The 272149-nt window shown below is 37.9% G+C and overlaps 8 protein-coding genes across 13 annotated transcripts; 6 read left to right on the top strand and 2 right to left on the bottom strand.

Annotated features, from left to right (window-relative positions):
- The first annotated feature begins 2618 nt into the window (after window positions 1-2618).
- LOC141912054 (E3 ubiquitin-protein ligase Zswim2-like) lies at window positions 2619-117962 on the top strand. Of its 2 annotated transcripts, XM_074803230.1 has the most exons (10): window positions 2619-2778; window positions 48522-48639; window positions 58213-58429; window positions 60443-60685; window positions 63110-63194; window positions 63273-63400; window positions 88585-88756; window positions 102529-102641; window positions 108203-108424; window positions 117230-117962. In XM_074803230.1, the coding sequence occupies exons 1-10, from the start codon at window positions 2629-2631 to the stop codon at window positions 117681-117683; spliced, it is 1902 nt and encodes a 633-aa protein (XP_074659331.1). In that variant the 5' UTR covers window positions 2619-2628; the 3' UTR covers window positions 117684-117962. The 2 variants fall into 2 exon arrangements, 1 of the variants encoding a protein (XP_074659331.1); XR_012620114.1 differs by lacking the exons at window positions 48522-48639; window positions 58213-58429; window positions 60443-60685; ... (4 more) ...; window positions 108203-108424; window positions 117230-117962 and adding exons at window positions 3236-3277; window positions 3431-3524; window positions 4027-4263; ... (1 more) ...; window positions 4901-5235; window positions 5812-5994 and having other exon boundaries at window positions 2689-2778.
- LOC141912155 (uncharacterized) lies at window positions 18814-21723 on the top strand. The gene is made up of 5 exons (XM_074803371.1): window positions 18814-18922; window positions 19554-20083; window positions 20227-20325; window positions 21024-21267; window positions 21389-21723. Exons 1-5 carry the CDS (start codon window positions 18814-18816, stop codon window positions 21721-21723), a joined length of 1317 nt encoding a protein of 438 aa, XP_074659472.1.
- LOC141912156 (uncharacterized) lies at window positions 30281-38076 on the top strand. The gene is made up of 9 exons (XM_074803372.1): window positions 30281-30776; window positions 33033-33107; window positions 33241-33327; window positions 33556-33858; window positions 34171-34439; window positions 34558-34679; window positions 35423-36333; window positions 36474-36628; window positions 37419-38076. Exons 1-9 carry the CDS (start codon window positions 30281-30283, stop codon window positions 37761-37763), a joined length of 2763 nt encoding a protein of 920 aa, XP_074659473.1. The 3' UTR covers window positions 37764-38076.
- A 7778-nt stretch (window positions 117963-125740) lies between the features above and the next one.
- On the bottom strand, window positions 125741-155197 carry LOC141911867 (prostaglandin E synthase 3-like). Its single transcript, XM_074802940.1, has 6 exons — window positions 155154-155197; window positions 154128-154244; window positions 145143-145212; window positions 134499-134600; window positions 132264-132423; window positions 125741-126125 (listed from the first exon to the last, which is right to left on the bottom strand). The coding sequence occupies exons 1-6, from the start codon at window positions 155177-155179 to the stop codon at window positions 126106-126108; spliced, it is 495 nt and encodes a 164-aa protein (XP_074659041.1). The 5' UTR covers window positions 155180-155197; the 3' UTR covers window positions 125741-126105.
- A 3399-nt stretch (window positions 155198-158596) lies between these two features.
- LOC141911551 (beta-1,3-galactosyltransferase 1-like) lies at window positions 158597-159415 on the top strand. The gene has a single exon (XM_074802541.1). It carries the CDS (start codon window positions 158597-158599, stop codon window positions 159413-159415), a length of 819 nt encoding a protein of 272 aa, XP_074658642.1.
- Window positions 159416-173049: 13634 nt separating this feature from the next.
- Window positions 173050-237458, bottom strand: LOC141912057 (tRNA-dihydrouridine(47) synthase [NAD(P)(+)]-like). 3 transcript variants are annotated; one of them, XM_074803233.1, is made up of 11 exons: window positions 237281-237458; window positions 220335-221100; window positions 219898-219939; window positions 219661-219813; window positions 219283-219399; window positions 210747-210923; window positions 206733-206829; window positions 194824-194902; window positions 192068-192256; window positions 176403-176531; window positions 173050-173287 (listed from the first exon to the last, which is right to left on the bottom strand). In XM_074803233.1, the coding sequence occupies exons 1-11, from the start codon at window positions 237367-237369 to the stop codon at window positions 173215-173217; spliced, it is 1911 nt and encodes a 636-aa protein (XP_074659334.1). In that variant the 5' UTR covers window positions 237370-237458; the 3' UTR covers window positions 173050-173214. The 3 variants fall into 3 exon arrangements, with proteins under 3 accessions (XP_074659334.1, XP_074659335.1, XP_074659336.1); XM_074803234.1 differs by lacking the exon at window positions 237281-237458 and adding an exon at window positions 228935-229042; XM_074803235.1 differs by lacking the exon at window positions 176403-176531.
- A 767-nt stretch (window positions 237459-238225) lies between these two features.
- On the top strand, window positions 238226-240064 carry LOC141911552 (galactosylceramide sulfotransferase-like). The gene is made up of 3 exons (XM_074802542.1): window positions 238226-238234; window positions 238346-238467; window positions 238975-240064. Exons 1-3 carry the CDS (start codon window positions 238226-238228, stop codon window positions 240062-240064), a joined length of 1221 nt encoding a protein of 406 aa, XP_074658643.1.
- Window positions 240065-243561: 3497 nt separating this feature from the next.
- Window positions 243562-261476, top strand: LOC141911673 (allene oxide synthase-lipoxygenase protein-like). Of its 3 annotated transcripts, none has more exons than XR_012620069.1 (17): window positions 243562-243836; window positions 244125-244386; window positions 246824-246868; window positions 246974-247108; window positions 247390-247487; window positions 248631-248763; window positions 251634-251729; window positions 251936-252032; window positions 252969-253086; window positions 253161-253253; window positions 253429-253489; window positions 253572-253677; window positions 254027-254118; window positions 254603-254776; window positions 256772-256935; window positions 258457-258655; window positions 261459-261476. XR_012620069.1 is itself a non-coding variant. In XM_074802672.1 (16 exons), exons 1-16 carry the CDS (start codon window positions 243574-243576, stop codon window positions 258569-258571), a joined length of 2052 nt encoding a protein of 683 aa, XP_074658773.1. In that variant the 5' UTR covers window positions 243562-243573; the 3' UTR covers window positions 258572-258886. The 3 variants fall into 3 exon arrangements, 1 of the variants encoding a protein (XP_074658773.1); XR_012620068.1 differs by lacking the exon at window positions 261459-261476 and adding an exon at window positions 258775-258878; XM_074802672.1 differs by lacking the exon at window positions 261459-261476 and having other exon boundaries at window positions 258457-258886.
- The last annotated feature ends 10673 nt before the right edge of the window (window positions 261477-272149 follow it).

Genomic DNA, 272149 nt, shown 5'->3' on the forward strand with positions numbered 1-272149 from the left:
TTGAATTGTTTTTCTAATGGAGATTTTCCCCTATCAATTAGTTCTTTGACAAGGTGGTGTTGTTCATCACAATATATTTTTCTCCCTCCATTGGACGATTTTCACTTACGAACAAATTTGGCCGTTCTTCCGAAAGCTTCCCGCTCATTTCTACGGACCAAGCTCCAATCACATATCACATGATCGCGATCAACGATTCATTCGACACTTGAAATCGTAGATTTTGTCGACCGACGAATCCCAGCGAGGGTGCCAAATGTCACAGGGTAAAATTCCTCCGTTCGTCCTGCTTTATCGGATCCTTGTCGTCACGGACTCAAGTGCCAAGAATCGCTACGGAAAATATTCTGCACGAGAACATATAATACACATCAGTAACATTTTATTTCTAAAGGCGTTACCTTATCGGCAACAGCCCAAACAATACCAAATTCCAACGCATTTCACATAATGTGTATACAACTCATAGATAGATGGTAGCACCTATCGGTAAACGCAATGCAAAGATTTACATCCGGTTACATTAAGACAAGACTTATTTTAAGTCTCAACTATGGAACCGGCCCCAGGGCCTAGGCGTGCCCATCCGCCAGTACGGACCTATTCTGGACGGCCGCCGGCAGCCGGCACAATAATCGCCAGCCCGTGCGCTGCCGTGTCGATGGAATCCGTTGAACAACCTGATCGAACACATCCGTAATCTGATTCTGACTGGTTAATCGATTAAGTGAAACGTTCGGTTATAAGTTCCGATCACAACTATTAGTCGACTTAGTTGTCGAATAAACACTATAATCCGTGTAAACTGTAGATAAATAAAGAAATCCCACACTTCGAATTTGAAATTATACTATCAAATTTACTATTACGAAACCACAACTTTTCGGCTGTTGACTAACAGCCATCAAGCAATAAAACATCAAGGGGTACCGTGGAAACCACAGCAATTCTAAACAGTTCAGAGTAAAAACAAATTAAGTAACTAAGTGAAGTGGACTGAAGAGGGTGGCGATAACAGAGTGACACATAGTGACATCAACCCAAATCTAATAAAGAGTTGATGTGTCTGGATAATAATTGGTTATGGGGAGAAAAACCAGTATTTAGATTAGTAGATAAATTGGATTTCGAAAGTTTACATATAAGGGCTGATTCCACTATGTGTCTCTTATGAATATCTTTACAAGGATAAATAAGTTTCGAATTCTGAAAGTCAAATTGGTGATTGGTTGTAAAGACATGATTCGCTATTCCACTCTCAGGCTTTTGGTTGCGGATATCTATTTTGTGTTCTTTAATTCGCTGACTGAGATTACGTCCCGTTTCGCCGATGTACATCATATTACAGTCTTTACATGGTATCTTATAGACCCCAGACTCAATTAGCTCACTGTTGGGTTTATTTTTGGTTAAAACATTAGTGAGTTTGTTATTATACTGAAAGACTAATCTAGTGTCGATGGTGCTTAATGTGGATTTAAAGCGTTCCAAAGTAGGTAAATACGGGATTATGATATTCTTTTGAGCTCTGCGTTTTGTGGTCAGGTCGTTATGTCCAAAGTGAGAAATTCGGGCTTTGAAATAAGCTTTGTTCAAAATTTTGTCTGGATAGGCTAGTTTCTTGAGAGCAGTTCTTATATGTTTGATTTCTTTATCTAAAAACATTTGATCACAAATACGTAGAGCTCGAAGAAATAATCCTTGGGCTATTCCAATTTTGATGTTCAAAGGAGTAAATGAGAAAAAATGAAGATAAGCTTCAGCGTTAGTCGGTTTTCTATAGAGAATTTCAAATTTGTTTTGAAATTATGAATGAGTACATCGAGAAACGGGATGCAATTATTTTCTTCCCACTCAAAAGTGAAATTCAAAGTAGGATTTAAAGAGTTCAAATAATGTAAGAATCCATTCACATTAAAATCGGGGGAAACTAAACAAAGAATATCATATCAACGTAACGTCGCCAAATTTTGGGTCTACTTTCAGTGTAAAGAGGAAGAATTTCACTTTCGACATGTTCCAAAAATAAACCAGCAAGAACAGGGGAAAGTGGATTCCCCATAGCCATACCAAAAATCTGTTCAAAATAGTTAGAACCAAATTGAAAATATAAGTTTTTTGTACAAAGTTCAATTAAAGTCCAAAAGACAATCAACCGGTATACCAAAATGAAAATCTAAAGTAGGTAACTTTCTCCTAAGAAAGTCCAAAGTAGGTTCTAAAGGAACATTATGTTTGATGTTTTATTGCTTGGTCTGTTTATCTTAAGTTTTGACACACTGCTTTTATTTTAGATCCTGTGAGTTTATATGCTTTGTAACTTGTTTTTCTGGTCATTCCACCTGACGATGGCTGTTAGTCAACAGCCGAAACGTTGTGGTTTCGTAATAATAAATTTGATAGTATAATTTCAAATTCGAAGTGTGGGATTTCTTCATTTATTAGTCGACTAGCTTCGAAAACCGAACTCCCGCCGAGCTCGGCGAGCTTCTTCATTTGTCTTCGACAGCAAGAGTGCCGGGGTTCGAACTCACTATTGACCAAGAATTGCGCTCACTCTACTATCGTGCCTTCGATCAAGTAGTTACTGATCTCCAGGAAGTTGATGCTGTAAACAAATTGAAGAGGATGGCCCGAAACGTTTCATGGAGAAAATCGCTTTCTGACGCTGTAAGCTGGAGACAGGATCAAGCATTGAATGAAACAATTTATATTTTACGAAATATTGGACCTACAGGATTTTTGATTAAAGAAGAAGGAGAAAACAAGAAGTTCAAGGTAGGCCGAGACTTTCACAGGGGCTTCTTGTCACAATAGCTATGTTCACGGGAATTTTTTTAACGGATCTGTCATATCATGTTATATATCAAATGAAAGCCTAAAAAAAGATCTTCCAAAGGCAAAAAGAATTTCTAAGATTGACCAATGTACACAGAAGTTACGTGCCCTTGAAAATGTAAGGATTTCAAAAATTTTCTGCCGCAGTATTAGTAAAAGCAGCACTTAGTGATCGCTCCCTAGTAACCAGTCATTGTTGCGTTAATTATTGTATTTAATTGATTAATATTTTACATTTAACATTTCTTAATTAATTTAAGGTAAGTATCATATTATAAATGGAAAGTGTATGTAGAAAACAGTCATTTATAAGTCACGTAGGAAAGTGTGAGGAAAAATGTTAAACGCAACGATATTTTTTCGTGAACTCCAAAAATTTTTTATGATGTTTACCTAGAAAGCGTGCATGGTGACGTTTTGATATAACTTCAATGTCGAGGTTAGTATAACTTTAGTTTTAACTCTAACTGGAATTTTAGATATCTAGAAATAAAATAACAATTATGAAATAACTAATATTTATAACGTATTTATAAATACACTGACTAATTTACAGCACTGTGATATTTCCGCTTTGTATTTCTTCTTCCAGTTTCTCAACATACAATGCATCATCATTATCGTACTTGATATTGAACCATGACGAGTAACCAGGAACAGAAGAAATAACCGTAGCTAAAAATTTGGTGAGTACGCCGCTATCATTTGGATCGTCTTCATTTTTTACAAGCATTTCATGACTGATTGTTTTCCCTATCAAATTTCCAGCTCGTTCTCTTTCCGTTGCGGTTGTTGGAATCGCTTCTGCTGCTTCGACAAGCTGAATGACATTTGCTTGTAGTTCATCTAAACTTAAATTCCTTCTTTTCTTTTCATCTACTCTCACAGAAAATCTGTATATAGAAGCATCATCCCATTGCTGCTGGAGAATTATCTCACGGAACCTTAGCTGTCCCTTCAAAGCCATTTCTTTATCACTTTTGGTTTTCGGATTATTCAAACTCTGGATAACATCTTGGGGAGTTTGCCAAAAGCCATAATACATGATGTCTTTGATTATTAGTTCTCTTTCCTTCATTTGCCGTTCTCTTTTTTCAGCTAGCGCCTTTCTGCGCAATTTGTAAAGCTCTTGTATCTTGCGGCGATCAGTCATGGCTTTCTGTACAAGTGCTTCTTGCTGTTTTGTAGGTTTTGATGCTAGCCAGTCTTGTGTCTTGTTGAGGGAGAACATAATATAAGCTTCAATTCCAATGTGATTGATGTTGGGCTTGAATCTGAGTAACTGATCAGAATAGGCAAAGACTCTTTCTGCAAACTTATTGTGTAGCTCAGCACTTCCTGATGTTGAATGTTTCTCATTAGTTGAGAATTCACCTCCCTCCAAAAATTCCTTATACTGTTCCTTGAGCAGATTGACAATAGCAGGTAAGATGACGGAAAGTTGCAGTTCACATTCATTATCATATTCAGATTCTTCTATCAAACATGAATATACATGATCTTTCTTTACAGGATATATGTCGCTAAAGACTTCAAGTTTGCCATTCATAAATTCACTGATCCTGGCACTAGCACTTTCGATGTAACTGATGAGCTCTGGAACAAATCGAATGAGGTCTACCATTTTTACTGTTTTATCCTCAGTGAGCCTCCACAATGGTCCAGTGATGAATTTACTGATTAGCCCTAATGCTTTACATCCAGCGATATTGTCTACGGATTTTAGGTCTGCAAACACAGACTTCAAGAGGCGATTTGGATTATCGACCATTTCCAAATAATCAATCATCTTTTTGTGAAGAAAGTACACAAATCCTCCATTGAAAAAGATGATATTGAATCGATTTCCTCGAAAAGGAACAATTGGTATACTTCTGAGTTGATGATGTTTGAGGAACTCAGTCAGGAAACTTTTGAAGTGGGCATGACATCCACTTTTTTCATCGGCACCCCTTGCAAACGCTTTTGCCGCGGTACGTATCAGACGAATGACACCTGGCTCCGATGGTTGTATAATCTGTGGCCCTGTTACGACCAGGTCTTTTTCTTTTTGTTGCTGCAGGAGGACTTTCTGGGTGACTTCAGCCACCTGAACAAAGCTATGTAAGCCACAGAAAAAATTCGCTAAACTTTCGATGGGTGCTTTGTCGTCTGCTGACATTAAATTCCAGTTAGAAATCGTCTCAGGTAATATGTTCAATCTGTAGTTGGAGAGGAGTTCGTGCCACTTGAGCTCAGTAGCTGCACGATCGGACATTGTATTCTGAATATTCTTTAAAATGTGTTTGCCAGTTGTATTAGTTGTTTCAGAGCATCTGTCATCAATGTCTTGTATTATTTGTTTGAATGTATGGAGGGTGTCATCTGCTGATTTGGTGGTGAGGTCTCGCAGTCCAAGTACGTAATGTTTTCTGTCTTCCCCTGTCACGTGAAAACCCATGTATTTCTCTCCGAATTTAGATGTTTCGTCAGAATATAATGTTGTATTCTCTTTACGACTTAGTTCATCCCCCAATTGCATCTGGCTTAAGCCTAATCGTTCGATGTTCATTCGTCGTATAGTACTAGTATTTGGCAGTTTTGATGGAGTTTTCCCAAGATATTTAAAGCATGAACTTATTACAGAATTAACATGTTCACTTGGAACATGATGCATCAGTAATTCATAAACCAGAGCTCTGAATTTGGTGTTATATACCCCGTCAGTTTCTGTTTGTTCAATCTCACTGTTCAATCTAATATTTTCTTCATACATTCTACATTTTTCCTTTAGATCTAAATTGACTTGCTGGCAGGTTTCAAGTTCTCTTATTATATCAGTACAGTTATCGCAAACCTGTAATGCAGTTGATGATGTAGATCTTTCTAAATTTTCACTCTTATTTTTGTAATATCGCTTACTTTCAGTTACTCTTTTCAGCTGTTTTTTCTTTTCTTCTAAGATGGAATTATAACATGGATTTTCTTTTTCAGGTAAAGGTGATGCAGAGTAACTGTGATCAGCTTGCTGTTCATCTTGACAATTGCGCTTATTGGACATTTCGAATGGTGTTCGCAGCCATTTTTGAAGTTCTTCCTACAAGAAATGAAATTTGGCTAATTGCTTCACTGGAGAAAAAACTGAATTTATATTTTTGTCTCCCTTCAAGTTTATAATACTGCATTTATAAATTCCATCATTATTGTAGGACTGTAGAGTATTTTTCATTCTTTATTAAAATTAATTGACAAAAAACTCTATCTTATGTTTTTATCAACTAAAAACTATTATATTATAAAAACTATTATAGATTCGAGATGGTCGAGAATGTCATTTTCTAATGATGAGATGTAACTCACAATTTGAGGATGATACCAGTCAGTAGTATCCCTGTATAAAAAAGAAAAGGGAGCTAACTAAATCGAAGTACGGTCATCTCTAGTCAGTAACCTGTCTGTGGTTTAGTTTCACGATCGGATATTTTCACAAACCACAGTCAGGAATGGGAAGGTCATTTTTGTATGAAATCTTCGTCAGCCAATTTGACTGACGAGTAATTTGCCTGGCATTTCATTGTCTCTTAAGATATCTGTCTCATTTTTGTTGTAATCGACGCACAACAGATTAGTAGTTTGTCTGATACCTATAACACCTCACCTGACGATCTTAATCCATGTGCAAATCGGCCGTAAAATGAGAGTAAATTTCCGTCCAGTCAACAGCTGCCATTTTGAAAATTACTGGAGGTACTGGCACCTGTGGACTGAGGCCAGGACAATAGCACAAACTAACAAAGCGAAACGACGAAATTTAAAAAAATTAAAAAATCAACACTTATTCACATTTTTCTTTTACCAGAAATTTATTATTTCATTATTTATTATGGAAAACACGAAGACTTGAAATAAAAGTTGGAAAACCATCAAAAATAAAAATTGTCGTTTCGTCTTGGAAGTTTTATATAAATCCTTGTAGGTCCCCTTGTCTTATCATGCCACATGTGCAATACAGAGAAATGGCGGCCAATGGCGAAATTTGTGGAGAATTTAATTAATTTCTCAAAATAATGTTGATTAATCACTCGAAACATACATAAAATTGGATTATTTCGAAAGGTACCTGTGTTAGTTTGTGAATTAAGCCATTAATTGTGGACTGAAGTGAATAGAAAATATATTTTTGAAGTGTTACTTTTTTCAACCGTGTTTTGGTCCTTGTCATCCCTAACGTTGGTATAAGCCCATCCGATTATAAAAAGCTTACCACCAACGATTAGGTAACTAACTAGGTCATCTCATACCCAGGTCAACTCGTACCTGGTCAAGTCGTACCTGGTCAAGTCGTACCCTATCTTTGGTCAACTCGTACCCTACACTAGCCAACTCGTACCTTCCCGCTTTCGTTGTTTATAACTTTCAAAATGATATTTCCACCTTGCCTATCAAACCCTGGTTCCTAATCATCATAGTTCCAACAAAAAATATCAGTGTTTATAATCCCGTGGCTGTGTAATTTACAATGACATCTATTGGCGCTATTTCACTTTCGTACCCCCCTCCCAAAAGTTTTTATTTCAGCATATTTATTATCAGGGAGGTCTGTAGAGTCAAAATAAATTACTTTTGACAAAAAAAAATAATTTTTTCCAAGCCAAAATTCTGATAATTTGGGGCCGATTTCCTCGATTCAAACCGACGGGTCGGCCATGTTTCCGCACTAATTACCACCTAAAAACACCTGAATAAATATATCTCAATAAATGGAATTGAATTGAATTGACATAATTTCGTTTTTGGGTACATAACTTTTCTTCATCAGGACATCTTTAAATCAATAGCTAAGTATGAAAATAATGCAATCATACGCGTTATTTTCAGAGATGGTTATGTTTGAAAACATGGTTTTTGCAAAGTTTTTATGTCATGACATTTCAGTGGAGGGTTAGCAACTTTGAATGACATCCAATATGGCGTTGTTGACGTCGCGAATCGGCGAATTTACACGCGATTTAGGGCCCAAAATAACAAAATTTTAACCTAGAAAAAGTAAGTTTTTTGGGTCAAAAGTTACTGATTTTGAATCTCTAGACCTCCCTGATAATAAATATGCTGAAATAAAAATTTTTGGGAGGGGGGTACGAAAGTGCAATAGCGCCCATCTATTGGTAACTGTCGACACTACTCTAGGATATTCAGTAATCAGTAATCAGTAGTTTAGACGTGTGACCAGCGATGGTCTTTCATCGCTAATTGAAGTTGATGTAATTCGGTTAATTTGATAAATACGGGAATTTGTCTTTTGACCCCTAATAACAATTTCGCTTTTTTGTTTCGTTGAGTGCGCGAGAGGTCGCTAAAAGTCGTATACATCCACTCCGGTCGCTTCGCAGTGTTTATCGAGGCGGGCTTTGAAAGAGTTTAGTGAAGGTGCCTCGATCACATCGGCAGGTAGACAATTCCATTGATTTACGATTCTGAACGCGAAGTAGTGCCCTCGTAGGCTCGTCTTACATCTCAATTTTCGAATCTTTAGTCTATGACCACGGGTGTGAGTGTTTGTCTCCAGCGGCGGTACCAGTTCCTCTGCATTTGAGTAAAGATTGTAGAATATCTTGTACGCTTCGATCATGTCGCCCGCTTTCTCCTGTGGCTCAAACTAGGGAGTTTAAGATATTCCAGTCTTTGCCTGTAGGAAGTGAACGTATATTCTTGAGAAGCTTAGTTGCCCGACGTTGAACCGATTCAAGTTTCAAGATGTCTTTACGTATCGACGGGTTCCAAACGGCAACGGAGTATTCCAAAACAGGGCGAACTAAGGCTTTGTAGAGTTTCAGGAATAGTGATCTATCTGAATGACTCAAGGAATGTCTAATTGTGTAGAGTAGGCCTACCCTATTTGCTGATTTGGTTATGTTGTTTATATGGGATTGGGGTTTAAGGTCGTTTTGGATGAGGACACCTAAGTCACGTTCTTCACTACTCGATTCAAGTGTCATGTACTGTCTTGTTTCATCTGTCATTTTATATTCACACGGCTGGTGGCGTTTTCCGATTCTCAGACATTTACATTTTCCAGGATTAAACGATAGTTGCCAGATTCGAGACCAAGATTCAAGTTTATTTAAGTCACTCTGTAGTGTCTCACAGTCGTAGATAGTTTTTATTCAGCGGTAAAGCTTACTGTCGTTGGCAAACATCTCGATATGGCTGCTTACATTCTCGGTGAGGTCATTTACAAAAATGAGGAAGAGGGTCGGGCCTAATACTGATCCCTGAGGAATGCCACTCTTGACTCTGGTTGGTGCGGAAGACTCGTTTTCGATCACAACTCTTTGTGTTCTGCTGATCAGGAATGCTTCGAGCCAGTTTAACAGGCGACCAGTTATTCCGAAGTTTTGTGCCTTCGCAATGAGGCGTTTATGTGGTACCGAGTCAAAGGCTTTTTGAAAATCGAGATATATTATGTCAACGGAGTCTCCGTCGTATAAGAATTTATTCCAGTTGTTATGACATATTAATAGGTTTGATGTGCAATTTCTCTTTGGGAGGAAGCCATGCTGATTTGAAGAGATAATGTTTTCTGTTGTCAGGTGGTTCATAATTTCGTCCCTAATAAGTGTTTCTAATATTTTGCAACATATGCATGTTAGACTAACTGGTCTGTAGTTTGATGCTCTGGATTTATCGCCCCTTTTATGGATCGGCTTAACTATCCCCATTTTCCAATCCAATGGCAGTGTACAGGTGGTGAGTGATTTTTGGAATATTAAACTCAGTGGCCTCGCTATCTTGTGGGCTAGGCCTATTTCTTTCAACAGTGGGGTGGAGGTCATCTGGGCCTGGGCTCTTGCTCACTTTGAGGTTTTTCAGTTTCTCTAAGACTGATGCAGATGTGACATGTTGATCCACATGGTCTAATGTGCTACCTACTGTCAGCGGCGTAGGATGGGGGATGTTGCGAACATCCTCTGTAACGAACACACTGCTGAAATACCTATTAAAAATCTCAGTTTTTGCAGTGTTTTCTGTAGCGATGCCCTCGTCATGAAGAATGGCTGCAACTTTTGATTTTGTTTTAGTCTTTGACTTTGTGTATGCCCAGAAGGCTTTGGGATTTGTCTTTGCCTGGCATGCCAGTTTATTTTCATATCTCTTAGTAGCTCTCCTAATTTCAATTCTCGCTTTTTTTCTCAAGGTATGGTATATTTCGTTATCTTGATTAGTTTTAGTTTTCAGGAATTTCCGCCTGGCTTTTTGTTTGTCTTTGATGGCTTTCATTGTTGTTGTGTCCATCCATAATGGTTTTTGTCTGTATTTTCGACCAGGCTTTAGAGATCGTCTTGCAACATGTTTGTCGCGCAGTTTAATCAGTTCGGTTTTGAAAAGAATCCAAGCGACTTCAACATCGTCTGTCGCCTCGATTTTGTTTGACAGTTCTCCCGTATCAATGCTCTGCCTTATAGGGCCTAGCCTCATAGTCGCCGAGGTCATATTTATGTATTACTGTGGATGACACCTGGGGGTTCTCTATATTTAGCGCTGTAGTTGAAGGTGATAACTATGTGATCGCTTTTTCCTATGGGGTGGTCATAAGTTACTTGATCAATGGCGTTTTCATGGTTTGATAGAATTAGATCTAAAAGACTCGGCTGTTGATTAGACCTGTACCTAGTTGGCTCATCTACGAATTGGCGAAGATAGCAGTCATTTACCGTTTCAATGAATAGGCTTGATGCATGGTTTCTATTGGCTGTTGATGCTTCAGTCTCCCAGTTTATTTCAGGGAAGTTGAAATCCCCAGTGATCAATAGGTCGTCGCAACCCTTCAGTTCCTCTGACATGCTTCTAATCATGTGATTTAACTTCATATTGTTTTCAACAGTAGAGTTTGGGCTCCTGTATATAGTACCGATAAGAAGGGAATGTCCATCCTCTTTGAGAACCCTAATCCACTCATTTTCCGAGGCACTTATTTTTGAGGTTATTTCATTTATTATCATATTGTTTCTAACGTATATACAAATAGATCTCATTTAGATTATGTACAGGGGCTTGGTATCCAGGTAACAACAGTGAGTTGGGGTTTACATTTCCTAACTTTGATTTTCTCTTTGGTTTCACTTCAGTTATCATGATGATATCAGGATCCTCTCTATATACAATTGCTTTTATCACGTCGATTTTATTTGTCATCACGTCGAGATTCGTGTATAGGAATTTCATGTTGTAGTTGGGGGGTGGGTGTTGGTGGGGTGGGCAGTTCTCTCCTCCGAAAGGGCCGTTTCTGATTTTTAGATCTGTCTCTCCAGCTCTTTGTCTAGTGGCTAGTTCTTCCTTCAGTTTTTGTAGTTCATTCTATCTCCGGTCGAGCGGTCGGGGGCAAATTTTAATATTGGTGCCTGCGTCCTTTTATCCTCAGGGTGTATTAGTTGTTTGCCACTTACGGTGTTTAAGAAGATCTCGCTCTCCCATACTGTTGAATATTGCGTTTATTGGCCTCACAAAGTTAGGTTTTTTTTCTGCCATACGAAAGGCTGTAATGAGGGTAGCTTTATATTTAGGCCTACGTTAGTAGGTAGGGCGTTTAAACTAGAGATATCATGCCGTTTTTCCTCGGCTGGTTCATCTAGATCATTTTCGAGGAAGTCGTAGATTACCACGTTAGTGCTTCTTCTCTCTCTGTCTCGTCGTTTGGTCATAGGCTTCGATCTTTTGGTCGACTGTATTTGCCAAGAGTTCGGGTTTTAAGCCAACTCTATCGTTTTTTAGTTGGTCGACCTGTATTCTGAGTTCGCTAATACCCACTGTGGCATTACTTACCTCCTCGGTTAATGGTTCAATTCTTTCGGTAACAGTTCTATTAATTTCAAATTTAAGGTTCTCTTCGATGGTAGTTAGTCTTTTATTCATCTCGAGGAAGCCGGAGTTTGAAGATGTTTTTAGGTCTCGGACGGAATCTGCGAGTTCTTTAAAGGATACTACTGAGTTGCAGCACGTGTCACAGGTTATTAATAAGCTTGGGATATCGACCTCTTCCATAATAAGAAGAACTGCTTGCGGGATGTTGCTACAAGAGTCGCATAGGTAGTTTTGACAGATTGAACACCTAATGTTCGTGTTTTTGGTTGACCGCCAGCATTTGGAATAGGTATTTGGAACAGGTGCTTTTGCTACTTGCTCCTTGAGTTCTAGGCTGAAGGTGGTCTGTGGGTGAATGTGGTTTCGATTTGTTGCGTTTTCGTTTCTTGCCGCTAGGTTTAGTTGGTGTTTCGTTACCATAGTTTGGGGATGAACTATCCATAGGCTGCCCAAGTAATTTGTCAATGTGACTCTGAGGTGTTTGGGCCATGAGCAGGTTAGCAACGGCTTGGCTGGTCTCCGATGTGTTTTCTGCGTCTCTAGTTTGGTTCCCATTGCTAAGTGTATGTCCAGGATCAAAGGGGACATGTCTTATTTAGACCTACTGACTCTTCATCAGTAGATGAGAGCGACGAATAAGGAGGGCTATCCTCTAGGGAAGAAGTACTGTCTCTATATACTCTGTCGTTCATTCTGTCTAGGCTTATTTAATCCTTAACTGTTTTTTTTTATTTATTATTTTCTTCAAATATTGGGAGTTAAGTTAACCAGTTGTTTGGTGACACTGTCGTGGCTGGATTTGTCTACACAGTACAGGGCAGTTTTCGTTTTTTTTTTCTTGATTTTAGAGATCACTGGGGGAGCCTCTGTTTACCCATTTATAGGAAACCCTGAACGAGTAATAAATATACTAACACAGTCTGATTTTAGTTCGTTAGACGGTTTACTTACGTACGCAATTTTATTTAATTTCATACGCAATCATAATATTTGACCAATTAAGTTGTTCTCCACAAACCGTAGTGATTGCGCGCTGCAAAAACCGGAGTGTCTGGTTACTGTTAGCAACGGTAAACAAAAGTTTAGGTGATATTCGGAAACAAGAAAAAAAAAATTATCTTACGAACCGATCCACTCAATATCCTCCGAAAATATGAATCTTCACGAGTTGAGCGACTAAATCTCACGAAATCGGGAAGAAATTATGTTGGTTCAATGTCTGTTATTGTAGTTTAAACGTCCTGGTTCTCGTATGACTAGACCACTCCTGCGCATGCGCACTCTCTCTCTCTGGGCTGCTGAAGAGTAAAAGACCAAGCCCGTAGCCAGGAGGGTTCGTCCGTTCGAACGAATGCCCCTTTTTAGAAAGTGCCCTTCATAATTTTAGTAAAATAATTTTTTCGATCCAAATTGTGACATTTTATGGTACAAAAACATTTAAAAACAAAACCCAATAGTTTGAGTATGAGTGAAATATTCACTAGATGCTTGGAGAATGCATCTTGGGGAATAGTTTGAAAAACGTTTTCTGGGGTCGGTCTGGGCTTGCTTTTGAGATACAGTATATGTAAAAGGTTCCCTTTTTATAATTTAAGAACGCCCTTTTCAAAATCCTGACTACGGCCTTGAAGACACATTGTTAATGTTGTCGTTAAAAGTAAAACGGATATCAAAACACACTGGTCGTACTTCTATTAGGCCTATATTTTCTAGTTCTTAAAATCAATCGTTCAAAGCCACGTAAAAATATCCAGCTCGTGGCTGGTTAGATTTATTTGGAAATTATCAACTTTTTCGACATCATTCATTTCACTTGATCAAACTTGTAAAAGAAACAGCCCCGGAAGATGAACTGATTACAAATTTTATTATAGCTTACAAAAGGTCGATTATCATTTTTAATTAATCTAATTTTTTTTGATTCAACGTGCGTGTATTATCATATTGCCTTGAACTCTGAGAAATCTAGTCATTGAATTTAGACGAATTGTTAGGATAAATTAGCACTTAGATCTAGATCAATAGGTAATATAACAGTCTATTATTTGAAAATGGAATTATTAAAATTTGGAATCCCTTCATTTTCGGGGATCCAACTTCCCGGTCAACGACTGTATTTTATTTGTGCGTGTTCAATAAAACGATTTACCAATTACTGCGATATAGTAAACCATTAATGCTCTTATTGGCACGGCATGTCTGTTTCAGAAATATACACACCAACTCATCTAAATAAATAGTGAACCCGTGTCATAGATATATGAAGCTGGTCACCTGGCGGATGTTTTAGAAAACTAAATAGATAGTGAACCCGTGTCATAGATATATGAAGCTGGTCACCTGTCGGTTGTTTTAGAAAACAGAATAAATAGTGAACCCGTGTCATAGATATATGAAGCTGGTCACCTGTCGGTTGTTTTAGAAAACAGAATAAATAGTGAACCCGTGTCATAGATATATGAAGCTGGTCACCTGGCGGTTGTTTTAGAAAACAGAATAAATAGTGAACCCGTGTCATAGATATATGAAGCTGGTCACCTGGCGGTTGTTTTAGAAGACGAAATAAACCCGTCTCTTACATTTCATCCAATATACGAAACCAACAAAAAACTGGGATTGACATGCTCCTTTTATTCGAGACAGCTCGCTGGAAAAGTCACGAACAGATCACGGTACCTTTTTTATTTTTAATTTGAAAAAAAAGATTAACTGCTGGGTCCTTAATATTTTTGCAAAGAACATTAAGTGTAGAGAGTAATCTTTAGATTATTGATTGACGATTAAACAATGATTCGCTGATCGCTTCTCCAGCAAGGCTGCTGCTAGACCACGCCACCACATACTAAGTTTTCGGTAATCCACTTAATGTATCAATCTTGTTCTGCTGATCACAAGTAAAAGATGAATTTTTTAATATACACTTGCGGGTCTCATTTTTGGCATACTTTTTACAATGTTAAAGCTTAGTGGTCATTTTCATCAAAGGAGAAAAAATACTGCTGGGCAATTTTCGGGGTTTGTCAAATCATTAGAACTAATTACATAGCTTCCTACATCGCCAGCAGGTGTAAACCTTGACAACACCCGTTGATACTCCGTCGGCTGATCATCAATTGAAAATGTTTATATTTCTGTAAATCAGTTCTAAGCAACTTCTCAGTTAGCACGCAATTAATAATTCGTTCAGTATATATTAGATGTGTTTTCCGTTGCTATCATTCGTGGAAACTGTCCATACCTGACATGATTGATGAACGTATAATTTTTTTCACATGTTACAATATATTAAGCGGTATAAAAGATCAGCTCTAACCTGATTCGTAGCCACTTCGGTACTAGCTTTACAGCAAAATCACTTATCTTACTTGAAAATATCTACTTTATCCACGACATGTCTTGGGCACTAGAATATGACGATGCACGCAAAAAAACATTCCTCTTCGTATCTGGAAACCGCGCGTTAAAGAAGAATGGGGATGAGTTTCCAGAAATTGAATTCATTGGCTGCGGTGATACGTCTGAACAGCTTTAGGTAAGTGTATTTAAATAATGTATTTGATATAATATTTTTCTTTCTAAATGTATTTGATACAATATGTTCTAATGTAATGTAAGATAACCTATGCATTCCATTCAGCCAGGTGTCACTGAGGTCGTTGTTTACTTAACTATTGACCTCCTGAACATCGGTTGGAGTAAGGATGTTTTCACAATTTCAAAAAAATGAATATTACCTGGTCACGGATATGGCTCAATAGACAAAATAACGCAATTAGTGGGAAGAGGGAAATAAGTGAAACTTATATATCGATGTAACCAAAGGCCAAGTGTAAAATTGTCAAATTGTCCCTTACACATTAGTATCAATGTAAATATCTAACGGATTCCCTACTCAGCATTTCAAGTTGACAACATACGCACCAGTTAATGGATCGTTAGATTTTGTTAGAATACTTTCGTCCCGTATTGTTTGGTCATTTTTCTCTTTTTTCTTTTTTTATGCGTGCATACATATATTTCACTCATCCTTTGATGGATTTTGACAACATTCTAACCGCATGGATCTCTCGTTGAAAATATTCCTGAGAAATTTGTTTCACAAATTTGCAACCATGCCGCTTGACGACGATATATAAAAATAGTGATCATTTTCTACTATACTCTCCTAGGATAGGATACTTTTAAAAAGAATCATTTCAGGAACTGTAACCCTTTCCAAATAGAATTTATCCTCCTCAGTTTTTATTCAATAACTAAATCGCAGCGCGTCTATTGCCAAATGCGAGATGAAGCGTTTTCGTTCTAATGCGTGCATTTGAGTCTACGGGTTATGTTTCACTAAAATTGTCCCTATGGAAAATGATATTAGTTTACTCGATTAGTACACTCTAGCGTTGTATTAAGCCCCCATCCGTTCACACGGGTGCCAAATGGGCCCGTCCGCTCTCTTATTAAGCACTAAAATAAAACGATTGAAATACTCCCTAGTAACTTAGAGAGTTTGGTATTATAAGTTACATGTGTATTTTCAATCTAATGACCACGCAATAACGAACGCATAACATAAACGTCTCTCTTTCTTTCTCTGATAAAACTTGTCAGAAGTTTACTGATTTCAAAATTTAACGGTTAAAGATAATAATATATATAACATGTTTGATACGGGCGATTCGCCGGGCGATCGAGTCGGCCGACGAAATCGTCGTCGCCGTGAGTGGCCACACGAGCTAATTTTTCGGGCGATTTATAAATTCGCCGCGATCGGGCGAAAAAATACGCTCGTGTGCCCCTACCTTATCAAACATGTTTGATATTTTCGGCCGATTATTTACGCCGGCATCGGATCGCCCGCAAATTCGTTCGTCTGCCCGCACTCAGCGAATTTCGCCGAGCGATCCATTTTTATCAACCAATAGGATGCATTGTTGATATCATGTGATTCGTTAACTCTCTCCCTCTTAGTGCCAGTCGCTGACCGAATTTCGGTTTGATCGCTATGTGTGCCCGCTCGTATCGGGCGTATTATTTCGTCGGCGAATTCGCTGGCGAATTTAATCGTCGCGATCGGGCGAAAAAATACGCTCGTGTGTCCCTAGCTTTAAACATTTTCGGGTATTCCGGATGGTTTTTATAGCCTTGATGAGGTCGCATACCACAAACCAATTGTGCTAAAATTTGTTCCTCTTAAATTCACGGCAATGAATCAAAAATATCAAAGTTCAAACATAAGAAACAGTGTGGTCTCCATGGGTTACAATAATTAAGAATAAGTTAATGAAAACAGGCAGAAACTATGGACTCTAGATGAAACTGAACTTGCAATGTGAGCAACTTAATTGGCCATGACAGCTCCACCTCTGTGATTAGTCTAACTCAGATGGAAACATAAACATTCTCTGCTATAGTGCGATGATTATCTCTTGCTCATAGGTCCTTGGTGTGCTGTAGGCTTATAGAAAACCTAACTGATAATATCTTATGTTCGTTTAGAATTCTAGTTTGCAGGAAGTACATAATGTCCTATGATTCAATATATGCATCTTAATAAAGCTCTGCTAAAAGACCTGGAAGGAATAATATGCATACATTAGGAAAAACTCACTGCGTATTGAATGGGATTTTTTAAATACTTTTTTTAGAGTTTATGATACACCGGCAAAGAACCCGTCCTGGTTGGTTCCATAATTAACTTTTGAGTTGGTCGAAATAAGAAACGGGAGTAGTGGTCTATATTCAAGCATGCCCAGAGCGTGCTCACAGCTGATGCTCACAGCAGGACTTATTTTGATACGTGCGCTCAGTGACGTCATGCAGAGCGTCAAAGCTAAATGGTCCAGAATTAGAAATCTATTTGATAATGTATCGGCAAGAAATTAATACTAAAATATACACGCCAGTATATATCTTTCATTCCATGAAAATAACAAAACTTAATACAAGGCGCACCCAGACCGCAGTAACCCGTTACAATGTTTCGCCGTTTTGTGCTTTTTACAGAGCGTTTCATAAAAAAAGGAAGTCGGCATAGGAGCGCAGCGTAGGAAGCTATTCGAGGGGTTGTTGTGTAGCTTACCACAGGAAAAAATTGGTGTGATTGGAGTGTGACAAACCATTCGAGAGAAACAGAGTTTGGAAAATCAACCAATTTACACTTGCGCGAGGCTGAGCACGAGTCATTGAAAAAGTAATCAACAAGATATAGTCCTAATTAGATCGATGCGCACTTTGCATTATGAACTTAGAGAACATAACAAAAAGTCATCAGAAAATAGTTCAGTTATGGGTTTTTTTTGGCTTCGGGATGAGTTCCTCAATCCACTTTAGTGTCCATAATAACAAAATATCAACATTTTAGAAGAAGGCTGTACACTGTCCACCGATGCGATTTAAACTCGTCGCACTCGCTTTAGCGTATCAGAACTAACAAATTTTCGCAGTTGTAACTTAAATCGACGAGCTGAATAGTTTCGTAATTCTTGCAACTTGATTATTCACATTCTATTTCATAAACGCTTTCCCAATGAAAGGGATTGCACTGTTATTTATATCCTGAGGAATTAAAATCTGAGAGTGACCAGCGAAAATCCAAGCCAAGTTACTATCAATTTATATTGAATGAACATTGTAATACATTAATCAATTATACAGTATTGGTTCCAACCGTTTGTGGTCAACACTTTGCAAGTCGAAACTCGACCGAGTTAAGACAAAATCTGTTTCTCCCAATTTGTTCATCATGCATCAATTATTTTTTTGTGGATGGCTGGCTGCCCAGAAACCCCTCTGAAATCTTGATAAGATTTAGCTGCATTTATCGACTTCAACTGAGCTTGTGGGCCATTCTATGAGGATCTACTTTTTATGAAACACTCAGCAGTATTGAATTAGAATGCTTGCAACATTTATCAAACATTATAAACCACAAGTTTTTTCCTTTCTTTTTAGTTCACGTTCACGGGAGAGTCCTGCGGTACGCGGGTGAAAAGAGACAAATTCAATTCGAATTTCAATGAAATCTGCAACGAAATAGGCAAGGATAATAAAAGTAACTCAGAATTTGTTTCGAGTGTGATTTCGCACACCTCAGTCACAAAATTAAGTAGAAAAAGGCCAAACTCGACTGCCCGAAATGACTCCATGCCTCTGAAACGATTTAAAGACATGGAGACTACAATAGACGTCGAAGAAGATGGACTGCAGGTGGAATTATCCGCAGAAGATAAAGTAATAGCAGAGCATAAATTAGGTACGCCTGTGTATTCACATGCACTGAAAATATACGTATTGTTGCAGTATATACAAAACAGCATTATTGACTGAAGCTAAAAAGATACGTTGTTTTCTTATGATCATGCGGGAACACGGATTGATAAGGGTGGGCTGTGGACATTTGAAAATTGAGAAAATATGTTTCGAGGGGGTTTTGTGTTGGTGTATAAGATATTTCAGATTTTTTCAAAATGTTTTCTTGATTGGATTTCTGATCTTGAAATAGGGCTGTCCCATATTTGTTTCATTTAATTTGAACTGGTTTGGCGCCATTTATGGCCCCTTCAAACCACATCACTGCCGGGAACGAAGGATGGGTTTGACATCAGATTCAGGGGTACATTTATAGAAACAGAGTTGGCTGAAATAACTTATTCATATCACCTGAAAATGTATCACTTTAGAAAATGACCCTCGTACATTTTACCGATGCAATGAGCCGATCGGCTCATAATCATTACCCCACATCTACACTGGACAGTCGTCGAAATAATGATTTTATATCGTGACGTTTGGCTAATTTCCATTAGATTGAATAACTGACACCGCTTCCTTTTTGAATTCATACAAGTGTTGATTGTAACAAAGTTAATTTTTCATACTTCCAGGCAGATTTACCGTTAGCTTTATGTGCTTGTGCGAACCTCCGGTAAAATTGTTATGTAGGGCCATCGACAAGAAATGGGTAAATGAAATAAAGCGGGAACTGCGCAGCATGCCTAATGAACATACCACCATAATTCCATGCCTTGTCGACAAGAAGGACCTCAATGAGCCTAGACCGGTTGCGACGGAGGATTTACATAGGCTGAGGATATACACATTAGGGGGAAACCATTTGCGCACAGCCGTACAGGAACTTCTACAAGAGGAGGACAATAATCACCTCGATAGTTTGAGGAATGTAGAGATAGACTTGTACGCTGGGCTCACAAATAGTCAAGCGCGAAGGGTCGGAAATGGCCACAACATAAAAACACAGACCAATGAACTGTCGTTCATCGACAAGGCCATTGCTGCAAGGCGCCTGCTGTACGAAATGACGGGGAAGGGACCAAATGAGGCAACACCTACAATTCCAGATGGTTTTGTGGATAAATTCAGAGAGGAGATGGCATTGCCTCAAGATGCTTCCAAGGTAATGAATTTAAAAAAAATAAATAAATATATATATATATATATATATATATATATATATATATATATATATATATATATATATATATATATATATATATATATATATATATATATATATATATATACGGCTGCTTTTTCCAGGTTTGGGCCAGCTATACCACTGTTTTTAAGGTAGCATTTATGAGTATTAGATGCTGGAATATCCTGATGGAAATGGAACTAAAAGCGGAAAAACAACCAGTAAGTAATTCTCCTGGTTACGGAAGCCCCTAGGTGACATACGAGAAAACCTTTTCACAATTTCGACTTAATTAGTCGAATTTCGACATAATAAGTCGAATTTCGTGTTAATTAAGTCGAATTTCGAGTTAATTAAGTCGAATTTCGAGTTTTATTTTCATGTCGAATTTCGACTTAATTAACACGAATTTCGACTTATTAAGTCGAAATTCGACTTATTATGTCGAAATTCGACTTAATAAGTCGAAATTATGAAAAAAATTATCTCATATGTCACCTAGGGGCTTCCGTACCTGGTCGCGTCTACGGGAAGCAATTCTTTGTCCCCATGACATCTCCGTTGGAAAGACCCCTTGACCTCCGACCCTGAGCGAATGACATCGATGCCAGCAGTAACGCATATAAACCGGCTCTGAAAACCGACGTAAACTTCCCTGCCAGGGACAGTTGCACGCTCTCGCTCGCAATCACAGAGATCTTGCGATGAGGACTCTAAAACGCAAAGCTGACCTAAGCCGGTTTTAACGAAGCGCCTATTTGCGACCTGTTCAAGCACAAGTCGACTACGCCCACCATATTTTTGAATCAGACCTGTCAATATTGATATACACAATCATTATTCTTCGCAGAGCCCATTTTCTCAACTGCACGAACCCCAAAGTAAAATGTCTTGCTGAAAAATCGCATTTATTTTCAAGGTATTTCAACCGTTCCAAGGACTCGGCGAAGAGAAAATTTATCGACTACTGATGGAGGTGAAAGACGGGTATTTGACTTTCCCGGAATGCAGTCGAAAGGCAACGCAGACAAAGAAATTTGATGTGATCAGGGCAACGTTCGTGAATATCACTGGAACCAGAGACTGGGTCGAGGCGAAGAGACGATTTTCGTCCTTTACTACAGATGACATTTTAAAAGGATTTTTAAAAGACTTCCCTACAAGTGAGTATCACGCATTTTAGAAGAAAAGTAAATTTCTAGATATGAATATTTTTTCGTTCGTTATTACGTGTATTTTGCAATATCTATCTTTATCATTCATCTTTCTATTTCAATTTTACAGGCACAAAGTCAAAGAAAGCTATTCCAGCTGCATTTTTAGATTTTTGTCGTCGTGCTTCAGAGTCGCAGAATGCCTTGTCGGTTGATATAACTGTAAAAGTGGGTGGTGTCGACCAAAGTCATTTGTATAAACGTATCATTCGGAAATACAGTGATATGATTGTGAAAGATATTTCCGAAAATGAAAGCAGCATTGAACCAACTATGGCATCATCTTCAGGAATGGAGTCCCCGAATTCTGGGGTGACGTCCAAGATCATTCCGGTGTGTCGACCAGCATTTGCGATCGAAGATGACGATGATGATGTCGCACTCAGCCAAATGTCAATGCCCTGAATCCACTGAGATATCTTACTTTGATCTATATATACTCGCAGAATACCTGCGGAAACCACGGACGTTTTCAAACGTAGAACTTTTCTATTTAATCAATTCACTGCTCATTACTACATTGTCTAGTAGCCCGTAAATATTACTGTATAAAGCAGTATCTATTTCATTCAGGTTTCATACTTAAATTTGATAGAAAACTGAACTTGGGGGTATAGGGAGAAAAAGCAAGACATTTATATAGATTGTATTACCGGATTAGCGGTAACAGGTAAAAATCCCCCGGTAAATATCCCCCATCCAGGGATTTACGGGGGATTTGGGCCTACATTCCCGTTTAGGTAATCATCCTTACGCCGGTATACGGTTAAAATATCCCCGGAAAAAATGTCCCAGGGAAAAGATATCCCCGGAAAAATGTCCCAGTCTATCATCACTAAATTGGTAATGTAGTCAATTTCACATCATAATAACACCAGAGAACAAACTTCGTAATACATTCTTTGTTACAATTTTAACTTTTGATTACAACTAATGGCTCTACTTTAATTTTTTTGTACTATAAATTTGACGTATCATGTAATGAGTTCACATGTTCTCAATAGGCAAAATCAGTTAATGCCAAAATTCTAGGCCTACAATTCTCATGGTCACTCAATGAATTTTTTGTAATGCTTAACGTGCAATTTATCACAATAATTACCAAGTTTGTTCTCTGGTTATTTTGATGTAAAATGTACTGAATCAGTAATGATAAACTGAGACATTTTTTTCTACCTTATGGGATTTTTTTCCGGGGACATATATTCCGGGACTTTTTTACCTACATTCCTCTACACCATGCATATCCCGATGATCGTTGTATGTGGAACATGCTATTGTTTATTAAGATTTAAGTAGTGTTTTACGGTAGGGTTTACATTTATGGGCACCACAATTATGCAGGATTAATACTTGCCCCTGGGCTAAATTGAATCTTATGGATTTATGATAAGATGAGATAATCTTATTTTCCACAAAAAAATTTGCATTGACAAAATTAGTTTCAATGGTTTAGTGCACGATATCAACATAAGCATTGTAAGTGACAAGCTAAGTCGATTTAACAGCAGCAGCAATAGTAGCAGCACCCTTTTAGCGGCAGTTTCACGAATAGATGAGTAAAATGGGTTTTTTCAGAATCTTGCCAAAATTGTTTCAAGAGCGGTAAGCGGGAACGCGATGAAAACTTCATGTGTGTTTAAAGACTAAACAGTACTGTGTATATGAATACAGCTTGGGTTTCTGAGCGCTTAGTGATTCCTAGTCTGCGCATTCGCAATTAAAGAACACTGCACCTCCATCAATACACATATGAAAGAAAAAGATAGATATCAATACATTTACACACATCTCACAAAAAGTCGACCATATATTCATTCCCGCCAGCGCGGCTCTGGGGTCATTGTTTATATGATCGTATTTCTGTATAACTTTCATGACTAAAAATTATTGTATTCAAAAGCGTTAGGAAATCTGACCTGACTGTCTAGGATTTTTCAGTCTTAATTACAGTTTAAAAAAACAATTGTTATATATTATTATCAATATTTTAACACTATTAATGATTAACATTATCATCAATTGTATTGAAACTTCATGCAGAACAAAACAGTAACACTTTTTGAATTTGTCAGTGAAACAACAGCTTTTATAGAAACCTATTCAATATAGTGGTGGTCTCAAATCTTCTCCAACTTTTGTAGCATGTAACATTTAATTATCGGAAGGTCTATTTGAATTGAACGAACTGCCGGGGATGTTGAAGTGGGCGAATGTTAATGGGGAATTTTTACATTTTCATTGTTAATGGTAAAATTTCATACATGTATATATAAATGTATATTTTACACGTCGATTGCTATAACTACTCATTTAAAATCTGTATTTTGCAATAAAATTTAAATTTTGAATTTGAAATAAGGTTGAGGATTTCTTTTCTTTTTTGTCTTGTTAGTTGGATGAAAGCACACCGAAACCAGCTGATTTTATTACTTGATTGAAAAATCACTCAAAATTCATTGGAAACAAACAATTCGCTAAAAAAAGTTCCAGCTCAGTCCACACATATTGAAAAATAAAATACGTGAATGGTTATTGCGCCTCATGATTGTTTGAACAGTTTCTATGTTTCGAAATACGTTGATATTTACAGATTTGTGACTTTATGTGTACTGTCTGTCATTTAATCCTAAGACTTCTCAACTGACAAAATGCTGTTTAAACAGATGGCGGAAAAAGTAATACAATACCATTCCACGTAAACGGTACATTCGAAATTTAAGTTTAGTTCTTTCTAAAGGAACCAAGGTGATCAATAAGCAACAGTTTCACAGATATTTGGGTTAAACGATACATTACATGCATGAATTTCACCGTGTCTTACGGCAGACGAATTAAAAAAAAATCACGAGATTCATTTGCAATAAAATAAGTATTCATTTACGATAGGGTGCGATAGGAAGGAAAATGATCGGTCTCATCTCCGAATTTGTGTTTTAAATGCAACCTGTTCGTTGTTATCCAAATAGTTATTTCGTCGAATAGAATATGGCACATAAGTCATTAGTTGATCTGATATTTCGAAAAATCTGGCTTGATAAGAATTGTTTTTTCTGATAGTTGAAATACCGATGATTACGTATCAAGTTTGAATCTATCAACGCAAGCAACGCACTCCAGGCACACCTTGTCGTAAATAAGAACGTCTATGGTTGTTTATCGTTTCAACAGTTGGGCTGTTTTATTCCTGTATTCTAAGCAGCTCCCAAGTAACTAAAGAGAAGAATAAACTAATTATCTAGAAAGTACAAGTGCAAGGTACAAATAAATGTTTTGATTAAATAAATAATGCATCACTAAGAATAGGCCGTTTTAACGTTGTATTTTTCTAAGGGAATTTGAAAATTGCCGAAGCAACTAAAAACGCTGACACACCGAAAACACCTACAAATAGATTACTAAGAATTTGTTCGTTTCACGGCGGGAATCGTACATAAATCTCCTGACGGGACATTTTTACCGCGATAAATGAGTTATTTCTCAGCGCTTTCTAAAGCACCTTGGCAAATTCATAGTTCGCAGTTTCGAATGTTCTCTTCCTGTTAGGACTGATATTCTATATCCATGCATAAATATTAGTGGGACATGCGACGGCCCTGCTGGTGCAAAACAATGTATAAAGTCCAGTCGGGAGAATCTTCCCTTTCTTTAGGGTAATTTAGTCTTTCATAAATCAAGAAAGTACTTAAATTGGACTAATCATCGCAAGCAGCAAAACAACATAGATACGTACGTGTTATCTTACCGTCAATCATTACATGAAATCGCCCTTCAATCTCGATAGCAAATTTACATTTTGCATTTATTTGGCTGTATTGATTAAATAGGCTTTAGATTTTGATTGAATTTGGTGGTTCGGCGACGTTCGAACACCGTAGCGCGCAGTCGCCAGAGTGACAGAAACCAGTCGAAGCGTATCAGACACGGACTAGCATCACACATAGTCTTTTTCCTAGGAAAGTTTTCAAAAAGCGTAACGAATATGTAACGAATATATAAGTAACTTGATACCATATCTTTTTCCGAATAACAAGCCAAGTTTTGCTGGTTTATTAGAGTGAATTAGAAGCTTCAACAACCTGAAAAAAGACTTCTAGATAGCCATGCTCCTTATCTGCTTCATCTACGAAAACGGGTATAAGATGGAAACCTTTAGGGTCGTAGCCTATTATATCAGAACCGTCATACTCGCTCAAAAAGCCATTTACTTATGCGCGAATACTTAGCCCGCATGAAAAATTATTGTTCCAAGCTTTATTTCACGTTACTCATTGAATTGAAATACCAATATATTTAAGACTGGTACACGTTGTGCTCCATCTCTTCTATAGCCGATTCTTATAAATTTGTCAAAACCGAAAGGGGATTTGTCGAAACAGGCAGATCAAAGTTTGCAACCAATTTCATTTTTTTACAGTCTCCATTCCTATCCGAATTGAGGAACTTATTATAGGACTTAATTGAAAAATTTTAAAAGTTAATCTGTGCCAACAGAAAAATTGATCATTTTTAGCAAAAAGGGATTGAAATCTTTCACTTACTCATGTCAAGCCATATTGTATGTTTTATTGTAATTATTGTAATGTTTAGTTTTTGCTCTGCACACATTTTCTTTATTGAGCAATGATTTGAATTGAAATTGCGTATGCACTTTTTACTGAAAATGTGTCCAATACACTAAAATCGCCTTATCAGGCATATCATACGGTATTTTATCTAAAGGTGATTTAAGGCATGGTGCCTTTTTAGAACATAACTCTCTACCCGTAATGCGATTGCCTTTATAATTTCAAAAATTACTACCCTCGACGAAACTAGGTCGCGGTCTGCTCCCTCGATAGTTGGACCCCGACTAAAATGGGAAATAAATAGACTGAGAATCTGTGATGAAACTTACATCAACTTGAAGTGATCGTCCATAATTCTAATTTAGAATTAGGAGTTTAGAAAATCAATCATTGTATCGTAATGGCAGTAAAAATGTACTGCACAAAAACCAAAAATTGTCTATGTCCCAAACCATGAGTCACAGATATGGCCATAAGCAGTCCCCATCAAGATCAAAATAAAATGGGTCGAATCGACAGAGTGAATTCAGTGTGGAATTATTCTGAGTTTAAAGTCAGACATTTTAAACTGTTTCAGGCTGAGGCGGACCCAGTGGGACTTGTGAGATTGATTGTACTAGTCGATCAATTCATGAGTGCTCCTTTTCATTTTGTTAATAACAAAAATGGTGCATTTCACTGCAGGAGAGCACCTAAAATCGCGTTTTTGGAACAAAGTGCCCTTTTCAAGTGTTGAACATTAGAAGATGTTTAGATTAACTCAGCGGGTCCAGCTGCTGAATGAAGTATTGCTTTGTGGCTGAAATCAGATAAAAAACGATTTCAAACGTCGAATATTGTTTCAAATTCGTTTGGATTTTATGCATAAACTTGCCAACAAGATTAGCCGAAAGTCGCATGGATGTTACATCTAATGACATATCTATTTCCCAAAAAAAATTTGGGTATTTTGTATTTTATTGAGCAAGAATCGACCGCGTTTAACTGGGGACTAATTCCAGAAAGTATTGAGCTCCGGGCTTACATGTAACTGTCGATTGGTCAAAATCATCTCGCGTGTTACATCGAAAACGCGTACGTGATAAGGTCAATACGGAACTTGCATCCTTGGTATTATATTGTGTTAGGTACCCAGGCCGTAGGAACGAATCGTAAGGGGACACACCTAAGATAATATGAAGATTGCCGATGAGTACCATTTTTACTCATTTTTGTTCCCTACTAGTAGAACGCTTTGAAAAATGAAATGGTCCCTGCATTTTAGCCAACACTGACCGAGGAAGAACTAATTAAGGAGTTCGAGTGTCAGGAATATCGAGTGCTAGCTGTATACATTTAATGCCAACGTAAACTTGATAAAAATTTCATTCGCAATTCATTTGGCAGTTTTGGTACAAAGGGATTCTGTAAGCGTAGGAGCACTTGAAAGATTAACCCTGTATCCAGGCTCGTGGAAGGGGCTGGGGGACTCACAATCCCTACTTATTATTGATGATGATAATAATAATAATGATAATAATCTTTATTTTCATTGAAATTATAACGTAATATAAGACTCAGTTTTTTAGATACATAGTTAGATAGATATATAAATAAGTTATAGAAGTTATAATATCGATTAAGGTGCCAGAGAAGCAACATGCTTGTAATAAGGGATTATTAGTTTAAAGATTACTGATATAAATTGCGTATAGCCGTATACTCCATTTGACTCATTGTGCCCCGTAATATAAAGGACTATTTTAGAAGATGAGAGTGATATATTCTATGAAACAGAATTCTATTATCGTTGCGGGAATCGAAGAGCATACGTGATAAAATACGTACAACCATAATGTTCACTTTAACTAAAACTCGACTGGTTGTTTATACATGTTCGTTACGGTCACATCGCAGAGGCTACATTTTGAATTCAATCATTTCAAGATGCCTCGCGAAAACATTTGGCAGGAGCTTGTATCCGCGTGAATTTAATATTCCATTATTCAATTTTGTTATGGCAACTTACATTTCATTTTATAAAAGAGTTCATTGTTATGAAAGAATTATTGTAATACAATTGGATAAAGAATATACTACAGTATGTAAGCTAAATATATATTAGTAATTTCATGAGGCACACTGTTTCTAACGATTTGCCTCTATCCATCAAAATGTTGACAGCACTGCCTAAGGTTTATCCAACCAACGGAGTCGGCGGAAAAATACATGCGCAGAGAGAACGAACCAAAATTTCGCGGGAAATATTGAATACATGAACATTTTTAATAGCTGATTGAATTTTCGCTGGAGAATGGACGTCTTTGACATATCGGGTGAGTTTTGCTACCATCTATATTTCAGGTTGCTTCGTATATTCTTTCATTCATCATCATTTTATTTCCTAAACAAATTATAAAACGATCATGTAGAAATATTATTTCTTATGATTAAATTAGTCTGAGGTAATTTTAGTAAAATACCTTAATAATACAAAGCAAGTAAATGCTGAACGTTTCTTTTGAAACAGTTTAAAGAGGAGCCATTTTTTATGTTAAGTGGTATATTGTTCCAAATCGTTGGACCTTTGATTCGGTTTGATAATATTTTGACACTACTCTCGATATAGAAGATATAGACATATGTACTATATGAATATATGTAGAAAAACCTATATATATATATATATATATATATATATATATATATATATATATATATATATATATATATATATGTATATATATATATATATATATATGCCTACTCTTCTATCAAAAGTTTCTGTTTTTGGGTAAATTGAATTATTATGGGATTTCTATAATAATCCCAATGCCACAGTAAAAACCAGTGTTGGTCATAATATTCCGTCAGAGTTTGCTATTAATTTTGATTCGTGGATATTTGAAATTGTCCGTTTAAATTGCAGGAATATTTTCCCTTGATGTTGAAGATCATCAGTCATCGCCGCGACATCATAAGGAGCGACTTTTTCTGAGTGAAAGCCCCATACAAAACGTTCAGAGTTCAACGAAGGAAAATTGCGGTCAGTAAAATGATACGAAGATTATTGTAACAATATTTGATTCCAGCTGTTACGCCACCGGGTAGTAATCGTTACTTTTGTGATACGGTCTACACGTGTCTTATCAACCCGCGTATTTTAGACGTTGATCTTGTACATACTTAAGTGAGCTATTGAGAAAAATGGAACAAAATCATGATTTAGGTAAGCGATTTAAACATCTTGAAAATGCCTATTCAAATTAGATATATGTGAAGGGTCTAGTACCGAAGTCATGAATCTTCTGGATACGAAGGTTGTGGGTCATTAATTGACGTATCAAACATTCTAGAAATAATCAAACGCTTTTTATCCACTGTCAGGTATCACTGAAGTCATAACCTATCAAGTTATGTCTTCTTGAATACCGACATTAGAGCGGTTAAAAAGCGCCACTGATTTATTCGAAATCTTCGAGGAAATATACAATACAAACGCTTAATATCCACCGTCAGGTATCACTGAAGTCATAACCTATCAATTATCAAGTTATAGTCTTCTTGAATACCGACATTAGAGTGGTTAAAAGGCGTAGATTCAATTAACGTCTGTCCACAGCTTACGGGATCACTGAAGTCATAACTTTACAGCCCAACCTACATGTGGTTAAACTAGGCCTACTATACTGACATGGTTTTATAAGTTACGTTTGGGTTAATTTTTCAATTCGTCATAATTAACATTATTTAGTTGCATGTCAGTCAGGAAAGCAATGACCGGTCTATGAAAGACAAAAATCATCTTTCTATTTTTTTTCAAGTGAAAAATACCGTATAGAAGTAATACTATTTTCATATCTATCACTTCAGGTATCGCCCACGGAAAGGCTGCAAGGGTCATCAGGAAGAATCGTCGCCGTCGAGCTAACAATAAACAAAAACAGGCTTTGCAGTTATCAAACCTAAATGAGATCGTTCAACGGCAACAGTTACAGTTACATGCCATCAGTAAATGCCCTAAGCAAACTATTTTACCAGGGAAAGTTAACTGTAATGTGACAAAAGTGTTCTCTTCTGTCATAATGCGGTCGACCAGTGTTCGTTCAATGGCAGGTAGTAGAGTACCACATTTAAAGAGCCGTTACTCGTCATCCAGCGCATTGAATCGCGAACTGTGTGCAGTTCCGGTTAGACTGAAAAGTGGACTGTTTACTTACGTAGATTCGAATCCCCGTTGGAGCGGTGCAAATGGCCAAATATTCATTGCACGATCAAAACTGACTGCGATAGACGTGCGCGTTGCAGTTAAAAAAACCTTTGATGGGGGCGACCTTTCGCGTGAATTAAAGGTTTTGGCGTACTTGAATGGCAAACATGAGTGTGTCCCATTCTTATATGGAGAAATGTCCAAGATGTTAGTGATGGAACTCGTGTCGGACGAAGACTGTACTCTTCGTCACGTTATTAGAAATAACAAGTTATCGAAAGAAAAGTTAATGTTCGTTTGCATGAAAATTGCGAAAGGATTAGCCTTCCTTCATGGTGAAAAGATTTTACACAATGACCTTCATGACAATAATATACTAGTTCCATCTACACTCAGAGTGAAAATCATTGATTTCGGTTCCGCAACTCTCACAACGAATCCGAGAAAATACTATCTCAGCCCTGCGGAGAGAGACATATACAACAGAAAGCATAGCCACATTGGTTGGGAATTGAGAAATGTATGGGGAGCTGCACAGTCAGCCGCCAGCGATATGTATTCGTTTGGTCGAATTTTGAAGGTGTTGGTTACGTTGTGTGGTCTGGATTTGTTGAAAAACCTTTCCAATGCATGTCGGGATCGCAATTGTGCATTGCGACCGTCCGCTCAATATTCTGCTGAACAAATTGAAATATGTTACAGTAATTAAAAGTCAATAAAGATTTGAACGTGCTTTTAGATTACCACATACAGTGTATTTTATCTTCATTTTCTTATTCATTTTTCAACCTATTTTACGGATACAAATACATTAAATGCACCTTAATATATCATTCTTGTGATATCTCGTGTAAATGAACAAGCTGCAAGTTGGATATTTAAGAATTGTGAAATTGAGAGTACCGGCAAATTAGACTGAACCAATCTGAAAAGCAACTCAAATAACCAGCCGACTGGACATCACCGGTTTTATCGAATACCGTGCTATGGATTAGCGTAATCCATTGGAAATACGCATGAAAAATTTGATCTTTAGGCCATACCAAAAGAAAACCGTGTTTCTCGGGCCCGACCGACCCGATATTTCGTCGTTTCAAATAATCATTTTCAGATTAGAATATAATTGCCTACCGACCCTTTTTCAAAATTTTGAAGATAGATTTAACTTTTGAAAATATATATGTGGCCGGCCGACTACAAAACGCTCTAATTCTCGTAAATATATTTTTTCTTAATCAAATTGTGATGTCAGCACTGATATCAACATCATAAAAATACTTTATTACATCGGATTTATAAATTTGATTCTGGAAATGATACAGCCATGCTCAGACCATTTTGCTGATAAGACATTGATAGCGACCTTGAATTGTAAAATTCCAGGAATTCCGTGAAATATAGTTTTTGAATAGTTAATTGTACAAACGCCAGAACTTCCTTTTATTATAGTGGTCTACAAGCTGTTAATCATATTCCTGACTAAAAATTTGGTCCAGTGAAAGGTTTTTACGGCGACCTACCCATTTTCAGAAGTATACCAAATATTTTGTTTTCTATAAAAAGAAAAAATATCCCCCACCTATCTACCCATTTTGGTGATTGCCCCGCCCGAGAAACATGATTTTTTTGGTGTGGCGTTAATGCTTCAAAGTCATTTAAGTTCTAAAAATAATTTATAAAATGAGCTGCCGAACAGCTGGTTTTATAAACTGCCTGTAATTTCGGCGATAGTTTTGGCGGTTAAGGTACCAACTGTTACAGATTATAGGTGGTCAGTTTTATAAGAGGTCGAATATGCAGATATCCAATCGGTGGTGCTTGACATTTTGAGAAGAGTAACTACAACCGTTCAATGTTTACAGGAGCACACCTGCTTAGACGTATCATACAGAAATTTTTCATATTTCTTTGATATGATATAAGCGAAATATAAACAGATTGAGTTTTCTATTCATGTGAACATGTTCTTTTTGATCAATCTCTGATTTTGATGGTGTCCTAATAGACACTTATTAGTTGATTAAGGAAAGAACCTAAGAAGATGACGTCCAAAAACATTGAGGCACGTGATTTAAACCAAACTCAAACAGTGTCAAGTTTTGAACCATAAATCTACATATTTTCTAATCTTGCAACGGATAACGGATAATCTGATAACGGACGTTGTGCTTTATTTTTTGTACACAGCCGATTCTATTCAATTTTTACTAATTTAACTGCGATTGACGCATGTGAGTCTTGATCAAGGGTCGCGAAAGGAGAATATCTTTATCCACCACATTGACGGAATCCATTCTAAATTACCCATCTGAAGTCACATTTTAAAGTATTGCTCACTCTGCCTTAGGCCATCCCGCTGCATGCTGCTACAGTTTTTCTTTTCACGCTGGGTTGATGGTAATATTTGTCTACGATAAGATCACCAGCATTTCAGTACATGAGAGTACTCGAACCCCCGCAGGGACTGGAACAAGTGCTTTCTTGAATGGTCAAGGACAGACTGCATATCGGCTGGACGTAAACATGCACTCTTTGTTTTTATTATTTAAGGCATGGACTCTAATTTGTTAAAGGGTCCATGTTTAAAATTAAGGAAAATGGGCTCAAATATGCATATCTGGCAGATACAGTTTTACAGTCAATTTAAGATTCTATACTAATAAAGCAAAAAACTAAGTGGGAAATAACTTTTGGACAGAGGTTCGATTTAATTGATTTTCTGATCACGGGAATTGCTCCAATTACCGTACATGTTAACACGTCTCGGCGGAAACTCTCGTTTATCAAATGTCAAGTGATCATAATGATAAAAATACTTTACTTTTGATACCTATAGCTAATCTACAGTTTTTATTTCTAACTACATGTACAACACAACGTATAACGCGTTAACTTTTACGCACAAAAAAGATCTCTTCGCATATTTCCCTACAGATGTATTGTGTATTGAATTACAGGTGATCCATTTAGAGACTCAGATCTCAGTGAAAGTGATGAAAATGAAGAAAATCTGCCGCCAGCAATTAGCTCTGGTAAGCTCAACTTTAATGTGAAACTGAGTCCTTTGGGCTTCTGAAAACTGATCATTTCTATCTGAAATAGTAGTATAGTAAATCTATCGCATGTCGGGGATTTTAATGTCTATCTAACTATATATTACAATAGGTCTTAAACGCAAACGAGTACGTCCAATAGGATCTACAAAAAAAGCAAAGACAACTCACCTCAAGAATTTGTCTAATGATAAAAGCGGTAAGGTCTGTCGGTGTGTCTATCATCATCTTTAAACTTAGAATCTATATATTCGTACGAGACTAGCTATGTCGCCGCAGGGAAGTGTCTTGAGAATTTTTTTTGTGTGGCAGTGAATTTTCCTATAAACTAATGTTAAGGCAAAAAGCGGGCATAAACAATTTATATGGGGCCAAACGGTCGCAAACAAAGTTTCAGCCAACGAACATGATTTTGTTTTTTTTCCAGCAACTCGCTGTCTCATACCTGTCAACAAGCTATGCTCAACACACTGCTGCGATGAATGGTGCTTAGCTGAAATTCCCTTGCAAAAAATATCCGACGTTAGATCCGACTTTCAGTCATTAAAAATGTATGAGCAAAAACAATTCATCCTAGACTACCTTCTACATCACTCTATAGAAACTGATACCGATAGTCTAAACGTGATTTTCACAATTGGTGCTTTTAAAACCTGCTCACGGGCTTGGATGTTAGCCTTAGGAATAAAGAAGTCAAGATACTACAGTATTAAACGAGAATTTACTGAAGGTATGTTGCATCTTTGTTTTTCACTTTCGGGTCTCAGTTTTCTCGAATTTTGTCATTCTAAAATAAACATTAACCTCTCATATCTCTCTTATTTTGTTAATTCATCCAACATTTCATAATGAGATATTTCATACATACTAATAATTTCCACACAACTAAGACATAAGTCTTTCATAGATACTTTCTCCTCGGAAATTATTTGGATTACGAATACTGGTGGTATACTTATAAAATGATATTTTAATCTGAGGATGTTAGAAACGTATCTTAGACTGTCTGATTAAAAATCTGACTATTTCTCTTCAATTTTAGGTAGCGCAAAATCTATATCTCCTCCTGGTATATCAAGATCGGGTAGTTTTACATCGGCAAGTCAAGTTACAATGGCTTGGCTACGGGAATACTGCGAAAAGTTTGCTGACAAATTGCCAAACCAGGAGAAGCTGCATCTACCATCCTGCCTTACAAAAGGGGACGTGTTCAGAATGTGTGAAGAAGAACTAGGCACAGATAATGTTTGTTCTGAATCACACTTTTATCATTTGTGGAGAAATCATTTCGAGAACGTTTCTATCCCGAAGGTATAATTCTTCTTTTTACTGCATGCTGTAACATTCTCATTTTAAGTGTATTTCAAATCGATTCGAGTTTGAGCAATCCTGGAGAGAAGTAATAGATTATTATCATAACTATTTTCAGGTCGGTAGATTTTCAAAGTGTGACAAGTGCGTTAAGGTAAAAGATCTCCTACAGGCGACCAAAAATAAGAAAAAACGCAAGAAAGTACTCAAGTATCGAGAAAAACACTTACGACAGCAAAAGTAAGTGAATGTTTATGTTCACATCATTAAAATGCCACATCCAAATCTAACTGTTTAGATTTAGATTTTGATTCGCATACAGCGCGTGCTAAGTATTTGAACAGTGTTTTGATGAAATGGTCGTCTGGATTGAAATTCTCGCAAACTGATAAGATTCTATTTGAATGTTCTCATGCAAATGAATGCAAACTGATAAGATTCTATTTGAATGTTCTTATATTTGAATGTTTTCACGCCTATTTTTGGCCGTGGCATTAATTGTTTATTGGTTGACTGCCACAAAAATTCATGCCCCGGTGCTCATCTTTGCGGTGACAGCAGCTAGTGCGCAGTAGTTTTGTATTCATAAATAGATCGTTAGGGTATTAATGATATATTGGGTCTAATAAGAAAAAAATCCATTTTTCTCAAATCTTGAAAATATTTACTAACACGCTTTTGTGAAGCGCTTTTGGAGATTAAGAATTTCTTCAATTCGCATAAAAACATCAAAAACGCAAACAAAACGTTAACAACAATGCGTGTTAGGTAATAAAAACAGGTTTCTTCACTGTTGACGTCATTTCTGTGGCATGAAAACAATCCTATTTTCAGGATTTGAAATTTTTCCGATAAATCAGAATATGATGCCCCATGTCCATCTGCCATCATACATAAATTCTGCAATCGTGAGGAATTTTGGAATCATTTTTCTACCAATGCACGAACTTATAATACGTAATTTTCTGTTTTTTATGTTCTAGTGTAGAGAGACAGAAATATTACAAACACGCCGAGAAAGCTCGGAAAAATCCAGCGAAATACATGTCCTTAATAATCGACGGAATGGATCAAGCGAAGACGTTTATTCCCCATTTTTCAACTGTACCGAAATCGATATCATCTGCATGGCGCATGAAAACGCATGTAACAGGTGTCATACTACATGGGAGACAAGTCTACGGTTTCTTCGACAAATGTGAATATCCGCATTCGGGAAATCTAACAATGAATATTATTTTGAACATTCTTTTCCTTCATAAGGAAGATCTTCCCCCTACATTGTATTTGCAAATGGATAATTGTTGGAGAGACAACAAGAATAGATTTGTTTTTGCATTTCTGCACATGCTTGTGCAAATGCGTATCTTTGACAAAATCAAAGTAAGCTTTCTGATGGTAGGACATACTCACGAGGATATCGACCAGCTTTTCTCGCGTTTTTCAACATATCTGAACAGACACGATGCTATTACGATGCAACAGTTAATGTCTGCCTTTGAGGCATGTGACAAAAAACATTCACCAGTAGGCATCGAAATCGACCACTGCTACAATATTTCGTCATGGCTGAGTGAGGAAATAGAAAAGATCTCTTTTCATTCGAAGCCTCATGTATTTAAAATATCTCGAGATGCGAATGGCCAAGCAAAGATGACCACAAAAAAATGGTCAACAGATCGCGTGTGGATTGATTGCGATGGAGACAAGTTTGGACACCTCCTTCGAAAAATTCCTTCTGGAGTGCCGGATATGATCAAACCAAACTTCGACAATATTGAATTCAACCGGCTACGTAGTGATGTCGAACGTGCGTTCAAATTTATGGCGAATGAAGATCGATCGTGGTGGAAAAAGTACCTCGAAGAATTGGAACTTAGAATAAATGAAGACGGTAAGTTAAGCTGAGGTTCTGTATTGAGAAGGCTTAATTGCGTTTCAGCTCTGAGTATCGGCCAATGCATCGTCCTTTTTCTAAGACAAGAAATAGTTGGCATAACACTCTTCATAAACAAACAATGTTAAATGTTTCAGGAGATCCATACGAATTTTCCGACATGTGGATGCTTGGAGAAATCGACGAAGCTGTCAAAAACAAGCTAAAACAGTGTGAAGCCGAGAACGATGCTGACGATGATACAGACGACGGGCTATCAGATTTATCTGACGATGATTCGCCAATACCCCGTGTAAGATTACTTAATTTGTCCCGCTTATTCTTTTAATGAAGCAGAGCCCAAGAAGTAGTTACAATCGCAGTGCAGCATATTCTTATTTCATTGCAAATTTATGCCGGTTCTTCTTCGTTACCGGGTTGAATCAAAAACTAAGGACAGCCAATTATCAAAATGACAAAATCTAAGCCTAAAACCGTCCATTAGTTTACTTAACTTGGTCTCGGGATTGTAATAGCAATTGTAATATTTTCTATTCAAGTTCTTTTGATTTCTACACATAAAATGTGACGAAATATTATTTCAGACGCTTTTGTACAAGTGCATGTAATTGCACTAACTTATTACATACCGTATCGGTTAACCAGGAAAAGCTTTCACTTTGTAGCGAATGCTTTAGTTTTTATTAGAAAAACTAACAAATGAAAACACAGGCTTGTAGATACATGGGCCTGAAGGGTTGAAACGCCTCGCTACAAGGCGAATTGCACCAACATTTCTTCTACGTATCGATATTTTTATCGGCTTGCTAAACAGGACGCCCAATAGTTATTATTGCTTACATCTATGGTGATGCTGTACAATGCATCAAAATAACGCATCGTTCATTTTTCATTGATTGGACGTCGAGTGTATGGCGAAAGTCAACCAGTCACGCATCAATAAACATAGTTTAATTACTCCAACTGCTAAAAGTATACTAAAAAACCTTTGCTTTCAAAGGTATCCATTTTGATGAACTATTATTATATAATGACAGTGCTGTAATAAGTTGCTTGATAACGTTTTATTTTCGAAATTTTAGGTTGTAATTGGTAAGAAATCCGGAACTTCAACGGTCAAAGATGTTGAAAGAGAAATGGTAGTTGGCGATTTGTGCTTATTAGACATGGCAAAATATGCAGATTACTGGCCTCAAATAGGCGAGGTGATTGAAATAAATGACGAAGTTATAAAACTACGGTGGTATAAAGGGGGGTTGACTGGAAAGATAGAACCGGAGGTTCTATTCAAAAAAGGAAATGGAAAAATTGACTGGATAGAGGAAGTTAGTCGGCCCGTAATTTGGAAATGGGGCTTCAAGCTTACGCCAAAAGGATACCTAACAACAGAAATAAAAGCATGCATTAACGCTTATGCAGACTTTTAGTAGTCAAAAACGCGTACGTTCTCTGTAAACTTCAAAACAATTTATGACTAATTTCCAAGTTGTTTTTTGCCTCATATATTATATCATATTTAATGCAGCTAAATATTTCAACTGACAGAATGGTCTTTGCACCTTTCTGGATATTTGTACGCAAAAATATCTTGCTAAGTGCAAAGATACACGCATTTTATAAAGTAACCGCCCATTATTTAGAATATAGATTACCCAGGCAGAGGCCGATTTCGGGTCAGCCGCCGTCTGTGTAGTCAGAGAGGTGGGAAGTACTTATAACCAACGAACAGCCGATGCTCACAGCGCGCAAATGTTTGTTAAGGTCAGCGAGCTCAGTGACGTCACGCAGAGCGTCCACACTTTATGCAGCTATCAATGTGAACCCTGACCCCGCCTACCTCAGTCATGTCAGACGCTCATCAGACGTCGAATGCTGAACAAACAGTTTAGAAACAAACAACGGATTCGTGACAAATACAATCAAATTGGACTTCTGTTGAAGCAAAATGGTTGGTTAATCATTTTGCTGACTATTTTAGTTCAATTCAACTCCATATAAATTCATCAACTTATAATTGGCATCATAAATGGTTACTTGATTTGATTGACAAACATAAGAGAGAATTTTTGATACGTACATCAAAAATGAAATGAAACATGACGGATCTTACATATAAAAAGAGTTCGTCAAATCCTGAGCGAAGAAGCGGGGAGGAGGTCAAGGCTCACATTGATATGTTTATTGAATGATCCAGATATCGATCTAAACATAATCGTAATGGCTAGCAATCGATACGAAAACATACACACGGCCAGTATCTTTCATCCCAAACATGTGTTAATTCAAAGTGCCAACCTGTTACAAATTTGTTTCTAGACACCACTGTCTGACCGCAAATCAAAATTATGTACGCAGATTTCCGTAGCATTCGGTCTTCTTGGTCGGGAGTCGATGATTGAGCCAATCCGGGTCACTGACAGTAGTGATTGATAGCTCTGCTAGCTGCCTTTTGAAAATTTTCAGTTCATGGTACAATGACGTATTTAAATTTCTGATCTCAGATAGGCTTACGATAATTCAATATATGTTTTCAATTGAACCATGCACTCTCCATGATTGAACCAAGCGATTTAACTGATTTGTGCAGCCATATTCCGAAATAGAGCGAATTCATCTTTTACGATGGAAATTGCGTTCGATTTTATTTGAAAAGTCAACAGATCGACAAAATGGAAATTATAAAGTGACCGTAGAGTCATTTACTTACTTATCAACACAATCATTGCCTATCACTATGATGAATCTAACAAAGGTCCAGTGGAATTATATATGAAATTTCAGAAGACTTTTATAAGCTAGTGTCGTGTAGTACAATATCAAATCTACAATCAAATGAATTAAGTGTGACCAACTGTTCAAGAAAACATCTAATACAACTACGTTGGTATGCAATCAATCAAACAATCAAAAGTTTCGCTGGCCAATTCTATATCGATTGGATGTATTCATTTTCATCAGTAGGCCTACACTAACTTACGTATAGGTGTGGTCTACATGTATTTGAAAGATGTAAAAGTTAAATCTATCGGCATTATTTCTTAGTTTCTATCCGCCTTTGAAAATAACAAATGTATTTGTCAATCTTTCTGCTAGAGGCGCCCAAATTAATCTAATCAGTATGCATCTTCCTGTGTAATTGTTCATCCTGTTCACCACTCCCATAAATATGTTCATATATTTTTTTATAATGTTTATTCCTGGGTATACTGTTCCCCTCAGGGGCTCACAGCCAATTTGGCTTCTAGTATATCCAGCTATATATATTGTACAAATATTGTTGAAATAATGATTCTTTCTTGTAAATTTGATGTGGCAAATAAATATGTATATACATTTACTTGAATTATATATGAATTTACTTGTGCCATGCGTATTATAGTAAGATGTTTTAACGCGTATGCATTTATAGTGTTCAATTCGATCATTGATCCAATATCGCCAAAAGGCCGGCCCAGTAGTCGTGTTTAATCCCGAGCTTTATTTGCCGAAACGCATCATGTTGTTCTTTAATTGAGTTCATTGTTTGTTTGGATGGCTTCAGTTAATGCTACACCGTTTAAACGTTAAAAGTAATTTCTACTGTCAAAACATATTGTATATTATTTGGCAGAATGTAATACGTGTTGAATAAACCGCTCTGACGTGAACTCTCACGTATATAAATGTTTCATTTGTTATTTTCCACTGACTTTAAGGTTCTTTTTTGACAAAAACCAGGAAACGTTTTATAAGAGCAATATTCAATTTGAAGCAGCCGATTGAGTCTTCTGGTTCGGATTAAACATTGTGAGCTACCTTTAAAATTGGAAATGATGATCCACGGTGTTATATGGATACGTTCCTGAATTAGAAGACATGATGAAGAACTACGTAATTGTGGAAACATTAATCTAAAGAGTGGGAGTAATAAATCAATTGAATAAATATGCGCAAACTCACTAATATGGTGGTAACAATTATAGAGCGATCATCATGAATGTAGACATAAAGACAACTTTTTATCTATTTTGAAATTTATCATATGCATTGCATTTTAAAACAAAAGGCCCACTGGCATGCATTTACACTGTGCAATACACACAAGTAAGTTCTAAAACAACCGCCAGGTGACCAGCTTCATATATCTATGACACGGGTTCACTATTTATTCTGTTTTCTAAAACAACCGCCAGGTGACCAGCTTCATATATCTATGACACGGGTTCAATATCAATTTAGTTTTCTAAAACAACCGCCAGGTGACCAGCTTCATATATTTATGACACGGGTTCAATATCAATTTCGTTTTCTAAAACAACCGCCAGGTGACCAGCTTCATATATTTATGACACGGGTTCACTATTTATTCTGTTTTCTAAAACAACTGCCGGGTGACCAGCTTCATATATCTATGACACGGGTTCACTATTTATTCTGTTTTCTAAAACAACCGCCAGGTGACCAGCTTCATATATCTATGACACGGGTTCACTATTTATTCTGTTTTCTAAAACAACCGACAGGTGACCAGCTTCATATATCTATGACACGGGTTCACTATCTATTTAGTTTTCTAAAACATCCGCCAGGTGACCAGCTTCATATATCTATGACACGGGTTCACTATTTATTTAGATGAGTTGGTGTTTATATTTCTGAAACAGACATGCCGTGCCAATAAGAGCATTAATGGTTTACTATATCGCAGTAATTGGTAAATCGTTTTATTGAACACGCACAAATAAAATACAGTCGTTGACCGGGAAGTTGGATCCCCGAAAATGAAGGGATTCCAAATTTTAATAATTCCATTTTCAAATAATAGACTGTTATATATAGTTTGTCTGTACGATATTAATTTTGAAATCTAGTCATTCAATCTAGACGATTGCCTTTGGTAAATTCACTTAGATCTAGATTAAAAGAGAACTAGTTTCACTGTGCGAAATTAAAGTTGAAATCTAGTCATTCAATTTAGATTATTTAGTTGACCCAGCCGACCACCTATTTTGGTTAATTAGTATATACTTAGATAGATCATAGGGAAGTTTGTGCAAACTGAAATCTAGTCATTCAATTGAGACAAATTTACCGGTACCATTTAAATTCAATTGGTGAACAATTATATACCGGCAAAATTTACAATAGCGCAAATCACCAGGTAAATTAGTTGATAATCAGTTAGCATGCATCACACAGAAACAAAAGAAAAATATAATTTGTGAACAGAATTAATCCCAGCCACTATATAAAGGGACATGTTTTGATAGTGAGATCATATCCAGCTAGTCTTTGACAGCGAAATATACACAGCGTTCAAGAAATTTTACAAGATATTACACAACCTTACACAACGAGATGGCAGTCTATCCATGCGGTGTCTGTAGTAAAGAATGCAAAGATGAAACCGTTTTCTGTGAGAAATGTGAATTCTGGTTTCACCGAAAATGTGAAGGTCTCATGCTTCAACACCTACGATGTCTGGCAAGAAGCAAATACGATTACATTTGTGGAAGATGCACTGAGCAAAACGGAAAATTTAACTTTGTTGAGTCAATCAAGAGACTCCAGTCTGCAGCAGATAGTGGAATTGGCGAACTGAAGGCGGCCGCAGTAGTAGAAAATGTATTGCTGCGTAAAGTAGGCGCCCCACAGCCAGAAAGAAATAGCCATTTTTCGCACTGATGTCTTCGCCGAAGAAATCCTACTTCAGAATGGGAAACCCGATGATCGGATGCTGCAGTAAAGGCAGATGGGGATTGTCTATTCCATGCACTTTCATTGGCGGCGTATGGAGACGAAGATAAAGTCGCGATTGAACTGAGAGCAAGAATAACCATAGAACTTGCGAACAATGAAACCTGGTACCTCAAGCAGTACAACCCAAGTCTCGACTTAGTGTCCCCGCCGTTTCCTGAAGCATGCAGAAATGGAACGTACTCGTCAGCGTGGTGCATGGCAGCTGCAGCTACAGTTTTGAATCGAAATGTAGAATCGTTGTATCCGGCGGTAAATGGAAAAGAAGACTCCGTGATAAAAATAGTTAACCAAACTTTTCTGCCGAGATTGTAAAAAAGAAAAGCAGCCGCACCAATCACTACAATGTGGTCAAACATAAAGAGAAATAAAGAAAACAAGTTATGGACACCGAACCACTTTGTCCCTCTACTCAAACCGCCACCAAGAAAACGAAACCGCGACGAATCCAAAGCCCATCAGAACTCGCCCAAGAAGAAAAGAAACCGCAAAGAAACTGACAATAAAACTGAACCACCAACTGAGAATAAAACTAATGAAACCACAAGCGACAATTTCAATGTGTCTACGTCATCGAGATACCGAACACAACTGCAGAAGATTCAATTGAAGACCCAAGTCCAAATGATGAGTCACTGAAAATGACTGGGCCGTGATTTGAAATCGTGGGAGGTGCTACCCAGAGAGGAAAGCCAATGCTGGTAGACAACAATGGCTACACATTCACCGTTAAAAAGAAGACAAAATTAAAACCATACTGGTGTTCAGTGAGGAACAAGACGCAGCGATGCCCAGCAACAGTGTCAGAAATGGAGAATTTGCAGAAGGCAGTGCTAAGCACACTCATCAGACAACACCTGGAATTTTGGCATCAACGAAAACTATCACCATCGCGAAGAAAGAAGGAATGAACAATTTATTCAAAAGTGCTGCCAAAATTGTACAAGAAGCCATGGTAACCTCTGTCGATGTCGAAGTTCCCTGTCCGACACTATCAGACCCAACGTAGCAAGCGAGACGCGTCAACTGCCACCGACAGAGTAAACGTCCATCAGAACTGTCTACATGTGATTTTGAAATTGACGAAAATTTCATCGACAGCAGTTTTTTGCGCGATGATGTGAAAGTCGATGGAATGCGCCACATAGTATTTGCAACCGATTTACAGCTACGACTTCTGAGCAAAGCAAAAACGTGGTAAGTGGACGGTACTTTCCGCGTCGTCAGAAAGCCTTTCACACAGTTATTTTCGATTCACGCCTTCCTAAAAAACAGCGAGGGAGAAATCAAGCAAGTTCCATTAGCCTTCGTTTTGATGTCCAGAAGGACCAAAAGAGATTTTGATCATTTCTCATAAGTCAACACGTGTAATTCAAGTGTGATTTTGATGTGTGTAGAGATACATCGTGACTAGGTTATTGAATGGCGGCGCCATGTTTAAGCTGCGCGTCGTTCGTTGAATAGTGGAATTATCTTGATTGTATTATACGAAGTTTATTAAAGGTTAGTGTCAACAAATGGTCCATTACAGTCCCTCTAATTTATGTGGAGAGACGCTCTTAACCGGCAAAACCGTGGTCTGTTAATTAGGGTTTTCTGTTTCTTCACAGAAAACCCTATTGAGATTTGCGTGATTATTATTAGGGTTTCTTCTGCCTCGGCAGAAACCCTATTGGATTCCTGCTGATTATTATTTTAACATATTTTCCACTGAGTTTCGTCACATAAAAATCATCTTCTATTAGATTTGACTACTAACAACTTTGAAACGAAATGTTAAACTCTGATAATAATATAACAGTCTCTTTCTGCGCGTAGTTTCTATGGATGTACTGTGCTTCCTATTTTAAACTTGAAGTTACTTCAAGATAACACCGGTGGAAATAGCAATCATCAATCATGGCACGCATACTGGCGCGAATCTGAAAGTTTATGACGTCATTTTATAAATAAATAAAGATTAAGGAAGGCTCCGAGAATATCCAAATCACAGGTTACTGTGAATAACTGGGTTCGACCATTCACAGTTTATTCATACTGTTATTAAAAGCAGTTCCTTTTAAACATTCTATAATAGTATAGTTTTGTTCCTGGATATCAGCGGTTTATTTATTTATTTTACCGGTACGCGTTTTCTTAATTGAATTGAATTGGTCCGGTCCAAAAGGCGGGTCATACTAGTTAGCGTCAGAAAATGTCAGCGTTGGTGATACCTTGTTATCAGTCGATATTAAACGGTCTAAAGTCAGTTTATACATCACATACATTACAAATTGGAGGTCCCTTGTAGGCCTACATGTACATCACATCGTGACGCAGCGGAGAATGTCATAGAAGAACAAAGTCAGTTAAAAATACCTACCCACTGCACCGATAAAGAATGATTGCTAGCCAGAGACCAGTGAGTAATGGGGAGTGATGGTACCGTTCATGATTATATTGTTAGAGGCCTAATGGTTATTAGACATAAATTTCATATGTGAATTGTAGTCCCCATCTGATCGCTTGACTTGTCAGACTGACTTGTCACTCCTCTACTAATAATAGTAACACTATAAGGCCTTCCCTCCTGCATAGTTTACCCTATAGGCCAAATTTGTGCTTTGGGCTAAATTCGGTTTTCTTATCAAGTCGACTTTTTTTCGGAACTAATAATAACCGAATATGCACTTAAACTGTCACTAGGGAATGGTAAAAACACCACAGCTTCGTTCTTCTCGATGTTGTTTCCCCCAAAACCTGGCACATTAGTACTTTGCGCGTAGAAGCACATGCGCGTAGTAGCACATGTGGGTCAACATATCCATATTGTGAGTTGACCCCTAGGTGGCACTCTTTCAAAAAAACGGAATGTAACGAACTGATGTCGGCTGAACAACATTCTATCTAGAAAGGCAGAAACCCCTTTATCGCTGCTTGCAGCTATATTTTTTATTATTATTTTTTTCCACACTTTTTTGTCAAAAGTACATAGGCTTTTTTACATTACGCTGTTGCCGATACAATCCGTCTGATATCATTCAGCTCACTTCGATCTACAAATACTCCATGCATATTTTGGAGAATCAACGTTACAAAAGCACTGTCGGGCCGTAAACATCGAAAATTGAGCCCTATTTAAAGAGCCGACACGTTTTTCTACGACACGTCGTCTTTCCGAAATCTACCGCACCTTTCTTGTCACATCGATTATCAATTCAAGCATAAATTAACAAATTTATTACCCAAAGATTGCAAATTCTGTTGCGGTTTTTAAAAAACTAATTTTAACAATAGCCCATTTTCCTCATCAAATCATATTACCGATACACAGGAAATTTACTACTTTAGATTGTAAAAGCACTGTGGAGCCGTAAACATCGACGAATCGACGTGTGTCACTACATGGTCGTTCCGGGGATCAGCTGCGAGTTTCTCCTCATCATGAGAATCAAATCGAGTACAAATTAATTTATTACGACCAGTGATTTGGCTGCGGGCTTCAAGCAGTTAGTTTAACAATACCTTTTTTCTTTACCAAATTAACCGTGTATTTACTAGGTAAATCATTAGTGTGCCCAAACTAAACACGCCGAAGAGATATAGGCCTAGCGGAGAAAAGCTGTTGTGTCGACGAGGTATCAAAATAAAAGAATATATTACTTTATTCAGCCGCGGGCTTCAACCTCTATATAAATACCATCAATACTCAATATTTCCTCCAGTACATACGGATCATTGTCAAATGCAAAAGGTATTTACTAAAAACAAGTATATAACACACTCCTATCCGTATGCTGGACTCACATTTGACATTTGGAGTAAGCGTTTGCTGTGGGAGAAAAGAGATCGTTCGCTGTGTCGCTTGAAGTGTTTATCGAGTTTTACGCGACCTCAAGGCTTTAGGCCTACTGGTACTGAGCTTTACTGTCTCAAACAAACACAGTATAATCGTTGCGTTTATTAACGGACTCATTGGATTGAACTTCAAAACAAAATTTACGATATTTAGAAGGGTTGTTATTCAATAGGCCTACGACCAATCTGTCCGGATGTTAGGCCTACGCATATACATAGGCCTACATAGACTAGTAGCCTCTACTAGGTTAAAGCTAAGTTCACTGTAAAGGAGGAATCAGATTTATTAAAATGCATGTTAATTAGTGATTAAGTGGTTCTGACTTGCAACGATCAATCACGATTATCAATCTTAATGCCAAAAATGAAAGTTTTTTTGAAAATTTCGCCTGAGCAGACAGCTTTATAAGCCAGACTTTTCATTTGAGTTTTTTCATCATAAATGAAACTGGTATTTCATTAATTCCTAATGACTTTAGCCGGGCGTAGGTCGGCCTTCCGACGGCTTGTGACTCACTGCGATGCCATTCACTGCGACCGCCAGCGACGATTGTGTCGCAACGACTCATCGACCTATGCTCCCTTGCGACGGGTTACGACTGTGAGCAACGCCAGTCACAAGAAGTTGCACGTGTTCTACTTTCTGCGACGTGACACGACTGTCACAACCGACCTACGCGCTCTTGCGACTGGTAGAAACTAGTTGCACACATTCGCTGACAATCGTATCGCAACCGACTTGCATCGAAGCTTGCGATGCAACGCGAGGGATCGTATCGCGTCACAAGGCAGACCTACGTGCGGCTTTTATTTACTGCGGAGCCCCGGAAATCGATCGAACAGAATTGCTTTCATTCAAACATTCGTTCGAAAAAAATTGTTTTCGCTCAACCAAATTTTTTTGCAGGGACAAAAAGTTTTTCATTTCAACAATAACATAGCTTTTTATTCGAACACATTTTTTTTGTCTGAATGAAGAAAAGTTTTGGTTCAAACAAAAAGCGTATTGTTCAATCAAACAGAATTTTTTTCATTCGAATAAGATTTTCTTGTCGGAACATTAAATTTTTTAGTTGAACAACGTGTTAAGGTCGTTTTGGAAATTTACTCGGTCTGGTATATTTTGGATTACTGTGTATGTCATTTTTCAGGACATTAAACAGAAGACGACTTAGGATACTACCTTGCGTGACTCCACTAGTTAGACCGACTTATTCCAAGATGAGGCGTTCTGTTGATTTCCGCTACAAGTTTTCGTTCAGAGATAACTACTGAGCCATTTGGGCAGCCTATCATTGATACTGTTTCCTAATAGCCTATTTAGTAATGGCTGATGTTGTGCCTAATCTAATGCTTTGTCGAAATCCACCGTTGAACAGGATTCTTAGACTGTGCAGAAAACCCGTTATCGCTGCTTAGCAGCTATATTTCGTGTTATCGTTGGCCTACGTGACTGACCTTGCTTGAGCGTTCGCTGCTGGCGCACCACTTCAAAGTTATGAATAAAGTATTATAAAACTGATTGTTAATGACCTACAACAAATAAACCTTTAAACAAAGGTACTTAGTGTCTGACATTCTACTGAAGAATTCCGGATTGATTCACCGCATAGTTTTTTCATAGTGTCACTAAGTGACCATTTTGATTTATGAATCAATTAAGATGATTGACAGATGCGGGTGCGGTTGTTTCAGCTGTTGAAGACGTTTGATGTAAACAATAATTTTAACCACGTGCGCGATGAAAACAGGGACATCAAACTAAGAAGCACTGAATTTTTTAATTAGGCCTACATGTGCTGTGCTGGTTTTTCGAATCTTAATTGACTCCTATTGCATAGGCCTAAGACAGGCCCTCTGGAATTGAATTGAATTCGATACAGTAATTCGCCTGTAATTTGTGATGAATCTTTTTGAAAATTAGCTTGAAGATTGAGTCTGGCGAGATGTCCACCCCTATTGTAGAAAATGTCATTGGTGATCAAATATGGCTGCCATTGGAGTGGCCATCTTGAATTTCTTGTTTGTACGATGCACCTGCAATTCTTGATGGATTTCCACAAAATTTAGTGTGAGGATCAGGGTCGGTAAGCTGTCCATGCCTTTGCTATATGGATGTCATCGGCTTACAAATATGGCCACCAGGTCAGCCATCTTGAATTTCTAGCACGAAACGGCCTGCAATTCTTGATGCATTTTCATGATACTAGGTGTAAGAATTTTGGTTGGTGAAATGTGTACCCCTTATTGAAAATTGAGTTCAAGTACGGCCACCAGGGTTGCCATCCATCTTGGATTTATTTTCAGCACGATGCCTACACCAATTCCTGATGCATTTTTTCATGAAGTGTGATCTTTGGGGCAGCTAAAATGGGCTTGTCTTTTCATGTAAGGATATATTAACAGAAAATGAACATTATCACCACATAGCCTATACCATTATATTATATTTTGAAACTTGTTACATCGTTACAATGTAAATCTTTCTGTAACACTTTGAATACTGAATTATTCTACTTCTACTGTGTCATGAAGGTATAAGGCCCATGGGCCTCTTGTTCTTTTGAATCTATCTTGAATTTTCTCATCACATGTTTCGCTTATATTCATAGGTATTAATTGGTGATCCTCATCAATGTACGTGTCCTGTATTTTTGAAAGAGAAAGATTTGTGTAAACACATTTGCTGGATTTTACTTCGCAAATACAGAGTTCCTAGACAAAATCCTGGTAAGTAATTTGAATTGCCCCACTAGTCAGGATTGAATGGTCTTCGCCCTAGTCTCACTAGCTTGTTTTGGTCTGCCATACTATTTCACTTAAGTTGCATAAAAATGTACAAAATTTGCAAATTTTTTGTGGGGAGGACCCCTCAGCAAACACTTTGGGCTGGACCACCCAACAGGAATAAAGAGTTCTCTTTTTATGTGTGGTGCCTTTTTAGTAGTCTGAACCTGCCCCTGAAAAAGGACATTTATGATGTGAATTCTGAGACCTAAGGTAGCCTCTTAAAATGTAAGCCTGATTTTGACTGTCTGATTACACAACAGAAACCCTTGACCAATGATTCTTGTTTATCAATTTGAATTTTGGATTCGGGAATTTGAGATCTGGATTAGGGAATTATCAGGGAATTTGGGACAAAAACTGTAACTGTAACTGCAGGAAAATTGTAAGTTTGAATACGATTTACACATTGATCATGGAAAGTCTTTGAATCAGGAAGGCCATTGTATTTGTCGATCTTTTGAACTATCACTGCCACTCTATGAGGCCATATATCTCTAGGATTCAGTTGTAGTCAAGTAACACACTTTTATTGGTACAGCTTGTAATTCGTAGGTAAATCGATCTGACGTAGGCCTATGTGTTCCTACCTACCACTGTGGAGGTTCATTGAAAATTAGAGTTTAGCGGATATTGTATCTTTGGAATTGGTATAGGCCTGTTTTTATGTAAACAATCGATGAGGTCTCAGTCTCACCGAAGTGCCCGAGGGCACTTGAAAAAGTGAACAAATCTACTAAAAGAGTAAAATGTTTTCATGGACCTCCAGAGCACAGGACTTTTGGTCCTCAAGTTCTTCCTAGAAATGATGAAATAACGAAGCAAAAAATGTTCAAACTTTTGGACCAGACATTCATGAAATCTGTTCACCCAGTCCTGGCAGTGTGGCTGGCTCCACAGTGTATCTACGTTGCTCTACGATCCTATGTAACCACCCACCCAGACACGTTCATTCAAATTCGCGTGACTTTTGCGGACAGAACTACTGTCGGCATTTTTGCCTGTGTTCAAACTGCGATATCTCAGCAAATAAACAACCGATTTTGATAAATAAACTATCTACACTAACCTAATGACGTTTTGTGTTTGTTCATTATATTTGTTTGAGGATAAAGCCGATTTTAGTACGATTAAATGTAAGATGCAAAAATGATGCGCTGTTTAGCGATGAGACACGCATCGCTCAAGTGTCTTGTTGCTAACGAACTACAGTGTTACAATGCCTAGTTTCAAAGTGAAAAAATGGTGTCATTTTTGCTATTTCTGTATTTATATCGCATCAAGCACGGACTATTGATGAAGGAACCTCCGAATGAATATAATAATAAGAAAACTGAATGTTTGAGGTTTGTAAAGAGAGTTTATTTTTCACAATCGGTTTGGTGAAACTGGATTTCTGGTGGTTTAAAGTCACAGTGATTTAAGAGTATCGAGAAAATGTCGTTCGTGTCTTAGTGTCTGTGGTACATCAGACACTAAGATTCTTGGTTAAGAAATCTGGCACGATGGAGCCTTCAATTCTTGAGCAGTTTATTTTTCAAAGTAAGAACAGGGAGCTGCATTGAAAGATGATGTTAGGGTTATAGAACCTCCACTTCTCTAAAATATTTTACAGCTTCTATTGAATTGTATTTTTTGTTGTTGTTATTTTTTGGTTTACCTTTATCAGCGATATGATGTTGGCATTGAGCCAATTCATGTAAAATCGTGGTAATTTTTTTTATGTGAGCATTTGTTTCATTGGTTCTCGGCTTAAACGACGTATAATCGATGCGATTGAAGACATGGCTAACCTCCGTCGATGACATGGTCAACTGAGTTAAAATTCGACGAAAAACTGTTTTTGGTGGGAAAATTCTTAGCTCTCGTGTATAAAATTGCAATGACCTCGATTGGGGGGTGTCGTCTCTACGAGCGAATGTGATTGGCTGTTTTTGGGTTATACGGGGAATTCCGGCGCTACTAAAATAATTATGGGAAAGCCATAGAATGTCGTACGTTTCATTGGACTAGGTTGCCGTTTACGTGCGAATTTCAAATGCTCATTGCTGGTGAGGATGTAATTATTTCACACATCCACCATAGGTATTGTTTCATTTTAATACCCGGTGATTGTTTTGATTGACATTGAAGTGTAAGCGAACATTCACTTACACGAGGCCTCCACGTGCGCGCGGAGTGCTACACCACACACACACAAGCTCGTACAGTACACTACGGTGATGCTGTAACGCGTGCACATTTGACACGAAAATAGGCTGAATAATCGTAGCAGAAGATGAGCGCTGTGTTTTCTGTTCGATAGAATTTGTAATAGATTGTAATTTCTTATGACCTGAAAATACTAAGCAGCAAACTATAAGGTCTGTCGAGGTCTGAATATTATAGTGGTAAATTCCAGGATTTAAAACAATCTAATAGCCGATTTCTTCTGTACCGGTATTCTAGCTTCCGTGGCCAACATTGGAAGAGGTTTCCAAGACCCAATTTTCAGCCACCCTCTGATATGTGACATCCTATGAATTTTAGGCCTTGTCAAAATAATGGTCTGTTTGCCGTAGCCCGACCGACCCGACTTCAAAGGTACCGAGTGAAAACTTTTTTCTGGGATTCATATAAATTTAATTTTTGATAAAAACGACCAGCCGACCGACCGACCCACTGCCGACGTATGAGCTACGTATGTTTGAATTCACGTTTGCATCGTGTGAAAACATGCCTTGACATGTGGCCTAATTCATGTTTCCAGGAAACTGGCAGTGTTCCAATAAGCTGCCACTCATTCTAATAGTGACTATAGTGACTGAATAGCTGGTAACGTAAAAGCTTGCACATATCAGAGATGCTAGTTGTCCGGAAATATCCGGAATTCCGGAAATTTAGGATCGCCGATGTCAATTCCGGAAATTTGGCGAGAATTCCTCACGGCGACCAGTAATGGCACGGACCGTAAAAGCGTTCGTTTGCTTGTACTCATCGTCGCTTCTGTGTTATTTTATCTCGGTCTCCGTTTCCGAGGATGTTCTGCTACAATGTATATATGTGTGCTTGTGGTGGTATCTGTGCGTGCGTAGGTGGAGCGCCACTGTTGTGACGCCATTTCCAATTATCTTTACGCGCCGTTGTACATCGTCCCGCTGATGGCCAACAATGTGAAGATGCACGTGGTAATAATTAAGATGATATTTAATAAATATCATCTTAATTATAACCATGCGCGTGCTGTGTCCTGAGGCACGCAGCTTTGTAACTTTCTTTTTGCCTGCAGCTGTCAAGCGGGACGGTCTGCAAAATGAGCACGCACGGAAAGATTGTCAGTCGGGAGTTGGCCGATATAAAGGCAATTGACAGCGGTATAAAAAATAAATTTAACTGGCACTGGCTAGAGTGTAAGGACAGTAACGGGGACTACTTATCGAACTACATTCGTAAGTTAGACTTAGCTGGCGTGGCGTACTGCGTCGTTTGTAAAGACCAGGTCAAATACGGTAGTGGCGGGAAAAAAGATATTCTTCGTCACCCGGATAGCGCGCGGCATAAGAAGGCAGCGAGGGATGTGAAGCACAACGAATGCCTGCCGTCGTATTTTCAGATGAAAGATGCCGATCGTGATACTGCATCTCCGGCGATGCAAAAACGCAAAATTTTTCCTGGGGGAGAATTTTTCTGACACCCCGTTCTAAATTCCGCAATTTTGGTACTTTGGCCCTAGCATCTCTGACATATTCAATGTACTGTTTCATTTTTAAGCCAGAGATGACGCTCTGGACGAAGTTATAATTTTAGAATAATTCTTGAAATCTACGCTATTAGACACATTTCCCGTGCGCAACATAGATGATTTTTTTGCGATATTGTTTCCATGTAAAAAAGCCCAAAGGTGAAAAATTTGTTTTTTTTTGCATCGTGTGAAAACATGCCTTGACATGTGGCCTAGTTTTAGTTTTTCAGGAAACTGGTAGTGTTCCAATAAGCTGCCATTCATTTTAATAGTGACTATATTTTAAAGCTGGTAACGTAAAAGCGCGCACATATTCTATGTAATGTTTCATTCTTAACACAGAGATGACGCTCTGGACGAAGTTATGATTTTAGAATAATTCTTGAAATCTACGCTTTTAGACAAATTTCCCGTGTACAACGTAGATGATATTGTTTCCATGTAAAAAAGCCCGAAGGTGAAAAATTTGTTTTTTTTTGCCCTAAAATCTTGCAAAAAAAAATTTCTATCTACCTACCGACTCATCCTGAAAAGTTGAGTCGGTGTTACGGCAAACAGACAATTATTTTGGGATGGCCTTATTTGAATATTTTTATTTTTTTTTAAGATATAAAATAGTTTCCCTGCCGCACCTACCTGTACCTGTACCCTACAAAATTTTGGACGTGGACCGTAACCAAATGTATATCTTTGGTCTTATTTGACTAAAAAATAATTCTTTAAGAAAGATAAAATACAATAAACTTGTGGAACTTTGAAGTCACGAATTAAAAAGATTTTTCAAGCAATGCCCTTGTTCCAAACAACCTCTAGCTTTCAAGGTAAACCACACTTTGCCCATGGGCAATTCATTTTACCGTAAAAACCGGCGTATAAGTCTACGCGGCGTATAAGTCGAGGTCAATTTTTAGACCTACATTTCATGATTTTAACATATATCTGGTTTATAAGTCGAGTCCCTTCTCTTAGAAGAATAATTACTTGTATCATTATATTGAATAGTTTGTTTTGATAACGATGTGTGCCTTCACGCACCCCGCCGCGTGTCAGCCTGATTGCTGCTGTGTGTTAATCAATAGACTGTTACACACACACTCAGGTATAATACACTACCATACAGTGGTACAGTAGTTTTGAGTCACACGCTATATATAGCCTAATGTATTAAGCGCTGTTAAGAGCGCGCATATATGAATACATCGTTTTAAATGAAGCTTTGTCAAAATGAAAGAAGTTTTTTTTTTCATTAAATAACTTTATTTATCATGAATAATTATTCAAACTGTTATATAGCAGTGAGAAGATGAACACTGTCTTTTTTGTCTGGTAGAATCAATATTTCTTAAGTGACCTGAAAATACTTAGTAGAAAACTGTACTCGGGGTATAAGTCGAGTTCAATAATTTAGTGGTAAAATCAAGGATTAAAAACTCGACTTATACGCCGGTTTTCACGGTAATCTTAAAATAGAGATTGACCCTGTTAGCCTATTTATTTGGTGGGTAATTTTTGTTTGACTTTCTTTTTTTGATTGAGTGTCCCTTACACACCCACCGCACCTGTCGGAAGCGAAACAGGGGATTTGATTTTGAAATCGGAAATCGAAGTACACATATATGGATTCAGCGGATTCATACATAATAGGGAAATTCGGTACCGGTTCATTCAAACAATCTTCCAACCAGTCTGAACGGGCAAGCGACTGATCAGGGTCAATTTTCTTGGCTGCCTAATTTAATACATCGAAGTTTTGGAAGTAGCTATTTTTAGCACTAAGTGATGGCACGTTTTTACATAGTCAATTTGCATAGGCCTACTTGGAATTGAAATACTTGGAATTTCAATCCCTCCTGGAAGAATTGCCGTTTTTTGTTTGACTGATGTCAATGTACTTTTTGACCTACAGGCCCTCACTTCATAAACTCCCTAAATTTTTTCGCTTCTATTTATTTGAGCTGACCTTGTCACCTGAGCTACAACCAATGTGATTGGCTGTTCATGGGATATACAGGTAATTCCAGGAATTTCGGCGCTTCTGATGTAATTGGGAAAGCCCAATGTAGAACCCAAAACTAAGTGGCGAGCATTTCATTTGGCCAGGTATTGTATTTTTGCTTATAATTTTTTAGTTGTTTCGAATATAACCGAGTAGACTATTTAATTCAGTATCCGAACTAGCAAGTATGACGATACCAATGGAGTTTTGGCTTAGATTTGTCTTTTCAATGTCTTTAAGACCTGCCAACCTGTATGGTTTAACCGATCGGCCAGGGATCGGATGATAATTGTGTGCCATTCGGCAATTTTCATCATTTCTCAGATCGATGCAAATCCGTTGAAAAAAATGGTGGGGGGTGGTGGTGAGGATAATGGCATCTTAAGGTTAGATTGGTATGACCGTGCAAGCCTTTCCCGATCTATTTTCAAATGCGATCATTTTCGTTAACGCAGTTTTATCTATCTGTTGCCCGACCGTGTGTCTGTGGATATATGTATCTACATTATTGAATTTATTACCGAATTTCGGTGCTTCTGATGCTACTTATGGAAACACGATTGAATTGTGTAAATTATTAGCCTGGGATTGACTAGTCCGCCTATCGCTGGGAGTGTATTTGGACAAATTAACTGTCTCACAGAATGCATCATTTGCCATTTTATGAAAAACTGACAGGCTGGCCATCGTGCCCCTTGGGGCTCTTGTTACTGTAATTGAATTAACGAAAGATACAATAAATGGGGTTAAAATATGCTGCAAAAATAGATCTGGCAACTTAGTATTCAAAATTATTAGGCCAGCCGGAGGCTGAGCCTATTGCTATTCAAATGGAGCAAATTTAAATGACATGGTTTCCAGAGCTAAGGCTCTTTGACTGTGCATACAAATCATTCATTAGAGCATTATCCATTCTCCAACCCCTATTTGAAAGAGGGCCTCGTTAGAATTTATATGAGTTTTTTCGTGAAAATCTGATCGCAAAAATATATGTTTTAAAAAGCCTATCAGAAAGCAAAGACTCCTCTATGATTGGCTTAGCCGCAGAAATCAGCAGGTGTTCACATGAACCCGTGGTATCGTCTACCGTTTGACTTCCGGGTTTTATTTTAAGATCTAAAATTGTACTTCAATATTGATTTCTGTGAAATCTTCAGTTGATTTGGTTTTTTGGTAGAATATTTTTATTTGAACTACAATATCATTGACATTTATTCAAAGTCCGGGAAAAATGGCTTTTTCTCAAATCAGATGGATGACCTTTATATGCTAATTAGCCACGTGCTCAAATTGCAAATTCAATCAAATTTTATTCTGTAAAAAAAATATCAAATCCAATTCAATTTTACTTTATTGAACAAGGTTAAACAGCAAATCCAATTCAACTTTGTTTTACTGAGTAAATTTCAGAAAATTTAATTCTATTCCGCATTTAAATCACTAAGACCTAGGGAAAAGATTTACCTGAGGTATTTGTTCCTGCTAGCTCCAGTCGCTGTCTGTGCTAGTTATGAAAGCACGATTGAATTGTGTAAATTATTAGCCTGGGATTGACTAGTCTATTGAGCTGGGAGTGTATTTGGACAAATTTAACCCACAGAATGCATCATTTGCCATTTTATGAAAAGCTGACAGGCTGGCCATAGTGACCCTTGGGGCTCTTGTTGCACGTTACTTCGGGTTGAATGGTGATAGAAGTTGATCACAATAATATTAAAAAGATTTTTGAATAATATTTTATCAATAATTCGTTTGGATGAATTTATTTTACAAGGTGAATTAATATGCGGATGACTACATCACTTGGCGTAAACGGGCACCTTGTACTAAAGGGTCGGTACAGGGGTTTTTATTCCTTGTTTTGTCAGTGGGAGTCTTTAAATTTGAAAGGTTGGCAGACAATGTCCTTAAAAGCTTTTAATTTTTAACTTGGGACTTTAGTTCCAGCATTTGAAACCACTTCGCAAGTTGGCATGGTGTCCCTGGACCCCTAGTTGCGGTTAGACCGAAATTATCGAAAGTTGAATGACAGTGTGGCATGTGTTTATTCATTTACTGCATAGCGAATGTGATATAACTGAATTATTTCCGAAAACAAGTCAAAACAACATAATTTAAGACCTGATTTAGCGATATGAATGGTGGGTTTGAATTGCTTTGCCTTCTTATCTGTCACTACAATATGTGTTTGTGCATGAAAACAGTTTCTTCAATAATTTTGATAGAACATTGCACAGGCGTTTACAACATTTCTTGATGGTGGCCAGACTCTATATTTCGAGATGATACGAACGAACTTAATATTTTAGCGTAATTTAGCAACTCGTGATATTTGGTCATTAATTAGTTAGCTAGCAATGGAATGGAATACAGAAGCACCAGTAACATATATCTTCTCTCTTTTTAAGTATTGAAAATTACGACGTTCATGGAAAACCATAAACTAGATATATATATGATGGTAGATCTGAACTATTGAAGATTCAAGTTATTGTAAACAATTTGCTTTTTATTTTCCAAATAAATAAAACATGTAATTTTATATGAAGTGTTACCTCTCCATCTCATGGTTCTTTGTTATTACCCTCTCCATTTCAAAGGCAAAATTCAATGTTGTCACGGGGATTGATTGTTAAGATTTACATTGTGAGACTTAAGCTCTTGATGAGATCTTCCTGATCAGTTACTTATTGGGACCAGGTTAGCAGCCATATCTTGTGTGAAAGCGTATTTCACTTTATACCTTTTGCTTCTCAGATTATCATGTCGGTGAGCATCTGGGCCATTGGTCCCTTACAATAAATGTCTTTAGTAGTCGTTTGTAATGACTTTTTTCGGTAGGTCATTGTGAATGATGTTTGAAATATTCTGGCCTGGGCCGAAGTATTTATGCAGATTATGATAAGTGTTTTCTAGTGTGTTGGTTTTAGAGCCTGGTTAATTAAAATATTATTGTCTTAATTCCCTGTGTTTGTTGTCTGTACTTAATGTTTTGTTACAAAGATTTTGATATATTTATCCGAAATTGGAAAAATTTAAGAATTGTACCACAACAGAGGCAATATAAAAGAATTTATGATGACCCTTTTACTATGTAAAGATAATTTAGTTTGGCGCCAAAGATTTATAATATTTTGAATCATCAGTACTCTCATTCCAAGATAAGTTTTCCAAGATCCAATCCGCATACACCTAGGTTTATCCTAATTAATTTTTGCACCTGATGCTCATTTAAAAAGTTGTTAAGACTTGATTCAATGATTTTAAGTTGGTTAGACATGGTGTGGTGTCATTTGCGTATTGTTTGAGTTTAATTTCTATTTCATCTGGTAGTTTTATTCTTTTGATATTGTTGTTTTCACGTATTTTAATTGCTAGTGGTTCTGCTGCTATTATGTAGCGTATGGCACTCATGGAGCAACCCTGTCTTACAACTCTTTCTAAAGTGAGGGGTTTAGTTAAAAAGCCATTACTTTTAATTCTGGATTTTGTATTCTTTGTTGTTAATGGCTAGATTTGCATCTGCTAGCTCCAGAAAGAGTTATCCATTCTTTTTCCCTCAAATGATGTTCACACTCACTCTAGGTGTACTGCCTCATCTAGTTACTTGAGTAAGACAACCCTCCTAGATAGTAAATGAAAACAAATTCATTGACGGATCAGGTGATTAGATTGTCTGATTAAAGGCCTTGGCTTATTGACTGGGATATAGGCCTGTGGTATTTCATCGCAAGTTTCAGTGGCAATAGAAACATCTTATCTACATTCATATTCTAATACTGTTTGTGCACATTTTCAGTAACCTGGCAGTTGGGCCTTGTTGAGCGTGAAATTGGTGATTTACTACAAGGAATCATGACTCAACAAATTGCTAAGGCAGATAGACCAACAAGTGCAATTTATACAGGAGCAGACAACAAACAAGCTTTACAGCAACGAGAAATTTTGATAGATGATGTTTGCCCAATCTGTCAAGACGAGTTACTAGATAAACATGAACCAGTGACCTACTGCAAGTAAGAAATCCACATGTTGCCTTTTTAATGCCTTCAAAAATTTCACAGTCTAAAATTTAAGCAATGATAACTATTGAACATCATATCTGTTATGGCAGGCGCACAAAAAGATGTTAGGCCTATTCAGAATATGCGGGCACAATGCATGATAAAATTTTCTCAGTGACACATACATGCTGCATGTACGATAACCTAATCCTGTAACTCCCAATGCTGTCTTCACCGTCTTGCCTAATATGGTTGTCATGTGGTGTGGTATCACTTAACTCCATAAACTCCCATTATTTTGATTTTTTTATGCCAAATTATGTATTATTATTAAATCCAGACACAGATTCAAAGAAATATCACCAAAACTTTTACCATATCCAACTCAGATTCCACTCGAGTCAGATGAAATTTTCAAGTCCAATTGATAACGCTTAGGTAGATTCTACTGTAATTGTTCCCAAATAATTGATTGTAAACCTAGATCTGATTCAAATTTATCATCAGAAGATCATGAGTCGCTTTACTGATCTCTCTTGCTACTCACAACTAGGCCTCTGACAAAAATCACCACTAAACGTGCTATGTGCCAACACATTCGCTGGCGACTACAAGTATAACTCGAATTGTACTACCAATCCTGTTGCCTGTGCCACTACAACTATACTGCTAGCTGATTCTTTGTATTCACTGTTTTCAATATCTCGCACACAGGACTGTTATACTTTCTGATAGGTTGGCAATGTGAATAAACTCTGCTTCATTCTCAATGCTCATTGTTCAATTATGAGCAAAGGCTTACTAGGTATTAGCTCTGGTGTCCACCTACAGATATACTCATATTGGCAATTGCAGGCAGCTCCATATTATCACGGTGGGAGTGAACATGTTGAATAAATTCCACTAATGTGATAGATGAACAAGAATATGCAACCCAAGAATATATGGGAAGTTTTGAAGATGCTTCAATATAATGTCTTTATGTGTTACAAATGTATCTACCCTAGACACATCTTCAGCCCAAAAACTGGCCCTGTTAGATTCAAGATGGCCGACTGGCAGCCATTGTTGTTCGTCAAAATCAGCACTTTTTACACATATTTCAAGTTTTCGAGGGAAATTTTGAAGACACTTTGATCAATTATCTGGATCTTTCATATGTATTTGTATCCACCAAGGGCCCATCAGCATAAGAAAAATTGGGTTGATCGGACGCAAGATGGCCGTCCTGTGACCTTTTTTGGGCCCAAAAATGTCAATTTTGGCCAGAATTCTGAGTCCTGCAAAGTTGCAACTCATAACGTGTTCTATGATTTTGGTGAGTTTCAAAGTCATTGGTTTTTGTATATGGCCACCAGTGGGCATTGAATAATACAGTGACTTAGTATTTCGATATAATATTCGTATCAATGCATATTTTGTTACCACAATCAATTGCAAAGTTGTAGCCCATGACATGGTCTATGATTGTGGTGAGTTTCAAGGTCATAAGTTATTCTATATGGTCACCAAGGGGCGTTGTATAGTAGAATAACTTAGTATTTCCTTTTATATTGGTACCTAGTCATATTTTGTTACCATAATCAATTGCTAAATTGTAGCTCATGACATGGTCTATGATTGTGGTGATTGATATTAAATTGGTACCGAGGCATATATTGTCATCACAACCAATTGCAAAATTGTAGCTGCTGACATGTTCTATGAAACATATGTTTATTCCTGAAGATGACTATTAGGATATAGTCGAAACGTTGAAATAAACTACTATCTCGAAGTTACATTTTCGGACATTTTATTATCAGCGTGGGATTCTGTCTACATGTTCTATGAAAGTTGTGAGTGTCAATGTCATTGGTTTTAGTATATGGTTACCAGGGGGCGTTGAATATTGAAATTGTTAGATTGTTGAGCATTTGAAACCACTTTCCAAGTGGGCATGGTGTCCCTGGACCCCTAGTTGGAGCTAAGATTATGAATAGATATCATTTTATGCTTATGCTCAATGTTAATTGTTTTTTTTAGATATGGCTGTGGAAATAGCATTCATATAAAATGTATGAAAGTTTGGGCAGACCACCAGAGGTCTACTGGCGAAACGATTGTTAAGTGCCCGTTTTGTCGCGAGGACTTTGGACCATTCGATATGTTAAAGAAAGAATTGGCAAATTCATCATCAAATGTCACAAGAACCGAACGTTTAAATGTTCATTTAGGAATTGTTTGCAAGAAGTGTCATGTTTGTCCTATATTGGGGAAATGTTACAAGTAAGATGATCATAATGACAAACTTTCTAATGGGTTGGGGTGAGCCATTGTTATCCGTCTGTTCATTCGTGCATCTGTCAACTTATTTTTCAAATTGCTACTAGTCCTACAATTTTAATGAGATAAATTCCAAATTTGGAATGAATATTCTATAGACCAAGACCTAAAGCTACAGAGCCCTTTTTTGGATATGTCCCCCAGGGATGAGGCTTCTATTTTTTCAAATTGTTACTTGTCCTACAGTTTTAATCAGATCAATTCCAAATTTAGTATGAACATTCTATGGAACAATACCTACAAAGAACAGAGCCTATTACTATACAAATGGAGCAAATTTAAATAACACGGTTTCCAGAGCTAAGGCTCTTTGACTGTGCAACTGAGCATATATTCATAGAAATCATTCATTGAAGCATTATCCATTCTCAAAATTCTACGAAGCTAAATTTTGAAAAAGGGCCTCGTTAAAATTTATATGAGTTCTTTCGCAAAAAAATCTGAACGCAAAAATATCAGTTTTAAAAAGCCAATCAGAAGCAAAGACTCCTCTATGATTGGCTTAGCCGCAAGGATCAGCAGATGTTCGCATGAACCCGGGGTATCGTCTACTGTTTACTTCCGGGTTTTATTTTAAGATTTAAGATTGTATTTCAAGATCGATTTCTGTGAAATCTTTAGTTGATTTGGTTTTTGGGAGGAATGTTTTTATTTGCACTACAGAAAATATCATTGACAATTATGCAAAGTCTGGGAAAAATGGCTTTTTTTCAAATCGGATGGATCAGGGGCGGATCCAGGCCCAAATTAAAGGGTTAGCACCGATTCAAGAGGACACCTGTCCGGATTTGTATTACAACAACGAGGCGAGCACCGAAAGGTGCGAAGGGGGTTTGGGGGTCCTCCCCTAAGAAATGTTTTGAAATTTAAAGCCCTATCAGAACACCTGAGCCAAAAAATACCCTTTTCTGAATTTTAGGCAATAACATACCACTATTAGTATTTATTGCAATCTGAAAGTGTCCTTTTTGTGACAATTTTTCTGGAGTCATGTTTTTGAGCCCTTTTCTGAATTTTTGGTAATTTAATGTACCCTTTGCAATACAATGTGCCTTTTGGAATTTGTTGGCATTTTGAACATGCTGATAGTCATTGAGTCGTGCACTTTAGAGTACTTCAGTAATATGATTGAATTCACCCTCACTTCAAAGATTAATTCTGCCCTTTTCAAACTATTTTTGAATTTTTGGCAAATTAACGTGCCCTTTTGACAATATAACGTGCCCTTTTTCGCAAAATAATGTGCCCTTTTTGACAATATAACATGCCCTTTTTGACAATATAACATCCTCTTTTTGGCAATATAATCTGCCCTATTTGGCAATTGATTCAATATAATGTGCCCTTTTTTGTAATTTATTCAACATAAAGTGCCTTTTTTCGCAAATGTTTCAATATAATATGTCTTTTTTGGCAATTTATTCAAATTCTAATTCATTATATAGGTCCAGACGTCGGATTTCGCGGGCGCTGTAGCAGACCAGACAGTATTTTTATGAGAACTTTTTTTTTAAAAGGACATTTTAACAAATTTTAAGTTGTCACACATGCCGCAGGTGCGATCCCATGTGTCTGCCCCTGTGGATTACCTTGATATGCTAATTAGCCATGTGCACAAACTGCAAATTCAATCAAATTTTATTCTGCAATTCAATTTTACTTTACGGAACAAATTAAATCCAATCAAATCCAATTCAATTTTGTTTTATTTAGCAAATATCAGAGTTAATTCAATTCTATTCCACATTCAAATTAATAAGACCAAGGGAAAGGATTTATCTGAGGTATTTGTTCCTGCCAGCTCCAGTCACTGTCTGTGCTATTTATGAAAACACAATTGTATTGTGTAAATTATAGGTATTGATTCTGAGCTGGGAGTGTATTTTGACAAATATTACCCACAGAATGCATCATTTGCCATTTTATGAAAAGCTTACAGGCTGGCCATAGTGCACCTTGGGGCTCTTGTTTAGATTTGGCCATCAGGGGGTGCCCCTGGGTACGTGGCTTCTATTTCTTCAAATCAAACAGCTCAGCTCTATTAGCCGATAGGCTCCTTATCATTGATTTATCATTATAGGCCTAGGCCTATTTCATGATTGAAATTTGTTTTGTATTTTGTTATTTTCATATGTATGTTATGGAAAGTCTCAATCATTAGCTTGTTGCTGGCAACTTACTCTGTCTTACTTAGTCATAATGGAATTGCTGCATTTAATTATGAAAAAATAAACATACGTATACAAGGCCTATGTTGAGGTTTTGGCCCAAGAGTAGCGAGCTTATCACCAATTAGATGATATCATCAACCATATGCTTAACCTGTACATTACCAATACACTAATTTGGGTCCACAATCTTTTGTAGATGTCATATATGTGCTGAATATTATCTATGTCAATCCTGCTTTAACACTCAAGTTCACAGTGATCATAGTTTTCAGTTCAGACAGGTTTGTCACATCAATGTCAAATTATCAATTTGCGCATTTTTTATACTATATTCAAATTTTCTCTCACCGCTTTTCCAGAAAACAACTCAGAGATGGCGGCCTGCACCACGAAGTGGTGTTCCAGCATTGCCTGAAGCTGTTGCACAGGATCTGATGAATCGAGACCTTACGAATAATGATTATGATTTGTTGTTGCAATTAGATTGGTTAGTAGAATGTTCATACATAATTGTGATAGTGTGATATCCTATCAGCCAAAACCCATTGTAAAAATTTCAACTATTATCATATTTTTGAGTAGGCGTAAATTGAATGAAATCCCGGCCATTTTCTCCACATCCAGAGGGGTTTGGAACGTTCAAAGATCTGTCGATGCTGAACAAGTACCTTGATTGTCAAAAGTTCAAAAAGACCACTCCAAAGGAGATCATTCAAGGGCTACGCCCAGGTCAATGGGCAGCATCCATAGATCTAAAATGCTTATTTCCAGGTCCCTATCCACCCGCGCAACAGGAAATGTCTCTGGGTAAAGTGGAAGGGGCAAGTGTATCAGTTCCTTTCTCTGCCCTTCGGGCTCAGCTCGGCACCCAGGTCCTCACCAAACTAGTCAGGGCCGTTCAAAAGAAGTTGCAAGGGGTAGGGCTTTACGTCTACCTGGACGAATGGCTGATATTAGGGGCCTCTCACCAGGAGTGTTGCCGCGGGGTCGAACTGACCCTTGGCATGATACAAGACCTTGGCTTCAGAGTAAACACACAGAAGTCCCAGCTTTCTCTGTCTCAGGAGTTCACGTGCCTCGGTATGGACTTTGATCTGTGACAGGGACTGGTTCCAGTGCTTCATCTAGCATTAAAAAAGGGCAGGGTGCTGATTTCAAATAAGGGCATTTTTGTGCATGATTCCATTGGAGCAAGGGCACATAATAACGCACTCACGTCTGTTTTGGGGGCAAACTGCAATGTTCCCTATTGCATAGAATCGAGGTACCCCCTTCTACGATTGAGGACTAGAAACTATGTTTAACTCTGATTTTGCCATGAGTGACACACTTGACCACAGTACATCCTTACACCTATGCCTGTCAATGAACAAAACCAGTTGCAGACAAAAAATAGCAGAAAAAAGCAATCTCAAAAAGCAAATAATACAGCGAAAAAGAGCCAGCAATAATGTATAGGCCTACATGAAATTGCATATTTTTTATCTTAGAAATATCAAATTAATTGATTTAAATTGATAGTGTTAGTGATTGGCAAATAGCTGTTAATAATTGGTAATGAGCCAGCTTAAGAACTCATTATTGCTATTGGCTACTCAAACTAATTGTCTCTGCGAGTCTCTCTGTGAGTTCACCGAACAAAGTTTTTCACCTTGTATATATAAAATTTGTCTAATAGTCTAGATAAAAAGATCCAGAGCATCACGATGTGTTCAAAACGAATCGAATATACACTACCAGCTTTACAATGGTAGTCGCTAGAATGATTGGCAGTAGTTTGGAAGTCAGCCAATATCGTGGAAACTTAAACTAGGCCACGCGTCTGAGGCACGTTTTCACACGATGCACACTGACTGCAGTACATTTGAATATAACCACTGATCACATGAGCTACTATCGTTGATATCATACAAGATATTTCATAGCCGTCGCATATCCTTACTAACAGTCGGGTGCGACGGCTTATTTTGAAAGCCCTGACTCATTACTTGTGACTGACAAGGGAAGGAGGGTGGACCTACGGCAAGTGATGAGGGCACAAGGGCGAGCATTGAACACATCTGAAGGGCACAAGGGCGGCTATTTTCGGGGGCGGGGCGGACCGCCCCTCTATTTTTGGCTAGATGAAGCACTGGGTTCACCCCACCTGAGCCAGAGTACTGAAGCTGCGCCAGGCTCTTCATCCTCTGTTACAGGGAGTTCCCCATTCCGCTCGGTATTGGAGCCGGGTGCTGGGTTAAATCAGCTCTATCAGAAAAAAATCTGGAAATATTTTGCCATTCTACTTCGTCTAATAAACGATTTTTAGCCCACTTGGGACTTTAGTCCCAGCGGGCTATTGCGTTCACTTTTCGTCCGTCGTCCGTCCGTCCGTAGACGGAATCCAGTTATTTTGGGAAGTTTTTAAGACGCTTCAATATAATGTCTTGATATTTGGGTTACACATGTATCTACCCTAGACACATCTTCAGCCCAAAAAATTGTTGTTCACCACAATCAGCACTTTTTACACATTTTTGAGCTTTTTGAGGGAAATTTTGAAGACGCTTTGATATATTACCTTGATCTTTCGGATATATGTGAATCCCCCCAGGGCCCATCAGCATAACGAAAAATTGGGTCGATCGGACTCAAGATGGCCGTGCTATGACCTTTTTAGTGCCCAAAAATGTTAATTTTGGCCCGAATTCCTGTAGCTTCCTACTGGTTTGCCATTTCTCATTACAATTTGTGATGGGTATTCTTTGGAAAGGGATGTTTTATACCTGAGACAGGTATTTTTGATCAGCCAATTATGACGCAATTGGGGGCCATCTTGGGGTCACCAGTACTCATTCGTAAGTGGGAAAAAGTTTTTCGACATTATATTGATACCTAAGCGTATTTTGCAACCACGATCAATTAGAGTTGTAGCTCATAACCTTTTCTATGATTGTGGTGAGTTTCAAAGTAATTGGATTTTGTATATGGCCACCAGGGGGCGTTGAATAATACAATATCTTAGTATTTCTTTATTATATTCGTACCTATGCATATTTTGTAACCACAATCAATTGGAAAGTTGTAGCTCATAACATCATCTATGATTGTTGTGAGTTTTAAGGACAGTAGTTATTCTATATGGTCACCAGGGGGCGTTGAATAGTAGAATAACTTAGTATTTCCTTATTATATTGGTACCTAGGCATATTTTGTTACAATGATCAATTGCAAAGTTGTAGTTCATGACATGTTCTATGATTGTGGTGAGTTTCGAGGTCATTGGGTTTTGAATATGGTCACCAGGGGGCATTGAATAGGAGAATAACTAAGTATTTCCATATTAAATTGGTAACGAGGCATATTTTGTTATCACAATTGACTACAAAATCGTAGCTGCTGACATGTTCTATGTTTGTGCTGAGTTTCAAGGACATTGGTTTTTGTATATGGTCACCAGGGGCGTTGAATATTGAAATTGTTAGATTGTTGAGCATTTGGAACCACTTCCAAAGTGGACATGGTGTCCCTGGACCCCTAGTTACTTAAATTCTTTCTGTAATTAATCATGAGCGATAGTTTATTCAGCATACACTCGCGTAATGCTGAAAAACTGGCCCGCAGATACTCGGAAACGTTGCTATGACGTCATCACCTATTCATTAGCATAGCAAAACAATGTAGGTGGCGCCATGTTACGGGCCGCATAGCTTTTTTTCAGTATTACGCTAGCGTAAAATATTGCTGATAGATGAAAACACAACTTTGTGCCAATTCATGATTTATTTGTGAATGCAAATTCCTTACTGAACAAATTGTTGTAAGCGTTCCAAACCCAAGCGCAAAACGCGCTTTGGTTAACTGCAAAAATTCAGGGCTCGACCCGTAATGCTTGATATGCTGATCGTCATCGAATGAGGTTGTGCCACATTGAAAATAGCCATTACCTTCCAAAATACAATAGTCGTTCATGGGTTCAAGATCGGAATAAGTGCTTGGAAAATGCTTCTACTTTCTAAAATTTTCTGAAATATTATAGCTTGGTGCTGGCAACACTGCTTCACAGTTGCCCGCTGCAGAGATTTTGGAAGACCTTTTGGGCTGCCTTAAAGAGCAAATGCCATCAGAATGGAATATTGTGTAAAAGTCATTTTCAAATTTGATGTATTCACAAATATTTAGTATGGAACTGGTTTGAATTTTAGTTCAGTCATTACTGAGAAATACGACTTTTAAATCAGCAATTTAAGCACATCCTCGCTGTTATTGTTTATGTAAGCAGGTGCGTATTTCTGACGTCATCTCTGACAAATGCTCGCGGCTTCCAGTCATTTCATGCAATATCTTATAGTTTTGGGAGTGGTTTGAATTAAAAAACTATTACCATTGTATACAGTTGCTACCGTTGTATATGACATGATTATGGTATATAAGTGAGTTGCGCTGAAGGTCTGTGAATACGGTAAACAAATGATAGATAATATAAATAGCGCCACCGCGGGTTGTATGTGAACTATACGCACGGAGTGAAGGATAAATAAATGACTAATTTATGGCTAATTCTAGCTACTTATTAACCAACTTGGGACTTAAATCCCACGATCAATTGGAAAGTTGTAGCTAATGACATGTTCTATGATTTTGGTGAGTTTCAAGGTTATTGGTTTTGTATATGACCACCGGGGGGCATTGAATAATACAATAACTTAGTATTTCTATATTATATTTGTACCTATGCATATTTTGTAACCACAATCAATTGCAAAGTTGTAGCGCATGACATCGTCTATGATTGTGGTGAGTTTTAAGGACATTAGTTATTCTATATGGTCACCAGGGGCGTTGAATAGTAGAGTAACTTAGTATTTCCTTATTAGATTGGTACCTAGGCATATTTTGTTACCATGATCAATTGCAAAGTTGTAGTTCATGACATGTTCTATGATTGTGGTGAGTTTCAAGGTCATGGGTTTTTGTTAATGGTCACCAGGGGGCATTGAATATTTAAATTGTTAGATTGTTGAGGATTTGAAACCACTTCCCAAATTGGAATGGTTTCCCTGGACCCCTAGTTTAGAAAAGTCAGATCTCAGATCCCAGATCGTTATATATATATACTTAAGTTTCTTCTGGCTAAGAAATCTTGGAAAGTTCCATTTTGACAGCATTTGCCCAATTAATCTCGCTTGGGATGCGTTTATGCCCCCCATCTGATGGGTGCCCTCGGATGGTGGACGTTTCCATGGAATATGATACAGGGGACATCCCATGACCTGCTCCAGTCTATCTGTACAGGGATGCGAGCCATTACGGATGGGGTGCTCACGTCGAGGAGTCGCAAGGGCGGAGGTGTAGTCGGGCCGGGTGTCAAAGTTTTTTATAAACTACCTTGAACTTCTGGCAGTGATGAAGGCCCTGAAGTTTTTCGTAAAGAGGTTCAAAGGCCGTCATGTTTGGGTAGTTACCGACACCACGACAGTCCGGGCCTATCAGGAAAATTAGGGAGGCACCCGGTCGTCCCTGCTGTCATCCCTGACGACGACAGTGTTGTTTTTGTCTCAAGCCTTATGTCTCACCTAGCCGGGGAGCGGAACATGGTGGCCGGCACCCTCTCGTCAGGACAGAGCCATTCTGACAGAATGGGCACTTCAGCAGTCTGTGGCGGACAGGGTTAAGGCTCTGGCGGGCCCCTTGTATTGGATCTCTTTGCGACCAGGTTCAACACCAGGTGCCCAGTGTTTGTATCCCCCTTTCAAGACGCAACAGCGTGGAAGGTGGATGCCCGATACATTGGGAGGACATGCACGCTTATGCCTTTTCGCCCTCCAAGTTCCACAACACGGAGCACTGCAACATTCCCCTGATATCTCCTTGCTGGCCGGCTCAGTTGTGATTCGTGAGGCTGTTACATCGGCTGTGCGACCATCCCAGGCTGCTCCCTTAGGAATCGTTCCCCTGTCTCAAGGGCATTTTCGTCAGCACCCCAACCTGCAATGGCTCAATCTACACGCTTGGCCACTGTCGAGTGATCCTTGCACACTCAAGATTTTTCGTCGGCATCTGCCAGGTTTATCCTGGGGTCAAGGAGGCCATCCACTGGCGCTGTTCCAGGATTGGTGTGGTGGGCGACAAGTTGATTGCCTCTTACTCACTGTAGCAGATGTGGCGGATTTTCTCCTGTTTTCGTTCTCTGCCTGGTGATGACTATCAAGGGCTATAGATCGGCTATAGCTCACACTTTGAAGGTCACATGTCGTCCATCTGTAACAGATGATCCTAGAATAGCTCAATTAATTGCGGGTTTTTCGATTCCTCCTTGGAATTTGACTACAATTCTGAAATACTTGATGGAGCATCCTTATGAGCTGTTAGAGGTTCTTTCTTTTGCCAGACTGACCACTAAGACCGCTTTATGCTTGGCTATGGCAGCTCTTTGGCATGCCCTGTTGGTAAGGCCCAGTTATGTGGTTTTTAGTCCACTCGATTGCTCGGTCACCTTGTGGCCTAGGCTTTGCTTTATGGCCAAGAACCAAAGACCATCGCCTGCAGGGAGGTCATTGAAATACCGGCTTTAGCTTACCGGGTTTCAGATGACTTGCCAGATGGTGCTCTCTGACCAGTCAGGGTGCACAAAGCTTGTTTAGCACTCTTTACCCTTTAGGAAGGGGAAAGAAAGGTTGATGAGTGATTTTTTCACTTTTAGGATTTACCTGGGATTCAGGGAATCCTCTGGCTTAGTTTGCATTAATTGACTGTTTGGGTTTCAGCAGTTGATGAAATTGTACAAGTACTGTAATTACCTTGTAATTTTCGTTCTCTTGGGTAGGCTTGTTGCTCGGGTAGGACACAGGGTGCAACCTGCGTAACTCCATTAACGCTTAGAAGGTCAAGGTCAAGTGAGCGCTATAGTCAGCAGCTCCTTGGTGCTCTGACAAAGTTCCATAATTTTGAAGGAATATGTTACTGTGAAAGTTTAAAAATCAGTGTGTTTGTGACTATGAATATGCAGGGATTACTGTGATGAAAAATCTTCGACCATGGAAGTTTATTTATTAGCTGTAATTGTGACTTTCTGGATATCCAATTTCAAAAACTGGTGGACATGTTGGAATAAATCAATAATTGTGTCTATTACCAGTATATATGTCATGCTTCAATTAGGCATGACCACTGACTGCTCAACAGTGTTTAGTAAATCTACATTACTATGTTTGAATGACACCAGGACTAATTCAATTCTCCAGCCATGTGTTATATCGGATTTGCGGTCACTTGGTGTATACAGAAGATTTAATACCCGTAGAAGTCGACGAGGTGGTCTATATTGTCATAAACATCAAGTCAGGCATACAAAACTTGCACCATACTGAAAAGGTGTAAACATTGTCAACTTGACCAAAGTGCCTCTAATTGACAATCAAAAGTCAACAATGATCAAGAAACTTAGATGTGCTCAGATTAATCCAACATCAGTTTGTAACAAACCTGAGACAATTGTTGCTTTCATCATTGAAAATGATCTGGATGTACTGTTTATCGATGAGACCTGGTTAACTCCATCAGATGTTACAAATGTAACTGCTATTACACCTGATGGTTACAAATTAAAACACATCCCTCAATCTCACCGCAAAGGAGGTGGTGTCGGAATTCTCTATAGGTCATCTTTAGATTTCCGTTTCAATTCACTTAAATGGCCGACTAGTTTTGAATGTTTACAAGCAAGATTATCCTGGAAGGATCAGAATTACTGTTTCATTTTAATCTATCGTCCTGAGAAGATACCTAATGTTCAAAGTTTCACTTTCTTTGAAGAAATGCCAGATTTATTGGGCAGATTGAATACTGATTGCCCATCAGACAAGCTTGTTTTCATGGGTGATTATAATATTCAAATGGATAATCCAAACAATAGGGATACTCAACGATTTCTAGATATCCTACAGCAGCATGATTTGGTTCAACTTGTAGATCAACCTACTCATGAAAAGGGTCACACACTTGATCTTGTTATTGTTAGAAGTAGTGAGGTATGCATATGTGATTTGGATGTGGATGATACTGCAGGTATTGCTGATCACTATCCGGTTTCTTTCTCGGTCAATATCTGCAAACCTCCGTTGCCTACAAAGGAGATAGTGTATAGAAAATTGAAGGATATTAACATTGCCTTATTATCAGAGATGTTCTCTAAGATTGACTTCAGTAACATTGACTGTGTGGATGATTTAGTCACCGTTTATAACTCTGAGCTCTCTCATCTATTAGATGAATTAGCACCTGCTAAGAAGCGAAGTATTTGCATTCGTCCGAATGTTCCGTGGCTCAGTGAGGAAATTATTAAATATCGCAAGAAAGTCAGACAACTGGACAGAAAGTGGAGACATTCTCATCTGACAATAGATCGTGAAATTTGGAAATATCATTGTTGTAAAATGAAACAAATGATGAAATTAGAAAAACTAAAACATTTCTCAGTCACCGCTGAGGTGGGCACTGCCGACTTATTTAGGACAATTCGGAAGTTGGTGTATGGTGAAAACATAAAAGCTCTACCAAAACACAATGATGCTGTTGAATTAGCAAATGAGTTTAATGTTTTCTTTCTAGATAAAGTTGATCAGATAAGAGATTCTTTTCCTGAATCCAATATTGCTGCTTCTGAGCATTACAATGTTGTAAAGGTTTTAGACAGTTTTAAAGCTGTGTCAATCGATCAACTTGCCAAAATTGTAATTGGCATGTGACCTACATATTGTAATCTGGATCCATTTCCATCACAACTTCTTAAGAAGGGGCTTAAAGGTATCATGCCGCTCATTACTAAAATAGTAAGCTGTTCATTGGTATCTGGACATGTTCCAAAAGAGTTTAAACAAGCTATTTTGCAGGCCCTCCTCAAGAAGTCATCCCTTGATGCTGATTGTTTGAAAAACTATCGGCCCGTATCCAACTTGTCTTTTCTGTCGAAAGTACTCGAAAGAGTAGTAGCAGACTAGCTAACACTCCATTTGTCAAGCAATAACTTAGCAGACTTCATTTCAATCTGCTTATAAACAACGCCACAGTGTCGAAACAGCTCTGGTTAAAGTGCATAATGACTTACTTTGTTTATTAGATTCAAAGCAGTGTGTGTTACTTGTTTTGTTTGATTTGGGCGCTGCTTTCGACACTGTGGATCACACTAGACTCGTAGAACGTCTAAATTTACTAGGAATTCAAGGCACAGTTCTTGATTGGCTCAGGTCATATCTTAGCAATAGGACTCAAAGTGTATGTATAAATGTTAACTTTTCTGAGCAATTGGAAATCAAATTTGGTGTACCTCAGGGTTCCGTTTTGGGCCCTTTGCTTTTTGCAGCGTACATTACTCCTCTTGGTAACATCAGTCAACCTCATGATCTTGATTATCATCTCTATGCTGATGATTATCAACTTTACATTGCGTTTAGTGTACCTGATTTGTTCCCATCATGTCAAATTATGTCTGAAAAAGCTGATGATTTGAATTGCTGGATGAGGAATAATTTCCTCAAATGCAACGGGGATAAGACAGATGCGCTATTCGTGTATACTAGAAATATGTATAGTCAGCTTCAACAGTTACCTCATATCAGAATTATTGATTCTGACATCAGACCTTCTACTTCTGTTCAGAATCTTTGAGTAATTTTTTTGACTCGGAGCTTACTTTCAAAGATCAAATATCATCCATTGTTAAATCCTGCAACTTTCATTTACGTAACATAAGCAAAATAAGGGGCTTTTTATCTGATGATGCTGTTCGCATTTATGTCCATACCTTGGTTACTTCACGTCTTGATTTCTGCAACTCCTTGCTTAACGGGCTCCCTGCAAAATCCCTCAAACCACTTCAGAGTGCAAAACAATGCAGCACGTCTAATTTCTCGCTCTAGCAAGTTTTCATCCATTTCATCTCTTCTGCATGACCTACACTGGTTACCAGTTGCATACCGCATTCGTTTTAAAGTTATTATGCTAACTTTCCAGGCTATACATAATTTAGCTCCTCCATACTTATCTGAACTTGTTACACTTTACTCACCACCTCGTGCACTTCGATCAGCCAATCAGTTTCTGCTAGTTGTCCCTTTGTTTCATAGTCAATCTACAGGTAGTCAGGCATTTTCCAACAGCGCCCCAAAATTGTGGAACCAGCTTCCGCTTAGCCTTCGTGCTATCACTTCATTAGATCAATTCAGGAAGCAGCTAAAAGGCTTCCTTTTTAAGGGTAGAAGCTGGTCCATATGGACCTACTACTATAAATCAACCAAATTGGATGAAATTTGGTGGGATTGTTCATACACACATAAGGATTCCTCACACCAAATTTTGGAATCCTACGTGGCCTGTTGCCATGGCAACAGACAATCAAAATTTTGGGTGTGGTCAATTTTTCAAAAAAATGGTTTGACCTCAAAATGCAATCTTTTAAGTAAATAATTATCTAAATCATTATTTCAGACCCCAAATTACATAATTAGACCATTTGCATGCATTTTGGTTTGATATTAGGGGTCAAAATTCAGTGCCTACTGCCACGCCCCCATCTTGGGAAAAAAAATTTTCCGAAAAATCCCCCATGCATCCAAACCAAAGATGCAATATATGAAAAAAATGCATTATTATGTAGCTTAGAATGTTATAATGAACCACAGAAAATTTCAGGCAGCTATGTTGAATACATTTGAGAGCGATTTTTTGCCAGCCGTCAATACATGGTTTTGAGAAAATGGCGATAAAGAAACCAATAACGTTTTACCTTCAAAATATAATGTTTGTTTTGTATTTATTCATTGATATCACAACATCCAGCTCCATAGGCTTGTTCCACACCTTCCTTCCTTCTTTTAGCCAGTTTTTTCTCCAGTCTTTTTTGTTTATTGGCAGGTTGGGCCCTTTTTTCCGATGTCTTTTCGCGCTGGAAGTCACTTTTTTCAAGAACTTGTGTTGTTCTTACACCAACATTGTCAATACCCATTGCTTGCAGCTGCTGCTGAATGCTTGCAGCCCTGCCCTTATTCCATTCCATTACAGCCATGGATACTGAAGTTTTGAGGGTTTTTAGAGTACCAAACTTGGTTTTGGGTATCTTACGCCACACCATAGAATGGAGCGCTTCATTGCTGTTCGAAGTACGTTTTTTGCAACACCTACCCAAAAGATCAGGGTCAGTAAGCCTTTGAAACAAAAGTATAAACAGCTGTCTTACATTTTTTAGATCAGGGTCAATTTGTTTTTGTTGTTTGACCTCATCAGGGTTTTCCCCTCTGCTATAGCAGATTTATACCAGCACCAGTCACCACATCTCCTATGCTGGCGCTCAGGCGGACAATTCGGAGTTTTAGTTGAATGAAATAAAATTGCCCATATTGCATTTTGCATCTCTTCGTTAGTGTCATTATTCATAATGGCATTTCTGAAATAGCTTTGCCACCTCAGCATTCTATCTTTGGTGACTTTTCCGCGACCTCTTATTGTTTTGGCACCACTTTTTTTTATATTTTCACAAAGAGAATTCATAAGATAAAATCCCACTATTAACAGATTAAAAGAATTTAAAAACCAGAATTTATTTATTAAATCTAGAATATATAAAAGACACGACGTTTCGATCTCACCCTAGAGATCATCGTCAGGTGTGAGCAATAGACTAAAAACAGGGGTATATATACAGAGGAGGACAGGTTAATTGAGTAAATTGGTGAGTGAGTAAATAATTAGTGTTTGGCAAGGCATGAAGTAATATACTTAGAAAGAAGGGAATTATGTGGAGAAAAGCCATTATTTAAATTGGTACTAATATCTGAGTGACGAGTAATTAGGGCAGACTCAACTATGTGGCGTTTGGTGTAATTGCTGGAAGTACAAATAATTTGGCTTTATCAAAATTAAAACGATGACCAGTGTTCCAAACGTGATTGGCTACGCCACTAGCCGGTTTTTGATTTATTATATCCTTTTTGTGTTCCGAAATTCGAGTTTTTAAATCACGACCAGTTTCTCCAAAGTAAATTTTATCACAGCCAAAACAAGGAATTTTGTAAACTCCGCAGTCCAAAGGTTTAGATTGATTGTTTTTAACCAAAGTCCTTCTAATTTTGTTTTCATACGTGAAAATGATTTGTTTATCCAATAAAGGGAGAGAGTGACGAAACTTTTCCAAAACAGGTACATACAGAACTACAATGAACTCTGAAATGTGTTTTTTATTTTCTGGAGGTTTAGAATTGAAGAAAGTACGTTTAGCCTTAGAAATAGCGATTTTCAAAATGTGATCAGGGTAAGCCAATTTTCTAAGAGAGTTGGATATATGGTCAAATTCAGCCGAAAGGAAGGTTTCATCGCAGATCCGTAGTGCACGGAGAAAGAGGCCTTGAGCGAGACCAATTTTGATTGATTTGGCAGTAAACGAAAAGAAGTGAAGGTATGCCTCGGCGTTGATAGGTTTACGGTAGACTGAGAAAATAAAATGAGAAAATTTATTGTGAATTAGAACATCTAAAAACGGAATTTGGTCATTTTGTTCCCTTTCAAAAGTGAATTTCAAAGATGGATATTGGGAGTTGATGAAGTCGATAAAAGAGGTAAGATCAAAATTATCAGAAACTAAGCTCAGAATGTCATCAACATATCTAATCCAAAAGTTAGGTTTAGAGCCAACGTACTTAGGGAGAATTTCGGATTCAAAGTGTTCAAGGAAAAGATTAGCCAAAATCGGGGATAATGGGTTACCCATTGCGAAACCGAAAATTTGTTCATAGAATTTGCCTTGGAATTGGAAATATAAATTGGTTGTACAGAGTTCCAAAAGTTCAAGTAAACATTCTACAGGATTTGGGAGATCAAGATTGGAGTCCGGGAGTTTTCTTCTTAAGAAATTGAGAGTTGGTTCCAATGGTATATTAGTGAACAAGGAAACAGCGTCGAAAGATATAAATTTTTGTCCATTAGGTTTGAGATTTTTGAGTTTGTCTAAAAGATCCATATTGTGCCGAATGTGAGAATCAGAAAAAGTACCCAAAGTCGGGGAGAGTACTTTAGCCAGATATTTGGAGAGCCGATATGATGGAGAATTGATATTAGAAATGATCGGTCTTAACGGTGAATTGGGTTTATGAATTTTTGGAAGACCATAAGCATAAGGAAGATTAGGAAGCCAAGAGTTAAATTTGGAGATGAAGTCCGAATGGTCAGGAAATTTCTTAGAGATGTTTTTTAAACCTAAATTAAAAGCTGATTGCATCTTTTTCAAAGGGTTGTTTTTGATGGATTTGTAGAAATTGGAATCACCAAGAATAGCAAACATTTTAGAACTGTAATTGATCAAATCTTGAATAACAATTTTGCCGCCTTTATCAGCCTTGGAGATGCGGATGGTTTTGATGGATTTTAGTTCCTGGAGAGCAATCGAAAATCTCCGAAAAATCAACTGAGAGAATTCATACCGGTATACATGCGCTTCTGAATATGATTCAGGCATTCCTCTTTAGTTATTTTGTGCTCATCACCATAAGGGTTGAGCATTATTAGCTCACCAAGGGTCTTACTGTCCCCATCAGCAGTAAATGTAGTATACCTGAAACTCGTAGCATCAACTGAACGCTGCCATAGAACAAGAGCCATTGCAGGTTCCATGTTACCTGATGGCCCATCAAAGTTTTTGTCACAATTTCATGCAATTCCAACCAATTTTTCCTGACCTGCTAGTTTTTTCCCCACAACCTTACAATGAAAACAGTACTTGGATTTTATATCAAAGTCCAAAACGAAACCAGTAAGGCTATCATTAATAAAACCTATTCCATAAAGGGAAGTGAAACCCCTATTCATCCACGTGCCATCATAACTGACAGATATGTTCAAAACATCCGCATCTGGATCACTCCCAAGATCTATGTAAGCCTGTCTAACTAATCCGTGCACAGTTTGTAGGGAATCAACTGCGCTTCTGTCATTTATTGCTTCCCCAATAAAAAGAGAGATATCATTGTATGTTTTATGATGAAACCCAGCGTATATGTTCATCACCCCTAGCAACTTATTCAGTTGTGTGCAACCTATTCCAATTTCCTTGGCTGCCAAGACTGCCCCCCGGTTTATCTCGAAGGGCCTGTTCCTTCCCAAGTTACCTAAAGTTTCACTACTCCAGACATGATTCAAAACAGCCCCACAATCTGAACATACCACTTTTATCTCAACTGAGCATCCAGAATTTTTTTTAGTAGTCTTTTTTGGTTTTGCCTGTAAAAGTTCATCTCCTACTTCCTCAACTATCACAAAATGTTGCTGAATTTCTTCGGAATCATCACATATTACAGAATTGTCAGTCACAGAAGACGTACTTTTATCAGTGACGGTGGTGCTTACTCATGAAGACGACAAATCTTTCTTTTTCCTACCCCGTGTTTCGTTTTTACGGCGCCTCTTCCCTTTGAATTTATTCGCGGTAGAAGGCTTCATTGTTCATTCACAATAAACTGACGAGTAATTGTCCATTTGATCAAAATAAAACCGGTTTTCAAAGAATTCTTCCGGGTTTGTTTGTAAAAGTTTACTTCCGCTTTCCAGCGTGTTCAATCGGGTTACCGTAGCGACGGAGAAATTCGATCAACTGCGCATGCATAATTGGGTACAGAGATTGCCGAAGCTGCATGCTAATGAGCGTCCTCCATATATGGATATCCTCGGCATCCCGACACATAATTTATTATTCGTATTTTCCCGGAAGCCTCCGAAGATATCCTTATATGGATAATTGCGTCAGAACGAGGCGATTCTCAGCTTTTCAATGGTACCCAACATGTCCGGTAAAAAGGATTATTTCTAACACATATTACGCTTCGAAAAATGGTCTAATTGACCCAAAACAAAGCAATTTTCTCAAAACAATGGAATGACATGTTTACTAAAACATCGTTTTTATAGTATTTTGCAATGTTTGTGCAAAAAATCGTTCAGCAAGGTTAAAATAAACATCCCAAAGAACCCGGAAATGAGTGTATCTCAAAACTGACAAATATCCTGATTTTCCCGATTTTTGGATCCGCGTCTACCCTTAAGGAGGCATTTTATAATTTGTAAAGCGCTTTGAGCAGCTTAGCTGGATTTAGCGCTATATAAGATCCTTTATTATTATTATTATTATTATTATTATTTGAGGGTCTCGGCAGGGACCAGATCTTATTCGTTCGGGTCACTGTCTTCTAGCTCAGAAGGTGAGCATATTATTTTTAGGGGGTCTGTGTCCGTCTTTTGGTGTGTTTGTTTTCAACTTGGCCACTCCTCCTCTAAGTCTTTGGGACTCTCTGGCTAGTATGTTTTGCAGGGAATGTATATGAAGGGAATATTACAATTTTTAGTATGAAAATTTGTATTTCTGTCGAGTACTGTACCCTTTCCTATGGTTTTTGCCAATATTTTCTAAATTTGGATTGATCGCCAATGATTTTTCTATACGACCAGGCCCTGGGGTATTGCATTTAGCCACTGAAAAAAATGACGGGATCTAGGATGTTGAGGGAGTTTTCACTCTCTGAACGGTGAGTCCGTTCCGTTTGGGGGCTATCCCTTGTTTCTTTTATCGGAATAAGTTAATTTGATTGAATTGAATTTATTATTCTTGATTGATTAATTGAATGAATAATGCCGCCCCATCCTCAAGGTCAGCATCCTGGTAGGGAGGGATTTGGTCATTTATTCGGAGCCTGGGACGACCATGTATTGCGTGCGTCCTGTAGGCGTAAATTGGGGCAAATTTGCTCCAGGGTTAGTCCTTGCAAGATTTGCGAGGGTTGGTCCCAGGACTCGGGCTGATTTGCCTTGAAAACTAAAAGGTCGTTGTCGCGTTAATAATAGTAGAGATTCGTCGGTTTCAGTCGAGGTGCCCACCGACGTCTCTAATCCTATTTAATATAATTTAGCGGAGCGGTTGCCGGCTGTACTTGCACGGTCGGCTTCCCAACTCACCGGGAAGGATTGCTTGTTCTCTGGTACCGGTCACTGGTCAATCACTGGTCGCTGGTCGATGACTGGTTCAGCCAGTTTGGCCGGTTCAGACTAGAGGTTCTGAACCAAGTGCGTGCCGTGGTAGTCGAAATTCCGGCACAAGCCGCCCAGTAGAGGTCACTCTCCCACCAGACGCCGTTATCGCAATAAACGCGCAAGATCTCCTGCAGATCGAGGATAGATCGCGAGAGGGATTACGATCGATATTGTAGAAAGTTTTGCCGTCAGTTGCCTCAGTGTTCGTCGACGGCGGTTAGCGAAAACGATCACAATCCCATTCGAAGGACCATCACCGAAGTCGTCATGTTCATCGAGATACGGGAAAATTCCTGACACAGTAGGATTTCCGTGCATTCGAAGGAAAAATCTTAAACTTGTTATCGTCGTTGCAAGCTATCGGAGTTACTACAGGTAAGCCTATTCCTGATTTTCTAGTAAGAAGTTCGCAAGCCCACTCATTTATTCAAAAATTCTGAACCTGAATTCCTGGATGCTAGGGTAGGGTCTGATTTCAATGAGGATCCGGTCCCAGAGGCGGCCATTCCTTCCGGTGTCATTCCTGCCGCAAGCAGTTTTTGGTTGCACCATACAATACTTCTATTCAGATGATTTTAATGTTAGCCACCACCGTTTGTGGCGCTAGTGTTAGGTCACCTACCAAAGGCAAAACGCATTGAAATGTGGGTGTTCTTCTGGTTAAGAAATCGCGGAAAGTACAATTTTGATGGCATTTGCCCTTTAAGGCGACCACGCCTGACGAGGTCACCTCCCGACATGCGACCAAAACCAGGTCGGGAGGCTTTAATCTCTCTGGCTCTCAAGGAATTGGCCGGGAAGGGAGAGATAGAACCAGTTTGCAATGAACCCTCTCCTGGCTGGTTTTCTCAAATATTCATGGTACCAAAGGCCACAGGGGGTCTACGGACAGTGATAGATCTGTCATCCCTCAATCGGCACCTGAACATTCCAATGTTCCGAATGACCAAACCCAGGGACTTGATTCAAGGGCTCCATCCACGTCAATGGGCAGCTTCATTGGACCTGAAAGATGCTTATTTTCAGGTTCCAATTCACCCAAAATCTCGGCGATTTCTCAGGATAAAGTGGAGAGGCAGCCAGTTCCAGTTCCGGTTTTTTCCATTTGGCCTCAGAACGGCGCCATGGGTTTTCACCAAGTTGGTCAAGTCCATTCAGTAGGTACTTCAGTCCAGGGGTGTTAAACTGTTTGTTTACTTTGACAACTGGTAAATAGTCACAAACTCGGCTCAAGAATGTCGGGAGGCAATGACGTCAGTCTTGGACTTAGTTCATCAGCTAGGGTTCCACGTAAACAGGGAAAAATCTCAGTTGACGCCGGCTCAACAGTTCACTTATCTCGGCATGGTCTTCGATCTTCGAATCAGCAAGGTCTTTCCCTCCATGGCTCGAGTAGCCAAAGAAGCTGTAGCGGGAGTGTCCACAACCCCGAGAACAGCTCGTTACTGGTCACGGCTTCTAGGCTCCATCCATGGGTCTGATGGTACTGCATTCTTGGGTCTGCTATGGCGTAAAAAGATGGCAGATTTCGCCGATGGCTAAATGCAATACCGCCGAAATGGGTCGTATAGAAAAATCATTGGCGATCAATCCAAATTTAGAAAATATTGGCAAAAACCATAGGAAAAGGTAAGTACTACTCGGAAATACAAATTTTTGTTTCAAATATTGTCATATTCCCGAGTATACTTACCTGCAAAACATACGTTTTGGTCCCTCCCGCCTCCCCGATCGTTGGGTTATTTTTACCCAAGAATTATATGAGCGTGCTTCTGGTGGGGCCACCAGCTGGTGGTAGTAGGCCAAGTTGAATTTTGGGCGGTTTTAACAGCAAGCTAAGGTTACTGGCCAGTATGTTTTACTCGGGACTACGAATTTTCATTCTAAAAATTGTAATTTTTATGATCAACTGTGTTGATCCTTATCATGGAATGGTCCTGAGAGAAACTTTCTGTTAGCTCTTGGTGGTACAAATTGTAACCACTGAAAATACACAGCTAATTTGTCATAAGGAGGGAGATATGGGTTGGAATTAATGTGGAGAGTTCCATCCATCATTTCTTCTGTTTCTTTCTGTTAGAAGTACTAGGGAGAAGAAGGTGCAAAATTTCATTACATTTCTCCCCATTCTACTTATCGATGCTTGACCTTGTTTCTTGATGATTTCACAGGGAAAGCCATTCACTTGGAAAGCCCTGTAGGAGGGCGTTCCCAATGATGTCCTTATCAAGAACATTTTACTTTCCAGTAACATCTGAGCCGCGTTGCATCTTCTCTGGTAATGATGCATTCGAAAAGCGCTTTTCCTGAACTAATAAATATGATATGTGCTAATGACATGATTGTTCTCACAGAAACAAAACTAGACGCAGCAGATGATGTTTGGGTCAAAAATTTTGCAAACCAGTTAGGCTATACCGCATTTACAAACAACAGGAAAGAATTTTTATAAAGAAAAGTTTTTCAAGCTATTTCAAAAATGTTAAATCTTTAAAGAATGTATGTCAATGGGTTGACATTTCAGAGCTGTAAAGATTTAATTATATGTGGAGTTTATTTTAGTCCTGAGTCAAGTCGTTATGGTGACGTAAATATGTTTGATGGTTTAGATGAAATGTTGTCATCCATAAACCGTAAAAATTCATATATTTGTGTTTGCAGAGATTTTAACGCGTAAACTAAAAATTTGGAAGACTATTTAATTTTTGATGACGACTTGATAATGGACGATTGAATAGCTGACGAGATCGTAAATGAGATAAATAAACCAGTCATCCAACTGCAAAATTCTGGATTGTTGACCAGAACCAATAGTGACCAGAGTATAAATAACTATGGACGTAGGTTCATTGAGCTTTGTAAATGGAGTCAATGTTTATTGTAAACGGGAGAGTGGGCCAAGATAGATTATTAGGGAATTTCACCTGCTTGAAAAGATACGAAAAACATGTGGTGGACTATATAATTGCTTCACCGACTTGTTCCCATTACTACTAAATTTTTGCGTTATCAAATTCGGTAACGTAGTTTCTGACGTGCACTGTCCAACCCAAGGTAAAATAAACTTTACCAAGCCTAGTTATAACCAGAAAATGATGACAGCTCCCCCTGCCGGGACTGAAAAGGGGAAAAAATTAAATGGGATCAAAACAAAATGTTTGATTGTCAAATGTGTTCAACATGGTTGACCTAAATGGTATAAAAGAAGCCCTGATAGCAGGTGAAATTGACCCTGATCAAGCAAACAACCTCATCGCTGACCATCTCAAAGAGACGGCAAAACAAACTATGGTGACTGTAAGGCCGGTTATACGAAACTCGTAAGTGGCTAGAAATACCGTAAAAAGCAGCATATAAGTCGAGTTTTTAATCCTTGATTTTACCACTAAATTATTGACCTCGACTTATATGCCGAGTACAGTTTTCTGCTAAGTATTTTCAGGTCACAAGAAATATTGATTCTACCAGACAAAAAAGACAGTGTTCATCTTCTCACTGCTATGACAGTTTGAATAATTTATCATGATAAAGTTATTTGATCAAAAAAACTTCTTTCATTTTGACAAAGCTTCATGTACGATGTATTCATATATGCGTGCTCATAGAAGCGCTTAATACATTAGGCTATATATAGCGTGTGACTCAAAACTACTGTACCACTGTATGGTAGTGTATTATACCTGAGTGTGTGTGTAACAGTCTATTGATTAACACACAGCAGCAATCAGGCTGACGCGCGGCGGGGTGCGTGAAGGCGCACATGTTATCAAAATCTATTCAATTTAATGATACAAGTAATTATTCTTCTAAGAGATGGGACTCGACTTATAAGCCGGATATATGTTAAAATCATGAAATGTAGGTCTATAAATTGACCTCGACTTATACGCTGCGTAGACTTATACGCCGGTTTTTATGGTAAACAGAAATTGAGTGAAAAGAGTAAGAAATGTAGGCAAGATTACCATCGAGCAAAAAGACAATATAGCGGATGTAAATAGATGGCAAATAGGGAAAACGTTAATCAGTCTTTTAGAGCTTATAAAAAGTCAGAAAAACAAGAGAGCCAAATTGAAAATGACCTGCTAAATAAATGGCTAAAATCACTTAGAAAAACTAATCCGAGATAATATTGGAAAATTTTGAATAAGAAAGAAAAAACCCTTGCTCTGCCAGTATGGATGATTTACTTGACCATTTTCGTAAACTCTATGAAAAACCTGATTTCTATGATGATGACATGGGTCCCATGGAAAATCTATTTGATATGGAAACTTTAAATAACGACGCTCTCGAAAGACCAATAATCCAACCTGAAGTACTCAAGGCAATTCAAAAACTTAAGGATAATAAAGCCTCGGGCTTAGATGATGTCACCAACGAATTCTTAAAAGATTCCGAACCTAGCCTCTCTGTAATCCTTACCACTCTTTTTACCAAGATATAAGAAACAGGAATTATACCAGAAAACTGGGTACTCGGTACGATTATACCAATCTATAAGAATAAAGGCAACAGGGAGTCGCCCAATAACTACCGAGGAATAACCCTGCTTCGTAGTTTGGGAAAATTATTTACTAGTGTAATAGATTCAAGACTATCAGAGTTCATGGAAACTAACAAACTTCTTAATTTAAATCAAGCAGGCTTTCGTAAAACATACAGGGTTAATGATCACATTTATACCCTGAAAACCATCATTAATATTTCCCTGGCAAGAAAGAAGAAGATATACTGTGCTTTTATAGATTACGAAAAGGGATTTGATAAAATATGGCCTAAAGCACTCTGGAATAAACTTTTAAATACTGGAATCCAGGGTAATATGCTAAATATAATCAAAAATATTTATGTAAATGTTAAATCATGTCGCCTAGTAAACGGAACTCAGTCTTTGACAGTTTCATCAGCCTAAGACAAGGAGATAATTTGTCTCCTCTTTTATTTTCTGTCCTTATCAACGACTTAAGAGTTGTATCTCTGTAGCAAGGCTGCAGCCAAGTTGTTCTCGAGGGCAGACGCCATTTGGCTAAAACTTTTTATCCTACTTTACACAGATGACAATGTAATTGTATCAGAATCTGCAGAAAGTCTGCAACTTGCTCTAGATTCCTAAATTGAGTACTATAAAATATGGAATCTAGCTATTAATCGTGACAAAACCAAAATTACTATCTTCCAGAAAAGAAAACCACGCAAGACGAACTTAAATTTTCACCTTGGTAAAGATGATATAGAAATCGTAGATGACTTTTAAGTACCTTGGTAATGTGTTTAACTATAGAGGTTCTTTTACTAAATGCCGAAAGGCATTGCGCGATAGCGCTATTAAATCTATGTATGCAATACTTAGAAAGTGTCAACAGTTACGTTTAAGTATCGATGTCAGTCTCCACTTATTTGATAGTATGGTTACCTAAGCCATTTTTGCTTAACGCTTGTGAAATATGGGGCTACGAAAATCTTAATATCATTGAAAATGTTTATCTATTATTCTGTAAGTACGTCCTTAGACTGAATAAGTCGACACCCAATTTTATGGTGTACGGAGAAGTCGGTCGAATTCCTCTTGAAATTGACATTAAAAGTAGGATGGTAAAATTCTGGGCAAACCTCGTATCAAAAAACAGAGAAACACTCTTTAGTAAAATATATTCTATCCATTACGATTTAAGCACGTCACAAAATATCAATTTCAAATGGTTATCCTCTATCCAAAATATACTCCAGGAGTGTGGAATCGCTAATTTCTGGTCAGAGCAAAATTTTCCTAACATCCAGTATATTTATGAATCTGTAAAGCTACGACTTACTGATCAATTTATCCCGAAATGACACGCACACTGTACAGCATCTTCTAAAGCGTTGACTTATCGTCATATTAAACCGACTTTCAATACGCTTGAGCCTGAAAATTACATCCTCTCGTTACCCACATCGTACCGCATTTCCCTCTGTAGATTTAGATGTAGCAACCATGATTTACCCGTAGGATCAGGTAGGCGACACAGAATACCTCGGGAAGAACGACTTTGTACAAATTGTAATCTCAGCATTTTGTGGGACGAGTGTCACACTATACTAAAATGTAGTTTTTTCCAGATACAACGTGAAAAACTTATCCCTTGAAGATTTTGGCAAACTCCAAATTTGGAAAATATGAACTCCCTTTTCTGTACAAAAAGTCAAAGAATTCTGATGAATCTTTCTAGATTTATTCGAATATGCTCAAATTAAATTGTTAACATGTATAATAGAGATGTGAACTCCCCACACTGATATACTGTCATTTTGTATTTCAACCCACTTGGGACTTTAGTCCCAGATGGCTATTGCGTTCACTTTTTGTCCATCGTCCGTCCGTCTGTAGACGTAATCCAATTATTTTGGGAAGTTTTGAGACGCGTCAATGTAATGTCTTGATATTTGGATTACACATGTATCTACCCCAGACACATCTTCAGCCCAAAAACTGGCCCTATCAGAATCAAGATGGCCGACTGGCAGCCATTGTTGTTATCCAAAATCAGCACTTTTTACACATTTTTAGTTTTTTGAGGGAAGTTTTTAAGACGTTGTACCTTGATCTTTCACATATATCGGACTCATGATGGCCGTCCTGTGACCTTTTTGTGCCCAATAATGTCAACTTTTGCCTGAATTCTGGGTCCTGTAGCTTCCTACTGGTTTGCCATTTCTCATTGCAATTTGTGATGGGTATTCTTTGGAGAGGGATGTTTTATGCCTGAGACAAGTATTTTTGATCAGCCAATTATGGCGCAATTGGCGGCCATCTTGGTGTCATCAGTACTCATTCGTAGGTGGGAAAAAGTTTATCCACATTACATTGATAACTAAGCATATTGTGTTACCACAATCAATTGGAAAGTTGTAGCTTATCACGTGTTCTATGATTTTGGTGAGTTTCAAGGTCATTGGTTTTTTATATTGCCACCAGGGGGCGTTGAATAATACAATAACTTATTTCTATATTATATTTGTACCTATGCATATTTTGTTACCACAATCAATTGCAAAGTTGAAGCTCATGACATCGTCTATGATTGTGGTGAGTTTTAAGGACATTAATTATTCTATATGGTCACCAGAGGGCATTGAATAGTAGAATAACTTAGTATTTCCTTATTAGATTCGTACCTTGGCATATTTTGTTACCATGATCAATTGCTAAGTTGTAGTTCATGACACGTTCTATGATTGTGGTGAGTTTCAAGGTCGGTTGGGTTTTGCATGTGGTCACCAGGGGGTGTGGAGTAGTAGAATAACTTAGTATTTCCATATTAAATTGGTAACAAGACATATTTTGTTATCACAATCAATTACAAAATCGTAGCTGCTGACATATTCTATGACTCTGGTGAGTTTCAAGGTCATTGGTTTTTGAATATGGTCTCCTGGGGGCGTTGAATATTGAAATTGTTAGATTGTTGGGAATTGGAAACGACTTTCCAAGTGGGCATGGTGTCCTTTGACCCCTAGTTGTATTCATGTATTATCAATGTATATTTTTGTTCAATGCAAATAGTAAAATTTGTGAACAATAAAAATTGAATCTGAATCTGAATATTGAAAAGCAATAATAAGCCATGCTTGGAATATTGAAATGCATTAAAAAGCCATGCATGGCTGTGCACTACCATGTTTTCGAATGGCTATGAAGATGCACTTGAACGAAACAAAAAATATATAATGATTGTTCTGTTGTGTACATTTATGTTAAATGACCAGCTGCCATTTTAGACCTTGAATTCAAACTCGCCTGGTCACATTCTTTGTTATATTTTTCTGTGGGGAATTGTGAAAACCATGGTTATCAAAACGCCGGCCACCAGCACAAACCGAGGACTTAAGTGTGTGGAAAACAACTGATTTTGAGAAATACTGAATTTGATGTGTGAAAATTCTGTGAGGGAAATCAGACCAAGCTTAACTGTACATTGGTAAAAGTGAATACCATATTGAAAAAGGTCCGGAGCAGCTTTATTAGTACAGAGGACCAACAATTTTACTATGGAGAAAGATGTCTCAGTTGATCTTATTGTCATGTCTCATATGGCAGCTGGTCATTTAACAATAATGTAGTTGGAACAATTCTTATTCCTTGCTTTTGGCTCAACTCCATTTTCGTGGCTATTAAAAACAGCATTGCTCAGCCATCCTTGTCTTATGATTGCATTTCAACATTCTAACCTGGAGCAAACATCCCTAAGAAGGTTAATTAAACTTATAGATGATGAATAATCAAAACACATTTTTGGAGACACCCTGTATGTTGTTTTCAAGAGGTAAGCCTCTAAGTGTTATGCATAAAGATCCAGGACCGTAGCCAGCCATGTCTTAGGGGAGTTTGATTTTCATGAAGGCGGAACTTTTTTCTTGAATATGGAACCTTTTGTCTGGGAGTACTTGCGAATAGGTGTTTGTAAATGAGATGCAAAAAGAGAAGCAATTTCACTTTAGCATATTTGGGGTGAACATTTTTCCTACAGAGTCTCTCCTTGATTCCTCGAAAACCCCTTCTAAACCAACAATATCCTGAATAATCTTGAATTTGAGCTAAATGCCCAAAGGTCCTTGAAAACTCCTTGAATTTTGTGAAATTGGCTATTAGAAAATTTTTAGGTTTTAGGCCTAATTATAATACATTCAGATACCACCGAATTAAATGGTCCTTGAATTCTGGAATGACTGATCTGTAGGAACACTGTCCAACAATTTGTTTGCAAAATGCAAACACCTACAATAGGTGATTGTTAATGAGAAGCAAAATGAGAAACAATATCACAACTTAAGCATATTTGGGGTGAACATTTTTCCTACAGGGTCTACGACTCCTTCATTCCTCGAAAACCCCTTCTAAACCAACAATATCCTGAATAACCTTGAATTGGGCTAAATGCCCAAAGGTCCTTGAAAACTCCTTGAATTTTGAGAAATTGGCAATTAGAAAATTTTTAGGTTTTAGGCCTAGTTATAATACATTCAGATGCCACCAAATTAAATGGTTAACTAAGATAAACAGTACCGATTTATGAGGAGTCGACAGATATGAAAGTGATGAGATGAGAAGATACACACTATCCGTGTAAGATGGATGACGATAGACTTCCCACAATGATTTAGTCGAAGATGAAAATCCTCTATTCAAGGATTTTTCATTTTTAACTCAATCATTGTCAGATTTCTCTCGCCATGAAAGTGATGCATACACTCCTTGGAAACATCTCAAAATATTGGAATTCAAATTGTCTTAAAGTGTCCTAGATGATGTGCAAGTTGGCTGTTTGCATGCTTGGGCCCATGTGCTAGTGTGAGTCATAGGGAGAACCCATTACCATGTATATAATCAAAGTTGAACATGCAAAAACTACACATTGCACCATGATTTCATTTTTATCAGCTCTTAACTTATTATTGCAAATCAAAGAACAAATTGATTTTTGTGCTCAAAACTAGAATGTACCCAGTTGATCCTACTGGACCCATGGTCCTCTATTGATAGTTTCAAGCGAAATTTTGAAGATGCTTCAATAAATTATCTTGATCTTTCACATGTCTGTATCGCTTTGAGATTTATTAACAGTACAAGGACTTTGATATTTTCAGTTCTGATACTGGTGGTCCTGTTTCAAGCTTGCCAGAGCATATCATTCAGCGTTTTCCAATGGAACGTGTACGCGAGGCCTCTACACTTTTACTGCCTGGCAAACAATGCTGTATTTGTCTACGTGGTTATCAATTAGGAGAATTTGTCAGGAAGTTACCCTGCAGACACAAGGTAAATTTTCACTTCACTTTCAAAGCATTGAAGTAATTGAGAAGTGGAGGGGGTATACTGGAGTCAGCCTGTCCGTCTAGGCATCCAGGCACCCATCTTTGTTGTAATTCTGTGAAGATAAGTCTTTGTCTTTGCTTATATTTTGCTGAAATGTATGTGGTTTTGCACCTGTTATGTATTTTCAACTTGAGCGCGTAGCGATTGTTGATAGAATGGATTGATTTTTTGTAACTGATTTACTCCATAAAGCGGCAGCAGGTACAGGTCTACTGTTAGTACTGTAGTAGCCTCTAATAGTGATCGTCATGGCATTTTTATGCCCCCACATCGCGTTGTGGGGGGCATACTGTATTCACTTCATCATCCGTCCATCTGTCGGTCTGTCTCTCCGCAGTGGTTTCCGTGCCCTAGCAGCTAAACCCTTCAACAGATTTTTTTCAAATTCAAGAGTTGTGTTGTACTATATGAGGTTAGTAACCGAATAGATTTTGGGTCCTGTACATCAAAGGTCAAGGGTGCAGGAAGCCATTTTGTGAATTTCATCTCCGGGCCCTAACTCATAAACGGTGTAAGATAACTTACTGAAATTCTTATGACCTAGGGACCGTGGGTAACTGTTTAGATTTTAGGTCCTGTGGGGGTAAGGTCAAGGTTGAATGAATCATTAATTGAAGTCATTTTATTTATTTTCGCATAAGCGATCCGATTTGGAGCCTGATTAATAGTGTATGTATCAGTTATTGAGCAAACGCGCCACGGTGTAGGTCGCACGTAACAACGATTTGTCTTGAGTGAAGACGTAAGCTACTTAAAGCTATCCTAGCGTGAAATCATTAAAAACCATTTTATTTCGTCAGTAACCAGCACTGGCCTCAAATTTGAAGAACTTGGGATCATCTGTCCTGATTGGTTTGTATATGATAATGAAAAAACCCCCGATGAAACCCAGGCTCTCATCAAGTTTGTACCGTTTCTTAATGGGTCACTCATAGTTTTAGTTGTTTTACATCATTCAAGGGATGTATTAAAATTTTGAAAATTTGTTCAGACAAAAGGCCCAAAATCAATTTTTCGAAGATTTCATTCTCGTAAGGTCAGTTATCATTGAAAGTTCACACTGACCAAAATTGAGTCCTTTTCATATATTTTTTTCTTGTTTAATTTTCAATAAAATGAATTTTTTGCATATCGGTAGCCTACGTGACAGATTTTTTACTTCCCCACACCAGTTTGGCGAGCCACTGGACCATTGGTCCTTTATTGAGATTTTTTGTCTATTAGAAATTTAGTGAATCAACTTGTTACTAAAAATAGCCGATTAAAATTGTAGTTTTTTTTTACAGTAGCGATAGTAGTATTTGCGGAAGTAAATGTTACGGAAGAACTATAAATGGGAAAACCCGGGCTAAAATAAAATGGGATGTCTGATTGGCTGATAGTGACATCTAAGCTGCGCATGTAGCTGCACACTCGGTCTGGTGTGGCAGGGTTTCGTACCGTGGCAATCCCGATGCCATCAGGTTCGAATCCCTGCCGAGGAGGATGGGTATTCAAGGAATATTTTAGATCGGATATCAGATTTTCTGAAAGGAACAAGACAACAAGTACAGTAGGGAGGCCATGTCCGCTGTGACTGCTGTATTAATTGGGGTTCCCCAATGATCTTTCCTAGGGCTCACATTATTTTCAATGACATCTTTGAGAGAGTGAATGACCCTAAATTTAGTTTTTTGCGTTCAATTTTCGTCCATCAGTTTGTTCGTCTGTCCATAGACAGAATCCAGTTATTTTGGGAAGTTTTTATGACACTTCGTCTTGATATTTGGGTTACACATGTAACCCTAGAGACATCTTCAGCCCAAAAACTGGCCTTTTCAGAATCAAGATGGCCGACTGGCAGCCATTGTTGTTCGCCCAAATCGGCACTTTTTACACACTTTTGAAGTTTTTTTAGGAAAATTTTGAAGACGCTTTGATCAATTACCTCGATCTTTGGTAAATATTTCATTTCCCCAAGGGCCCAATACGCAATTATGGGGTGAACGTCGCCCCGGAACGTTTTCTAAAGGCGCATATTTCCGTCGAGTACTGTACCCTTTCCTATGGTTTTTGCCAATATTTTCTAAATTTGGATTTATCGCCAATGGTTTTTCTATACGACCCTGCCCTGCGGTATTGCATTTAGGCACCGGCGAAATCCGCCATCTTTTTTCTTGGCGTTCTCGCAGTAGAACGCGTTGGATTTTTTCGCCGTAAAAATCTGGGAATTAGGATATTAGGGAGTTTTCACTCTCATAACGGTGGGTCCGTTCGGTTTGGGGGTTATCCCTGATTTCTTTTTTTCCGTAAGAATTTTATTTACAAATATAATTTGATTGAATTGAATTGTTTTGATTTGTAACAGGATAATTATGCCACCCCCTCCTAAGGGTCAGCATCGTGGCGGGGAGGGATGCGGGCATTTGTTTGGCGCCTGGGACAACCACGATTCATGTGCGTCGTGCAGGCGCAAATCCGGTCAAATATGTGCAAGGAGCAATCCTTGCAATATTTGCGTCGTGTGGTCCGAGGACCTTTGGCTTCGGGCCGATAAGGCTCTTAAACTAAGAGATCGTCGTTGAGTTAGCAGGGATTCGTCGGTTTCGGCCGATGTGCCAACCGACGTTTCTAATCCTGCGGTCGCCGGTCGTTCAGGTACGATCGGCTTCCCAACTCCGTTCACCGGGGAGGAACGCTGATTCACTGGTACCGGTCTCCGGTCATTCACCGGTCTCTGGTCGTTCTCCGGTTCGGCCGGTTCAGACTACATGTTCGGAACCGAGCGCGCGCCGCGGTAGTCGCGAACGGCCCGCACCCGTTCGGTCGGTACCGGTCCGGTCCGGGTCGGGCATCGGTCCGGTTCGGCGTCCGGTCCAGACGTCGTCCGGTTCAAAACATCCGGTACGTTCATCGTCTGATTCTGATCGTCGCTCCGGGGATAGAGCTCGCTCTCCCACTAGATTTAGACGCCGTGAGCGTAATAAACGAGCAAGATCTCCTTCTCGCAGATCAAGGTTTGATTGCGAGAGGGACTACGATCGTTATTGTCGGAAGTTTCGCCGTCGGTCTTCTCATCGTTCGTCGACGTCGGTTAGCGATGAAAGCGATTCTTCTAGTAGGTCGCGATCCCGTTCGAGGGACCGTCACCGAAGGGATACTGGAAAATACCTGACTCAGAAGGATTTCCATGTATTTGAGGAGAAAATTTTAAACTTGTTATCTTCGTCGCAACAAGTCGCTGCAACTTCTACAACAGGTAAGCCTATTCCTGATTGTCCGGTTAGAAGTTTGCCAGCCCACTCAGTTTTTCGGAATTGTGACTCTGAATTCCTGGAGGCTGCGGTAGGGTCTGATTTCAATGAGGATCCGGTCCCAGAGGCGGCAATTCCTTCTGAGGTCGTTCCTGTCGCAAGCAATTGTGGGTTGCCCCAGACGATGGGGGCTTCCCTGGCTCGCAATGTATCTCCGTCCCGTTCAGTTTTATCCGAACCAGCGGGGGACATGCCATTTAGAGCGATGATAAGTGAGTTCTTTGTCAAGCACGGGGCAACTCGCGCTAAGTCCACAGCAGCTCCTCTGGTCGGTGAGTCAATGGAAGCTTATCGCCCTCCGGACTCCGATCTTAACATTTTACGGGAATCGTCAGCGGTTTCGAGAGAATGGGCTCGATTGGATACGCAATTATGGGGTGAATGTCGGCCTGGAACATTTTCATTTCCCCCTCCAGAACGGGGTATGAAATCTGGGAAATATTTTAGTTCAACCGATCCACCTATAGGCGCATTTCGCTCGGCGTATTACGCAACTCCAGGTGCTGTGGATCACAGTCATGACTGCCTGGATGCTGATTATACTTTGATCAGCCCGGATACTGTTACAGCACAGTCGGGTATTCGTTTGCCTAAGTCCGGTTCGGTGGCCATGACGTCAATCCTGGACAATCTTACCAGGGTTGGTTCGTTTCAAGATATGGCACTTAAGGTGTTGACGGGTGAGCTTCGCGAGACTCACGCCGCCGTTCATGCGCGCTCCGACCCAGAGTCAGTTGCCCTAAAACTGGAGGGAATGGACCGGATTATCCAATCTTTGGCTCGGTCTGTTTCGCATGTAATTCCGTAGTCGGTTCGGGGTCAGGCTAATCTGGTGTTAGCCTCCCGTCAGTCAGTGATGGACTCCAGTGCCAAAACTCGTCTACCGGATATGGTGTCCAATGCTTTGCTGAGAGCCCCATTGGGGACGTCTTCACGTCTCTTCTCCGGTTGGTGCGCTCCGGTTTCCGCAGAGCTGAGGAAGATTCGGGAGGTTCAGGCCAAGTCCAACCCCCGAACTCCGTGGAAAAAGCGTTCTGGTCCGACGCCGGCGGCGCAAGGTTCGGCACGGACGCAAACAGGACCATCTCAAACTTCAGCGCTTTCTCAGGCGGCTTCGGATGCCGGTTGGAGAACTAGCGCGCAACTTCAACAATCGTGTCAAGCTTCGTCCGGTCGTAACAGTTCCGGTTCGTATCGAGGCAAGGGGAAGGCTCCAAAAAGGGGCTCTTCCTTTCGGAAAAACTCGAAATGAATTCTTGGGACCAGTGGGAGGTTGTCTGCAGCAGGCAGCAACCCACTGGTCCGACCTCTTTGGAGACAGTTGGCCCTCCCGGGTCGTCTCTCGTGGCTACCGTCTCCGTTTCCTAAGGCGACCGCGCCTGATGAGGTCACCTCCCGACATGCGGCCAAAACCAGGTCAGGAGGCCTTAATCTCTCCGGCTCTCAAGGAACTGGCAGAGAAGGGAGCGATAGAACCAGTTTGCAACGAAACTTCTCCCGGCTGGTTTTCTCGAATATTCATGGTACCAAAGGCCACAGGGGGTCAACGGACAGTGATAGATCTGTCATCCCTCAATCGGCACCTAGACATTCCAAGGTTCCGGATGACCAAGCCCAAGGACGTGATTCAAGGGCTCCGTCCGGGTCAATGGGCGGCTTCATTGGACCTGAAAGATGCTTACTTTCAGGTTCCAATTCACCCAAAATCTCGGCGATTTCTCAGGATAAAGTGGAAAGGCCGCCAGTTCCAATTCAGGTCTCTTCCATTTGGCCTCAGTACGGCCCCGTGGGTTTTCACCAAGTTGTTCAAGTCAGTTCAGAAGGTACTTCAGTCAAGGGGTGTTCGACTGTTCGTTTACCTCGACGACTGGTTAATAGTCGCGAATTCGGCTCAGGAATGTCGGGAGGCAATGACCTCAGTCTTGGACTTAGTCCATCAGCTAGGGTTCCGCGTAAACAGGGAAAAATCTCAGTTGACGCCGGCCCAACAGTTCACTTATCTCGGCATGGACTTCGATCTCCGAATCGGCAAAGTCTTTCCGTCTATGGTTCGAGTGGCCAAACTTCAAGAAGCTGTAGCAGGAGTGTTCACAACCCCGAGAACAGCTCGTTACTGGTCACGGCTTCTAGGCTCCATCAGCTCCATGGGTGTAGTGGTGCCCTTAGGCCGCCTCAGAAGCAGGCGCTTGCAACAATATTGGAAGGTCTTCTGGTCTCAGTCGAAGGGCAACTGGGAGGCCTTGATTCCCGTACCTCCAACCGATCTAAGTCCGGATCTTCAGTGGTGGGCGGCCACTACGAATCTTCGGCTCGGGGTGTCACTAGCCCCGTTAGAGGCTCCAGTTCGTGTATTCACGGATGCCAGTCACCAAGGATGGGGGGCACATCTGGAGAACCGAGTCAAAGCCGGGAAATGGTCTCGCTACGAGGCCACCAACCACATAAATTTCCTAGAAATGCTGGCCGTGTGGAAGGCCCTGAAGTTCTTTCACAGGAGAGTGGAGGGCCACCACGTTTGGTTAGCCACAGACAATTCAACAGTGAGGGCTTACCTTCAGAACCAAGGGGGCACTCACTCAGAAACCCTCACAGGTCTGTCGGCCAAAATTCTTCTTTGGTGCCAGACAAAGGGCGTGTCCCTGACTGTGGCACATTTAGCAGGGAAAAGGAACGTGATGGCCGATGCTCTGTCTCGTCGAGGTCAGGCTATTGCGACAGAATGGGTTCTCCACCAAGAAGTAGCCGATCGGGTTCGGGGCATTTTTGGCAATCCGCTGCTGGATCTGTTTGCCACCCGGTTCAATCGGAGGTGTCCTCTGTTTGTGTCCCCGATTCCAGACGCGGAAGCGTGGGGGTCGATGCCTTCTCTCTGGACTGGTCGGGGATGCATGCGTTTGCGTTCCCGCCCACACCAGTCCTGCCGCGCTTACTGGATCAAATAGAGAGATCAGTCAATTGCAACATAGTTCTGGTAGCACCATGTTGGCCGGCTCAGAAATGGTTCCTACCACTTCTCAACCTACTGTGCGACAACCCCAGGATTCTCCCGAATTTCCCATCGCTTCTGTCTCAGGGGATCTTTCGGCATCATCCAAACAGCCAGTGGTTAAATATGCTCGCCTGGCCATTGTCCAGCGATCCTTGTCAGCTTCAGGCTTTTCAGAACAGGCTGCCTCCTTTATCGCAGGATCTAAGCGGCCATCAACAAGTACCATTTACGATGCCAAATGGAGTCATTTTGCGGATTGGTGTGCTGCAGGGGAAATTGATCCATGGTCACCCTCTGTAGCTCAATTGGCAGATTTTTTACTGCACCTATTTGTAGTAAAAGGTTTACAGGTCATAACTATTAAAGGTTACCGCTCCGCGATTTCTCATACATTGCGTGCTTCTGGATGGCCAAATGTAGCAGGGGATCATCGGATATCCCAGCTGGTTGCTGGGTTTTCTATTTCCCGGCCTCGGGTAACAAGGACAGTTCCACCATGGGATCTGTCTGTAATTTTGAAGAAGTTAATGGAGGCTCCATTTGAACCTCTTTCGGCAGCGTCATTTGCAAATTTGTCAAAAAAGACTGTATTTTTGCTGTTCTTGGCTTGCTCGGCCCGTCGCTCTGAGATTCATGCGCTTTCAGTCCGACAAGGTCATATTGTCTTTGGGCCAGCGAATGAATTTGTTTCGCTGCGGCCTGCTTTGGAATTTTTGGCAAAGAACCAACGACCAGGCTCGGTTGGGCGGTAATGGCGAATTGAAGCCCTAAAACATCGAGTGGAACCGGGCATCCCGGACAGGACTTTATGTCCTGTGCGGGCGTTGTGTTTCTATTTAGATCGCTCTGCTTCACGGAGGGGTTCACGGGAGCGGTTATTTATTCCGCTGCTGGATCACCTAAAGGGGGATATTTCGCGGGACACAGTAGCCTGATGGGTCTCTTCAATGATCAAGGACATTTTATTGAAGGAGAATCTTTCCTCGGAGGGAGTCGTTTCTCATCAAGTGAGGTCTATGGCTACTTCCTGCGCAGCCTTTTCGGGTGCTCCGTTGGAGGAAGTCTGTCGGGCCGCCTTTTGGAATTCACCGTCGACATTCACGTCATTTTATTTACGGGATGTTTCAGGCCAGTTAGGCTCATTAGCTTCACTTGGTCCTGTTGTCATGGCTCAAGGTGTCCGTTCTTTCCGATCGGACCCTTTAGTGTAGAATATTTATGTTGCATTATCAGGATCACTGGGGGTGTATCCTTGTACATAGTTTGGGCTCATATCTGCAAGTATTAATTTCGCAAAATTCTGGGCGGGGCCCCTGAGCTGGACGGACTCACTGTGGCCAACCGGTCTTCCCTGTGCTACAGTGCTCCATTCCGTGCTTGGGTAAGTGCTCTCTTTTTCCCTCTTACCTTGCGTTTGAGCGGTGGTTTTTCTATCTACCTTTCCCACCATCCTTGTGCTAGGCTAGTCTAGCAAAAACCATAGGAAAGGGTACAGTACTCGACGGAAATATTACAATTTTCGGAACTAAATTTTGTATTTCCGAGTAGTACTTACCCTTTCCTATGGTGGGAATCCCACCCACCTGCCCCGCATAGCTGTTTTTTTTTGGTCTGCTATGACGTAAAAAGATGGCGGATTTCGCCGGTGGCTAAATGCAATACCGCAGGGCCGGGTCGTATAGAAAAACCATTGGCGATAAATCCAAATTTAGAAAATATTGGCAAAAACCATAGGAAAGGGTAAGTACTACTCGGAAATACAAATTTTAGTTCCGAAAATTGTAATTTTGCTCGGCATATTATGCAACTCCAGGTGCTGTGGATCATAGTCATAGCTGCCTGGATGCTGATTATATTCTGATCAACCCGGATACTGTTTCAGCACAGTCGGGTATTCGTTTGCCTAAGTCTGGTTTGGTGGCAATACATGAAATTTGTATTATTGACCTTCTCAGTGTAGAAGGGACCCCAAACTTCACAGCAGTACGTTAGAATTGGTACCACAGAGATATTAGACAGTTTCAAAGCCGTGGCAACATTATCTCTCAGGTCAAAAGTTTTAATCTTAAAAAGTGCCTTACGGGCTTGGTCAGTTAGGTGTTCACACGCCTTCTTAAAATTACTCTTGGCAGTGAAAATTATTCCAAGGTAGCAGTAATTGTCGACTACTTCGATGGGTGTATTTTCATATTTGAAGACGTGATTGTCTATCTTACGTTCAAGCATATTAAAAATGATCACATTTGTTTTTGAAAGATTATCTGTTAGTTGCCATTTTCCACAGTAAGTTCCAAGGTTATCTAGTGCATATTGTAGACCTACTTTGGATTTTGATAAAATAACTAGATCGTCTGCATAAAGAAGACAGCTGATGGGGTTATTGTACAACATAAAAGGTTGACAACTATCGTTAAAAATTTTGCGTTGGGCGTGTATTTTTATTCAATTCAAGGATGATAAAATCTGGAAATTGCGAGTATAATAATATCTTGTATGTATTAATCGTGTAATAAGGGACTAAGAATTAATGAAGTGATTAGATTTAGAATAAAAGATTGTTGTTTGAAGAGTTTGTTCAGCATATCGTCAGTTGGTGGTTTTAATTCGGTAATCTATTCGATTGCAATCCAAATTAATTTGTAGTTAGTATAATATTTTTGACAATATTCACTGAATGATTTGATGGTGAACCAAAGGGCCATTGGACCTTTATTGGGTCTGCGTTGGTGTAAAAAGAGGCGGATTTTGCTGGTGGTTAAATGCAATACCGCAGGGCCGAGTCGTGAATGCCCTGTAATGAATTAGAATTTGAATCAATTACCCGAGCTCACCCATACTTGCTGCGTTGGTAGCATTCTTATGCACACCTAACAAATATTTACAAAAGTTTACATTAATTTTCTCGGCTGGTAAAATATTACAAATAGACATAAAATTTGTATTATTGACCTTCTCAGTGTAGAAGGGACCCCAAACTTCACAGCAGTACGTTAGAATTGGTACCACAGAGATATTGAACAGTTTCAAAGCCGTGGCAACATTATCTCTCAGGTCAAAAGTTTTAATCTTAAAAAGTGCCTTACGGGCTTGGTCAGTTAGGTGTTCACACGCCTTCTTAAAATTACTCTTGGCAGTGAAAATTATTCCAAGGTAGCAGTAATTGTCGACTACTTCGATGGGTGTATTTTCATATTTGAAGACGTGATTGTCTATCTTACGTTCAAGCATATTAAAAATGATCACATTTGTTTTTGAAAGATTATCTGTTAGTTGCCATTTTCCACAGTAAGTTCCAAGGTTATCTAGTGCATTTTGTAGACCTACTTTGGATTTTGATATAATAACTAGATCGTCTGCATAAAGAAGACAGCTGATGGGGTTATTGTACAACATAACAGGTTGACAACTATCGTTAAAAATTTTGGTTGAATCTGATATAAAAAGGTTGAAGAGCAACGGACTTAGCACACAACCTTGTTTTACTCCTACTTTCGAGAAGCTAGGGGTTATACCTTCCTGTAGTTTTACAGCATATTTCACCTCCGAGTACATACTTTCAATAACTGATAACACGTTCCCGTCGATACCCATATTGAGGAGCTTAAAAATTAAAGCTCTCCTAGGGATAGAGTCAAATGCTGACTTGAAATCAACGAAACAACAATATACATTAGTACTGCAAAGTTTGTTAACACGTTTATCAATTATTGTTTTTAGAGTAAGTATATGATCTGAAGTACGAGCACCTTTCTTGAAGCCAATCTGACGGTTTGGGATAAGGTTGTTTTTTTCTACAAACACTGATAATCCGTTATACAATATTGCTCCCAACTGCTATACCCCTATAATTTTCAGGGTTTGGGGCATCACCTTTTTTATATAAAGGGGTTAAAGTATTGCATCTCCAAGCAACCGGGAATTTTCCGCTATAAAGGATTTTATTGAAAGCTTTCTTAAGTGCTGGCCAGAGAATATAGTGTCCAGCTTTCAGCATATCATTTAATACAAGGTCAGTGCCACTAGCTTTACCACTCTTAAGTTTGCAAATACTCTGCGAGATCTCCGATTCAGTTATAGAGAAATTAGTTTCACAGAAAATTTTGCCCCTGTTTTTAGTAATAAAGTTTTCGATTTCTTCATCAGGTACCTTATGTAAGCTTGACACAGAACTGTTGACTAATGAGGTGAAATGCTCAACCCATTGAGAGGCGGTAATATTACAAGTGGTCTTACAACTGTTTAAGTTTTTCAGTTCATTGAACAACGACCAGAAACTTTTAGGGTTACGGTTACATAGATTCTCCATCTGTTCTAGGATATTTGACTTGAAAACTTGTCTCTTCTTATATAAAAATTTCTTGTAGAGTTTGCATTTCTTTTTAAAATCAGCCAGCACGGTAGGGTTAAATGGATTTTTATGAAGTTTATTACCAATTTCCCTGAGGTCTTTTCTCAGGGTCACACAATCTGAGTTGAACCATTTCTTGTTCCGAGGTTTGAGTTGTGGATTCTTGGTACGTCTGGGGGTACGGGATGTACATTTTATCTTAGCAATATCAGCAGCGGTAATGAGCAAATTTGGGATATCATTAATAGTTTCAGCTTCATCTTTGTTGTCAGTAACTATATCTGACAGTTTAGAGAAGAGCATGGGGCTGTGAAGTGCAAATCGATACTTTTCACAGTCACCTTCACTCCAAATATATTTAGGTAGTGGTTTCAAAGGGCATCTAGCTTCAGTTTTATGAAAGAGACCAGTTTTAATTACAGATGTAACCAAACAGTGAATCGACATATCTGTTGGGGAATGCACAAATAGTAAGTCTATGTCATTAACCATGCCAAAAGGGCGAAGTACATAGTCAATAACGCTAGGAGACCCCACGTGGCTGTAGCACGTAAAATGTCCAGGATGAGAGAGTGCGACCATTTAAAATCCGAAGCCCGGTACCTTTACATAGCGACAATAGTTGTAGCCCACCTTCATCAACTGGACGTAAATTGCGATTCTGTCTAGGAACGCAAGTATCTCATATATAATTGGGAAGTGATGTGCTTAGTGGGGAAGCATCATCTAGACAAAAATCGGGCTGTATATATATCGCTATCGTACTACGGAAATCCGTGCGAAGCGATCAATAGAGAACGTACAGCATATTTATCACACGCGTGCTCTTAAAAACAAACACAGATGAGGCTGGGAGAAGTCGTGCGTTGGGCGTGTATTTTAATTCAATTCAAGGATGATAAAATCTGGAAATTGCGAGTATAATAATATCTTGTATGTATTAATCGTGTAATAAGGGGCTAAGAATTAATGAAGTGATTAGATTTAGAATAAAAGATTGTTGTTTGAAGAGTTTGTTCAGCATATCGTCAGTTGGTGGTTTTAATTCGGTAATCTTTTCGATTGCAATCCAAATTAATTTGTAGTTAGTATAATATTTTTGACAATATTCACTGAATGATTTGATGGTGAGCCAAAGGGCCATTGGACCTTTATTGGGTCTGCGTTGGTGCAAAAAGAGGCGGATTTTGCTGGTGGTTAAATGCAATACCGCAGGGCCGAGTCGTGAATGCCCTGTAATGAATTAGAATTTGAATCAATTGCCGAAAAAAGGCATGTTATATTGTCAAAAAGTGCACATAATATCGTCGAAAAGGGCACGTTAATGTGCCAAAAATTCCGAAAAGGGCTCCAAAAATAGTTTGAAAAATCCTGTTGAGGTCAGAATTTATCTCCAAAAAGGGCACATTCAATCATATTACTGAAGTGCTCTATTAAAAAAAGGCACTAAAAATTCAGAAAAGGGCTCCAAAAATAGTTGGCTCAAAATCATGACTCAATAACTATCACATTCAAAAAAGGGCACGTTCAAATTGCAATAAATATTGAACCCTTTCAATACCACATAGTGTCTCCACTGCTGTACCGGAGGGAATTTAGGGGTTTATAGGGGTATATTTGAAACCTCATAGAATAGTTACCAAGGTATCTGACACAGAAAATTTATAATATATAGCATGATGTTGATAACTTTTGGGCCAACAATTTAGACAAATAATTTGGATATAAGTGAACATGAGGTCAAGGTCACATACTCCAAGATGGCCGCCATGAAATAAATTCACGAAAAAGTTTCAGATAAACTGCTCTGTCTCCCAGAAAAATGCACTGATCAATTCCAACTGAAATTGTATGCCATATATCCTAACTTTATGTAGTAAAAATTTCAAAGCAATAGAGCAACTAGAAAATTTATTTTTCCACTCATTTACCAACTTCTCCACCGATATGTCGGTAGGCCGGATGTAAGGGGTTTCATTGGGGTATAATTTTAGGCCTCAGAAAATTGTTACCTATGTATTTGACACTGATACATTGTATACCATGGTGTTGATAACCATTGGGCTTACAAATAAGACAAATTATTTGAATATATATGACCTTGAGGATGGATAGTTTCTGGTTCTTCGTTATTGTTATTGGTGTCCGTTGCCATGACAACTGTATCAACAGGGTCTAAAAAAATTGTCACTGATTTCATTTTCATCATCAAAATCATTGCCGGCACTATAAACCTACTTTCTGACTAAGTCATATCATCTGAACTGCTGCTGTCATATTCGTTGTAACTCTCAATTTGTTCACTTCAAATTCCAAGTCACCAACATCACTGTCAGCATCATATACGAGCTGCTGAACCGTTTCTTCCAGCCAAATTGTTTTTTTCATGGCTGTTGCCTTCTAGGATTTTATGCAGATGGCAGAACCGGCTGATACTGATAGATATGCCCTTCTAGAAGAAGGGTTAAGTGATACCGTATCACATACGGAACGGGTGTGCTACCTTGTCAATTTGTACCGTATGCCATATGGTAGTGGTATTGTAAGGGTTAAAGTGGTATGTTATTGTTAAAATTCAGACAAGGTATCTTTTTCCTATTCTAATGCCTAAGGTGCTTTGATAGGGGTGAATTTTTAAAAATTTTTGGGGGAGGACACCAAATTGTCAAAGATGGCTGATGGGCAACCATTTTGGCTAGTAATTGTGGAAAATCTAATGCTGATAACTCCTTTGAGGCTTATACAGCATTTGTAGGGAATATGACTGTGCACTGCAGGCTAGTCTAGTTTCGAAATTTAAATGAACATTCTATAAAGTTTTTAGCCTTAATTCTAAACCAATTTTCTGAATTGCTGACAAATGGAAAGGCAATTTAAAACTAAGATCCGGATGTTTTGTCACAACTCAAATCTGGCTGTTCCTGGGAGTTTCAGCCTGTGTTCAAACATATATATTGCTGGTTCATCTTCAGGTACCATTCATGCAGTAGTGGCAGTAGGCTGGAGCTGCCTCCTGGGTATTAAAGAATTGTTGATAAAACAGCGCATTACAATATCATACCTGTTAAGTTTATCTCTTTTACAGTTCCACAGGCAGTGCATAGATGAATGGCTGATGCACAAAAAGGACAAATGTCCAATTGATGGACAGCTGGTATGGAGTACAGAAATGGAAGAACAGCAAAGAGCAGCAAGAAGGTATAGTAGTGTTGTTGGTACATACTCTTTGTGAGTCCGTCCAACCATCCTTCCATCCATCTGTCAAGTGGATCTTAGTCTGCAAGATTTCTAGTAGTATTTTGATGAAACTTCACAAGGCAGTTGTTTAGATAAGTCGGTATGCACCTGCAACAGTAAACTCCGCTTGCCATGGAGCCATTTGCCTCAAGGATAGCAGCGTCTAGTGTAGTTATTCTTAGATCGCAACCAAAATGGCTGGCTAGAAACCATCTGCAGGGCCTCTTAACTTAATGAGATAAGAACTGGACAGAGTTTTTGGTATGGCTTTGTGGTTGTTGTAATGCACTTGTTATCACACAAGACTGAGCAAGAGGACAAGCAAGGGATTTCTCATTTGGGCTGCCACAGTCATTGATGGTTGGCAATGATTTCATCAATTCAAAGCATTAGAAATGTCACATACTTTGACGCGATGCGGCTGATTCTAGTATTGTATCAATATGCCACCAAAATGAACCGAATTCCTTACATTCACTTACGCAGCTATCAATGTGAACTCTGACTCCCTGTCGACACTGTTTCGACGTCGTAACCATTACAAAACCTGAACCAATGGAATTTTTACAGGCGTTGAAAAGCTGGCCTTGAAATCCTTGAATTGCCAATTGGCATTTCAGTCTTGAAAATTGATTTTGGGGCCTTGAATTATGAAAATGTTGCAAATCTCTAGATTTACGATTGTATTTTGCGATTGTATTTTGTAATGACAGAAATTTTTGGCAACAGCGTGACTGTGTCCTAAGTATATTGATTGTATAGATTTCTTTTCTATCCTTGGGGACCTCGGGAGTCATTGCAGTGATTAAGTGATTATTGCAATTAGCTGATTAGCCTTGTGCTTGAATTGTAAATTCAATCAAATTTAATGCTGCATTAAATTATCATATGAATATTGAAATTATAAAATTGTCAAGTGGATATGGTGTCTCTTGACCCCTAGTTATTCAAGGTAGCCTCTTGTCATTGAGGATGATGCACTTTGATTTCACATAAGATCTAGGCCTATAAATAGCAAAACTTTGTGTATAGGTTCATGTAAATATGTGCAGAGCTGCCAACCGTCCCACGGAATTTCATTGTTTGTCCCGCTGTCCCAGGAAGCATTGAAATGTCACAGATTTTTAAACAATAAGCTTCTGTTACGGAAAATTCATGGTTTTTATTAATTTCATTGTTTTCAATGGAAAGTTCGCTCCTTTTTGCTAGCAGAAGAGGAACAAGTAATCGATATACGTCGCAAATGTATATAATAAGGCAAGTGTTCACTTTGGCGCTAGCAGTCAGTACTCTAGGCATGATATGGCAGGTGAACACTGTGGCGCTAGCAGACGGTACTCAGGAATGATTTAATAACAAGTCAACACTGAGGAGCTAGCAGTCAGTAGTTATCTTTCCCATGCACTGAGTTAGATTTCCTGTCATTTTTCAATTTCAAGCAACTTCTCATTCGTGATGCAGCTCTCTTTGCCTAAGCACAAGACGAGTGCTTGATTTTAAGTTAAAAAGCTGAAATGCTGAAATTTTTGAATGTCCCTGACAATTGATGGCTGTCCCAAAAAATTGGGATCTCTGTCCTTCAAAACAATTTTCAGGGGTTGGCAGCTCTATATATGTACAACATGGGGTTAGGCATGATGAGTTCAAACTGCCAGGGAAAAAACTAACACTGGTATTTGCTGCTTTGCAGTTTGAAACATAGATTTGGAAAACCAGTATGTGTATCCTTGAAATTGTGCATTACCACAGTAGATTTTAAGTCGAAATTAGGACCATTTTGATCAAAGTGACTGCATATTTCGAGTGGATATCAATGTACAGTCATATCTCGATATTCTCACCAACATCGGGGATTCGTGATTTTGGTGGTTTAGAGAGTATGGTGATGTATTGGGGTATTTATTTCAAGCGTTCCTGAACCATCATATCATCTTCCTCCAGGCAGCGATTCGTACCTGATGGCATCGCTAAACTCAGTTACGGCGTCTCGATGCCATCAGTTAATCCCATTTCTTTGCAAAGAAATCAGCGATATATATTGTTGAGACCTATCGTTATTGAGCAAAGCCACAAAGTTCACTTTTGTCTTCCATGGATAGAGACACACGTGTCGGTGCCATTTTTATGGACTTTCGCTTTGGTCCATTTTGCTATTGCATATGAAACTTTTTTCCTTTGGTACAAAATAACTTCTGAATGCAGCATAGTTTCTCTTCGCAACTTTCAAAACATTCAAAGCAGTAATAAAATCTCTAACCCTATTGAATTTCATCGATATGCATTGCTTATTCATTAATTTAGTTATTTATTTGTTCATGGAACTACATTTCGTTTTGGAAGAATACATGCGCTGTCACGTATATTCATGCTTCACACACGTGCGTGACAAATATAGGCCGTACTCTCTGCTATGTGGTGTATTCATCTGTGCATGTATATGAAAAGCGCGCCTCGTGTGTGTGTGTGTGTGCGTGCGTGTGTGTGGCCTAGTTAAAGTTTTCTTGGAAACTGCCAATGATTCCACTGCCAGGGTTTGTCGCTGGCTGTGAAAGCAGTGAATAGTTGTCAATTCTTTTTAAAAATTATTCACAGCTGTGAAAAGCAGTGAATTTTATAGAAGGACAGTGAATTTGGGAAAGGGCGCAGTGAATCTTGGAAATTTTTCAGTTTACAAAAAATAGATTGTCTAACAAACTTCACACAGTGTAGACTACGTAATAAATGAAATCGTTCAGCATTCAGGTTCACACCATGCACGTGGAGAGTGTCTATTTGAGTCTTTGGGGAAAACCCACTTGCAGTTGTGCATGAATACTAAGGGCATTTCTTAAAAATTCGCTTCAGTTGGCAGTGAATTTGGCATAACATGAGCTGTGGATGGCATTGAATTTGGGTCAGCAGTGGCACACTGAACCCTGTGTGGCGATCTAAACACTGTTCAACGATACACAGCTGTTAGATTTTAAAGTTAATGCACATTTGCCGAGGTATCATTAGCATCTGTATAGTTTGTAGTTAGGTTTTAGTTCATAGTCTTTCCAATAATCATCCAGCCGAGCCTTGAACGAATTCACAGATGGTGCTTCCACAACTTCTGTCGGCAGACTGTTCCAGTAATTGATAATTCTATTTGTAAAATATTTCAGTCTAATGTTCATGCGACATCGTCTTTTTTCCAACTTGTAAGGATGACCTCTGGTGAAACGGCGTCTAGCATCTAACATGATAACAGTCGCAGATCTAGGGAGGGGGGCCCTCCTTTAAGTGAAGATCGTTTTTTTTATGCTTTAGTTTATCAGCAGCAGAAAAGGGGAAAGTATTTGTCATGAATTCTTGCCTCAGAATGCAGGAAATGGCCCCAAAACAGAGTTAAATTTCAAAAATTTCGTCGCTTCTAGTTTTCAGGAATTTTTTCCATGCTTTGGTTTTTGCTTTTACTGAGTTAAGGGTACACTTTGTCATCCAAAGCGTTCTTGGTTTTTTATCTCTGTTAATTTTGATAGTTGGGATACATATCTCTATAGCAGCATTTAATTTTTTCTTAAAGATCAGCCAATATTCTTTTTACCATTACCGTATTTTCCGGTGTACAAGTCGACCCAGTGTATAAGTCGAGGTCAAATTTTCAGTTTAAAAAGTTGTGCTAGGGCTATAGTCGGTGTATAAGTTGAGTCGCTTCTTCATATGTTTACATATGTCACATTGAAAACAGTGCCGATGTCATTCTCATATTAGTTGAGTCTTTACCACTGTTTGCATTATTAAATCATTGGGATCTGTTGTTTCTAATATTAAATTACCGGATTAGTGCTCATTGTTCGTATCCACGCGTTGAATGTATAATGTATACATTGAATGCCACGCCCCTGTAGTCTAGTAGGCCTATTAGACTGCTGTGTATTGATTATTGGCACGCTGCCACAGCATCCCGGCTTATATAAACACTGTACAATGAATATACGCGGTTTTCTTTCTTTTTTGATTTTTAACATTAGTTAATTTTGAAACATTTCCAAACTATAAGAAACTATTTTTATCAACATCCTAAATTCAAATTGGTATATGAGTGTAGCCTAACATAAATTAATATTCCATTTCATCATGGCGATCTTGAATTCTAAACATCGTCAGTTTAAAACGATTTCGAAAGTGTAGCCGGTGTATAAGTCGACCTACGTTTTTTGGACATGATTTTTGGTCTCAAAAACTCGACTTATACACTGGAAAATACGGTAAATAACTCATCCCAATCAACAGACATTAATTCGCACAGTTTCTTGTAATCACCTTTCGAATACTGAACTCTCCTGTAGAGTGATCTGTCATATATAGTTTCAGTTTCATATTCGAATGAAATTAAATTGTGGTCACTTCTTCCTAGACCTGCATTGTGACAGATGTTTTTGACTTTCTCTTCTGTGTTAGTAAATATAAAATCCAAATTACTGGGTCTGTTATCGGCTCTAAAACGCGATAGTTGAAGTTGATGTTGAATCAAGAATGCATCAAGGCTACTCTCTAGAAATTGTGATGCTGGATGAGTGTTTGGCTTAGCACACGTGAGATTTGTCCAGTCAATCTCGCCGTAGTTCAAGAAAAGAACTTCACCATTCCATCGCAATATATCATCTAACAAGTTCATTAGATTGTCATCGATATATTTGCTGGAGTTAGGGCTTTGATAAATACAACCGATGATCTTTTATCACCGACATTAATTCTCGCCCAGACGTTTTCTGTAAATTCATTGGTCTGTTCAGTTGAATATTTCACTGGACTTAAGTTAGTTTTAATGTATAAACATATCCCACGTCCTTCTTCGTTAGAGGAAAAATTAATAAAACAATCATGGCCATCTAGTTTCAATATGTTATCATCAGCTCTATATCTCCGTTGATTTTTTGGTTTAACTTCAAATACTACTGATTATGATTTAAGGCTTTTTCTATAATAACTGATTTTTTTCTTGATATTGAATTTCCATCTGTTTCTAAATTATGATAAGTTTTTGGGACACAGACTTTGATTGGTTGATTCGTGTCCCGATTGTAAGTAATTCTCCCTCGTTTCGAAAATAGGGCCTACTTGTTTTTATTTTGGCAAGGTCACTTTCAACTTAATTCAAGATGTTGGTTTCAATTTCTTCCTTCATAATTTTCGCCGTATCTTGGATTGTTTCACCAGTTCCAATATAGTTTTCTACTCGAGTATTTAGTTTTGCAAGTTCTGCTACCAGTATCTAGAGTATATTTACTGATGTTTAATTTTGATACTGGATTAAACATATACACCATCATGTAAATTTAGGAAAGTCCATACTAAGAATTTAATTTCTTGTTCTTGTAATGATTATGCACTATTAGTTCAGATAGCGTATCGGCATCAGGACATTAAGCCATAGCACCATCTATCGCTACTCTACTTGTTAATGTATTGTTGTACCTATCTCGCTCGCAGATTGTACCATAGAACTGAGTTACGGTTCAATACATGTATGTAAAACAAATATCTGTAAATTACAGACAATCCGTGGCTGAATGCAGGCAATCCAATGTCAGAGGTCACACATCACCTTCAACATCCATGTTAAATCTTGAAATACCAGGAATAAGTATAGCAAAGCAACAATTGAATAAGTCATCTGCATCATTTCCTGCAAGCAACAATCCAAATCATTTTATGCAAAAAAAAGACATCAAGGACCTCGAGCTGGTTTTACATGGTACTCAGTACAGCACCGACAGGTATGTGTATAAAATTTATAGAATCAAAGCAAAGCAGCGATAATGGGTTTCTGCCTTGTTGAATAAGTTAATGTTGTACTTGGAAGCATACAAAGATTCGTCAAAATCAGTTTATGATACAGACCTGACTACCCGTACAGAATTTGACTGGAATTGTCCTGAAATTTGACTGTCAGTACAGTAGTACATTTAGGTTTTAAGGAATACGGTTTTTGTCGGCGTTCGTCTGCATTTTGCTTGAGGCACTATTCAGCCGTTGGTTGGTAGGCAGATAGTCATTTGACACTGGAAAATCGACTGTTAGGCCTATTAGTATTCATGGATTTCGAAAAAGCATTTGATAAGGTACAACATCAGCGATTACTAAACAAGCTATTCGGAAACGGTATCAATGATGGGTCGTTTAAATGGCTCAGCAGATTTCTCTGAACGAAAACAGGTGGCCGAAATCAAATGAACTCATCTTGGAATAAATCGGTCTGACTAGTGGAGTCACACAAGGTATTATCCCAAGTGGTCTTCTCTTCACTATCCTGATAGATGATATACAGAGTAATCAAAAATGTACCGGACAGAGTATATTTTCAAAACGATCTAAACAAGCAGTCTTGGGCTTCTACCTGAAAGGCATGGTATGGATATTGGATACGAAGAAAACCCAGGTTATACCTTTGTGTTCGAATGAGAAGATTATTTTGTTGGAATAGACTATCTAGTTCCACTAAAATTTTGCTCGAAAAACGCTTCGAACAATATATCTGTTCGATCAAAAATTGTAATTAAATTTAATTTAATTAAAAAATCGTAATCGAAAACATTGCTCGAATAAAAACAATTCTGTTTGATCGAACAAAACGCTTTTTGTTCGAACGAAAACTTTTCTTCGTTCTGACCAAAAAAATTTGTTTGAATAAAAAGCTATGTTATTGTTGAAATGAAAACTTTTTGTCCCGACCAAAAAATAAAGTTGTTGAACAAAAAAAATTTCGTTCAAACGAAAGTTTCAATGAAAACAATTTTGTTCGATTGGACGAAATACTTAATACTTTGTGTTTGGACGAAAAACTTTTTACAATATACTTCTTCCAACGAAAAACTTAATGTTAAGAAAATTTTGTCCGAATGGGAACGTTTCGGTCCGATCGAACAATTGTCCGCCCGAAAAACCTTTCGTTTGGACAAAAAAAGTTGTTCAGACAACGAAAAAAACTTTGGTCTAACGATTCGTTCAAATTGGTTCAATCGAACAAAATATTATTGGTTCGATCGAAAAATGTTTATTCTTACGAAAAAAAATTTCGAGCAAAAGGTCTTTTGAACGAAAAGAAAGACCTTTCTAAGGTTCCACAGTAACTTTGGTGTTTCAGTTTTATTAATGATGAAAAAACTCAAATGAAAAGTCTGGTTTATAAAGCTGTCTGCGCGGACGAAATTTTCCAAAAAACCTTAATTTTTGCCAATAAGATATCGTTGATAATTGTGATTGATCATTGCAAGTCAGAACCAGTTAATCACTTATACATGCATTTTAATAAATCTGATTCCTCCTTTACAGTGAACCTAGCTTTAACCTAGTAGAGGCTACTAGTATAGCCTATGTAGACCTGTGTATACGGCCGCGTTCACACGAAAAATAGTTAGACCGGTCTAAATGGGTCCGTACCAGGTCCGGTCCAAATTTTGGTGAGCGTTCACACGGCGTTTTGACACGGGGTGATAAAATCGCTTGTCACCGGGACCACAAGATGTCGCCATCTGCTAAATAATTAATTGCGCCTGGATGGAGTCTTGCTTCCATATTCCAAGTAGGACAAGACATTCTTCATTTTACCAATTCGATCCTCTGTCAGGTTTAGACATTTTTGCGAATTCGATTTTATTCTATCATGCTGAAACTCATGTGTCGTTTAAACACGGTTTAAAGCACGGCAGTAAAACAGATGATGATCGCGATATACGAATACGAATTACACTCCAAACATTTCCATTGAATAGGGAGGAAAAAGAGTACTTAAAGATAATTACATAAACGGTAATAAAAACATTTAAAACTTAATAAACTGGACTCACACTCTACTGCAGGGATTCAGAATTACGATTTAGACCGGACCTGGTACCAGTTTCTGTCCACACACGCATATTTAGACCGGTCCAAAATTTGGTCCGGACCTGGTTCGCTCTTTTAGATCGTGCCAAATTAGACCGGTCTAAAGTAGACCGGTCTAATTTAGAACAGTATTTTTGCCCGTGTGAACGCTTGGTCCGGTCAAAATTGGACCGGACCAAATTTAGACCAGTCTAAATTTCATCGGGTGAACGCGCCTTATGCGTTGGCCTAACAACCAGCAACCAGCAGAAGAAAGAAATCATTTGTAGGCCTACTTCGTGAATTTTTTATTGCAAATTTTGTTTGAAGTTCAATCCACGAGTCTGTAAATTATCACAACAATTATACTATGCTTGCTTGAAACAGTAAAGCTAAGTAGGCCTAGAGGTCGCGTACAACTCAATAAACACTTCAAGCGACCTACTGTCTGTCACACCTGCTTTCCGTGCGACATTTTTGTCAGTAATTTCGTTTATAATCGGTTTATATCTAGATATTATGCATCAATTTGTTCAGCAAGGAATTTTCCATTCAGAAATAAATCATGAAGTGGCATAGATTTGTTTGTATGTTCATCTATCAGCGATAGTTTGCCTAGCAAATGCTCGCGTAATGCTGAAAAACGGCTTTTATGGCCAATCACGTGGCGCCACCTACTATATTTTGATATGCTTATGAGCAGGTGATGACGTCACTGTAAGGTTTCCGAGCGTACGCGGAGCGGTTTTTCCAGCACTATGTGAGCGTAGTAATAAATCCATTTATTGATTCCTCATCACCACAACAGCTTTCCTTCGCTGCATCAGTTCGGCATGTTTAGTTAAGGCATATACGACGCGGTACTCTAATGATTTATCGTAGTAAACATCCAAAAAAGAAACTAACTGTACAAAGCCCGCGGCCAAATCACTGGGAGTAATAAATTTATTTGTACTTGCTTTGATTCTCATGGCGAGGAGAACCCGCAGCAGATCCGCGGAACGACGATGTAAAGACACAAGTTGTTTCATCGATCTTTACAGCTTGACAGTGCTTATAATATTTAGAGTAGTAAATTACATCCCGTCGGTCGGTTAAGTGTACTGATGAAGAAAATGGCTAATTGTTAAAATTTACCATTTGAAGACCGCGGCTGAATGTGACGTCTTGCAGCAATAAATTTGTGTATTTAGACTTGAATTGATAATCGAAGTGATTTATCTTAGTAAATACACGGTTAAAACGGTTAAAACGGTTAACACGGTTAATTTGGTAAAGAAAAATAGGTATTGTTAAACTAACTGCTTGAAACCCACAGCCATATCACTGGTAGTAATAAATTAATTTGGACTCGATTTGATTCTCATGATGAGGAGAAACTCGCAGCTGATCCCCGGAACGACGATGTAGTGACACACGTCCATTCGTCAATGTTTACGGCTCGACAATGCTTTTAAAATCTAAAGTAGTAAATGTCCTGTGCATCGGGAATATGATTTGATGAGGAAAATGGGCTATTGGTAAAATTACTGCTTTAACGGCTGAATGTTAAGTCTGCTGCAATAAATTACTTCATTTATACTTGAATTAATAATCGAAGTGACACTCGGCCTGCGGGTTGATTTTGGGATGGCGACTCGAAAAACATGTCGCCCCATTGAATGGGGCTAAATTTTCGATGAAGTTCCGACAGTGCTTTTGTAACAATGATACGTGAAAAAACACGCGATGTATTTGTAGATCTCAGTGAGCTGAACAATATCATACGGCCTGTATCGACAACAGCAGCAAGGTAAAAAAGCCTTTGTTCTTTTAGTGAAAATAGTGTGACATAAAATAATAATAAAAAATATAGCTGCAAAGCAGCGATAACGGGTTTTCTGCACAGTCTTAGAATCCTGTTCAACGGTGGATTTCGACAAAGCATTTGATAAGGCACAACATCAGCCATTACTAAACAGGCTATTAGGAAACAGTATCAATGATAGGTCACCCAAATGGCTCAGCAGTTATCTCTGGACGAAAACTTTTAGCCAACGGATCAACGGAACGCCTCATCTTGGAATAAGTCGGTCTAACTAGTGGAGTCACGCATGGTAGTATCCTAAGTCATCTTCTGTTTAATGTCCTGACAAATGACATACACAGTAATCCAAAATATACCAGACTGAGTAAATTTCCGAAACGAACTTAACACACTGTTCGACCAAAAAACTTAATGTTCCGACAAGAAAATCTTGTTCGAGTGAAAACAATTCAGTTTCAATACGCTTTTTGTTTGAACCAAAACTTTCTTCAATCTGACAAAAAAATGTGTTCGAATAAAAAGCTATGTTATTGTTGAAATGAAAAACTTTTTGCCCCGGCAAAAAAATTTGGTTGAGCGAAAACAATTTTTTCGAACGAATGTTTGAATGAAAACAATTCTGTTCGAAGGAAATACTTAATACTTTTGGTTCGGAGAAAAAACTTTTTACAGTATACTTGTTCGAACGAAAAACTTCATGTTCTGACAAGAAAATTCTGTTCAAATTAAAACGATTCTGTTCGAACGAAAAACCTTTCGTTTGGACAAAAAAAAGTTTGTTCAACTTTGTTCTAACGATTTATTTTAAATTGGTTCAATCGAAAAGAATATTATTGGTTGGAACGAAATAAATTTTATTCCGATGAAAGAATTTTCAAGTGAAAGGTCTTTTGAACAAAAAAAAAAGATATTTGTGGGGCTCCGTAGGTCGGCCTTCTGACGCGATGCGATCCTCGCGTTGCATCGCAAGTTTCGGTGCAAGTCGGTTGCGATATGATTGTCAGCGACTGTGTGCGACTAGTTTCTGCCAGTCGCAAGAGCGCGTAGGTCGGTTGTGACAGTCGTGTCGCGTCGCAGAAAGTAGAACACGTGCGACTCCTTGTGACTGGCTTTGCTGACAGTCGTAACCCGTCGCAAGGGAGCGTAGGTCGATGAGTCGTTGCGACACAATCGTCGCTGGCGGTCGCAGTGAATGGCGTCGCAGTGAGTCGCTGACCTACGCCCGGCTTAAGTCATTAGGAATTAATGAAATACCAGTTTCATTTATGATGAAAAAACTCAAATGAAAAGTCTGGCTTATAAAGCTGTCTGCTCAGACGAAATTCAATAACAACCCTCCTAAATATCGTAAATTTTGTTTTGAAGTTCAATCCAATGAGTCCGTTAATAAGCTAAACAATTATCCTGTGTTTGAGACAGTAAAGCTCAGTACCGGTAGGCCTAAAGCCGCGCAAAACTCGATAAACACTTCAAGCGACACAGCGAACGATCTCCTTTCCCCCACAGCGAATGCTTACACCTAATGTCAAGTGTGAGTCCAACGTACGGATAGGAGTGTGTTATATACTTGTATTTAGTAAATACCTTGTGCATTTGACAATGATCGGTATGTACTGTAGGAAATATAGAGTATTGATGGTATTGATATAGAGGTTGAAGCCTGCGGCCGAATAAAGTAACATATTATTTTATTTTGATACCTCGTCGACATAACAGCTTTTCTCCGCTATCTCTTCGGCGTGTTTAGTTTAGGCCTACGACTCCCCCGTACACTTATGATTTATCTTCGTAAATACACGGTTAATTTGATAAAGAAAAATAAGTATTGCTAAACTCAACTGCTTGACGCCCGCAGCCAAAACTTTGGTCGTAAAAAATTAATTTGTACTCGATTTGATTCTCATGATGAGGAGAAACTCGCAGCTGATCCCCGGAACGACGATGTAGTGACAAAAATAATAATAATAATAATAATAATCACGCGAATCTCAATATGGTTTTCTGTGATGTAACAGAGAACCCTAAATATAGCTGCAAGCAGCGACAACGGGTTTCTGCCTTTCTGGATAGAATGTCGTTCAGGGATGCGAGCAAAGATTTCACCCGAAATCAGTTTGTTACATTCCGTTTTTTGAAAGAGTGCCACCTAGGGGTCAACTCACAACATGGATATGTTGACCCACAAGTGCTACTACGCGCATGTGCTACTACGCGCAAAGTACTAATGTGCCAGGTTTTCGGGGAAATAACATCGAGAAGAACGAAGCTACAGTGTTTTTACCATTCCCTAGTGACAGTTTAAGCGCATATTCGGTTATTATTAGTTCCGAAAAAAAGTCGACTAGATAAGAAAACCGAATTTGGCCCAAAGCACAAATTTGGCCTATAGGGTATACTATGCAGGAGGGAAGGCCTTATAGTGTTACTATTATTAGTAGGGGAGTGACAAGTCAGTCTGACAAGTCAAGCGATCAGATGGGGACTACAATTCACATATGAAATTGACGTCCAATAACCATTATAAAAACATAATCACGAACGGTACCAGCACTCCCCATTACTAACTGTCACTGGTCTCTGGCTAGCAATCATTCTTTATCGGTGTAGTGGGTAGGTATTTTCAGCTGACTTTGTTCTTTTCTATGACATAACCATCGCCGCTGCGTCACGATGTGATGTACATGTACAAGGGCCTCCAATTTGTAATGTATGTGATGTATAAACTGACTTTAGACCGTTTAATATCGACGATAACAAGGTATCACCGACGCTGTCGTTTTCTGACGCTAACTAGTATGACCTGCCTTTTGGACCGGACCAATTCAATTCAATGAAGAAAACACGTACCGGTACAGTAAATAAATAAACCGCTGTTGATTTTTCGAAGTATTGATATCCACGAACAAAACTATACTATTATAGGTTGTTTAAAAGGAACTGCTTTTAATAACAGTACGATTAAACTTACTTCACAAACAAGGCAGTACATTTTTAACTTGTGAATGGTCGAACCCCAGTTATTCACAGTAACCTGTGATTTGGATATTCTCGGAGCCTTCCTTCTTTATTTATTTATGAAATGACGTCACAAACTTTCAGATTCGTGCCAGTATGCGTGCCATGATCGATGATTGCTATTTCCACCGGTGTTATCTTTAAGTAACTTCAAGTTTAAAAAAGGAAGCACAGTACATCCATAGAAACTACGCGCAGAAAGAGACTGTTATATTATTATCAGAGTTTAACATTTCGTTTCAAAGTTGTTAGTAGTCAAATCTAATAGAAGATGATTTTTATGTGACGAAACTCTGTGGCAGCAGAAACCCTAATAATCATGCGAATATCAATAGGGTTTTCTGTGAAGAAACAGAAAACCCTAATAAGAAACACGCGAATCTCAAAAGGGTTTTCTGTAAAGTAACAGAAAACCCCAATAATAATAATAATCAACAGAATAACAGCAGAGTTTCTGACAAAGGTCAGAAAACCTTATTTATATGCGATCTGTCTATTTATACTGGTACCTATGGATATTTTTTAAACACACTGAATTACAAACTTGTAACTCATGACATGTTCTATCATTATGGTGTGTTTCAAGCAGGGATGAAAATCTTACGCGGAAACGCAGAAATCTGCTGTTGGATATCTTTTTAGCATTGGTTGACGTCTATGACGTCATGCCAATGCTAGTAAAATGGATCGAAAATAGTAGTACGAAAAAATAGCGCCGACTCTTCTCATTTTCATAGTAACTTCAAATTGTCACTCCGTTCACGTAAAACATTAGAAACAGCTGAAAATGACTAAGAAAAATGTTTCAATTATTCACCACAACATAGCGTCGCCAGATTTCTGATTTAATGGTCCAAAAAGTTATTCGATCGCATTTTTCTCATTCATTATCTGGTTGATGAGAGCGAGTTAAACAATCGCGTAGCGATATGTCCGCATTGACATTGGCAGTAAAGAATGGGTAACAGCCTCTTCTGAATAGAAAAACATAAAATCATGTTAAAAAATGCAGTTAAAGAGCCATAGGATAAAAACTTGGAAAGATATCTGAAAAGTTTTAAGTTCACCTGAAAGGGGACGTTTATGCGCACAGTTCTTGAAATGTTTGGATTTTTTAGAAACTTATTTCTGAAAATAACGAACTTCAAAGTACAGTACCCTGGATTTTTATGCGCACGGCAAAAACTGACCACCGATTTATATATCGCTCCCATGTCGCATTGTTGCAAATATTGGAAATGACTTTTACATAACTCAAAACTTGAGATTCACACGGTTTAAATGTTGCTGAAACCGTCAAAATCCATCCAGGGACAGATGAAATATGATACAACACGCATCACAGATAGTTTTTAAAAAGGGGAAAAAATGACCCAACAATACAGGACAAAAGTACCCTAACAAAATGGCGGCTAGCAACTGTAAAATGGTTTATTAGCCTAGGCTAAATCGTTTGGCAGAAAATAAATTCATTTTCAGGAATAAAATCGTACTAGTCAATAGACCTTTAAGTCTGTTGTCCTCCCAATCAACATCGTCATAGAAGATTTGCCAGCAGATGTAAAACATTATAACCACTTAATACCACAGTATAATCCACCAATGCTTCAAGGCCCATGGGCCTCTTGTTTTTGATATTGTTTGCATATAAAAAGGTGATAAATTTGTTTTTTTGGCCCTAAGATTTTGCAAAAAAATATTTCTCCCTACCTACCGACTCATCCTGAAAACTTGAGTTGTTCTTACGGCAAACAGACAATTGTTTTGGGATGGCCATAGTATTTCTTTATACTGTATTGTATTGTGATCATGTCTGTTCACAAGTTTATTATTTTGTTGTAATTCGCAATTGTTACACCATTAAGTTATGTTCATTCACACTTCTACTTCATTTTAGTCATCAGACTGAGCATGAGCATCACCAGCATACTAGAAGTCTGCCTCCAAGTGGAAGGACACGAAATGGTAATGCGTTATATCCACACAATTCACCATCGATCCCCTCTAGATTTCAAGAACTCCTTATCAACGTACAAGGAAATGGTTCAAATTCATCAGTGCATGTACGTAATTTGACTTCGGGACAGCAAAGATCAGGCCATCCGCCAAAACGAAAACCGATTGCTAATAATAGAAGGAAAAGCATTGGTATTGGACCAGATGAAATATCAAATCGAAATGATTTGTACTTAGGATTACCACCTACAACTCCCTCTGTGATAAATCCAGCCAATTTGATCCACGGGCGTTCAGGATCATTAAAATCTGGAACAATACGACGAAATGTACAATCACCATCAGTAAATAATGAAGATATGGGATTATCGGGCTACACAATAAAACGTCCCTAAGATATAAATTGTAATGAGTTGCAACAGTATTGATGAATGTCATTAAAGAAACCAACAAATTGATTCAATAAAATAGTAATTATGGACAATCGATTTAGCGAAGTCCATTTTGCAAACGTATACAACACCTGCTTCCTTTGATATAAAATAACTTGCAAAAGAGGCTTAGTTTCCCATCGGAACCTTCAAAATATTCATCAATGCAGTGATAAAATCTCTAACCCTATTGAATTTCGTCGGAAAGCATTGCCTATTTGTTGATTTGGTTATTTATTTGCTGTTGGAACTACATTTCTTTTCGGAAGAACACATGACTTGTTAAGTGCAGATTCATGCTTAATACACACGCGTGTCACACAGACTCACTACTATATAGTGTATTGTTTGTTTGGCTTTACGTCGTTTGGATCTTGATCTATATTCACTACTGCTATCTGCGTACATATATATGAAAAGTCTGTCTCTCGCGCGTGTGTGGCCTAATTAAAACTATCTGATTTGAGCAATTGCGCGCCACTGGTAAACCACTAATGGCAATCGCGCATATTCAAAATCTTTTAAATATGGAGTAGGCCTATAATAAAATCTTTATGAATTATAAGTGCTTAGACTCAAGCAGTTAAGAGTATACTTACTGACATTGATAGTATGGATAAAACATGCACCATCATGTAAAGTAAGGGTCCATATTAAGAATTTCAATTCTAGTCTTTTTTTTCTTTACTGATGTCTCGGAGAGTATTCTTCCACCCATCCTCAAGAGTTTCTTTAGAAATGACAGTTAAATGTTACAGAGTTAGAGATGTTGCTAAGTCATGCCAGGTACCTCTCCTGAAGGGATATTTAAAAAAGCGGACAAAAGTTTCAACTGAGGAAAGTAGCCAGGACTTATGTTAACAGCAGGCATTGGGAGCAATTTTTGATTACAGCCTTTAGGGTGCACTGTAGAGGTAGTGCTTGTAAAATCTTTAAATTGCTTCAAGTCTCACCATCATTATCCGATCTTGACAAAACTTGGTACTATGGCAGGGGGTGGACCCAGAGGGGGGTTCGGGTCCAAACCTTTTTAGACCAAGTGCTCTTTTGAAAATCATGTGCGAAAAATTCCACCCGACATTGATCTATGATGGAAGTCCACAGTACTTCTGAAAGCAGTATTGTGCACTAAAATTGCATAAAAATGTGCCTAATTTTTCAGAATTTTACACGAGCACCGCGCCACCGCTTCTAGCCAAAAATCCTGTTTCTCGGGCGGGGCAATCACCAAAATGGGTAGGTAGTTAGGGAATCTTTATAGAAAAAAAAATTTGAGTATATTTTGAAAATCGGGTAGGTCACCGTAAATACTTTTTACTGGACCAAATTTTTAGCCAGGAATATGATTAACAGCTAGTAGACCACAATGATAAATGGAAATTGTGGTGTTTGTACAATAACTTATTAAAAAAACTATATTTTGAACATATTTCACAGAATTCCAAGAATTTTACAATCCAAGGTCGCTTTCAATGTTTGATAAGCAAAGTTGTCCAAGCATGGTTGCACCATTTCCAGGTGCAAATTGTTAAATCCAACGTAATAAAATAGTCTTATGATGTTGATCTCAGTGCCGACGATTTGATTAAAAAGAAAAAAACATTTACAAGAATGGAGAGTTTGATAGTCAGTCGGCCACATATATATTTTCGAAAAAAGTTGTTTCAATTAAAATTTTGAAAAAGGGTCAGGGATATTTAGCTGAATACGATAATTTGAAACAACAAAATATCAGGTCGGTGGGGCCTGAGAAACAGGGTTTTCTTTTGTTGTAGCCTAATAGAGCTGTTTTCTCAATTTAATCTCTAGGGGCTCTGTACAGGTGGTGCTTGTAAAATCTACTAGAATTATAATCTGATCTTGACAAAATTTAATATTTAGATATTAAGGGGCAAGGGCTGAAATTTGATATAGCCATTTTCCAAATTTGACTTCTAGGGACAGGTCACGCTTATAAAATCTTTATATCATTACATGTCCTACAATTATTATCCGATCTTGACGAAACTAGGTTTACTGGGGCCAAGACGTTATAGAGCTGTTTTCCCAATTTGACCTCTAGAGGTAGCTGTACAGGTCACGTTTGACAAAGCTTAGTATGTAGTTACAATGGACCAGGGCTCAGAAGTTATTGAGCCGTTTTCCGGAATTTTCATGCGCTGTGCAGGTGGTCCTTGCAAATAATTAAGCTATAATTAATAATTCAGCTATAGTATACATGTATTATCTCATTCTAGCCCAACAACCTCCTACGGTCTTTGTGGGATTTCATGCTGTATGATGGGCTCTTTCTGTGGCCACTTTTGGTGTTCTTGGCATAAGGCCAAACAGAGAAATACCCTAGTTTCTCAAGAAAGTCAAATGCCGACAGCATCATAAAAAAAGTCCCCAATAGAAATTAAAAAGTCAAATGCACCCGCCCGCATCGGAAAACATGCGATTGTCTTTGTTTATGAAAATGAAAAACCCGCTCACCCGCATGGCTGTATAATGTGCAACAGAGGTTTTTTTCTGCAGGTGTTTTCATGCTCATCCTTCACGTACTGGTAATCCACATTTAACAAAACAGCAGCAGGTTATTTTCGTTTTACTTCATTTCGAAGAAGCGTGAAAATAGCATAAAAGATTGTCTCAGTTTCGATTAAATGTGAAGATATCATTTGATTTTATAGGTTTAGGGAGCTTCTTAGTTCTAAACAAAGCTTTTAGCATACTGTACTTGCATTAGTAATATTTGTTCATGGCATTGGTAAAAGAAACTTCCCTCCCATGTCGTCTCTTCTTTAAGTCTCCGGTTTAGCTTTTTATTTCACTCTTTTAAAGGAGTGAAATACAAATAAAATTTGCCCACCCTTGTCACTTTCCAGAAAAAAATCTGATGAGAAACTAGGGTATTTCTTTGTGTCAGGGATGAGAATTCCCCACCGATTTCGGTATTGAAAAATATCATTTTTACAAATACATGTAGTCCAAAAATGATGTAAAAGTATAGGGGGGTGATGGTCTCAGTCGACTGATCCGGCGCGATTGGTGATCGGGTGAACCGTAAAAGCGTTCAGCGCCTGTTTTACTTATCGTTGCGTATTGCATTGCAACGGTTGATTTTGTATCTACTACCACGATGTGTATGTATTTTATTGATCAGTTGCGGACAGACAGGCAACAGTAACAGTAGTAATGTATATAGGACTACTACTGTTGCCACGCACATACGTGGCGAGAGCACCTTCATATATCATATACTGTGTTGATTTATAAGGCTTTTTTATTTAAGCAACTCGAATCAACACGGATCGAATCGAATAAAAACGCCTTTAGGCCACACCAAATGAAAAACCCCGTTTCTCGGGCCCGACCGACCCGATACTTCCCTATTTCAAATAATCATTTTCAGGATAAAATATAATCGCCTACCCACCCTTTTTCAAAATTTATGGTGAAATAACTTTTTTCAAAAATATATATGTGGGCGACCGACTACCAAACTCGTTTCTCGTAAATATTTTTTTACCAAATCGTGATGTCGGCACTGGAGATCAACATCATAAAACATTTTATTATATCGGATTTAAAATTTGATTCTGGAATTGGCGCAACCATGCTCAGACAACTTTGCTAATCGGACTTTGATGGCGACTTTGGATTGTAAAATTCCAGGAATTCCCTGAAATATGTTCAATAGTTTTTTTATAGTTAATTGTACAAACACCTCAATTTCCTTTTATTATTGTGGTCTACTAGCTGTTAATCATATTCCTGGACAAAAAAATTTTGTCCAGTAAAAATTATTTACGGCAACCTACCCACTGATAGAAAAAACGATATTTTTTTTCTATAAAAAGAAAAAAAATGTCTTACCTACCTACCCATTTTGGTGATTGCCCTGCCCGAGAAACAGGATTTTCTTTTGGTGTGGCCTTAGTGAGCATTCATCGGCGCATTTTAGCTGCAATTATTCAGGGCTCGACCCGTAATGCATGAGATGATAATTCTCCATCGACAGTTCATCCTGGAACGTCCTGTATGGTTTTAATATCGCAGGGATTTGAGTCTTTCAGGCCAACCAACAAAAACAGTTTCTTTGAGGGCTGACAGTTCTACATCCTGGTCTGTATCTCGGCGAATTTTATTCAGTGGAGTGCCAGAAAACTGCATATGATGGAATCCCTTCTATCGGCGGACCTCGGATAGGTGATACTCTCGTGAGAGCGACCGCTAACAGCATTTCTCTACCTGCTGGACCTTAAGCGACGTACACTGTAATCTAGGGGGTGCTGCGGTTATATTTTTCAGATATATGCTCTCCATGGGTTTATTGTCTGATTGTAGTATAAACTCCTTTCTGAATAAGTACGGTACATGTATGTGTGAAATTTTCAATACCTCTATGTCACTGCAAGCATCTCCCGTTCAAAAATTGCATATCTTATGTCTCCATGTGGTTAATCGCTTTTGAAGCATATGCTACAGGACAATCATTTTGAATCAATGCAACCCTGATGCCCTTCAAAGAAGTGTTGACTTGTAATATTGAGTCCTTCTTTGGGTCAAAATACCATAGCGTCCTTTCTTTGCTAGTTGCATCCTTGATTTTCTAAAAGGCAGCATCATGACTTGAGCACCACTTTTAAACTCTGCATCTTTCTTGACCAATTCACGCATTGCTGACGTTTGAGATGACATGTTAGGTACAAATGTATAAATAATATTACCGGCATCCCTAAGAACGACAGTAGATCTTTTACATTCTCTGGAGGTTTCATCAATCGGATGGCTTTACTTTCGGCTTTCAATTCCTCTATAGTGGTTGCGACATGGTGGCATCTTCTTATAGCCTTATTCGAAGGGTCAAGGCAAGGTTAAGGCAACCTTGACCCTAAGTAGCCATCAAATTTATCACAGGCTATTTTCTAATAGCAAAAGCTGTTGTGAAATTCGAACGAATGCCGAGCCAGTCTCTTTGAAAACTTTAACTAAGCCACACACGAGGCACGCTGTTCATGTAACTAGCAACGCATGGTGAATAGATAAATAACCACAGCAGGGGTCAGAGTGACGCGTGTGTAAAGCAGAAAGTGTTCTTCCAAAAAGAAATGCAGATCCAGCAACAAAAATAACTTAATCAGCAAATATGCAACGCTTAACGACAAATTCAAGGGTTAGAGATTTTATTACCGCATTGTAATATTGAATATTTCACAATTTCAGAAGAGAAACTAAGCCTCGTTCGCAAGTTATTTTGTATACATTGGTACGAGTTCATTGGTAATATAGTGCGATTGCATACAATGTACGACCTTTGAAAATGTGCTATTTTGTTGTATGTACTTCATGAACGTTCTCTAGTAAATTGTATCCAGTGTGAATTTGATAAAAGTCTTACTTGGGGCAAAATTCGGTTTGTAAACTGCACTGTATATAACTGATTATGTCCAAGTTTATTATAATGACGTTCCACTGAAATAAAATGTGTATTCAATAAATTATATTGATATTCAATATCAAATATAAGTAAAACGCCCCAGGTTAAAATCCACGCAAGTTAATATCAATTCAAAATCAGAAAAGCTGGCACTTATCCCAGTACTGGCTTTAACAGTGGGGTTTCTAACCAAGAAGGATTTTAAAGAGGGAGGATATTTTACTTTTTACCTCAAATATCAACTGTAATGCGTGATCGATTATAATTTGAGTGATTATTGTTTTGAGCCTCATTTATACAACATAGTTCTTTTTTCATGCACATGCCCATTCTGCAGGTGAATGCAATAAAATGGATAATTCTAATATTATTTGACATCTTTTGTAACTTTTGAGGTTTGTTGGCCGATACTTAGCACTAGTGATGATGGTAAGCTGATATTTCTAACACTTCTTTGGTGATACCTTAGATGCCTAAGGCCAAAAAAATGATACCTTGTTTCTCATTTATGAAGGAAAACAGTATGACCAAAAGTGACCCAGCTGGCAGCATTTAGTTTTTATTTTTTCCATAAAAAAGTATGAATCCGACAATTTATGCATGGTCTACCGTTCTATGTAGTGGATACGGCACGAACATAGAAGCTATACTGTTCCTCATCTGCTTATTGCTTTTTGCCATGATCAAGGTACACATAACAGCCGACCTGCTGTTATAGAAATGATCTCATGATTTCAAATTTATTGCAGTTTACTAAAATGACCCCAACTGATTATGAGAAACAACTTAGGCCCTATCATTTAGCCATATCGAGATACAAAAAAGATACAAAAACTTATTTCCGTTAATCAATGATAACTCACATGATAACAGTTTGTCTTTATTATAAATCGCAGTTCTTTGCGCTGATTTGGGTTATATGTGCATAGATACCCCTTGATTCACTAAAAATATAGGATACCAAACCCATTTTTCTCGTCGGCCGGTGCCTTAAAGAAATTATTTCCTCTTCGTGTAGGCCTACACGGGGTACTTAAATTAATAACATTAAATCAAAGAAATGGACAACAGTTCACTAACATATTACTGATACCGTACGATGATTTTAATAATTGAAAATTTGACGAACTTTCACATAAGACACAACGCACCTTTTCAAAGGGCGTATTAGAGGGCACCCTTTCCATAAAGAAAGGTACTTTCATTCATGGCAAGGGCAGTTTCCATACATAATATTGAACCAGAAAGCGCCTTTTTATATAAAATAAACCCCAATCTTAAATCCTGCCTACGGACCTGTTTTGAGCAACTGTTAATACATGTACTTAGTAAATCGTTTTTTATTTTGATATGTATTTTTGCTACGTTTTAGTCCTTATGAATCCATTAAAAAATAATTATTTTATTACTGTATTGTTTCTTCATTTACTTAAGGTTCAGCTGTGCTATGGTCGGTCCAATTCTCTAAATTCCGTGTATTCTATTTTTCATGGCCAGAACCAAAAATCTACCTCTCAACGGAGAGCCGGAATTTTCTAAGTTGGAAGCTATGACTAAACAAACATGAACAGGCTGTGAAGTATAAATTGCACCCGAAGCATGGGATTCGAACCTACTCTATGTATGGCATTAGCTAGTCAAAAGATTCCGTTCATAGGCTAACATCAACCAAATTGGCAAATCTTTGACTTTATTCAAAATATTTATCCACACGACCTTGATTCAATTTCAATTAATCTTATTTTATTCAGTGAACCTTATTGATTTCCGGTTTACTATGCCCCACAATTCGAAGTTTATATGAAATAATTTATTAAAACAAAACCACAACGTTTCGGCTGTTGACTAACAGCCATCATCAGGTGGAATGACCAATCGGGTCGCAATCTTAGTCAACGTATTAAGGAACATAGGGTAGACATCCATAATCAAAAGCCTGAGAGTGGGATAGCAAACCATGTTTTTACACTCAACCACCAATTTGACTTTCAAAATTCTAAACTCATTTATCCTTGTACAGACATCCATAAGAGAAACATAGTGAAATCCAACTTATCTACCAATCTAAATACTGGTTGTTCTCCTCATAATCAATTATTATCTAGACATATCAACTCTCCACTACATTTTGGTTAATGTCACTGTGTCACACTGCTATCCCCATCCACTTCTACTCCACTTTTGTATTCATCCTAACTGTTCATAGAATTTTGTGGTTTCCACAGTAGTTTTCATTTGTCACTTGTTCTGTTTGCGTTTATTCTGACACTTCGCTTTTGTTTATGTCCTGTAAGTTTGTATGCTACGTTACTTCTGTTTTCTGGTCATTCCACCTGATGATGGCAGTTAGTCAACAGCCGAAACGTTGTGGTTTTGTTTCAATAAATCATTTCATATAAAATTCGAATCGTGGGGTTGCTGCATTGAAATTCATATCACAATATAAAAATAGTCGTCGGATTTTGAACATCATTTTGCAGTATGCTGATAACAATATGGACTTCATTGATATTTGCCCAATTTCATTTTCCGAAAAAAAATCTTGATGAGAAGAAAAGTATTAATTCATGTGGCCTAAAAAGCAACAAATAACATAAAATATCATGTAAAACTGTATAAACGACTTTATTCTGATTTCAAATAGTATCAGTACAGCATAAAACATGATCGCGTTTTTCTACGTAGTCTTTCTATATATGTTTACCAAACTCCTGAACTTGCCAGTAGTTTCCAAACACAAATCCGAAACACATCATATCTACTAACGGAATGATCTCAAGAAAACACAGATGCATAGATTGGGGAGAAAGCAATTAAAGCCTTCATTTATTTCAGTCGAATAAAACTCGTGAAGTCTTTTCTACTCAAAATGGTTAGCTTCTCCAGATGCGATGCTAAAAATTTCATTTGTTCATTGGTTGACTGTCTGCATTTCCTGTGTTGTAAATTTTGCTTGTAATTCTTCTATTCAAGATCAGGTAAATCTGAAATAATAAGCAACGAAATGTAGCTGGTTCTCCGTGCAACCGTAACATGCACATCCAAAATAAACTTGAGGTCCATGGACCTTGAGGCTTCGTCTAGATAATCTGAAGTTCCAGTTTTGGAAAAGGAACAGGGCCCGCCTCGCCGGGCAGGCTGGATCAATGTTTTTAAACATATCAATTACATTTACAATATATATGTCACCACTTGTGCTGAAATGTAATTTAGAATTCAATACTGTCTTAATTTTAAAATATGCCTGTTTTCTGGGTTTATTTTCTCAAAGATCCACATGAGCTTTTGAGGTTTATGTTTGTTGCTCTATCCAACCACTCCAGTTTCAAACTGCATATCAGTGAATGGTTGTCAAACTTTATTGAAAACATTTTCAAAAATATTGCAATATAAAATCTTTCAATGAAAAATAAACATTACAGTAAGTCCTAATAATAACACATTATTTGTCATTACAAACACAGTTTATAATGTAACGATATGAAATATTTCAGCAATTTTTACTTAAGGACCTGTTTAAAACAAAAACAAGAAAGAAATTCTAAAAATGGGCTTGTACTGAAAGCTGGCTTGGTGGTTTTGTATTTCTGTAGTAGAAATAATCGAACTTTGAATTGATTACTTTTTAAAGAGCTAAGAGATCGGTGTTGTCTTACATCACTACATGAAATGTTACACACGGGGACTGGGAATCGGAATGGTTTTATTGTAGACGTGGACCGAGTTAGTGCAAGCTTTTGGATAGTTGTTATTTGAATATTGTAGTGTCTTAACGGAATCTATCATCATGTTGATAATTGCTAGATTACTAATCGGATTGTGTTGAAATGATTTTGCATAGAAACATTTACAACTGAAAGAAAATACGTGACTAACTCGAGTGACTTCAGATGAAGAGAAGCGAACACGAAAATAGATAGGAGCCACGATTTATCTTTTTGAAATAATAAAGACATTAAGCAAGAATAAATTGCATTTCCTTCAAATGACAATCCTCCAAAGTTTATTGCCACCATAGACTACCGCCCCCTGGCTCTTTGGAAACAGGGAACCAGTCTTCAATTCAATTCAGAATTTATTTTACAGAAAAGCGGTTTTTAAGTTTTAGATATTTAAACTGAAAAATATAAATGTTCATACAGAGATTTTTCAAATGGCCGCTAACGCAAGCATCCAATAAAAGTAAAAGAAAATCAAAAGAATTTTTTCAAAACTTGTAAGTAAATGTTTTATTGTGAAATTTTAATTGTGTCAATAAAGAATGAATTGAATTGTCGGCAGCACTATGCCGCGCATGAATACCAATTTCAAGACTGATCACTGAAGACTGATAAAAAATTCGATCATCATCAGCGTTCGATTTTTACTTCGTATCTTAATAATATAATCCAGGGCCCAGTTTCACGAAAAAGTTTAAGCCCAAAACGGTTAAGTTTGAATTGTTGATCTCATTGAAAACATGAAGTAACCAATGGCAATTACACCAAAAATTTGAGTTTAACTTTTTTCTGAAACTGGGCTCAGAGATATGAATGAAATAGAAAAATTAAACCTGGGAAAAATAGGGAGAAAAAGTTCAACAATACGGACCCAGCGAGTACCCATAAACATGGCGCCTGGAAACTGTAATAAGGCATATTTGTGCCACCAACAGAAAGTTATTCACAGAACCATTCTACACGCAACCTCGGTTAATCTGTATCACTAGGGACTGAGCTTTTTAGTAAGTGATCCGTATATACTTATAACAGATAATTTGTTATACTTATAACAGATAATTTGTAATTGATACGAATTAACAATTACTCGTATATGATTTAAAGGGCAAATGCCATCAAAATTGTACTTTCCGTGATTTCTTAACCAGAAGAAACTTTAGTATACATATAACGACCCGAGATGTGACTTATTGAAATAAATTGCCCATGGGCTAAGTGTGGTTTACCTTGAAAGCTAGAGGTTGTTTGGAGTAAGGGCATTGCTTGAAAAATCTTTTTAATTCATGACTTCAAAGTTCCACAAGTTTATATTGTATTTTATCTTTCTTAAAGAATTATTTTGTAGTCAAATAAGACCAAAGATATACATTTGTTTGCGGTCCACGTCCAAAATTTTGTAGGGTACAGGTAGGCGCGGCAGGGAAACTATTTTATATTTTCAAAAAAATATGTTTAATATAATATGAAAAAATATTCAAATAAGGCCATCCCAAAATAATTGTCTGTTTGCCGCAACACCGACTCAACTTTTCAGGATGAGTCGGTAGGTAGGTAGAAATTTTTTCTTTGCAAAATTTTTGGGCAAAAAAAAACAAATTTTTCACCTTTGGGCTTTTTTACATGGAAACAATATCGCAAAAAATCATCTATGTTGCGCACGGGAAATTTGTCTAATAGCGTAGATTTCAAGAATTATTCTAAAATTATAACTTCGTCCAGAGCATCATCTCTGGCTTAAAAATGAAACAGTACATTGAATATGTGCAAGCTTTTACGTTACCAGCTATTCAGTCACTATAGTCACTATTAGAATGAGTGGCAGCTTATTGGAACACTGCCAGTTTCCTGGAAACATAAATTAGGCCACATGTCAAGGCATGTTTTCACACCATGCACACTTGAATTCAAACATACGTAGCTCATACGCCGGCAGTGGGTCGGTCGGTCGGCCATTTCTATCAAAAATAAAATTTATTTCAATGAATCCCAGAAAAAAGTTTTTACTCGGTACCTCTGAAGTCGGGTTGGTCGGGTTACAACAAACAGACCATTATTTTGGGATGGCCTAAAATTCATATGATGTCACATATCAGAGGGTGGCTGAATATTGGGTCTTGGAAACCTCTTCCAATGTTGGCCACGGAAGCTAAAATACTGGTACAGAAGAAATCGGCTATTAGATTAAAAATCCTGGAATTTACCACTACAATATTCAGACCTTGACAGACCTTATAGTTTGCTGCTTAGTATTTTCAGGTCACAAGAAATTACAATCTATTACAAATTCTATCGAACAGAAAACAGCGCTCATCTTCTGCTACGATTATTCAGCCTATTTTCATGTCAAACGTTCACGCGTTACAGCATCACCGTAGTGTACTGTACGAGCTTGTGTGTGTGTGTGGTGTAGCACTCCACGCGCACGTGGAGGCCTCGTGTAAGTGAATATTCGCTTTCACCTCCATGTCAATCAAAACAATCACCGGTATTAAAATGAAACAATGCCTATGGCAGAGGAGTGAAATAATTACATCCTCACCAGCAATGAGCATTTGAAATCGGCACGTATACGGCACCTAGTCCAATGAAACGTACGACATTCCATGGCTTTCCCATAATTATTATAGTAGCGCCAGAATTCCCCGTATATCCCAAAAACAGCCAATCACATTCGCTCGTAGAGACGACGCCCCCCAATCGAGGTCATTGCAATTTTAAACGCGAGAGCTAAGAATTTTACCGCCAAAAACAGTTTTTCGTAGAATTTTAACTCAGTTGACCATGTCATCGACGGAGGTTCGCCATGTCTTCAATCGCATCGATTATATGTCGTTTAAGCTGAGAACCAATGAAACAAATGCTCACATAAAAAAACGTATCGCGATTTTATATTAATTGGCTCACTGCCAACATCATATCGCTGACAAAGGTAAACCAAAAAGGAGCAAGAATTAGCCGTAAAAGTTAGCTGAATAGTCATCTATTTATCCTTCACTCTGTGCGTATAGTTCATATTCAACCCGCAGGTGGCGCTATTTATGATGTTAACTATGACAATCAACATAAGCACGTGTGCGCGCTAGTACGTGTATGTATAATCCTATGTATAATCGATTCACTGACCTACGGCGCTATTATCATGTCATATACAACGGTAGCAACACTATACAATGGTAAGAGTTGATTAATTCAAATCACTCCAAAACGATAAGATATCGCATGAAATGTCTAATGAAATGACTGGAAGCCGCGAGCGTTTGTCTGAGATGAAGTCACAAACACGCACCTGCTAAGATAAACAATAACAGTGAGCACGTGCTGAAATTGCCGATTTAAAAGTCACATTTTTCAGTAATGACTGAACTAAAATTCAAACCAGTTCCATATTTGATATTTGTGAATACATCACATTTGAAAATGAATTTTACACAATATTCTATTTTGATGACATATGCTATTCAAGTGCACAATCCGTATAATAGCCGGTTTAGTTATCTCTCAAACCGTGGACTACTACTGTAGAACTACACTAAACGATCCGTTCGGAGGGGGAATAAAAAGTTCATGGTATCCGATGGTCCATTTGACATCATTTTATACATGAAAAGAAAACACCCCCTAGCGTGATGAAACACCAATCAACTGGTTTCAGTAGAGTAGGGCTATTTGCAGCCATCTTTAGTACAGGGCATAGTACATAAAGTACATCTTTAGTACATAAACATAGGCCTATGTACTTGAGGGCGATTCATCAAAGGATTTTTGCTTATTGACAAATAATAGCATCTGTACTGAAGTCAATTGATTATCAAGTGGTTATTGAGACTATGAAATTGATGGATTAACTTCAGTGTTTTATGGAGGTTCTCCTATTTCCTACTGACCACATTTACCTCACTAGATTACAGATGTTTATACTTTTTTCACTTCAAGTGTATGTTCCAGACAGCTGATAAGGATTACACATAAGAAATAACATATAAATTGGGAAACAAGACAATGCATTCGTCTACGGAATAAGTGAAAATACGGATTATGGAGTTCGTAATTAGACACATAATTTTAAAGGGAATTCTGAAAAGTGGGACCAATTCATTTATACGGAATAAGCACTTATACTGTTTAACCGGAGACTGATTAACTGTATAAGGATCAACACTGTTGATCTTAAACAAGAGCCCCAAGGGGCACTATGGCCAGCCTGTCAACTTTTCATAAAATGGCAAATGATGATGCATTCTGTGAGTTAAATTTGTCAAAATACACTCCCAGCTGAGAGTCAATACCTAATAATTTACACAATACAATTGTAGAATACAAAAGTAACACAGACAGCAACTGGATCTGGCAGGAACAAATACCTCAAATAAATCTTTTCCCTTGGTCTAATTCATTTTAATGCGGAATAGAATTGAATTTTCTGAAATTTGCTCCAAAAAAAATAAATTGAATTGGATTTGATATTTTTTGCAGAATTAAATTTGATTGAATTTGTAGTTTGAGCACATGGCTAATTAGCATATCAAGGTCATCTATCTGATTTGAGAAAAAGTTTTTTTTTTCCGGACTTTGCACAATGGTCAATGATATTTTCTGTAGTGCTAATAAAAATATTCCTCCCAAAAACCAAATCTTTCACAGAAATCGATCTTGAAATACAATTTTAGATCTAAAAATAAAACCAGGAAGTAAAGCGGTAGACGATACCGCGGGTTCACGTGAACATCTGCTGCTGATCTCAGCGGCTAAGCCAATCATAGAGGAGTCTTTGCTTTCTGATTGGCTTTTCAAAACCAATATTTTTGCGATCAGATATTCGCGAAAAAGCTCATATAAATTTCAACAAGGCCCTCTTTCAAAATTCAGCTACGTAGAGTTTGGAGAATGGATAATGCTTTAATGAATGATTTGTATGAATATATGCTCAGTTGCACAGACGAAGAGTCTTTGCTCTGGAAACCACGTCATTTAAATACGCTCCATTTGTAGAGTAATAGGCTCAGCCTACGGCTGGCCTAAAAATCGGGACCATCAATATTCATCCTATATAAGCAATTATCCGACTTTGGCCCATCAAACTTATGCAAGTTTTACTATTAGGTCAACTAATGCTCAAATAATCGCAGGTGGACAACTATATACAATCGCGGATGGTCGAACCAAGTATTCATCATAGCGTAACCAATAACCTAGGAATTATCAGTGCAAAATTTATTTCATAGATCAATGGACAAGCTGACTTCGGTATAACCTCTCCACGTCTTTGTGGGGGTGAAATCAAACTGTGATTTACCAAGTTCTTTATGATCCTTGATCCTTGAGAACCTTGAATCCCAATGTGGATGACATTTAGGTGTGCTATGATTTTAGGGCAAGCCAACATTTTGACTGGATATTTCTTACCTTCGTCATCACTGTCTTCTTCTTCATTAAAATCTTCTTCATTCGGAGCTTGAAATGATGACATCTGTGACATCATATCTTCAAACCCTGTTTCTTTACTTTCGTAATCAGAGTCATCTTCATCAGCCCACTTATCAAAATCCGTTTTGATCCAGTGATACTATCATAAAAAAGTATTATGGGTATTAGGAAAGTATTATGTTATCATGATGTTTAGGCAAAAAAAACATACGGCTGTTTACGGTTTTCCGACCTTTTTTGGGCTTACTGGAATTAAAATAATGAAGAACGACTGTCTCAGCTCGTCAGGAGTTACTAGAATATATTTTACATATAAATCCGCCATCGATATTGTTTCCTTATATAGTTATATGCCTTCTTCAGGCGCACGTGTCAGTCCGATTGCTACTACGCGCTAATCAATAGACTGTTTGTTACACACACAATATACACTATTATGTAGCGATGCTGTAGTGATGTAGTAGGTACATGAAAGCTGCTTACTCGCGCGCGTGTATGAATGCAGCGAAGTGGTGTTAAAAATGAAAGAAGTTTTTTTTTAATCGAATGATCATTAAAACTATCATAGCAGTGAGAAGATGAGCCTGTCTTTTCTAAATTTTGCTTCATCATAGAATTTGTAATAAAACTTTGTTAATCAATATTTCTACATTGGGAGATGTTGGATGATTTTTGATCGGCCTATGGAATTAAGCTACATGTATCAGTTTACCATCACTTGCCCTCCCGTCCGTGGATGGCCAGGTCCTGCATGAAAATTTTCATTATTTACCTATTTTTCATTTTTATGTTCTAATACCCACAAAAATGAACATAATGCGCAAAAGCACAAACGATATCCATAAACCACTTTTGAAAGCAATATTTAATATGTAGATTGCCTTCAAATGTTTGGAGTGAAATGTTTAAGTCTTGAAATTTACGGATTATTATCGGAATGTAATTGCCATGTGAGCTAATCTATTTTGACAGCTGAGCTACCACTAACACCATCTATTGAACATAAATTGAAGCTGTTGCCAAATTTACTACAAGTGCTGCCATAAATCATTGGAAATGTCTGTTATGTCGAGTCTCTGTTGAATTTTAATAGACTATATTTTTTACAGTGTCCAATTCTCTGAATCAACAGGCAATAAATAGACCTATATTGATAAACCTATATTGAAAAGATAGATTTTTTTTTAATGTAAAACTAGAGCTAGAGGGGAGGCTTAGTAGTTCACACACTTCTTCAGCTTCAACATTTTTAATGTAACTAAGTCATGGGTGATTTATAATTGGCACATTCAAAATTTTCGAATAAATATGACAGTTAGCACAAAATACGCGTCTCTTGTTAGCGAAGGTTTTTTTTTAGCGTTGCTTATTTTTTTGCGACTGAAAATTATGAACAATGGAAAAACCTTGTCAACTTTTGACTTCTGAGATGATTGTAAACTGATACATTACTTCCATTGGCCTAGCTACCCTTGATCGATGAAATGAAAAATATTTTTTTGAAAATAAAATTTTTCCCCTACCTACCTACCTACCTACCTACCTACCCTACCAAATTTTGGACATGAACCGTAAACAAAGGTATATTTTTTTCCCCTTTTATCGATGAAAAAACATTGATGATTAAAGTTTATTTCTAATTAGTAAAAGTATCCTCCTTTGATTTTGTTGCTTGTCATTACATCCTTAACATGCCATAAATCCTTTCCACTCTGAGGTCATATGGTAACGTAGGGAAAAACACTAGACGATACCCGCGTTCATGTTAACACCTGCTGATTAATGTAGCTAATCCAATCATAGAGGAGACTTTGCAACCTGTTTGGCTCTTTAAAACTGATATTTTTTTGTTCAGATTTTCACAAAAACCCCCTGTAAATTTTATATCAACATGGTTCATTTTAAAGGATTGGGTTCCTAGGAAATGGAGAAGGAATAAAGATTTAATGCATGATCTATATGAATATTTGCTCAGCTCAGTTGCACCGTGAAAGGAAAAATTGATTTTACATTTCTTACATAAGGAGTTATGGAGCCCTCAAAGTGACTAGCAGATGGTATTCAGATCTGCAAGTACATACCAATTATTTACAAATCCTGTGTTACCATGATAAATTTGCGAGAAAATACACTACAGGCTTGCTAATTAGAATTTTGTATCATAAATAGGCACTGTATCTGAACCCTACATATTTTCCAAAGTGTCATACTTACTTTTTTTTCATCTTTTACTAGCCGATCCCAAAAACCTTCATCAGCTTTGTGTATCACCATTGGAATATTTCTCATTTGTTTGTGTAACTGGTACTTAGACTTCTATAAAAATACAAGTTGTAGATAGAACTTAGTCATAAAAGGTAACAAAATATGCTTAGGTATCAATATAATGTCGAAAAACTTTTTCCCACCTACGAATGAGTACCGATTACACCAAGATGGCCGCCAATTGCGTCATAATTGGCTGATCAAAAATACCTATCTCAGGTATAAAACATCCCGTTCCAAAGAATATCCATCAGCAATTGCAATGAGAAATGGCAAACCAGTAGGAAGCTACAGGACTCAGAATTTGGGCCAAAATTGACATTTTTGGACACTAAAAAGGTCATAGGACGGCCATCTTGAGTCTGATAGACCCAATTTTTGTTATGCTTATGGACCCGGGGGGATTCAAATATATACAAGAGATCAAGATAATTGATCAAAGCATCTTCAAAATTTCCCTCAAAAAGTTCAAAAACGTATTAGTGCTGATTTTGGCAAACAACAATGGCTGCCAGTCGGCCATCTTGATTCTGACAGGGCCAGTTTTTGGGCTGATGATGTGTCTACGGTAGATACATGTGTAACCCAAATATCAAGACATTACATTGAAGCCTCTTCAAAACTTCCCAAAATAACTGGATTCCATCTACGGACGGACGGACGCTACGACGGATGAAAAGTGAACGCAATAGTCCGCTGGGACTAAAGTCCCAAGTGGGCTAAAAATGCATCAAGAATTGGTGTAGGCATCGTGCTGAAAAGAAATCCAAGATGGATGGCAACCCTGGTGGCCATACTTGAACTCAATTTTCAATAAGGGGTAGACATTTCACCAACCAAAATTCTTACACCTAGTATCCTGAAAATGCATCAAGAATTGCAGGCCGTTTCGTGCTAGAAATTAAAGATGGCTGACCTGGCGGCCATATTTGAAGGCCGATGACCTCCATATACTAAAGGCATGGACAGCTTGACCCTGATCCTCACACTAAATTTTGTGGAAATCCATCAAGAATTGCGGGCTGCATCGTGCAAACAAGAAATTCAACATGGCCACCCCAATGGCAGCCATATTTGATCACCAATGACAGTTTTTTACAATAGGGGTGGACATCTCGCCAGACCCAATCTTCAAGGTAATTTTCAAAAAGATTCATCGCAAATTATAGGCGATTTACTGTTTAGAATTCAATTCCAGAGGTCCAGGCTTAGGCCTATGCAATAGGAGTCAATTAAGATTCAGGTTTTTGAAAAACCAGCACAGATGCCTCTTCAAATCACATGTAATTAAAAAATTCAGCGCTTCTTAGTTTAATGTCCCTGTTTTTATCGCCCACGTAGTCAAAATTAATGTTTACATCGAACGTCTTCAACAGCTGATACAACCGCACCCGCGTCTGTCAATCATCTTAATTGATTCATATACTAAAATCAGGGATGAGAACGCTGACCTGTAAAATCCGCGGGTTATTTTTCTTGAGTGACATACGCGAACCAGCTGACGGCGTAGCCGTCAGCACTAGCGAGCGCCGAAGGCGCGAAGCTATTTGGGGGGGGGTTTGGGGGCCCTCCCCCAAGAAAATTTTAGAAATTAAATACATTTTCCGAGCACTTAGAGCGATCTCGAACCCATGAACGACTATTATATTTTGGAAGGTAATGGCTAGTTCCAATGTGGTACATCCTCATTTGATGACATTCAGCATCTCATGCATTACGGGTCGAGCCCAGAATTATTGCAGTAAAAATGCGCCGATGAATGCTCACTAAAAATCATCACCAAGTAGTGTATAATATCCGAAAGCGTTCGCCACACACACGCAGCAACAGTAAGTAGACCTATATACGTTACTACTGTTGCTGTGCGTGCGTGTCTGCAACCGATCGATAAAATACATACAAACTCATCATAGTACAAATGTACATATAAAATCACTGTGTTGCAATGAATATGCATTGAAATGCGATACTTTTACGTGACGATAAGTAAAACAGGCACTGAACGCTTTTACGGTTCACCTGATTACCGATCGCGCCGGACCAATTGAGTGAGATCATCACCCCCCCCCCCCCATACTTTTACATCATTTTTGGACTATTTGGAAAATTGATATTTTTCAATACTGAAATCCGCGGAAAACCGAATTCTCATGGGGAATTCTCATCTCTGCAGAGATATGGATTTTACCAAGGAATAGATCGCACTGCAAGAATTGGTCTTACTAGATAAATGGATTTTACCAAGGAATAGATCGCACTGCAAGAATTGGTCTTTCCGGAGAAATGGATTTTATCAAGAAATAGATCGCACTGCAAGAACTGGTCTTACCAGAGAAATGGATTTTACCAAGGAATAGATCGCACTGCAAGAATTGGTCTTACCAGAGAAATGGATTTTACCAAGGAATAGATTGCACTGCAAGAATTGGTCTTTCCAGAGAAATGGATTTTACCAAGGAATAGATCGCACTGCAAAAACTGGTCTTTCCAGAGAAATGGATCTTTACCAAGGAATAGATCGCACTGCAAGAATTGGTCTTTCCAGAGACAGGGATGAGAACGCCAACCTGTAAAATCCGCGGGTTATTTTTCTTGAGTGACATACGCGAACCAGCTGACGGCTAAGCCGTCAGCACTAGCGAGCGCCGAAGGCGCGAAGCTATTTGGGGGGGGTTTGGGGGCCCTCCCCCAAGAAAATTTTAGAAATTAAATACGTTTTCCGAGCACTTAGAGCGATCTCGAACCCATGAATTGATATTTTTCAATACTGAAATCCGCGGGAAACCGCGGATCCGCGGGGAATTCTCATCTCTGTAAAATGCTCACTATGAAAAAACTATGCGGTGGATCAATCCGGAATTTTTCAGTAGAATGTCAGACACTAGGTACCTTTCTTTAAAGGTTCATTTGTTGTATGTCATTAACAATCAGTTATACAGTACTTTATTCATAACTTTGAAGCGACGCGCCGGCATCGAGCGCTCAAGCAAGGTCAGTCACGTAGGCCAACGATAACACGAAACAGACCACGGTTTTGCTGGTTAAGAGCGTCTCTCCACATAAATTAGATGGACTGTAATGGACCATTTGTTGACACTAACCTTTAATAAGCTTTGTATGGATACAATCAAGATAATTCCACCCTATAATTCCACTATTCAACGATCGACGTGCAGCTTATACATGGCGCCGCCATTTAATACGCTAGCCACGATGTATCTCTACACACATCAAAATCACACTTGAATGACAAATGTTGACTTATAAGAAACGATCGAAAGCTAGCAAGTTGATTGGGAAAATAGCAGCACTATAGTTGAAAAAAGTTGATAAACCACCTCCGACTTGTCTAATCATTTAAAAGCTTCGCTTCGCCTTCACATGGAACTATTTCCGCCTTATCACAGGTGCACTCTGCGCGGTGATTCGCCCATTCAACGATAAAAACTTTCCTACGGTCTTACTATCAGCATTTTCTAATAATATAGGGAAATATTTAAAAAAAGCGAAATTTCACACTCTGCATTAATAAGATTAAAGTATTTATTCGTTTGACAAATCTTCCTCTGAACTCCCACCAACAAGTTATAAGTGGCGACACGAAAATGACGTCATCGACTCACTTCCATCTTATACCTTCTTATACCTTAATAATAATACAAGTACTGAATTTTTTGCAACAGGAAAATAGGAAGTATGACATCATTTGGTTTGCTAAATATGGACATATAACCACGGAAATCTGCGTCTCCACATAAGGGTTTCAAATTGTTATGATTTAAAAATTCAGACCCGGGGCTTGTGGAAGTTCTGTCCATACATGTGGGCTAATCCAGGCAGGGATAGTCATTTTGTAAATTGTAGAAATTTTGAAAATAACGGAGTTCACGTAGGTTAAGTGACTAGAATTAAAGTTACTAGAAGAGTAACATGGCTCTTATGCCTTTGTGGGGCAAGAAAAATATTGACTTCTGAGCCCTCTGTAATCGCACATACAAACCACACATTCATCAGAACATGCAATTGTAAATTGGCATCATTACTGCTCAGAACAAGCACATTATTGACTGTTATCGACTTTAAGGATTAGGCCTAGATCATTTTGTATTGATTGTTGTATGACTGCTATTGAACGTAGCGTAGATCAATAAAGCAGCAGTGGCTCGGAGCACTCGTTAACCCTCTTGTTTCCGAAACTGGTTATACATTACTCAAACCAGAGTTCAGTACCTCAGCAAAATTAGTGGCTTCAGCGCTCATCCAAGATGACGTTTTTAGTAGTCTACACTGCTTGACATGCCTGAGAAGGAACAATGAACCTAATGCAGTCGCTAAAATTGTATGTTCTCATTCCCCAGCCAGGTCAGATAAATTAATAGTAAAAATAAAATGCTGCCAGGCCCAAAATTAATACTTTCTTTTTATGATGAAAATCAATCCTGGCCGGGCGGAGCAATATAAGTAGTATATGGAAACGATTTTACTTGTTTAAAATCAGATGCCTAATAGCGTGAGGTCTGGAATCGAACCTACAACAACACTTTAGTATCTAGCCATTGTTCCGGAACCCGTAACATCAACTGGTATTTGTACTAATCCACTCCATTGTGCATCATTTTGACAAAGATTGTGACTATTTCTGTTAACAAAGAGGGCAAACGAACAAATAATACTTGAACTTTTGTTTCTCAAAAAATCATTTTTTTGAAGTTGTAATTCTTTAAATTGCCCATGGGCAGTGTGGTTTACCTTGTAAGCTAAAGGTTGTTTGGAGCAAGGGCATTGTTTATGAAAAATCTTTTTAATTCGTGACTTCGAAGTTTGGATTGTATTTTATCTTTCCCAAAGAATTATTTCAAAGTTAAATAAGGCCAAAAATATAAATTTGCTTACGGTCCACGCCCAAAATTGCATAGGGTTCAGGTAGGTAAACTATTTTATATTTTGAAAAGATATCTTTCACAATATGAAATAAATTGCCCATGGGTAAAGTGTGGTTTACCTTGAATACAGGAGCTTGTTGGCAAGGGCATTGCTAATGAAAAATCTTTTAATTCATGACTTCAAGTTCGATTATTGTATTTCATCTTTGTCAAAGAATTAGTTTGTAGTCAAATCGAGGCCAAAAATATACATTTGTTTATGCTCCACGTCCAAAATTTTGTAGGGTACAGGTAGGCAGGAAAACTATTTCATATTTGGAAAAAAATATTTTTCACAAAATGAACTAGAGGCCCCAAGCCTTGTGAAGTCTAGGCGTGGATGTTGTGATATGCTACTTAGCCATTTGCTTACGAACATATCCAATTTGATTTTATTCAGCAAAAAATTATCAAACTAAATCAAGCTTTGTTCAGTATAAATCAATCTTTGAGAGGAAAAATAATTAATTTAAAGCATATGCTACTTGTTGTGTTACTTTAAAAAAGTCAAATTTGTACTGTGTTAATAAAACAGGAGCTCGAGAGCACTGGACCTTTGGTCCTTTAGTTGCATATGGTCACCAGGGGGCGTTGAATATTGAAATTGTTAGATTGTTGAGCATTTGAAACCACTTCCCAAGTGGGCATGGCGTCCCTGGACCCCTAGTTATCCTTGGAGACCTATGTTGTACAGTAGGTGTCTATTTGAGTCATTGGGGAAAACCCTCTTCTATGTATATTCATGATGAATTATCATTCAGTTGTGTGTTAATACTGCATGTATAGCGCTTTTCATGGAGATGGTGTCAATTGACTTGGACCAAAGATCCCGCCAAAAACATCTGGTTGGTGTTTACATCAGATTTAATACAAAAAAGATATTATGGCAGCGACTTGAGAAAACACTATTTTACTCAACCCTTACACAATTGTCAAAGATAAATTTTCTGTTGTGCATTTGAAAATTCCTTCCATAAACTGAGTCAATTCAAGATTTTACAAAAATCAAACTTGAAATGCTTATTTTAGTCATAAAACGAACCCGGAAGTAAAATAGTGTATTATATTAAGACGATGATACGTGAACAGCTGCTGCTCGGCTCTGATTGGTTCTCTAAACTTATTTTTTCCACAAGGACTTAATTTCTGTCTTGGCCGCGCGATTATGTTATTTAGATGTATTAATCAGTGTAAGGACTCAATCAAGTATTTATTCACAATGTTATTTCTGTAGAAACGATTTTGCTGTTTGCGTGCCGCTAAGTGATGTAGAGCTAAAAACGATCACTTACCGGCGACACGTGTGGTATTGTCCACACAGCAAAAAAAGTGCAATGCTGACGGCTGACTACATTGTTGTTATATTCATCCGCACAGACACGAATGCATAAATAACGCACTAATCGAAAAAAATGGTTTAATCATGGCAATTCATTTATTCATAATACAACCGACACAACCGATTTCAGGCATTGTCATAATAGCTCTCTCGATCCTCGAGAGCTAAAAACCAATGACCTTGAAACTTGACCTTGAAACAGCGCATAGATTATTATTTTAGTTATGCGCTATATAAGAAATAAACTATTATTATTATTATTATTATTAAGCTCACTACAATTATAGAACATGTCAGCAGCTACGATTTTGTAATTGATTGTGATAACAAAATATGCCTCGTTACCAATTCAAAATGGAAATAATAAGTAATTCTACTATTCAATGCCCCCTCAGGGTCCCTACAGATCAGTCATTCCAGAATTCAAGGCGTTTTCAAGGAGAAAATTCAAATTTCGACGAAGCACCTGCAAAAATTTCATATACCAATTACGGTAGACTTCTCCAAAATGAGTACTGTTTCTCAGTAAACCATTAAATTCTGTGGAATCAGCGCCAGTGTATATAACAACTAGAGTTTAAACATCAAATCTAACAGTTTTCTAATTACCAATCTCTCAGAATTCAAGGAGTTTTCAAGGGCTTTTGGGCAAATTTTGCTCAAATTCAAGGATAATCAAAGACCTTGAAAAACATTTTTGGTTTAGAAGGGGTTTTCAAGGAGTTGTAGGGACCCTGCCCCTGGTGACCATATGCCAAACCCAATGACCTTGAAACTCACCACAATAATAGAACATGTCATGAACTACAACTTTGCAATTAATCATGTTAAACAAAATATGCCTAGGCACCAATATAATAAGGAAATACTAAGTTATTCTAATATTCAATGCCCCCTGGTGACCATATAGAATAACTAATGTCCTTAAAACACACCACAATCATAGGCGATGTCATGAGCTACAACTTCGCAATTGATTGTGGTAACTAAATATGCTTAGGTATCAATATTATGTGGAAAAATTTTTTCCCACCTACGAATGAGTACTGATGATACCAATATGGCCGCCAATTGTGTCATAATTGGCCAGATGGACGCACGAAAAGTGAAAACAATAGCCCGCTGGGACTAAAGTCCCAAGTGGGCAAAAAAAAGAAATATATACCATGTATATACATGGTATATACCATGCATTAGACATCGTCACGCTGTTATCAAAATTTCCATCATTAAAAAAACTAGGGGTCCAGGGACACCATGCCCACTTGGGAAGTGGTTTCAAATGCTCAACGATTTCAATATTCAACGCCCCCTGGTGACAATATACTAAAACCAATGACCTTGAAACTCACCACAATCATAGAACATGTCATATGCTACGATTTTGTAATTGATTGTGATAACAAAATATGCCTCGTTACCAATCTAATATGGAAATACTAAGTTATTCTACAAGTCAACGCCCCCTGGTGACCATATTGCAATTGATCATGGTAACAAAATATGCTTAGGTACCAATCTAATAAGGAAATACTAAGTTATTCTACTATTCAACGCCCCCTGGTACCATAAAGAATAACTTATGTCCTTAAAACTCACCACAATCATGGACAATGTCATGAGCTACAACTTTGCAATTGATTGTGGTAACTAAATATGCATTGGTACAAATATAATATAGGAATACTAAGATATTATATTATTCAACGCCCCTTGGTGGCCATATACAAAAACTAATGACCTTGAAACTCACCACAATCATAGAACACCTTATAAGCTACAACTTTCTAATTCATTGCAGTAACAAAATATGCGTAGGTATCAATATAATGTCGAAAAACTTTTTCCCACCTACGAATGAGTACCGATAACACCAAGATGGCCGCCAATTGCGTCATAATTGGCTGACTAAAATACCTATCTCAGGTATAAAACATCCCTTTCCAAAGAATACCCTTCAGCAATTGTAATGAGAAATGGCAAACCAGTAGGAAGCTACAGGACTCAGAATTTGGGCCAAAATTGACATTTTTGGGCACTAAAAAGGTCATAGGACGGCCATCTTGAGTCCGATCGACCCAATTTTTGTTATGCTTATGGGCCCTGAGGGGATTCGAATACATACGAAAGATCAAGGTAATTGATCAAGGCGTCTTCAAAATTTCCCTCAAAAAGTTCAAAAATGTATAAAAGTGCTGATTTTGGCAAACAACAATGGCTGCCAGTCGGCCATCTTGATTCTGACAGGGCCAGTTTTTGGGCTGGAGATGTGTCTAGGGTAGATACATGTGTAACCCAAATATCAAGACATTACATTGAAGCGTCTTCAAAACTTCCCAAAATAACTGGATTCCGTCTACGGACGGACGGACGGACGATGGACGAAAAGTGAACGCAATAGCCCGCTGGGACTTAAGTCCCAAGTGGGCTAAAAACAATCATAAACCTACAGATTTGCATCATTTTTTCGAAATTCAAGGCCCTAAAATCAATTTTCAAGACCAAAGTGCTAAATTCAAGGCTTTTCAAGCCCTTGAATTTCCTTTTGACAATTCAAGGATTTCAAGGCCTGCTATGAACCGTGCCACGGCATAGGCCAATGACCATGCAGTCCATGAGGTACAAGCTTCACATCCATCATTTAACACGAGTGTTTTGAAGCTGTTCACAGACTGAACCTTAAGGCCAACTGTTAGCCGTACCCTGAGGGCCTATAGCTAGTCTTAGGATTGACCAAGTGGGACAGGAAAACAATATTCAACAGCGGAAGAACGACAGTTACGCAAGATTAATAATTATGGGCATTTTGGGCTTGACAATTTTGATCCCGTGAGACAATGACATAAAACAACTACAGCTTTAGCATAAACTACTCGGGACAGTAAGATTAAAGTATTAATTCGTTTGAGAAATCTTAATCTGATCTCTCACCAACAAGTTATATAAGTAGCGACATGCAAATGACTCATCTACTCACTACCATCTTCTATTCCTCCCAAAAACCAAATCAACTTAAGATTTCACAAAAATCGATCTTGAAAAACAATTTCGAATCTTAAAATAAAACCAGGAAGTTAAGCAGTACACAATACCGCAGGTGAAGCTGCTGATGTATGTGGCCAAGCCAATCATCGAGGAGTCTTGCTTTCTGATTGGCTTCTGATATTTTTGCCTTCAGATTTTCGCAAAAAAAGCTCACATACATTCATCCTCTCTCGGCAGGGATTCGAACCTCGTGTTATCGCTACGCTCAGCCACGGCACGAACCCCTGCCACAGTAGACGGGTGCGCAGATGCGCAGCTTTGTCGCAGGTAAACTTGCGGCACCAATCATATTGCTCGTTGTATAGCCGAGGCAAATTAAACGGAAGAACTATAAACGGAAAAACCCGGGTTAAAATAAAACAGGATTTCTGATTGGTTAATAATGACATCTAAGCTGCGCATGTAGCTGCGCACTCGGTCTCGTGTGGCAGGGTTTTGTACCGTGGCAATCCCGATGCCGATAGAATTTGGAGAATGGATAATGAATAAATGAATGAGTTGTATGAATATATGCTCAGTTGCACAGTCAAAGGGCCATTCCTCTGGAAACCATGTCAGTTAAATTTGCTCCATTTGAATAGTCATAGTAATCAAAGAAGAAAATCAGCACGCCCGCCCACCTGGACTGTCACAGGGGACAACAATACCCCCACGCCCTACGGCCAAGGGTTAAAAATCGAATATTACAGGCTGGTCATAGTGCCCCATGGGGCTCTTGTTTTAAAGACGCAGAGAAATCCCTGAATTTTTACAATAATGCAGCGCGCTCACGGAAAACGTTTAGAAGTATTGACATATAGAGGCTTTACTGGGTGACAGGGAAATATGAAGTCTATGTATATACAATTATTGATGTACGTAATAAAATTGAGCACCTGAACCTGGAATTGGCTAAGATGAAAGGGAATATCGCTTGGAAAACAGCCAATACTTGATAAGAAAATTGACTCCAGATAATAGCATGAAGGAAAATTTAAGCATTGCGTATCTTTTATTTGCATGGTTGGCCGCCGCACTATATACCCCTTAGCGAGAACATTGATATCAAGACAATCCATTGAAGCGTCTACTAACAGGCGACGGACAAAAAGTGAACGCAATAGCCCACTGAGACTAAAACGCATGTGAACTAAAAACATCTCAAATGGTAGACAAATGAATTTATATCAAATATCAAGATAATGAATCAAAGGATGTTATTGAAAAGATGAGCTTTGATGAACTTATGAAAAAATGATGCTACAAGTTAACACACGCAGTAGCTATTCAACTTTCTGTTATACTTACTTCCGGAACAACATCTTTGAAAAATTCTAATTTAAATGCATACTCTTTCTCTTCTGGACCAGCAGCACAGCTAAAAAATACAAATACGAACGCAATGAATGAATTAAGACAGTTTAAATGCAATAGGCCTACTCTGAAAGCCACTGAATCCATGGATTTGGATGCTGCGGTCACGAATATCATCTCAAAATGAACACAAATATTTATTTCCCAAGATTTCCATACGCCCTTCATGAAAATAATCATCTTAACCCTTGGATACTGAAGGGCTTTCCCAGTACTGGCCATATACCCCGCTGTACTGAGCCAGAAATCGAAATTTTTAGCGATTTTACTAAAACCCCTGGTATAAAGATACCGTAAGTGATGAAAGGGGTATTGTACCTAGAGGGCAATGTAGTGGCCAAACATTCTGGTGATAAAAAATAAATTTTTGTTATATGCCTAGGTACCAATCTAATGAGGAAATATTAAGTTATTCTACTATCGGGAGATTCTCCTAAAAGTACCCTAGATTTGTGTGAAAAATTAAATTTGCTATAGAAAGCCAATTAAGGTGTCAAATATAAGCAAACACCCTATATTTCAGGATTCTAATGTGAAGTTCTCTACCCAATCAAAAATATGAAATTTCTCCTACCAAAGTCATATCCTGAAAATAATTGTGAAATGCGTCACTGGGCACGATAAGGTTAGGGGCCTTTATGAATCGAATTGAATGAAGTTTCAATGATTTTTGTTATTTTACATAGAATCTATAAGTGTCTAATGATTAAAAATAACAAGAAAATGAGTTTAAAGCTATTTCATTATTCACTAGCCTCAAATAAGAATCTGTTGTATTTTGCATGTCCTGTACAACACCACAACTACCTTTTTATAAATTTCCAGAGTTAAAAGTGACCCATTTGCTTACTGAATCCAATTTCTTCTTAGTATATCTTACTATTCTGATAGTCAAAATCATCATGGTTACCATGGGGTATCCACAAACTGCTAAATGATTTTGTCCTGTACAACACAGATATAATAAGGCCTTTAAATCAACTTTAATGAATCATACTTTGCAATTTAATGGTGGAAGATGTTAGATAATGTGGCTGTTTACAGACACTTACCTCGAACCATTTTTATACCTTATTTTTTACTACTTTTTAGGACCAATTTTTACTATTTAATACGTGTGCCTCAAAGTTTATTGATAAAATTTTATTTTAGATTAATTTTATAAAATATAAGTAATAATCTTGCCAATTATGATTTCTTGAATGTTCCCTGGTCACTTAGAATATTAATAACCTGTGTCTTAGCACCGGTGAATCAGTTTTGATCATTTATTCAATGAGATTCTCCCTCTGTTGTACAGGACGTATACTACCTTTTCAGCTGAAAAAGTGCAAGGCCAGTGCTTCGTCTAGCCAAAAATAGAAGGGCGAACCGCCCCGCCCCCGAAAATAGCCGCCCTTGTGCCCTTCAGATGTGTCCCATGCTCGCCCTTGTGCCCTCATCACTTGCCGTAGGTCCGCCATCCTGCCCTTGTCAGTCACAAGTAATGAGTCAGGGCTTTCAAAATAAGCCGAAGCATCCGACTGTTAGTAAGTTTCCTGCGACGGCTATGAAATATCTCGTATGATATCAACGATAGTAGCTCATGTGATCAGTGGTTATATTCAAATGTTCTGCAGTCAGTGTGCATCGTGTGAAAACGTGCCTCAGACGCGTGGCCTAGTTTAAGTTTCCAGGAAATTGGCTGACTTCCAAACTACTGCCAATCATTCTAGCGATGCCGTTGTAAAGCTAGTAGTGTATATTCGATGGATTGTTTCGTTTTGAACACATCGTGATGCTCTGGATCTTTTTATCTAGACTATTTGACAAATTTTTTTTTATACAAGGTGAAAAACTTTGTTCGGTGAACTCGCAGAGAGACTCGCACAGACAATTAGTTTGAGTAGCCTTATAGCAATAATGTGTTCTTAAGCTGACTGCTTACCAATTATCAACAGTTACTTGCCAATCACTAACACTATCAATTTAAATCAATTAATTTGATATTTCTAAGATTAGAAGTATGCAATTTCATGTAGGCCTATACACTATTGCTGGCTTTTTTTCGCTGTATCATTTGCTTTTTGAGATTGCTTTTTTCTGCTGTTTTCAGTCTGCAACTGGTTTTCCAAATCATTTTGAAAGCCTTATCTAGATTAACTTTTGTTCATTGACAGGCATAGGTGTAAGGATGTACTGTGGTCAAGTGTGTCACTCATGGCATAATCAGATTTAAACATAGTTTCTAGTCCTCAATCGTAGTAGGGGGTACCTCGATTCTATGCAATAGGGAACATTGCAGTTTGCCCTTAAAACAGACGTGAGTGCGTTATTATGTGCCCTTGTTCCGATGGAATCACGCACAAAAATGCCCTTGTTTGAAATCAGCACCCTGCCCTTTTTTAATGCTAGATGAAGCACTGAAGGCATAGTTATATTTCAATCAGTTTTGGCACTTTTGTACTCAAGGATGTTATCTATCATCACGCTGCAAAAAGAACGTCAGGCAGCAAATAGATTATGTTACCCTTTGTACCAGAAGAAAATATCATCATTCAAAAATAGTGTTGTACAGGACAGTGATGAACCAAGCTCACAAAGGGCACTTATTTGCTGGAGATTTTCATTTTAAAGGTTGGAAAATAGATGTTGGGAAGAGGTGAAGGTAATATATAGCTTATATGACACTTAATAAACTGAAACAAGTGAATTTTTTTACATTAGAAATTTTGTCCTGTACAACACTGTCTTGTACAACACGATGGGTATCATCAATCAATTAGTCCTAGTTTCAATTCGCATCACAGAATTACTCTATAACTCTGGGATGTGATAGTTAACTTCCATAGGTATCTGCACAAGCCTAATTGCCTTCATATCTATCCAAACTTAACAGAAATTTTCATTCAAACTTTTCATCTGAAAATGCTTGATTTGTGTCCATCCAGTACAACACTATTTTTGGATGGCTATATTTTTTGACGCCTTATAAAACGTTACCATTATGAAACCTAAACAATGTTAACCATTCAGCGTCATTTTACAAACGACAGCCGTAAATCGATGTGCAAAACGTCACAGGTCTATGTGTACACAAACAAGCTATCTGGCAAAATATTATTGACATAGATGTAGAATGGCTTCCTGTGATTATATAATGACCTATATTTGAACGTCGAAATGTTATATTGCATTGAATATCATGATAAGAGGTATTGTAATAGTAAAGGATGTATGATTATATCAGAAGCGGCAGGCATAAATAGAAATGATAAGTAAATCGGATTATTCGGTTAAATGGCGGATGTATACACGATTTGGAAGTCTGATATAAAAGTCAGACCCTGACGTGGGTATGCCGGTGGAATGACGAAGCTATCTACGATGTGTGTAGGGCCGGCGTGAATTTCATCAGCGGCTACAAGTGGTCAATATGGAAATGTGTAAACATATAATTTCAATATTCAAACGTTTTAGAAAATATGTTTGATATTAGGAGTATGCAGGTTTCGTGAGATTAGCAATTTAAAATAGCATAGCTGTCATATACGGCTCCGCGTCCTCTGATGGCATGTATATTAGGTGACAATTTAATTCAATTCTTTATTGATCCTTATTACATTGAAATTCCGGGATAAAATTCCCAAATTCAATAAATACAAATTTTAAAATAAATTAATACAACATACATGACACACGGGTAATTCATACAGAACATAAGCATGTTATTTTAAATGACAATGTCTACTTCAACCCACCCAGACTCAAGACTCTAGGATATCGAGTGACAGCCAAACCCGTGGCCCGGGCCCGGGGACCGGGCCGGCTGGCTAGGCCACACGATATGCTCGAAGTCATGATGAAGCAGACATCAGAAGAGCTCTTTCTTCAACCATGGAGGCAATGAAGTTGCAGACCAGCTTAGAGGCCTAAGTAAATGAAGTCGGTCGCAAGTTCGCGATCAATTATTGAGAATTTTCAATAAAAAAAATTTAAACCACTACTAGAGTCGAAGACCTGTATCATCTACCCAATCGCCAAATCTCATCATTCCCCAAATTTCTTAAAACTTCGATTTCAAATTTGCAATTCCACATTAGCTTAGCCCAGAAATTCTACATTTTTTTCGCAGGCGTCAAATAATAAATTTCTAAAATTAATTTTCTTGTTTCTTGTAACTATCAGAATCTTTTTGCTGCCTGATGATGGACAACCTCCCTAAGTACCAAAGAACCAGAACACATTGAAATTGAAGGGTGCCTTGTAGTTCTTATAGATGAAAATGTAGTGTAAGTGTCCTGTACAACACAGGGAGAATTGCCCTATTCAACGCCCCCTGGTGACTACATAGAATGAGCTACAACTTTGCAATTGATTGTGGTAAAAAAATATGCATAGGTACGAATATAATATAGAAATACTAAGTTATTGTATTATTCAACGCCCCCTGGTGGCCATGTACAAAAACCAATGAAATTGAAACTCACCAAAATCATAGAACACTTTGTGGGCTACAACTTTCTAATTCATTGTTGTAACAAAATACGCTTAGGTATCAATATAATGTCGAAAAACTTTTTCCCACCTATGAATGAGTACTAATGACACCAAGATGGCCGCCAATTGCATCATAATTGGCTGATCAAAAATAATAAATGCTGATGGGCCTGGGGGGGGGGGTTTCAAATGTATACGAAAGATCGAGGTAATTGATCAAGGCGTCTTCAAAATATCCCTCAAAAAGTTCAAAAATGTGAAAAAAGTGCTGACTTTGGCGTACAACAATGGCTGCCAGTCGGCCATCTTGATTCTGACAGGGCCAGTTTTTGGGCTGAAGATGTGTCTAGGGTAGATACATGTATAACCAACCAAATATCAAGAAATTACCTTGAAGCGTCTTTTAAACTTCCCAAACTGGATTCTGTCTACGTATGGACGGACGGACGAACAGTGAACGCAATAGCCCGCTGGAACTAAAGTCCCAAGTGGGCTAAAAAAGTGACTTATAATAATCAGAGTAATGATTGAGCCCCATCTTATAGAAGTCCCCGGATTCATTGATAAGTGAATTGCATTTACACTAACACGGCTCTGTTATGGCACGTGCACGACGATGATTTATGGACGATACAAAGCTGGAAATTATTTTTAAGGCATGCGACCCTCCGTCGGAGATAAAAGCTTAATTTGGACTCATCATTGGTGATAGCCCAGATAAAACAATTGAACAAGTCTTAGTTTTTGACAATTATTTAGAAATGAATATTTATTTTCTAAGCACCGCGATTGGGCTGCAAAGCCATCCATCATCATTCTAAAATTAATCGAGGAAGCATTCAGCAAAAAATGCAAGCCATCACAGAGCTGCCTCTGTAAGCTACAACGTGGCAACGTTATTCATGGAGTGCACGACAAACCTTGACCTCTCGCGATAAATTGAAACGATATTTAGTTGTAAATCGTTGCCCAAAACGTCAGTCGTATGACGTAACTCGTAAAACATAAAACGTAATTCGTAATGTCGTTTCAGGGCTTCCATACTCATCTGCTACGACAATTATTCAGCCTGTTATGATACCAAACATGCACGCGCCAAGCAGCGTTACAGCATCACCATATAGTAGTCTGTATGAGCGTGTGTTTGTGTGTGCAACAGTCTGATGTTCAGCGCACGTGGAGGCCTTGTGTAGTGAACATTCGCTTCACTTCAATCTCAATCAACACAATCACTGGGTATCAAAATGAAACAACACCTATGGCATTATGTGAAATAATTATATTCTCACCAGCAATGAGCATTTAAAATTCGCACATATACGGCACCTAGTCCAACCAGAAAGAAACTTTCCATGATGGGTTTCTGTGTAATTGTTTCTGTTTCATTCACCGAACTCGCTGTCAAAAAGGCGATTCTCGATATAAATAGTAATGGGTTTCCCCGCGGGATACCCGCTTTGGGAAAGGCACCTGAATCGATGCTACGAGTTCGAATCCCAATATTCAGACGTAATTTATTATTCTTTGAAATAAATTCTTAGAATTTCTATTTATGATAGGATGTGCAGGTTTTGATTTGGTAATGATGTTAATAAAAGTTAACCTCTTAAGGTATTGTTTTCTATCTATTATTTGTGACGGATTAGTTTCGATGCTCCTCACAACCCGCCCCACCACGTGTCACTTATTCACGGACGCGCGGGTTGTATCATTTGTAATAGGTCTACCACATGAAAGAGTCCATGGCCTGCCGTAGAATAGTAGGGCCTACCGATCACGCTATGTGCGATGAAAGTAGTGTTTGAAAAAAACAAATTTTTAATGAAATAAACATTATTCATCATAATTAATCAATAGATCAGGTGCCGCCTAAATAATTGTTTGTTTCGTGAAATTTGTACAAAACTTCGTCATGTCTTGTGACCCTGAAAATACTAGAAGAATCATCGGTAAGCTTATAAAACGGCGAGGTCAACATAGTAACAACAACTTCGGGGATTGAAAAAAAAAACTCAAAAGAATTATCTTTTATACTGATGAGTTATACTGATGGGGAGTAGCGACCGTCATTGACACCGGTTATTTATCCATTCACTATCAAATGTGACGAGCCCAATAAATGATTGGGCATAGATTCGGCCTCTCAGCATTTAGCACAGCAGTTCCGAGAAGTGTTAAGACCGATCAGCGCGCGCGCTATCTAAAACCGGTGCTAGTACGATCAATATCTACAGGTATATACGTGTTCAGTATTACACAGCGAGTACCAGTATGTTGATCGAGCGTCGTCGTAGCAACGCGCTATACAGCGGCTTGAACTAGCGAGTAACGTTAATTATCTTTTAACCAAATTAGAGCACTTATAACCATCGGAATCAAATATAAACCAAGCTGCACCATCTACATCAAGTAGAGAATACCTGTGTGAAATTACAGAATCGTCGGTCCACACAAACAGCTTAAATCGTGTCATAAAGAAACATCCACAGACGGACAGACAGACAGACATGATGACGATGCCATAGATGGGTTCGTCTGACGACGAAACCCATCAATAAAACATTTGCCAATAATGGCTTTCCCATAATTATTTTAGTAGCGCCGGAATTCCCTGTATATCCCAAAAACAGCCAATCACAATCGCTCGTAGAGACGACGCCCCCCAATCGAGGTTATTGCAATTTTATACACAAGAGTTAAGAATTTTCTCGCCAAAAACAGTTTTTCCTCGAATTTAAAACAAAGCTGACCATGTCATCGACGGAGGTTCGTCATGTCTTCAATCGCATCGATTATAAGTTGTTTAACCCGAGAACCAATGAAAAAAAACACATAAACTAGGGGTCCAGGGATACCATGCCCACTTGGGAAGTGGTTCCAAATGCTCAACAATCTAACAATTTCAATATTCAACGCCCCCTGGTGACCATATACAGAATCCAATGACCTTGAAACTCACCACAATCATAGAACATGTCAGCAGCTACGATTTTGTAATTGATTGTGATAACAAAATATGCCTTGTTACCACTTTAATATGGAAATACCAAGTTATTCTACTATTCAACGCCCCCTGGTGACCATATTCAAAACCCAATGACCTTGAAACTCACCACAATCATAGAAAATGTCACGAACTATAACTTTGTAATTGATCATGGTAACAAAATATGCCTAGGTACCAATATAATAAGGAAATACTAAGTTATTCTACTATTCAACGCCCCCTGATGACCATATAGAATAACTAATGACCTTGAAACTCACCACAATCATAGAAAATGTCACGAACTATAACTTTGTAATTGATTGTGGTTACAAAATATGCATTGATACGAATATAATATAGAAATACTAAGTTTTGCATTATTCAACGCCCCCTGGTGGCCATATACAAAAACCAATGACCTTGAAACTCACCACAATCATAGAACACGTTATGAGCTACAACTTTCTAAATGATTGTGGTAACAAAATACGCTTAGGTATCAATATAATGTGGAAAATACTTTTTCCCACTTACGAATGAGTACTGCTGACACCAAGATGGCCGCCAATTGCGTCATAATTGGCTGATGAAAAATACCTGTCTCAGGTATAAAACATCCCTTTCCAAAGAATACCCATCACAAATTGCAATGAGAAATGATAAACCAGTAGGAAGCTACAGGACTCAGAATTTGAGCCAAAATTAACATTTTTGGGCACTAAAAAGGTCATAGGACGGCCATCTTGAGTCCGATCGACCCAATTTTTGTTATGCTGATGGGCCCTGGGGGAATTCACATATATCCGAAAGATCAAGGTAATTGATCAAAGCGTCTTCAAAATTTCCCTCAAAAAGTTCAAAAATGTGTAAAAAGTGCTGATTTTGGCGAACAACAATGGCTGCCAGTCGGCCATCTTGAATCTGACAGGGCCAGTTTTTTGGCTGAAGATGTGTCTAGGGTAGATACATGTGTAACCCAAATATCAAGACATTACCTTGAAGCGTCTTCAAAACTTCCCAAAATAACTGGATTCTGTCTACGGACGGACGAAAAGTGAACGCAATAACCCGCTGGGACTAAAGTCCCAAGTGGGCTAAAAACGTACCGCGATTTTACATGAATTGGCTCAATGCCAACCTCATACTGCTGACAAAGGTAAAACAAAAATGTATAAAAAGTGCTGATTTTGGTGAACAACAATGGCTGCCAGTCGGCCATCTTGATTCTGACAGGGCCAGTTTTTCGGCTGAAGATGTGCCTAGTTTAGATACATGTGTAACCCAAATATCAAGACATTACATTGAAGCGTCTTCAAAACTTCCCAAAATAACTGGATTCCGTCTACGGACGGGCGAACGGACGAAAAGAGAATGCAATAGCCTGCTGGGACGAGTGGGGTAAAAATGCAATGGGCTTAAATGGAGGAAACATTTTGCAATTGTCCTCTTACCTGAAACTTAGGCAATCTTTCTCCAGTTTCAGATCTGGATGACGAATGTCCTCAACATTTATTGTTATGTACAGGATATCATTTCGCTGCGCCCATAATACTGTTGGAGTAAATATTCTGAAAAAAATAACAGAAATTACTTTTACATGACATACAACAGAACAGGGAATCCTGCGTTGAAGCGAGCGATACAAAATGGCGGCCGGCACTTGTTATTGAATGACGACGCGCTGTGCTGCTCGCAATGAGATCAATATTTAACAATTATTCATCGGTCTAGCGGTGAATTATTGTTTTCATATTCTGACGAAGCGTGAGCGTTTAGGAGAAACTTTACAGGCGTTGAGACGGCAACACTAGGTCACACGAGCACCTGCTACAAGTATTCCCCTTCTATATTCAAATACAGCGGGATTTCTTAATGACGTTACACAGCGGTTGAACGACGTTCGGTGACCTAGTGTTGCCGTCTCAACACCTGTAAAGTTTTTCCTATACGCTCACGCTTCGCCAACTACCTTTTCTTTTATATTACTAAAGACATTTCACAAATTGATAGTGTCTCACAGTCGGATGAAATAATAGGATATATATCTGTCATATCACTAGTAAGTGTCATACAAAATAAAAGTAAAAACGAAGTTTGTTCAGTATTTTGTGAGGTCGCCGTGTGTGGAGCCAGCGGCCATCATCTTTTTAAACAGTTAGGCCGTTTTTTCTCGGATTCATTGCAGATTAATGAGTGAAAACACAGATACACTATCAAAAACCCCAGCAACTTTATCCCAAGCCCATCGGCGAGTGCCTGTGGTTGACTGTCTTCGTTCGGTTGACTTGACTACTTTATTTAGTTTTACGACCCACAGTCAGACTTTTTAGGCTAATCTATTGGTCCTAATCGATTATCAAAGAAGCATCTAAACTTATCGCTTGGGGCGCATCAGCTTCTCTTTTCCAGTGTCAATCCTGATATCCAAGCGCCTACGACGTCGTCACAAAATATCTCGAAAATGGAAAAATACCCACCTTTTCTGACCCTCACCGGACGCCATTTTCGAACATGTGATGGATGGAGGCGAAAGGTCGGGGATATTTCAAAGTCACTGAAGCTCGGTTATTTTTCAAACCCTTCCAGGGCAATGTTGTTCGAATCCCATGATATTGAAAGAGATTGGTTTAGGTTGAGTCGGATGGCGCAGTACAATTTATATATTTAATCGAATTGGATATCATATTTTTGTTAAATCATCAGGATATAGGCTAAACCTTGATTTGTTAAGTGTAAACCAATCAAATCAAATCTTTATTCAGCAAACAATTGTGACTGCCAACTACATAAATTTAGTAGGCCCTACCGGTACGAAAAATGATCAACATCTGATAAACAATAATAGTAAAACAGACATATACATATGATAGACTTTGTGCATGGTTACAGCCGCAGGAACAATGCGGTGAATTTTAGTAGTTTTGGGACCCGGTTATTGTTAGTTGAAAATTTCCTTGCCGGCCGAGTTTGCTGTTTGTCTTTCCATATCCATTAAATTTAGTGCAATTTGATAAGAAATGTTCCTCATCCTCCATTTTCTAAGATTCCATTTAGAATAGTGTGACGTAGACACCTGGCGTCTTCAGTAGTCTCCCTCGTGCCGCCTTTTTTCGGGTGAGATGCTCGTGCTATTTAAGCCACCGGACTTTTTTTAATTAAAAAACATGAGGTGCAGAGATATTTTGCTAGTTTTAAAGTCATTCTTATTTGTTGTAAAATTGGCATCAGGTTAAGTATTATGTGAATAGCAGACATGAGTTTATGATATTTTCATCTTTAAATTATATATACCGGTAGTATAGGATTCTAGATAGAAACAAGACGTAGAGACATACAAGGTCTCAGTGCTAAGTCAGGTTTTTTTTCATAAGTGGTCTTATTCCTGTAAGACCCAAGACTTTACTACCGGTACCGAGCATTGGTTTGATAAGACTGTTAAATAATTGTATCTGTTGTGTTGCAGATATAGTTTTCTGAAACTGCACGAGATGCTTTTTACAAGAGCGGTTATATGGTGGCTGATTCGGGCCATACTAAAACAATTTATGTAGGCCTACGCTAGAGGAACGATAAAAATTTTGACATTGGCCCGTCTTTTGGTTTTCCCGAGCGAGAAGTCAAAACTTTTGGTTTTCTCGCGCGAGAAAAACAAAAGATTTGAATTCTCTTGAATTTTTTTATCATACCTCTAGTACTCTGGAAAATGTCAAGTTTTCAATTACGGGGAAGTAAACTAAAGAAATGAAAACAAAAATACCTTGGAATGACTACAGAGGCAAAGGTGTGAAAAGGTGTGATTAAAATGATGGTAGAAATTAAAAAAACTAACCTTTTTGCACATAATGAGATTGAAACATAACGTTTGCATTTTAGATTGAAAATCAAGACGGCATTACAAACATAAAATTCGATGAAAACACGGAGGACTAAGAAAGATTTAAAAAAGTTTTTTTGATAGTTTTTTGGTGATTTTTGCAGAATGCTGGGCGGATCCGTACTCTATATTAATAAATGTAAAGCTATCTTGCCTAGTTTTGCCCATCAGCGCCAAAACTCGAAATGGCAAAAGACGCTCTGCAGCCATAGAATGAAAGCTAGGCAAGATATCTCTACATTTTAAATTTCACTTGAAAGGAGGCGTACAGTTCCTGAAATGTTTGGAATTTTCCGAGAATTATTTCTTAAAATAACAAACTTAAGGTCCCTGAACTTCTACGTGTGCGGCAAAAACTGGCCACATGTTTTTATATCGCTTTCATGTCGCATTGTTGCAAATTTGAGAAATGAATTGTACATAACTGAAAACAAGAGATTCACACGGTTTAAATGATGCTAAAATTCTAAAATGCTAAAATGATGCTAAAATTGTCAAAATCCAACTATGGATCAATGAAATATGATATAACACTCACCGCAAATTGCTTTTAAAGAAGAGAAAAAGAATGACTCCAACATAGGACAACAATCGATTTTGTTGGCTGAAGTTGAAATGTTTGCTTCTGAAAGTTCAAAGTATGATTGGTCATGTTTTAATAGCGTTCCACAGGCTTGCGTAAAAATTGTATAGTAGCCCTCGTACACAATTTATAATAATAGTGACAGTGACCACGTTGGGGCTGGTCTAGTAGCATGACTGAGCAATTCACAGTAGTACTGTACTCAAACTGTGTATTGCTATATAAAGAGGTATACAGACATTAAGCTGACGCATGCGATGCACTTGGATATTTAATTCTAGTCTGAGGTAGGCCTTAAGATATGAAATATATTTAACTGTTCTTTTTGCGTTTTAAAAATTGAATGAGAAAGAGAGTTGAGGAGGGTCAGTAACAGTTATCTTTGTTTACTACAGACAAAGATAACTTTTATAAGATAGAGAAGAGGGAACTTTACATTCAATACCTCCATAACTAAAAGGTACGTAGGACCTATAGGTACGTACTATCTCAAAATATATACATCAAGAAAAATTAATACAGTCCGTGGTAATACCAACAAAGTGTCTCCAGGTATTCGTTTAATCACTGATAAAGACTATATAGATTACTACTGAGATAATAAATCCCGGGAATAAATCCGTCTATTTTTAACTCAATAGGCGTTGGTACAGCCAAATACATGTAGATACTGTTTTGGTAGCTTTGATTGTAGGATGTGCTCTTTTATAAAATGTCCTACAATTTTCAGATTTTATGGTATCCATTCTACGAAGGCTGACACGATGAGACGTTTCTTTCTTCGATTTTCTAACTATTGGGGATTAACTTTCGTTATCGCAATCGTTTTTTTCGTAGCATGTAATATTTCGTGGAAGCACAAACCTTTAAAATCAATATCCCCTCCTAAGGATGTATTACTAGAAAGAGATGGAAATTTGGCACATACCCAGCGTACGATGGACGTTCGAAATATCTTAAAATTGGAATTAGATAAAATGTTCAAATCAAGCCAGCCGAATTCAAAGCCCATTAGTTTTGACAGGCATGCTAAACTTCAGTTTCCCCATGAAAGTAAATCTCGGATACTAGCATCTAAATCGGCTTTTCCAAAAATCCGTGGCGGTAACCGTGTGGCAAAGCAACTCCGCAGTCATCCGAAATCAACAGAATACAAAACTCGTGCTAGTAACTGGAGTCGTAATGTCACCGAAAGTGCAAAATCAAGTGCAAAATCTACGAATTTTGCACAAAAAAAAAATTCATATTTGAAATTTCAACCTAGAAAATCTGAAAAAATCCAAGCATTGGACATACGTAAGTTAACCGACGGGAATAGAAACCGAAAATACGCAAAAAAAGCTGTTGTAGCTGAAGCCGGGCATGTTGACGTCTCCGTAAAGAAGACAGGTGACGGTGTTCGGCGCGATTCGTGTAATGCATGCAATTCAAATTCGTTTCAATATATCATTAATGAAAATGACATGTGTATAAAAAGTAACGGTAATGTAGATCTATTACTGATGGTGCTAAGTACCGCCAAGAATCGACCTCAAAGAGAAATTATTCGAGAAACGTGGGCGAGCATAAGTAAAGGTAACAAAGCTACTGTACGCCATGTGTTTCTGTTTGGAACGGTTGCTCCTGTCTATACAGCCGTCTTGGATTTTGAGCGGAGAAAATACCACGACATCATACAAGCCGATTTCGTCGATAGTTATTATAATTTGACCAGGAAATCACTTATGGCGTTTCATTGGGCGAGTACATATTGTGAAAACGCGAAGTATATTCTTAAAATAGACGATGACATGTGGGTGAATACACCGAGAATGTTGGACATGATCAGAAGAGGGGAAATGGGGAAATTCATAAATGATAGAAACTACGGAGGTTCTTGCTACTCTGGGAGTTTACCGATCCGAAATCCTAATTCAAAGTATTATGCGTCACGACAGGCATGGCCACACGATCAATATCCAGCATTCTGTGATGGTCAAACCGGGTACATCTTAACGCCTAAAGTCGCTGCGGATTTGTACCACATGTCGAAAAACGTTCCATTTTTTCACCTGGAAGACGTATACATTGGACTGTGTATGAAAGCATTGGGTAATGAAATCAAACCTATTAACGGTTTCTTTAAGGGATTAAGTGGAACAGTGAACGATATGTGTTTCTACAAGAAAGAGGTTTTTACTGTACATAAGGTATCAGTAGAACGATTGAGAACAATCTGGAACACGAGATGTTATGCATCAGACATTTCTTCGCAAACTATTCAAGGTGTTTTCAGCAGTTAGCAGCAAAAATCCCCTTCAAAGTGTCCCCCACGTGGTACGATAACCACACTCAAACGTGGTGAATAGAGGATAAGATAAAAACCCACTATTTACAATTAAAAGAAATCTAAAATCGAGAATTTATTTATTGAAACAATCTAAAATATAAGAGCACGACGTTTCGATCTCACACTAGAGATCACCGTCAGGTGTGAGATATTGACTAAAAACAGGGGTATATATACAGAGGAAATATATATTTATAGAGAATATATAGAGAATATATATATAGAGAAATATATATTCAATATCTCACACCTGACGATGATCTCTAGGGTGAGATCGAAACGTCGTGCCCTTATATTTTAGATTGTTTCAATATATAAATTCTCGGATTTTAGATTTCTTTTTATTTGTAAATAGTGGGTTTTAATCTTATCCCCCACCTTTTGAATGGGGTGCAAGTAAATACAATCTCATTGTACAAGTTGAATTGAAAATACCACAAATTAACAGTTCTTTTATACTATCACAGCTCAAATATATCACGGGACGTGAACAAGTTAAAACAGTTCGTTGCAAAGTTCAAATTAAAACTGCACTAGCGTGAATTTGAGATATTTCAAATTAAAAGTTCATTATTTCTAATAATTCATGGTATCGCACAGTGAACAATAACAAAAGTTAAAAAGAGTTCATAGTACATAAATATTCCAGATAAAATCTAATACATTTCATTAATTCTATTAATTCTACAAATTCTACAATTCTGAGTATTTTTCTACGAATTCTATCTAAGAATAAAGAAATGGGATATTCATGTATTGCAGTTTTATTGAAAATGAATAGAATTAGAGATTCTCGCTTTGAAATGTTCTCAAAAAATTACCAAGGAGATTACCTAGGGGATTTTTACCTAAATTCGTTTTCAGCAAATATAGATAATAAATCTTACACTATGCACTCATTCAGTAATCGGTTAACGCGTTATTTCTTTTTGGACTACTTTTTTCTTTTTCTGAAAAGTTCTTGTTCTTACGATATTAATTAACGTTTACGGTTTAAGTAAGCCGCAACACGTATATCGCCGTACCGCGAGCCCGTGACACAGCGGCGAATCGGTATCACCGATATTTGCATTGTGTGCCAAGCGACGCGATGCGAATTTTCAAGCCGGCGATTTCACTCTAATCAATCAACAAGCTTCAGTGGAACCTCGTTATTACGAGATGGCCTATTACGTAACTCGCGTATAATGTATGGGCCAAATTTAGAACAAATTCTAGTAAAAATCAGTTTAATATGAACACGATGATACGAAAAATTCGTTAAAACGTTAATTTCCTTATAGTAATTCAATGCGGTTAAAACGATGGCTGATCGCCTCTATCAGACTCAATACGGGTATAGCAATAACAATTTTAACATACTTTTTTGTATGTGAATGTTCTTCGATTGAAAGGAATGAGAGACATTTGTCCTGAAAACGACGGAACTGTATTCTCGAGGTGCTTCTGTCCAGAAGGAACGAAATGAACTACAACATTGACTTGCTCACAGCACGGAATTTAGTGAATCTGGATCCACGAGGATCGGCGTAGGGTTCGATTCCCCCGCAAAATCGGAGAGGCTCACACCAGTTTCATTTGTGAAACAGAAAGAAATAGAAATTTACATAGAAAAATAAAACAGTTACAGAGTTAAAAATTGTACACATGTATTTTTGAAACAAGACGATTTATTTCAGCAAAATAGTTTCAGTGATTCACCTTTTATTGCTCGGGTTAGTTTTACTACCAACGGGTGGCGCGGTATGTAAATTTCACATAAATCACCAACTTTCGGCAATTAGCGGTACTTGAGACCACTTGAAAACATCATAGTCAGTAATTCAGTTATGGTAGTATGAAAATAAAAAGTTGATATAAATATATATGATATGATATGATATCTTTTTTAATGTTCAGTATAAACGTTGAATGTATATGTTCGTCACGTTTTGCATGTTAGTACCAATACGTGCACGCGTCCATTCGAATGAAATGTGCACGTTACAGACTCAAATAAAAACGTTTACCGCGTTCATAGCCCCACGTTAAAATCTTTTGCGTTTAGAGGGAAATTTCAAAGTTAGCTCGCTACCTACAATAAAAATCGGACAAGACTTTTATAAGCGCCAAATTTGAATGTATGAGTAGTACTAACGAAGGATTCAGGAAATACCCCTTGTCATTTCTAAAAACATTTAACCGGTAATTAGACAGTATTGGTGTAGCTTGCACAGGTAAGTGTTACTGTTGTTATATTGAGGTTCAGGGCAAATATTTTATTACATTATAATTAGGCCTATTTGATACCGAACACGACTGTGTTGTTTCTGAAACAGATAAATATAGCTATGTGGTCAGTACTGGTCAAGAATTGGTCAGTTGAATAGTTGTAATATCAAAGCTAGCACCATATCTAATTATTTGAAACCAAACACGACTTTGTTACTTCTAAAATTGGGCAAATAACTTTAAGGTCAGTATTGGTCAAGAATTGGTCACTTAATTAGTTGCTAAATCATAGCCTGCGCCATAGTCGCTCGACACCCAAACACTATTTTATTGCGTACTAATGCTTATAGATTACTTCAGTAAATAAAGTAATTTGTCTATTTTAGAAGTAACACAGTCGTGTTTGGTGTCAACTTGAATGTTTAGTTATCAAAAATAAAGAATTGTTTTGTAATTGTGGCGCTGACACGCGGCTGCAGCCGCGATGCTAGGCTATATAGGTCAATGATCCAGCTATTTAATTTTATTGATTTAAGACAAACAAGTGATTTTTTTCTATAAGGCTGATCCCACAGGTCGTCATTTACTAAAGTATCATTTGGAAAGTAAATCTCAAAAAGTAGGAATTAGAGGGTATTTTGACCTTTACGCCTAATTTAGTCCTAATTCGGTTCAATCTAAGTCTCGGATTGTTGTCCCTTACATTCCTTGTTTACATAAATTGAAATCGAATCTTAAAGCCCTAAAACACCGAAATCATTTTCAAATATGATAATGGAATTTCTATTCACTAAAAGCAATCTTATGTCTTACTTAGTATAGATGCTGGTGTTTATAAAATCTGTTGTCTGGATTGTGATAAAATTCAGGTCAGTAATAGGGATAATAGGCTTTCAAGCCAAAGGTCGAACGGTCGAGCTCATTAAAAAACAAAACATTAAAAGTAATTTAAAACTATAATATATTTTCATAACCGTGTGCATTTTATATTATAACTAAATATTTATTCTAAGATATCAATAATTTAAAAAGCATATTGTATTAAATCAATTGGTCGCTCCACTTCGCTACCGCTCCGCTCCGCGACCAATTGATTTATTTACAATACACAAATTCATATAATCAAATATATTTTAATAATAATAATTATTCTATTATTCAACTGAAATACACACGGTTATGAAAATATATTATAGTTTTAAATTACTTTTAATATTTGTTTTTAATGAACTCGACCATTCAACCTTTAACCTGAAAGCCCATTACCCCTATTACTCTTAAAATAATCATATACATGAATAACATTTAAATTGACAGATTATTCAATATAAAAGTATATATTTACAACATTATTTCAATATTCATATTTGTGTGAGTTAGATTTTTAAACATTAAAAGTGTTAGTAAAGTGTGATTGAAATAATACATGATATAAATCATTGAACTTCTAAAATCAATTTTAATAAAAAATTTAGTATTAAAATGGAAGCAAATAAGTACTACTGTCCAACATGTAATATCAATATAGATAAATCCCAAAAAGCAAGACACAATAAAACTAAAACACATTTAGAGAATAAATTGAAACTAGAATATAAAGATGATATATTAGAAACTAAATTAGATGAATTAAACAATGAAAAAGAAACATACCAATAAGGGTAAAAAAATATTTTTAAGCGTAAGGTTTCAGCGAACTCTAACTCTTTTTGAATTTTAACCTATTTTAATAAAAAGTTGATATATAAATGTGCTCAAGATTAATTAAAGTTCCCGCGAAAGACATGAGTAATAAATATATAAATTCAATATTATATTATTTAACTGTTAACAATAATTTAGCAGATATTTCAGGAGTAAATATAAATAAGTATTATAAATCTGAAAATAATGAATTAATTGAAACATCAGATATATTTTACGATAATATAATGCTATATAAAATCATGTTAGAAAAAGAAATTATTAAAGAAAATAGAACAACTTTTCTAAACGTTAATCAGAGAAAGATAACGCATTATGAAATTAAAGAATGTTTTAATCAAGGAGATATTTTATTGGATAATTTAGCTATAAAAATTACACGTGTTTTAACAATTCATGATGATAATTCAAAATCATATATATTAAGTAGAATTAATCAAGAATTGAAATTAACAGATTATATTGCTGTATTTAAAATTTCATTATGCAATCAAAATTTAAATGAATAAATACAGAAAATGGATAATATTGAAAAATTATTAAATGAAAAAAATTACAATACATTAGATGTAGATGTGACACAAGATTTTAAAGGATCATTTAATTCAGATGAAATAAAATCAATGTTCGAAAATAGAAAATATAAAGTTCTAAAAGAATTTTCCAATAGTTGTGTTCCAGCATTACATAAGGATGATAAAATAAAGATCTATAATAAAACAGCATGTCAATTCAAATCTCCTGGCGTAAATATAAATTTCGGTTCAAATTTAATGAGTTACATAAATTGCTATCAAGAAAGGTTCAAAGAATCATTTGAAAAATCAATTGAAACAGGATTAATTAGAATTGAAATAACAAGTATTTCATTTAAAAGAGGATTAAAAGAGATGGGAAAAATAAAACAATACTTAAAAAAAGAAATATTTACTATTCACCTACATATTTACAACTTAAATCATTATTTGATGAGGTTCAACAGACTGTATGTATTTATGATGAGGTTCAACAGACTGTATGTATTTATGATTTGATTGAAAAATGCTTTTATTTCTGTTATTATGGTGATTTATGAGCAAGGAAATTTATAGGATATAAATCTAGGATAAGTCTTTTTGATTTCTATTCGCTTCAATAATGAATTCTGATTTATCATCATTTTGATCAATTGTTAGGTATAAACATGGGATATTCTTAATTGTAAACATTGATAAAACAAGTAAAAAGGAGGACTCTTCAATATTTTTACTTATCCTAGATTTATATCCTATAAATTTCCTTGCTAATAAATCACCATAATAACAGAAATAAAAGCATTTTTCAATCAAATCATAAATACATACAGTCTGTTGAACCTCATCAAATAATGATTTAAGTTGTAAATATGTAGGTGAATAGTAAATATTTTCTTTTTTTAAGTATTTTTAAGTATTTTTCCCATCACTTTTAATCCTCTTTTAAATGAAATACTTGTTATTTCAATTCTAATTAATCCTGTTTCAATTGATTTTTCAAATGATTCTTTGAACCTCTCTTGATAGCAATTTATGTAACTCATTAAATTTGAACCGAAATTTATATTTACGCCAGGAGATTTGAATTGACATGCTGTTTTATTATAGATCTTTATTTTATCATCCTTATGTTATGCTGAAACACAACTATTGGAAAATTCTTTTAGAACTTTATATTTTCTATTTTCGAACATTGATTTTATTTCATCTGAATTAAATGATCCTTTAAAATCTTGTGTCACATCTATATTAATTCATTTAAATTTTGATTGCATAATGAAATTTTAAATACAGCAATATAATCTGTTAATTTTAATTCTTGATTAATTCTACTTAATATATATGATTTTGAATTATCATCATGAATTGTTAAAACACGTGTAATTTTTATAGCTAAGTTATCCAATAAAATATCTCCTTGATTAAAACATTCTTTAATTTCATAATGCGTTATCTTTCTCTGATTTACGTTTAGAAAAGTTGTTCTATTTTCTTTGATAATTTTTTTCTCTAACATGATTTTATATAGCATTATATTATCGCAAAATATATCTGATGTTTCAATTAATTCATTATTTTCAGATTTATAATACTTATTTATATTTACTCCTGAAATATCTGCTAAATTATTGTTAACAGTTAAATAATATAATATTGAATTTATATATTTATTACTCATGTCTTTCGCGGGAACTTTAATTAATCTTGAGCACATTTATATATCAACTTTTTATTAAAATAGGTTAAAATTCAAAAAGAGTTAGAGTTCGCTGAAACCTTACGCTTTAAAATATGTTTTTACCCTTATTGGTTTTTTAATGAGCTCGACCGTTCGACCTTTGGCTTGAAAGCCTATTATCCCTATTACTCAGGTCGCTCCCTCAGTAGTCGTATATAAGAACGGAGGAAAGGCAATAGGGATCGAACATGTTATTAATCATAAGAATATGAAATATTATTAATCATTAGAATAGGAAACATATTATTAATAAAAAACCCCAATGTGCTGGCTACCCATGTTTAGTATACTAATGGTCGCGGATTTAATTTTGAAAGTTCTCAATAGTTTTCCCGTCTAATAGCATTACCCGACGCCACATAGTTGAGTCGGCCTTAATAAATTAACATTCCAAATCCTGCATCAATTGTAACCTTGGTTGCTCTCCCATAATATACTTATGTCCAAGTTCATTTTCTCTCTCGCCAATATCACCTAATTGGTGTGCAATAGTGGTTATCGTTCCCTAACTCGGATATGTTGTATTTCGAGCCATTTCTTGACAATGGTTTTTAGTTGAAAACCGAAAGTTCGTATTCTCTATAAATTTTAACGTTTCGATATTTTTATTTTTCCGACTTCTTGATTGTGGAACTGACATTATACTCCGCTTTCACGATTTATTGCGGAGTTTGACCTCGTCGCAAACGTATGATACTCCATTTCCATTACTATAATGTATTCGTGAATTGAAAACATATAGCGTTTTATCATCGGGGAAAAAGGTTTTAATGGATATTTTGATTGAAAACTATGCATACTTAGTCTACTTTTCATCTACGTCAAGTCGTGTCATCCTATGATAGTTCTGTGATGACATCATGTATAATCCATTCTCCTAACAGTAAACAACGTAGTGACTTCGACTCTTCGGTGTTGAGATAATTGCTCTTAGATATACCGTATATGTTTGTGATATCAGGCCTTCTAAACGATACCAGTACACTGATTGTTTACAGAATCAACGTAGAATAAATCTATCACGTATAATAGTGTTAATTTGTGCGAACGATTCCTGGATATATTGCAAATGGCATCGACAAAGATTCCTCAGTCTACTATCAGTCCCCTTTATGACGGGCATTTCTGTCCAAGAAACTCGTTCAATGCCGGAATCTACCTTTTCAATGTGTTTGGGGTTGGGTGTATGTGCGTTATAGGATTTACTTGCAACGTCCTAACTGTTTTCACAATCAATCGTTTTCAAAACCGCAGTGTTTCCATATACCTCATCCAGGTACTATCTGTTATTGATGTCAGTTATCTTATAGCATGTTTTATATACTTCACATTACGTTTTGGGGTATATTACCTAATGAAAGGGGAAATGGCCTTACGACTTGAAGGCCGCAACATCTATCCGGGTTTCTATTACATCGCATTAGACATATATTTTGCCACGCTGCAAGTTCGCAATCAGTTTGTGGCAGTTGTTTCCACTGACCGTTTTATCAATGTGTTCTTCCCGTTCTTAGCTCGGCGTCATCTCAATCGAAGGAAATATAATATTCTCATCGTTTGCATCATAATTTTTGCTATCATTTGTCGCTATTCACGATATATCCCACTGACAAAGTTTACTCTTGATCGTGTCAATATTTGTGACCATTCTCTTGAACTTTCTGTTCGACGTGCCCCTATTTTCCCACCGAAAGGACCATTTGATACTTACATTGTAGCTAAAAACTACGAAATCCTTGTAGCTTACGGTCCATTAGGCACTATTCTATTATCAAATTTTCTTATCTTGTTAAAAATACGTTCAGCGACGAAAAAACGTGCGGCAATTGCCAAAAAAGGCGAGAAACACGATAACACTGCGACGCAAATGGTTTTTATTATTGTTGCCATTTTTCTAATCTGCGAAGGTGCTCCAACTATAGATCGAATTATCACAAATTTTGGAGTAAGTGCCACCAATTCACCGTTTATTCTCGGACTACGTAAAGTGTCACTTTATTTTACAATTCTAGACTCAATTCTCAATTTTTTCGTTTATGTTGCAGTGAATAATCTATTCAGAAATACATTACTTCTCATGATGAGAAAAAAATATCGAGGTTGATCACATCAATTTCATTGAGCCTAGTGCCCTCTAGGCCGTCTTCAAGTATAAAAGGCCCATCATCTGTCAGACATGGCAGTATCTCTGAACCCATGGAGCAGTCAAGAGCTCCAGCATTGAAACTGGAATTTCCCTAATATCTCTGTCAGTTAACCGATTCGGACCCTCCTTTTTGTCAGGGATAAGTTGAAACATGTAATATAGTCATATCTATGGCTTAAAATTTAGTTTAAGCCCTCCTTCATGCATAAATTAGCAATTTACTTAGTGCATTCTTCAAATTTTCAAATCTTTGAATGACAAGCTGGGAGGAGTTATTCACCTCACCACAGAGAGCACAGTGACCTGTAGTCATAAACCTATATAAAAAAACAGTTGCAGCTCTCTAGTGCGTAATTTTGGGGGTTACAAAACTTTTAACCTGAAAGTTGTATCAAACAGAAAATTTATATATCATCTAAACTCCTCATCAGTAACAATGTGTGAAAATTTCATCAAAATCGGACAAAAATTGAATAAATTGAAAATACAGATTTTATGCTCAACTCCATTATTACTGGAGGAATTCTTATCAAAAAACATCTACAAAATCAGCGAATTCTAATTAAGAAGAATACTATGACCAAAATGATATCAAACATATACGAAAGAAAATTAACTTTAATAAATTCTTTGATGCCTGCGAAAAAATGTAGAATTTCTGGTATAAGCTAATGTGGAATTGCAAATTTAAAATCGAAGTTTTAAGAAATTTCGGGAATTATGAGATTTGGCGATTGGGTAGATGATACAGTCTTCGACTGGTCTAATTAAAAAAAAAAAATGGTCAACTTGTGACTTCGATTCACTTTTGCCTCTAAGCTGGTCTGCAACTTCATTGCCTCCATGGTTGAAGAAAGAGCTCTTCTGATGTCTGCTTCATCATGACTTTGAGCATATCGTGTAGCCAGCCAGCCCGGTCCTGGGGCCCGGTCTGGCTGTCACTTGATATCCTAGACTTGAGTCTGGGTTGAAGTAGACATTGTCATTTAAATAACTTTTTCATGTTATTTTGTATGAATTACCCGTGTGTCTTGTATTTTCTTATTCTAAAATTTGTAAATGTATTGATTTTTGGAATTTTATCCCGGAACTTCAATGTAATAAGGATCAATAAAGTATTGAATTGAATTGTCACCTTATACACATGTCATCAGTGGACGCGGAGCCGTATATGACAGCTATGCTATTATAAATTGCTAATCTCATGAAACCTGCATACGTCTAATATCGAACATATTTTCTAAAACATTTGAATATTGAAATTATTTTACACGTTTTTATATAGACCGCTTGTAGCCGCCGATGAAATTCACGCCAGCCCAACTCAGATCGTAGATAGCTTCGTCATTCCACTAGCATTCCCATGTCAGGGTCTGACTTATATATCAGACTTCCAAATCGTGTATACATCCGCCATTTAACCGAATAATCCGATTTACTTATCATTTCTATCTATCCCTGCCGCTCCTGATATAATCATACATCCTTTACTATTACAATACGTCTTCTCATGATATTCGATGCGATATAACATTTCGACGTTCAAATAGAGGTCATTATATAATCCCAGGGAGCCATTCTACATCTTTATCAATAATATTTTGCCAAATAGCTTGTATGTGTACACATAAACCTGTGACGTTTTGCACATCGATTTACGGTTGTCGTTTGTAAAATGACGCTGAATGGTTATCATTGTTTAGGTTTCATAATGGTAACGTTTTATAAGGCGTCAAAAAAGTTTTTTTTATGTGTCACTGTGATACTGTGTGATACTGGTGTGAGCCAGATGTGTTCCAGTTAACACTTTAAACAAACTACCGCTTGCTAGTTGCTAGTGGGATGTGGCCTGCACTGCAAATCTCAAGTACCAACCGGTGGGTTTTTGGACCTCCATTTGAGTCGGCCGATTTTTTACCGTATGTGTGCGATATCCACAAATCATGGTTACAAATGTCCTTATTCCACAGATTCTTCAATGTTGTCCTCTTTTGCGCATAATGAATACAGAAAACCGCGAATGAAATTCTATAGAACGACACCGAAATAACGATCGATATTTTCTAAATCCAGACAAGAAAACAAAATTTAATATAATGGAGTCGATTTTGGCCAGTCTCAACTTTTAATGAAACTGACTTTTATCAGAACGACAGATTGAATGATAGCTTCGAAAAGTAGATTAAGGAAAACTTCCGACTCAACAAACGTTCATATTTAATAGATAAACTGAAACGAGCAGAAACAGCTTACGATTCGTGGACCCAGTACAATACGGCTCAAATTTGCTGTTTTTCATTAATAATACGGGCAATAATAAAACCAATCAGAAGCCGCAATTAGTTCTTCACATTTTAGGGGTAGAAATCGATTGACTGTGGTTTAAAATTTTTCCACGACAGGATGTTTTGTTATAGTAAAGGCCTATAAGCTTAAAACCAAAGATTACTTGACTATAACCGCGTTCACACGACAACTAGTTCCGGTCCAAATTTAGGCCGGACCAAATTTTGGTGAGCGTTCACACGGCGTTTTGACACGCGGTGATAAAATCGCTTGTCACCGGGCCAACAAGATGTCGCCATCTGCTAAATAATTAATTGCGCCTGGATGAAGTCTTGCTTCCATATTCCAAGTAGAGCAAGACATTCTTCATTTAACCAATTCGATCCTCTGTCAGGTTTATACATTTTTGCGAATTCTATTTTATTCTACCATGCTGAAACTCTAAGTGTCGTTTAAACACGGTTTAAAGCACGGCAGTAAAACGGATGATGATCGCGATATACCAATACGAATCCAAACATTTCCATTGAATAGGGAGGAAAAAGAGTACTTAAAAATAATTACATAAATGGTAATAAATCATTTAAAACTTAATAAACTGGACTCATACTCTACCGCAGAGGTAACGACATCTACCTCAAGAGATTCAGAATTACGATTTAGACCGGACCTGGTACCAGTTTCTGTCCACACACTCTAAACTAGACCGGTCTAATTTGGAACGGTATTTTTGCCCGTGTGAACGCTTGGTCCGGTCTAAATTGGACCGGACCAAATTTAGACTGGTCTAAATTTCGTCGTGTGAATGCGCCTTTTATGTCTTCGCTTGACCTTTTTGACAAATCTAGTGTAGGTCTAGGTCTAGGTCTGTAGATTGCACGCAGTAAAAAACATGATCAGCTCCGGAGCCCTACCTATAACTGAATACATGTGGATATTATACACAGTGGACTTAAGGTGATATTGTACCAATTTGACCACTGTGCCGCACCAAAAAAAAGAAAACCCTGTTTCTCGAGCCCGACCAATCCAATATCATCTTGGAAATAACATAGAATTGCCTATCAACCCTATATAAAAATTGGTTTGGACTTGACATTACACTGAAAATGAAAACTTTCGCGGCTTCGCCTCTGTGTGTTCAGTGTGCATTAACGATGCACACAGGACAGCGAGTGAGGTGTGGAATTAGCGCGGGTCTCTCAATAAACGATCGGACAATAAGATCGGACGGTCTCAGATTGCACCAGAATGCGCCTGCTTGCACAAAATTTAAAAAAATGTTATTCCTTAAAACAAACTCCCCATAAAAAATCCTGGGGAAGCCCATGTTTATTCACAACATCCATATATATCTCCACTTTCTTGCTGTGGCGTAAAGAATAAAACTAGGGGTCCAGGGACACCATGCACACTTGGAAGTGGTTTCAAATGCTCAACAACCTAACAATTTCATTATTCAACGCCCCCATCCAATGACCTTAAAAAAATTCAAAATGAACTTGGAAATGACCACACAACATGTCAGCATCTATGATTTCGAAATTGATTGTGGTAACCAAATATGCCTAGAAACCACTATAATATGGAAACACTAAGTAATTCTACTATACAACGCCCCCTGATGACTATATGCAATGCCCAATGACTTTGAAACTAACCATAATCATAGAACAAGTCATGAGCTACAACTTTTCAATCGATCATGGTAACAAAATGTGCCTAGGTGCCAATATAATAAGGAAATATTATGTTATTGTATTGTTCCATGCCCCCTGGTGGCCATATACCAAAACCAATGACCTTGAATCTCACCACAATTATAGAACATGTCATGAGCTACAACTTTCAAATTGATCGTGGTAACAAAATATGCATAGGTACGAATATGATATGGAAATACTAGGTTATTGAATTGTTCAACGCCCCTTGGTGGCCATATACAAAATCAATGATCTTGAAAACTCACCACAATCATAGAACATGTCATGAGCTACAACTTTCCAATTGGTTGTGGTAACAAAATATGCATAGGTACAAATATAATATAGAAATACTAAGTTCTACTTTTCAATGAGCCCCGGTGACTACCGGTATATAGAATAACTTATGACCTCGAAAATCACCACAATCATTGAATATGTCATGAGCTACAACTTTTCAAATTGATTGTAGTAACAAAATATGCATACGGTAGGTACAAATATAATATAGAAATACTAAGTTATTGCATTGTTCAGTGCCCCTTGGTGGCCATACACAAAAACTAATGACCTTGAACCTCACCACAATCATAGAACACATTATGAGCTACAACTTTCCAATTGATTGAGGCGACAAAATATGCTTAGGTATCAATATAATGTGGAAAATACTTTTTTCCACCAACGAATGAGTACTGACGACACCAAAATGGCTGCCAATTGCGTCATTATTGGCTGATCAAAAAATACCTGTTTCAGGTATAAAAGATCCCTTTTCAAAGAATACCCATCACAAATTGCAATGAAAAATGGCAAACCATTCGGAAGTTGCAGGACTCAGAATTCAGGCCAAAATTGACATTTTTGGGCACAAAAAAGGTCAAAGGACGACCATCTTGAGTCCGATCGACCCAATTTTTTCTCATGCTTATGGGCCCTCGGGGGATACAAATATATCTGAAAGATCAAGGTAATTAATAAAAGTGTCTTCAAAATTTCCCTCGAAAACTTCAAAAATGTGTAAAAAGTGCCGAATTTGGCGAACAACAATGGATGCCGATCGGCCATCTTAAATCTGACAGGGCCAGTTTTTGGGTTGAACATGTGTCTAGGGTAGATGCATGTACAAGCTAAATATCAAGACATTACCCAGAAGCATCTTCAAAACTTCCCAAAATAACTGGATTCCGTCTACGGACGGACGGACGAAAAGTGAATGCAATAGCCCGCTGGGACTAAAGTCCCAAGCGGGCTAAAAAGCCTATAATTTGGAGAGATTGCTTTTATTTCAAATAATACATGCAGCACAAATTCAAAAGTCGAAATAGATTTACAGTGATTTAGGAGAGGTAATTAAATACAATATAATTAATCTACATACACTGTACAACAAAAACTGTAGCAATTCTTCCATAATACATGATGACATAACAGACTGAAATGGTGAAGCTATTTATACGCATTTGCCTTGTGTTTTGGAAGGAACGTGAAATCATCAGGCACAGGACCAAGAAACATCTCACTGTAAATAAAATGTTTGAATAATTTTTGTAAGAGATATGGAATCATTACCCCGTGATCATTCACATGTTGTATGCATGCCATCTTTGCTCATACAGTTTTATGCTGCATACGATGCATTTAGCCCTCAAAATATATCTTCAACAAGGCAATTTGATACTACGTATCCCCCGCGATAGCCAGTAGGGAATGACCCCTGAAGACACTGATTTTTAATATCGAAAAATTATGAGTGTATCCAGGGATAACCATACTATGAAATATCATTGTCTTGCTATCAATGGTTATTTAAGAATTGAGTTTACAGGGTTTTAGGCAAAAGACCGCCACCAACCTGGACCTTTGACCCTAGAACCCCAAAATCACTAAGGCATAACCTCTCCCCAGGGGTAATCATACTATGAAGTAGCATTGTTCTGTTATCCATGGTTCTTCTTGAATCATGTTTACAAGGTTCCAAATGAATGACCTGAAGTGACCTTGACCTTTGATCCTCGGACCCCAAATTTAATAGGGCACATCCTCTCCTTAGGGGTAGTCATACCGTGTAATATCATAGTGTGTAATATCAATGGTTCTTCTAGAATCGCGTTCACAAGCTGATGCGGACGGACGGACGTACAGACGACGGATAATCACTCTTACCCATCAGCTCCGCTGACCTTCGGTCACAGCGGAGCTAAAAATTTGTCTAAGACTGCAGTCTGTAGGACGGGAACAAGCTACCACGTCCCTATTTCACACATCAAAATGACTGTGGCAGCCATCTTGGATGACCAATACATGCCAAAAACAATAGGGGTCATCCTTGTCACATCTAAGACAAACACACCATGTCAAAAGAAAATCAACCAAAAACTTAAGCCTTTAGAGCGGGAACAACATCTGCACGCCCGCCAGCTCGAACGTAGGTAACAGGCTACGACAATATTCTCGCGTCCTAGGGCCGAGGGGTAATAAATAATCGAAGCGGAGCGGGACCCACCCTTAGATGAAACGGTCGCACCGTATAAATGCACTTGAATATTTCTACACCTCACTAATCTTGTGAAAAACAACAATGAGCATAAAATTCACCATATACGCCATGTGTGTGTCCAACAGGAGTATATTTAATCCTAGGCAGGTTAGGCATCATGTCATACAGGTAACTTATCTGATGGTAATATCTGGTAAGGCCTGACTGGTATGGGAGCGTCCAGAAATTACGTACCTCAAAATCTCCCATTTTTTCTGAAACCCCCTCCCCCTTGTACCACCTTTGTACCAAATTCACTGACCCCCTCATAGGTACGTACCATGGTACCCATGACCACCCCCCCCAATTATATCGATGCAAAGAACACAAATCAAAACTAAATATAAACTAGGGGTCCAAGGACACCATGCCCACTTGGGAAGTGGTTTCAAATGCTCAACAATCTAACAATTTCAATACATAACACATCCTGGTGACCATAGACTCAGAATTCTGGCCAAAATTGACATTTTTAGACACTAAAAAAGGTCATAGGATGGCCATTTTGAGTCCGATCGACCCAATTTTTGTTTTGCTGCTGGGCCCTTGGTAGATTCAAATATATACATAAGATCAAGGTAATTGATCAAATCATCTTCAAAATTTCCTTCAAAAACTTAAACAAGAGCCCCAAGGGGCACTATGGCCAGCCTGTCAGCTTTTCATAATGGCAAATGATGATGCATTTTGTGGGTTAAATTTGTCAAAATACATTCCCAGCCTGCCCTCAGAGTCAATATCTAATAATTTACACAATTCAATCGTAGAATACAAAAGTAGCACACGACAGCGACTGGATCTGGCAGGAACAAATACCTCAAATCTTTTCCCTTGGTCTTATTGATTTTAATGCGGAATAATATTTAATTTGCTCAATAAAACAAAATTGAATTGGATTTGATTTTTTATTTGTTCAATAAAGTAAAATTGAATTGGATTTTATATTTTTTATTGCGGAATAAAATTTGATTGAATTTGTAGTTTCAGCACATGGCTAACTAGCATATCAAGGTCATCTATCCGATTTAAGAAAAAGCTATTTTTCCCGGAAAATGGTCAATTTGATATTTTCCGTAGTGCTAATAAAAATATTCTTCCCAAAAACCAAATCAACTAAAGCTTTCACAGAAATCGATCTTGAAATACAATTTTAGATCTTAAAAAAAACCCGGAAGTAAAACGGTAGACAATACCGCGGGTTTACGTGAACACCTGCTGATTTCTGCGGCTATGCCAATCATAGAGGAGTCTTTCCTTTCTGATTGGCTTTTCAAAACCAATACTTTTTGCGATCAGATATTCAAGAAAAAAGCTCATATAAATTTTAACGAGGCCCTCTTTCAAAATTCAGCTACGTAGAGTTTGGAGAATGGATAATGCTTTAATGAATGATTTGTATGAATATATGCTCAGTGGCAATGTAAAAGAGCCCTTACTCTGGAAACCATATCATTTAAATTCGCTCCATTTGTATAGTAATAGGCTCAGCCTACGGCCATCTTGATTCTGACAGGGCCAATTTTTGGGCTGAAGATGTGTCTAGGGTAGATACATGTATAAACCAAATATCAAGACATTACATTGAAGCGTCTTCAAAACTTCCCAAAATAACTGGATTCCGACTACGGACGGACGAACGGACGGACAACAGACGAAAAGTGAACGCAATAGCCTGCTCGGACTCAAGTCCCAAGTGGGCTAAAAATATAAATACCTGATTCCAACAAGTGCATGAAAGATCGATACAGTTACCTGGTATGGGGAATTCCCAGTTGAAGTCTACTACAAGTCACTTGAACAAGTCACTAAAAGCCGATAAAACACCAGTATCGGCTATTTTCATTTGAGTTTGGGTGCATAAAGTATGTCCCAAGATTGATTAATACCCCACTCCCTGAAAGTATGTACCTTTTTTGCTGACCCCCTCCCCATGTACCACTTGTACCACCATGTACCAAAATTCAGTAACCCCTCCCCCAATTCGAGGTACGTAATTTTTGGACGCTCCCTATAAATTCATCACAGAGATTCTCTTATTTTGACAATTGACTGTACATATTCATCAAATATCAAGCAAAATGTGATCAAAATGTGAAACCTTATCTTAACCCAATCTCCACAGTTAGCACTAGCAAACAAAGTCTCTAAATCATCACGTCCAATATAATATGGCGGTCGCTCATTTATGCGTTGTGGTACTTGTTCCAGGATCCCAACCGGAACATACCTTGAATAGAAAAATAAGTACACATCTTTAATATAGCTTCTGCCACCTTTAATGGTTTTTCTACCTTGCTGATTTAAATGCCTATACAATGAAGCATACAAAGTTTTCTGGAAATCAGTACCATCAGTAAAGTGTTGTTATCGTAAAGTGGCTTAATCATATAAAGATACAGACTATGACGAGGTGCATCTTTTATTTTCGTGACTTCAAGACATTTCGGCCTTCAAGCCTTCATCAATTGAGAATTGAATTTAACGGTTGGAGCAACATAAGGAAACATTAAACGTGCAAATCAAATACAAAATATGATAAATTTAACATGAAAATGAATAGATTAATAAGTATGCACATTTTAATACAGATATAATCTATGTATTATTCATAGTAGTAATAGTAATAATATTTTTTCATCCATTGTTTCCTTGGTCTTTGTGTTAGTTTTGTTGTTTTTTGGTAACTTTAAATGTTAATAAACGTGGGTTCATTTTTTCGGTGACATCGGTAAAAATTTCAGCTGTGACCTTACATAGTTGTATTTTTCATTTCTTTCATTTCATACTCAGTATGTCGCGTTTCTTTTTGTCCTCCAAATTGTTTGATATTAAATCATGCTATTTGATAACTTTTAAATGCCGTTCATTTTTCGTTAATTTCCTCACTCCAGCATTCCACCTACTGCCGACTCCAAATGGATTTTGTTTCTTTTCCAAATTTCATGCCTTACCTGTGGTAGAAATTGTCCCAGTTATAAGGAAAATAATTTGATCACTAAATCTGTATTTTCAAATATTCAAGTTTTGTTCGATGTTGATGAAATTTTGACACGATATTATTGATAACTGATATTGATTTTAACCCCTTAAATATGCACTAGAGAGCGGCAAGTGTTTGTCGTTTTAATAGTATTATAACTATAGCCAGCCAGTAACTGTAACTGTGCCAACTGCAATGCATGCATTGAAAGATTTGAAATTTGAACAAGATGCCAATGCATCCAAGCCAGCTTGCTCAAGGGCTAAGTAAAGTCACAGTCGGCTCTCTTGAATGAATGACATCAGGACCTAGTTTGGTAATGTGATGCCAGTTGACATATTCATATGAAATATGAAAGCTCTATCTGGAAAACTTTTTGAGTTGTACTAGTAATTTCAGAATCCTAAGTCATCCACCGATTACTTCATGACCGAGTCTGATCATGTGATCACAATTGGTAGAACACTATATCCGTGTTGACGCGATGAGGAGAGAATCCCACAATGATAATAAATTGTCCGAAAATGAAACTTCGAGATAGTAGTTTATTTCAACGTTTCTACTATTATCCTAAAAGTCATCTTCAGGAATAATGAGATACTACAAAAATTATGAGATATATATACAATCCAGAGACAAACAGACTAATTCAAGTAATCAGAGATGATACAAACTAAAGGAAAATTAACATAGAAACAGTTACACCCTTTAATCTATTTTAGCGTGTAACTGTTTCTACGTTAATTTTCCTTTAGTTTGTATCATCTCTGATTACTTGAATTAGTCATTGAATGCAATTGCAAGACCCTCTGATCTTAGAGCTCCAAGCTTTGATGCATGTACGCATGCAAAACGTCGCAAAGAGCGATGCCATCGTTGGTGTCACTGAGGCCGGCTGATGATTGTTTGTTTGTCTTTTTGTTTGTTTGGCTTTACATACGTCGTTTGGATCTTGGTTTCCCAAGACTATTCCAATTGGATTGTTCATTTAACCTCACAACGGTACGGCCTTTGAAGTGTTGCCTGCACTGTTCGCAGCCAGCAGGACTCGAACCTACTTGTCACTCAGCATTGATAGTGGATTCAACAGCATCACGCCTTATTTCACTGAGCTACCGAGTCCGCTCGATTCAATTCCAAAAAACAGCAGCGGCAAATAACCATCGCAATATTGCAATTCACGACAAACAACGCGTAAATTCAATCACTGTTGTTTAACGCATGGAAAAGATAATAAAAGGTATTTTTTCCCGGCGCGCATTACAAAGCGAATCTCTGCCGAGTGCGTAAGAGGGTGCTACCGCCTTATGAGTGCGCAGCAGGCGGGTAGGGCGTCCTAAAGTGAAAACTTATATTAGAATATAGCCGAATCGAATTTTACAATGACAGTCAACTGATTGATGATACAACATGGTTGTTCTCGGCGTACTTTACAATGATATTTTCCTCCAATAAACAACTCTGGTAAAATTGAATAAAATGATCTATCTTTATTGGTGATATCGTATCATGGTGGTAGCCTACCGTTTACCGTTTGATGTTTCGTGTCATCATGAAATGGTTTTAACTTTAGTAAAGGCATTCCCGCACGATCACATACGGGTTTCAGTCACGAGTAGGCTGCCGTTCCACTGCTCTAGAAATACGTGTTTTGACGCTGAGAATTAATCCCAAATAATCCCATGGATACTGATAGTTGGAATAACAGTGATATCCAAACACTGTGATATTTATAAACCGGAGGTACATAATTTTATATTTTTCTATACAGGAGGCTGTTCCCCATTCTTTACTGCCAATGTCAATGCGGACATATCGCTACGCGATTGTTTAACCCGCTATCATCAACCAGATAATGAACGAGAAAAATGCGATCGAATAACTTTTTGAAACATTAAATTAGAAATCTGGCGACGCTATGTTGTGGGGAATAATTGAAACATTTTTCTCAGTCATTTTCTGCTGTTTCTAATGTTTTACGTGAACAGAGTGACAATTTGAAGTTACTATGAAAATGAGAAGAGTCGGCGCTATTTTTTCGTACTACTATTTTCGATCCATTTTACTAGCATTGGCATGACGTCATAGACATCAACCAATGCTAAAAATGCTCCTTGAAATTTCTTCTTACTACTATTTCTTACTACTATTTTCGATCCATTTTACTAGCATTAGCATGACGTCATAGACGTCAACCAATGCTAAAAATGCTCCTTGAAATTGATTCTTGAAAAATCGCCACAAATTCGTCGATTTCTCTTAAATGAACGCGATATTCAAAATTCCATTCCCAACAGATTTTAGCCGCATAATGAAGCTACATTTTGCAAATAAACATAGTAGATTGCATGACTTCGTGTCAAAGTTATAACCTCATTTGTAAGCAAAAATTCGATTTTTGGACCCATTACAACATCTCGGGCTTCGTCTGAGATAAAAACTCACTAAAAGATCGCCTAAACCAAGAACTCATGCTTCAACAAAACCTTCAAACCTTTTTATTACTACTTACACCTACATATCCCGACTTTGACACTTGAGGTATGTTGTGATTTATATCGAACAGGGATGACGGTCTATCAATATGCATAGAACTGTCTGACCACTTTTGCTCTATATCATCACATACGCATTAGTCTCATTGCTGCGATAGCTGGAACGCTGCCTCCATTTTTGGCCTTAGGATAGCAAGCTCAGTCTATCTACGCGCAATGGTGACTGGAAAGTTGCCTCTTGACATCAGTCTCATTAAAAACTACCAAAAACCTAATCGTGACAATGTAAATAAAACCCGATCAAGACTGTATATATGTAAGTGTAAAGGCCTAAACATGTATTTTGTCTCTTTAGAAAAATTGCCGAGAGACAATGCATTCATTATGGGTGATTTTAATATCGATTTACTTAAACACAGCAGGGACCATCATACTGAAGACTTTTTGCATAACATGGTATCTTTATCGCTTCAGCCCTTAATAACTAAACCGACATGGATCACGGAACACTCTACCTGTATTGATCATATGTACACGAATATTAACGCTGAACGGCTGTCTAACCTCGGAATTCTAACGACAGATATCTCGGACCACTTTTCTACCTTTACGATCCATAACCAATATTTTAAAGTCAATACTGCGCATAGTATACGTTATAGGTCATTTAATGAGCACTCAATAAATAATTTTAATAATCTGCTAAGTCGTGTAGGCTGGACGGAAGTTTATAATGAAGCCAATCCGGATAAATCGTACAACCTATTTTTAAAAAAATATAAATTATTATATGACCAAGTATTTCCGGTTCGTGCTAAAACTATCAAACGAAATACCCGCAAGCCATGGCTAACATTAGGTCTTCTTCGGTCTATCAGAACTAAGAGTAAATACTACCGAAAATATAAAAGAACAAAGCGACCCTGTCATTTCGAACAATATAGGGTATACCGTAATAAGTTACATAGATTGCTTAGAGTTGCTGAAAAGCGTTATTATGTGGAATCCTTATTTAATGTGAAACATAATTTGAAAAAAACATGGGATGTCCTAAGAAGTGTCATTGGTACTGCTAAGCAAAACCTCATACTTCCTGAGTTGAAGACTGACAATGGGCGAAAATTAAGCTCACAAGAAATTGCTAATAAATGTAATTTCTTTTTTATTGATATTGGGAGAAGGCTTGCATCAAACATTCCCAGGGCTGATGTCTTACCAACTCAGTATCTACCAACCGATAGCCCCGATAGTTTATTTTTCAGGCCGATTATTCAAGAAGACATTTTTGCTATTGTAAACTCTTTAGATGCTAACAAAGGAGCTGGCCTCACACTTGACATTCGGAGTAAGCGTTCCCTGTGGGGGAAAGGAGATCGTTCGCTGTGTCGCTTGAAGTGTTTATCAAGTTTTACGCGACCTTAAAGCTTTAGTATGGTGGCTGATAAGATAAAAAAACATGAATATGCAAATGAGGGCGACATTACGACAAAACGACAAAACTAAAATAACGCGAGAAAACAATGATTTTGATTTTGTCGCCCGCGACAATTCATTATTTTGGTTTTATCGCCCACGACAATTCATTACTTTGGTTTTATCGCCAGCGACAATGCATTATTTTGGTTTTGTCGCCCCCGACAATTCTTCTTTTTGGTTTTGTCGCCCGCGACAATTCATTATTTGGTTTTTATATTTTGTTTTTGTCGCCCGTGACAATTTTCTTTTTTGGTTTTGTCACCCGCGAGAATTCAATATTTTGGTTTATCGCCTGCGACAATTCAATATTTTGGTTTTTTTCGCCCGCGATAATTCATTATTTTGGTTTTATCGCCCGCGACAATTCATTATTACGGTTTTATCGCCCGCGACAATTCATTATTTTGGTTTTTGCCCCGACAATTCATTATTTTGGTTTTATCGCCCACAACAATTCATTACTTTGGTTTTATCGCCAGTGACAATGCATTATTTTGGTTTTGTCGCCCCCGACAATTCTTCTTTTTGGTTTTGTCGCCCGCGACAATTCATTATTTTGGTTTTATATTTTGTTTTTGTCGCCCGTGACAATTTTCTTTTTTGGTTTTGTCGCCCGCGACAATTCAATATTTTGGTTTTATCGCCCGCAATAATTCATTATTTTGGTTTTATCGCCCGCGACAATTCATTATTTTGGTTTCGTCGCCCAAGACAATTCATTATTTTAGTTTTATCGCCCGCGACAATTCAATATTTTGGTTTTATCGCCCGAGACAATTCATTATTTTGGTTTTATCGCCCGCGACAATTCAATATTTTTGTTTTATCGCCCGCGACAATTCATTAGTTTGGTTTTATCGCCCACGACAATTCATTAGTTTGGTTTTGTTGCCCGCGACAATTCAATATTTTGGTTTTATCACCCGCGACAATTCATTAGTTTGGTTTTATCGCCCGCGACAATTCATTAGTTTGGTTTTGTCGCCCGCGACAATTCAATATTTTGGTTTTATCACCCGCGACAATTCATTAGTTTGGTTTTGTCGCCCGTGACAATTCTTTTTCAGTCCACTTGGGACTTAAGTCCCAGCGGGCTATTGTGTTCACTTTTCGTCCGTCCGTCCGTCCATAGACGGAATCCAGTTATTTTGAGAAGTTTTAAAGACGCTTCAAGGTAATGTCTTGATGTTTGGTTTATACATGTATCTACCCTAGACACATCGTCAGCCCAAAAACTGGCCCTGTCAGATTCAAGATGGCCGACTGGCAGCCATTGTTGTTTGCCAAAATCAGCACTTTTTAAACATTTTCGAAGTTTTCGAGGGAAATTTTTAAGACACTTTGATCAATTACCTTGATCTTTCGTTTATATTTGAATCTACCAAAGGCCCATCAGCATAAGAAAATTGGGTCGATCTGACTCAAGATGGCCGTCCTATGACCTTTTTAGTGCCCAAAAATGTCAATTTTGGCCAGAATTCTAGGTCCTGTAGCTTCCTACTGGTTTGCCATTTCTGATTGCAACTGCTGATGGGTATTCTTTAGAGAGGGATGTTTTATACCTGGGACTGGTATTTTTGATCAGCCAATTATGATGCAATTGGCGGCCATTTTGGTGTCATCAGTACTGATTCGTAGGTGGGAAAAATTTTTACCACATTAAATTGATACCTAAGCATATTGTGCTACTACATTCAATTGGAAAGTTGTAGCCCATAACGTGTTCTATGATTTTGGTGAGTTTCAAGGTCATTGGTTTTAGTATGTGGCCATCAGGGGGCGTTGAATAATACAATAACTTAGTATTGCTATATTATATTTGTACCAAGGCATATTTTGTTACCATGATCAATTGCAAAGTTGTAGTTCATGACATCGTCTATGATTGTGGTGAGTTTTTAAGGACATTAGTTATTCCATATAGTCACCAGGGGGCGTTGAATGGTAGAAAAGCTTAGTTTTTCCTTATTAGATTGGTACCTAGGCATAGTTTGTTACCATGATCCATTGCAAAGTTGTAGATCATGACATCGTCTATGATTGTGGTGAGTTTTTAAGGACATTAGTTATTCCATATAGTCACCAGGGGGCGTTGAATAGTAGAATGGCTTAGTATTTCCTTATTAGATTGGTACCTAGGCATATTTTGTTTTACTATGATCAATTGCAAAGTTGTATTTCATCACATGTACTACGATTGTGGTGAGTTTTAAGGTCATTGGGTTTTGCTTATGGTCACCAGGGGCGTTGAATAGTAGAATAACTTAGTATTTCCATATTAAATTGGTAACGAGGCATATTTTGTTATCACAATCAATTACAAAATCATAGCTGCTCACATGTTCTATGATTGTGGTGGGTTTCGAGGTCATTGGTTTTTGTATATGGTCACTAGAGGGCGTTATGTATTGAAATTGTTAGATTGTTGAGCATTTGAAACCACTTCCCAAGTGAGCATGGTGTCCCTGGACCCCTAGTTTGGTTTTGTCGTCCGCGACAATTCATTATTTTGGTTTTATCGCCGCGACAATTCAATATTATGGTTTTAACGCCCGCGACAATTCATTGTTGTGGTTTTATCGCCCGCGACAATTCATTATTTTGGTTTTGTCGCCCGTGACAATTCAATATTTTGGTTTTGTCACCCGCGACAATTCATAATTTTGGTTTTGTCCCCGTGGTTTTGTCGGAACATTAAGTTTTTTGGTCGAACAGTGTGTTAAGGTCGTTTTGGAAATTTACTCGGTCTGGTATATTTTGGATTTCTGTGTATGTCATTTGTCAGGACATTAAACAGAAGACGACTTAGGATACTACCTTGCGTGACTCCACTAGTTAGACCGTCTCATTCCAAGATGAGGCGTCCCGTTGATTTCGGTTACAAGTTTCCGTTCAGAGATAACTGCTGAGCCATTTGGGCGACCTATCAATGATACTGTTTCCTAATAGCCTCTTTAGTAATGGCTGATGTTGAGCCTTATCAAATGCTTTGTTGAAATCCACCGTTGAACAAGACTGTGCAGAAAACCCGTTATCGCTGCTTTGCAGCTATATTTTTAATTATATTTGTAACTTCAGGTTCTCAAACCAAGCTAGAGTATTAAGGAACCGTAATGATTTGAGTGTTCCATTTTCTCGTACTACTAAGCGATCGTTCTCTATTAGTATCATAGGTCCAAAAACTTGGAACAATATTCCACTTGATATAAGGAATAAATCCTCTGTTCAATCTTTCAAATTCAACTATAAGCGCCTCCTCTTGTCTCAATATTAATGTACTATAATTACTCTTCTGCGTTGCCTTTTGTGTTCTCTAATCATTGTAATAGGGTGTAATCACTTTATATCACCATCGCCACTATATATACTTGTAAACTCACATACGTAAAGATGTATATTTCTTACCTTATTTACTTGGTGAACAACTGTTTAATTTTCTTATGTTCGGGGATTCAACTGGACAATCCTAACGGATTTTTTGAATCCCCTGACAAACGTATGTTATAACGTTATAACCTGTTGTCTTTGTATTATAAATTATCATATGTTTGTCAAATAAATGAAACTGAACTGAAACTATTCAATATTCACGTGTCTGTGCCGCTTTCTTACTGATGGTCTATCAATGCGCATAGCACTGTCCGTTTGATTGCGATACATTCAAGAACCTAACTATGCACTGTATATATTAGAAACACAAAACTGCTCCTAGTGTAAAACTTTTACTTTTAGACGAATTCAGCACCAGATGTGAAAGTACCAACTGCGCATCCCTTGATGGAGAGACCCATCCTCATCCGAGCTGCACTGCCGATGTCATACAACTACACTTCGGATACCCCAGGGCCATACTCTCATCTGGAAAATTTGCGTTTCGAAATGTGCTTTCTTCCTATCTAGTCAACACGCGGGATCATCAACTTAGAGGACTTCTACATCAACATCTACCCGAGAAAAAACCAAAATAAACTACCGGACTATTTACATGTAGACAACGACCAAAAAATATAAAAATGGACAAAATGATCATCAACCTTGTAATATAGCTATTTTCCAGAATCTCAACGTATTAAATTAGGCAGCCAGAAAAATTCATCCCAATCAGTCGCTTGCCGGTTCAGACTGAATGGAAGATTGTTTGGATGAACCGGAACCGAATTTCCAATTATGTACTCCGTTTAAAAAAAAATTCTGTTAACTCGACTGCCGATCACACAACTATATCTGTACTTCGATTTCCGATTTCAAAATCAAACCTCCTGTTTCGCTCCCGGCAGGTGTGGTGGGTCTGTAAGGGACATTCAATCGAAAAATCAAACAATTTACCAACCAAATAAATAAATAACGGGGACAATCCCTATTTTAAGATCAAATAACAGTGTCCTTCTTTTCGAGTGCAACTTCTGGTTTGAATATATGATTAAAATACATGCATTAACATGATAAAAGCCCAAAAGGGTGCATAAGAAGTTTTGTTGCACCCATACACGTGCAGCGAAACGCGTCTTACAAGTGATTAAGCAAGTAATTATGAAGCGCAAATTTGTCCCTGATGAGTGCCAAACATGTTCAGAAAAAACAAAAATGAATTACAGAATGCAATTTGAATGATATTAAGTTATTAACGCAAACGAAAACAAAGTTTCTTCTAGGCTGTACTGTATGTCATTGGCAACTTACACTTGATGTGTAACGCCATGCAAACAGGGTGAAGAAGCACACTTGCGAGTTTAGTCCCAGCAGCCTATTGAGTTCACTTTATTTTGTTCTTCCATAGAGGAAATCCACTTATTTTGGGAAGTTTTGAAGACGCTTCAATGCAATGTCTTGATATTTGGTTTATACATGCATCTACCCTAGACACATCTTCAAACAGAAAACTGCCCCAGTCAGAATCAAGATGGCTGACTTGCAAACATTGGTGTTCGCCGAAATCAGCACTTCATACATTTTTGAAATTTTCAAGTTTCAAGGGAAATTTTGAAGATGCTTTAATCAATTATCTTGATCTTATATATCTATTTGAATCCCCCAAGGGCCCATCAGCGTAAGAAGAATTGGGTCAATCAAACTCAATATGGCCATCCTCTTAATCTCAGGGATGAAAACAGGAGGTATTGAAATCCGCAGAAATTTTTAAACATTATGAATTTACCTTTACACTATATAACATACTGGAAAACATTTAATAATTCACTGACGATATATTATTCCTAATTGAAAAGCGATCGCCGTACGGACGCAGTAGCGCTAGCAGTCGGTACTGAGGCATCATTATGATAAGGCATGTGAACACAGTGGCGCTAGCAGTCGGTACTGAGGCATGATATGTTAAGGCAAGCGAACACAGTGGCGCTAGCAGTCGGTACTGAGGCATGATATGTTAAGGCAAGCGAACACAGTGGCGCTAGCAGTCGGTACTCGGGAATTCTTATTTCAACGCCGGTGCGGTCCATTGCTAATGGGATAACGATTCTCATTTCCTCGGCTAAGAAAAGGGGGCCTTTGAATTATTAAGTTACGGATTCTGAAATTCACTCCTGGACACAAACCAATAACACAATGATAATCCGATAAGGGTATCTTTTTGAGTTTTATTATTTCAACACACAAGAAGAGATATTAAACTATTTAATTTGCCATATGATACAGTATTACAATCATTCGGGATCCAGATCACGCAGGAATCAGTTTAACCGTGAACTTTCAAACAATTTAGATTAAACTAGTTTAAGAGTCCAGTTTAACCATCTCTCGTTCTGAAACTATTTTCATTTACAACGGAAAATGATAGTTCTAACAAAACAAACACGAATTATAGCCATGAATTACAGGTTAAGGACTAAGAATATAAGCCGAGCAAAAATTCAATTTCTACTGTACCGCCGACGCTTCTCTGCTAATTTCTGAAGAATCTCATTTCGATCGGCCCTTTTGGCTTTGCCCTGGGCGGCTGCTGCATGAACGATCCTAGCTCTTTTCGCCGTCTCAATATTCGTTTCTCTTGCTTTTCGTTTTGAGATTGTTTCAGTTTTCCGTGCTTGGATCGCTTTTAAATGAGATTCCCGCTTTTCTTTTGTTTCTTCGAGTTCTTGCTTATAAACTTGAGCAGCTGAAGCCATGTTTACGTTCAAACCCGTGGGACGGATGGGATCGCAGCCAATGTCATTTCTATTAAAAAAATCCACAGCCGACTTTCCAGCCAACGAATACTTCACTGTCTGTAAGGCACTGTATGTTGATATATACAACCGGTTGGATGTAGTATCCACAATATTCGACATTTCGCTGAATGAACTTTCAACTAGTGGGCATGTGAAGCAACTTAGGAGCGCAAATACCATTTTTGAAAGATAAGGATATGCTTTAGCCACGTGCGACCACCATTCGTCTATAGGCACCGGTATTGACTCGTCAGAAATAGCTTCTGGGAGTGTCTTGTCAGCCGTGTAAGGGTGTACCTCAAGTTGGTAGCTATCAACCTCATCTGAATTCAGAACATGTGTTGCTATATTTGGCAAATCCTTTAGATATTTCAAGGTCAAGGTATGACCGCGACATGCTGGATCAATTGCAGCTATACGTAACAGTGTCTTACTGTTAAGCGGTAGTTTCTTTGCCAAATATCTAGCACAAGAGATGTAGGCCTTTCTGACTTTGTCGTAAAATTCATTGACAAGTGGATCTTTTGGATTCTCACTGATAAGTTTTGAGGCTTTGTCTCCAACAAACATTTTACTCGGTTTCATCGTACAAAGATCAAAATCGATACTAACTAATTTTCGATCATCGGCAGGGATCTTGTCAGGCCGAATAAAGCAACAGAGAAATTCCTGGAATACACTGACTTGTTCATCAATAAGCTTATGTATCAACGGCTCTCGCTTTTGAAATTCAGGTACATAACTGTCCGTTTTCGGTCGACAAACAATCGATCGGTAATTCGATTTTTTCTTGCTTTTCCGTCCTCAGTAAGTTTCTTGTTTTTTACAGTTGACTGTATCTCTTTAATGCGATCTCGTGCAGGTTCTGAAATACCCAAGCGCCGATAAATTTCTACGCAACGGGCTAGATATATAACGCGATCACCTGGATTAAAAAAACCGAAGTAGAACACTGTGTATGCTTCTAACTTACGTTCTAAATCAACAGCGGCATCGTGCAAAGACAGCCACCTGGTAACAACATATCTTTCGGGCATCGTGAAGTTAAATCCTAAGAAAGAACATATTTCACGAAGGTAATCATCGCGCAAGTCAGGTGACCATTTCAAATCATTGTACAGATCTGTAATTAGCTTTTCGATCACTTTATCAAAACAATTGGTAAACTGTTTTGACAAATTGTGTACGTGGTGTGCCGAGTCGCCATATGTTTAGAAGGTGAGGGACCTTATCACGCAACCTGGTCTCGAACCCGGATCTGCAGCCACGCATGACATTACATGAATCAACAAGAACGGACATTGAATGATCATAAGATATCTGTCGACGGTCCAACTTGCCAATGACCTCGTTAAAAATACTTTCACTTTTAGCCGAGATGACCTCAAGTGAAGAGACATGACGAGACACGATTTTTTTCTCGACGGGTGAATAAAAACTGGCGAGAATAGAAAGAACTTTTTTCAGACTTAAACTTGTTGCTTCATCGATGTTGAGAGAGAAGAAGTTCTCATTTAGTTCTTCATTTAACTGATCTGAAAAAGTCTTGGCCAAGCCATGTTTCCTTTTGTACGATGCTGTAACTCTGGACATTTGTAAGTGCGACAGGGCATTTCTGTCTTTACATAAGGCTTTAATCAGATCTATCATATCCGGAACAATGCTAAATGACATGTTTTTGTCGGCAATGAATGCAAGCAAAGCAGCATAGCCTCAGAATGAAGAACCCGGTCCTGCACTGGAATGAAAGGTTCAACTTTCGGACGACTGCTCTCATTTACAGTGGATGGTGAATCTTTAAATGCTTGCCAAAGACCATACGGTTTCTCCTGTTGTGATGTCGAAGACCCTGCAAGGTAAACATTGAAGACTCAATCGATTGTCTGTTTTTATTTATTCTTAGACCGAATGTCTAGGCCTCAAATTATTTGATCTAATTTCATATCTAAAAGCTGCAAATAAAATTCTGCAGCCGGGATTCCTGCAGAAATTTTTTCCACAGAACAAACTAAGGTACCGACTGGGTAAAATTTTTGGTTCAAAAACAAAGGAGGCATACCTGGTAGTTTGTAATTACTTCTTCTGTCTTTATCTATATCTTTGTGTTTTTTTGCTTTTACGTGATCAGTAATTAGTAATAGCAACCTTTCCCCGTGCACCATAGTTTATTTCGCTGTTGCACCAGATGCATAATGCTCTTCCAGCAACGCAGATTTTTCTTATACATACAGCGAGGGGAACATCGTCGATAACGGTCTCTAACCAATTCCATTTCCACGGATTTTTTAATCCTTTATCAACCCCCCCTGATGGGTCTACAGAAGAGCACCTGTCTATGATCTTACGATCCATGACGAACAAACTGCTAATAGCACCCCAGCATTCAAAACAAAACAACGGCGCGGGAAGTTTAATACAATAGACAGACAGGTAGACGCGGTGATACGCGCACGCTAATAGTTTTCACGTTAGATTATTGATTTTTTGTACACACACAATCTGATCGTACATCGTAGCGATATAAAAATAGAACGCTTTTACGGTTCGGTTCGGTAGGCCTATGTTATCGCTAACGATGTTTGATTCAGAGAGGATGTCCACCCCCCCCCCATTTCTCAACGGATTTGGACTGATCTCAAGAATGATAAAAATGGGCCCTTGTCCGCAGAAATCCGCGGAAGATTTTCATCCCTGTAATCTTGATCTTTAACACATGCAACAGGTAATTTTGATCTTATTTGCCATCTTAGTGGCATCAGTACCCATTCGTAGGTGGAAAAAAAGCTCAAGGTATTAACGTATAGTCTTGATATTTGATTATTAGCACTGTCATAGGATATCCTCACGTGGAATTTGGGACCACCCAATTCTTTGTACTTGCCATCCGGGGAGTTAAATATTGAAATATAGCTTCAAAGCAACGATAACGGGTTTTCTGCACAGCCTCGTTCGCATCGAACACGAATGCGTGCATGCTGATGCAGCCCCACCAGGCTATGAAAGTGAAGGGAATTTAGAATCCTGTTCAACGGTCAACACGGTTTTATAAAATGAAGGTCTACAAACAGTCAATTGGGCTTACTTGTAACCATGGATGATTGGACCAGATTGTTATTTGACTCTGGAAAATCGATTGTTAGGCCTTATATTAGTCTTTATGGATTTTGAAAAGCATTTGATAAGGCACTACATCAGCAATTACTAAACAAGCCTCTAGGAAATGGTATCAATGATGGGTCGCTTACATGTCTCAGTTGTTTTCTCCGATCGAAAACAGGGGGCCGAAATCAAGTGAACTGTCTATTCTTGGAAATAATTAGACCTAACTAGTGGAGTTACTCAAGGTAGTATCCTAAGTCGTCTTCTCTTCACAGTCTTGATAAATGATTTACAGAGTAATCCGAAATGTACAGGACCAAGTAAATTTCCAAAACGACCTAAACAAGTTTATCCTGTACATGGTCAGAAACATGGAAGATAAGCTTCAACCTAAAAAGGTATAATATGGATATTGGATAGAAAGAAAACCCAGGGCATATTATGCCTTTGTGTTCGAGTGAGAAGATTATTTTGATCGAATGAAGATAAATCTTAGGAAGAGAGTTCAAATATCCGAATAACCATAGAAGCTATAACATTAAAAACCTCATTTGTTATCGCTTCTATGGTTATTCGAATGAAGATAACTCATTATAACGAAAAGACTATTGAGTTCCACGAACATCTTTTTCTTTGGAATGAAAAACTAATCGATTGTACAATGTACTTGTTCGAACGAAAAATTTGCTTCAAAGCTTGACAGTGCATATAATATTTAGAATAATAAATATCCTGGGGATCGGTAAAGTGTAGCGAAGAAAATAGGTAATTGTTAAAATTACTGTTTGAAGACCGCGGCTGAAAGTGAAGTCTTGCGGCAACAAATTTGTTTATTTATACTTGAATTGATTATCGAAGTGACGAGCAGCCTACGGTGGATTTCGGGATGATGACTCAGAAAAACATGGTGCCTTATTGAATGGGCCTCAATTTTCGATGTTTACGGCCCGACAGTGCTTTTGTAATGTTGATTCATCAAAATTTCCATGCAGTACCTGTAGATCGAAGTGAGCTAAATCAAATAAAACGGATTCGAATCGAAAACGTATCGAAAACAGCGGTAAGGTAAGAGAGCCTTTGCAGTTTTGACGAAGATGTAAAATAATAATTATAAACACGCGAATATCAATAGGGTTTTCTGTGATGTAACAGAACACCCTCTGTGATGTAACAGAACACCCTAATAACATACAATTTGTCTACTTATATCGGTACTTGATACAATAATCAATTGCATGGCACGTTCTATGAGTGTGGTGAGTTTCAAGGACATTGGTTTTTGTTTATGGTCACAGAGGGCATTGAATAGTACAATAACTTAGTTTTGAAATTGTTAGATTGTAGAGCATTTGAAACCACTTTGCAAGTGGCCATGGTATCCTTGGACCCCTAGTCTTAACAAGAGAACAGGTGATTTCAAACCAGATTGAACTTAAAACATCCTTTCTTAAGACGAATTTGAGGAAATTTCTCACTAAAGCTGGGCGCAGATGGCAACTGTCAAGGAAGCGAATTTGAACTATATCGTCTGAATTAGCACAAAACTTACCGGTGTAAAAATGACAGCCATTCAAGTAAGAATCGACGTGTAGAGTTGACTCCTTGATCATCTGAGCCCCAGTGCATCAAACCATAGTTAGTAAACCGGCGTAACATTTCAAATCTTTCGCTGGAGGATATATCCCAGTGTCGCTGTTCCTTTAGTTCAGTAAATATCCATGGTTTTATCAATGCACCCCTGCATATAAGAACAACAGTTATAGATAACAATATCAGGATCAACAAAGGCCTAATTACAAAGGTATATAACAGACAATGCATATCAGAAAATGATCGGTACACTATGTAAGCCCACCAAAACAAGATGAATAGGTTTCTGGATTTTCAAAAAAAAATTTAAACTTTTAACCCAAAGAAACATGTGTGCAGATAATTTTTCCCCGAAGAATCTAAGAGCAATGGTGCGTGCTATTGTGCTTAATACATCCTTCCCATAAACATTCATCTAATGGAGATCAGAGGAATCAACCTCAATAACAATCGACCCAAAAAACCTTTTCAACCAGTCACCTTGCTCCCCTATAATTGATGAATCATTTGCTCAAATTGAATATTTCATTCAAATACTTACACTTTGCAGCCTAATATACCCCCATCTCCACAATACGCTCTTCTCCTAGCATGGACCACATATGTGCATCACAACTTCCCAATTTTCAAATTTGAAATACTGCTGTTAGTGACATCATTATCATGATTCATAGCATACCAGATTTGTTCAGTAGCCTTGAAACTTTGTCAAGGAATATATAATTCTACTGACAACATATCTGCAACATCTCTTTGCAACTAGACTGTGGCAATGACAAGTATGTCTCCTTCCCGGAGCAAGCAAAGTAAGTGAGTTTTTACTCATTGTTCTTTGATTTCCTAAGAATTATTGGTTTAAATCTTAAGTTAAGAATTACTGGTATAAATCCATCTTTACTCTCACGTCAAGTTTCAAGGATATCCATCAGATATTGCAGGCTGTATTGTGCTAACAAGAAATTCAAGATGTCTGCCCTAGCCACCATATTTGATGGCTAATGACCTCCATTTTCATTGGTGGAGGACATCTCACCTGCCTGTGTATAGTGCTGACAAGAAATTACAAGAAGGCTGCCCTAGCAATCATATTTGATGACTGATGACTTCCATTTTCAACAGGCCCTCACATCTCACCTGCCTTAACCCACTGACTAAATCTCATTAAAAAATCCATCAAGAAAGGCTGTATCGTGCTAACAAGAATGTCATGATGGCTGCCCTAGAGGCCAAATTTGATAGCCTCTCTCATAAAGAGACACCTCACCAGCCCCAATGCTCCCAATAAGTTCCATGATAAAATGCCACCAAAAGTGGTTTAACTTGCTAGTATCTAGATGAATAAAACCTAGAGTAAGCAATTTTAAATAGGCCTTAGTGTTATTCATGGAGCTACCCCATTACACATAACAAGTTTAAAAGAAATCGCACATCATTTTGTGTCGTGACTGCAATTTACGTTACGCACGGGATATCAAAACTAGATGAGTCATTGAACACATCGCACACATTAAATCGTTATATCATACGCCTTAAAGGGGAACTGCAGCCAAAAAATTATAATTGGCCATTTATTTCTACTCTTGTTGTCGTTTAGCATTATGCTAGTTGAAATTTCCAATTCTTCCTAATTAACTTGTATACAATGATTTTGATACTGTTATCAGCAGAATTTACGGCAGATGAGAGCCGCCATATTTAAATTCCAAAGTGAGGCATGTAAACATTGAGGACGTATCCTGGCCCATCACACACTCCAGTGTGTACACAAATAGATACACTCATTGAAGATCTCAGTTGAAAATTGCGATTAAAATTCTCTTACTGGGCTGCCAGTGGGTTCTTTACTTTTATTTATCCACTCACTGTGTTATTATAATGTATTAAGGCTGGCTTATGTCGACAAGCAACGTGACGCCTACCGACGCAACTGGGTTTATCGCCGATTAGCGGCAACTAGCGACCTACGAGAGGTCGCCAGTTGCTGCTCTATCGGTTCGACATAAGCCGTATCCGGCTAGTTGCCCATGTTCTACTCCGGCCTACGGTAAGCAACAGTTGCTTTCGATCGCAACCGACATAAGCTGATCTACGACACGACGGAACTGAGCGCAAGGGTTCCAGCCAATAAGAGACCGCATATACATAGTACAAATTATGATCGCTAGTTAGCGTCATTCATAATTAGTCATAAACTTTCAAATTCAAGTATTTCGAAACGTTAACCAAACTTTCAGCACGGCAGATGACTGGACCGAAGATCTAGAAGCGAAATTGGTAGAATTATGGTGTGAGCAGCCATCTTTAAATGATGTCGCTAGCACATTGTATTCAAAACAGAATCAGAAAGATAAAGATCTTAAAGAAATAGCTTTTCTTATAGAAATATGTTTCCCAACAATTCAAAATAAATCAAATTTATTCTCAAAATGCTTATCACGTGACCATCTGAGCCGTTGCAGTTGCCAGTAATCGTAAGCAGGGAAGCAACTGGGGGGATCTCGTATCCCGATAGTCGGCCTCAGTTGCTGCGAATCGGAGCGCAGTCGACATAAGCTGGGCTGCGATCACGGTTGCTCTCAGTTGCGTCGGTAGGAGTCGGTAGGCATCGCGTTGCTTGTCAACATAAGCGAGCCTTTAAGCATACGAATGATTAGCAATCGGCCAGACCGTTGACATAGGCAAAAATACCGACAGTGAAAGGGTTAAAATTCCTACCTGGCAATCATACATCCAGCAACATCTGTATTGAGAAGCCGACTGTTCAGTTCCTCATAGGACAATATATCACCATTACCTACGTATACAACACACAATATAAACAAGAAACCCAAGGACTTTGATATTGCTGCCAAATCATCACCACCAGGGTACCTGGCGATATCACACAGAGACAATTTGGTACATGGCAGATACATGAATTCACTATGTAAATATCAAGACAATCCATTAAAGCATCTCCAAGACTTCCCCAAATAATTAGAAATGTTGTCTTGCGTTGCTGTCGCATGCGAAGATGAAGCATCTGCAAGTCACAGTATCCTTACAAAGTTCAAAATATGCCATTTTGACCAGAAAGTGGGTCATGTCATAATTCGGCCATTTTGAATCAGAGAATTCCCAAAACAAGAGACTTTCTCTTCATACTATCATACACATACCATAAAAATTTCATGGAATTAGCTCGAATGAGTTATTGTGTACATGGGAAGTTCACAACTAGGTCATAATTCGGCTATCTTCGGGGGCGGGGTATAATAATGTGTAGTGAAACTGGTATCGTACTCCTTGTGAATCTTTTGTAACCTTTGTGCTGGCGTATTTGCATGCATGAATCGAATATATTTGTATGGTTGCATTGTCTGGACACGGATTCTCCGATTAAGCAATAATGTTTTTTTTAGTTAACTTTATTTATGCATTGTGTGTGGTTTTTGTCTCTGCTGTAAGTGGTGGTCTAGTCCTTACAGTTGACACAAAGTATTTTTTCAAAATTTCCAAAATAGGTCTAACTGAATTCTGGGGCTTCGCCCGAAGTAGACAAAAACTGTTCTTACATTTGGAACCACCTTAAAATGTCCATGTTAGTATTCTTGTAGACTGAAAAATCAAAAGGGACATTATTGTCAATACTATATTAGCGAGTTCAGTTAAAGTTTCGGTAACTGTCAGTGACTGTAACTGCCATTTCAACTAACATAAGTTATGTAGGTTAATTCCCACCAGATGTGTGCTACAGCAATGACTTATGATGTAACCTTTGAGTAAAATAAAGTTTAACTTAGTTTTTTTTTAATTCAATAGACGTGTTTCACTTCACTGTCTTAGGCAGTATTTTGCATGATGATTTCATGTGATCTGTCATCAAAATCGACAATTATCAATACACCTAGACCTGGTTCCATTTCATTGATTTCAGTTGACCCATAACGTTATTTTCATTCCTAAAAATGGTACTATGGCTTTGAAGAAGTGTATCATATGGTGCTGAAGGACCAAAAAAGTATTAAATATTCATTGATTAATGCAAATGCACGCATATGTGATTGTATAGGTCTACCAATACTAATTGGAAATCTAAAAAATCCAATGTCATACAAAATATTGATTGAAACAATGTCAGGTGCTTACTCAGTAATTTGAAAGTCTGCATGAATTTGAGCATATAGAATAGATATGTATTCCATTGGTTGCAATAATGAGTTGAATCGTTGGATGAAGAAAATAGAAAAACAGTAAGTTCATAGGATTACCTTTAACCTTTTCACTGTTGACAAATCATAATCATGATTATTTGTTGCCAAGCAACATAGTTTGCTTGAATGGATCTTCCTGAATGATAATTCTAAGTGACTGGGTGAATGCCATAGTGAGAAAACTTTATCCACATGCAGTAAAGGACAATCTGCTCTATCATTGGAATACATCTACACCCAGTCGAGAATTTCAGGTCATTTTCAGATTGACAATTAGTTGCAACCCTTATTTTTATCATACAATGTATAGGGAAACTGGGGTTGGTCATTCATACTGGTTTTATTAATTCACTATCAATCATGACAAGTCCCTTTGTGAGGAACGTATGACTTTGACCCAGTAATTATATGTATGAGCGCACCAGATGATCACACAATAATAGCAAATTTCTTCACTGACTGAGGACATTAGAATGGTGGCTGATTCGGGACAAGAAAATAAAATTCTGTGCCATAAATACACCATGCAAAAAATATATTGCATCGTTTCCGTGTCAGTTTCGCAAACAGCGAACCTTCATTTCTCTTGTGTCGTCACAGTGCAGTGCTTCATCTAGCATTAAAAAAGGGCAGGGTGCTGATTTCCAATAAGGGCATTTTTGTGCGTGATTCCATTGGAGCAAGGGCACATAATAACGCACTCACGTCTGTTTTAGGGGCAACCTGCAATGTTCCCTATTGCATGGAATCGAGGTACCCCCTACTACGATTGAGGACTAGAAACTATGTTTAACTCTGATTGTGCCATGAGTGACACACTTGACCACAGTACATCCTTACACCTATGCCTATCAATGAACAAAAGGTTATCTATAGGGCTTTCAAAATGATTTGGAAAACCAGTTGCAGACTGAAAACAGCAGAAAAAAGCAATCTCAAAAAGCAAATGATACAGCGAAAAAAAGCCAGCAATAGTGTATAGGCCTACATGAAATTGCATACTTTAAATTTTAGAAATATCAAATTAATTGATTTAAATTGATAGTGTAAGTGATTGGCAAGTAACTGTTGATAATTGGTAAGCAGCCAGCTTAAGAACACATTATTGCTATTAGGCCACTCAAACTAATTGTCTCTGCGAGTCTCTTTGTGAGTTCACCGAACAAAGTTTTTCACCTTGTATATATAAAATTTGTCTAATATAATAGTCTAGATAAAAAGATCCAGAGGATCACGATGTGTTAAAAATGAAACAATCCATCGAATATACACTACCAGCTTTACAACGGCAGTCGCTAGAATGATTGGCAGTAGTTTGGAAGTCAGCCAATTTCCTGGAAATTTAAACTACGCCACGTGTCTGAGGCACGTTTTCACACGATGCACACAGGGCCAACTTCGGTTTTCGTAGTTAGTCGAATAGTGGTCGGAACTAATAACCGAATCGGTCGTAACGTATTTTACAGTGTTGGCCATCATGAACCTAGGTCCGAACTGTAGCAACCGTGCTCAATTGCGTGGTTGACCATTTCCGGACTATAGTTCCGACTAACGGACATTCGGTTTTATTTAGTTCGACTATAGTCGACTAACTCCGATAACCGAAGGTGGCCCTGACTGCAGTACATTTAAATATAACCACTGATCACATGAGTTACTATCATTGATATCATACGAGATATTTCATAGCCGTCGCAGGATTCTTACTAACAGTCGGATGCGACGGCTTATTTTGAATGCCCTGACTCATTACTCATGACCGACAAGGGAAGGAGGGCAGACCTACGGCAAGTGATGAGGGCACAAGGGCGAGCATGGGACACATCTGAAGGGCGGCTATTTTTTCGGGGCCCCGCCTCTCTATTTTTGGCTAGATGAAGCAATGAGTGCATTCTCATAGTAAACTTCGTTTCTGTGCGGAAATTTTGGTCAGACTGCAACGCAAGCCATCCTAGATACTAATTACTGCTAAAATCGTTGTTGGCCACCAAATTGATTGTAATTGGATACCGACACACACCAGATGGTGCAACAAAACACTGGGTTATTCTTAGTGATAATCAGTTCATCTTCAATGAAATTTGAACTTGATTTTAAGGCTGCCAAATACAAATTTAGATATGAGATCAGCTTTCTCAGTGTATGGTACAGATTTTGCAAAAAATTGATTTACTAATGAGAAAAATCAAATTCAAGTGAAATGTTTAAGGAAATTGAAACCCAGTAACCTGAAATGTTCTGCTCCGTGCTTTAGTTGTGACTGACAATAGAACTTAGGTCAAGGTCGTGTGGGTAATTGTAGCGTGATCAATGGTATTTTATGATAGTGAATAAAGCGTTTAATGGTATCAAATAATAGAGGATCTCTGGCTTTCATCATTATGTTTCGAGGCATTTCAATGGCGACGAGGATGGGATCGAATATCAACGATTGTTTGTGAGTAATTATTTCAATCGGCAGAGTCACATTATAGTACCATTTAATTGATCTTCATCGCACCCTGTAGTAACACGTAAAAATTCGAGAAAAGATGGCTACCGCTATGGGGCTACCTTCTTTTCCCGAATTCGACCTGCAACCAAGAGAGACGGCTCCTATTCGATTCGATAAATACATCAAGCGCCTAGAAAACATGTTTGCAGCCATGGCTATCGATGAAGCTACCCGTCAGAGGCAATGCTGCTACATTACATCGGTGAACCTGCCAATGATGTGTATGAAACACTGAAAATTTCTGCAGTCACACCGGGAGATGCAGACCGTGCGAACGAGTTCAAATGTGCAGTCTTAGCGTTAAAGACACATTTTGAACCTAAAAAATGTACTGATCACCTTGTGTACCTGTTCCGAAAAAAAATCTCAAAAACCAGACGAATTGACTGCCGAGTTTTACACGAGACTGTCAATACTAGCCAGTAAGTGTGCCTTCACCGATAGTACACTTGCAATTAAGCGGCAAATAATCCAGGGTACGTTATCGTCCCGCCTTAGACGCAAGGCTGTCGTGCAAGGGCTCACAGAACTCGTCAGATACAAGAATCTGTAGATTGTGTGGTGGTGTATATCCTCACCAGACACAATGTCCTGCGAAGGGACAGGAGTGCCACAACTGTGGCAAGCGTAACCATTTCGCTAGAATGTGTCGTGGAAAGCCAAACCAGTCAGAGCGAAACCGTAACCGTGACCCTAGTCGAAATCGAGACTACAACTCACGTCGACAACCTAACAATAGGAACCAAAAAAACAGACTCATGTCGTTGAGTCCTTACCTACCGAGGAGGCTGGAATCACCGCAACCTTAGCTCATCAAAGCAGCGATGATGAGTATGTATTTCGCACAAATCATTATACTGCTGATATGACTCGCTCTAAACCGTTCTTCAATATATCAGTGAGTGGAACCAAGACTCGCATTATGGCAGATTCTGGTGCAACCGTTAATGTTCTCAACCACAATGACTACCTCAACTTGAATCCGAGACCTACACTGATTCAATCGAAATCTCGCATTTTTCCGTATATGTCGGAAAAACCGTTGGACCTGCTTGGTAAATTCGAAGCTGAATTATGCAACACTCGCGCATCGTGTAGGGAGACCGTATACGTTGTGTCTGGCCCCAGTAGCTCGTTACTTAGCTGGGAAGATTTCGCAAAAACTTTGTCTCATCAAAGTGGCAAATTCTGTGAGCAATAATGCGCAATCCGATCCAGAGAAACCGAAAATGACGAGTACGGAAGACCAGTCTGATTCAAATATACCGGATGTCGTAAAGCGATTCCCAAATGTTTTATCGGGAATGGGCGCCTGCGTAGGAGAGCCTGTGCGCGTGCATGTAGATGTGTCTGATAAACCTGTAGCGCAACCGCTTCACCGCATCCCGTTCCATGTTCGAAAGCGAGCTAAAGAAAAGCTCCGAGAGCTTGAAGAGACAGACATAATTGAACCATCCGAAGGTCCTACCCCTTGGATATCACCGATCGTTGTCGTCCCGAAACCGCATGACTCGAATCAGATACGTATCTGTGTTGACATGCGATCTGTTAATAGAGCAATAATTCGGGAATGGCATGTAATTCCGACCATTGATGATATTGCATCTGACTTGAATGGATGCACCGTGTTCAGCAAGCTCGATTTAAAGCAAGGATATTATAAAATCTTGCTGCACCCGGACTCACGACATCTGACAACCTTTTCTACGCATATAGGGTTGTTCAGATATAAATGACTGAATTTTGGCATGTCATGCTCAGCGGAGGTTTTCCAGAAACGAATCAGTGATGTCATTGCAGGTATCCCTGGCATCAGAAACATAAGCGATGATATCTATGTAGGAGGCATCAATCAACGAGAACACGATGAACGTCTTTGCAGTGTACTTCAGCGATTATCAGACGACAATCTCACAATCAACATCCCGGAATGTTTGTTTGGCGTACGTGAGATGATATTCTTTGGGCATAAGTTCGGAAAAGATGGTATCTCACCTGACCCTCGTAAGGTAGATGACTTACGAGCAATCTCTTCACCGACCAACGTAACAGAGATTCGTAGGTCTATGTCGATTCGTAGCAAGATTTCGCGTTCATCACCAGACCGCTACGGAAATTGACGTGCAAGGGTGTAGATTGGACCTGGGCTCCCGACCAGCAGTTGGCCTTGGAACAACTTAAAGCTGCCCTATCTGCCAAAACCACCTTGGGTTATTTCGATCCCGGAAAACAGACATTCCTGTATGTAGATGGCAGTCCGATCGGGCTTGGCGCAGTTCTTGCCCAGAAAGAACCTAATCGTAATGGGATAACTCCGATACACTTCGCGAGTCATCCTCTGTCAGCGACCGAGGTTCGATATGCGCAAATTGAAATTTGATATGCGCAAATTTCCTGTACGGAAAGGAGTTCACCATTGTAACCGACCATCAACCTCTCGTGTCACTTTATAACAACCCGACCTCAAAACCTTCAGCCAGGATAGAAAGATGGTTGCCACTTATGTGAACCTAAAAATCCGGAAAATAAGTCGGGGGGTCTGAGAATTTTTTGAAATTAAAACGCCAGGAGATGCGTTCTGGCGCGATACGCGTTATAGGCCTCACTTTCTTTACCGGAAGTGTGTATCAATTTTCACGTCTGTTAATTACAATCCAATGAAAATCTGTCGCTTGAAACTTTCAGTAAGCATTTTCTCAAAGGTTATACACTCACTCACTCACCTTTTCCAAGATATGTCAATAACAACATTGTGTATAGATCATTTTTTCAAATAGCGATTGGTTACGTCAAATACACCTCATATATAAACCAGAGCCAAAATCAAACGAAGCGTCAGTCGATTTCGATCGTCGCTTCATCTTGGTTTAATCGTGTACTGCGGGGTTGTTGCCACTACGTGGCAGCACAATACGGCTTTTTCGAACCCTCTATGGAGCCGTTACGTTTTGATGTTTAGGGTCGAATCCCGAATTGATTTTATTTTTTCGCAAACAAGACCACAAATCTTATTGTTTAACTTTTATTTCATTGTAACACTATATTTTCACGTTCGTTGACTTAAATGAAATAACACAAGAGTGGTACTAACAGTTAAAGTTATTTAAATAAAAAAACAATAAGTTACTTTATCTAATACTAACTTATTTAACTTATTGTTTTTTTTATTTAAATCTTTTTGATTTCTATTCACGCTATCGGTTAACAAGAATTGACTAGAATTCAAATAGATTTAACAAGAAATTAAATAACTTTAACTGTTAGTACCACTCTTGTATTATTTCATTGTTTCTCTAATTGAATAAGCCAACTAACTAATATCACTCTTGTATTATCCTAGTCAAATGTAAAGAATTACAATATCATATTTGAATAAATTAAAACATAAATTACTTCTGTGACTTCATTTTCAGAAAAAAGCATAATATGTACAAATACGTATTTAATACCATTAATACGTATTTGATACGTATTGAATATGTATTTAATACATTGATACGTATTTAATACGTATTTAATACATTGATACCTCAACTCCCCTTTTTTAACATATATATAATTTACTCATTTTCATACATTTCAACTAATATATTTATATTTTCAGCTAATTTAACAGTTGATTTCTTATTTTGATTCATATAATTTTTCATCAAGTTCATGAATATACATGTGATTCCTTAATGATTTTTCATTTTTATATCTTTTATTACATATTCCAGAGCATTTAATCGATCATTCATTCGATCTGAAATATAATTTATATTTTCTTTCAATTCTGTATATCTAATTTTACAGCTATCATAGAATTCTAACAACTGTTTTATAGTATAAACTGAGAATGAAAATAAACCTGAAATCATAATAATTGATTTAATATTCTGTTGATTTTTATATATTAGATGTAATATTTCTAATACCTTATTTTCACTCATTTTTATAGTTAAAATATATAGAATAAATTAAATTAAAAGGTGCTGTTTTAATCCCCTAATTCTTTTAAATCATTAACTTTTTTATTGTTATTCTTTCTGAGATTGTTTCCATTTAACTTCTTTAATTTCTTGCTCAATTTTATATTTTCATTAATCAAATCCTTACTGATATTTTCATAGTAAAAGAAAAGCGCAGCCAAAATTAATCCTCCTGCTACTAAATAATGCTTCAAATCACTTTTCCCAGTTGGAATGCTGAAATCATCCATTTATTTAAAGAAAAAAATTAAAAGTAATTTGAAATATCTTATTTTGAATATGAATATTTAGAGTTGAATTATTATTTTTGAGTAATGATATTTGAAATTGTCCAATTACTCATACAGCTTAATCTTATTTCAATATAGAATTATTATTCTTTTCATATTCGATATGTTTGATTGTCTGATAATGCTTTGATTTATGTGATTTTAAATATTTGCCACCACAATAACAATACACTTTTTCATTAGGATTGAATTTTCTAAATTCATCATCTAAATTACATTGAACTGCAACATCTTTATAAGAATTATTATTATATAATTCACATTGAATACCAATATTTGATGAATTTTAATTATTGATGATTTGTTTATTATCAAAATTGAAATAATATAATTGTCTTTTTTCAATTCTTAAGTTAATCAAATCATTGTAATCTTTAGAAAGTATTATATCACTTTTTCTTTCATTGAAAGGAGTTTTAAGAATATTTATTATGTTTTCATTTTAGTGAACATTTTAGGATTTTTAACACCATTATCAAAAGTATCTACTAGTTCAGTAATTAAATATGTTTCATTTGATGATATTTGATTAATCATAGTAATGTTATCAATTTTATAATACCTTGCGGACACTAAATTTGTTGCTGAGATATAATTTTTAATGTTAAACTGTGAAAATAATTTATTGGTTTCTTTTATTTCGATTTTGAATTTGGGTTCTTCTTCTTCTGTCTTCATTTTTATAACAAAACTTCCATTAAAACTCATTCAAATATAAATATTCAATGTTAAAATATGAATTATTTTACTCACACTTTTATATTCTTTTAATTATCCATTTATTTTACTTTTTATTCGAAATCTGTTAAAATATAAATTATTTCTCACACTTTACTCACACTTTTGTAATTAACATATAAATGATTATAAAAAATATAAAATTCATGTAAATAATGTTCATTTATATGAATATTTTAAGAGTAATAGGGATAATAGGGGTTCAAGTTAAAGGTTGAAGGCGAGAGTGTGCTCGACCCTTCGACCTTTGGCCCGAACCCCTATTATCCCTATTACTCATGTGGCACCCGAACACCGCTTCTGACCCTTCGGTACAGAAACACCGTTTGACATCTTTACTGATATTTAAGTACACTTTTGATACAGTAATAAAACGAAGTGTTAAAATTATATATATTATATTTTTATCAATACGAAATCAAACGACAAACAAGGCAATGCGATACTACGTACCTATGTCCCCCGCGATAGCCAGTAGGGAATGAATGACCCCCGCAGACACTAATGTTTGGTATAGAAAAATGATGAGTGTATCCAGGGATAACCATACTATGAAATATCATTTTCCTGCTATGAATGGTTATTTAAGAATTGAGTTTACAGGGTTTTAGGCAAAAGACGTCTACCAACCTTGACCTTTGACCCTAGAACTCCAAAATCACTAATGCACATCCTCTCCCCAGGGGTTATCATACTATGAAATAGCATTGTTCTGTTATCAATGGTTCTTCTTGGATCGTGTTTACAAGGTTTCATATGAATGATATCTAGTGACCTTGACCTTTTTCCCCAAAATCAATAGGGCACATCCTTTCCCTAGGGGTAATCATGCGATGTAATATCATCGTATTGCTATCAACAGTTCTTTCTGAATCACATTCACGACACAAGGTTTCACATGAATGACCTGAAGTGACCTTGACCTTTGATCCTAAGAGCCCAGAATCAATAGGGCACATCCTCTCCCTAGGGGTAATCATACTGTGTAATATCATAGTCCTGTGATCAACGGTTCTTCTTGAATCGCGTGCGCAAGCTCATGCGGACGGACGGAGGCGGATACCATGTCCCCCGCTCGCAGCCTACGGGGGACAATTACACCACGAGATATAAAACAGATCTCAGGCCTATGGACAACCCGGAGGGGACTAGCGTGAATTTTCCAAAATCGGAATTCATGAAAAGAACGATCTCACCGAGAGCTGAATGAACAATCAGCGATTCCCCACTGTTTTCCTTCTATTGTTACCATACAAAGGTCCACACACGAACGTCTATCGGGTTGATTTAACCCGATTTTCCAACCACACAAAGAACGAACCCAACGCACGTCCCCGCCAGTGAAAAAAAGATGGCGGTTTCAGATAGAGGGCGCGCACACTCGGTTTCAAAGTTGTTAATTCCTGGCAGGTTTTCCGACCAAGCTAGTGTTGGCTATGTATATTTTTACAGGGAATGCATTGACGGAAATATGGGTGCAGAAACGAAGCATTGTTTCTTCGCTCATTTTCGGTGCATTTCTGCTCAGTACATTTCGACACAAAAACGAAGCAATATATTTTTGCATTGTGTATTGCATGGAATTTTCTTAACTTGACCCGAATCAGCCACCATACATTAGTGCCAGTAAACTGGGAGCCTGCAAACTGGGTACTGCGTGAAAAATTTTCTAAACAAACATATTTATTATTACACATAGATCTAGCGTCTAGGAATAGAGGGATGAGTCAAGAAAGGGTTAGCCATTCACCAGGCTTCTGGAAGGAATGCATAACTCTTTACTTGGGAATTCAATCAAGATCTTTTACAATGACATGTTTTCTCACCATTTATGAGTCTGGTTGTAAGTATGCAAGCAAAATTTTGTCTAAAGCAATGAAGAGATATCCGTTTTCTCCCTACCAGCAAGTGCCCTTTAAATCAAGATTGATTCCTCCTGTTTAGAAATATTCATTTCAAGTGACCACTCAGTGGTTTGATTATGCAGACTGTCTAATTAAATCAATCAACACGTAGAACCAAAATATAGCTAGAGTAATTATTTACGAGTAGGCCTACTCCTAATTATATTTTTGGGAATCATATCGTACATACAGTTGAAGGAATTACTGTCATCTAGAGGAAATAAGGTAGCGCAATTATCAAATTTGTCAATGAAATCTTTAGTTGTTCATAATCAACGAAACGATATTCATTTAATTTGTTGTAAGATTCAACATGGGGGATTTTCATTTACATTCATATACGTATCTCCTGTCCTTACCAGCTATACATGTCTATAAAAGTGCAAAATACTATCATTATTACGTGTATTATCAATTCACAAAATAAATGCATTGGTGGGTAAAGGTGAATAAACCACTATCTCTTGACCAAAAATATCAAATGGGGGTGAATGGACAGGGACAGCTAAGGACTGTGAAATAGATTTGGAGATGGAATGGACTGCCAAACTATTTCTTTGTAAAATTGGATTACCTGGGACCAGGGAGGGGTTTCATCTTATAGATTGGTGACTGCATAAATGGGATATTTCTATTTAGGCTAAAAAATGATACCTTGTTTCTCCGATCGGCTTGATCATTTTGTAAATTGCAACAAAATTTGTTATCAGTTCATTTCTACAGCTGCCAGGTCTGTTCTTGTCAGCTTGATCGTGATTTAAAAAGATGTTACGTGCAGGCTAGATCGGTGGCTGGCCGAGTCAACTTTTAAGCTCAGCAGAAATGAGAAAAAAGGTATCAATTTTTTTTCCAGCCGAAAATAACATTTTTGAAAAAGAAAAATTTCACGGTGATGAAAACAAAACCCATGCACCATTCCTACAAATCACAGTGAACAGTACATGCAATTGTATTGGATTTCAAAGAGTACCCTTTCGGCAAAGTAGAGCGATCGAAAAACTAAAAAATAGATGTATGCATCCCGGATAACTCACCGAAAAATGGAACTGGATTAGCAAGTTTAGCACAGGTGTCAATATAATCCCAATCAGCTGATCTCGTATATCGTTGTTGTCTGCTACGTCCATGCATCTATAACGAAAACTTAAAGCTTATTATCTCATATTCTGACTTAACAGTGTTTTCATTAATCATTTTAGCCGTCAGGTCATTAAGTAAAACAGCAGGGTCTCGAACAACTTTGACCGAAGTCCAAAACGGGTTCATAGATGTAAGGCTATAGGAAATATATAAGCACTTAAACACAGTTTTTCAAACCTAAGCAAGCACTTTTTACAAGAAAATCAGGCTAGAAAAATGAATTTCACTGCAATTGACTGCCTATCTCATGTAAAATTCACTGCCAACTGCAGCAACTTTTTAAGAAATTTGCAATTTTATGAGCCAGTGACCAAATGCCTATACTAAGGCCCTTTGAATTGGTTGGAGTAGGCCAACTGATTTTACCAGCATAAATGAAAGGTTGAAGGAGAAATAAAACTGGTTTACTGATTTACAATCTTATATAAAATATATTGATTTCTAAGATCACGGATCTATCAAAATGGAGGGATCATAGCTTCCTTCTTTTGGTATTTTCCACGTAAAATCTTTGATGGACTGCAGAAAAATAAAAAATGAAAACGGGATTGGATTGAATTCCAATGAGGAGAAATCTTACTTTTTTGAAATTATCATAAATAGATCATAATTCAAGACATAAATATCAGGAAAAAGTTGGTTTTAAAGTTAGATATGATATATTCAAAGGGGATCCGTGCTCCAAGTGATTAAAAAAGCCTAACATGTGTCCCCTTGAACCAAGAAATTTGTATGAAAACCCCGGAAAATCCGTCAATGGACACGATCACCGCAATATCACACACAACTGCATGATGATTTATTATGGTTATTTGTGCTAGTGGGTTTTCCCCAATGATTGAAAATAGACACCTTCCGTACAACAGCGAACAGAAATCAATACAATTCATATACCTCGCATTAAACATCGTCACACTGTTGCCAAGATTTCCATCATTACAAAAACAATCATTAAATTGGAGGCCCTAAACCGATTTTGAAGACTATAGCTGAATTCAAAGCCTTGGATTCCCCTTTTAATAATTCAACGGTTGCAAGGCCCGCTACGAACGCAATCCTGAAGCAACAGCCAACATGCGTGGCACTTCCAGCTTCGCTTACAGCTGATTGGAACATTGGCAATTTCTTGGAAAACTTTAACTAGGCCACGCGCGTCGAGGCGCGTTTTTCTCGTAGCTAGCAATAGTGAGTCAAACCAAGCGCGGCAGTAGTTGTGAGTGATGCGTGTGTGAAGCATATATTCACAAATACTTCTCACCAGAAGTCGTGCTAATAGCCGACAAAATCCATTTGGGAACGATGTCAAGTTGCAAAAATCAGCAGTGCCTAAAAGGACTGACAGACGGGTCCAGGACCCAACACCCGGCTATTAATGATAACATTGCTTAAATAAATCGCCCATGGGCAAAGTGTGGTTTACCTTGAAAGCTAGATGTTGTTTGGAATAAGGGCATTGCTTGAAAAATCTTTTCAATTCGTGACCTCAAAGTTCCACAAGTTTGTATTGTATTTTATCTTTCTTAAAGAATTATTTTGTAGTCAAATAAGACCAAAGATATACATTTGTTTACGGTCCACGTCCAAATTTTTGTAGGGTACAAGTAGGCGCGGCAGGAAAACTATTTTATATTTTCAAAAAGATATGTTTCACAATATGAAAAAATATTCAAATAAGGCCATCCCAAATAATTGTCTGTTTGCCGACTCAACTTTTCAGGATGAGTCGGTAGGTGGGTTTTTTTGCAAAAATTTTGGGCAAAAATTTTTCACCTTTGGGCTTTTTTACATGGAAAAAATATCGCAAAAAATCATCTACGTTGTGCACGGGAAATTTGTCTAATAGCGTAGATTTCAAGAATTATTCTAAAATTATAACTTCGTCCAGAGCGTCATCTCTATGTTAAAAATGAAACAGTACATTGAATATGTGCGCGCTTTTACGTTACCAGCTTTGAAAAAATATAGTCACTATTAGAATGAATGGCAGCTTATTGGAACACTGCCAGTTTCCTGGAAAACTTAAACTAGGCCACATGTCAAGGCATGTTTTCACACGATGCACACTTGAATTCAAACATACGTAGCTCATATGTCGGCAGTGTGTCGGTCGGTCGGTCGGCCGTTTTTATAAAAAAATAAATTTATTTCAATGAATCCCAGAAAAAAGTTTTCACTCGGTACCTTTGAAATCGGGTCGGTCGGGTTACGGCAAACAGACCATTATTTTGGGATGGCCTTAAATTCATATGATGTCACATATCAGAGGGTGGCTGAATATTGGATCTTGGAAACCTCTTCCAATGTTGGCCACGGAAGCTAGAATACCGGTACAGAAGAAATCAGCTATTAGATTAAAAATCCTGGAATTTACCACTACAATATTCAGACCTCGACAGACCTTATAGTTTGCTGCTTAGTATTTTCAGGTCATAAGAAATTACAATTCATTACAAATTCTATCAAACAGAAAACGTGCACGTGGAGGCCTCGTGTAAGTGAATATTCGCTTACACCTCAATTTCAATCAAAACAATCACCGGGTATTAAAATGAAACAATACCTATGGCGGATGTGTGCAATAATTACATCCTCACCAGCAATGAGCATTTGAAATTCGCACGTATACGGCACCTAGTCCAATGAAACGTACGCCATTCTATGGCTTTCCCATTATTATTTTAGTAGCGCCAGAATTCCCCGTATATCCCAAAAACAGCCAATCCCATTCGCTCGTAGAGACGACGCCCCCAATCGAGGTCATTGCAATTTTATACGCAAGAGCTAAGAATTTTCCCGCCAAAAACAGTTTTTTGTAGAATTTTAAATCAGTTGACCATGTCATCGACAGAGGTTCGTCATGTCTTCAATCGCATCGATTATACGTCGCTTAACCCGAGAACCAATGAAAAAAAATGCTCACATAAAAAAACGTACCGCGATTTTACATGAATTGGCTCAATGCCAACATCATATCGCTGACAAAGGTAAACCAAAAACCCACATACATGTATATTTGTGTTGATATTTCACAAAAATGCGTAAATATGAGGCTGAAAACTGCAGACTTGAATAAACCGTTTCAGTGCACAAATCAGTGAATAACTTAGCTAAAAATAAATACATATATAACCAATATCAATTTGATAATCAACTCTAATGAAAGATGGCCGCAACCTTTCAAAAATTGTGAAATATTAGAAACTTAAGATATACTATCGTACAGCAGTATAGATGTAATACAGCAATGTGTCCATTGCACAACGCACTGGAATTGAATTTTCAGATATATGAACTACCTCCAAGGCGCGGATGCAGGATTTGCAGGGGTTCATCAAAAATGTTAATGGTAAACTGCCGACTAAAATCTCTAATGATAGGGGGTTTATACGGCATATCATTTGGCCAAACATAAGATCATATGGTACTGGCTTTTTCTTGAATACAATTCCTCATGACGATCAAAAATATTTTTGCTACGACCCATGAAACCTCCCCTCTGGATCCGCGCCTGCCTCCAGCACTTAATAGTTAGAATTAATCAGCACTGAAAGGGTTAATAACCAAACAGAGGTTCAGCTAGCACCCTTTAAGTTATCAGTGTAATCGTGGTTATGGATTTTGATGGCCATCATCTACAGCGGACTACTCCTTAGTCAGTACCGCTTATAATCTTGGTGTCAATGGTAATTACTGAAGTTAAAACGCTGTGGGCTCAGTGAGTTGAATATGCAACTAAATGGAAAGAAACCATTCCAAGCATGACAATTCAATCAAATGATGTTTGAAATATCCTGTGGTTGTACAAGGTAATTATCTATTGAAGGCATCTGATACATACATTGTACTTGGAATCATATTTGAATTTGATATGAGAAACTTACATTTTCCAATCAATTAGCTGAACTTACCGTGATGAGAGATATTCCAGAGTCACGTAACATTGGGATAAGATCATGCGCTGTATTGTCATTTTCCTTCACCCCTGTTCGTAATTTAACTGTCAAAGGTATATCCATCACAGATGTCATACCCTTTATGATTTGCCTAAACCTGCTCATCCTGGTCATTAAAGCGGATCCAGCACCCTGCAATGCAAATGAGAACAATACAATAACATGTGAAAAATAACTAGGGGTCCGGGGACACCATGCCCACTTGGGAAGTGGTTTCAAATGCTCAACGATCGAACAATTTCAATATTCAACGCCCCCTGGTGACCATATACAAAAACCAATGACCTTGAAACTCACCACAATCATAGAACATGTCAGCAGCTACGATTTTGTAATGGATTGTGATAACAAAATATGATTCGTTACAAATTTAATATGGAAATTCTAAGTTATTCTACTATTCAACACCCCCTGGTGACCATATTAAAAAACCCAATTACTCACCACAATCATAGAACATGTTATGAACTACGATTTTGCAATTGATCATGGTAACAAAATATGCCTAGGTTCCAATATAATAAGGAAATACTAGGTTATTCTACTATTCAACTTTTTCCCACCTACGAATGAGTACTGGTGACACCAAGATGGCCGCCAATTGCGTCATAATTGGCTTATCAAAAATACCTGTCTCAGGTATAAAATATCCCATTCTAAAGAATACCCATCAGCAAATGCAATGAGAAATGGCAAACCAGTAGGAAGCCACAGGACTCAGAATTCGGGCCAACATTGACATTTTTGGGCACTTAAAAGGTCCAAGGACAACCATTGTGAGACCGATCGACCCAATTTTTGTTATGCTGATGGGCCCTGGGGGGGGGGGGGGATGGTTTCAAATAAATACGAAAGATCAAGGAAATTGGTAGAGGCGTCTTCAAATTTTCCCTCAAAAAGCTCAAAAACGTGTAAAAAGTAACGATTTTGGTGAACAATGACTGCCAGTCGGCCATCTTGATTCTGAAAGGGCCAGTCTTTGGGCTGAAGATGTGTCTAGGGTAGATACATGTATAAACCAAATATCAAGACATTACCTTGAAGCATCTTCAAAACTTCCCAAAATAACTGGATTCCGTCTACGGATGGACAAACGGACGGACGAGGGACGAAAAATGAACGCAATAGCCCGCTGGGACTTAAGTCCCTAGTGGGCTAAAAATATACAAATAGGGCCTACTTGCCACAGGATTCTTCGGATATCTAGCATGCAACATCACTAAGATCCACTATTTTGGTGAGGTCAGCCCAGTAAACCGGGATCCCATTAGTCTGGGGATCTGTTAGTCCTGGATGTAATGGTAAGTTTATTTTGGGATCACTAGAGGATTTCCATTATGAGGTTATGGCGTTATGGTTATGGCCATTATGGCGTTCACACAACGTTATTCAGACCGGTCCAAATTGGTCCGGGCTACGATCTAATGTTGATGCGTCCAAATATATCATAAACTGCATCAAAATTTTCCAAATTTGGACCGGTCAAGGTGCGGACCCATTTACACCAGTGTAACTAGTTGTCGTGTGAACGCGGCTATAGTGTTGTATCCAGAGGGATCTTTTATCTATATTTTCTTTGATGTACCTTACCATAGACAGATGAAAATAAGAAACGAAATTCTTAATATGGACCTTCCTAAATTCACATGAGTGCATGTTAAATCAGCATCAAAATAAAATATTGGTTCTCGAGATAAGAAATTATAAGCAGAACAAATGAACAAGAGCCCGAAGGGGCACTATGGCCAGCCTGTCAGCTTTTCATGAAATGGCAAATGATGCATTCTGTGGGTTGAATTTGTCCAAATACACTCCCAGCTCAGAATAGTCGATCCCAAGCTAATAATTTACACAATTCAAATGTGTTTTCAAAAGTAGCACAGACAGCGACTGGAGCTGGCAGGAACAAATACCTCAGATAAATCTTTTCCCTTAGTTTTATTGATTTGAATGCGGAATAGAATTGAATTTTCTGAAATTTGCTCAATAAAACAAAATTGAATTGGATTTGATATTTTTGCCGAATAAAATTTGATTGAATTTGCAGTTTGAGCACATGGCTAATTAGCATATCAAGGTCATCTATCCGATTTGAGAAAAAGCTATTTCCCCAGACTTTGCACAATTGTCAATGATGTTTTCTGTAGTGCAAATAAAAATATTCTTCCCAAAAACCAAATCAACTGAAGATTTCACAGAAATCGATATGGAAATACAATTTCAGATCTTAAAACCAGAAAGAAACTTTCCATGATGGGTTTCTGTGTAATTGTTTCTGTTTCATTCACCGAACTCGCTGTCAAAAAGGCGATTCTCGATATAAATAGTAATGGGTTTTCCCCGCGGGATACCCGCTTTTGGAAAGGCACCTGAATCGATGCTACGAGTTTGAATCCCAATATTTAGACGTAATTTATTATTCTTTGAAATAAATTCTTAGAATTTCTATTTATGATAGGATGTGCAGGTTTGGTTTGATTTGGTAATGATGTTAATAAAAGTTAACCTCTTAAGGTATTGTTTTCTATCTATTATTTGTGACGGATTAGTTTCGATGCTCCTCACAACCCGCCCCACCACGTGTCACTTATTCACGGACGCGCGGATTGTATCATTTGTAATAGGTCTACCACATGAAAGAGTCCATGGCCTGCCGTAGAATAGTAGGGCCTACCGATCACGCTATGTGCGATGAAAGTAGTGTTTGAAAAACGTCAGACGAAACCCATCAATAAAACCCGGACGTAAAACGGTAGACGATACAGCAGGTTCACGTGAACATCTGCTGCTGATCTCTGCGGCTAAGCCAATCATAGAGGAGTCTTTGCTTTCTGATTGGCAGATATTTTGGCAATCAGATTTTCTTGAAAAAGCTCATATAAATTTAAACGAGGCCCTCTTTCAAAATTCAGCTTCATAGGGGTTGGAGAATGGATAATGCTCTAATGAATGAATTGTATGAATATATGCTCAGTTACACAGTCAGAGCCTTTATTCTGGAAACCATGTCATTTAAATTCGCTCCATTTGTATCTGTCTATTGATAAGATCTCCATCACACACGACTGCATGCTGATTCATCATGAATATGAATATACATGGACATGGCAATGGGTTTTTCCCACACTCTCCATGTTCATGGTGTGACGATTTCTATACACTGTGTATGAAGTAAGTTAGACAATTTATTTTTGTAATTGAACAATTTCCAAGATTCACTCCCCTCTTTACCAGTTTTACAGGCCTTCTATAAAATTCACTGCATTTCACGACCGGCCGCAACGAACCCTGGCATTTGAATCATTTGCAGTTTCCAAGAAAACTTTAAATAGACCACACGACGCGCACTTTTCATATACATGCACAGTTCAATATACCGGGGTAGCACATAGCAGCGAGTATATGTGTCATGCACGTGTGAACAGGGTTCATAGCCTCCAGACCCAACTTAATTCAAGTACTTTCAAGGACCTATTTCAACAAAATTCAAGTACTATTTTCTGAAAAATACCATATAAACACTAGTATTTAAGGCGAATTTATTGCAATGAAAATTCCTTTATTGCAGAAATTTAAAAGAAGTACAAACGCAAATCATCATAAAGAAACATCCACGCGTAGCAGAGCACTTGATAACTTTGGAATCTTTCAGCTTTATTTTAAGAAAGATTTACTACATGTATCAGAAATTAATAACTTTAAAACAAGAAATCTGTGGGCCTTTCAACGGAACTACAGGTAGACCTCGCCATCAAAAAGCCATACCATCGAAAGCAATAATAACAAAATTATACAAAATTGAATTACAGCTCATCGACCTATTTACAATCGATTAATTTGCTCCTTTTGAGTTTCGATGGCTGAAATTACATCGGCCAACTCATGTGACATGTCTTTAGCCGAATTTCTCATGGTCACAGATTTTAAAATGAGCTCATGAGTTTCACTTTGTTTGCGAGATTTCACCTAGCTTCTGTTGAAATTGGTCTGCGTTGAATCCAACTTTTGTATGATTTTGACCAACCAGGCGTCAGAGAAATGGCACTTTCTCATACTGGCCTATCTAATTTTGAATCCAACAAATTTCGATGACCGGCTTAAACGTCTAAATGATAACAGCTTAACGCTTAATCATGATGAGCTCGGGATACCCTGACATAAAAAAATCACTTTTCGTTATTTAATGCTCCAAAGATCGTCAAAATCAAGAACTGTCTTTATTTTAATTTGAGGTCATTATTTACTACCAATAATCTATTTAGAATTATTTTGAATAGTCTCACACGTGGTTGGCAGTGCGCGGGCGTATTGAAGTCAATACAACAAACTAATTGACAAAATTTGGCCAACATAAAAAATTCAAGGACTTCCTATGATTTTTACTGAAATTTTGAAAATTCAAGCATTTTCAAGGCCTTGAAAACGCATTTTGTGATTCAAGCACTATTAAGCACTTTCCAGGATCGCTACGAACCCTGGTGAAGCATGAATATACGTAAAAGGACATGTGTTCTTCCGAAACGAAATGTAGGTTCCAACATCCAATAAATAACCAACTTGATAAATAAGCAATGGATTCCAATGAAATTCAATACGTTAGCGATGCTTTTATATTTCTGCATTGAATGTTTTAAAAGTTCCAGAGAGAAACTAAGCCTCGTTTGGAAGTTATTTTGTACCAAACGAAGAAAGTTTCATATGCGATAGCAAAATGGCCTTTGCTAAAGCGAAAGTCCATAATGTCCATAATGATGGTATCAAGGGAGGCAGGACATATCATCCAGTGTGAATAACTATATTTTCAAATTGAGAAATCTTTATTTGTTTCAAAATTGACAAATAAATTGCCCATGGGCAAAGTGTGGTTTACCTTGAAAGCTCGAGCTAAAAACAAATTTTTCACCTTTGGGCTTTTTTACATGGAAAAAATATCGCAAAACTAGGGGTCCAGGGACACCATGCCCACTTGGGAAGTGGTTTCAAATGCTCAACAATCTAACAATTTCAATATTCAACGCCCCCTGGTGACCATATACAAAAATCAACGACCTTGAAACTCACCACAATCATAGAACATGTCAGCAGCTACGATTTTGTAATTGATTGTGATTACAAAATATGCCTCATTACCAATTTAATATGGAAATACTAAGTCATTCTACTATTCAACGCCCCCTGGTGACCACATTCAAAACCCAATGACCTCGAATCTCACCACAATCATAGAACATGTCATGAACTACAACTTTGCAATTGATCATGGTAACAAAATATGCCTAGGTACCAATATAATAAGGAAATACTAAGTTATTCTACTATTCAACGCCACCTGGTGACCATATAGAAAAACTAATGTCCTTAAAACTCGCAACAATCATAAATGATGTCATGAGCTACAACTTTCCAATTGATTGTGGTTACAAAATATGCATAGGTACGAATATAATAAAGAAATGCGAAGATATTGTATTATTCAACGCCCCTGGTGGCCATATACGAAATCCAATTACCTTGAAACTCACCACAATCATAGAACACGTTATGAGCTACAACTTTCTAATTGATTGTGGTAGCAAAATACGCTTGAAGATGTGTCTAGGGTAGCTACATGTGTAACCCAAATATCAAGACATTACCTTGAAGCGTCTTAAAAACTTCCAAAAATAACTGGATTCCGTCTACGGACGGACGGACGCTCGAACGGACGGACGACAGACAAAAAGTGAACGCAATAGCCCGCTGGGACTAAAGTCCCAAGTGGGCTAAAAAACATCTACGTTGTGCACGGGAAATTTGTCTAATAGCGTAGATTTCAAGAATTATTCTAAAATTATAACTTCGTCCAGAGCGTCATCTCTGTGTTAAAATTGAAACAGTACATTGAATATGTGCGCGCTTTTACGTTACCAGCTTTAATACAGTCACTGTTAGAATGAATGGCAGCTTATTGGAACACTGCCTGTTTCTTGGAAACTTAAACTAGGCCACATGTCAAGGCATGTTTTCACACGATGCACACTAGAATTCAAACATACGTAGCTCATACGCCGGCAGTGGGTCGGTCGGTCGGCCGTTTTTATCAAAAATAAAATTTATTTCAATGAATCCCAGAAAAAAGTTTTCACTCGGTACCTCTGAAGTCGAGTTGGTCGGGTTACGACAAACAGACCATTATTTTGGGATGGCCTAAAATTCATATGATGTCACATATCAGAGGGTGGCTGAATATTAGGTCTTGGAAACCTCTTCCAATGTTGGCCACGGAAGCTAAAATACCGGTACAGAAGTAATCGGCTATTAGATCGTTTTAAATCCAGGAATTTACCACTACAATATTCAGACCTCGACAGACCTTATAGTTTGCTGCTTAGTATTTTCAGGTCACAAAAAATAACAATTTATTACAAATTCTATCGAACAGAAAACACAGCGCTCATCTTCTGCTACGATTATTCAGCCTATTTTCAAGTCAAACGTTCACGCGTTAAAAGGCTGGCTTATGTCGACAAGCAACATGACGCCTACCGACGCAACTGGGTTTATCGCCGATTAGCGGCAACTAGCGGCCTACGAGAGGCCGTCAGTTGCTGCTCTATCGGTTCGACATAAGCCGGCTTGCGACGGCAACCCGACGCCTACCGACTCGTCGCAAGCCGTATCTAGCTAGTTGCCCATGTTCTACTCCGGCCTACGGTAGGCGGACAGTTGCTTTCAATCGCAACCGACATAAGCTCATCTGCGACGCAGCAATTGAGCGCAGCAATTCCAGCCAATGAGAGACCACATATACATAGTACAAATTATGACCGCTAGTTAGCGTCATTAGTAATTAGTCATTAACTTTCAAAATTCAAGCAGTTCCATACGTAAACCAAACTTTCAGCATGGCAGATGATTGACTGAAGATCTAGAAACGAAATTGGTAGAATTATGGGGTGACCTGCCATCTTTATATGATGTCGCTAGCACATTGTATTCAAAAGAGAATCAGAAAGAATAAGATCTTAAAGAAATAGCTTATCTACTGGAATTAAATTTCCTAATAATTCAAAATAATTCAAATCTATTGTCAAAATGCTTATCACGTGATCATCGGTGGTCCGTCCGCTAAGTTGCCAGTAATCGTACCGACATAAGCAGGGAAGCAACTGGGCGGATCTAGTATCCCGCTAGTCGGCCTCAGTTGCTGGGAATCGGAGCGCAGTCGACATAAGCTGGGCTGCGATCGCGGTCGCTCTCAGTTGCGTCGGTAGGAGTCGGTAGGCGTCGCGTTGCATGTCGACATAAGCCAGCCTTTACAGCATCACTGTAGTGTACTGTACGAGCTTGTGTGTGTGTGTGTGGTGTAGCACTCCGCGTGCATGTGGAGGCCTAGTGTAAGTGAATATTCACTTACACCTCAATGTCAATCAAAACAATCACCGGGTATTAAAATGAAACAATACCTATGGCAGATGAGTGAAATAATTACATCCTCACCAGCAATGAGCATTTGAAATCGGCACATATACGGCACCTAGTCCAATGAAACGTACGCCATTCTATAGCTTTCCCATAATTATTTTAGTAGCGCCAGAATTCCCCGTATATCCCAAAAACAGCCAATCCCATTCCCATTCGCTCGTAGAGACGACGCCCCCCAATCGAGGTCATTGCAATTTTATACGCGAGAGCTAAGAATTTTCCCGCCAAAAACGTTTTTCGTAGAATTTTAACTCAGTTGACCATGTCATCGACGAAGGTTCGCCATGTCTTCAATCGCATCAATTATACGTCGTTTAAGCCGAGAACCAATGAAACAAATGCTCAAATAAAAAAATGTACCGCGATTTTACATGAATTGGCTCAATGCCAACATCATATCGCTGACAAAGGTAAACCAAAAATGCTACATGAGTGAAGATACAGTACCTTAATACATAATACAGTATAGACCCATCCCTAGGAGAATGTAAAATCACTTTTTCTCATGCTCCAGTTAGCCAATAAGCTACCTTTATAAAGCCATGGGTAATGTGAAGTAAGAAAAAAATAAAAAAGAATGATACATGAATCAATTGAAGAAATTACAACGAGTAAGAGAAAACAAAGATTTTTTGTTTATTGTTCCCTATACTGGGTAATCAGTGTTCTGATGATTGGTCAGTAGTGTGTTGACAGGTATGAACAGTGGCCTCTATCCAGCGGTAAGAGTTTAGCATCTTGACTAACTGATCAGTGGTCAGCAAGTCCCTATTGACCAGTGCTTAGTCAGTGTTACCTGGCCTATTGAATGTTCAACAATTACAAACCTTTTTGGTCAATTTTCAAGAGTCATCAATTGAGCATTTTTGTTTTTGTTTTGAAGTTAACCACCCCTTTAATGAAACTGGTCCCTGGGGCAGACGCCCCAAGTGGGCTTCACACTGAATGCAAATGGGCTGAAAAGCAACATCTCATTCAAAATATAGATGTGTAGCAAAACAAAACATTGCTCATTTGTAGTACATACCTTATTGAAGACAAGATCAATAGGACATCCACAGTTGATATCAACAAAATCTAAACAGACTTTTGATTGTATGAGTTCGGCACATCGAGTCATACTGTCTACGTGACTACCACAAAGCTATAAACATATACATACGATACAGAACAAATCAGCTTAAGCTTAGTTCAAAATACATTGTTACATCAACATACAATTGGACTGGAACTAACTCATCATGCACTGTACGGTAGTCAGGTATAAATTCATGAAAGTAGAATTGGCAGATATATACGTTTTAGGATCTATTTCTTACACATTCGAGATCCCATGATGTATCATTATAGTAATTACTTCACTAATTTTTAATGACATGGAATTCACTAATGGAGCAATTATTACCTGAGCACCAAATATATCTTCAGATGAATGACGTTTTAAGAGAGCCCATTCAGATTGTTGCCCTTGTAGCAGATTTGTGGCCATAGCCATTTCACCACAAGTAATATCAACTCCATATTCTTTACATACTCGACGAAATGGCAAATTACCAACCTATAACAAATGAATCATTGAGAAATGATACCACACAAATATGAAGGAAGAGGGTATTTAAATAAATCGTTTTCTTATACATACTGTGGTCAAAGGAGCTAAATAGAGTTTGTTGCTAAAGTCGATCTGAAAACCGAAATGAAATAAATGATAAAAAATTTCTATGTACCAGGTTAGTCAGAATGAAACTGAAAACAGTCACGCAATAATATTTGTGGATCAAATATTTCAGGATTCTTAGTCATTAGCCATTTTGCATGGACAAATATATGGGTTCAAAGTTAGGGGGAACAGAAGGGATAACATTATTAAATGATAATAATAAATAGGAAATGTCAAAACACTGCATGTTCCTTTCATGACCTTCAATCAAATATGACAGGCTATCCATGCACCTAATTGAGTCATGATTGTACTGAAGCCAAAATCCCAGTGTCTATCTTTTCAACTTGAAAAATAGTACTAATTCTGATTGAATTAAATCTGTTGGAAGTTCTTTCTTCTATTTATGGATGACTTACGGTTTTTTTTTCATTCGGACGCAGTCGAATGACATCTTCGTCGGTAAGAGCTCCAGCTCGAGAAGAATGATTCACATCAAGTTTAACATCACCGCTATCAATACATCCTGCATTGGACTGAACATTAGCAGTTACACAATCTGCCTGGGCTGATACGTTTTGACTTGTAGATGTGATCATTGTTTTTGATGTTACTTTTGTTTCAAATTGCGGGACGATATTTTCTGCTTTGAAAAATATTTCCGACCGAGGGAAACAGTGTCGTTTTTGTCGCAAAGCTACCTGTAGGCCTTTGTTGAAATCATATCGGTATTGAAAATCATTTTTCGATTTACACAATAGTTCATCATTGACAACGTTCTCTTTCTTGTCAGTCAAATGAGAAGATGCAAAACGGCAAGTTACACCGAATCGACAATATCCTGTCTGCTCAAACACATAACAACTAATCCCTAAGTCATTAGGTTTAGTCTCAAAATATTTGTCAACATCGTGTAAAAATCTACATTTATCTCCGTAGCTACAATGAGTATCATTGACAATCGTCGGACACAGCCGGCTGGCAAAATTCAATCGATTATGTTTACGACGATTTTGGTTTTTCCCAATTAATTTGAATCGTTTGCCTTTCCGCTTTTTACTTGGTGGTTGCCCATCATCTTCAGTGCCTTGGTCCACATTTTCTGATGATTCGAGCAATTGCTGTTTAGCGTCCGACGTTAAATATTCCATAGACAGTTTCGTTTTGTGATCTTTGTCAATGTACCTGAAATTACCATACATAAAAAACAGATTTTTAATATTCAAACAATTAACAAAATTACCAAACTAGAAGAAAATCTGCAGAAAGAGGCATTTTTTACGTAGAACTTCCAACATTTCAATTCACTGCACGTGAATTTAGTAGGAGCTTATCAAAAACGCCTATGAATATGTGCTACGTGATCACCTGTGCATGTAAAAACGATGTGAGATCTCGGGAAATTGACCCGTGCCCGTAAATGTCCTTGCACTTGAAAATTTGAAAACTTTAAAATCAGTCTCTGTTATTTTTTGGCACCCTTCTATGATAATCATACGCCCCTACAAAAGAATTTGATCTATGTCGTCCCAATAAGTTGAAATACTACCAGTACGTCAATACTTGTATAAATGGAGAGTCAGACGAACGCTTACGTCATATAAACTTATTACATACGTCAATATTTGTAGAAACGGCTAACCACGGAGCGGGGCAGTGCCGTTCAGGTAAGCCTATAAAAATGCTTGGATTTCCCGGCATGTTAAAAATTTAACTAGGGGTCCAGGGACACCATGCCCACTTGGGAAGTGGTTTCAAATGCTCAACAATCTAACAATTTCAATATTCAATGCCCCCTGGTGACCATACCAAAAACATTGAAACTCACCACAATCATAGAATATGTCAGCAGCTACGATTTTGTAATTGATTGTGATAACAAAATATGCCTCCTTACCAATTTAATATGGAAATACTAAGTTATTCTACTATTCAACACCCCCTGGTGACCATATGCAAAACCCAATGACCTTGAAACTCACCACATTCATAGAACATGTCATGAACTACAACTTTGCAATTGATAAATGAGGAAATCCCACACTTTGAATTTTAAAATTATACGAACAAATTTATTATTTTAGATTTTTGGCATGGCTATGAGGAATCCACTTTCCCCTGTTTCTAGCTGGTTTATTTATGGAACATGTCGAAAGTGAAATTCTTCCTCCAAAATTTGGCGACGTTACGTTGATGATATTCTTTGTTTAGTTTCCCCCAATTTTAATGTGAATTGTTTCTTACATTATTTGAACTCTTTATATCCTACTTTGAATTTCACTTTTGAGTGGGAAGAAAATAACTGCATCCCGTTTCTCGATGTACTCATTCATAATTTCAAAACAAATTTGAAATTCTCTGTATATAGAAAACCGACTAATGCTGAAGCTTATCTTCATTTTTTCTCATTTACTCCTTTGAACATCAAAATTGGAATAGTCCAAGGATTATTTCTACGAGCTCTACGTATTTGTGATCAAATGTTTTAAGATAAAGAAATCAAACATATAAGAACTGCTCTCAACAAACTAGCCTATCCAGACAAAATTTTGAACAAAGCTTATTTCAAAGCCCGAATTTCTCACTTTGGACGTAATGACCTGACCACAAAACGCAGAGCTCAAAAGAATATTATAATCCCGTATTTACCTATTTTGGAACGCTTTAAATCCACATTAAGCACCATCGACACTAGATTAGTCTTTCAGTATAATAACAAACTCACTAATGTTTTAACCAAAAATAAACCCAACAGTGAGCTAATTGAGTCCGGGGTTTATAAGATACCATGTAAAGATTGTAAAATGATGTACATCGGCGAAACGGGATGTAATCTTAGTCAGCGTATTAAAGAACACAAAATAGATATCCGCAACCAAAAGCCTGAGAGTGGAATAGCAAATCATGTCTAAACAACCAATCACCAATTTGACTTTCAGAATTCGAAACTTATTTATCCTTGTAAAGATTTTCATAAGAGACACATAGTGGAATCAGCCCTTATATGGAAACTTTCGAAATCCAATTTATCTACTCATTTAAATACTGGTTTTTCTCCACACAACCAATTATTATCCAGACACATCAACTCTTTATTTGATTTGGGTTAATGTCACTATGTGTCACTCTGTTATCGCCTCTTCAGTCCACTTCACTTAGTTACATAATTTGTTTTTACTCTGAACTGTTTAGAATTGATGTGGTTTCTACGGTACCCCTTGATGTTTTATTGCCTGGTCTTTTTATCTTTAGTTTTGACACACTGCTTCTATTTTAGATCCTGTGAGTTTATATGCTTTGTTACTTGTTTTTCTGGTCATTCCACCTGATGATGGCTGTTAGTCAACAGCCGCAACGTTGTGGTTTCATTATAATAAATTTGATCGTAGTGGGATTTCCTCATTTATCTACAGTATACACGGATTATAGTGTTTATTCGACAACTTTGCAATTGATCATGGTAACAAAATATGCCTAGATAGGAGCCTACCAATCTCTAATAATACTAAGTTATTCGTAACTATTCAACACCCCCTGACCATATAGAATAACTAATGTCCTTAAAACTTGCCACAATCATAGTTGATGTCATGAGCTACAACGTTGCAATTGATTGTGGTAACAAAATATGCATAGATACAAATATAATATAGAAATACTAAGTTATCGTATTATTCAACGCCTCCTAGTGGCCATATACAAAAAGTAATGACCTCGAAACTCACCAAAACCATAGAACAATTTATGAGCTAGAACTTTCCAATTGATCGTGGTAACACAATATGCTTAGGTAAAAAAATCAAAAATACCCCTTGTATAAAACATCCCTTTCCGAAGAATACCCATCACAAATTGCCATGAGAAATGACAAACCAGTAGGAAGCTACAGGACTCAGAATTTGGGCCAAAATTGACATTTTTGGGCACTAAAAAGGTCATAGGAAGGACATCTTGAGTCCGATCGATCCAATTTTTCTGATGGAGATGGGCCCTCAGGGGTTCAAATATATACAAAAGATCAAGGTAATTGATTCAAGCGTCTTCAAAATTTCCCTCGAAAAGTTCAAAAAGTGCTGATTTTCTGAACAACAATGGCTGCCAGTCGGCCGTCTTGATTCTGACAGGGCCAGTTCTTGGGCTGAAGATGTGTCTAGGGTAGATTCATGTATAAACCAAATATCAAGACATTACCTTGAAGCGTTTTCAAAACTTCCCAAAATAACTGGATTCCGTCTACGGACGAACGGATGGACAACGGACGAAAAGTGAACGCAATAGCCCGCTGGGACTAAAGTCCCAAGTTGGCTAAAAAGACAAGGAGCCAACTCTCCGTCAGATCAGTCGATAGGTATGTCACTTCTGAATTCTGTATATATCATCAATACAATACTCGTCAGCACAATCATCCCCAAATCGCTCACCATAAGAAAAGCACTAAATAAAAGTTTCCTCAACTTAATTCCAATAGTGTGGCAAAATTCCAATAACAACCTTAAATCAAAATAAAGGACAAATGGCCCAGAATATCACCGACATGATAATCTTGAGAAGCAAAAGGGAAGAAAGCGTAATATGCTTTCAAAGAAGTGGCGTGGCTGCTGACCTGGTCCCAATAAGTAATTGGTCAGGAAGATCTCATCGAGAGAACAAGTCTGGCATTGTTAATCTTACCAGTCAATCCTGTGACGACATTTACCTGTGCATTTGAAATTGGGGTGGAGGGGGGATTAATCAAAGCTTAGTTGACAAAGAACCGTGAGATGGAGAGGTAACACTTCATATAAAATAAATAGTTTAGAGGTATAGGCTGTTAGATATGTGGACTTGGGCTTTTTGGGGTTAGAAAAATTGACGGGACAGCGAAGGGATACCGAGCTCGGTTGAGCGTGTGCGTGGATTGTGTGTTTAGGAATTAGTCTTTTACAATGCGTGTAAGAGGCCTTACTGGAAATTAAGGTGATTATCAAATGGTAGCAGAGCGAAACAACTAAATTTGATTGGTAGTGCGGTGAGCTACTAAAAAATTGCTGGTACATTTCAAAATGGCGTCAGTTGCCTACAAAAATCCGCCGCTGTTGGATAAAGCGACGGATTACCAATCGTGGAAAGATGAGATTGAGATATGGAAACTAGTTACGGATTTAGATGTCAAAAAGCAGGCTTTAGCAGTGACGTTGACATTACAAGGACAAGCGAGGGCTGCTGCTCTTGAGCTGTCAACGGCATCGTTGAATGCTGACGATGGAATGAAATCTTTGCTTACAAAATTGGATACGGTTTTTAAGACTGGTGACACGGATATTGCATACTCAATATACACAGCTTTTGAGAAGTTTAAACGGACTGAAGGTATGTCAATTAATGATTATATAATCGAATTTGAAAGGCTCAACAACCGGTGTGTTAAACGCAACATGCAGTTACCGGAAGCTGTGTTGGCATTTAAAATCTTGGATGGAGCTGGATTACAACAAAAAGAGAAGCAGCTTGCTCTCACAGCTTCACCTACCCTCACATTAGCAAGTATGAAATCTGCTCTCAAGCGGATATTTGGAGAGGCAAAAGTCAAACAGTCTACTGATGACAATTATGATGAATTTCGACGTTATGGTACTGATGTGAAGGTCAAAGGTGAAGAACATAATACATTGTATGCAAATCAGGAAAATCGTGGTGCTCAACATAGATCTGGATTTGGCTCACGGGGCCGTGCAGGCTTTCAGACTAGACGCTCTAGTGTAACTAGCACGAATGTGCCGAGGGGCACGAATCCCATAGATAGATCTGGACGGAGAACTAGATGTGCTGTTTGTGGCAGTACTTTTTCACTGGGCTAAGAACTGTCCGCATAAGGCAGATGAAGTGCATGCTATGCAACACGAAGAGGTTTCTGATGAGGTTGTCCTTTTCACGAAGAGCTCTGGACAAGACAACACAATTTTCATGACAGAGGCTCTGGGTGCCGCTGTTATTGATACTGGATGTACTAGAACTGTGTGCGGTAAGAAGTGGCTCCATGATTATGTTGACTCATTATCACCTTCCGAAAGGGATAAGATTGTCGTCACATCTTCTAACAGGTTTTTCCGTTTTGGTGACGGTAGGAAAGTACTTTCGTCTGAGAATGTTATCATCCCTGCAAACTTTGATGGTCATACGTGCCGATTATCTACAGACGTCGTTATGTAGATCTTCCTCTGCTCCTTAGCAAAGCGTCATTAAAAAAAGCAGATGCCATAATAAATGAAGGTAATGATAAAGTCCATATGTTCGGGAGGAATATCAAATTGGAGCAAACTTCTATGGGACATTACTGTGTTAATATCTGTCGTGATAGATATTATAACGATGATTTTTGTAGTGAAGCGGTATTGATCCTTCAGACTGCTGACGATGTGAAGAGTAAAGAGAGGGCTATGTTAAAACTCCATCGTCAATTTGGACATGCTTCTTTAGAAAAGTTGAAAAATCTTCTAGAGAAAGCAGGAATCAGTGATGCAGAAACTCGTCAAGCTCTAGAAAGAGTCGTTACTCAGTGCCATTTATGTGAAAAGTACAAGAGAACATTAAGTCGTCCAACTGTCTCGCTACCCATGGCCTCAGATTGGAATGACACAGTTGCAGTAGATCTACATCAGTTAGGAGAATCATTATGGTATCTTCATATCATTGATCTCTACACGCGATACAGTGCGGGTGCTATTTTAAAGTCTAAAAGAGCGCATGATGTTATGGATGAATTCATTAAGCACTGGATTAGCGTTTTCGGCCCACCGAAAAGATTGTTCAGTGACAATGGTGGTGAGTTTATGAATGAAGAAATGATTGAAATGGGAGGACAGTTTGGCATCGAAATATTGACTACGGCAGCGTATAGTCCGTGGAGTAACGGAATTTGTGAAAGGCACAATAGGACACTAACTGAAATTGTTACAAAAATCAAGGACGATAGAGATTGTGACTGGGAGACAGCTTTAGCTTGGGCTCTAATGGCGACGAATACACTAAGTACTATTCATGGGTATAGTGCACATCAACTAGTTTTCGGCTGTAATCCCAACTTACCATCAGTCTTATGTGACAAACTGCCTGCATTAGAAGGAAGTACCACAGCTAATGGTATTGCAAAACACATTACGACTCTGTTTGCTGCAAGACAGGCATTTACTCAGGCTGAATGTTCTGAGAAGATAAGAAGGGCCCTTCGAAAACAGGTTCGAACTCACAATGATGAAATTTATAGAAGTGGTGACAAGGTGTTCTATAAAAGGCCCGACCAGTCAACATGGAAAGGACCTGCTTGAGTTATTGGCCAGGACGGAGTTGTGGTATTTGTTCGACATGGTGGTCAGCTCATTAGAGTACACACATGTCGGTTTAAAAAAGCTGTATCTGAGATTAATCATCAACCTTACGACCACAAACGTTATCAACAATAAGATAAGTTTGCCGTAAGAAATGAAACCCAACCGGCAGTTGTACAGTCAAATAATGACAGTGATGACGAGAAAATCAACAACGAACAGGATTCCAGTGATAACGAGAAAGTTGACGGCGCATCTACTGGGACTGCAGCGCGACTTGAAGAAATAGTTGTTGATAATATGTTATCTGAGAACCAGACTTTGCCCAACACGGTCGGAAATGTGAACAGTTCTGATGACGCTTTGAATCAGGGAGTGGTTGATAATGAGAAGCCAACCTTAAAAAAGGGTCAGCAGATTAAATTTGAAGTAAATGGAAACACACAGGTAGGGACCATCATAGGCAGAGCTGGAAAGAAAACTGGACAATATAAAGACTGGTACAATATTGCAACAGTAAATTCAGATGGCGAGAGATATCAGAGTTCAGTGGATATAAATCAGTTAGATAATCTTCAAGTTCTCGAACCAACGATTGACGATGCCGATGTATTAGTAGCGCAATATGGGATTTTTGACCAAGCTAAAGAAGCAGAGCTAAAAAGCAGGAAAGACCATGGAGTGTACAAAAGAGTCAAAGATAGTGGTCAGCGTGCCGTATCTACTAGATGGATCTGTAATATGAAAGAAAAAGAGGGTGTTCTGGTACCTAAAGCTAGACTGGTAGCGAGAGGGTTCGAAGAAAAAGAACTGTCTGCTGAAAGAGATTCACCTACATGTTCCAGTGAGTCGCAGAAAATAGCGCTAACTATCCTTGCTAAAAAAAAATGGCTGCCCAAGTCAATGGACATTAAAAGTGCTTTTCTCCAAGGAGACAACTTTGACAGACAAGTCTTTTTGGTAGGCTACCCCCTAAAGAATCCTGTGAAAATGGTTATTTATGGCAGTTAAAAAAATGCGTTTATGGTCTCAGTGATGCTTCTCTGTGTTGGTACAAGAAGGTAAAATCCACCTTGTCTGGTATGGGAGCAAGGATATGTCAATATGACCCAGCTGTTTTCTACTGGCTTGATGAGAATGGTCTACTTACTGGCATACTATTATGTCATGTTGATGATTTTCTATGGAGAGGTGATGAATCATTTGAAAAAACTGTTATCTGCAAGATTCGAGAGAAATTTATCGTTGGAAGGGAAGATGTACAGGCTTTCAGATATGTTGGTATGCATCTAAACATATCGCAAGATGTCATGACTCTCGATCAGGATTTCTATAAGCAAAATTTAGAATTCGTAAAAATTAGTAGTGTCCGGGCACAAAACCAAAGTGATTGTCTTACTGAAAATGAGAAGACAGCGATGAGAAAAAAAGTAGGTCAGCTTCTGTGGCTTGGCCGTCAAACAAGACCAGATTTAATATTCGATGTCTGCCAGCTTGCATCCTCAATAAAGAAAGGAAAAGTTGGAGATATTTTGGCGTTGAATAAAGTGATTAAAAGGGCTAAAGCTGAAAATGTCAGCATACAATTTCAGTATCTGAAGAATTCTAGAATGTTGGTTTATTGTGATGCATCATTAGGGAATTTATCTGATGGCGGTACTCAAGGTGGCTATTTTAGACGTTAGCTTTAGCGGATGCGGTTGATGCCGCCTTACCTTTATGATTGATGTACACTGAGCTTATGTTTGGCAGAAAGGAGTTTGGTTTAGTTGATGTGATATGCCTCACTGATAGTAAATCGCTGTGTGAAGCAGTCGTTTCCAACAAAGCAGTCACTGAGAAACATCTCAGAATCGATATAGCTGCTATAAAAGAAGTTATTGAAAATGGTGCGCTGAAAGAGCTGCGTTGGATCGACTCGAATAAACAACTAGCTGATTGCCTTACAAAAAAAGGTGTGTCAGCTGCGGGTCTGTTGCAGGCTTTGGAGTCTGGAACTATTCAGTGGACGCTATAAACATTGTTGATGCCATGTAAATAGATAAGCCATGACTTATAAATTTTTGTAATTCTTCCGTAGAAAAGTGTTCTACTCCGTCAGAAAGTTACGACTTGTAATTCTTCAGTAGAAAAGTGTTCTACTCCGTTAGAAAGTTACGAATTGTAATTCTTCAGTGGACAAGCGTTCTGCTCCGTTAAAAAGAAAGATAGATGAGATTGTTAGATATGTGGACTTGGGCTTTTTGGGGTTAGAAAAATTGACGGGACAGCGAAGGGATACCGAGCTCGGTTGCGCGTGTGCGTGGATTGTGTGTTTAGGAATTAGTCTTTTACAATGCGTGTAAGAGGCCTTACTGGAAATTAAGGTGATTATCATAGGCTATGTGGCGATAATGTTCATTTTCTGTTAATATATCCTTACATGATAAGACAAGCCCATTTTAGCTGCCCTGAAGATCACACTACATGAAACTAGGGGTCCAGGGACACCATGCCCACTCTGGAAGTGGTTCCAAATGCTCAACAATCTAACAATTTCAATATTCAACGCCCCCTGGTGACCATATACAAAAACCAATGACCTTGAAACTCACCACAATCATAGAACATGTCAGCAGCTACGATTTTGTAATTGATTGTGATAACAAAATATGCCTCATTACCAATTTAATATGGAAGTACTAAGTTATTCTACTATTCAACGCCCCCTGGTGACCATATTCAAAACCCAATGACCTCGAAACTCACCACAATCATAGAACATGTCATGAACTACAACTTTGCAATTGATCATGGTAACAAAATATGCCTAGGTACCAATAGAATAAGGAAATACTTAGTACTATTCAACGCCCCCTGGTGACAATATAGAAAAACTAATGTCCTTAAAACTAGCAACAATCATAGATGATGTCATGAGCTACAACTTTCCAATGGATTGTGGTTACAAAATATGCATAGGTACGAATATAATAAAGAAATGCGAAGATATTGTATTATTCAACGCCCCCTGGTGGCCATATACGAAATCCAATTACCTTGAAACTCACCACAATCATAGCACACATTATGAGCTACAACTTTCTAATTGATTGTGGTAGCAAAATACACTTTTTTAGGTATCAATATAATGTGGAAAAACTTTTTCCCACTTACGAATGAGTACTGGTGACACCAAGATGGCCGCCAATTGCGTCATAATTGGCTGATGAAAAATACCTGTCTCAGGTATAAAACATCCCTTTCCAAAGAATACCCATCACAAATGGCAAACCAGTAGGAAGCTACAGGACTCAGGATTCGGGCCAAAATTAACATTTTTGGGCACTGAAAAGGTCATAGGACGACCATCTTGAGTCCGATCGACCTAATTTTTGTTATGCTGATGGGCCCTGGGGGGATTCACATATATCCGAAAGATCAAGCTAATTGATCAAAGCGTCTTCAAAATTTCCCTCAAAAAGTTCAAAAATGTGTAAAAAGTGCTGATTTTGGCGAACAATGGCTGCCAGTCGGCCATCTTGATTCTGACAGGGCCTGTTTTTGGGCTGAAGATAGGTCTAGGGTAGATACATGTGTAACCCAAATATCAAGACGTTACCTTGAAGCGTCTTCAAAACTTCCAAAAATAACTGGATTCCGTCTTCGGACGGACGACGGACGAAAAGTGAACGCAATAGCCCGCTGGGACTAAAGTCCCAAGTGGGCTAAAAATGTTCGACCCCAGTATCCTAGGTACTATATATAAAAAGACAAGGGAGCCAACTCTCCGTCAGATCGGTCGATAGGTATGTCACTTCAACAGTTCGTAACTTCGTTATTGATAATCAAATCCGCTTTAAGAAAGATTATTCTTAAAGATAACGAATTTCTGCGTTAGACTGGGTGGTTTGAGAAAGATTTGAGTGCCTTTGAGATTGTTAAATCGTTCGATTAATCCGAAAAAAATCGGCAAAATCCGTCTGTACCGCACCAGCCTGGAAGTAAATATGACCATGATTTTTTAAAACAAATGGCGCTTTCGATCAGAAATTCTGAACCGATTTTTACAAACGAGGGCTTTTTGGAAAGCTTAGAATCGGATCTTACCTCTGCATATCGTTATTTCTGATTAAAATGAAAATCCTGTCTGTAGCGAACGCAAAATTTGATCGAGATCGAAAACGGGTTTCAAAATCGCGACATGGCGGCCATTAATCATAGCTCCGCGCTTAATACGAAAATCGAGAATTCAAATAAAAAACTTTTGACGCGGAAACACATCGCAAATTTGACAAAATATCTTACATTTATGTAATTAATCTAAGAATAGGTATTTGTTGTAGTTATTCTTAAAATGCGCAAAAATGTGATTAGAAAACATCGCGTTAAAGCATTGAGTGCGGTACTCATCAGCTGGCGCCACCATGCGGCGACCACGGTAATGAGAGGAGCCGTTTTTCAATCTCGGCCCGGTTTTATATTCCCTATGAACAAGATTATCAATTAAAACGGAAATAACGATATTCAGAAGTAAGTTCAGGGTCCAATCTTTCCAAAAAGTATTCGTTTGTAAAAATCGGTTCAGAATTTCTGGTCGAAAGCGCAGTTTGTTTTCAAAAATCATGGTCATATCACAGGCACTTGAATATGGGCTTTGATAATGGATAAATATTTAATGATTCACCAGCGATACGTTGTTCCTACTTCGATAATCCGCCATGTTTTATAATATTTTACCCATGATGCAACGCGCGCCCGTCGTTTAACTATACTATACAGAAAGGCTGGAAACGATCCTATCTCCGTAATGCTTAAATCTACCCGCAATTATCGGGACAGCCGAACACTGCCGATGATTGCCGAAGTACGTCCTTAGTGTGAATTTTAATCCTGAAATATAGGCCCTAAGAAGCGCTCATAATTTCAATTGTAGATGATTATTTGGAAACATTGACACTGTTTTAGCTCCATTAAAGATTTTAACTGGCAACAAAATTGATTTTTTGAAAATTCGCGATGCCTCTTCGGGATTGCTGTGACGTCATCTGTCCCGATATTTGCGGGTAGATTTAAGCATTACGGAGATAGGAGCGTTTCCAGCCTTTCTGTATAGTATAGTTAGATACACGAGGAATGGGCATTGGATCATGGGTAAAACAGTTGCATCATGGATAATTAAGATGGCAACCCCGTTGGTGTTTTTATCGTAGATTACGATAAATTATATCATTTTTGACGCACCAACAAGGTCAAAGCCCATATTCAAGTGCCTATGGTCATATTTACTTCCAGGCTGGTGAGGTACAGACGGATTTTGCCGATTTTTTCGGATTAAACGAACGATTTAACATTCTCAAAGGCACTCAAATCTTTCTCAAACCACCCAGTCTAACGCAGAAATTCGCTATCTTTAAGAATAATCTTACTTGAAGCGGATTGGATTATCAATAACGAAGTTACGAACTGTTGTTGAAGTGACATACCTATCGACCTTGAACTTGAACTTTAATTTTATTATTATTATATTATTATTATATTATTATTATATTATTATTATTATATTATTATTATACTTTATTCACGAATTAAATTACACTAGAAAATTACAACAAGATAATATAATAAAATAATGTAATTCAAGTTATTGCTCCATATAATACACAAGTTACATAGGAAATGACATGCAATAAAATATTAACATCAAGACACAGGGAAAACAGTACAAGAGTGGACATACATTTAAAATCGCTTTTATAATGGATAACATAGGAATAGAGAATATTTACAAATAAAATATGTTAAACGTAAAACAAAATATAATACTACAGCAAGGAAACTAGGTGGCAATACAATCAAGTGAATATAATATAAAAGAATCAAAGTGTTGAACGGAGGGCAAGTAAAGAGTTAACTAGGTTACACATAAGGCTGGCAATTTCATAGTCTCCGTTGTTATAGGACATCAAAAATATGAATTTATCGAAAACACAAAAAGACTCAAACTCTGTGAAACATACAAATGAGGATAAAATGGAAACTCTGGCAGGATGAAGCGAGGGACACTCGAGTAAAAAGTGGGATTCGTCCTCAACGACTTTATTTACAGTACAGTAGAGGCAAAATCTCTCATTGGCTGGTAAAAATGGACGACAGTGACGCCCCGTCTCGATTCTAAGCTGATGGGAACCGAGACGCAGTTTGGAAAATTCGCGTCTTTTAAGGAAAGAGTTCGAAATAATATATTTTTCTAATTCAAAGCGTTTTTTAAAAAGTTTATAAGTTCTTAATTTGGGGTTGGAATTACTGTCGTTGATTTGAAATAGCCACGAAGAAGAATATAAGAGATACATTTTAGACTGGAGCAGCTTGATAATTTTATTGGGGTGGTTGGAGCCATGATTAGACCAAACACCATGAAGATCAAATGATTTTAGTATTGAGAAAATTCCAGAACACCAATTTGGGAGTGTGTCCATACATTGCACACAGTCCAGATAGGATTTATACACTAATGAGGCAGGATTCAATTTACAAAGACGAAACCAAAATTTAACCATCAGGGGAATAAATGATATAAGCAAGGGGAACTGGCCTAAGTCGCCGCGAACAGCCGCATTAACGGACCTTTTGTTTACACCAAGTAAGTATTTGCCAAAGTTCAGATAAAGCTTTTCGCAGGGCAGAGAGTTACAGGTGTTATAAAAATTAGAGGGTTCCAGCTTGGAATCAAAGAAGGAACACCAGACCTCAGTACAATAACCGATAATGGGACGGATAAGGCTGTTAAAGAGAAAATATGCAGTAGAGACACAATCCCTGATATTAATAGTTTTTAATTTAAATAGGGCCTTAGAAGCACATTCAAGCAGGAGGTCACATGCATTATTAAATTTACCAGAAGGAGTGAACGTGATACCTAGATAACAATAGCTGTTGACAATTTCGATTGGAGAGCCTGAATAGAAGAAAGAAAGTTTGCTGATGATCCGACCCCCCTTATTGAATATAATTATTTTAGTTTTGGCAAGGTTAACAGATAGACCCCACGTATTACAATAAAGGGCCAGTTTATTAAGGGCACACTGTACACCAGAGTGGGATTTGCTAATAATGACAAGGTCGTCGGCATAAAGTAAGCAGTTTATATCTACATCATGTAAGGAAACCGGGTCACATTCGTCAAAGATAAGGGGAAGATCACTTATAAATAAATTAAACAGGATAGGACTTAGTACACAACCTTGTTTGACACCAACATTGGAACCGATGACAGAGCTAAAATCACCGTTGCTTTTTACTACATATTTCACATCAGAATAAATATTTTCAATAACATATAGAAATTTACCACCTATGCCCAGTTGAGACAATTTAGATAGAAGGGCAGTACGTTGGATGGAGTCAAAAGCAGACCGGAAGTCGACAAAGCAGCAGTAGAGTTTTTGTTTAGAGAGTTTTTTGATATATTTGTCAATGATTGTTTTAAGGGTTAATATGTGGTCGGCAGTGCGCATACCTTTCTGGAAACCAATTTGGCACTGAGGGATGAGATGGTTGGTAAGTGAAAAGTCATAAAGGCATTGATAGAGAACACTACAAAAAAGTTTACATAGATTGCTACTGACAGCAATCCCCCGATAATTAGAACAAAGATTTCTGTCCCCTTTTTGAAAACAGGGTGAAGGATATTACAGCGCCAGGGGTCAGGAAAAACACCGGTCGACAGAATTTGGTTAAAGATTTTATGGAGTACAGGGAGCAATAGGCTATGGCCAGCCTTAATCATTTCGTTACATATATTATCAGTGCCATGGGCTTTGCCACACCTGAGTTTTGAGATAGCAGAGGAGATTTCATTGAAGGAAATCTCGTGGTTCAGGGGCGACGTAGAATGATTATGGCAGGCTAGTATGGATTCAATTCTATTTTCGGAGAGAGGATGAATGTTGCCAAGAGAGGTATTAAGGAGACTAGTGAAGTGACTTGACCACTGGGCTAAACTTATATTAGACTTAAACGAGGGTTTGTCAATGTTTCTTAGGTTATCAAATAAATTCCAGTATTCTCTGGGGTCTTTGGAACGGAGTAGCTCCATCTGAGAGAGAATGAGGTTTTTATAAGACGACTTTTTGCGATTTAGGAGGGTTTTATACTTCTTCTTCAACAAACGGAATCTACAGAGCAAACGGTGGTCATAAGGGTGTTTACGAAGATAAGGAGCAAGGGACAGGATCTCTTTCTTGAGAGCGGAGCATTCAGAGTCAAACCATTTATTAGAACGACTAGTGAGGTGTGGAGGTCTCGCTTTAGCTTGGTTAGGACGTTTACGCTTAATGCCAGCTTTCAGACAGGCTTTATCAAAAATAGAACAGAGATCGGTGACATTATTATTGACGTCAGCTTGACTGTTGGTTAGAGATGAGATGTCCTTCGAAACGTCATGGGAAGCGAGCGCAGCCATGAATTTCGTATCGTCACCACGGTTCCAAATAACCTTCACAGATGAATTTTGATGCGAGTCAGTAGAGGAGGGAACCGAACACTCGACACTAAAACGCGCAGAGATAACAGTGGATAGTACACAATGGATGGAGTATAGGTTGGGGGAGTCAACGTGAAACAGGTCAATGATTGGCAACATATCAACCGAGCAGATAGAGTAATCGATGACACTGGGAGAACCAGAGTGGCTGTAACAGGTGAAGGAGCCTAAGGTATCACCCAGGCAACGGCCATTTAATATACGGAAGCTAGAGTTTTTACACAGATTAAGCAGATTTTTACCATGGGCATCAATAGGGTGGTTGTCCGAATTGTATCTACGCAAAACCTGATCAGCTAGCGGGTCAATGTAGTCAGAGATATCAGTGTTGTTAGGGATATCACTACAGTAGTCAGGGTAGGTAGCCGTTTTGGCATTAAAATCGCCTAAAAGGAGACAATGACCCTTGGCCGAATAAAATGCTAGATCACTTTCTAAGAGATCAAAAATATCGTCACCCAGTTTAGAAGCCGTGGAAGAAAGGGGGCTTATGTAGACCACAGCTAAAAAGATATCATATTCTAGATTGAAAAAGGATTTACAGAGCCGAACCCATAACAGTTCATTCGAAGTGACGGGAAGGACCTTGACCCCTTCCTTAATCTCGTCTTTGATAAGAATAGCAGTACCACCATAATTGCGGGAGGCGTTTTTACTTCGCGGACGGATGTTTTGGAAAATTTTGTAGCCCTCAAAGTCTAGAATATCATCTTTTGAACAGTGTGTCTCCACAAGCCCAAAAATATCGTATTTACAGATAATACTTTGAATATCAACATTTGATAGTTTACATGTGCGATGGCCAGCAATTCTGCTGTGGAGGCCATCAACATTCCAAAAACCACAACTAATTCTGCTAAGAAATTTCGAGGGTGACATGAATAAATGAGACTAAATAAGAGGAGGAAAATCCGAGAACACACCAATTATACACAAAAGCTAGAATAGGATAAAAGCACACAATATCAATAGAACAGATAAAATAACGCGAAAGGATATACAAACTAGTAATGAGTAACAGGATTTAAGTAACTTAAAAGTAAGTTTAATACTACACGTAGGGAGCACCATGAAAAGAGCCTAGCGACGGTCCCTGAAAACAGATTGCAGCAAATTTCCGAGCTGGTGAACGATTTCACCAGAGAACGAACTGTAGTTGTTATTGAAGTTACCAGTACCGTTACGGACCGGGTTCGAGCGATAATTGAATGAGCGTTTGTTAAAAACCGGATTTGGAGCGCGTCGATCAGGATTACGAGAGGATGTTGAAGTAGGTCGGTTTCTGGACTGGAACGTATGAGCGGCATCAGTAGGATGATCAGTTGGACGACCGATCTGACGGAGAGTTGGCTCCCTTGTTTTTTTATATATAGTACCTACAGGATACTGGGGTCAAAAATTTTTTTTGTCAGGTCCCTGTGGTCATCCCTAACGAGTAACGTTTGTATACGGTCATCCTTTATTACCGAGATGACGTATTTCCGAAAAGCTTACCACCAACGATTGGATTCTACTAACTACCCACGGGCCTACTTACATTTCTTTAACCCTCGCAACTCCAACTTCGTGATGGCTCAGTCCATCAACGGCTTTGTCTTCTTCTAATTTTTGATGTGAACTTTCCATAATTATTTCTCTTTCAGCCAGTTTCGGGTCGCAGCGCGCAGTTTAACCTGAAAAACCCGGAAATAAATAAACAAAACAAACGTTACCCACGTGCGTGGCGTTGTGGTTCGAGATATATCACATCTAACAGAGTAAGCATCTATCGATGTAGATGTTCACGTTCGAATCCCATATAATGAATATTTTAGATACTGCCTATCGCTAGTCGAACAAGCGTACCATATATCACTCAATAATCCCCGTGAAGAACCATCCCTGTTTGAATTTTTTTCGGAAATCATTTCTAAAAATAACGAACACCAGTTGAGTCGAATACGCACGTGGCAAAACCTGGCTATCTGTTTATAATCGCTCTCTACGGCGCTCTCTTGTTGTACAATTTGAGAAATACATCTTACTTATGTACATAACTGAAAACTAGCTTCACGCGATTTCAATGACGGATGATAAGATTAAACCACTATCACCGTATGTAGATTAAAAGGTTTTTGAAAGCGAATTTATCCGCACGAGGTCACACACTGACTAGGGGTGCCGGCCCGGAGATTATGTTCCTTTAATTTTTTGATTTGAAATTCTCGATATTAAAAAGACTTCAATCAGTACATAGCGGGTTTTTATCTTATATTTTCACCACATCGCAGATATCGTTCTTATGAGAAAAAAAAGATATTCGATTCATGTGATTGTCATGGATTCAGTACCGTAACTGGCGGCTATGAGGCCAAACTCCGGCTTCTGTAATCCATTTTAATGGCCCTGATGAACAAATAACCGTACCTAATTTTTCTATTCCCATCTGATCAGCGCCAGTTATCGAACTGTACCGGGAAGCAAAAACGAATAGACGAGAAAGATGTCTGTGGTAGGCCTACCATCTGAAAATAGATCGCTTCTTTCAAAGAACAATTAGGAAAGCCTACCGTAGTCCTATACCAGTTGATATTTGTAATGATATATATGTTGTTTATTCTAGGTTTGTGAATATCTTGTGACCATGGGACGTGTAGCACGACGCCGACACGCGATATTTGTCTTTCAGTCGTTGATCTTAGTGACTACGCTCTTCACATTAAGTCTATGGCTTAAATGTAATAGGTTTGTTCCCCGCCGTATTATTCCTAGGCCTACGAAGCAATGAATATACGCCTGAGAATGTTTTGTTTTTTTTTTCAAATAGCCAATAAGCTTACTCTCCTCTAAACACTATCAAGCCGGCTTCAAGTCTTCATCGGACGTTGATGTACCCGTTATTTCAATCGAAAAGCCTGTACATACGCACCTAAGTCGGATTTTTGATAATTCGTTGATAGTTGATAGTCGTTGACATTTTATGGTCCCAAATGATCAGATGCATAACGCATGGCTCGAACAGTAAAAGAAACGTGCGCCCTATAGGGATAGATTGCGGTCAACTTTCAATTATACTGTAATGTGTTCATGTTAGATTGACATGCGTGCATTAACACGAACTGTTAATTACTATAATAATAATGATAATACACTATTTGTCTTCACGGAATAGAGATGAAGCAAAGTCAAGATACCCTCGTAGCATTATCTTTGATAATATTTCTTATAAACGTCCACTTTCTCTAATTCCAGCAGCAAGGTGCTTCCTTCGAGAGATACAGAATCACATTTCGAGCGGCCATCCCAACGCAAAAATTGTAGACCGCAAAAGAATGTCGTTTTCATCAAAACTCACAAATGTGGTTCCAGTACTATATCCAATATAATCCTGCGCTACGGCATGCGATACGGACTCGACTTCGCGTTGCCCGTGATCGATAACGGACACCTGGGCTGGCCGGAATCAATTCGTCCCGAACACGTGGAGCCATTGCCACCCGGCCGCGTTTATAATATGGTGATACATCATTGCACTTACAACGAAACCACGTTTAAACGTATGATGCCTAGAGACGCCAAATATATATCAGTCGTTCGAGAGCCATTCGCACAATTTTCGTCAGCTCTGAATTATTTTTTCGAAGAGATAGGTCAATTACGATTTGAAACGAATAATCGCGTGAGAGAATTTCTATCCAACCCCCAAAAATATGAACGAAAGTTGAGCTTTAAATTCGCATCGGTCCCCTTCGGAAAGCGATCTATTACGAAAAATTTCATGTCTACCGAGTTGGGATTTGAAGTACGTAACAGTAACAACGAACTAAAAATTCAAGAATTCCTTAGTTCAGTCTTAGAAAATTTCGATCTTGTTATGGTTTTTGAATATTTTGAGGAGAGTGTTATTTTGCTGCGGAGGTTGCTTTGTTGGACGATGTACGACGTTATTCACTTAGGTGTAAATCGCCGACACACTATCAGCGGCGATGCGAGAAACAAAGCAGCAGTCAGTAATCGTTTGCGAGAAATCCATCGGTATCACAGCAATGTCGATTACCGTCTGTACCACATAACGAACGATAGCTTCTGGAATAAAATTGCTAAAGAGGGGCCTGCATTTTTTGACGAAGTACGACACTTCAGACTCGTTTTGAAAAGTGTGCGAAAATTCTGCCGAGAAAAGAATCACCATATATTGACAGTGGAACAATCGCGTTGGAATCGAGAATTCCCAGTGGATTTAAGAGAATGCGCATCTATGCGGAAACTACCAAAAAAATTCACATTTGATATAGGTAGATTGATGAACCTGCCTAAATATGGCACACGGCCTGACGGATAGGAGAATCCACCCGTGGATTAAGGCATTTCTCGTTGATTGATTAAAGCGTTTCGAATGCACATAATGTTTATATGTATATGTTTTTGATCTTAAAGTAGGGATTGTCCCCGTTATTTATTCAATTGGTTGGTAAATTTCGTTTGATTTTTCGTTTAAGTGTCCCTTACAGACCCACCACACCTGCCGGGAGTGAAACAGGGGGTTTGATTTTGAAATCGGAAATCGAAGTACAGATGTAGTTGTGTGATCGGCGGTCGAGTTAACAGAATATTTTTAAATCGAAGTACATAATTGGAAATTCGGTTCCGGTTCATCCAAACAGTCTTCCATTCAGTCTGAACCGGCAAGCGACTGATTGGGATGAATTTTTCTGGCTGGCAAATTTAATACATTGATATTCTGGAAATAGCTATATTACAAGGTTTGAAGATCATTTTGTCCACTTTTATATTTTTTGGTCGTTTTCTACGTGTAAATAGTCGGATAGTTTATTGTGGTTTTTTCTCGGGTAGATGTTGATGTAGAAATCCTCTAAGTTGATGATCCCGCGTGTTGACTAGATAGGAGGAAAGCACATTACGAAACGCAAATTTTCCAGATGAGAGTATGGCCCTGAGGTATCCGAAGTGTAGTTGTATGACATCGACGGTGCAGCTCCGGTGAGGATGGGTTTCTCCGTCAAGGGTTGCGCAGTTAGTACTTCACATCTGGTGCTGAATTTTCCTAAAAGTAAAAGTTTTACACTAGGAGCAGTTTTGTGTTTCTAATATACATTGCATAGTTAGGTCCTTGAATGTATCGCAATCAAACGGACAGTGCTATGCGCATTGATAGACCAGAGTCAGTAAGAAAGCGGCACAGACACATGAATATTGAATACATGTTTGTACACTTACATATATACAGTCTCGATCAGGTTTTATTCACATTGTCAGGATTAGGTTTTTGGAAGTTTTTAATTTGACTGATGTCAAGAGGCAACTTTCCAGTCACCATTGCGCGTACCATGAATCTATGTCATGAAAATAAATTTTGATGATGTATCCATTATGGTAGGGACCGTACAAATAAGGAATAATGTTCAATTCACCTGAAGGTAATCTGGTGCAGATCCAGGTTTTTGGAATGGGGCACAATTTTGCATTAAGAAATACCGTAAAAAACACAGACACCACGATTGGTGCGGGGTTGGGAAGCTTCGCGGGGAAAATTAGAATGTTTACTTGCATTGTGAGGGTATTTTCACAATGTATTTCAACAAAAAATCATATGCCTATGATCAGGAATTGTGTGGGGCGCTCGTCCGTTTCCAATGGATGCATGCCTGGAAATAATAGTGATTTCCATAGTGACGTGTTTGCAAGATTACTTCGCTTGGTAACGAAGTTAATGATGAATTAGGATGTACTATCGGTGTTCGAGAACGTTCAGATGGTATAGGCGATGGCAGGTAAATAATAGTAACAACGAGAGGAAATATTTTTTGAAATCGACTGTTGTTCTTGTATTGACAAACGAAATATACACGATAATCGTTTCAGTATTCAATAAGTCCAACACAGTCGTTGAAATTCTTGGATAAGCAACACTCAACCTGCGAAAAGTTGACAAAATTCAGATCAACTGGGAAAGGGAATAGTTTGCCCAAGAAAACACGATCCTATCGACTGAGGCACAAAGCAGGTCTTGATATCGAATTACCATACAATACCTTTCGAAAACGGTGTTTTGTAACCAATAACAACACACCTGAATTGAAGAATATCTGCAAACACGAATGGACCGCTCAGAAGGAAAGCTTCACATATGAGGCAAATGGAAGCTGTGGGTCCAAGGACGTCGATGTATGTCTAAGCCAAATTCATAAAGTCTGGCCGATTCACCGTGGATCAAAAAATCTCGAAGATTCAAAATGTCTACCGCCGTTCGCAGATATTTCAAAATTAGACTCGAATAGAGATACAGCAGTCAATGATTTTAAGAAGCTGTTACTCAAAGGCAGACAATATGAGGCGCACTGCTTGTTTCTGAAGGCGCAAGAAGTTGACTACTACCGTATAAATGATGCACATTTTGGTGCACTCGGTTCTAATGCGTCTAAAATACCACTATCGGAAGACTACGACTTCGTAAAACCTAGCACCTTTAAGGATGGCATTCATGAAAAGATCAGCTCTTTTCCACCGTCCACTCCTATAGACTCTGGCCGTCCTAAAATCTCCATGACCCTGAAACTAGGTCACGGCTCATTCAGTAACGTTTATTTAGGAACATTTCGTGATCGCCCTGTAGCTTTGAAGTTATTTTTCAACAGGAATGTTAAATCGCAGCAGGTAGCTAAAGAAATCTACATTCACGCATATAAAATGAAACCATTACAGAAAGATATACCGGAGCTATACGGCGTTGCCTTTCTATCGAATTCTAGCGAATTTTTTCAATTCGCCATCGTCAGCGAATTAATATTCTGCCCTGAACTTGGTCAGTTCGGTCGGTCCTTACACACTTTACTAGAAGAAGATGGTAAAAGGTATAGGTGTCCTGGTCGGTTGTGCCCCTTGTTGAAAAAGTGCGACTGGTTACTTCTGACGATAGACCTCGTATCAGCCGTCAAACGAGTACATTCGATAGGTATCTCTTTAAATGACATCAAGCCAGATAACGTACTCCTGCGAGTTCGAAAAAGCGGCCACCTGCAGCCTGTTTTGATCGACTTCGGTTCTGCTACATCGGGTCACAGCCAAAACTTTTATTCACTTCGGGTTGCTTATAGCAAACGAGAAATATTCGCCAACAAATATCCGCACTTAGCACCTGAGGTATATGACGGCAGGCATTCTACGCGGGAATCGGATATATACTCACTGGGGAGAATACTGCTGCAAATTGTCCGCAAAATTGGTCTACCAATCTATGACGTTGCATCCAATTGTTTACACACCGATCCAAAAAGGCGTCCAACGGCCGAAGTCATTGAAGAAGTATTGCTGAAGAAAATGTAATTTCGTTCATTTTTCCGCGTTTTTCATGATATTCTCGGCGATTTATCTGTCGAAAACAGGAATTTGTATTACTTGTCAATTTGTATCAATTCGGCAAATTTATCCAGTATATAGCCTCCACAAAAAGCAAAGAAGGTGTGTTTCCATTTTACCCCAGTTAATCGCGTGACAAATTTTTCGCTTTCGTATTCGGAATCAAGTTCATCGGCAGACACTTTGATGGATTTAATTGATATCTGGTTTTCGCTTCATACTCGAGATATGGCAGACGGAAAGTTTCTATCAAAATCATATAAAATACTTTTAGGCAGCCAAGTAAATTTTCTTATTTTGGATTTAAAACTTGCAGAGACCCTGTAGTAGAAATCGATATCCTCCTAAGTTTTCGAATGGACTGGATACGAGGAAAAAGACACTGCCAGCATGTATATGATATGCGCATGTCACACCATATTTTTGTGCTAGCAAATCAGACGGGGAGATGCGGGCGCATTTATAGCTAGCTCTATGCTCTTGGTCAATAGTTGTGCGTCTACGATCGCAATGGGAAACAATATATCAACTTTGCTGTCCCCTGTGGTAATAAACGTAAAGACGGGGGATCGAAAGGGTGCAGGGACAGATTCTGATATTAAGGTTCGACTCCACGATGACAACGGCAAAGTGTTGCCCGAGGTTTTATTAGATAATTTATTCAGAAACGATTTGGAACGGAATACAACGGATAGTTTTCGAGTTCCACTTGATTTTCCAGATTCAGGACCCCTCACGTAAGTGAACAAAATATTCAGACAATTAGAAATACTTTCATTAAACTTTCTCACTTGAAAATCGTACCTGAGCTGAAATCCGTTCTGAAATGTTTTAGAAATGAATGGAATTGACCTCAGCTAGGGCTCCCTATATTGAAGTAACTGTGTCTGATGATGAATATCTTATTTTGTATGGATCAGTTTTATTCAAGCGCCAGAAGTTATGCATCTTTCTAATTCAAAATACAGAACATACGCACGTAGCTAAACCAGATCTACAAAACCTACGCTTTTATAATTATCTAGAACCATAGAGATTGTGAACGATTCGTTCGGCTTATTACCAGACTGGTACGTCGAAAAGATCGAGGTCAAACACAAGAAGATCAACGAAACATTCGTGTTTCCCATTTATCGTTGGATCAAACCAAATTGTCCATACGTGTTCCGATGCTTAGATACATCTCTACCACAGAACGATCCGCATATTGAACAACGACAGCGGGAGTTGAAAGAAAAACAAGCTGTATATAAATACACCGAGAAGGTTATTGGCGCACCAGTGCAGGTAATTAACGATAGCTTCCAATGTAACACCTTCACAAACGATTTCCTTTCTACAACTGGGCATTGTTTAGCGACCTCACACCCATTAAAATGTTTCAATCTACTATAGCCACGCTCTGAAATTCGAGTTTTTGCTCCCTCTTCATACTCAAAACGGAAATTGTTTCGAAGGTCGCAACACCATGCATCTATGAAAATCATTTGGGAATAAGCTTTTATGGGAGGGGAGGGGCTATACTAGTTAGGCTATTACCTCTCTAGCATTGGTGTGTTTCTCTTCGACTAATTTCCTTTCGTTATCGTTGATACAATTAAGGAAATCATTGTACAATTCCAAGGATTCGAAATACACTGGTTTGATCGTCGGCCCACAAGGGGCTAGTTAGTGTTGATAGCATATATGGCCCGAAGGTGGCCGCTTTCTATCCACATTTCAGCCTCTGATATGCCCTCCCATCAGCCACCGTAGTGCCACTACTAGAACCTCATATGCCCCGAAGGTGGCCGCTTTCTAACCACGTTTCAGCCACCGATTTGTCAACCTTAATTTGAATTACACCCGTGGTCGAATGACCACTGCATCACAACACCAGGATCCAGTTCCACAGTTCTTGGTGAAATTGATTTGTTCCATGTCTTACCCCTAGAGTCAAATTTTATCCGGGAATAGTGGTACTGGGTCCGGAATCCTTGCAATCCTTCAATTTACCATTGATATATTCTAATCGGGTGCATTTTATTTTCATTAAAATAGAAAAAACAAATTTATTCATTACAAAAATATAATTTCAGACTATATAAAAACAACCTGAGATTTTACTTACTGGGAATATGTGCATCAAGGTACTACGTATATAGAAAGTATTCAAATTTTTAAATTCCCATAGCTTCCCTGATTTGTTTATAGATTTTTCTGATTTCCTTACTTTTCCGATAAGTGGCCACACATACACATGTATTTGATCTGACGTTTCAAATTGTAGACTCAAAGTGTCAAATTGATACATTTTTGATATTTGTGAATTAATTTCTGTAACATTTTTGTTTTGAATAATTGGAATCAAAATCTCTACTGCATACATATAGAATGACTTATAACGTTATAAGAATTAAATTAGTCCTACATCAAATATATTCATTTGATCCAACGTCTTGAATCACCACTGAGACCCATTACCAGGGAAATTGAATATACTTGAAATGAATTTAGTATATTTAATTTTCCCGAATGTTTATTGGTATGAGTTTCAGTGTAGACCCAAAATTCATTCATGTATTTCAATTATTTGCTAAGCCTATTTCATGAAATTATTAGTGATCAAAAGTCCTTTAATAAGCTCGTGTTAGTTAATTCATTCTTTTGCTTCAACCGTGGCGATCTTTCGCATTCTAAAGCCAGTTTTGAACACGTTTTTCCAGTACAGCATCATTTACTGAAATGCATATCACGTTGCAACGCACAGCACCTAAAATAGCCAAAAGTCAATCAAATATCATTCAGGAAGGGTTAAAAGCATACACGAAGTTGCATGGAAGGCACAGGATTAGATTCTGGAATATTTGGCCCCTGGACAATTACCCCAAGTTTGAATGTTGAAGCCTTTTTTGCATTTTAATAATCAAGAGATATTTGGTCATATTTTGAAATTCAACTTAGGCATCCAGATACCACTATAGTCTGTAACAACATCCCATGTGGTCTATCGATTTGCTGAAACACTGTAGCCTATTTGAGGGAATTGAAGAACACTCGGACATGATGGATTAACTGCGTCCAATTCTTGGTATGCTATGTGGGCTTAAATGATTTCCATCAATAGAAAACAATCAGGATTCAATTGAAAGGTTAAAGAAATAATGTTCTAACCAAATCTACATTTTACAACTTTTTCGTTGTCTCTGATAGAAAACCTGCAATTCTTTCCGCCATTAAACCCAGCTACACTTCAATGGAAAACTATGATCAATCATCTTTTCTAGTATAATTCTAGAAAGCGTCTTTTGGGCATCTGCCCCACCATATGTGGACAAAAAATAAACCTGTAGTAAGATACACAGACAAAAATGAAAACATTTCAGAATTCTTCTATCATGACCGGGAAATACGATCACTACAAAATCAAGGAATTGCTTCACATCTGCGTGTATCACTACTTCAGCATAGTTGTGAGGGCTTACCACATTGTCTGAGTATTTCTTGTTCTTAAGCCTGATATTGTTTTCTAGCAGCTGCTCATGCGTTGAATAGGAAAAAAATCCTCGGGAAGCTTGTTGGAGCCCACCAATCCATCAGATTTTGTAAAATGTTTTAGTATTGATTGCAGCAATCGCGTTTGATGACGGATTGCTGCTCGGGTTTTCTTCAACTACTCAAAATCCTACGCATAGTTGTATCTTTATTCATTCACCAGTGTTGGTAATAATTATTGGTATTTTAGGTAGAAAACCTCCCGGAAGATGAAAAATTCAGCGAGAGACACACGGTTTGTGAAAGTTCATATAGTTTTATTCACAGTTTCGAAAAGTGTACTTATCTGTATACATGTATGAGACTGTGAATTTGACTGAATTTGATTCAATGTTTTCAGTTTGATATGATGTACGCTAAATTTGGATTGCTGGGTGAGCGATGTGTGTTGAAAATATTATCACTTGGTGAACGGTGGTCTACGCTCGATGACCTCACTGGGGTTTATCGCACCAGTGGTATGCCTGTACCAAAGGTAAGATAACGCATCGGAGGATTAGGTCTTTCAAATGAAATAAAATGTATTGCATTGATATTGACGCAAATCGTGCATAGAGCGTTTCGATGGTTTCGCACCGTTGAATGCCGCATTGAATTTCTTCGATATTTTGAATCCTAAAAATGCGTAGATGTGTATACAGTCCCATTTTTCGATGCAATTAAACAAATGTGCAGTATATATAATTCGTTGCGACAATGTAATGACATCACCAATTCGTCGTAATGTCATTAATGTTTCATCATATTTGTACGTAGGCGGCAAACTATTGGAAGGATGATGTCCGTTTTGCGGCTCAACGGTTGATTGGTTCAAATCCCAGTTTGATAAAACGCTGCAATGAAATACCATCTAAGTATGTTTACTATATTAATCTAACTATATGCTAGACGCCATTTTCACCTATGTATATCGAATACAATGGTCTAACAAACGTGAACGGTCAGGCATATTCTATTAACAGATACTTTCTTTTTCTATGATTAGATTACACGATGTTCTCGTGTTAAATTCATTTCTGCCATTATATGCATGTATGTTCCATTAATCACAAAACGTTGTATGAAGCTTTAACAATGAACTGTTAAACTAGTATACATCTTTCCGCCAGTAAAATCAAAAATGTTAGTTAATTCAAATAAAATGAAGCCGGTGCTATGTAATTATAATCGGAATCTCCAAACGGACGTAGGCCTAATACGCGACCGATTTATGAAGGCACAGATGTTGATGTTGGTTTTGACCGCGGAGAAATACAGGCTATTATCAGAATTAGCATAATAGCCACTAATCTGATATGTTAAAGGATTATGAAAAGCTATATGCAAATTTAAGATACGAAAAATCTAATATCACTCTCACTTGAGACGATCGTGGTAAAACTCACCTATTTGACAAGCGTTACAAATTATAACTGCCTGGAACAACAATGCTTAATTCTAAATCGTAATATTTTGAATTTGATCAGCTCATTGTTTTGTATATTTTTCATCAAATGTTTTTCAACTGTTATATAATCCATCGCTATCCATCTGTAAGTCTGTGGAAATAATCATCCCACCCCTCGTTTAAAATAATGATAAAACTGATAATAAAAATATAATAACAATAGAAATATCCATTTTAGAGTCCGTTAATATAATTAACGGACTCTAAAATGGACATCTTTATTGTTATTAATAGATAGTAGGCGAGACATGAAGTTATCAATGATACCGGGACCTTCCTTGGTGCTTGTGAGCAATAAAAAGACACTGGCCAGTGTGACACTGCTTTTAAGATGTCACGTAATGAAATGCAATATGAAATAAGAATCATATCGCATGGTCACAAACATCGCAATTATATGTTATTTGAAATAAATTATTACCCTAGTTGTTGATTATCTAAATGAGTTCTTCTTAAACAACATTGATATTATACGCATCGTATGGAAATTGTTTTCGCTTTGCAATACAAACGAGGCTATCTTGAAGCTAAAAAACGATGATTTTTCCAGTTTTGCCGTAACCGAAGAAATGGTTTCACCAATAATCGAAGGATCTACGCTTTCTGGTCTTATCGATGCGAAGAGATTGTATATAATCGATTTAAAGATTCTAGAAGGCATAAAATGTTCAGATGAACGAATTGTAAGTTTGGGCAAATCCGTACATATAAACTTATACATTCTATACATTTTTGTAGATACAAAATGTGTGAACAGTATATTTGCCGAATATCCATCACCAAAACGATCTTTTCCAATGTATATAAAATACGATTAGATACGGAGCAATCGCGGAAGTTCATGAGCTGACGGTCGCTAGTGTCGTGTGTTATATAAATAAAGAATTGCCCGTTGTTATTGTATACGCGTATGGTGGCGAATTCAGAGCTTATTGTTGTATTGATTCTTTAATCCATAGGCCTATATAAAACAGTTTCTATTGAAACTACAAAATTCATGCAAACGGTATAAACATTTTTCATACTTCCTGGCTACGGTGGAATATACTAGATTCTCTTACTTACTATTGCAGGGGCTGATTTTGGGCATGATAAAAATAAACATTAGAGCCACAATCTCTACAAGTTATAAAATAATTTTGATGGCCTTAGAACGAAATATGTATTTGAAGGTATCGTTAATTGATACCCACACTGCGGAGCTCATAGATATTGAATCAAAACTTTTGTTTTAGGAGCGAAAACTATCGCAACAATCTGGGGACCTCGGTGAACTGCCGCATAAAAACATAGCGCGTCATGTAGGCCCGTATATACATTGTGCCACCGCATACTGCGCGAAAATGTGTTCAGGAAGTATAATTAGTCTGGTGCATTTTGCTGTTCGGCTAATATCTGTCGCGATTTTGTTGCGCAAGGGTTTTTGATCGTTGTCATGTTTTATTCTCCGGGTGCGACCAATACTCTAAAAAATTGTCCTGAGAAAAGACCGTGTACTGTTCAATGACGCATACCGACGTGTTACCGCATTCCTCATCGGTAACCACATGTACTTGATACGTGTATGTTGATATTCATTACATGTTTAAAGAAATTTGCTATAGATAGAGCCGTTTCATGTGAAACACGAAACGGCTCTATCGGCGATAAGAAAGCGTACCCGTTCTTAAAATCTAAAAAAGTATACGAGTTTGAATTTATTTCTTTACAAGTTACGAAATCCGGCCAATTATATTCCATCACAAGTGAAAGTAAACATGCCCGAACAATAAAGAAGTTTCCAGTTTCTAGGCGCCATTTTGTGGCGGCACCTCGAGGTCCCCATTGTTGTTGCGATGATGTGCGCTCATTTTTAAAACATAAGTTTAGATTGAATTTCATATAGTTCTGCAGTCCCTTGCTCGGTGAACTTAGGTTATACAGCATTTTAAAGGAAATGAAATGCAGATATTTGCTGGCGATTCTTGGAATTTTGGAACGCAACAATTGGGAACAGTGACGATGTGAAACCAAGGACCGCATATCTTAACCGTGCGTAAGAGAAACCGCAATATCTACTTATTTTGAAATATCTAAGTATCTCTTGAAGCTATATTTCCTATTTTCACAGAGGTTAAAGAGGGTTATTTGCAGTTTAAGCCTGCGTTAAAATCTTTTGAATATCTTTCCTGACGACTGATCTGTACCCGCTTGAGTTTGAGATTACGCGCAAAAGGGGTCTCCCACTGTGCATTGCAATTTCACTGAACATTGAGATTTGCGACAAGAAATTTTTAAATGCAATTTGATTTCTTCACATTTTCCATGGGGATATTTTGAGATGATAATCCATATCTTGTTTGTACCGTATTTTGGCGGGGGCAATTCGTTAGGCTGGTTTCGGGATCCGGTTTGTCCCGCTATTGAAGTTTGAACGGCCCAGTTGAGGAATTGTCGTATAGCCTACAGCCCGTCCAGCCTAGCGCCGATTTTGTGTTTGGTGAAATCAAACGTTTTAGAGTGGATGGTGAAATGTGCCAGTCAATTTAAACGCTTAGGACATATTTAACACATATCGCTCTCTGGTAATCCCTCATTCTGGAATCATACGATGAATTTACTGAATCTCAACCTTCTTGCTGGAAAACATCGACTAGAAAACCTTACTGATATAAAATTCCAATATAATATTCATATCTGTCCCCCATTTGATATTCTGTTTTAGGGGGTCAACGTCCAGTTTGGCATCTTTCAGCTGCGCCGCATATTCAAAAATATATAAAAACTTAGATTTTTTTTCTAGTGTCCAACCATGAGTGGTACATTCGGTTGAAACGCAAATTAGGTTCTCAACTAGGCCACATTTGCAACCAACACATAAAGTCCCCACTCTTACAAGAAATCCTTTAATTTCCCAACGCTACAAAACTCGAATTCATCAAAGCACTCAAAGTCCATTTTTAAGCATACGAAAAATAAAGGTAATATATAACCATCAGAAGCAATATAAATAATTGCAAACCAGTATAAGATTTTATTTTTGCGATTTCTTTTCACAAATCTCAATGTTCAGTGAAATGGCGGTGCGCAGTGGGAGACCCCTTATGCACGTAATCTCAAACTCAAGCGGGTACAGATCAGTCGTCAGGAAAGATGTTCAAAAAAATTCGACGCAAGCTTAAACTACAAATAACCCTCTTTAACCTCTGTGAAAATGGGAAATATAGCTTTAAGAGATACTTAGATATTTTGAAATTAATAAATATTACGATTTCTTTTACGCGCGGTTAAGATATGCGGTCCTTGGTTTCATATCGTCACTGATCTCAATTGTTGCGTTCAAAAATTCCAAGAATCGCCAGCAATTATCTGCATTTCATTTCCTTCAACATGGCGTATCAATTAATTTCGTAGACCAAGGGACTGCAGAACTATATGGTATTCAATCTAAACTTATGTTTTAAAAATGAACGCAAATTATCGCAACAATGGGGACCTCGAGGGACCGCCACAAAATGGCGCCTAGAAACTGGAAACTTCTTTATTCAATTATCATTTCATTGTTTTATCGCAGCTATGCGCTCCACTGGCTTTGTTTTTTGTCAATGAGTCAGGGAAGTTGATGCCGCTTGCCATACAACTACACCAGACACCAAGTGAAACAAACCCTGTACGTATCTATATGTTATTATCTATTTTCTATCTGACCGATGTGTATTCAGAGAAGACGATTTGTTTGTGTTCGAAAGAGAACGATAGTCAAAATGACGACGTTTTAACGTACAATATATTATAGATTGAACGAATTTAGATGCTAATTGATTACTTCAAATTTGACGTTGATCGACCATCTGATAGATCTATTTTGTATTTCAGGTTTTCCTTCCGACGGATGACACCAATGTTTGGCTGCTCGCTAAAATGTGGTACAATAATGCCGACTTGTCGCATCACCAGGCACTTACACATTTAGGTGAACTATTCGTCTCACTTTTCTGCCTTTATATACTGAATCCTGAAGTGTTAACGTGTTTCTGTAAATAGCTTCCACGGAACTAATAATTGTGAATAATTCAGTGAGGCTACCTGCCCTTCATAACCTTTGTGAAATGACTACACTATGCAAAGAACGACTGACGGTTTATTGATAAGATATATTTTGTATATGTATTTGTTGGTTCCGTTACGAGCGATTTGGTGCGATTCGGTATACGAAGTTTGTAAGAAGTAGTTACTATATATAGACTATTTTTCTTTTTTGTTCCAATTACAGCGATCTAATATCATCAGTCGAGAGAGAGAGAAACAAAGAATTCTCATATATAAACCTCACAATAATTATACAATGTATCTATAAGATATAATATCGATTTGATAATATTTTTGATTGTATTTCTATAAAAAAAGCCCAGTTTATTCTAGACTATTGGAATTCAAAACCCCGACAAAATTGACATTTAATTTCTATATAAATAGATGATAACATTCTACGAAATAGATATCACGTTTCACAAAGAATAGAAAATGTACAATGAATTGAATCACCCAAATTGGAACTCGGTATTGAAAAATATAGAATCCTATAGCTCTCCCACATCTTTTAGAATCACTGTTAGAAATCAACGCACTATGTTTGAATTAAAGTAAAAGTATTAGCGGTATGAATTCCATGTAATCTATCCATGCGATGCATTCGATGTTGAAAGTTTATGTCCTGTAACTTGTATGTAGGGTATACACGAGAATAAATGTGAGTGCGCGGGTGTCCTTACGGTTTTAAGTTAACTTCACCACTCGCCCAGCGTCTAATCTAACAAAATTTTGTATTTCCTTTCTTCCTCTATTGCAAATTAATCTGAAGAAAAATACGCACTGTACTATTGTCTCATTTCGGGCCTTTCTATTTCAGGTTTCAGTCACCTTGTTATGGAAAGCATCGCAGTCTGTAGTCATAGGAATATTTCCCCTTCTCATCCAATATTCAAATTACTGGCTCCTCATTATCTCAATATTATGGCAATAAACAGGTAACTCCTCCCTCCCCTCTTGCTCCCATCTCCCTCTCCCTGTGCTAATGAAATTTCAATTGCATTATGTATAGCTTGGCGCTGCAAAGGCTCGTCTCCCCTGGAGGTTGGATTGATAAAACGATGACCATAGGACGAATTGGTTTATTTGAAATTATTGTCAAAGCGTAAGTAGCTTCACAAATCCAGAAAACTCAAGCATCTCAGCGAAAACAATGCATTATACCATGGACGTGTAAACTAGATACGTCCATGATTTTACCAATACAGCTACCAATGAGTCATTTTACCATTTTTGCTGATTTTATAGTGGGATTTCTCTTGTTTCTTCAATATTTTCAGGTGGTCGAACTGGCGACTTGACATTCATGGTGATTTACCGAATGAGCTTAAGATGCGGGAAGTAAGATAACTTACAATAATTACGAAGATTCTATTGAAATGTGAACTTATCGACTCTACTGGTGATCATGAATCGTTTTCAGGTTGAGGATGCCAAATACCTACCAAATTATCACTATCGGGAAGATGCATTACTGTGCTATGAAGCTATAAAAGAATACGTTACAGAAATCATCGACGTTTACTACGGTACGAGTCTATATTACACGGCTTTCTCTCAATCATTTCAATGTTTTCATATTCAGCCGTTTCAAGAGCCGATTTCTAGTTCGTTGGCCGATAAGTCTGATGTGTATATGGATTAGATGATACATTTTGGTTATTTTATGTTTATCAATGTTTGTGCATGTATGAAAGTATCATTCCGTTAGCATGCTAACGAAACTAGCCCTCTTACCACTCTGATATTACTATGATTTTGTTTCTGTAGTCGTTTGCTTTGATATGGGTTTTTTTCCGAAATTGCTATTGAATATTCAATTGCTATTAAAATGGATGAGTTTTGTCATGATTGTAATGACTTTAATTTATTTCAAAGACGATGATGAAATACTGAAAAGGGACAGAGAAATTCAAAATTGGGCAGAAGAAATGTCAAAACCGGTTCCTGATGGAGGCTGCGGTATTAAGGTATTTAAGATTTAAATCAATTCAGCAAGGACTGATAACTAGTGTAGCCGATTAAATTTACACGAATAATCACGATCCAAACACTCTACTCTATATGCCCGCAGCCAGATAGCACGAACCCCTGAAATTGTTCTATCTAATTGCCTTTTTTAAGATTGGCTCATAATTACAAAATAGATTTCCAATAGGGTAGATTATAGACAACGGCTGCATGAGTGGCTTCTTGTTGAAAATGTGGGATGCTTCTAAAATATAATTAACACGTGACTATACTATGTGTGCTATCTTATTTGAGATTTTTTGTTGTTTCCAACGTAAAAAATTGCCATTTTGATGAGATTTGGTCAATGTTTGGTCAACCCTTGAGAAATCCTAACTACGGGCCTTCGCCGGCGTGTGCCTTCTAATGAACTTATAGACACTTTCCACGTTGTGGTTGAATTTATTCAACATTATTTTAATTGAACTGATGTGTGTTTTCTAGGGAGTACCGGGCGAGGGACGTATGGAGAAGAAAGGTGACTTGATATCTGTATGCACATCCGTAATATATATCTGCAGTGTGGGTCACGCTGCAGCCAACTTTAACCAGTACGAGGACTACGCATTTCCACCGTACTATCCAGCTTGTCTTCACGGCAAACCACCGACTAGCAAGGTATGTACATAAGTAAAAGTGTAAGCACGTATGGTTCAAATGTACATCTTTCTAGTACCAAAATGATCATTCACGCGATACACAAGTTCTGTACATGTGTTTTGAAGATAGGGACAATTCGTTTACTCGTTTTTCATGGAAATGTAACATTCGTAAGGTTTACATGCCGAAGGTGCCTCGTTTTAGTGAGCGTTCTCGTTGGGAAAATTTGAGAAAGTAGATGAAAATAGGATCAATTCACTATCATAGTGGTTTAAAACAGAAATCGGTGCAATTACGCCATACAAAAATTGTTTCCTTTTTGCATCGCGCAGAAACGAAAAATCACCGCGCTAAAACGAGTGCAGCTAAATGAATTCGTTTCTGCGATATTCGTGCATTTTTCGGATCAAGTTAGAAGTCTGGCAATATAGTCCCTCGTTGTGGAAGCTTAAGATAAAATTACATACCACGATCCCAGCACCTCTGTACAGTGAAATATTAGGAACCGAACGCCCCACGATCCCAGCACCTCTGTACAGGGGAATATTAGGAAATGAATATTTTAAAAACAACTGAACTGGTTAAACAATGACTGCAATGTATGTATGTAGGTTTGTAGGATTGGCGGAGTGTCGGTATGTCGGGATTGCTGTATGTCGGGAGTGCCGGTTATGTCAGGAGTGCCGGTATGTCACGAGTGCTGGAATTTCGGTATCTCGGAAGTGCCGGTATATCGGGAGTGTCGGTAGTGCCTATATGTCGGGATTACCGGTATGTCAGGAGTGCCGGTGTGTCGGGATTCCCGGTATGTCGGGATTGTCGGAATGTCGGGATTGCCGGAATGTCGGTCACTGTACTATTGACGAGGGTCCACAGTAGCGTAACAAGAGATACATCCATGTTAGTTGTCGAATGAACACTATAATCCGTGTATACTGTAGATAAATGAAGAAATCCCACACTTCGAATTTGAAATTATACGATCAAATTTATTATAATGAAACCACAACGTTTCGGCTAACAAAGCATATAAACTCACAGGATCTAAAATAGAAGCAGTGTGTCAAAACTTAAGATAAACAGACTAAGCAATAAAACATCAAAGGGTACCGTAGAAACCACGGCAATTCTAAACAGTTCAGAGTAAAAGCAAATTATGTAACTAAGTGAAGTGGACTGAAGAGGGTGGCGATAACAGAGTGACACATAGTGACATCAACCCAAATCTAATAAAGAGTTGATGTGTCTGGATAATAATTGGTTATGTGGAGAAAAACCAGTATTTAAATTAGTAGATAAATTGGATTTCAAAAGTTTACATATAAGGGCTGATTCCACTATGTGTCTCTTATGAATATCTTTACAAGGATAAATAAGGTTCGAATTCTGAAAGTCAAATTGGTGATTGGTTGTAAAGACATGATTCGCTTTTCCACTCTCAGGCTTTTGGTTGCGGATATCTATTTTGTGTTGTTTAATACGCTGACTAAGATTACGTCCCGTTTCGCCAATGTACGGGGATACATCCATGTATAGAGTTAAAATGAACATTAAAAACAGTCAACTCCTCTTCATCCGGATCCCATATCCGGGTTTTTACTTACGATATGAAATTGGCCGGGCGTACGTCAGCGAGCTATTCAGTTAAGTTAAAAATCGAAATTTCTCTGTTTAGAAGTAGGAATTTAGAATTTAAAATTCGATAGTTCTGGGACATATTTCCTACTTAACAAATTGGGACATTTTCACTGGGGACATTAACCCTTTCCTATATTTTGGACAAAGGGAGCATTAAAAAGGGCTGAAACTGTAAACTAGTGTATTACACTAAAGTGAAAGGAATACTGCAGTCAATTCATGTATATCAGTGTATTACCAATAATAATGATTTAACATTACATGTAACTGAAATTGTAATGGAAAATGAAGATGATGATATGAAAAGAATTATAGAATTAGATAGACTTTAGATTTGCTCTCGTGGAAGAATATCTATTATCTCTTATCTTCTAGGCAGCCGTTACCGAGAAAGATATCATTAACGTCCTGCCGACTAGAGACCAAACTTTGGATACAATGGTGGTAACTAAAATGCTCAGTAAAAGAGCTACTCAACCACTCGGTCATTTCGAATTGACGTATGCTCACGATCCAAAAGCACTTCAAGCAATCAAAAGGTACTAGAATTGTCAAATCACATATCAGAAGCATTTAAGCAGGGAATACTGATGGAACTGGGAAGAAGCTGATCAATTTTTGAAGGGGAATTTCGAAGACGCCAAAATCAACACTGGATATATATATATATATATATATATATATATATATATATATATATATATATATATATATATATATATATATATATATATATATATATATATATATATATATATATATATATATATATATATATATATTTCAATATGTTAGATTAGGTTTTTAAAGTTGTTGGTAAAATTGGTTTGTTGCACTTTTGTTTCACCTGGTGCCAGTGTTGGTTGTGTTGATAACGTGGTCAACATACAGTCGTAGTCGCAAGGCTGTATAGTCAGGAATTTCTTTAGAAAGGGCACATTCACCGATAATAGTCATGAAAATCACGTAAAGGGCAGAATGATAATATAAGCAAAAATGGAATGTGCCCAGAATTGATTTCCAAAAAATCTAAAGAGTATTCATATTCGGTAAGTGCTCTTTAAAGGTACGACTCTAATTATCTCAGATTACGATTAGTCTCGGTATCACAATTAGGTTAATCATGGAAATCAGATTTGCCCTTTGATCTGAACTTGAAATGAACTTGAAAAGCGTCTGTATATTTTCGATAGGGCGCCTTTCAAAATTTCTTTTACAACGACGAAAGCGAGCACCGCAGTTGAGAAGCCACCCGGGTGGTTCAGGGGCTCTCTCCATGGAAATCCTTTTAAATTTGAAGCCCTACGGGGCGTGAAAAAAGCAAAAAATCACACTGCACTGAAATGGTGAATGGTGACCAATAATGTTCATATTGGCCGCCATATTACAATATAAAACTGTCGATGTACGATCGATAAGGTAAACGTCTACTGAGTTGTAGCCAAATTAAACGCTGAAACCGAGAAGAAAAGCTCATAAACATGCTAGGAATAATCTGATGGTGGTAACGAAAAAATATATGTGGAAATGAATGTAACGACGAAAGATGGTTATTTTGATACCGAACCTTTTTTACGTAATTTCGCTACTTAATAAAAGTCTGGCATGCAGGTGGAGTGCAACTACTTAAATCTGTGTTCTGATAACCCAACCCTGAGCATGGGCAGTTGAATAATGAACTGTATATAATTTGTGAATTGGGTACTGATGCATATTTTACAACCGCAACCAATGGTTAGGTTGTAGCTGAATGTATGGTGAGTTAAGGTAAAATGTGATTTTGCAATCATGGTCAACGAGCAAAGAATGAATTATAAACGAAGACTTTCCATATTTTTTCGGTATTGATGCATATTTTGTAATCAATTGCAAACTCGTAACTCGTAACATGTTCTATGATTTTGGTGAGTTTCAGGGTCATTGGTTTCGGTTTTTGTTCACCAAGGGTGTAGAACATAGTAATTTTCAGATTGTTGTACGTTTCACCACTTCCCAAGTGGGCATGGGGTCCCTGGACCAGTAGTTACGTGTGCGCCAACTGAATGCATGTTTATTTCTAGGTTTCAGGATAACCTTCGCGTGATAAGTGCAACCATCCGAAATCTAAACGATGATCGTGAAATCAAGTACACCACTTTAGATCCTGCGGAAGTGCCGAATTCAATCAGCATCTAGCTAAAACTTCTACTGTGGATGGCCACATGAAACGTCGTTTGTGACCACATTCATGTGATGCCGTAAATGGAATTTATACAAGAAGTATGAACATTGCTATTGTGAATGAAAGACATCGTACAATTGAAAATTAACGAAAAGATATAAAAGTATACAGTTCTAATACAAAACTAAAGCTGGTATTTTGCGATCAATTTCAACAGGCTGTATTGAAATCTCATACACAACTTGGAATTCCTGGAAAGATTTCCTTATCGCTGGTTTCTCATCCAACCACTAGCACCATGAGGAGAGAATCCCACAATGATAATAAAAAGTCCGAAAATGAAACTTCGAGATAGTAGTTTATTTCAACGTTTCGACTATATCCTAATAGTCATCTTCGAATAAAAAGTCCGAAAATGAAACTTCGAGATAGTAGTTTATTTCAACGTTTCGACTATATCCTAATAGTCATCTTCGAAGATGACTATTAGGATATAGTCGAAATATACGAATACGAATACGAATACGAATACGAATACGAATACGAATATTTATTTACACTCCAACCATTTCCATGTTATATGGAGGAAAACAGTATTTACAATAATTACATAAACAGTAATAAAAGCTACAAAACTTAATTAACTGGTCTCACACTTATGTACAAAATATACTATTTACTATTTACAATACATATATTTACAATACATACACTACCGGAGGGATTTATATACATGTAGACCTATTTTGATGAATTTAGCCATATTTAAAACGTAATGTTGAACACGGCCTCTACCGGTATATAGATTAACACGCTAACCCCAAATTTTATCTTCATTTTGTCATCGGATTTAGCAAACTCTTGAGATTTATTGGTCAGACTCTGGAAATGGTACTTAATATTTGATACACAGGCGACGCTTTTATTCCGCGGGAATCATTGACATAAGCCGCGATCACACGAGCATATTTGGCCCGAGCAGAAAGGTCGGACCAGGCCCGAGCCCAATTTAAGCACCAGACAAATGTTTGCGTTTGAATTGCAACTGGCACCGGAAATGATCCACTTCGCTTTGTTTGAGCATTGTTTAGTATGGAGAGAATGGTTTGCGCTCTCTAATTAGGCACGGGCCAAATTTGGCCGAGCCTGATCCGTGACAATTTGGACCGGGCCAAATCGTCTCCGGTGATCGCGGCTTTAATCACGCTAGTCACTGCGAACTGAAAGAGTGAGGAACAGTTTACCCCGCCCCAGTTACAACTGTTACACTACACATTCGAAACAATAGGGAAGTCCCCAGTTACCAGGCGCCATATTGAGGCATTGTTGGACAGATGTTAACAGTTTTTAAACTAAAACCTGTGGCGCGATTAATTGTCGTCCATCCCCCTATTGGTACAAAATGTAAACTTATTTCATTTTTCTCGGCCTGCAACCTTCGAACACAGTTACGTTTAAAAAAGATACGTTACTTTTAGGAAGTTGCCTCAGAGAATCGTTAATTTTGTGTCATCGGTTGTAACTTGATAATTCTTTGCGATGCAATGTCTAATTTTTCACTGAAGATTGTAGCTGAGGATCTTGTCGATACTGCATTCGTAAAAATATCCTCATAGAAACGCGCGTGGCTATGTAGTTGAGTCAAGCGCAAAGCGCGCGCCAGTGGTTGACCGTCGATTTTCTGCAATTACACAACGCTATTTTCATGGAGATTTGTCAAATGTTAAGGATCTGTTTGGATTCGCAAATCATCGTTTGATTGCTTCCTTGTTGAAGTGAGGGTACTTGCTGTCTATCCAAGGTCATAAGATTTGCGACGATGTTTGACGTTCGCACAGACCGATTGTTTTTGTTGAAATGCTGCATCTTTGCATTTAAGTGGTGTCACCTAGACTCGGTTATCCTCTATTTATATTGATATGATATCATATTGATGTTGTCGGCTTTATCGCCGATTAGTGGCAACTAGCGGCCTACGAGAGGCCGCCAGTTGCTGCTCTATCGGTTCGACATAAGCCGGCTTGTGACGGCAACCCGACGCCTACGGACTCGTCGCAAGCCGAATCCGGCTAGTTGCCCATGTTCTCCTCCGGCCTACGGTAGGCGTACAGTTGCTTTCATAAGCTCATCTGCGACGCGACGGTACTGAGCGCAAGGGTTCCAGCCAATAAGAGACCGTATATACATAGTACAAATTATGACCGCTAGTTAGCGTCATTCGTAATTAGTCATAAACTTTCAAATTGAAGTATTTCGAAACGTAAACCAAACCTACAGCACGGCAGATGACTGGACCGAAGATCTAGAAGCGAAATTGGTAAAATTATGGTGAGAGCGGCCATCTTTATATGATCTCGCTAGCACATTGTATTCAAAACAGAATGAGAAAGATAAAGATCTTAAAGAAATAGCTTTTCTAATAGAAAAATATTTCCCAATAATTCAATAGAAATCTAATTTATCCTCAAAATGCTTAACACGTGACCATCCGAGCCGTTGCTGTTGCCAGTAATCATAATAGCTTTCCAATAGAAATATATTTCCCAATAATTCAAAATAATCACAGGCACTTGAATATGGGCTTTGACGTTGTTGGTGCGGTAAAAATGATAAAATTTACCGTAATCTACGATAAAAACACCACCGGGGTTGCCATCATAATCATCCATGATGCAACTGTTTTAACCATGATCCAATAGCCACCCGTCATTCAACTATACTATATAGAAAGGTTGGAAACAAATATGGGGACAGATGACGTCACAGCACTCCCGAAGAGGCGTCGCGAATTTTTAAAAATCAATTTTGTTGCCAGTTAAAATCTTAAACGGAGCTAAAACAGTGTCAATGTTTCCAAAAAATCATCTACAATTGAAATAATGGGCGCTCCTTATATTTCAGAATTAAAATTGACACGACGGCAATCGTCGGCAGTGTTCGGCTGTCCCGATAATTGCGGGTAGATTTAAGCATTACGGAGATAGGAGCGTTTCCAGCCTTTCTGTATAGTATAGTTAAACGACGGCAACGCGTTGCATCATGGGTAAATTCATAATGAAATATGGCAGATTATCGATCGAAGTCAGGATTAAAATATCGCTGGTGAATTATAAATATTTATCCATTATCAAAGCCCATATTCAAGAGCCTGTGAAATAATTCAAATTTATCCACAAAATGCTTATCACGTGACCATTTGAGCCGTTGCAGTTGCTGGTAATCGCAACCAACATAAGCAGGGAAGCAACTGAGAGGATGTCATATCCCGATAGTCGGCCTCAGTTGCTGCGAATCGGAGCGCAGTCGACGAAAATGTATGAAAATGTAGATCGCGATGAGTTACCTAAAATATCTGTTCAATGTGGTCATATTTATTGTAGTAGTGAAAATTGTATCATCCGGATGGTATAGAATTGTATTATTTAAAAATCTGCATCGAATCACACCGATTCGCCAAACGAAAATTACCGAAATGTTAAATATCGATCCGGGAAATTGGGAAGTAATTTTATGATAAACATATTGATAATCGGTAAAGTGATATGCATTGTAAATTGTTACGCAACTGTTCCGGCAACAGCTTCAAAGTTAGTATTTTTGAGGATGAAAAGTTTTCCAAACAGTAAAAAGTCATTTCCTAATGAGTAATAACAGTTTATTGACATGATCTGTGTGTTCTTTAATCGTATATTTGAAAAACTAAACGACATTTGGCCGCCAAGAACACATATCCAAGACTTCTGCGATTGGGGTGGACAACAAACCGCAATTTGTCACACTTATGATCAGGAATTCAGTAACAACCAAAATTTTAGATAAAGGCTCATCTCATCTCCACTGTAAAATCAAAGCGCAACGACCCTCATGAAATCAGCAATGATTCCAAAATGGCTCATCGTTTATGTTAAAAATATGTAAATAAGTGGCTTGTAATTGATTAAACACTTTGTTTTTAATGAGCTTATAATTTCTCACTTGTAATTGTATAAGTGATGTATATGAATCTGTAGTTTAATCATTTGATTTAATTGTCCGTATTTCACCTGATGAGGGGGATATGCTACCAGAAATGCTCGCTGTCAATAAACTGTTCATCTCATCAGAAGGTTTGTATTGTTATAGCTTCTATGGTGAATGGGATCTTATCGTTGTGTACAAAATCACTACAATGTAGCACAAGGGTGTGCCCGCACCAAAACGATAATGTATTTGGAAAGGTCACTTTCAGATCGCGTAAACCGATAAATGATCGCTCAACAAATTGTCCATGTTTAGGCTTAACAATGTACTGGACGCAAAGGGACTGTTAATTGTTTTAATGTGCTAGCGTAATTGGCTCATTCCACGTGAGAAAAATATTGTGGAAAGTAATTTATCTTCATTTAGTTGAATAAAAGGATATCTCAAGCGGTGAAATATAAAATTTCCCCACGTATTCTTCTTTAATAAAAAAACTTTGGTGTCGCAAAGTTGAGGGTTGTATGATGGCATGTAAATTACGTTACTGAATGATTTCTCGAACTCTTTGAATTACAGCGAAATAGCCCACATAGTAGGTTATCAGAAATCATATGAAATCCATACTACAGAGGAATACCGAATTTGTGAGAGGCACTCTAATGACGACGAGAATTTGGATATATTTTTAGGCAGAAAATAAGTGTCTCGCATAGTTTGTGATTTCTATCATGTCAGAATACAAATCCTTTTTATTGTCGACTTAATACAAACGTGCAAACCATTATCTAACAGAAACACATCGATATTGGAGAAGTAAAATTGCAATGAATAAAGCTGTAAAGCAGGTTAGCAACGGTAACGTAATTAATGGATTTCCTGTGTATCATCATACTAATCTTTGAAAGACTTTTCGCTTTTAATGCTTTGACCTTTAAACAATGTCAAACCGCAAAAATCAGCAGTGCGACCGATACACATTTCATTTTGTACACATAGCAACACGAATTATGCTCTACCCCAAACACACAGTGTACAAACTGTAGTGAACAAAGTAAACAGTAGTTGCCTATAATTATTCCAAATTAACAAATATTTGAATAGAATATTGAGTGTAAATACATTTCATAATATTCTGAATCCGTTACAAATTAGACATAGTACAAGAAAAATATCTGTGAATGGTAACGTAACGTAATTTACCTCAAATCTCAAGTGAAGCACACATGCCTATTTTAAGCAGCCTTTGTGCTGAGATGATATTTCTTTTGAATTCATGGTAAACAATCGCAGTAACTTAAAAAACAACACAGTTTTCAACTAACTTTGATGGTACTGCTACAACACTGCTACGTACTCGCACAAAGTAACACATTTCTCTGTTTAAATCGAAATGTTATGCATTCTGCGCCGCCCCAAACTCGAATTGATTCGGTGAGGTCATTGATACATATGTATCGGTTTTTAGTACCAGGAAAACATCATTGTCATTACTATGAGTTAATGCAGTGAAAAGAATGACAATGAATACCATCGACGTTTTAACAAATGAACGTAACACCTGTTATACTAAAAGTGATTACTTTCGTATGTTTACACGTGTGTACGTATATATATTTTCAGACTATTGATTAACCGGCTAGACGCTTAGATGATATCTACGAGCAATTATCTAATCTTAGATAGTTGCTCGTAGGTTAAACCAGGGAAGTGTGATGACAAGTGTCATCACACTTCCCTGGTTAAACGTATCAATGATCGTTTAGAATTCGTAATGTATAAGCGTTTGACTGAAACAAACAACGTGAAATGCATCATGAATGAATAAGTAATATAATTAGATATAAAGATCATAGCGGGTATTGAAATTGCTGTTAACGAATCAATCTGAAAATGTAAGTCACGACTGCAAAAATGTTTCGGAGAGCGACCCGTCTTCATTTTCCTATGTACGCAAGTGCCGTGGCATTTGAAGGCGCACGTATACGTGCTGACAATGTTTTGACATCGACTCAAATAGAATCATGTGTTACGTATGTTAATGTAGTTGAATATTATTGCAAAGGCAGTAATTGTATAAGTCTTGTTCTAGATCAAAGGTCGAAAGGTCGAACTCATAAATAATAAAAGTTTTATTCTTCACTCACTCAACCTTTCAACCTTTGATCTAGAACAAGACTTATACAATTACTCTAATAATTCCATATATATGAATAACATATAAATGAATATCATATATATGAAAATCAATTTTTATAAAAATAAAAGTGTGAGTTGTGTGTTAGCATAATAACATATCAATGAATATCATATTTATGAATAATATTTAAATGAAATCAATTGTAATGAAAAATATGTATAATAAATGGAGAGAAAACAAATACATAGTGAATTCTTAAATAGAATTAAATATACTAGAAATGTAAAATCTGTAGATTATAAATTCAAATAGTTAACGGAATTAACTTTACATAAGAAATATGTAATTACAAATATTGAAACAATCACTAATAGATATGGTAATAAATTAGTTATTCACTTTGAATATGAAGGATTAAAAGGAAATGAATGTACACATATTCATATTCATATTAATATATAAATATAAGAGACGTATTCATATTAATATATAAAATAAATAAGAGACTCATGTTCATATCAATATGAATAATCATTTTTATTTAAAAGAAATAAGAGACATATTCATATGCAATATCTATTTTTATATTAAAGAAATGAGAGACATAATCATATTAATAAAAAATTTCTAAAAATACTCTTATTTCTTTTTTGTATTAATATGAATATGAATATGTGGCTCTTTTATTTTATATAAAATGCATATGAATATGAATATGTGTCTCTCATTTCTTTTGTATAAAAATAAATAATAATATGAACGCGAGTCTGTTAATTTTTTTTGATAAAAATAAATATCAATATGAATATGTCTCTTAACTATTTTCTATATCAATATGAATATGAATATTAATATGAATATGAACATGAGTCTCTTATTTAATATATTTATTAATATAAAAATATGAATATGAATATGAATATGTGTATATTTATTTCCTTTCAATCCTTCATATTCTAAGTGAAAAACTAAAATGATTACCGTATGTATTAGTGATTGTTTCAATATTTGTAATTAAATATTTCTTATGTAAAGTTGATTTTGTTAACTTTTTGAATTAAAATCTACAGATTTAACTCGTGTGGTAAGAATTCACTGTGTATTTGTTCACTCTCCATTTATTATACATACTTTTTATTAAAATTGATTTCAATAATATATCATTCCTAAATATGATATTCATTGATATGTTATTATGCTAACACTTTACTCACACTTTCATTTGTTTTTAAATTGATTTTCATATATACGATATTCATTTATATGTTATTCATATATATGTAATTATCAGAGTAATTGTATAAGTCTTGTTCTAGCTCAAAGTTCGAAAGTTCGAGTGAGTAAAAAATAAAAATAAATTCGAGCGTGCGAGATTGTATTTTTATTTTTTATGAGCTCGACCTTTCGACCTTTGATATAGAACAAGACTTATTCAGTTACTAACGGCGTCAAAAAGTAACCTCGATAGAGCCTACCCTCTGTTAGACAAACACCGACCAGTAAGGCCTATACTTAGTGCGAGCAATCCAAGATGGCGTATTATTCAAAAAGAGCAGCAATTTTTAAGCGTCGTAGTGATCGAAATGATAATTGTGATATCTGACGCTGCCAATCCCCCCTCCGATAGGCTACAGCGCAACAAATAATGACATTAGTGAAGTAAACAAGCCTTAAATGTGCTGGTAACCCAAGAAATGAATATAAAGTTTCTTAATTTCTAGAAAAACCGGTGATTGTGCACTTTCGTACCCCACGTTAAAATTCCCAATTTTGCCAAAACATACCCTTGTATTCACGATTACATGTGTTCAGCGGTCCGTAGGGAGTGGTAGGTGCTAGTCCAGAGGTCAAGTTGTATAAGTGATGTTGACTTCATTTCTACAATGTAATGATATTTTCGTCGTCTGATGAAGAAGATGGAGTCACCCGGAGCCAGCCGCACGTTTCTCAATTCAATCTCAATGATATTGTTTCAATATCAATGTATTTGTTCAGCCGCCTAGTATGAATGTTGAGAACGATAAAGTAATTATTCGACTTGGAAAAATGTAAAGATTAAAACAATTAGATCCGCTGTTCACCAGCCTGAGATACGTTACGCCGATGTGAATTTTGAATGTGAACGCAATGCTGTCAATGTTGGAGTCAAATAATGAAATATTTAGCAAACGTGTATTAGGTATACTGTCGCTTTCTTTTGAATGAAGTTACCTTATCATAAAAAGAGGACTCAAAGCAAACGAAACTGAACGTAATGAAAAACGTGAAATGGTCGCGATATCACTGTATGACACTGAAGAAAGCTCGCAGGGAATGCACATAAAAGACTGCAGTAATTAATTCAGCCGTTTGCCTCGGTGTGAGTTATGGAATGATAACTTAAAACGCCATGTAAACAATGCAACTAAAATTGCATGAAGTGTTGCGTATTGTTGGCCCGCCGGTGAAATAAAAAAAGTATTTACATTCTGTAATGAAACGACACAGGCGCGGATCCAGACTATCGTATCTGTAGCACGTGCTGTAGTCGCAGTTTGCAAATGCCGTTTAAAAATTTTTGTTTCGGGAAAAACGTAAATAAAAGGGCAAATTTCGCCAAAAATCTAAAAAAGGCACACGCAAATTGAATGTGAAGGCAAATGAAGTGGCGCGATAGCTATAAATGGCACTAAAACTCACTCGCTAGGCATTAATACTGGCCCTTTTCAAAGTTGGTGACCTTTTTCACTGTACTGTAGTCTTTGAATGGCTTTGAATGGCCCTGGATCCGCGCCTGTGACAATAAGACGTATCGTGGAACGTAATGACAAGAGGAAAATCAATATGACGACCGTTCAATACTTACATAAAATAGTAAAAGTCCGTCTTCTGTATATCGTTGACATTTAATAATTAATTATGAAATCCGTGTAATGATTATGGTCGGAGAATAATCTTCATACAAGATACATTATAATGAAGTTGTGTTGTCGAAATAGATCCCGAAAATGAATTTCATATAGATTATTGTTTGTCCGATTGACGTAATCGTGTATAGATTCCACAGTAATGTTTGATATCAGGGTAGAGGATATTGTTCGATAATGTGATTGATGATGTTATGGAAAGCACTGTGTCCAAATCGTTGTCTCCACATGAACTCCTGCAAATAGGTATTCAACAAAGGACCCGTTTTTAATGTGCCGTTCATCCTCTTAAATTTTCGTTTAGCATCGCTCCACGTTCCTTCAATTGTATTAGTGTGGACGTTACGGTCATTTAGATCAACGAACTCCAACGCGTGGTTTATCGTTCGGTGGCGGTATCCGAGAGCCTGTAGTTGATTATAGGCCTGCCACTCATCCGTAATAACCGTCGTTCCTGGCGCAACCCACGCTTGTATAATAGGGAGCATTATGTCGGCATCGCGTCGAACAACAGGTACCATGAAAGTATCTCCCGTTTCTCTGCACACTCCCCCGATAACCCACTTACCATCGATAATGCGGCCTCTATTGTTTTTCATGTGACCGAATTTACTTTCATCGATTTCAACGACAGTGCCGGGTCCCCCGATAACCCGCGCATGGTCGATCAGGTATTGAGCGCAGACGTCTCTGAGAAAATTGTTCCAATCCACCACCGTGTGCTGACTGCCGATGCGCAACTCATTCTTAACTTGTTTAGTGGTCATGTTACCGAGAGACCACCAGTATACAAACTGCATCAATGTATCCAATGAGAGATGACTTCTCACGAAAAATGACCCCTCACGAAGTGCCTTTTTTCGGCGGCAATGTCGGTTTGGGCATCTCCAAGTCCAACCATCAGCTGTTCTACCGTCTCGTTGCCAAATCATATCGACCGCTCCGGGGCACGCATCGCAATATCTATTTCGTGCAAGGAGACGTATATCTTTCATCCATTCGATCGTTCTATCTCGGGTTCTTGTCAGTCTATGGACATCATTTAAGCGTGTGTCATTTAGATTTACTACAGCTTGTAGTATAGCCTGAGCCATTGCGCAGTTGTGTATCTGCAAACGAAGTTGAAAATGCGGTGCAAGTCGGGCGAAACCCAGGTCATTACTTAGTATAATCGTGTCGTTCTGATAAGCCATCATCTGTTTATCGGTACACGCCGGCTTTGAACGTTACGTAAGTAGTTTCGGTAAACGTCACTGGTTGTCATCGGTAATTCTAATGTGTTGATTGACGCCTTTCCTCGTTGGCTCCAAGGACTATAGCAACAGCTCATATGCGTTCATACGCGAGTAGGTACGGCCTTATCACCTGTCGGCATCTCGGTGAAAGATGAAACACTTACTGCGCAATCGAGGTCAGCTGTACCGATTTGTATCGTTCCCGTTGTGTGAAATGCCTGAGAACGTTACACAACTTACACCGTGGATGTAAAAACTAGTCAAACACATTCATTGCAGTGCTTACACAATAGCGCAACACAACAACTTACTCATTGCGATACGAATAAGAGTCTTGTTTATATATGTCCAAATTTTGAACCAAATCATCATGGGTGGGCACGAATCTTGTTGAAACAAACAGTATTTCGACAGTGCATACCGGCAAATGATCGACTATTCGCATGTTCACGAAATACGAAAGTGCACGAACGTTCGTTTCGATGGTGAATGGATTTTTTGCGATATCTCATTAAGACAGACACAAAATAACCCTTCAAACAGAATGTTCATTTACGCGAGTTTATGGCAGGGTTATGGCAGGGTTACGATTCGTGCGGCCCACCAAACAGTATATTTATTGAAGATACTAAACTGTTGATGTATAATTTCACAGAAGAGAAATCGTTATGGAAAGACTAAGACGATACGTGGGAATGTCGTATTTCAAACGAGCCGCAAATATTACACTATAAAATGTCAGATGTAGATTAGGTCGACTGTTTCGATAGACAAAATGTAACCAATTGGCGGATAGGACGACGGGCTTTTAGCTGATTTACCGGTGGAAAATGTGTTCGAAGTAACATTTTAACAAAAGTTTACCACTACGTATACTGCGGCAACAACGTTGGGTATAATAAAGCTAAATTGAATTGACGCATGTAGGCTGGCTCCAACGCTTTCGTCTTCTGACAAGCTGCATTTGACCGTAACCTCCGTAGAAGACAGGCATTGATTATCCATTTAAGACATCATCTTGACACGAAAAACGTAACATATTGGTCGATGTAGTGGTGTCCCGTGAGATATGTATATGCATTGTCAATTTACATTACGTATGTACCACGTTAATCGCTATGAGGGCCTATGGTATATCAGTTTAGGCGAGATAATGTATGGGTACAAAAATGCACAATCACCAAGTTTTTTTTTCGGCCCCCGCGGCCCTGCAACGAAAGTCGTATAATATGCCTGCTTTCGAAATTACGTATATCGACATCGTTTTTAGCACGATTGCCTCCACCCACATCGTACAGCTATTCAAGACGTGTACGACATCATCATCGGCAGTACCGTCCTATATACTAGAAAGTAGTTACGCGCATATTTATACATAATTTCTATTGTAGATGTAAATGCGGGATTAAATCAGAACTAAATTTAAAGCTGAGGTATTCAACGAGACTCCAGTAGACAGGAAACCGGCAAGGCAGCCATTTTTCTTTTCTATCAAAATGATTTAACCTGGTAGAAGTCATCTGCATCTATATTCTACTGTAACTCTTTCGGCAACCACATACAATGTCCTTGGACGATTTGTGGATAATTTGTCATGTTATTTTGTATGATTATGTATACAGAATGTCAGATCTATATATGGTTAAAAAAAAACAAACAACATCATCGGCACCAGTAGATTGTGTCAATCGCCGAGCGAGATCTCCAGGGCTAGTTTATTTAGTACACCGATTTAGTCCCTTTTTTCGTTGTGTGAATGATGGCGGGTTCGCATCGCACGCGCGCGGCACCGGTATATTGCGCGATTCCCGGCGTAACCGCGCCATCGTGGGACGCACCGACAATACGTGCATGCAGTGCGGATAGCTATTTATTCATTTATTTACTACAGGATAGCAAATAGCTCGAAACTTCTATCAAAAACTTTCTTTCATAAAACACGATCATGCATCGTTTTGCGGCCCTGCAACGAAAGTCGTATATATGCCTTTCGAACTTACGTATCGACATCCTAACCCTAACCCCAACCCTAACAGCGAGTTAATGTAAATCCATGCAATGATCTTAAAAAAAAATCACACACATTATACAATCAGCTATTATCTTAGAACATCCCAATGCTGTGAATGTCTACGCTTAGATTGATATCAGTTAATTGCAGACATGTTACGTGTGTGGTGGCGATTCGATGGTATTTTGAATAGAGAGTGCGGTTTTAAGGACGAGGACATCATTAATTTTGAGGACATCGAGATTTTTGGAGTATAGTGCGTCGGTGTGTGAGCAGGTTAGCGGTAATAATCCCCTAGGTCAAAAAAGCCCATCGGTAAAAATCCCCAATACTTCCAAAAGTAGGTACAAATCCCCCTCTTTTTGAATGGAGTGTAACGTCAATTAATTTCATATTAATATATCATATATCGCCGTTGAACTCAATAAGGATATATCATGACCAAACAAACTATATAGTATACACTATTTGCGCATTATAACATACTAAAAATTAACAGTAGTTCATTAGTACTAAATTCGCACTTAAAGTTAACGCGCGCAGCTTAATGAAAGGGTTCATTGCACATTTCAAATATATCACACTAGCATGAATCTTATGACATTTCATTTTGAAAGTTCATTACTTCTGATCATTCATTCATGGCATCGCACAGCTGAAATATACCACGAGTTATCAAGCGTCCACAGTTCAAAACTAATCCAGTTCGAATTGTAAGATATATTGCATTTAAAAAGTTCATCATTGTCATTAGTTATTACAAGTTGTTTCCTTCTAAACAGTTTACTAAATAAGAATTTATCGACGGCTGTGCAAACATAATTCAGTCTCAATTGCGAATGAATACGCTGCAAAAGCACCATCTTGCTTTGAAATGTTCCTGAAAATCACCAAGTCGGCGTTTTACCTACTTTTGAATATTCGGGGATTTTTACCTATAGGGTATTTTTTTCCTGGTTTTTGTTTTGTTTTGTTTTGTTTTACCTACAACCGGGTGAGGGCAGTGTGTGATTACAGTTGGTCGAATATGCAATTTTTGTCGGAAATGAGCTGAACATAGTACCATAAAAATCGAAATTTTTTGAAGTTTTATGTCTGAAAGTCTGGTATTGATTGGACTGCTAATTACTTAAATACTCTCTGTAATTGATTACTTAATATGGGTTTTCTTCCTTTTTTATTTTTGGCAAACCGTCGAATATCCATAAATATCCATATATGGGCATGTATATCCGTCGAATATGGAGAATGAATTGAATTATTACACAGCGAACCGTCGAATATGCGTCGAATATGGAACATTATTTATATGATTATTTTTGGTGAACCGTCGAATATGCGTT

This window comes from Tubulanus polymorphus, chromosome 10 (genome assembly GCF_964204645.1).
Source record: "Tubulanus polymorphus chromosome 10, tnTubPoly1.2, whole genome shotgun sequence".
Taxonomy (NCBI): domain Eukaryota; kingdom Metazoa; phylum Nemertea; class Palaeonemertea; order Tubulaniformes; family Tubulanidae; genus Tubulanus; species Tubulanus polymorphus.

Bases quoted from the DNA above. Each gene is read 5' to 3' on its own strand.
- LOC141912054 (XM_074803230.1), top strand. From the start codon at position 2,629: ATGGCCCGAAACGTTTCATGGAGAAAATCGCTTTCTGACGCTGTAAGC. The intron at 2,779-48,521 runs GTAGGCCGAGAC...TTATATTCATAG, and splicing joins GAGAAAACAAGAAGTTCAAG to GTATTAATTGGTGATCCTCA. The intron at 102,642-108,202 runs GTATAGTAGTGT...TGTAAATTACAG, and splicing joins CAGCAAAGAGCAGCAAGAAG to ACAATCCGTGGCTGAATGCA.
- LOC141912155 (XM_074803371.1), top strand. From the start codon at position 18,814: ATGCCTCTGAAACGATTTAAAGACATGGAGACTACAATAGACGTCGAA. The intron at 18,923-19,553 runs GTACGCCTGTGT...TCATACTTCCAG, and splicing joins AATAGCAGAGCATAAATTAG to GCAGATTTACCGTTAGCTTT. The intron at 21,268-21,388 runs GTGAGTATCACG...TCAATTTTACAG, and splicing joins TTTAAAAGACTTCCCTACAA to GCACAAAGTCAAAGAAAGCT.
- LOC141912156 (XM_074803372.1), top strand. From the start codon at position 30,281: ATGTTAGTGATGGAACTCGTGTCGGACGAAGACTGTACTCTTCGTCAC. The intron at 33,859-34,170 runs GTATGTTGCATC...CTTCAATTTTAG, and splicing joins TAAACGAGAATTTACTGAAG to GTAGCGCAAAATCTATATCT. The intron at 34,680-35,422 runs GTAAGTGAATGT...TTTATGTTCTAG, and splicing joins AAACACTTACGACAGCAAAA to TGTAGAGAGACAGAAATATT.
- LOC141911867 (XM_074802940.1), bottom strand. From the start codon at position 155,179: ATGGCGTCCGGTGAGGGTCAGAAAAG. The intron at 145,213-154,127 runs GTAAGAGGACAA...TGTATTTTTTAG, and splicing joins AAAGATTGCCTAAGTTTCAG to CTGTGCTGCTGGTCCAGAAG. The intron at 132,424-134,498 runs GTAAGTATGACA...TTTTTATGATAG, and splicing joins TAGTAAAAGATGAAAAAAAA to TATCACTGGATCAAAACGGA.
- LOC141911551 (XM_074802541.1), top strand. From the start codon at position 158,597: ATGTGTATAAAAAGTAACGGTAATGTAGATCTATTACTGATGGTGCTA.
- LOC141912057 (XM_074803233.1), bottom strand. From the start codon at position 237,369: ATGGAAAGTTCACATCAAAAATTAGAAGAAGACAAAGCCGTTGATGGA. The intron at 219,940-220,334 runs GTAAGTCATCCA...TTCGGTTTTCAG, and splicing joins GTCCGAATGAAAAAAAAACC to ATCGACTTTAGCAACAAACT. The intron at 194,903-206,732 runs GTGAGTTATCCG...TTGTATACGTAG, and splicing joins TAATCCAGTTCCATTTTTCG to GTAATGGTGATATATTGTCC.
- LOC141911552 (XM_074802542.1), top strand. The intron at 238,468-238,974 runs GTTTGTTCCCCG...CTCTAATTCCAG, and splicing joins CTATGGCTTAAATGTAATAG to CAGCAAGGTGCTTCCTTCGA.
- LOC141911673 (XM_074802672.1), top strand. From the start codon at position 243,574: ATGCTCTTGGTCAATAGTTGTGCGTCTACGATCGCAATGGGAAACAAT. The intron at 251,730-251,935 runs GTACGTATCTAT...TTTGTATTTCAG, and splicing joins CACCAAGTGAAACAAACCCT to GTTTTCCTTCCGACGGATGA. The intron at 254,119-254,602 runs GTATTTAAGATT...TGTGTTTTCTAG, and splicing joins ATGGAGGCTGCGGTATTAAG to GGAGTACCGGGCGAGGGACG.